Source organism: Gopherus evgoodei, chromosome 1 (genome assembly GCF_007399415.2).
Source record: "Gopherus evgoodei ecotype Sinaloan lineage chromosome 1, rGopEvg1_v1.p, whole genome shotgun sequence".
Taxonomy (NCBI): domain Eukaryota; kingdom Metazoa; phylum Chordata; order Testudines; family Testudinidae; genus Gopherus; species Gopherus evgoodei.
This window is the reverse complement of record NC_044322.1, coordinates 280702766-280991123: the sequence shown is the minus strand read 5'-3', so window position 1 is coordinate 280991123 and position 288358 is coordinate 280702766. Positions and strand designations below refer to the sequence as shown.

General features: G+C 41.9%; 2 protein-coding genes across 4 annotated transcripts; one reads left to right on the top strand and one right to left on the bottom strand.

Moving 5' to 3' along the window:
* Positions 1-28782: 28782 nt before the first annotated feature.
* Positions 28783-89871, top strand: ELK3 (ETS transcription factor ELK3). Of its 2 annotated transcripts, XM_030548509.1 has the most exons (5): positions 28783-29193; positions 56584-56792; positions 74242-75039; positions 82173-82295; positions 88013-89871. In XM_030548509.1, the coding sequence occupies exons 2-5, from the start codon at positions 56586-56588 to the stop codon at positions 88109-88111; spliced, it is 1227 nt and encodes a 408-aa protein (XP_030404369.1). In that variant the 5' UTR covers positions 28783-29193; positions 56584-56585; the 3' UTR covers positions 88112-89871. The 2 variants fall into 2 exon arrangements, with proteins under 2 accessions (XP_030404369.1, XP_030404370.1); XM_030548510.1 differs by lacking the exon at positions 82173-82295.
* A 6854-nt stretch (positions 89872-96725) lies between these two features.
* Positions 96726-280778, bottom strand: CDK17 (cyclin dependent kinase 17). Of its 2 annotated transcripts, XM_030548508.1 has the most exons (18): positions 280613-280778; positions 262338-262414; positions 203777-203925; positions 163893-164057; positions 159452-159585; positions 121502-121627; positions 117000-117056; positions 115614-115728; positions 114907-115001; positions 112532-112594; positions 108773-108896; positions 104794-104914; positions 104166-104263; positions 103716-103821; positions 102745-102787; positions 100435-100525; positions 99801-99878; positions 96726-99313 (listed from the first exon to the last, which is right to left on the bottom strand). In XM_030548508.1, the coding sequence occupies exons 3-18, from the start codon at positions 203892-203894 to the stop codon at positions 99276-99278; spliced, it is 1572 nt and encodes a 523-aa protein (XP_030404368.1). In that variant the 5' UTR covers positions 203895-203925; positions 262338-262414; positions 280613-280778; the 3' UTR covers positions 96726-99275. The 2 variants fall into 2 exon arrangements, with proteins under 2 accessions (XP_030404368.1, XP_030404367.1); XM_030548507.1 differs by lacking the exon at positions 262338-262414.
* Positions 280779-288358: the final 7580 nt, after the last annotated feature.

Genomic DNA, 288358 nt, shown 5'->3' with positions numbered 1-288358 from the left:
CAGGTTAGAAGATGTGTAATTAAAGACAAGTTCAGCTCAGAACAGTATCTAATGATTTAGTGATGAGAGACATTACAGCTACTGAAAAACTCTGTGGTAAGGACTAAAAGGTCACAACGTGGATTGTAAACACTGTTGAGTTTAATAGAAAGGACCATACATGTCACTTTTCATTACAGGCTATACCATGTTATTTGCACTTAGCTCTGAGCAAAGAGCAGAACCCAGCTGCCCCACCCCAAAGGGAACTGTGAGAAAGTACAGAGAGTCATAATTTCTCCCAGGCTCCCCTTTTGGTTATAGGGCAGCTGGAAGGAGTAATTTACTCCATCCCCTTTCAGTGCACAGCTCACTTCCCTCAACTTATGGCCACTGGTCAGTAGGGCAAGGATGGTAGAACCGTAGTTCCACCCCTCCCGGTACCACTATGCACACTTGCTTCTCAGAAGCATCAGGCATAGTCCTCAGAAGACCACAGATTTTCTTTACTGCTTTCAAGCTACGTCAGTTTGTGGTGTGGACTTTCATGGGATCCTGCTTCTAGTTCCCTTCCAGCTGTTCTCACATCCACATGTCACATGCTGATAGCCTCAGTGGGCCAGGAGGTAGAGCAGAAGCTTGGGGTACCCATGCTGACCTCAGCTTCTTGTGAATGAGAGGAAGGGCTGAGTCACCTATTTCTTATTTTGGGAGACAATTTCATAGTAAGGAAGAAGAACCCCCTCCCCATCCACAGATCCTAGCCTTACCTAGTTCCCATGGACAGCTTCTCCAGGGCAGGGGAAACGGAGGAATTATGCCATAGAAGCAGCACTCCCCCCTTGCACCTCCCTGTCTACATCCCCTTTGTTTCTACCCTCTCCACTGGCAGAACAAGGAGGGGACAATTTAGCCCTTTGTGCAGAAAGATGCTGAAGGCATGTCGGGTAGGACAGCCAGGAGGTTGGAAGTGTATACATGTATTATATAAATTGAGAAACATAAGGAGCAGGAAAGAGAAAAAGAAGAGATGGAAGGTTGGAAAGTACAACTGGAATGGGAAGATAGGAACAAATGGGAGGGAGAATGTGCCCCCCTCCATATTTAAAAAAAAAAAGAACCTATTGAAGGGGGTCATGGAAACCAGAATCCTATGAAAGCTTCTTTTTGAAATCTGCTGGAACAGCTTATGCCAAGGTATGGATTGAACTCCAGGAGACAGGGAGAAAGATTCAGTGCAACATAGTGAATTGGACTCACAATATGGTCTCCTCAAGTTCTCTTTGAAATCTCCCTGAAAATTCTAATTTTTCTGTTAATGGGATTTTGAAAAACTTGGACAGTCGATAACCCATGCATTTAGATAGCTTCCTCCTTGTGTCTTTTCTTTATCATCTTCCTCTCAACCTTCCTCTTGGTTCTCCAGGTCAAAAGGGCACAACTTCCTGACTGCCTCCACCAACAGTCTCCTTTATTTTGTTACAAGTACTTGATGAGGATGAATTTCATCCTGGAGACAATTTAACACTGCAAAACATTTGAAATAAATCTGAACATAATTTGAGAGCTTTTATAAAGAAAAAAATTACAGGGAAAGTGATTCCTTCACAACACTCACAAAAAGGAAACACATGGGGGAGGGGAAGCACCCCTCTCCTCCTCCGCCCTAAACACCTAAATGTGAATATCAGATGAAATCCAGACCTGTAAAATAGAAAATCTAATTTTTCTGGAGAAGAAAACCAGGCTTATTGATAAATTCTCAAAATAAGGAAAACATTGATTTGGGGACAGAGAAGAAAGTCTGATAAGAAACAGAAAATGTGGCACCACATGGCTCTGAAAATCAATAAGAGCAAAGCGGAGATTTATAGAAACCAAATATATGCTGTTATGACTTAAGAACAAACAACATAAAAGCTAATAGAAGAAAATGTCTGCATCATTGGTGAAAGAAAACCAGAAAGAGTACTTTACAGTTTCAAAGGCCATAAATTGATCTTTCTTAAGAATTTTTCTCTATATATTCTTACCTTGATGAGGCCATTGTATAATATTCCTTTTGAGTGATCATTCTGTTACTGAAATATGTCTTTTTTATCACATGTTCAGGTTACTTTGAAGTTCCCAGATAAGCCACTATAATTGACCTATTTTCACAAACACCCCCAAATATTTTTTGACACTGTTGTCAGTGTTCCAAGGAAGAACACAACTAAAACAATGCTTGAAAAACATAGCTGGAAAAACACTGAGTCCGGGGCGTGCTCAGTTGCCTGTAGTGCAGTTGAACACACAGTACAAACAGTTATGATCCCTGCTTCCAACTGTAATCAAACTAATCCTTAAACTCCATGAACGCTGATAATGTCCAAAGCACAGTTTCATCTCCCCCCTGCCCCTCCACTAAAAAGAGGAAAAAACTATAAAGGTAAATGTGCTTAAAAAGAAGGCCTTCACTTGCTACCTGCTTTTTCCAGTACAGTTTTGGGATATGCAAGATATTGTAGGTGCAAATTTGAGTTCTTGACTCTGCACTGGTCGTGATGTGCAGGATGTTGGCTGCCAAAATGTTGGGACTTTGATCAGACGTACAATTAAGATTTTTTGCAGAGTTTCATTGGTACTCTAAAAAAGCTCTGAGTACAGCTGAACATTGACTTAATATAGCTTTGAAACTTTACTTTGCAGAAGAAAAATGCTACTTTTAACCATCTTCACTTACATGAAACAAGCACAGAAAAGATTTCCTTACCTTGTCAAATCTTTTTTTTAAACTTTCCCTTTATATTTTTTAGTAGTTTACATTTAACACAGAACTGTACTGCATTTGCTATTTTCTTTTTTGTTTCTACTGCCTGATTGCATGCATCCAGTTCCAAATGAGGTGTGTGGTTGACTGATTAGTTTGTAACTCTGGTGTTCATAACTCTGAGGTTCTACTGTACTTCATTTAGATTTTAACCTGAAAGCCCATTTGGAACCATTTAAGCAATTATTGCTGTCTAAGAAATAAGCACATATGGAATTAAGTAGTTCAGACATAAATTAAGATCCCTTTGTTTCCTTCCTCTATCCCATTTTTACAGGACGTGCACTTTGCCTAGCAGCTCTTCAAAGCAGAACTTTCCTTTCACACCACGTAGGTGGGATTTTGATAGAAGTTTTCCTTGCTCTTTTGAGCCTTGATATTTTCCCCAATCAGTTCTCCCCTCCCTTGTGATAAATACACTTGACACCTCACTCCCTAGAGGATGGACAAATGATTCCTTTGCCATAACTCTGCACAAATCACCTGGCTGGCATGTAAGTGCTGTGGAGTACCAAGGACTGTACCTTACCAATGGAGATTAATCTCCCTTTTCTAAGCAATTTAATTGAGAAGCTTGAAAGTAAAATGCCAGCTGCCAGTGTTTTTAGTCTGTCTCAGGCTAGACCATGGTATAGAAACAGCACTTATTGCTCTGGTGGATGGTCTCCTTCAAACCACAGAGAACAGAAGGACTTTCCTACTTTTCTTGCTGAGTCACTCTGTAGCGTTTGATTCCACTGAATGACAGATACTATTTTCATATCTCCAAGAAGCTGGGAATGCCCTGATATGGCTCAGGTTCTTCTTCTTCGAGTAATGCCCCATGCTCCACTTTAGGTGCCATGTGTCTTTTGAGCCCTTGATCAAACATTTCTAGTTAGCAGCATCTATTCAGCCAGGGCATGTGTCCTATGCCTCCTCATGGCAGACACCACGGCGATATGGGACGAACAGGCGAACTGCCCTCAATTCCTTCTCTACCACCTCGCCCTGAGATGGAACCCAAGCATGTTTGCCTAGTGCCTACGCAGCATTCAGTTTTTAATGTGGTTACAGGGACGGCTCCAGACACCAGCACGCCAAGCGCCTGCCTGGGGCGGCAAGCCACAGAGGGGCTCTCCGCCTGTCACCACTAGGGCGGCAGGCAGGTTGCCTTCGGTGGCATGCCTGTGGAGGGTCCGCTGGTCCCGGGGCTTCGGCAGACCTCCCGCAGGTGTGCCACCAAATCTGTGGGACCGGAGACTTCCCGCAGGCAAGCCGCCGAAGGCAGCCTGCCTGTCATGCTTGGGGCGGCAAAATACCTAGAGCTGCCCCTGTGTGGTTAAGTTTTATAGTTGTAAGTTAGTGTTTAGTATAGTTTGTTAATTTTAGGTGAGAGGATTTTTTTCCCCTCTCTCTTCCTTCCAGGAGACTTGTTTCCTGGCAGAGCGTGCCTGGCTGGCCAAGCTTCAAACACTGCTGCTCTTGCTGGGAGGCTATACTGGTAAGTCACAAGCGCTCCAAATGTGTCCCGTTGCCTGGGGAAGTTCCATGTCTCCCAGATGTGTTCCTTCTGTTTGGCCCTTAAATCCAGGGCAAGGAACAACAGGGAGACAAAGCACAGACTGTTAAGCCATGAAACGCTTCCTGCAACTATCCTCTGAGACATCCCCCACCCAGTATATCTGTCCCTGGACAGATCCAGCACCCCATCAGCCTCGGGCATGCTTCCCCTAAGAAAAGGAAGTCTTTGGAGCCTGCTAGGAGGCTTCCACAAACAGGAGTACAGACTCTCATTCTAAGGAGCCAGCTACAAAATATACCAGGTTCCCATCAAGGTCTTCAGTCTCTGAGGATATCATTGAGGCCAAGAACTTGAATACTCGAATCTCAGATGCCGGCAGGACTGTGAAACCTTGGAGCTCCAAGGACAGGAAGCACAGATCTGATGGAGCATTGGTACCTTCCACCAGTAAGGAGGGCAAGCACAAGATACCATGAAGTTCAGCCCTGTCAACAGTATCAAAGCATTTTACTCAGCCATTGGTGCTGTCACATTAACCTAGCCACCAGTACCAATGCAAGCAGCTCAGCTGGGGGTACCTGTGCAAGTGGTACCCTAGGCACTGAGCAGGCAACAGCACCTGACATCTACAGGGCCTGCAGTATGCCCATCGTCATCAGTACTGTCAGCTTCAGCTATGGAGACCTTGGCTGTGGCGTTGGTACTGGGGTCGTTTTCAGTACCGCAGGAATTCCGATACTCGAGGGACCTTTCAGTGTCAGATGAACCAGAATTACCATTATTGATGGGTACCGAGTGTCTCTTGGTACCGAAACCTCAGTCTCTGAGCGGTCACCCCGTGGCACAGACTCTCCTTCATCTTCAAAGGCAGCCCCCACACATGGAAGGACGTGGAGGAAGAGCAAGAGGACTCCCAGCTGTCTTCTTGATTTTATACTTCAGCAATCCACCTTCACGCAGACAGGACCTTGCAGGCCACCAAGGATGGTGGAACCAGCCTTGCATGCCCCTCCCCTCCTTATGGATCCCCACAATGGCCATATTGGGACATGTGGGCTGCCTATTGGCAGCAATTTAACAGACCACTGGTACCATCCCTCAAGGAGACCAAAGTTCTACATCCTCCCCCTACCCATCCACCACCACAGGAGATGTTTGAAAAGCAGGAGGCTAGAGCAGATGAAGAAGTCACCCCTGAGACTCCCATTTCATCATTGTTTCCAGATGAGGCGGTCATTTCTCCACCACTTCAGGCAGTTTCTGGACCTCATTAGTAGGGTAGCAGACACTTTGCAGATTCTTCTGGAGGAGGTCAAGGATCCTCAGCACATGCTGCTTGATATCTTACAGTCCACAACACCCTCCATCCTGCTCCTTTGTGATCAGTCACACAAGGCTTTGCTTCTGTTGCTTCCAGGAGTGGCTATGAACAACCTACTTTCCAAGCAGGGACATCTTGGACAGGCAGGTGATAGTCCCCTTGCACATAAAGAACTCCCCAAACTGGTAGAAGGATCAACTCAATGTTAGTGCAGGCATCCCTTTCTGTTTGCCCAAAGCCATCGATGACTCTAACAACCGACAAACGCATGTTAGTATGAACAGGCCACCTCAACACCCTCACAGTTCAGGCCAGATGGAGAGCCCACAAAGCCAGTTTCTACTTCAATCTATTGGAGCTCAGGGCAGTTAAGAATGCTTGCAGTCGCTTCCTGACTGTCACCAGGAGCAACACAATCAGGGTCATGATGGACAACGTGTCCTGCATGTTCTACATCAACAAACAGGGAAGAGCAAGATTCCCCTCACTGTGAATAAAAGCCATAAAGCTCTGGAACTGGAGTATAGCTCACCATATCCAGATTTCAGCGGTCCACCTCCCAGGCATCTAGACCACAACCGAGGCCCTCAGCAGCCATTTCTCCCACAACTATGAATGGGAGCTACTTGCTCAGGTTCTCCACAGAATTTTCCATAGATGGGGATTGCCAGAGATCGATCTTTTTACCACCTCCGAGAACAGGAAGTGTTCTTGATTTTGTTCAAGGGGGGATCTGGGTCACTAATCCCTGCGGGATGCTGTCCTGCTACTATAGAACAAGAGTTTCTTCTATGCTTTTCCCCAAATGACCCTAACTCTAAGGGTGCTAAGCAAGATCAGGCAGGACAAATCCAGACTTATCCTCATAGTACCTATCTGGTCAAGACAAGCTTGGGAACCTTACCTGCTTCAACTCTGTGGCCAACCATAGATCAAGCTCCCTACCATTCTTCATCTCCTGTCTCAGGATGGGGGTCACACACTTCACTCCACCCTAGTGGCACCTCAAGGCATGGATCCTAGATGATTCTGAGGAATATAGGCTTCCTACTCTACAGATGTGCAGCAGGTGTTATTAAAGAGCAGGAAAACATCAACTCGCACTACTTACTGCAGAAATGGAAGAGATTCACCCATTGGTACAGTCATTGCTACCTCTGGCCTGAATTGATTCCCTTTTCCCTCATCCTAGATTATCTGCTGTATCTGAAGACATCTTGGTTATCTATCAGTACAGTAAATGTACACCTGGCTGCCATAACAGCCTTTCATTCCCCAGGTGATGGATTCTCCATTTTTGCTCAGCTGGTATCATTTAGATTTATTAAGAGTCTGGGAAATCTCTTCCATCCCATTAGACACCTCACTACATCTTGAGACCTCAGCTTGGTCTTCAACTGCCTTATGAGTACTCCATTTGAACCAAGGGCAACCTGCTCTCTACTTCATTTATTTATGCTATCTTAGTTGCCATAATGTTGGCCTATAGGGTCAGGGAGATTGGAGCCTTGATGCCAGATCACCACTTTTACAATGGTCTTTAATGTTAAAGTCTCTTTACATCCACATTCTAAGTTCCTGCTGAAGATTTTCAGAGTTTCATCTTAACCAAGCTGTCCATCTACCAGTATTTTTTCCAAAATCTCTTAGTTCTCAGCTGGAATCTTATTTCCATATCCTGGACATTAGAAGGGCCTTGGCCTACTATCTGGATAGAACTATACATTTTAGGAAATCACCTAGACTCTTCATCTCCGACACTGATAGATGTAAGGGGGCTTCTATCTCTGCTCCTCCTCCTCATTCTGGGGATACTGCTTAGAAGTTACCTGAGGTAGAGCACCCATAGGACACTACTCGAAGAAGAAGGAAATGTTACTCACCCTGGGCAGTATATAGTTCTTTAGGATGTGTGACCCCCATGGCTGCTCCACTACCCATTCCCCTCTGCTTTGGTTGCTCCCTAGGACATGCCTTAGTAGAGAAGGCACTGAGGGCATTTCACCCATGAACCCCTATATAGCCTCAGTTTGTGCCATGAGGAGGCACAGGGTGCCTGCATGGTCCTAATAGACACTGCTAGCTAGAACTCCCCGATCAAGAGCTAAAGAGGCGCATGCTCACCTGAAGTGGAGCACCCCTACACACACACATTTCAAAGAACTACAGTTACTGCACAAGGTAAGTAACATTTCCTTCCTCTCAGACAAGACTCACAGGATCATCATGAGCAACTATTCAGCTGTCTTCAGAGCACTCACTCAAAAGGCTTATTCTTGCCTATACTATTCAACACCTATGTGAAACTTTTGGAAGAGTAGGTGAAACAGCACAGGTTAAAGGGCCAGTAGTACACAGATGGTACCCAACTCTACATCTTTAAGCTTCCTCAATACCTAGCCAAAATCAGCACCCGGATGAAGAGCAGCTGATTAAAGATGAATCCAGGCAAGACGGAGGTGAAGCTGATAGGAGGAAAGAAATACATCTAAGAACTTGCCTCCTCTATAACATCCCACATTAGCAAGGGCATCTGCCCACAGATCAATAAATTAGTCTTCAGACAGGAGTCCGTTTGTCTCTCCACAACTCTAACCTCCCTTGACAGCTATGCTCACTGGACCAATGAATCTGTCAGCTAATAGAGGGAGGTTCATGAGATTGGGAGACAAATATTACAGAAGCCAGATACAATTTATGGAACTCTGTCCCACAAGAGATATGAGAATGAGGTGACCTCACAGCATTTAGAACTAAATGTAAAACTTATTTCTTTTGACATGTCTTTCCCTCAATAAAGTCTTCACATACACATATATATTTTTTTAAAAACTAATCTAATCAAGCTGTTAGTTAATTTATATTTCTTGGGAAAAGAAATAATTGTTTGAAGCTTTTAACAAAAAGCTCAGTCAAAACTAGATTCAGCCAGACAACTTGATCAGTGAAAATGTGGTCTCTGAGCTGGGCTGGTAAACCTTAGAGAGATGGCTACTAATAAACATTAAAACACTGTATCCTCAATAGTCAATAGCATAGAGGGAGCTGGGAGTCCAAATTTTATTGTGTGTAATAGGTACAGTAACTGAAGAAAATTGGAAAGTGGGGGTAGCTGCCTTGAATTGGGGAGGCTTGCCTGGGCATGCTGTGTGGGAGCTCTGTGGACACAGCAGAAGAGATGGTACTGGGAGGGAGAGTAAAAGAAGCTATCAGTCTGACCTGCAAGTGGTCAGAGAGAGGATTGTTTTCAAAGCATGGAAATATTCCTTTTCTCTTTTAACTTCTGTAACTAAACTGAGAGTGCCTTATCTAATTTAGTTTATGAGAGGTGTCAGTCTAAAGCGGTTGAACACACCTTGTCTTTCAACTCCATTTTCACTCTGTTTTTAATAAATCTTGTTTTTGTTTTGATTACTGTCATATAGGTAATTTTATACAGAGGTTCCCAAGGAGAAAAGAATTATGTAACCTTTAAGGAGAGGTACTGAAGAGTAAAATGTTGCTGGAAGCTACATCCCCTTCTCAGTCTCAGACAAAGGGTCTAGATTGAGGTGTCCACTCCCTGAGAGTTGTGTTTCCATCAGGCTACGGCAGGAGAACACAGCTGGAAGAAACTGAAAGATCAAAAATGAAACAAGCGTAAAAGGAGGTGTGAGCCACAGATGGTTATTGTATTCTAAATTATATTAATTGATGATATTGGAGCATTTCACAATCTCTTTAAGTAGCCTAGCGGACATATATCAAACAAAAGAGGAGACAGGATCTGTCTCTGGAAATCTGCAGAAAAAAGTACTTTGTGTCTCTTCTGTTAGGAATGGTGAGCCAATATTTTACTGTTATCGCAGAATTTTTCTTGTAGCATTTATAGATAAAGGGTCCAATCCTGTTCTTAATTACCCAGCCTTGTGTAAATACAGAATAATTCCAATACCTTCAGTTAGGGTGACCAGGTGGGATGAAGAAAATATTGGGACACATGAGGGAAGTCCTGCCAGTGGAGCAAAAAAAAAAGCATGGAGTCCCAGAGTCCCGCTGGCAGAGAGGAAAAAACCCCAAAAAATGGAGTCCCGGAGTCCCGCTGGCAGAGAAAAAAAAAAAAACAAAAAACCCAACTCTGGAGTCCCGGAGTCCCGCTGGCAGAGAGAAAAAAATAAAATAAAAATTAAAAAGTGGAGTCCCGTCAGCAGAACAAAACAAAACAAAAACAGGAGTGCGAAATATCGGGACAAATTGCGTCCTGACCTAACATCGATCGGAATGCGGGACAAACGCCTAAAAATCGGGAGAGTCTGGATTTTATCGGGATGTCTGGTCACCCTACCTTCAGGGCAGTTTTACACCAGTGCAAGGCAGAATAGAATTTGGCCTCAAACCCATTAGTCACAATCACAGAACTCTTTGATACGATTATAAATGTTTATTTCATGTTCAAAAATCCAGTTCTTTATTCAGTAGTTATGGTCTTGTGATTAACTGTGCAAAACAACATCCTTACCAATTTTACAATTTCATAGTATAAAGCTTTCTTCGGAATTGGATTTTTTTCAAGCACTAGTCTTTGAAACGTTATCGTCTTACTAAATCTTAGTAATATTCTCTTTCTACAGCACAGGCATTAAGAGACTTATTTGTCATAAGAAGAAAAGTCAAGTGACAAGGTGAATGTGAATATAATAAACATAAAACTGCAATATGTTTATTAATCAGACAAATGTTAAAAAGTTTTATATAGTAATTTCTGTTGGTTACATCATTGTTTTTGTTCTTCATGTTATTTCATTCCTTACACATATATTTATTTTATTTGTTAATGTATAAAAGAAAATAAATATATACATAAAATGTATATAGTAACCAAAAAAGTGAAGGGGAAAATCAAAGATTGATGATCTTTACAGAGGCAAAGAGTAAATTTTGACTCAATAACATTCACTCATTTAGGGATGTTCCTTTGACCCATATTAATTTAAAGACAGTTTTCAAAACATCTTACTAAGAAAGATTTTGCTATAAGTGTCAGTGAATCATTTAAAATATCACTCATTTTTTAAGTTGCCCTCCTTTAAATGATTTCAGCTTGCCAGCTCTGTAGATCCTCTATTATTTTGCACATATAAACTTCTTTTTTAAATGAATTTATCAGTTTGCCTTTTGGTTTCAAACCCCTCTGGCAATAAACGAATACTCTTCAGCAAGGATTATGTTTGTAATTATTGCTATTGCAGGGCAAGTTCTGCTAAATGGACAAAATAAGAAACCTATAGAGATCTCAGCAGGGCTATAAAATTAAGTTTTTTGATGGATAGCAGTACAGTAAAATGGTAAAAAAGTGCACTGACTTTTTAGGACCATGCACATAGAATATTGACTAAGATCCTAAAGTTTCTTGCATTCTTAATGATAAATTTTGAATTTTAAAATAATTTAAGGCACTGGATCTCAAATCAAAGTTCTTTTCTAACATTCTTGTTTATTACTGAAATCAAGAAACTTATCTTGTGTAATTGCAACAAGGATCTAGACAGAGTCTGGTTTGACTGACAAATGAAAAGTGGGAGTTAATGAATATTGCTCTGGTGTTAGACAGGTAAAGGACTCCCCCCTTCCTGTTAATTCAGTTAAAACAATGAAGAGAAAAACCCAACCCACCCTTGTCTTGTTTGGCTTAGACATGAACTCTTGATAAGACTCTGGTAAACAAGCAACTTTTTAATAGGTTTTAGCCACCTTTGGCTGAGAAAGTAGTATGTTAAAAAATGTAGAATTGATGCCTTAGTTATCAGATCAATGGGTCATTGCAAATGCAGTCAGTTTAATCTATTGCAGATTACAGAAAATGACTGAGATAAAGAATAATAGAACATTTTAACATGAACATTATATTTTTCACATTTCTTCATGGAAAGGATATCCCTGCAGGAAGGAGAAAGGTGGAGTACAGCCCATGTAGCATTTCTTGTACTGCATTGTACAAACCTTTGTAGGGACACAGGAACAGGATACGGAAGTTTCTACAGGAAAACGGAGAAAAGTTCAAACATAAACAGCATCCAAAAAAATTTACCAACAGTTTATTACATTTCCTTTTTCTCTTTAAATGTTCTAGTACCCTTACACTGCAATGTCATGTAATATATGAGTTTGTGTTGATACATCTCTGTAATCTCTGTTCTGTTATATATGCAAAATAATTTTAAAAAATAAATTATGCAGGTTATGTTAAATACAGTTATTTAAAATTAAAGCACTTATCCTTTTGCATAATATTCTCATTTTAATGAAATAACCAAGGGTCAAAACAGCAGATATGTAGATTATGCACTAAATATATGCTATTATGCTACAGTATATTAGAGGAAATGGCTAAATTTCCATAACACAAACAAAATTATGCCCTTTGAACATTTCCACCATAACTGCTTAGGGGCCTGATCCAAAACCAACTGAAGAAAATAGAAGTCTTTCCATTAACTTCAGTGGGCTTTGTATAAAGTACTAAGGCCTTGATTCAGCAAAATATTTAAGCATGTGTGTCATGGTATAAATCCCCACTCTGAACCTTAGTGTCCAAAAGATGGGGTACCAGCATGAATTCCTCTAAGCTTAATTACCAGCTTAGTACTTGTAGCGCTGCCACCAACCAGGAATTCCAGTGCCTGGTACACTCTGGTCCCCTCAAAACCTTGCCTGGGGACCCCCAAGACCCAGTCCCTATGGATCTTAACACAAGGAAAGTAAACACTTTCCCTCACCATTGCCTCTCCCAGGCCTCCCCTCCCTGGGTTACCCTGGAAGATCACTGTGATTCAAACTCTTTGAATCTTAAAACAGAGAGGAAAATTCACCTTCCCCCCTCCTTCTCTCTCCCTCTCCCAGACTCTCCCTGAGAGAGAAAGTAATCCTAACACAGAGAGAAATTAACCTCTCTCTCCCCCTTCCCTCCTTTCTCCCCACCAATTCCCTGGTGAATCCAGACCCCGTCCCCTGGGATCTCACACCAGAATAAAAAAAAATCAGGTTCTTAAACAAGAAAAGCTTTTAATTAAAGAGAGAAAAACAGTAAAAATTATCTTTGTAAATTTAAAATGGAATAAGTACAGGGTCTTTCAGCTATAGACACTGGGAATACCCTCCCAGCCTAAGTATACAAGTACAAATTAAAATCCTTTCAGCAAAATACAAATTTGAACTCCTTCCAGCCAAATACACATTTGAACTCCTTCCAACCAAATACACATTTGCAAATAAAGAAAACAACCATAAGCCTAACTCGCCTTATCTGCCTAGTACTCACTATTCTGAACTTATAAGAGCCTGTATCAGAGAGATTGGAGAGAAACCTGGTTGCACGTCTAGTCCATCTGAGCCCCCAGAGTGAACAACAACCAAACAGCACACACAAAAACTTCCCTCCCTCAAGATTTGAAAGTATCCTGTCCCCTGATTGGTCCTCTGGTCAGGTGACAGCCAGGCTCACTGATCTTGTTAACCCTTTCCAGGCAAAAGAGATATGAAGTACTTCTGTTCTATTAACTCTTACTTATCTGTTTATGACAATGTGCTTAAGTCTGCCCCCTTCAGCAAAGCAGCTAAGTATATACTTAACTTTAAAGCATATTCTTGAGTGCTTTGATGAACAGGGATATACTTAAGATCATGCTTATGTGTTTTGCTGAATTGGATCCTGAATTTGCATACACGTTATTAAGAAAGTTTCTTGTATAATACTTTGTTGACTATAATTGAAATGTGGCATTTCTTGAGCATACCAGGCTAATGCTCAGCAACTAAATGTCAAGATAATATTTATGTAGCCATAATTCTAGATGCATATTGGTTATCTCTTATGATCATGACTGTATCTAGGGTATGAAGAAAGCACAGCAAAAACTCAAAACATATTTATCAAGTTTTCACTTTATATACATTTAGGGTACATGTAGGGAAGGTGTCTTGAGAGAGTATACACAATGATGCTCAGTGGTTGATACTGGATTGGTACTGTCTTTTGGAATAGGATCAGGTTCAGGCTGCAGGCCTATATCTGCTGAATATTTAGAAGGATCAAAATAACATCATGTTTAAATGAATCAGATGTAGGTGCATCTGTACTGTAAGTAGGAAAAATGGATGATGTTCTTATATTTATTTTTAAATAGACAGCAAAATAATCTCTGAATTAAACTTCCCTCCCAGATGGCCTAAGAGGAACATTTTAGTTACATTTAAAGGCAGAATATGAGGCATAACAGGCACCCCTTCAAACCATGAAGAAAGTACATTGCACTAAGTTAGAGAAATGTGTGTATAATGCCAAAAAATTGAGGTAGATCCAACTATTTACCTGTCTAAATAAAAAAACAAAACAAAACACTTCCCTAAAGAACTGATTTTTTTAGTGTACTAAGAGCAGCTATGACATATTATGCTGATCTCCATCATTCCCCCTAAGGAGCACAAGAGGCATTTGATCAGTAATCTATACTGACTAACAATTGATTTATCTGAAAACTTTTAAGTGTTGGTTTTGACTGATAAAGCCTAAGTAGTTTGGATAGTAACTACCTTAGGACCAGCTCTAGCAGATAAGATCAACTGACATACTTTAGTTAACAATTCTATGGTTTAAACACGTGGCAAAGAGGGGTCCTTGATTCTGGAATGTCCTTCTCACCTGGATCAACCAGAGCCCAGATTTGGGGACCTTCAGAACACTCTGAACATTTGTTTTCTCAACTGTCTTCTGTATGGAGTGTATGTTATTATGGTTCTGGAGAATGAGAATGAGAGCTGTGCAAAGCTGAGAGCCTGGGCTATCAGTCCCCACACTGCCCCTCTTCAGTCCGTGGAAGCGGTCCTGGTGAGGACGTGCACCACTGACAGAAAGAGGGTAGTGTGAACATCAGCCGCCGCAGTAATTATTGTGATGGCTGTAAGTCAGCCTAACCTAGTTTGACTTAAGGTTGTAGTGTAGACGTGCCCTCAGTCTTAGGCCTGGTCCATACTCCTGAGAGATGTAGCTATACTAACCCCTGATGCAGACAGTACTAGCTTGATGGAAGAATTCTTCCACTGACCTTACTACTGCCTCCAGGGGAGGTCGATTACCCTGTCAACGGAAGAAGCCCTCCTGTCTACTGCACTACTGTAGTCTTTTAAGTGTAGACATACTCTTATACAAGGAGGGTGAGGAAATACTTTTATTGGACCAACTTCTGCTGGTGAAAGAGACAAACTTTCAATCTTACACAGAACTCTTCAGCTCTGGAAAAGATTGTGTCACAGATAGAGGGGCGTGTACAAGAATTTAAATTTTACCATGTTAGGGAGGGGACACATTGAACACACACATATTCTACACATTAAACCATATCAACACACACACATACTCATATACAAAAATAAGCAGCAATATAGTCACCATTACAACAAACAGTACCTTTAATCCACTTCAGCCAAAGGCTCCTTAACCTTCTGGGGGGAACATGTGAAAGCCAAGTAGACAAACGTGCATCCATCACCTCACATTATGGGGATACGTTTATGACCTCCCTGAGTTTACCCACCACATGTTAGGAGGAAATACCATAGTAGAAAAGTGGGGGAGGGGCAGAGAGCTCTTCCAGACCCAGGGCCCTGAACTCCTCCCATCCTAGGGCTCCAGTGAAAAGAGTGAGCTCCTCCTGCACCGAGGCTCAGAGGGGGATGCAGAAATCCTCCAGCATTGGGGTCCCAGTGAAGGGCGCAGAACTCCTCCTGCTCCTGGGCTGTGGTGGGGAGAGGGAGAGAGCTCCTCTCCCCCAGGGCTGTGTGGAGAGAGTGAAACTTCTCCAGCTCCGGGGCTGCAGCAGGCAGAGCGTTCTCCCCGCCGCAGCCCCGGGGGAGAGGAGTTCTGTGGCCCCTGCTGATTATTGGGGGTTCCTGTGCCCCTGCTTGCCCACCCTTGTGCATGCCCTTGTACAGATAAATACAAGGCAGAACAGATTGTTTAGCATTAGGCATTAACACATTGCAAGAGACCATTCAAGGTGAAGTGGGCAGTTAAGACCTCTGTAGTCGTAAGACACAGGAGGGGTAGTGGGTTAGAGATTGTTATAATGAGCCATAAATTCTTTGTCTTTATTGAGTCACCACCCACCTTGTCACTTTAAGATCCTGGAATCAATACAGCTACAATACAGCAAACATAAAAGGAAATTAATTATAGCTAGAAACCAGAGTGATGGGTGCACTAGAAATACTTTGGTTAAAGTAGGTTAGATTAAGAGATTAGGTTAGAATTAGACAGATGGGTAAAAGAAAACAGAAAGATGCAACTAATGTTCTAGCCTGAACCTGCATTTTAATTAATTAGCCTGGAGATGAAACTGTGCAGAAAAGCATATTGAGAGCCCATAGTAAGAAGCTTGCTGGATTCTAAAATAGTTACTCGGTGTGGTCTCATTAGACTCAATGGTACTCTAAGCTTCTCAGAATCTTCTCTCTCTGTTTCAATAGAAATGAATCATAGTGAGAAAATCCAGTTAGGTGCTTCATAGTCCTTCAATACAGAGCACCATATAATATTCTTGAAATGATAACGAATAAGACAATCACATCCTATTCAATAGGCAATCCATTACAAACACATAATTAGGAAGGCTAACCTCAATGAATCACATATGAGTGTCAACTTTAACCTAAACACAGAGGTCACATGCTCCTTTCTGCTACACAATACAGAGGAAGACAAAATGTGCCAGAGGAAGAAGAGAGTGGACAGCACTGCACAATCCCCATTGACAACAATACTGCAGAAACCCCATGTTTGCAAGTGCATGTGATAGGATTACTACAGAACCTGGGGGATGGGTATGAGGCAGGGAAAAAGCTGGGGAGCAGTCACTCTCTAGAGAATCCTCCCTTAAGGGTGCAGGAAAATTTATAATTGAAACCCAGCAGTAACTCTCCTTCTGGGCCTGCAAACTCCAGTGACAGAGAATGCATTACTGTACAGTTACTGTTGAAGGTGCTACTACAGGGGAAGAGGAAACCCTAGAAACAGTGCAAAGGCCCCAGTTCTCTTTGGTGTTCCACTTATTTGTTTCACGGAATGAGGATGCAATTACCCCTTCTTTATTCTCTGACAAAATGATTAAAAGGAAGCTTGCAGGGTTTTACTGTCCCTGAGAATGTGGTCCAACGTTTTAACTTTATTTTAATTAAGACAAATAGTTGTTAGTCCAGGAGTTGCAGTTCTACTTAAGTCTGCTCTGCAAGACTCTCCACAGCTCAGCAGAATGCCCAGACAGAAATAATGCTCCAATGGGAACAGCGTATAATCAGTCCTTTTGAAACAACATGCACATAGAACAAATGCTTCCCCATTGAGGTACTGTAGGTGGCACTTTACTTGCTTTAAAATGACATATAAAACTGAGATCTTGGACACTTGTGAGCAATAAAGATCTCATGGGACTTTCTGGCAAGACCAGTGTTGCTGGCTCTGGAGCTCAGATTTGTGCAGCTACAGGAAAGAAGAAGGGTATGTCTACACTATGAAATTAGGTCGATTTTATAGAAATTGATTTTTTTATAAATCGATTTTATACGGTTGATTGCGTAAGTCCCTGCTAAGCGCATTAAGTTGGTGGAGTGCATCCTCACTACCGTGGCTAGCGTTGACTTACAGAACAGTGCACTGTGGGTAGCAATCCCACAGTTCCTGCAGTCTCCGCTGCCCATTGGAATTCTGGGTTACGCTCCCAATGCCTGATGGGGCAAAAACATTGTCCTGGGTGGTTTTGGGTACATGTTGGCAGTCGCCCTTCCCTCTGTGAAAGCAATGGTAGACAATCGTTTCTCGTCTTTTTTCCTGGGTTACCTGGGCAGATGCCATACCACGGCAAGCATGGAGCCTGCTCAGCAAACCATCACTGCTGCTGTTGTGAGCATTGTATACACCTTGTGCATTATCCTGGAGTATATGCAGAACCGGGCTAAGAGATGCCAGCACGAGGAGGATTTTGATGAGGACATGGACACAGATGTTCCTGAAAGCTTGGGCTGTGGCAATTAGGACATCCTGGAAGCAGTGGGGTTTGGTGATACAGTGGAATGCCAATTCTGAGCCAGGCAAACAAGCACAGACTGGTGGGATCGCATAGTGTTGCAGGTATGGGATGATTCACAATGGCTGCAAAACTTTTGCATGCATAAGGCCACTTTCCTGGAACTCTGTGAGTTGCCTTCCTCCACCCTGAAGTACAGGAATACCAAGATGAGAGCTGCCCTGACAGTTGAGAAGCAAGTGACGATAGCCCTGTGGAAATTTGCAATGCCTGACTGCTGCTGATCAGTCGGAAATCAATTTAGAGTGGGCAAGTCTACTGTGGGGGCTGCTGTGATCCAACCAGACAATGCAATCATTGACATTCTGTTATCAAGTGTAGTGACTCGGGGAAATGTACAGGTCATACTGGATGGCTTTGCTGCAATGGGGTTCCCTAACTATGGTGGGGCAATAGACAGAACACATATCCCCATCTTGGCACTGGACCACCTTGCCAATCAGTACATGAACCACAAGGGGTACTTCTCAATGGTGCTGCAGGCATTGGTGGATTGCAAGGAACATTTCACTGACACCAGCGCAGGATGGCCAGGAAAGGTACATGACACTCGCATATTTATGAACTCCCAGCTGTTTGAGCAGCTGCAAGAAGGGACTTACTTCCCAGACCAGAAAATTACCGTTGGGGATGTTGAAATGCCTAGAGTTATTCTTGGGGACCCAGTCTACCCCTTACTCCCATGGCTCATGAAGCCATACACAGGCATCCTGGACAGTAGTAAGGAGTAGTTCAACTATAGGCTGAACAAGTGCAGAATTGTGGTAGAATGTGCCTTATGGATGTTTAAAAGCTCGCTGGTGCTGTTTGCTGACTAGGTCAAACCTCAGTGCAACCAACATTCCCATTGTTATTGGTTCTTGCTGTGTGCTCCATAATATCTGTGAGAGTAAGGGGGAGAGGTTTATGGTGGGGTGGGAGGTTGAGGCAAATCGCCTGGCATACAATTACGCACAGCCAGACACCAGGGCGATTATAAGAGCACAGCAGGGCGCACTGCGTATCAGAGAGGCTTTGAAAACCAGTTTCATGAGTGGCCAGGCTTCGGTGTGACAGTTATGTGTGTTTCTCCTTGATGCAAATTTGCCCCCTTTGTTGATTTTAATTCCCTGTAAGCCAACCACCCTCCCCACTTGGAAATAAAGTAGCTATTGTTCTGAAATCATGCATTCTTTCTTTAATAATTAAAAGAAAATTAGATAACAGACAAGGTAGCATGGGTGGGGTGGGGGAGGAGGGAAGGATAAGGCCACATTGTTTATTGTAGCCACACTACAAATCAAACTGCTTGAATGGCAGCATTCTGTTGCTTGGGCCATCCTCTGGAGTGGAGTGGCTGGGTGTCCAGAGCCTCCCTGCCCCCTTCTCCCCCCGCATTCTTGGGCATGTGGATGAGGAGGCTATGAAACATGGGAAGGAGGGCATACAGTTAGACAGTGGATGCTGCAGGGGTCTGTGCTCTTGTTGACTTTCCTGCAGCTCCAACAGATGCTTCATCATGTCCATTTGCTCCCCCATTAGCCTCAGCATCGTGTCCTGCCTCCACTCTTCTTGATCACTTAATTCTTTCCTGGCCTCTGCCACTGAATGCCTCCATGCATTAAGCTGTGCCCTATCAGTGCGGGAGGACTGCATGAGCTTGGAAAACATGTCATCGCGAGTGCATTTTTTTCGCCTTCTAATCTGCGATAACCTCAGAGATGGAGATGATAGGGGGAGCATAGAAACATTTGCACCTGGAGGGGAAGATAAAAAGGGAGAGTAAAATTTAAGATGATATATTTCTGAGAACAAAAGGGAGACTCTTTCACAGTGAATCAAGCAATTCACAGCAGATAGCACATGTGCTTTAGGTACAAGGTCACATTTTGCCTTTTATATTGAGCGCCTGCCGGTACGGTGACACATCACACACATGGCTGAGCAACAGAATTCGGTTTTCAAATGTCCGTGGTAAGCCTTTTGGTACGCGGGGTTGGCTTCTTACGCCTTCATAACACGTGAGAATGTTTTCAAACTGCAGCACCCTCCTTTCCCAGAGCAAGCAATGGGTTGGGTTTCACATTTAAAAGGAGGGACTTCAGTATTCGTGTAGCTATTCTCTGGGATGATCCCTTCTCCCCTTCCCTTGCCATGTGGCTATTCTCCAGGATGATCCCTCTTAGCCAAGCGCAAACAGCCCAGTATAAACGGGGTCCTTTTAATGTTCCCTTACAAAAATTCGCCTATTTCAACCAGGTGACCATGAATGATATCACTCTGCTGAGGCTAACACAGAAAGATATAGACCGAATGTTGCTTGAATGCGACCAAAACCCAGGACCATTCGCTGCCATGCTTTGTGCTGCAATGATTCCAGAATACTTGCCACTGGCTTGGCGTGGTAAAGTGTCCTACCGTGGAGGGCGAAAGCCAGCCCTCCCCAGAAACCTTCTGCAAAGGCTTTCAGAGTACCTCCAGGAAAGTTTCATGGAGATGTCCCTGGAGGATTCCCGCTCCATCCCCAGACATGTGAACAGACTTTTCCAGTAGCTGTACTGGCCGTGAGTGCATCCCAGTTCTTCAGGGCAAATCAAACATTAAACACTATTGCTTTTAAACCCTGTACTGTAGTTACAAATGTGCACTCACCAGAGATGCCTTCTCCAGCTTCAGGGTCGAGGATCCCGCCGTGGGAGGGTATTGGCTCCAGGGCGATGAAAAGGTCCTGGCTGCCAGGGAGAACGGATTCACCACTTGCCTGCTGTGCATTCTTCTCCTCCTCTTCCTCATCCACAAAATCCTCCTCCCTGTTGTGTGAGACTTCCCCCCTTGCAGATGTCCATGGACAGGGGTGGGATAGTTGTAGGGTCCCCCCCTAGAATGCCATGCAGCTGATCATAGAAGAGGCATGTACGAGGCTCTGACCCGGAGCGACCGTTTACCTCCTTTGTCTTTTGGTAGGCTTGCCTGAGCTCCCTACCTTTCATGCAGCACTACTGGGTGTCCCTGTTGTAGCCTCTGTCCAACATGCCCTGTGAGATTTTGGCAAATATATTTGCATTTCTTCTTTTTGATCGCAGTTTGGCCTGCACAGATGCTTTTCCCCATACAGCAATCAGATCCAGTGTCTCCCTTTTGGGCCATGCTGGAGCTCATTTGTGATTCTGGGGGAACTTCATGGTCACTGGTGCTGCTGAGTTCACCACACTGACCTGGTTAGTGCATCGGAGTTCAAAGTGCTGTCCACAGCGGTCACAATGGAGCATTCTGGGATAGCTCCTGGAGGCCAATACCGTCAATTTGCGTCCACACTATCCCAAATTCGACCCAACAAGGTCTATTTTAGTGCTATTGCCCTCATCGGGAAGGAGTACAGAAGTCAATTTTAAGAGCCTTTTAGGTCGATGGAACAGGGTTGGTTGTGTGGACACAGTCATTTTTAAATCAACCTAACGCAGCTAAATTTAACCTAACCCCATAGTGTAGACCAGGCCGAAGAGAAGAGAAAACCCAGGTCTATCGGTGGACCATTCATTACTATTGATGCAACTTGTCAGGCATTCAGATATTACAGTGACAGGTGTGAAACAAAACCCACGATAAATTAGCTCATCATTCCAAATTGGGTAATTACATTCTACTTGCCTGCATTCCAAAACCTCTTGGAGATACCCCAGTAATCAGGAAGGTACTTGTTCAGGTTAGAATTACATAAAAGGATGTATTATTATTTAATATTGATATCACTATAGAACCTATTGTTCTAGGTGCTATACAAGCAGGTACAAAATAACAGTCCCTGCACCACAAAACTTTCAGTCTAAGAGGACATATGAACACAAACAATGGGGAGGGGTAAGGGATACAATATATATGTTTTTTTAAATATATATTTGCATTTATAAAACTATTATAAATAAACTGACAACTATCCTCATCTGTCCGCAACCTAGCACTTATTAATTAGCTATTTTTATAGAATCATGATAGATTTAAGAAAAAAAAATGCGTATAGGTCCCAGAGATTGGAGCAAAATTGTGCTAAGTCCTGTACCAACACAGATTTAGACATGATCATTGAAGAGTTTAAATGGAGAACAGAATCACAGAAAAACTTTCCTGTATTTTACTATAGAAATAAAGGATTGGGTACTTACAGGAATGCACAAGATTTATAGTCAACTTTAGAAACCCTGAAATCTGTTTTAAGAGACAGACACAAATTGGTTGCTTAATTAAGGATGTCTAATAAAAATGAAGAAGAATTATACATTGTACATTTGGGGCTGCATTAGGGGAAACTCTTACTCAGGGGATGAAGGGACTGCTTTAAACAGTTAGCTTCTGGCACAAGTTTGATTGTCTTTAGACAAACAGAACTTAAGAGACATCTGGGGCACATATATTTTGCCTGGGTTCACTCTACCCCATCAGTTTGGGAATTCCAGCTGGCAGATCACCAGTAGCAGTATTATGTCTTACTCAGTTGCAATGGAGCTAGTCACTAGTTATAGTCTACTCTCTTGCTAGCGTGACAGCTGCCATCGAGGCCAACATTGAGCTCTGAACCAGGAACTCCAGAGAAGAAAGAATTAATCTCTACAGCTTGAAGTAAAGAGTGAGGTTTTGTTGTTGGCGGTGTAACAGACACAGCTCCTGTGGATCAGATGGAAACATGCAACCAGGGCTGCCCTGGGGGGGGGGGCAAGTGGGGCAATTTGCCCCAGGCCCCAGGCCCTGCAGGGGCCCCCATGAGAGTTTTTCGGGGCCCCTGGAGCGCGGTCTTTCACTCACTTCGGGGGCCCTGGAAAACTCTCACGGGGCCCGGGCCTCTGGAGCTTCTTCCTCTTCCGGTCTTCATCGGTGGCGGGGTCCTTCTACTCCGGGGTGGAAGGACCCCTCTCCTCCGAATTACCACTGAAGTGGGACCTGCCGCCGAAGTGCCCCGAAGACCCGGCTGCACTTCAGCAGCGGGTCCCGCTTCGGCGGTAGTTCTGCAGCTGGGGGCCCCCGCCCTGGGTCTTTGGGGCACTTTGGCGGCGGGTCCCGGAGCGGAAGGACCCCCCGCTGCCGAATTACTGCTGAAGTGTGGGCCTCCCACCGCCGAAGACCCCAGGCCCCCAGAATCCTCTGGGCGGCCCTGCATGCAACATACACTGACAGTGGGTTACCCTAGTACATTGCTAGTATTTTTAAATCTGCACCATTGGGACACCTTTCGCCAGGGCCAGTTTTAGGCCGATTCCCCTGATTCCCCGGAATCGGGCCCCTCGCCTGTGCCTCAAATGGCTCCGCACCTTAGGCGCCTTTTTAATTTTTATTTTTTTTTACATACCCAGCGGCTGTCTGGGTCTTCGGTGGCGGGGGGTCCTTCACTCGCTCTGGGTCTTCGGCGGTATTTCGGTGGCGGGGGGTCCTTCAGTGTCATGGAAGACCCGAAGTGAGTGAAGGACCCTCCGCTGACACCAAAGACCAGGACCGCCGCCAGGTATTCGAATCAGGCCCCTCAGTTCCTTAAGATGGCCCTGCCTTTCTTTAAGCAACTACTTTTATGCCAGACAAAGCCTTCTACAGCATAATGAACATTTTCCCTCATTCATCATATTTTACTTGTGAACCAGTGTATTAGGGCAAATTTTTTGGCCTGAAGGCCACATCTGGGAGTAGAAATTGTATGGTGGGCCATGAATGCTCACAAAATTGGGGTTGGGGTACGGGAGGGGGTGAGGGCTCTCGTTGGGGGTGTGGGCTCTGGGGTAGGGCCAGAGATGAGGAGTTCAGAGTGTGGACAGGGCTCCAGACTAGGGTGGGGGAGTGGGGTGTGGGAGGGGGCTCTGAGCTGAGGGGGTGGGCTCTTGGGTGAGGCTGGGGATCAAGGGTTTGTGGTGCAGGAGGGGGCTCCGGGCTGGGATCAAGGGGTTCAGAGGACGGGAGGGGGATCAGGGCTGGAGCAGGGGGTTGGGGCATGGGGAGAGGCTCAGGGGTGCAGGCGCAGAGTGGCGCTTACCTCAAGCCGCTCCCGGAAGCTGTGGCATGCCCCTTTTCCAGCTCCTACATGAAGGCGCAGCCCGGCGACTCTGTACGCTGCCTGTCCACAAGCATCACCCCTAAAGCCCCCATTGGAGCCCCGGAGGGGGCCATTGGAGTGCATAGAAGCTGGAGGGGGGCCATGCCGCTGCTTCAGGGAGCCGCATGGAGTGGCCCCTGACCTGCTTCCAGTGGGAGCTTGAGGGCCAACTTAAAACGGCTGGTGGGCCAGATGCAGCATGCAGGCTGCAGTTTGCCCACCTCTGTTTTAGGGTAATCAGGGGACTAGATTAATTTTGCTATCATCCACACAGGATAAAAAGTTTCCCTCTAATCAAAGTCCTTTAGAGCACAATGTTTGTAGGGAGCACATACAAACAGGGCCGGTGCAAGGATATTTTGCACTCTAGGCGAAACTTCCACCTTGTGCCCCTCCCCCCCCCCCGCAACCTCCAAAAACTAGTAAACTTGCATTATAAACAACCTGTCAGAAAGGGTAAGGGCTTTGTAATGTTTATTTTTTATCTTTAAGGTGTTTCAATTGTTTGCCATTGCCTCTGATGGTGTCCCATTCAAAGTCTTACTATTGTGCAAAGCTAAACAATTCAGCCTTGCTTTGCATCACCAGCCAGGTTAGGCAGAGTAACAAATCCCCTTGCCTCAAAGGGCAATTATCCCCTGGTGACTAATTTCTACTCCAAGCCTGTAAAGCAGACTTTTAAGGCAAATACATTATTCCTTCAATATTATCCATGCACATATCTCATAAAGATTCTCAGGGTATGTCTACACCATGAAATTAGGTCAAATTTATAGAAGCTGTTTTTTCAGAAATTGTTTTTATATAGTCGATTGTGTGTGTCCCCACAAAAAATGCTCTAAGTGTAGTAAGTCGGCGGACTGCATTCACAGTACCGAGGCTAGCGTTGACTTCCGGAGCATTGCACTGTGGGTAGCTATCCCACAGCTCCTGCAGTCTCTGCTGCCCACTGGAATTCTCACTGGGCTGGGATGGGCTGGGATGGGCTGGGGGTCAGGCAGTGCCGGGCGGGGGCAGGGGCAGATACCTGTCAGTATCCAGTGCTCAGGCCACGCCAGCAGCATCTTCACCTTGGAGTCTCTCCCACTTGCCTGGGGGCCACTCCTCCTCTCAAACTCCCCAACCACTGCCACCACGGCCGCCTGGGAGGATGTTGGCAGGGGATGCCGCTGTGGAGTAGACGCAAGGGGTTGGGCTTGGTTTGGGCCCTGCACCTGCCAGCCGAGAGCAGCAGGAACCAGGAGCCACTCAGGGGGAGCCAGGTGGCCTGAGCCCAGGGCAGTGGCAGCCTCTGCAGCAGCAGGGGCAGGCGGGGCATGTAGCCCACCATGGGGCAGGAGAGGCCACGCTGTTGCTGCTGTTTCCCGCCTACAGCCATCCTTCTCCTATGCCCAGGAGCCGCACAACCCAAGCGCGGTGAGGGGGAAACCCGCACCCTCCCGGGGTTCCTGCAGCGGATGCATGTGGGCGGTGGCCCCCGTGCACCTCTCAGTTCTCCCCTTACCTCACTTGGGCTCTGTGGCTCCCAGGAGCGTGAGCTGCTGCCACCGCTGCCTCTCCTGGAGCAGGCTCAGGGCCCCACGTCCTGGCAGCGGTGGCTCACATGCTCGGGAGCCGCAGAGCTTGAGCGCGGCGTGGGAGGAAATGGGGGGTGCACAGGGGCTGCTGCTCGCATGCATCTGCTGCAACCTGAAGGAGCCCCTGAGGGGGACGCCAGGCCACAGCCTGGGCAGGAGGGGCGGGGTGCACAGCTACTCCTCGCTAGTGGTGCTGCTGCCTTTGCAGGGCTGCTGCCCCCCTTGCGCCGCACCGGCTCCTCTATGGCTGGGGCTTGCTGTCCCCGCAAGCCAACTCTTTGGCTCTCCAGTCCTCTGGAAGGCGGCTCCTCCCTGCTGAGCCAGGGCACTGCTTTTTGGCGCCCCGAATCACTTGGCACCCTAGGCGACCACCTAGTTCACCTAGTGGTTGCACCAATCCTGCATACAAATCATTTAAAAAAAGATTTTTATCCAACAAATATCTACCTGTATTATTTGTGTCAATGACCCCATCTAAAAGCTCAGAGTTTTTCCACTGCCCACAGAACTTCCTGAAATCTCTGTGCTTCAAACAAATCATGATCACCTTTTTTCAGTAAACAAAAAAATCCCACACTTTGGTCTCCATTTTTCACAAGTTACCTTCAAGACCCCACATACGGTGTCCAACAACATCTTTCTCTCAGCCTGGAGTCTTTATCTAGACTTCCTAGACTGTTATTTGGGTGAACAAAGGACTTTAATTTGTAAACCAATATTTTAAATGGCAGAACATTATTTTGAAAGGGAAAAGAAATCGCTTGTTTGGAGACGTAAATCCTTTTTTGAAACAATTTGTTCCCTTCTGTTGCTTCACCATGCAAAAGAAACAATTGAGGACAACATTGGAAAGTCCATGCCCCAGATCTTAGAAGAAATGAATGAAACATATCATAACTTCAGGAAGAGGAATTCTGGCACCCCCAAACTTCAGCAAATCATCTTCCTGACTCTGGTGCCTTGACAACCTCTCTGTTGCACACCAAACTCTAATCCTGATTATCTACCTGCATACATTTTCATGTATGCTTCTCAAATGAAGTTTGACTACTGTGTTCTAAAAATTTACAGTAGTGCTTAAAACAAGTAAAGGCTATGCCCAGTGCATATTTTTTTCCAGAAGTGGTAAGTTATTTAAAGTTGTACCAACTGTCATGGTATAATTCCCCACTCTGAACCTTAGCGTCCAAAAGATGGGGTACCAGCATGAATTCCTCTAAGCTCAATTACCAGCTTAGTACTTGTAGTGCTGCCACCAACCAGGAATTCCAGTGCCTGGTACACTCTGGTCCCCCCAAAACCTTGCCCGGGGACCACCAAGACCCAGACCTTCTGGATCTTAACACAAGGAAGGTAAACCCTTTCCATCATCGTTGCCTCTCCCAGGCCTCCCCTCCCTGGGTTACCCTGGAAGATCACTGTGATTCAAACTCCTTGAATCTCAAACAGAGAGGAAAATTCACCTTCCCCCCTCCTTCTCTTTCCCCCTCCCAGACTCTCCTTGAGAGAGAAAGTAGTCGTAACACAGAGAGAAATTAACCTTTCTCTCTCCCTTCCCTCCTTTCTCCCCACTAATTCCCTGGTGGATCCAGACCCAGTCCCCTGGGGTCTCACCAGAATAAAAAAAAAATCAGATTCTTAAACAAGCAAAGTTTTTAATTAAAGAAAGAAAAAAACAGTAAAAATTATCTTTGTAAATTTAAGATGGAATATGTTACAGGGTCTTTCAGCTATAGACACTGGGAATACCCTCCCAGCCTAAGTATACAAGTACAAAGTAAAATCCTTTCAGCAAAATACAAATTTGAACTCCTTCCAGCCAAATACACATTTGCAAATAAAGAAAACAAACATAAGGTGATAACTCACCTTATCACCTAGTACTTATTATTTTGAATCTATAAGAACCTGTATCAGAGAGATTGGAGAGAAACCTGGTTGCACGTCTGGTCCCTCTGAGCCCCCAGAGTGAACAACAACCAAACACTAACAGCACACACAAAAACTTCCCTCCCTCAAGATTTGAAAGTATCCTGTCCCCTGATTAGTCCTCTGGTCAGGTGACAGCCAGGCTCACTGATCTTGTTAACCCTTTCCAGGCAAAAGAGATATGAAGTACTTCTGTTCTATTAACTCTTACTTATCCGTTCATCATTTCCACCCCGTTAACTTAGTGAGATTTCAGTGGACCCCCAAACTCATACTCTAAAACTCCATATGATCTCAGAAGGCATTTCTCAACAGTTGACACCTTTACATGTGCATGCATGAAAAGATTTCACCTTACCCAATGCTCTTGTACGTGGGACATTAAGGGACCAGAATATGGAGTCCTACCTACTTTCCGTGAAAAGCCTACAATCTGCTCATTGCTAAATGTCAAGATGCTAATGACTAATTTTCAGTGGCAACTGTGACAATTCCCTGTTAGCTTCTTTGACTCCAGTTATCTACCATTAATATAGCAGCCATAAACCCCAACATAGCAAGCAAAAATAAGGTAACATCCAAATAATGTTATGTCAAGAACATTTTTGAAATCTAATTACCCTGTTTGAATGCTTAATCTTTTGACTATTTAAAAGATGTTACAGGGCAGTGTTTATTTGATTTATATGTAATTATTACTTACAGAATATCATTGATGGTGCTTGGCACCATATAGACACAGAAGAAGATGTGGGGCCTGACTCAAGAAGTTTATGATCAACATCAGAAACAAACAGTACAGGACAGACACAAGCAAAACATGGAAAGATTATTTAAACTCCAAATGGTGTATGCTTATAATTTTTAACAGAGATGAGTGAACCAAAACACTAGTTCTGAACATCCTCAAATAGGTTCATAATCTGAACCCAGATCTGAATTTCACAAATGGCCTGGCATTATAATGAGCCAAACCAAAAACCATAGAATCCGATTTGGGATTTTCAATTCAGATTTTGAATACACTTTCACTATTTAAATACGGTTTGTTTTTCTTTTTCCAGTTTGTTTTTAACAGTAGATATGTTTGGTGTTGTTTATGTATTTTGAGGTGTCCGTCTACTTAAGGTCCAGTTCTGAGAAGTGGTCAGCACCTCTTCCAAGGTGTGGAACACTCTGACCCTGACCCTGAAATCAATGAAAGTTGAGGGTGCTCCATGCTTTGTAGATCAAATCTGGAGACTGCACATTCGTAGGGACAAACACCATGTCTCCTTACAGTCTTGGAGGGTGCTCAATGCACTGTTGATTTTTAACAAGTGGTAATAATTACTAATAAATAATATTAACATGGTCGTGTTCATCTTTAACAGCTCTGAGCCACTATCTTTGGAAAAACTGATTATTTTGCAAAGCCACCTTATGCTCTTAGTAGAGGCTGTTCACGGGCCAGTTTGTTGAGCTTCTTTGAAGCTCCTCCCCTGGGGTGTAGAACAGGAAGAGGTGGAGGTCAGAGGGAGCTGCTGGAGCTCCTTGTATGTGTGTGTATGTGTGTGTGTGTAGTTACCATTCCCATTTTACTATGTGTGTGTCTTACATTACAGCAATGCTGCACATCAGCGGCCAGAGAGAGGGGAGAGGGGAGGAAAAGCCTGTTTACACAGACTGCAAACCGCCTGGGGAATAATGCAGGAAAGGAAGTGAGCCGGCTCTCTGTCTGACTGCTCCAACTTCCTGCTCTCACACACACATACACACCAACCAAGAAAAAAAAAAAAGAAAAAAACCAGGATCTCATTACAAGAGCAACAGAGCGCTTGCAGAAGACTGTCAGCATGGAAAACCAGAGGATTTTACCCAGCTCCCTTTAAACTACAAGGAGAGATTGGAAAAGTCCACCAGGCTCTGGGTATGTAAAAGTGCTTCTGAGCTCGGGCTAAGTATTGCAAAGTTTTGGGGGCTTGGGAAGGTGGCAGGGAACGAGAGCAAAGGGGAGACAGACAGGCAAATAGGAGAATGGATGCAGCTGCGCTGCGGGGCCCAAGGGGGCAGGGGGCTGCTCTTCCCACAGGCACCACACAGAGTGTTTCCCTTCTGGCTTTTAATCTGCTGATAAAGGACAATGTAGCTGGAAGGGGCCTGGGCTGGGTGCGGGGACAGCAGCTTCTCGGGCAGTCTGTGCAAGGGAACGAGTGGCAGGAACCCAGAGCAAACTATTTATTCTAAGGCAGAAATGCCTGGTGATAACTCGGGGGGCAGGGCCCGGAGCCCCGCGAGGGATACCTGGCAGCACGGCGGGGGCCTGCCTGAGGGGAGCAAGGGGGGTCACTGCCTTGTCTGAGGGGGGTAATGGGGGTGTCACTGCCTTGCCTGAGGGGAGCAGGGGGGTGTCACTGCCTTGCCCGAGGGGGTCAATGGGGTCACTGCCTTGCCTGGGAGGAGCAAGGGGGTGTCACTGCTTGTCTGGGGGAACAAGGGGGGGTCACTGCCTTGTCTGGGGACAGAAGGGTCACAGTCTGAGTCGGGGTTCAGGGGGGCACGGCCTGCCCCGGCTGGGGAAGGGAGAGAGGAGACGAGGAATAGTTGCCTGTCGAAAGGGGAAGAAGCTGAGGGGCGAGCGCTCTGCAAGGGGAAAGAGAAATATGTGTGTTTGGGGGGGCAGGAAGGGGTCAGGGGCCGCGTGGGACGAGAGGCAGGGGGCCACCATCTGCCAGGGCTCTCTGGGGAGGGAGCATCAATCACAGACAGAAATAACTGACTGCCCAGGAAGCCCTTTGGGGTGCGCTTTGCATTCACTCGCTGCCCAGGGCTTCCCAATTGCAGGGCCACGTGGGCCATTTTTAAAATTAAAATAATCATAATAGTGACTGGGGGAGGGGTCTGGGTGTGTGTCAGGACGCCCAGGCGATGGGGCAGTATGTGCCGGTCCCCGCCGCCCCCGCAAGGGCTGAAGGGGGCTGTGTGGGGAGGAGGGTTCTTGCAGAAACTGAAAAGGGGGGATTTAAAAAAAAGTGTCGGGAGAGTTTCAGGCTCGTCTGGAAACAGCAAGACTAATTGCCATGCGCTTCCGGTTTGAAACTGGCAGCAGACAACATCTTGAAAATGAGTCACTGCAGCTCACAAAGAAACTCTGTGGTTTTCTCCTTCTCAGGTTTATGTATTTGCTCTTTTTACAGTTTCCTTTGTAGTCTTCAGAGTTCCCCTCTCTGCCCTCCCCCGCTCTCTTAGGTCCCCCATCCCCAAAAGCCCTTCTGGCCCATTTTGATACATTTCACCGGGGGTGGGGGGAGAAAGAGAGAAAGTGGAGAGTTGTTTTTGGATCTGGCTTTGCTGAAGGTTAGAGGGACTCTGATGCTGCAGGGGGAAAAAGTTCCCTGAATTTTCCACTGGCTGCAGGAAGAGAGCCCATTTAGTCATGGCTAAGTAATGTCTGCACACACACCAACTAATCTCATTAGGAGTTTCCGTTCCCTAACACAGGAGGGTTTTGTGAAGCCCTGTCAGCCTTTCTACCACTGCAGTTGAAAGGGAGACAAGTTACATCTTTATTTACTTAGGGGTATAGGATTCAGACCAGTTTATTTAATGCAGCATCTTTTCAATCATGGGGTCTTCAGCTTTCAAAAAAAGTCAGTGGTGTCATTCTAATTTCTAACAAAGAGGCATTACTCATCTAATATTTTGCTTTTGCAAAATCTTGGTTAGTTTCAGAACTTTAAGCGTAAATGTAATTTACAAATATTTGATAGTTGTGGGGGGGTTTGTCTGAAAAGGGAGATATTTAGGACGTTGTACTTAGTTAAACATGTTCCAGATATCTATGATGATCTTATGAATTTGCATAGGTTTTTTTCAGCTAAAAATTACACTTTTGCTGGTAGGTGCTAGGACACTATGGTGATGGGTACATTAGAACTGTGGTGAGTGGACAAAAGGACAGAATCTTGTTGCTTTGTCACTTTATTTGGTTAATTTAAAATTGACATCTAATTCATGCTTATGCCTTTCAACTTATGTGGTTTATAAAGTGGCTTTATTATTATTTATGCCTTCTGCAGTAGGGCACAAAGGCTCTATTCAAAATTGGTGCCCTATTGCACACACAGAAAGATATTCTCCCTGCCTGCAAAGATGCCTACTGTCTAATTTAAAGTAAGAAGTTGTACAAAGGGAGCATGGAGCAAACAAAGAATATAACAAAGAAAATGAAGTTTTAGACACAAGTGTTTTCTGACATAAGAAATATCGAAAAAGCAAAAAGTGTGTAAAAGAAAAATATATATGATAAACATGGTAATGCCAAGAAACACTGCATTTGGCACCTTTTAGCTACTAAATACTGTGCAAAAATATGATGATTGAATGAAGAAATAACACATCTTTACCTAAAATCATCCTCAGCATTTCCTTTACTTTCTGTGTTCATCGTGTGCTAAGTTTTTCTGTACAGAAGAGAGTTTTGACCAATGCCACATTGCAAGGCAATTTCATTGGTGGATTACTGTCCACTACAGCCAGAGTGAGACACACATTCATTTCATACGCGGTCACACAAGAACTTTAGAGACAAGATATATTAAACATAGAAAATGCCTAATTCCTGGTCAGCTATCAAAGATGATCTTCAGACAGTAAGTGTTATTTCTCTTTTCAGAGAGTTCATCTTTCAGTGAAAATCTGAGTTTTCAAGAGAGAATCATATTACTGGGAACATTCAATATTTCAAAGTCTGTTGGGTAGGAACCAAAACATTCAAGTTATAATCCAGTGAATATTCTGTGACAACAGAAGTCCTATTAGACTGTCCCTAACATTAAACATGAACTCTGTTAAATCTACACTCTAGTTTAATTAGCAGGGTTATGTAAACATTGTTGGAACTTCAAAATCTCATCTGTTGCATCTATATAGGCTACACATATGTATAGTACAGGGTTTCTCAAACAGGGGTCGCCACTTCTGTAGGCAAAGCCCCTGGCGGGCCGGGCCAGTTTGTTTACCTGCCCTGGCCGCAGGTCCGGCCGATCGCAGCTTCCCTTGGCCGTGGATTGCTGCTCTGGGCCAATGGGAGCTACTGGAAGTGGTGCAGGCTGAGGGACTTACTGAGGGACTTCCAGCAGTTCCCATTGGCCCGGAGCAGCGATCCATGGCCAGTGGGAGCTGCGATCGGCTGGACCTGCGGAAGGGGCAAGTAAACACACTGTCCCGGCCCGCCAGGGGCTTTCCCCACAGAAGCGGCGACCCCTGTTTTAGAAACCCTGGTATAGTATATGTTAATTATATGAATTTCATTTAATTCAGAATAAGTAAAAACATTGTGATGCCTTCATAATGATGTACATGAAAATAGTAATATCAGTTATATGTACTACATATTTGAATTAAACAGTAAAACAACGTCCACAAGTGTTTTATAAATAAAATACATTGATTCAAGTGTGGAGAGAAAAAGTCCAAATTTTTTCTTCCACTCATGAATAATGCGATTCCCCTTAAATTATAAAAACGCTTTGTATATGTATATATAATAAATATTATCTCATTCTTTAAATATTTTGAGTAAGATAAAAAAGTGATTAAGAAAAAAGCATACATCATTACCTACAATGATTATTCATTTTATATTTACCTAATATTTCCACTATAAGAGTTCCATACATTTGGTTTTTTCAGAGTATTTATAAACTGAAACATTTCCAAGAGCTGTACCATGTAAAGAAAATTTTTTTACACCCTGGGAATCCATGTACCCTTATTATGTCACATTATCACTTACATGTAGTAGACCAAGACAAATAGCACAATCTCAAATAAATAAAATAATCAACCTTATAAATAAGTTTACAAAACACTACACACACCTACCTATTCTTTACTTCTAGAGATACAATCAGTTTTACTTTCAATCATTAGAGAGACTTACTACTCACTGATTCATAGTGTGCTTTACTACATTCAGTTGATGGTACTTCATTTAAATTAAGTCACAATTACAAAGTAAGTATTTTACTCCAAAGGCTGAAGTTTTGTCTTTCTTTATACAGTGAATTTGATCGTGTCAGCTGTACACTCACCTTGTAATCCCATTTTTGGAATAGATGCCAACTCAGGGAGTGTGTGTAGGATGGAGGAGTGTTACAGGAGGGTAATAGCTATCAAGTGATTTTATAAACCTGATATTGAGGTACAACAGAATTTAAATGCTTTTTGTTATGAAAGAATTATTATACAATGAAAATGTTACATTAATTTGTTGGTTCACACAGATGCATTGAGCCCCAGGTAGTGGCTAAGGGCCATATGCTCCCATACAATGCGTCGTGTAGGGAAGCTAAGTAACAAAGATGCATGAAAAATATAGGTGCAGATTCTTAGATGTGGGAAATGCAGTTACATGATGTCATGCCAGTTTCAGGAGAATGAAAAGTAGTAGACTTTCAAGTAACTCAAGATTTGGCTACTGATGAAAAAGGGGATTGTGGTGTTTGCTAACAGAGGAGGAAGCCTAGTACACAGTTATTTATGATGCATGTTATCTGTAGAAAGTGTAATTTCCTGGGGAAAAGGGACCCTAGGCTAAGCCTGCCTTAATCAGTTGGCAATACATGTTAGTTATAAATCATTAAGCAGTTTGTATACCCATTTGTGGTCATTTGTGGGCCAAAGAGTCCTGTGTCACAGAATAAGATAAACTAGAGATGGAAAAGACTTGTTTGATCAACCAGTCCATCACATAAAGGCATGACTTATTGGATGTGTTTGAAATCTGGATTTATCATCAATCCACATAGCATTCCTGTGGTGGTTTTATTCCAATTTACATTGATTCTGAATATTGACTTCTGAATTTCTATTAGAGCCATCGGATAGATTCCAGGACATAGGTCTATTTTGTGCTAGTTCCAACAAGATTTCTCCTGGTTTTCAACTGCTAGATGTCTTTTGTGACCACACCCAATGGCAATTACAACAGGCTGTTGCTAATGTACTTTTGAAAACACTGTTCTGTAGGTCCCACTACTGATTTGTAATCGTAATTTTCTATAGAGTTTTTCCTCACTGTTTTCCACAATAAGGAATCATATAACCCTGAATCATTAGGCAGATGTTTACTTGGTCTGTAGCTTGTTTAATGAATCAGCTAATATTCTTGAGACTGTTGAGAGCTCTTGAAAGACTGAACATATCTGTCTTCATGTTGAAGTATTTTGTTGAATTATGTATGATTTAAGAATTAGTCATGATTTGCAGCAGAATGTTGATAAGTAGGAACAGAAAGTTTAGCTCACTACACAGAAAAATAAAATGGTAAATGTATGGAAACAAACCAGATGAGAGACACAATATACCTTGTGTGTGTACTTTCCTAAAACAGGTTTCAGAGTAGCAGCCATGTTAGTCTGTATCCGCAAAAAGAACAAGAGTCCTTATAAATATCTCCTGTCTGTGTGTTCCATTCTGTGCATCTGAAGAAGTGAGCTGTAGCTCACGAAAGCTCATGCTGAAATAAATTTGTTAGTCTCTAAGGTGCCACAAGTACTCTTGTTCTTTTTCCTAAAACAACATGCTTATTTGTCTTTGTTCAGCATTTACTTAAATGGTTATGTTTACATCTTTATATCTAATGGTAACTTCTCCAGAATTAAAGTTTTTAAATGGTTTTTCTTTAAAAATAGATTTTAGCTTGGATCCATTTTTGGAAAATATTTTTGTTTTTTTTTCTAAGCAATATAATAAAACAAAAAAAAATCCTGTAACAAGCACTACATTCAATAACATCACTGTCCTACTAACTACTGATTAATTCAGTATCATATAATGCCAGTATATGTACCCCATGTGTTCTTCTAATGAAGTTCTGATTTTTAAAATTATTATAGTGGGACATGCAATTCAGAAGACTGTCAGCCACACCATCAAGGGCTCATTCACCTGCACATCTCTAATGTTATATATGCCATCATGTGCCAGCAACGCCCCTCTGCCATGTACATTGGCCAAACTGGACAGTCCCTATGTAAAAGAATAAATAGACACAAATCGGACATCAGGAATGGTAACATACAAAAGCTAGTAGGTGAACACTTCAACCTCCCTGGATATTCTATAACAGATTTAAAAGTAAAGTATCAGAGGGGTAGCCGTGTTAGTCTGGATCTGTAAAAGCAGCAAAGAATCCTGTGGCACCTTATAGACTAACAGACATTTTGGAGCATGAGTTTTCGAGGGTGAATACCCACTTCGTTGCATGCATCCGATGAAGTGGGTATTCACCCACGAAAGCTCATGCTCCAAAACGTCTGTTAGTCTATAAGGTGCCACAGGAGTCTCTGCTGCTTTTACAGATTTAAAAGTAACTGTTCTTGATCAAAAAAACTTCAGAAACAGACTTCAAAGAGAAACAGCAGAACTAAAATTCATTTACAAATTTAACACCATTAATTTAGGCTTGAATAGGGACTGGGAGTGGCTGGCTCATTACAAAAGCAGCTTTGCCTCTCCTGGAACTGACACCTCCTCATCTATTATTGGGAGTGTACTACATCCACCCTGATCGAATTGGCGCTGTCATCACCGGTTCTCCACTTGTGAGGTAACTCCCTTTTCATCATGTGTCATTATATCATGCCTGCATCTGTAACTTTCACTCCATGCATCTGGAGAAGTGAGGTTTTGATCCACGAAAGCTTATGCCCAAATAAATCTGTTAGTCTTTAAGGTGCCACCAGACTCCTTGTTGTTTTTGAGAAATCTATCCTGAAATTCTTGGTCTATCCAGCTTCTGTAATAAAGATGGCCAGTATCTCCCAGTCTGTTCTAAAACTCCATACTTCAGTAGCAGCTTTAACTTTAAATGATGTACTTAAGAACAAAATGGCCCAAGTATAGCCCTGGTATAAGCAGGTAGAACGCCACTGAAGTAATTTTTATCGATTCCAGTGGAGTTACGCCTGTTAATACCATATCTGATTTTGACCCACTAGCATTACTGATGCTTTTGCAGTCTGTTTTATCATAGACTGATACTTACATACTTCAGGGAGGTATATCCATAAACGGTGAAAAAAGTTAACCAGAGACTAGATTCTGTGCCTCAGGCTAAGCCTGAGTAGCCACACTTGCTTACAAATTGTTTAATAATTTGTTCCAGTATCTTTCCAAGTATTGAAGTCAGACTGACCTAATTCCTTTCGGTCCTCTTTGTTCTCCCTTTTTATGTTTACCCTTCTCCAGTCCTCTTGGACCTCACCCGTCCTTCATGAGTTCTCAAAGATAATTGTTAATGGTTTTGAGATTGCTTCAGTTAGTTCCTTAAGTAGCCTAGGATGAATTTAATCAGGCCTTGATGGCTTGAATACTTGTAACTTATCTAAATATTCTTTAACCTTTTCTTTCCCTATTTTGGCTTGCGTTCCTTTCCCCTTGTTTTTAATATTAATTGTGTTGTGTATCTGGTCACCGTTAACCTTGTTAGTGAAGACTGAAACAAAATTGGCTTTAAACACCTCAGCCATTTTGATGTCATCAGTTATGAGCTCTTTCCTGTTAAGGAGAGGACCTACACTTTCCTTTGTCTTTCTCTTGCTCCTAATGTATTTAAAGAACTTCTTCTTATTGCCTTTTTTGTTCCTTGCTAAATGTAACTCATTTTGTGCCTAAGGCCATGTCTACATCTAAAATTTTGCAGCGCTGGTTGTTACAGCTGTATTAGTACAGCTGTATAGGGCCAGCGCTGCAGAGTGGCCACACTTACAGCAACCAGCACTGCAAGTGGTGTTAGATGTGGCCACACTGCAGCGCTGTTGGGCGGCTTCAAGGGGGGTTCCGGGAACGCGAGAGCAAACCGGGAAAGGAGACCCGCTTCGCCGCGGTTTGCTCTCGCGTTCCCGGAGCCACCCAGCAAACCGCAGGGAAGGAGACCTGCTTGCTCGGGGTTCCGGGAACGAGAGAGCAAACCGGGAAAGGAGACCCGCTTCGCCGCGGTTTGCTCTCGCGTTCCCGGAGCCACCCAGCAAACCGCAGGGAAGGAGACCTGCTTGCTCGGCGTTCCGGGAACGAGAGAGCAAACCGGGAAAGGAGACCAGCTTCGCCGCGGTTTGCTCTCGCGTTCCCGGAGCCACCCAGCAAACCGCAGGGAAGGAGACCTGCTTGCTCGGGGTTCCGGGAACGAGAGAGCAAACCGGGAAAGGAGACCCGCTTCGCCGCGGTTTGCTCTCGCGTTCCCGGAGCCACCCAGCAAACCGCAGGGAAGGAGACCTGCTTGCTCGGCGTTCCGGGAACGCGAGAGCAAACCGGGAAAGGAGACCAGCTTCGCCGCGGTTTGCTCTCGCGTTCCCGGAGCCACCCAGCAAACCGCAGGGAAGGAGACCTGCTTGCTCGGGGTTCCGGGAACGCGAGAGCAAACCGGGAAAGGAGACCAGCTTCGCCGCGGTTTGCTCTCGCGTTCCCGGAGCCACCCAGCAAACCGCAGGGAAGGAGACCTGCTTGCTTGGGGTTCCGGGAACGAGAGAGCAAACCGGGAAAGGAGACCCGCTTCGCCGCGGTTTGCTCTCGCGTTCCCGGAGCCACCCAGCAAACCGCAGGGAAGGAGACCTGCTTGCTCGGCATTCCAGGAACGAGAGAGCAAACCGGGAAAGGAGACCCGCTTCGCCGCGGTTTGCTCTCGCGTTCCCGGAGCCACCCAGCAAACCGCAGGGAAGGAGACCTGCTTGCTCGGCGTTCCGGGAACGAGAGAGCAAACCGGGAAAGGAGACCCGCTTGATTACCAGAGGCTTCCTCCTTCCACGGAGGTCAAGAAAAGCGCTGGTAAGTGTCTACATTGGATTACCAGCGCTGGATCACCAGCGCTGGATCCTCTACACCCGAGACAAAACGGGGAGTTGCAGCGCTGGTGATGCCCTGCAGATGTGTACACCTTCAAAGTTGCAGCGCTGTAACTCCCTCACCAGCGCTGCAACTTTCTGATGTAGACAAGCCCTTAGTCTTTCTGATTTTGTCTCTATGTGCTTGTGCTATTTGTTTTTTACACTCCTTCTTAGCCATTTGTCCATGTTTCCACTTTTTGTAGGATTCTTTTTTGATTTTTATGTCATTAAAGAGCTTCTGTTACAGCCATGTTGGCCTCTTACAATTCTTTCTATCTTTCCTTTGCACCTGGATAGTTTGCAGTCGTGCCTTTAATATTATTTCAGTGAGCAACTGCCAGCTCACCTCAACTCTGTTTTCTCTTAGATTTTCTTTCCATGGGACCTTACCTACCAGTTCTCTGTTCAAGTCTGCTTTTTTTAAAGTCTGTTGTCCTTATTCTGCTACTCTTATTCCTTCCTTTTTTTATAATCATGAAATCCATCATTTCATGGGCACTTTCACTCCAAATTGCTACCAATTCCTTCCTGTTGGTCAGAATCATGTATAAAATGGCTGACCCCCAGGTTACTACTTCCACTTTTTGAAACAAAAAGCTGTCCCCAATACATTTCAAGAACTTATTGGAAGTTCCGCGTTTTGCCATATTACTTTTCCAACAGATGCCTGGGTAGTTAAAATCCCCCATTACTACTGGATCTTGTGTTTGGGATATTTCTGTTACACCTCTACTCTGATATTATGCAACACGAATTCTGATATAACACAGTAAAGCAGTGCTCCAGGGGGGCGGGGCTGCGCACTCTGGCAGATCAAAGCAAGTTCGATATAATGCGGTTTCACCTATAACACGGTATGATTTTTTGGCTCCCGAGGACAGCGTTATATCAAGGTAGAGGTGTTTTTGGTAGTCTTTAGTAGACTCTCTACGATGATGTCACCCCTACTTTTTACCTATTTCGTCTTTACCTAGAGACATCAATTAGTCTGCTCTGGCCTCCTTCTGAATCTCTGAACAAGCTCATATTCTTGACGTATCATGCAACACCTCCTCTCTTTTTATCCTGCCTGTCCTTCCTGAGCAAGCTATACTCCTCCATAACAATATTCAAGTCATGGAACTTACCCCACCAAGTCTCTGTGACACCAATTAAGACATAATTTAGCTTATATACTAATATTTCCAGTTCTTCCTGTTTATTCTCTTTGCATTTGTACATCTAAGATGTGGAGGAAATTCCTCTGCTGATGTCCCTCTTGTTTCTTCTATGACCCTATTGTAATTTTCCATGCTCCCTCTCTCCCCAACATCTAACTCTCCGTTAAGGTTGCCTTTTTTTTTTATCTGTGGGCTTTTGTCCCCCGCCCCCTTTAGACCTAGTTTAAAACCTCCTCACTAGGTTGGTGAGTCTGTGCACGAAGATACTCTTCCCCTTCTTGGTCAGGTGGACCCCATCTCATCCCAGCAGACCTTCCTCTCAGAGCAGCATCCCATGGTTGAGGAAGCCAAAGCCTTCTTATCAATACCATCTGCATAGCCATGCATTCATCTGTAGGATGCGTGTGTCCCTGCCTGGGCCCTTACTCTCCATAGGGAGGATGGATGAGAACACAATCTGCGTGCCTTCACTCTTGCTCCAGAAGTCCTGTGCTCAGGGTCATACTTAGCAGTATCATTAGTGCTCATATGGACGAGTAACACTGGATAGTGGCAGGGGCGGCTCTAGACATTTCGCCGTCCCAAGCACGGCGGCATGCCGTGGGGGGCACTCTGCCGGTCGCCAGTCCCGTGGCTCCAGTGGACTCTCCACAGGCACGCCTGTGGGAGGTCCACCGGAGCCACAGGACCAGCAGACCCTCCGCAGGCATGTCGCTGAAAGCAGCCTGCCTGCTGCCCTCCTGGTGGCCAGCAGAGTGCCCCCTGCGGCTTGCCGCCCCAAGCACACGCTTGGCATGCTGGGGCCTGAAACCACTCCTGGATAGTGGTCAGAGGGACGGATGAGCCTCAGCAACCTTTCCGTAACATCTCAGATGTGGGCTGCAGGCAGGCAGCACACCTTTGCAGAAATCATGTCAGGTCAGCAGATGGATGCCTCCGTCTCCTTCAGAAGGGAGTCCCCACCCACCAGCACCCTACACCTACTCCTCCTGGGTGAGGTGACTGTGAGCCTCCCAGCTTTGGGGGCAGGTGGCTCCTCCTCCTCAGCCATTGAAGTCTGTTCCGTGTGTCTTGTTGCTGGTACGATGAACAGTTCCCTCACCTCAATGGACATGGGTGGGGGTGAAGCACTATTTATTGTTCAAGGTGGCCAATAGCCAGTCTCCTCTCTATACAGCCCCAGTTTTCCTTCTTCCTCTGGTGTTGGTGTAGTCATCTGTAGTTGGCTAACATCCTCCATCCTAGATGTTTCCAAGTGTGTCCTGTCAATGAAATCCTCACACTCCTGTATGCTACACTGATGAGGCACCTCCTCCTGCAGCTCTTCTTACCTGTTTCCCGAGGGACTCCACCAACAGACACCTCTCACACATGGTCATTCCCCTGTCAGACTTTCATTAACAGGGACATGCAGGCCCCAGTCCCAGTAGGTCAAAGCCAGGGCCTGGGTGGAAGCCTCCAGGATTAGGATGCCTGTCTGATCGGGGACCCCACAGATGCAGGGAGAGAGAAAGAGCAACTGGTGGTGTTGGTGACATGCCATTTTCCATCCCATGGTAGGTTCTTCCTTGTAGAGCAGCAGTACTCAACCTTTCCAGACTACTGTACCCCTTTCAGGAATCTGATTTGCCTTGCGCATGTCATGTTTCACCTCACTTAAAAACCACCTGCTTACAAAATCAGACATAAAAATACAGCTGTGTCACAGCACACTATTTCTGAAAAATGGCTTACTTTCTCACTTTGTCTGTATGAAATTTGTTGTATCAAGCAGGCAAGGTACTAACAAGCTTCAACAGGACTTTATTTTTACAGTGGAAACCTCTTTCCCAAGCTGCTGTTCCACACTCTGTAACTGTCACTCAGCCTCCTCAACTCCTCCCCACTCCTTCCTGTTTCCTGTCCTTTCAGACTCCCAACAGCCAGTGCTCCCAGTTCTAATAATTACAAGCACATCTAAACACCACACAAATTTTAGTTTGTACTGACTTCCCTAATGCTTTTTATGTAGCCTGTTGTAAAACCAGGCAAAGATCTAGATGAGTTGATGTATCCCCTGGAAGATTTCTGCATACCCCGGGGTACACATACCCCCAGTTGAGAACCACTGTTGTAGAGTACCTGCAAGTTAAGGAAAGGGGGGAAAAAACAACAACCATGCAGCCCTGCCCTCCTCCACTGGTGAACTCCCTTAGTCTTGAAGTTGCCTTCATCTCACCAGCCTACAGGGAGCCCGCATGCTTTTTAAAGCCTGGGCCCCAAACACAACTGGAATGGGTGACTCAACCCCTCTCTCTCAGTTACCTCTTATCATTGCCTTATGCAGTTAAAAACTGCACTGGTCTCACTTCTAAGAGCCCTTGCTAGAAAGGAGCCGCTAATTTACCTAACTGCAGGGCAACTTAGCAGGACAGTCAACAACCAAGTCTAGATTTCAAAACACAGCAACCAGCTCAGAGTCCTATCAGACTCGACGGCAAACTCCCAGCACAGAAAGTGCTCCTCTTTTGCCCCCCAAATTTAATCAACAGCAGTAAGTAAGAGGTGCCCCAGAGATATGGTTAACTCCCTTCCTGAGATGAGGGAGAAGGAATCCTGCAGGCCACAAATTGTTTGCAACTGCATTTGAACACATACTTAACTCTGAGTATGTGAGTACTCCTATTAATATTATGGGACTACTTGCACGCTTTAAGTTAAGCATACGATAAAGTGTTTGCTAGTGCAGCCCTTAGTGGGACTGGAGTAGATCCTGACACTCCTATGCCTCCCCCTACCCTATGGAGGCCAAAGGTCTTCTTGGTGTGTGATAGTCCTGTTTCAAAAACTTGTGTCAGGATATGCAGAGCAGCTTCATGGCGTGCAGAGGACGTTGGTCCCTGCATGAGCTCCCTAAAGTCTGTTTCACAGAACAGAACCATTTCCACCTTGTCTTGTGCTGTCTATGCCAATGTGTTATTCCATATCAGAGGGTTCCAAATACAGAGCAGCCACGCTGACTCATTTTCTGGGGTTTTTGAAATGTGTACTATCTTCATTTGGTACCTCAGGTTTATTAACATCCTAACTGCAAGGGTAATAACAGAAAATCCTGTCTCTCACCCTTCACAATGTTCCATACCAGTATGCATGGCCCTTTACAATGTTTTCTTCATTTATTTTTAAACATACTACAGTGTTAGCTGCTAACAAAAATGCTGTTAAGTCACATAATGAATCATTGTCACAGTATCCCCAAGTACATGATTTTCAATCTTTAAAATAATTTTCAAATGTATAATGGGCTCTCTAAGTGTTAACATAGAAGATGCGCTAAGTATTAGCTGTGTGTAAAATGCCATCTTGCAAGATGAAGTTTTCTCAAAAATACTGGCAAAAACAAAACATAAATAGGAATTTGTTTAAAACGTAGTATTTTTACATTTGTACAATCATCTACTTAGGATATTTGTTAAAGTTATTTAACTATGGTATTGTAAAAGTTTCACTCTGCTAGTTTTGTGAAACAACTGACATGCTAATACAGCTGCAGAACAGACTTCTGTTACAACATACATTTCTCTGGTGGTAGCATTTCACTGTAATATCTCCACATATCCCTTTATCATCTGCCTGTTCTTTACAAATAGAGTTAATTGAGTACTTTTCAGCCTGGGCTTTCTGAGAAAGGTCCTGGTATGTATTACAACTATTAAACAATTTATATTGCAATGGTGTTCACGGCCCCCTTTGTGCTAGTACAAACAGATTCCAAAAGTTTAGAATCTAAGTACTTCAATCAGCTTTTCCGAGCAAAACATACAGTAATGCCATAGAAGAATGAATAATATTAGAAGGTATATAGAAGGGAGAGACAAATTCTGATCTGTTACATTAGTGGAGTCTGGAAAAACTCCACTGACTTCAGAGGAGTAGTTTCAGATTACACTAGCTTAACTGAGATCAGAATCTGGGTTTAGCTTCTAGATATAGGAGTCAGAGCTTGGTCTCTTGCTTTATCCTATTTTGGTGACTCAGAGCAGACTTAAAGCTGGTCTAAACGGTCAGTTGAGGAGAATCCTTCAGAGGAGCAGGGCTGGTATAGGGAGCCTAATTATAGCACTGCTTCATTCTAGCGATCTCTGTTTACTGCAGGCGCCATGGAGGTTAAAGCTGTTTGCAAATTAGAGCAGCCCCAGACTGCTCTAATATACAACATTGGCTCAACTGATCCCCAGTAAGCTCCAAGAGTGGGAGAGTACAAAGGTAGCATCCATCCCCTTTCGCTATGTAGCATGGCGAGGCCTGAGGAGAGTGGCTATAGTTTTTAGATCTTATTTGACGAGAGTGGCCTAATACCTCATCCATGATGCAATAGAGAGAACAAAAATAACGATTGCTGTGTGTCCTGGGAAGCTGCAGAGATGTTAACAGATTAGTTGGTGAACAAATATCATTTCTAAAGCTTTGTGATTTAGGCACTTTTTCTCCAGTGATGATTGTGGCAAAAATGTAAGTGATGCTCCTTCCCTTTCTTCTTCATGGTTTGAAGCAACCTTGGAAATTGATTTAAGTATACAGGATATTACCAAACCTGGAGGACAATGGCCAGATTTTTTTTTTGGTTTAAATAATGTTCACCTTAAACTGTAACTTACAGCCCAATAGCTATTTTAGTGTTTACATTAATGAATGAAGTGAGAGGCAAGATGCTAGATGATACCTGTAGGTCTTATCAGTGTACTAGGTTTGTGAAAAATGGTACAGACTAAGTGATAAAGTTAGTTATTTCATTAGGCTTCAGCATTAGCACTAGAGCAGGGGTAGGCAACCTATGGTAGCATGCCAGCTGATTTTCAGTGGCACTCACGCTGCCTGGGTCTGGGGGGCTCTGCATTTTAATTTAATTTTAAATGAAGCACCTTAAACATTTTAAAAACCATATTTTCTTTACATACAACAATAGTTTAGTTTTATATTATAGACTTACAGAAAGAGACCTTCTAAAAACATTAAAATCTATTACTGGCACCCAAAACCTTAAATTAAAGTGAATAAATGAAGACTCAGCACACCACTGCTGAAAGGTTGCCGACCCCTGCACTAGAGCAAACCAGAACCTGGATAGCTTTTGGCATAAAAGAACTTTTATGGATCAATTTTGTATCTGAGAAAGGGAGAAGGAAACTAATATTCTTGGAATTTGAGATACATGAGTGTACATACCAGTGATTTTTAATTTAGGGCTAGATTTTGAATCCATTACTCATTCTGGTGAACAGTTAGTCACAGAACTAATCCTATGGAAGCAAGCAACTGTGGTTCTTCACTACTCCTGTGAGTAACTGTTCACCAATGTGAATAAGGGAGTCATGATTTTGGATTAGTATATAATAGCTATCAAAGGAACATTTTTTAGGAGACTCTGTGTATGCAAATGTCTAAATATGTACACAAATTGCCTTTTACTAAATCAGACCATGCAATTTTTAGTCTAATTATACAACTAAATCCCAGTGTAATAAGTAAGTACACAGATAACCTCCTTATGCTATTTTATAATTTTACAATTCAACTTTCCTAAGCCAACACATTCTGAAAATTCAATTTACAGAAGAAGGATAGCTAAGTCTGCCAACATATGTTGCCCATCACCTCACTATGTTTCAAGTCTCAGTCTCACCTTCAAACTAAGCCAAAACTAAATTACTAGAATTGCATTCCCTTTCCTTTTGACCCTATCCTTTTCTATCCACAGTATTAAGAGACCTGTTTGTTTTCCTGAGTTTCTAGTAAACGACAAGTCAGTTAAGAGTGGAGGATTGGTTTAAAAATAAAAATAGCAGTCGATATAAAGTGAACATTTACAGTATTCTATGATTCTACTGATAAACTTACTAAAAAAGCATCTCCTCATTGTAGTCATCAGTATCGATTATAAAAGCTTTTGTTTCTGTACCTTGTCACAAAATTTGAAGCTTTTAAACACTAGTTAAAGTACAAGCTCATAAAGAAGTCATATTTACTTTTAGGAGTAATCATCTCTGGATATGTTGGGTTAACTCCTCAGAAGTGGCATCCACACCTGCAAACAAATATCTAAATACATGGTAGTTACACTGTCTTTATCTAGCTGTTTTCCCACTTGCACGTGTATTTTTTCAACATTTAAAAGGGAGACTTTCAAAGATTTTATATAACGGAACAAAATAATTATAATTGAGCCCCACTGACACAGGCAAAAATGTAACAAAGAAATTCATACTGGGAGAATAAAGATACAGGGCTGCCTTTGAACCTGGAAGTCCCTTGGATTGCAACCTAGTGCACTGCCAACATGCCACAGATGTACACCATATGAGCAGATGAAGGAAATATAAAGAGTCTGTATTCATTTTACATCTATCCCAAGGTGAATGTTTGTAACCATTATAGATTTATGCATTTCTGTTTATGGGTTAGCCTTAGAAATAGTTAAACACATTGTTTATTAAAGCCTTTAACAGGGAGGAAAAGTCTATATTCCCTCATGTTAAGGGCTTTATATTCCATTCTTGTTAAGGCTACTTCTTGAGGCTTACCCTTTTGGGTGTCTCTACTCTGAAGAAGGTCACATCGTAGGGGTTCTGTCATCACACCTCAGTGTGGCAAGGGACCAAGCCTGTGGACTCATAGACATCTGCCTCAGTCCATCCCTCTCTACTTTTAAAAATCTATTGAAGATGTTGCTTTATCAGAAGTGTTTTTCTTCTGCAACTGCTATAGTCCCCATGTATGTATCCTTTCTTTTTAATTATGTCGATACGTCATTTAATAATGTATTTGGAGTTGCTGTTGTCTATTTTGTGCTGTTTTTAATTGTTGTTGTCTGATAAACTGTACAGAGCCCAAAGTGACTGGTGGTGATTTTTTGGGGGAGGTGGAGGGGGAAAGACGCTCTGTAAATTATTAAATTAATTTCTTTTTAAAAGATCCTACAAAAATAAAAGCTAAGGAAAAACTATTTAGTTGTTTATACATGAGTGGTGAAGCATGCTTATCTCATGTAATACTGCTAAGCACTGCAGGCAACAAAGCCCTGTGTGTCTTTTGACATACCCTTAAAATACCTTAATTGTGTGGCAGTTTTACTGCTCTTCTGAAGCCATCTCAGAACTTCTGTGTTGGGTCAATCTTTAACTTTTTCTAATGTTTCCACTGGGTGGTGCTGCAGGAATTCCAACTGTTTGACTTGAATCTGCATTTCCCAGAAAGACACCTCTAAAATATAATAGTAGGAAGTCCAGATTTAGAAAGTTTTTGCAGTTTCAACACAATAGAAAAATTCTGAGGATGCTCTAGCAGGAAACCTTCCAGTTGCTGGATATGGAAAAATGACCAACACACTATATTGTGTGCAAAGAGTTCCCTAAAGTGCTGTGGGTGTGTACTGCAGCACAAGTTAGTTCTATTGGCATTTACCAGAGAAAGTTCTTCATCAAGTTAATACATGAATGTTTACAACACATTTACTTGCAAGCTTATTTTTTTCAAGGTCAGTTAAATTAGTAGTAAGAGCTCCTTCACTGGATATTTGACAAAATTTCTAAGTAAACAAACTGATATTTTTTTTCTTCATTTTGGTAGAAATGCTAACTTTTCACTGACCACATCCTATTTGTCATCCTTGAAGCATAACTGTTGAGAAATATAATTTGAAGGTTGACTCAGACTTTTGGCTTTTTCTTTTACAGTGTTCCTGTTCAGCCATTTGGTTAGTACTTGCCACTTTCTTTAACCTCTCATGATCTGTTGGTTGTTACACAAACCAATATCAAGGGAGAAATTTAATGATTTTGCTAATTATTCTAGAAACACAACCTGTCTCAAAATCATCATCAGCTCAAATTTGCATCTGGAGCCATGTGTAAAACAATTGTTCTTGATAATATTAAAATTAATTTTCCCTTTCATAACCAGCATGTTTCTTATGTTTGCAATTAAACTAAAAAAAAATACAGATATGATAAAAGAGCTAGAAATTACATTTTTCTGTATTTTTCTCTAAAAATATTCATTTATTTTAAGCGTTGAGTGTTAGTTACAGTAAATTGAAAGATTTTGGTCATTTCAGTGAAAAATGAATTATTTATAAACTTGCATAATGATTTTTTTCCCTTCTAGATATTGTCCTATTTAAAATAATTACTCAACTCTCTCATCATTTCTTGTATCCAGTAATTACATTAAAAAAAAACAACCTTACCAAAATAATGTAATTTAACAGCAAAATAGCCATGTTTTGCAAGCGAATGCAGTCATCATCTCAAGGGTTAAAACAAACCTGAGACACTTAGCAAAATAAAACCAGAGCTGCGATTACAAACTGGGACAGATGTAGGAGGCCAGGTTTCCTGTGGCCCATTTTCCAGTTTCCTGCCTGTAACCTGTAGAAATAGAGGAAGCTGAAAGCTAATGTGAATGAGAGACCTAACAATGCACAGCATCACTCTGCTCAGATAAACGTGCTCTTAGCCAGAATTAGGATACAAAGGCAATAAACACACAAAAAATACACCCTCGTTTTCCAGACCAGTTGAAAAGAAGAAAGACATCTGTTTAAAGAGAAATGTGTGTGCCTGCAAAACAAGTACTTTCCTGTATGAGACATAAATGCACGTGTGTGCATGAGAGGGTGAGAGGTGGCTGAATGAGTGAGTGTGTGTGTGTGTATAGTAGTTGTATATTTTGCAGCTGCTCTGGTTGCAAAAGGATTGGGTAATTTCTTAATGTATTTAGTGAATTTAATTTCCCTGCTCTGGCTAGGCCTGTGTTTTAATCTTTTTCATGTACATATTTGAGCCATTCCAAGCTTTGCAGATTTAACTGGCCTGTTATAGACTGTGCAGCCTCTGTGGTTTTCCAGTCAACCTCCCTGACTAATCTGTTCACCCAGGTTCCACGCCTTGATTTTTGACCTTAGTGGATATGCAGAATCATGTCCATGGACTTTAAAGTTTACTTGAGTTCCTAGTGACTTACTATGATCTGTAGCAGCTCCTATTGCCCTAGAAAGTCCACAGAGAGGCAAACCTTGGAGTGGAAGAAAAAAATCCAGGCATGGAACCTAGAAGAAACAGGAGAACCTGGGATTAGGGGCCAGATTTAGGTAAATCAGCTGTGAAGCCAGGGACTATGGAGAGCTCCTGGACACCACAGGGTTTCCTGCTTTCTGCCTTCTAATTGCTCTGTAGAGTTTCTAGCCTCTCCTATCCCAGGGCCCACAGATCTTAATATCGCCACAAAGTATCCTACTTTTTACTTCCCAGTTCATGTCATTAACATTTAAACAGATATAAGGTGACTGCTCAATTTAACCTTAATTCTGAATTTTCTGTGTTTCTAATGGTTGTTTTTTGACGACAACAACATTCTTGTAAGGTGGGGGTTTTGTTCATGGTTCATTTTTTTACCCTCAAATTACGCTGATGTGTACTCAGTCTGAACTCCAATTTATTTACATTTTTGTCTGGAAACTAATTTAAATTGTCTGGAATGAGCAATGTTAATACCGCACAATGGGTGTGTGTGTATATATTTATATGTTGTATCTCCTGAGCTTTTCTGGGAATAGGCATTTTGATGGGCATCTTTCATAATATTTATCAAACTCCTGTCTGTGTACTCTAAAGCAGGTTCCCAATCACTAGCACATAGTGTCAGCATTGGTATTCTAGGCTCTTCTTTCCTATCTTGGTGGTAAACCTCAAGTTTGGGCTTTTGGGCCTTGGGGCCGTGCATCTATTCATTTCTCAGTTAGTCTGGTAAACTGTGATAGTTGCTTGAGAAGTTTGTGGATCCCTGTTTTATACAGATTATTCCTTTGCCATAAAATATTCTATTTCCATAATTGTTGTTATACCAATAATTATTTATATCAGTGGAGACTGTGTTCATTGGGGGAAAATTTATTAGACTATTCAGCTCAACCTAATACTTCTGACATCACTGGGTGGATATGTGCCTTCCACAAATATACTACATCAAAAACCCCTACATGTAAAGAACATTAAGGTTGCAAAGTTAAAAACTCAAAAGTTAGGAATGCCAGAATTAAGGTTGCCAGTACAACCTTAATTCAGTCCCCTGGTGCATATGCATTATAATGCATTCTTGAATTATTTGGTCAATATTTTCCATAGAGCCTCTGACTCATTCAGTGCACAGGATAGATATTGTTCACTGAAATGTCAGTATTTCTTTTTATACTCATCATTCAATGTGTGGCCCCAGGCATTATATCTTTCACACCATTCAAACCTTGTACTGAGTAAAAAAATATTAATTTCTGGGTTTGCTGAGCAAAATTAGGAATTCCCATGAAAATTCTGACAGTTCTGCATTTGTTTTTCCCCCAAATTGGGACAAAAAGTTGAAATTTTTGGTGGAGTTTTGATTCAGATTGAAACTAAACATTGACATTGCCAAAATCAAAATGTATCAAAATGCTTTGTTTCAAGTTAGTTCAGTATTGAACTACATTGTCTCATAGTGGCTCATTGCCTCATAATTGTAATTTATGCCACCATTTTCCTATCTGGGCTAGGCTTCCTGGCTTGATTGCATCTCCCGTAATGCACCTAGAGCCATCTGACCATGATGCACCATGCCAGTGATTCAAGGGGAAATCTACATTGCATTATCAGAAGGTGTAGTTCTCCAAGGCATCCAGCCCATAGGAGAGAAGGGGGGACCCAAATAATTATTTGAAAGAAAATGTTTAGGCTTAGTTCAAAAACCAAAACATTCAAATTTGGGTCAAACCCACCCAAAATGAAATATTTCATTTAGATTTTCCTGACAGAAATCTGAAAATTTTCAGCAAAAATTTTGATTTTGGAGAAACTGCATTTTCTGTTGGAAAATCATTCTGACAGAGAATTCCCAACCAGCTCTATTAATTTCCTCCACTTTTGCTGTGAGGCTCTCATTGTAGCAAAATAGATTCTGCTTAACAGAAACCCTGTTAGTAACAACGTTCTATAAATAGGAACATTCTGCCTGGAACCGATTCAGTCCAGTTGACTAGAATGTTAATTGGTCTGGATATTGGCGACAGGAATGCCAGCTATTTTCAACTTCTTTGTGGCAAGCCCAGGCCACACACAGGTTTACAGGGCTGCAGTCAGGGGAGGAAGCGTTGGTACATGTGGAACCCGGGCAGGTTGCAGGCTGGGCAGCCGGGAGGCTGGAGGGGGTGGCTTTCCACAGGGAGCAGGGTGCTGGTGGCCCATGGAGTTGCATGGTACCTCTCCCTGTGCTCTCCTTGAGCTGTGTTCCACCCTGGCACTGTGGGTCCGGGCTCAGTCCATCCTAGTACCCCCGCTCCCTATAGAGAGCCCTGTCCGCAGGCAGGCTAATGGTATTGCAGTCAGGGATGGAAGTGCATGGATGTACCAAGCCTGGGCCTTCAGTGGTCTGGAGAGTGAAGGGAGAGGTGTTGTGCAGCCGTAATGTTTCCTTCCCTGGCTGCAGCCCTGCAAACCTGCCTACGGGTTGGTGCTCTTCATACCCCAGCGCTTTCTTCCATAGGTGCAGCGCTGGAACGAAGCACTGGGATTTGCTGAGCACTGACTGCAGGCAGATTTGCGGGGCTGCAGCCCCACAAGCCTTCTTTTTACTTATTGGCAACTGCTGATTAATAGCAACTTTTGGCTCTCCATCAAGGAGTTGCTGATATTAGGAATCTACTGTACTGCATCTTAGTTCTTTACAAATGTTAATGAAATCATCTTTGCCGCACCCCGAGAGGTGAAGTGCTATTATGCTCATTTTACACATGGCCACTGAGGGACAGAGACAGAAGCCAAAATTGTAACAGTGTTAACTAATTTTGTGTGACCAATCTGTTCAGAGCATTTGGCCTTTTTTTATAGCGCTTTGTATGTTCAGCGCAGAGATCCTGTTGACTTCAGTTTCAGTTGTGGGTGCTTAGTACTTCTGCAAATCAGACACCAGGTGTCTTAAATTAGGTACCCAGAAAATAAGGAATAGACAATGAATGGCCACCTGTGAATATATTGGTATATGTGACTTGCCCAGCTTCACATAGCAAGTCTGTGGCAGAGGCAAGGATAGAATCCATTTCTCCTGGGCACCATTTAACTGCCTTAACCATGAGATTGTCCGTTCACTTCCTGCCATTCCCTGCCTCATTCATTACACTCCTTCCAGCTTCTGCAACAAATGAAGCAGGGTCCTACGGACAACAGCTTCAGTCCACCCTATGCACTGAAAGAAGCAGGGATCCTGTGGAAAAAATAGTATGTGATCGTATAATTAAAAACTTACCGTAATGCGTATGCACAAGGGGACTGAATTAAGCTTGCACCTAACTAACCTAACTAACCTAACATTTTGGTGCTTGGCTTTGCAACATTAACATTCTTTTACTGTAGCATTTTTGGATGTAATTTCCTAAGATAAAAAAAACAAATTGAAAAAAAATGTATCATGTAGAACTGTATTGAATCCCTCCCTCCCGCATACGGGTGAACAGCAGGGTTGGGATCTATATATTACTTAAGCTAATGGAGTAACTGATAGCAATAGAAGGCTGTTATCTTTTATGTGAATCCTGGGACTAGAGGAGATGGACACCTATGCTTTGCCAGTAGATTTCACAGTTATTTGCTACACAGCAAAGAAAAGATGAGACTATTCCAGGTTCTGCAGGGGAGTGATCTCTAGGGATTACAGACCCTTTGGACTCTGTCTCCCCCAGCCTTATCCCCTCCCCTGCTGCTATCCCCCTGCTCCTTTCCTCCTCTTCCACAGCTCCATATATTCTCCCTTAACTATGTCCTTGGAAACAGCTGACCCATTTTATTTAAAACTTAAAAAAAAAAAAATCACCCTGAGGCAGATACCCGGCATGGAAAATTTCAGCCTGTACAGTTTGTTTGTGGAAGTTACAGGAACTGGAAACAGGATTTTATAATGGAAACTGTTGGGCAACCTTAGCTATAGTTGTCACTACCTGCATCACCTATAATACATGCTCTTGGTCAGGGCTGAAGGGTCAGGAAGGTGCTGCAGCAAAACACACTTCTAAACCAGTTACGGTCCAATTACACTTTCCTCTGATATAGAGAAGAGGATGTAGTCCAGCTCTAAAAGCAAAGAAAGGCACATTGTGTGTCTGAACTATTCTAGTAATATGACTTATGTCGTCATGATTGTGAAGGTTGTGTTGGTGTTTTCAGAACCCCTTACCCTTTTTAATTTCTTCAACTGAAATTCTGTCTTCAAGGTCTTAGCCCATGAGATTTGTTTTACAAAAGTCTAAAACAGTTTAAGCTATTTTTAATTTCCCAGAGTAAAATAAATTGATGATTTCAGATGCTTTTTGTTATTACAAAGAGGCACCAAATGTACATTAAAATTGTGCAGGATATTTCTTTATATTATATATTATTAGTTATAAGGGAGAAACTCAAATAGAAATGTATTTGTAACAATATGATTATGAGCCAGCTCCCTGTGTAATAAAATATACATATTTTTTAACTCCAGGGGCTAGCGTATACATGTGAGAGTCAGATGAATAGAGTTACATGATTAACCAGAATGTCTTGGATAAATCTTCTATGGAAGGCTAAACACATATTTATCCGATAGACTGTATCTGCTTTTAAAGGCACGTGATGTAACTTTAAATATCTGTATCTATATATGTGTTTATACCCTTTTTCTTACCATACATGGGGTAAAAAAGGATTGGAATAAAAATACATAAAATCGGCATAAAAATTAATGTAACTGAGTAAATACTGTGCCTTTAATTCTAAATATGTTTTACATTTAACATAAATACTGGTTTGTTGAAGAGACTGGAATGGCTCCCCATGGACCTCTGCCCTCTGTCGTAGACTGTATTATTGTTACATTGCATGTCTGGGAGTCGTTGGCTATGTATTCCTGCCTTTTGTGTTCAAATTGAATTTCCAAATGTAATGGATAAATGAGGCCTTTGCAGTCATAAAAAAATGGACAAATTTGGAATACCTCTTTTGGTGTGTGTGCTCTGAAGTGGTTTAGACCAAGGCAAGTTCCCAGTTCTATTTTGCTTCCCCCCTAAAGATATTCACTTAATTCTCCGGTATCTTTAGCTGACTTAGTAAAATAACTTTAGTGAAGAATAAATTATTTATTTTTGTCATTAAATATTCTACATGCAGAGTTTCATTTTGTTTATCATAGGACCTAGTGGATTGTTTTTCTAGTGAGTGAAAAGCAACAAACATTAATTAACACCCTGATGTATATGAGTGAAGAGAAATACCTAAAGTTCAGTGAACTGCTTATACAGGTACATACAGTCTCACATGGTTGAATAGCTGGAAGCCTTGTGCCACCTTGTGGCAGTCACACCAAACATAACTGTAGAGCTGTAAGCCTGATAAACACACTGGCCGCACTGTAGAATAATATTCGAACTTTAGTGACCTGGACACTACTAATTTTGTTTTGGAGATAATTTCATTTGCTGGACTTAGGTGTAGACAGTGGATACTCCTAAAAATCCAGTGAACCTGATAATACTGAGATTTTTATATCTGTATCAGATATGTGAAACAAGGTCAGAATTAAACAAGCAATTAAGCAAGTGCTAAGAAAAAATATTGAATTAGTGGCTTTACGACTCCTATTTTCCCCTGATTTAGAGATATCAACTAATTATCCTATTTGGATACCTAGAACAGCGGTCACAAAAGCCTGAATGACCAGCCCTGATACTTATACCAATGGTTAGAGGTAATATTTACATGCTGACAAATTCCAAAATTACTGAAAATGAGAAAAATCTTGCTTATTCATTTTCTAGTTTAAAGATCAATTGAAAATGAATTTTTGATTGTAAAAATAGCCTGATCTTCAATGTTAACAATCCTGAATCTTGATTTAAATGTGTGCACACATATGGCAAATCAGAATATGGACTCTCTGAAATGTCCTAGTTTGTCTATATAAGCAATAGAAGACAGGATCTTATAAAAGGAAGTGACTATCTACACAAGGACACCCATGAAAATTAATATGCATTAATTGAAAGTGTGAATTTGAAGTGGACTAGTTAAACTGTATTTAATCCCTGCATGATGCTTTTATTCAGAATTAAAGTGGCCTTAAATCACAGTGAGTTAAAGTAAACTGAATTAAGGCCACTTTAATTCTGGGATCTAATAGCAGGTGTGTTGTAAGTAAGACATGAGATGGAATTTTTCTGCTCTACTTCGTGCTGATTAGGCCTCAACTGGAGTATTGTGTCCAGTTCTGGGCGCTACATTTCAGGAAAGATGTGGACAAATTGGAGAAAATCCAAAGAAGAGCAACAAAAATGATTAAAGGTCTAGGCAAGATTGAAAAAACTGAGTTTGTTTAATCTGGAAAAGAGAAGACTGAGAGGGGACATGATAACTGTTTTCTAGTACATGAAAGGTTGTTACAAGGAGGAGGGAGAAGAATTGTTCTTAACATCTAAGGATAGGACAAGAAGCAATGGGCTTAAACTGAAGCAAGGGAGGATTAGGTTGGACATAAGGAAAAACTTCCTAAGTGTCAGAGTGGTTAAGCACTGGAATAAATTGCCTAGGGAGGTTGTGGAATCTCCATCATTGGAGATTTGTAAGAGCAGGTTAGACAAACACTTGTCAGGAATGGTCTAGGTCAGGGTTTCTCAAGCTCTTTCTTTCTGAGGACCCCCCCACCCAATGCTATAAAAACTCCATAGCTCACCTGTGCCACAACAACTGTTTTTCTCCATATAAAAGCCAGAATCATCATTAAGGGGTAGGAAGCAGGGCAATTGCCCGGAGTCCTACACCACAGGGGGAACTGTGAAGCTAAATTGCTCAGGCTTCGACTTCAGCCCCGGGTGTTGGGGCTCAAGGCCACAGGCTGTGAGTCTAATGCCAGCCATGCTTGGTGAACCCCCTGACACCTGCTCATGGCCCCCCAGGGGCCCCAGACCCCTGGTTGAGAACTCCTGGTCTAGATAATACTTAGTCCTACCATGAGTGCAGGGGCCTGGACTGGATGACCTCTCGAGGTCCCTTCCAATCCTATGATTCTATGAATGAGGGTGTTCAGACAGAAGTTTAATGTGGTTTAATTAATCCACTTCAAATTTGCATTTTTAGTTAATTTGGCTTATTTTTCCTGGATGTTCCTGTATAGACAAGCCCTCAGCCCCTTTTGAAAATTTTACCCTATGCCTAAATCACTGTTTCAATGGGATTTACTTTTCCAACTGACTTAGGGCACGTCTGAAATTTTTCTCCTAGCTGCCAGCTCCATCTGCGATACTGAAGGGCAAGATACTTCTTACATAACTGATGGAATGTTTAAGATGAATCCCTTTGGGGGAATTATTTTACACTTCCCAAGTGTGCTAGGCTCCTTACATTGCTGATAAAATGGTCCCTGCTCCAAATAACTGACAGCCCAAGTGCAGACATGATGCAACAAAGGAGATGACAAAGCAGCAGAGAAAGAGGATTGGTGAGGAAGGAGAGGGATTACAGCAATACAATTACACAGTCACTATGGTAAGGCAGGTCACCTCACAGCGGCGTGGATGTTTAGTTAAATGAATTTAATTCCTGACTCCCTTCTAGTGGTTCTTGCAGTATCAGGAGGTTTTCCTGAGGAGAGGGTAGTACCCTGGGAGTGAATTCTGAGAGCAGGAACCAGCATAGACTGGTGTCATTAGTGGAGGAGAGGTTACAGTGATGCAGTGAGATGATGTAGGCAGAGGCCGTTATGGAGGGCATTGTAAATGAGGCTAAGTTTAAACATGGTGCAATGGATATGGGGGAGATGGGCAAGGATGACGATTTTTAGAGGGCATGTTTTGTATGGACTATAGAGGAGCAATGTGGGAACAAGGAGGCCAGAGCGCAGTGGTTGATGCAGGAATTGAAATGGGAAGTGCTAAGGGCCTGGAAATGACACTGGGTTTATGTGAACAGCATGCACAGTGTGTTACGTTCCCTTTACTCTGGTGTGTATGTTTTAGCAAAAAATAATGTGGGAAAAAGAACGTTCCAACTAGAATTGTGACATGGGAGTGCCGGTCTTCTGTATTTTTGTGCTTAGAATGATTTTTTAGTGCCTTGCACCTTCCTTCGCCAAACTGTTTTTTAGCTATGTAGAATTAATCCTACATGAAGATTTGGGTTGAGATGAACCTAGAGCCTAAATCAGATTACTACTGAATGGCTTTCACACAGTGTTGTCTTTTGTCTGTTGTAGGTATGGAGAGTGCAATCACACTGTGGCAGTTCCTATTGCAATTGCTGCTGGATCAGAAACACGAGCACCTGATCTGTTGGACATCCAACGATGGGGAATTCAAGCTACTCAAAGCAGAAGAGGTGGCCAAAATGTGGGGACTCAGAAAAAACAAAACTAATATGAATTATGACAAGCTGAGCAGAGCTCTCCGATACTATTATGACAAGGTAAACATTGTTATTCTGAAGCAGATTAAGAAAATAGAAGCAAAACCATATAAACTAATTCAGTGATGCAAATAATACTTTACCTTTATGTAGATGCTTTCATTCTTAAAGATCCCAAAACAAAGTATAAAAAGAGCACCATTGCAGGCAGCCACCTCTGGGTGGAGTGACAACTAATTGGCACTCAGTAAACCACTGCATAATACTGGAGTGAGGGCGGAGGAGAAATTTTGGCCAACACCATCTATAACTGTTGACAACAATAAAATGGCTGTTTATTATAAAGAGAGACTGGTTATCACAGCATATTTAGGACTTTCTCCAGGGAAGATCAGATGTGGAGCATAGCAATGCTGTAATGATAACAGTTATATTGGTGGCTTCACCGCCACGCTAACTTTGAAAATGGTGAATGAACACACACACACACACACACACACACACACACACACACACACACACACACACACACACACACACACACACTCTGTCTCTCTCTCTCTCTAAACATTGAGGTTAAGATTTTCAAAGCCAACTAAGGGACACACATGACTGAAACACACGTGAGGTTTTTGGCCAATAATTTGGTAGTCTCGCCTTCATTTCTACAAAATGTTTTGAGTTTAAGAAATGTCAGTGACTGTGTGCAGTAAATGGCAAGTCATTAAGGGCATGATATAATGACCATTGAAATCAATGAGGGCAGAGTGTCTTTCAATTCACTTCATAGATTGAGCCCTAATTCCTTTGGTTTGCAATGCAGTGAACATTAAACTCTTGAAACATTGTTTAGAATGCCTGTGGCTAGGCAACAGTACTGCACAGGAGTTTCTGTGTAATTGATCAATAGTTAATGCCCACTTTTTCTTAAGTAATATTTAAATTTTATGTAATATTATCTTGTGACAAACTCTGTGTTGATTTACGTAATAGGCTAGATTACATGTTGGGTGTAATTTGGTTAGAAAACACATGTACCATGCTGACATTTTTAGGGATGTGCAGAACAAGTGTAACTTACAACAAGAAGAGCAACTAACAGCAAGGCGCATTATTATTGTTATTATTTGTATTGTGTGACACCTGGGAGCCCCAGTCATGGACCGGGAGCCCATTGTGCTATGCACTGTACAAACGCAGAACAAAAAGACAGAGCTTTGTCTAAGATAAAACATGTGTGAGCAGGTGGTGGTCTCACCCCATTCCAGGTAAAGCCTGCACAAATGCAGACTGTGAAACTTACTCCCATTCCCAGTGTTATCTTTATTGATCCCCCACATCGTAATGACAGAGCATAAACCTCAGTCCAAGCTTCCTGCTCAATATCTACCTGTTCCTAGGGGTTCTTGCACATTCTCTCCCTCTCTGCGCCTCTGATTCACTCTGACCAGAGGGTCACATCTACCTCTCTTATATCCTGGTAGAATTAACCATATAAAAAAAGTCAGCAGAATTTACGCTGAAGCTTTATGCAAGGCTCTAACTTTTGATAACAGGTGGGTGAACAGAAGCACAGGCGCCAACTCCCTGAGTGCTCCGGGGCTGGAGCACCCACGGGAAAAAATTGGTTGGTGCTTAGCACCCATTGGTGGCCCCGCCGATGAGCTCTTCCCCCTCTCTCCCTCCCAGCGCTTCCTGTCTGCCGTGGATCAGTTGTGCGGCAGCGGGCAGGAGGCACTGAGGAGGGGAGGGGACAGAGTGAGGGCGAAATGGGGGAGAAAGAGGTGAGGCAGGGGAAGAGTGGGGGCAGGGCCTGGGGTGGAGCCTGAACAGAAGAGCTTTGCATCCATTTGCAGAATCCCAGAACCTTTCATTCTAGTATGACTATAGCTTTTCCTAGCTTTACTTATCATGCTTTTCCTGCTATTTCCCCATCACATATGAAATTATGCACCAGCTAAATGGCAAATTGATCCAAGTTATGACATTTACTCCATGCACTCACGTATATGTGTGTACTTACCAATGTCTATCATTTACCTCCCTGCTGGATTTGATCCAAAGATTTCTATGGATGTGGCATCCACTTGTATATGACTTAGATTTTGCCCCTTGTATCTGTGCTGGAAATTCAGTGACCTTACTGAGTATAAATAACACCTTCCAGTTGACAGCTGGTATGTATTTATGCTATTCTGTAGTGCATGTCAGCATCCCCAGAGGTCAGCTTCACACAGAGAATGTAGGCATAGATTTGGCCCAGTGTTCTCACTGCTGATAATGTGCCAAAATACCTGCTGGGTAGCTTCATGTAAAGATTTTTTCAACCACTCTGTCAAAAAGAAATCCTGAATAGAAACATCTTGGTTATTGTTGCTTGGAGTTATTTAGAGCTTTTAAGATCAGATAGGCACATTTTAGCCTGATTTTAAGGAGTTCTGAGCACTCACCAACTCAGATAAGGTTGATGGAAGATAAAAATGTTCAGTACCTCTGAAAACCAGGCCACTTGAGTATATTGGGAATGTCATAAGGTCACCATTAGGAGTAAACAGTGCTAGAGCAAGTACTTTATTGGCCTTTCAGTTGGTGTCCAGTCTAGTTATCTACTTTCGTGGGTTAAGTAAGATGTGGCAGCAGTGGAATAAAGTATGTGGAGATAAAGAGAACAGAGGGTAACATAGTATTTGTATTTGATAAACTGAGTATAGCAGAGGGATGAATGCTTGAGGGGAACTCTCCTATGTGATGAGATACTAGAAAGACAAATTACTGGAGGACTTATTGCACAGCACAACACTGGAGGCATTAAAATATCTAGTGCTATTCCCCATCTGGATGTTAGACTACTATTTTTCCAGCTACTTTTGGATTACTATTAATTGTATATTTCAGGATCACTATTTTTATATGACTAAATTCTTGATTTTTACAGTGGGCTCATATTTATTATTCTTACTGTTTCATACAATGTTTTCAAAATCAGGGTTAATACTAATTTTAATTTTTTTTAAAGTATAGTTATGCTTATTGGTCTGTTCTCATCTTGATTTTCCAGGAGCTAAATGAGATGAGATTATACCCTGCAGTGACTAACACTAAAATTTAGTGTGATTATGGCAGGTTTGCCTGCTACACATGGCAGGGTAAATCAGACTAATTTATTGCCAAATTGAGCTTAAGGTATAGTTGTCCTTTAGTATTTGTGTTACACTAACCCCCAGGGAGTTCCCCTTGTGTTAGGGGCTGTGCAAGCAGAGTTAACAAAACATCCAAAAATCCATCTCTGCACGTGAAATCAAATTCTTTTCTATGTATTGAACAGGATTTGGTAGATTGATATTTTTGTTGTTGCTTAAACAAGAACTTTGAGGGAGTTCTCCTTCTAACAGTGTATGAAACATCTTCAGTGTAGGATTCTAAAGCCATAAATACTACGATAAACAGATGTTAGGATTTCAGTGAGAAGTCAGGCCCATTTAAGTTTTCTTTCCTTAAGACCTTTTGAAGGTGGCTTGGAAAGCACAAAAGGATTAACAGAAGGATATTCTATTGTAGACGGATATGATTTTCTAACCACTCAGCATGGTGAATTCTCCCTCACTAAGTACTAAAAGGCTCCTGCTCAGCATGGGGAAATTCACATCATTATCTGATTCCAGCCTCTCAGTTTATAAACTTGACTAGGATCAATGCACACAGAGTGCCTGCTGGTGAGTGAACCATTTCTTCCTGGCTTCTGCTGAATAAAGCCATTAGTTTAATACAGTAAGTGGCTGAATTTATGCTGTTTGAAAATAAGAGACAAATCATTCCTCCTTGATAATGCTTTCTCTCCAAATCCATTTTTCTCCAAGTGAGTGAAATATAATGCCTCTTTATGTGACAGTGCCCCTTCACTTGTGACCCTTCCCCTCTCGTGTGTCTTTCATCATGGAATTTGCAGCTTGTCACCTTTTTAGTTAGTCCATCCTCCCTTTGTTGCTTGCTGTCTGCTGTATATTTTCTCTTTCCAAAAGCTTTAATTCAGCACCTCCAGGAGGATTGTGGGTACCTCCTATGTGCCTCTTCTAAAATGCTGATATAGTGATACCTCCTCCCCTGTGTCATCAGCAGGGTTTGAACCCCAGACCAAAACCATGGGCTACTGCTGTTGAAATTAAAGGAGTAACTCTACTGGCTGGTAGCAGCAGAGAGACTTCTTTCTGTGGGCCAGCCAGAGGTTAGCAGGTGATATGTACCGTGTTTTGTTACATTCATTCAGAAGCAATGGGGAAACGTAGCTTGCTGGCAGGGAGCAGAAGAGGCAGGGTAGCCTGCTGCAGAGTTTGAAGAACAAGTATTTCCGGATAAGCAATTTCAGTTTTTCAGGGGACAATGAAAGGTCAGTAAGTAATGGATTAAATGTTAATGAACCAGGGGAGGGCCAAGTACCAAACACCTTTTCTCCCCATACTTACTCTGGCCCATGTTTCCTTCTCCCAGCCTGCACAGCACAGAGGGGAAAAATATATGGGAAGAGCCCCTGGGGGGCCCTGTAGAGGGAAAATGTGGCTACATGGGATACTTTGTTCACTTCTGCAAAACATGGGCAGTACTGTTGCCAATCTTCCAGGATTGTCCTGGAGTCTCCAAGAATTAAAGATTAGGCCATGTGATGAAACCACCAGGAATACATCCAGTCCAACCAAAATTGGCAACCCTAGTGGGCAGGGCCAGAGCTGGGGAGGGAGCCACACCAAACAGTTTGCACTTCTCTCCCAGGCTGTGGCTGATTTGTTGGATAAATTGGTGGAAGTTAGTGTTTTTTGTTGGTGTATTAATGGCTGTGTGTGCTCTGAGACTCTGCTCCGTACTCATACCTAATGCCAACTAGAGCACTGGATCTGTTGTGGTGCCATGGCTGGGGAGTGGCTGCAGGAGGGTTTGAGGCCGGCATCCCTTTATCTGGTGGGGCTTTTCAGTATCTGCACACTCTCAACCCTGCTGGTCTTGCAAACGAGGGTGGGGAGAGAATGCAAGTGCTCCACAACTTGTTACAAAAGCCACCAGCCATTTAGATAGGAGGCTAGCACGTGACGATGGATTTTTCCGTCTTTGGGCAGCTTCCACCCTAACACAGCTGATGTTAGCAGCATTAGCCAAGCTAGTGCTACATGGTGTATTTTTAAAATTGGTCGTCACAGGGAAGTGAAGACCACTCACTGGATGAAGGCAGTTTTATTGGCTCAGCCATTTTGCTTGGGGGAGGAGAGGTAACACTGGTGTCTTAAAATTCATCAAATGATTCATCTGAGTTTAAACATGAATTAATTCCAGTATTTGAGAAAAAAATACAATGGACAGCAATTTCATCAGCCATGACTTTGAGAGTAACCATGATGTGCTGTTAGGGACTGCAGCTGGAATTGTATAAAATCCACATACAGAACAGTGCAGGAGAAGTGTGTTCTGGGAGTTACTGCCCTTTCCCAGCGGCAGCCTCCTTCTGTTGCCAGCTTCCTGGCTTTATAGGCCCTGCCCGGTCCTGCCTGTCTGAGTCTGCTTTCAATTAGCTCCCTGCTCCCTGGCTTCTCCTCTAAGTGCAGCCTGAGGAGTTAATTGGCCTACCTGGCCATCTTAACCCCCCATCAGTCCTTTGTGCAGTGGATACCCCATCACATCAGGGAAAATTATATTGTTCTGACCATGTTAAAACATTCAGGTGACTTTGAACAGTGGTTGAGCCCCCGTACTTTGGAGCAGGGACATGAAATGTGGTAAGGGATTGGCCTTTGTGGCAGGGATCTGCCTTTTGCCATCTCTGTGAAAATCTCCCTGCTTTTGGACAAGTTGTAAGCATCTGAAAAATTGCAGTTCACACTTGCTCAGTAGAGATCTATGGGTATGTCTACATGTAAACCCCTCCAGTGGCACAGCTGCTGAACTTCAATGTAGATGCTATCTACTCTGACAAGAGGGGTTCTCCACTAGCACTGTCCACTCTGGGGGTCAAGTCAGTATAACTATATCTCTCAGGATATTTCATCTTGGTGAGAGACAGAGCTATACCAATGTAAGTTTCCAGTGAAGCCCTGTGTCTTTTAGCAACTAAAATCTCTGAAGTTTCCATCCTCAGTAAGAATGCTCCATCCCTTCCCAGCTTCTACCAGTGACTCGACTGCACATGTACCATCCCCATAGAGAAACTGAGCATGCTCCCTTCAGAAAAGGAGAGTATTAAGAAAAGATTTGAAGGAGGATAATGAGGTAGCTCTGCAGATGTTTACCAAAAAGTTCCTCCCAAATATGAGGGGCAGCATGGGAGAAAGCTCAAAGGTGCTTGTTTGAACATTTAAAAGCAAGCAATGGAGACTGATATCGCAGGTTGATCAAAGACAGAAGCTGAGGTTTTGAAGCGAATGAGAGATGATAGTGTAGGGACAGGCAATGAAAGCACATGAAGGTGAAGATAAGTGGTTTATGTATGATGCGAAAGAGAAGGGGAGCCGGCGGAGGGATGCCAGGAGGTTGACATGGTCAAAGCGGCAGGCTAGGAAAATGATCTTTGCAGGAGCATTCTGAATGGATATCTGGGACAAGATTACATTGGCCCAGGCCAGAGAAAAGGATGTTGCAGTAATCAAGATGCAAGATGAGGAGATCTTGGACAAGAGTTCTAGCTGTGTGGATGCATAGGAAAGGCTGTATCTTACAGATATTATGGTGAAAGAATTGGCAATATTTAGACACAGCCTGGAGATGAGACCCTAGAGAGAGAGGTCTGATTTGAAGATGAAACCCTGGTTATGGGCCTGAGTAACAGGCAGGATGGTGATTTTGTCCACAGTGATTGAGAGAGACTGTAGCGGGGATGGCTTGGGAGAGAATATTAAGATCGCTGTTTTAGCCATGTTGAGCTTGACCTAACAACCAGACATCCATGAGGCGATGTCAGAGAGACGGGCTCAGATTTCAGCCTGGACAGAAGGATACAGGTCTGGAGAAGAGAGGTAGATCTGTGAGTCAGCACAGATATGGTAGCTGAATTTCTGTTTGCAGGCGAGATTAGCCACAGATAAGATGGAGAAGATAAGGGGACCCAATGAGAGAGTCTATAAACCCTGTACCAGCCTAGAAGGGGTTAAGGAGCTGCTCTGGCTGGAGTAGCTGCAACCTGCTGCACCTGCAAGTCATGCCAGGAATGGAAGAGGGGTTTAAAAGCATGACATTCAGTCAGATCAGTAAGAGCAGCTTTGAGAGGGGAGCTGATTGCTGAGCTTCCCAAACCCCAGGAAGAGGCCGGGTAGCAGGCAGAGCCCACACCCTGGGCTAAAAGGAATGTGGCTGAAGAGGGGAGGCTGTCTCTTATCATTTTTGCTGGAAAAGCAGTGGACTTTAAGCTGGACTGTGGCCCACCTGGGGCCCTGCTGAAGGGAGAGGCCAATGTCCTGGCTGAGACAGCCTGTGTGTTTCTTTTTTGGCTACTGAGCTGTTTGTGTGTTCCCCAGAACTCTGAAAAGGGGAGAAGTATCCAGAAGCGCTCAGCCTGCGGCCTGAGAACCCATCACCACCAGAGTGCTACAGAGCATCCCACTGGAGTAACTGGACCTGAGAGAGTGCACAGCCCAGCAACTCTCCAGGCGGGTGCTGTGTTAGGAGCAGGTCCTTGACAAATCCCCACAGAAAACTCAAGAGGGGTGGATGAGGAGGATCCTTTGAAGGACACTATGAAGGAGTGAGGTAGGAGAAGCAGGAGGAGAACCGGGAGAGGAGAGAGTTCCATGGAAGCCAAGGGAGGACAAGGATTTCAAGAAGAAGAGAATGGTTGATTGTATTGAAGGCAGCTGACAGATTAAGAAGGATGAGGATGGAGTCCTGGTTCTGGCTAAAAAGAGGTCATGAGAGATTTTGATTTCAGTTGAGTGCAGGGGGTGGAAGCAGAATAGGAGAGGGTTGAGGATGATGATGATTTTGTATTACCATAGTGCCTAGGGGCTCCCTTCATGGACCAGGGCCCCATTGTGCTAGAGGCTGTGCAAACAGAACAAAAAGACACTCCCTGCCCCAGAGAGGATTGAATTGAAGGAGGAGAATGCCTGACAGGGATTGCGTTCAGTGAGCTTAGAGCTAAAAGGGATACAGGAGAGAGGCAGTAGTTGGAAGGGCCAATGGGCTCAAGGAAGGCTTTTTAAAAAAAATAGAGGAGACTAAAGCATGCTTGTATTGTGAGGGGAAAGACCAGAGGAGAGTGAGAGGTTATGGAGAAGAGTAAAGTAGGGGATGAGAGGGGGCATAAGGGAGATCAGTAGATGGGATGGGGCTATTGGGGCAGGTGGAGGAGTTAGGGGAGGAAAGCAGGTGAGAAACTTCTGCATCTATGATGGGGAGAAGGAGAGGGGGAAGTTCACTTGGAATTTCTCTTGGAAGAAATTAGCAAGAACGTGTGCAGCGAATGCAGTGGAGGCAGAAGGGAAGGGCTTGAGGAGCGAGTCAGAGGTGGTGAAAAAGGGACTGTGGTTGTGGATGTGGGCGTCAATTAAGTTGTAGAATTAGAACTGGTTAGCTAGAAAGATGCTAAAACTGAGCGAGGAGAGAACCAATTTGTAGTGGAGGAAGTCAGCCAGGTCACAAGAGTTCCACCAGAGTTGCACTGCTGTGTGACAGCACAAGTGGAGGAAGTGGATGTTTGGGGTGGGAAGCCAGGGCTGGAGGTTGGCAGGGCCTATCTGCCTATGGGAGAGTGGCAAGAAAGAGTCTAGGAGAGGGATGTATGGAGAGAATCAACAACCGTATCTATGGAAGAGAGGGCTGAGCTCAGAGCCAACAAGATGTCATAGACATTAATAATAATAATAATAATAATATAATAATAATTGGAGATATACCAATCTCCTAGAACTGGAAGGGATCTTGAAAGGTCATCAAGTCCAGCCCCCTGCCTTCACTAACAGGACCAAGTACTGATTTTTGCCCCAGATCCCTAAGTGGCCCCCTCAAAGATTGAACTCACAACCTGGGTTTAGCAGGCCAATGCTCAAACCACTGAGCTATTGTCATAGTGTAATTCCCAACTCTGGACCTTAGCGTCCAAAAGATGGGTACTAGCATGAATTCCCCTAAGCTTAATTACCAGCTTAGATCTGAGAGGCTGCCACCAATCAGGACTTAGGTAGAGCGCCTGATAGACTCTGGTCTCCCCAAACCCTTCCCTGGGGACCCCCAAGACCCAGATTCCCTGAGTCTCACAACAAAGGGGAATAAACCATTTCCCTTCCCCCCTCCTTTCTTCCTCCCAGCTCTTTCCCGTCCTGGGTCCATTAGGAGACCACCGTGATTCAACTCCTTGAATCACCCCTTCCCCCTCCCTTCTTCCCCGGAGAGAGATACAGAGATAAACGCAGAGAGCAGGTTTTTCTTCCCTCCTCCCTTTCCTTTCTCCCACCAATTCCCTGGTGAGTGCAGACTCCCTTTCCTGGAGTTTTACAAAAGATAACCAAAAAAATCAATTAGATTCTAAAAAAGAGGAAAACTTTAATAAAAGAAGAAAAAACATAAAACTTGTCTCTGTAATCAAGATGGTAAATATACAGGGTTGTTATAGCTTATAGACAATAGAAAGAAAGCTTTCTCCAGCAGAAATACAATTTAGAATACTTTCACCCAAATACACAGTAAAATTCTACCAGCCAGATACACAGTTGCAAATACAGAAAAACACTTAAAAAGACTAAACTGTCTTTCTACTTTTGTACTTACAAAATTGGAACAGAAGATTAGAGAGCCTGTAGGTATGTCTGGTCACTCTCAGAGCCTAGAGAGAACAAAGCAAAACCCTAAACCCACAAACAAAGGCTTCCCTTCACCTAGATTTGAAAGTATCTTGTTTCCTGATCTGTCCTCTGGTCAGGTGTTTGGGTCCCTGTTTGTTAACCCTTTACAGGTAAAAGAGACATTAACCCTTAACTATCTGTTTATGACAGCTATCCCTCCCCACATTGATGGACTGCAAGTCACAGAAAGGGCGAGTGACAAGGTGTGAGAGCAAGGGCTCATGGGGTATGTAGAAAAAGGCCAGATGATGGTCAAAGAGGGGGAATTCAGCAGGAGAGAGCTCAGAAAAAGAACAGTGCAGGGTGAAGAGCAAGTCAAGCGAACGGCTCTGTCGGTACGTGGGAGATTGAACTAGGGCTGTAGGTGGAATGAAGAGGTGATGATGAGGAAAACATGCAGCTAGGGTTCAGACGGGAGTTGAAGTAACCAAGAATGAGTGTGGGAGATTGTCAGGAGAGGAAGAGAGAGAGATCCAGGAGTTGAGATCAGAGAGGAAGGCTGATGAGAGGAGTTAGGTGGCCAGTAGATCATAGCAGCATGGAGTGGGAAAGGAGAGAAGAGTCAGGTGCAGTGCTGTTCAGAAGAAGAGAAAGATTGGGAAGGGGGAGGTGGGAGAGATAGACAGTGGCAAGAATGGGAGAGGAGAAGCCCAACACCCTCCCCATGGTCTGATCTGGGGTGGGGAGTGAGAGAGAAGCAGAGGCCTCCCTAAGAGAGGGCAGCTGTAGAGGCAGTGTCAGATGAAGGGATCCAGGTCTCTGTGAGAGCCAGGAGCTGGAGGGAGCAAGGTAGGAAGAGGCTGTGGATGGCTGTGATTTTTTTTTTTAAGAGATGGAGTGGGATCTGGAAGACACAGCAAGAGAATTGGGGAGGAAGGAAGGGGGATGATAGAATCACAGAAATATATGGGAGGAGGCATCTCAAGAGATCATCTAGTCCCTCTACCCCATGCTTAGGCAGGCTTAAATATACGAAGAGATACCAATATGCATATCTGCTGTGCCTATAGCTATTTGCAATCGATTGCTTTTTACTAAGATAGTGAGCTCTTTGGGGCAGGGGCTGTGTTTTTGTTCTGTGTGCACACAGTGCATAGCACAATTGGGGTCCCAGGCCCCGTTATAACACTAAGTGGAAAAAGTAAATAACTGGAACCAGGATATCTTTTCAAAGCAGAAAATTATTTCCCAGCATTGCTTGACCTCATATTTAAAACAACTAATGATCTCTACTACATGTGCACAGACAGGCCTTGTGTAACATAATACATTTTACCATTGATTTTAGGGCAATCAACTGCACAGTTATGTATCTTCCTCTAATTGTCCGTAGTTCTGATGGGAGGGCACAGAGAGGAAGGTTAGTGTTGGGCAAAGAATGTCGTTGGGTGGTACTTTCTTATACTACTGTTTCTGGAGCTGACATGGGCACTTCTGCTGCTAATGCTAAGTTGGGACTCTGCTAGAATCAGCAAGCAGCTCATTTTATGGAAAGTATCTTCATCATCAAATGGAATAGCAGCTGAATGTTTGGATTGCTGCACAGGGTGGCTCGTTAGCTGGAGGTAATAGCAGCAATAAAGCAAATACCCCAGCTTCCAATCTCACTCACATCCATGACTGCAACCATTGTCTTAAATTATTCATGCAAGATTTCTTGACAGTGAGAAGTTGAGTGAGGTCAGTGTTACGCATAACACACACTTGCTTCCAAGTCTTGTCTAAATCCAGCTAAGTAAAAATCTTCCACTTCGTCAGCTCATTCCAAAGATACAATCAGAATGAATTTTATGTGCTAAAGAATTCAACATTAAAAAAAAGTAACGAAATACAATGTGACAAACATACTCACACACAGTGTGTTTTTATTTACCAGCATCTAGCTGCATACCCAGCATATGCACACACTAATAATATTCTGGTGCAGAAAGCAGTAGTCAGTGAATCGTCATTTACAATAGCAGCGTTCTTCATTCTGATCAAAGGATGGTGCTGGAACACTTCTGTAATTTGAAACCTTAAAATGACAAGAAGTTACTGCTGAACAATTCTCTGTACTCATCCATCTGTTAGAATGAAAACAAACAAAATGAGGGGAAAATTCAAACGTCAACCAAACCAATATTCACATCAAAACTGTTTTTACATTTGCTCCCAGGGGAAACAACCTCCGCTCTCTATAGGGGTGAACTTCAGATACTAGCAGCCATCAGAGTGGACAGACAGCTCCCATCGATGACTTTAGGCCTTTCTACAGTACAATCCCAGCTACATTAGGGAACCCACAACTTAGTTGTGTCCTAACCATATCATAAAGTGGTTAAGTTTTTCCTGCATAGACAAAACCAAATCAAATTATGACCACATTAAAAGAACTATGCTAACAAGTTTCCCTTCCCTTGGTTAGTATATAATTTTGTCTGGTACACACAGGAAAACTCAAACCATGTTATAACACGGTGAGTGTGCAGCCATGTTTTAACAGAGTTCCCTAACATGGTTGGAATTCTAGCACAAAGGCATGGACAGACACAGATCCTCTTAGCTCTAGTCATCCAAAAATCTCAACCCACTTTACAGAACTGGGTAAGTGTTATATAATCCCTAATTTGCTGCTGAGGAAAGAGGAGCACCAAAGGGCCGAGTGATTTGATGGAAGCCACTCAAGAAGCCAGTTGCAGACCTGCCACTAGAACTCTGGTGTCCCAGCTCCCAGACCATGCTCAGAACACTAGAGAGATTGCTGTCTCCTGATAAGGCCAATAGACTGTTCATAAATTGAGGAAGTGGAGGCACTGAAGCTGTCATTGGACCTGTTTTGTACTCCTCCAACTACACTAACACAACAGTTACTCCTTTACATACTGCACCCTCTCTAGCACTAACCCACCCTGATGGCTAGGTCAGCAGATGTGAATAAAAGCAAGTTTTCTCTCTGAAGTAATTAATCTGAAATTTAAACAGAAGGCAGAGCAAGTGCATGTGGTTGCTCTTCTGATATCATGGTGAACAGTTGCCTAACTCAGCAGGAGCAGACATTAGCACAAAAGCAACCTTCTTTGCCGTCTGATATTGAAAGAAAACCATTTGGCTAGTGCTTGTAGCCAAGGCTGATACTCTCCTTGCTGCCCATCTTTCAGAGTCTGGTCTAATATATCTTTCATATTTCTGGAAGGGACACAGCCAGTGACAAACAAACAAGGAAACCTCAAGGTGAAGAAAAGCTAAGGTTAATCTGCGCATTTCTGGCTACAGATATGACAATGGTGTTTCAGAAATGGCTAATGAATTTGCATTTTTATTTTCCCTGACACTATGATGGTGGGTTTTTAGGCTCAGCATTTCAGAGCAGCATCCAAAATGTTTGAGGAGTATGCAAACTCAACCTTTTTAGCTCTGCCTGTCATTAATTATTAGGACTTCACTACAGGCTCATGCAGATGAGAAAGCTGCACGGAAAGGGCCCTGTATTAAAACAATTCTATCTTGAATAATAGCAAAAGAAGCATAAAAATCACCAGCCACATCAATGGCTGTTTATAGAAACGTTTCCCTGTTTCAAGCTTGCTCCACTGTAAAAGCGCCTCTCAACTTTATTTAATCTTTTCATGCTGGGGGTCCGTTTCCAAGCACAACATCCATTGCCAATACTAGATGCAACAAATCCTCAGGAGCCAAAAGTAGATGTTTTTAAATTAAAATGTTGGGGGAAAAAACATTCTGGGAATAGTCTTGAGTTTTATATTTTAAGTAATTCAAAAATTTAGTACGAGGTGTAAAACTGAGTCAGAGTGAAGTAAAACTGAGAACGATGTTTCAGCTACACCAGAGCAGACAAAAACATAAACCAAGTCCTAAAATGAAGCCAGGAGAATCAACACACACATGCATTTAGATGCCAAATATCTTTGGAACTATAAAAATAGTCTTTGTGTAATCATTTTAATCTATTAGACAGATACACGTACAACTCAGACTGGAGGAAGCGCGGGCTTACGGTTAAAGGAGTAGATTGGGAAATTTGGATTTAATTTCCAGCTCTGGAGATTCCTTCTGTGAACTTGGCCAAGTCCCTTTTGCTGTGTGTGTCTGGCTCCCCATCTGTAACACAGGGATAACAACAGTTCCCTACCTCATAGGGATTTGGTGAGGATAAATCCCCTAATGTATATGAGGCTTTCAGAGCCTACAGTGATGGAAGCCATGTAAGAATCTAGATACATAAATAGGAATTAAGGCTGAATTTCTTTTTTAAACCAACAAAACAAATAGTTAATGAAAGAGAACAGTGATCTGAGACTTTGTTTGCCAAGTCTTGGAATAGCTATTTATAGTTGACTGAAAAAGAAATGAAGTTTACAGGAATAATGTAAGTTCACATTCAACTTTACTTACCACAGAGCAGTTTTACCTTATAAGAAACAGCTGTGCACCAGAGAGAGGGGTAGTCCCCAGAAAGGCTTTTAAAGGGGAGAATCCTTTGTCAGAAAACCATGGACCCCAAGAAAACAAAAATTAACTTCTGAAAAATTGCTCCTGCTCCCTCTTCTTCCTTGATATGGAAATCTCAGACTGCAGGTCTCAGCCTCATTGACTTTAAGGTCAGACGGAACCATCATGATCATCTAGTCTGACCACCTGCACATTGCAGGCCACAGAACCTCACCCACCCACTCCTGTATTAGAGAAAGGTGAACCCCCCCCCAGTGTCTCTGCCAAGCTGACCTGGGGGAAAATTCCTTCCTAATCCCCAAATATGGCAATCAGTTAGACCCTGAGCATGGGGGAAGACCCACCAGCCAGACACTTGGGAAAGAGTTCTCTGTAGTAACTCAGAGCCCTCTCCATCTAGTGTCCCTTCACCAGCCTCTGGAGATATTTGGAGATATTTTCTACTAGCAGTCACAGATTGCCTACAATGGCATGTAGCCAGTCTCCTCATACATCCCCTCCAGAAATGTACCAAGTTAAGTTTTGAAGCCAGTTAGGTTCCCCCACCCCCCGCTCTCTTCCTTTTCATGGTCTCATCTTATCTGGTACCATAATGTAACTGCATATGAGCTCATACAAGGACCTTGTAGGTCTAAAATGTTGTATAATTGGGCAAAAGCACATCAAAACCAATGAGGAGTCCAGTGGTACCTTAAAGACTGAGATTTTTTGGGCATAAGCTTTCATGGGTAAAAACCCCACTTCTTCAGACGCACTGACTAACACAGCTACCCCTGTGATATAAAGCACATCAGTGGATTTAGGGCTTGATCCACATCTCATTAAAGTCAACCCCCCAGAAACATTAAAGTGATTGGGCCAGTAAATTCTTTCATTAGGGCAGATATGAAAAAAAGTAAACAGTTGTACCAACAATAATTTACATAGCTGGGATTTTTTTCTGTGTTGCAATTATTTTTTATGTCTGAGTAAAAGATTTCCCTGTACTCACCCCTGAGCTGAGGTGGTAATTCCTTGTTTATGACATCAAAGACTGTGCAAACATTTGCATTTGTCACACGTTTAGCTCCTGTCTCATGACTGCTGAAGGGCATGTGATTGTTGTCAATTGGCGGCACAAGACTACAGCGGCTAAGCCTACACACTAGCACATGTATGCAGGCATAGAGGTTTAATGGGCTACCCCTAATTTGAACATGGGTTTTTGTATGTGTAACTCTTCTGCCAGGTGGAGCCAGCAGCAACAAGGGCCGGGTTCAGTATCTAGGGGTTCCTTTTCAACAATACAACACAAAACCGGCTTGAGTCCCCACCCGGTGACCTGGAACAATTACACACCACCCCCTGGGCGCCTCTAAGAGGCAATACTTTCCCTTTCGCAAGCACAGATTCTGTGTAGCAAAACCTTTTAATAAAAGGAGGGAAGTAACTCAGCATTAATTTGGGAAAACACCACAAACAGGGTTCATAAACACAAACCATGAACAAAAGACTCACCACCAAGTAAGTTGGGCAGTGTCCTTTTCCCTTCGGGGTCTTAAGTCCAGCAACCCAAAAGTGCCTTTAATGTGCCTGTCCCTTCTCTGTACTCCACTCACAGTTGCTGTCCTTGGCCAGTGCAGCACCAGATATTCATCTGCAGAGTTCACCTCCCACTCTGTGTGAAGGGGGGAGAGTAAGGAGGCACCTTACACGCTGCACTGCTTCGGCACTCGCTTGTCACCCCAACAGCCGATTGCCACACCTCTGCAGGGCTCTGCTGTGGCCCTCTCCACAAGCCTCCCTGCTGGCTATCCCTCTCTGCCAGCTGCCTGGCTGGCCACTCACCAAGATGTCTTCAGTGCCCCCCCCACATACTTAACATAGCTCTCAGTGAATTCAGCTGTTAGTGGGGAACCTAACCACTGATGCACATTGTGCAGTCTCTTCCAATAAAAGCATTGTTCCAAAGTAGGTCTAATACTTAGATCTAGGTATGAGTGATCAGCTCTACAACCTATAACAAGGCTCTCAGTTGAGTCTAAATGGGAGAGCAGAATGATCCAGAAGTATCAACCACCCTTATACAGAGCTCACACCAGTCTCAGCTCATTGGGCTTTGGAACCCATGTCCACTATCTAGCAAGTGCCGTTCAATTGAGGGTGAGTCCCTCCATTGGGATATGCCAGGTACAGTTCTGCTGCCCACAGTTCACACAACAAAGATAACAACCCTTTATTACTCCTGCCCCAATAACAAGGAGACGGGGGATCCAACACCAGCCAGAAGTGATCGTATGGGCAAGCAGTCCCATCATGCTGAGCACCTAGGCAGGGTGGATGTGTCCATGCAAATGAGATCAGCTTCTGAAGTCTTTTCCCACAGCTCACAACTAGATGTCAGGGGACAGCTCATCCAGACTCTGCTTAGATTTGTTTTATAATTTGCAAACATTTGAAAGGAAAGCTAAACCCTTAGGGAGCATGGATCTACGGATTGCAAGAACTACAGCTGAGTTTCCTACATAGCCCACGATAGCCTATCTAAAGGCAGAGGCGTTCAAACCTCCAAGGTGCTGAGAATGCTTTTTTTTTCCATTGGAAAGAAAATATTTCTGAGCTGCTTTAGGGGAAGAGAGAGGTGATTAATCCATGTCATGGTGTATATATTGTAGAGATGGCAATTTTGTTAGATGTGATGAGGAGGCGTGTAACTTAAATGTTTAAGTAGCTGGATGGAATCAGGCCCAAGGAAAGGAAGAGTTTGAATACTCAATGAAATGCCTGTCTGACTATGAGCAAAGAGCAATGTCAGCCTATATATGTGAAACCATGTAAATGACCGCTGCCTGCTATGCTGACCAATATTGTTTCATTGTTTATTTGTACTCCTTGTCTGTCTAGTTCCATACATTGCCTCTTATGTTATACTGAAACTGTAAGCTCTTTGGGGAGGGACTATATTTTGTTATGTACACAGTGCCTTGTGTAGCCCACACACCTCCTGGGGGTGGTGTTCTGTCCCATCTAGTGGTACTGAGACCATTTAGAGAGAGATTATGAGTCTGCTCTACAGCCTTAGCTAACAGCAAGTTGTTGGTTCGATCCTGCCCACCCACAACCGGGGTCTGTCGGCGTTACAGTAGCACAGTGGGGTCCTGGTTCATAACTATGGCCCCAAGGCATTATAATACAAATAGAAAAGAATAATACACTCAGTGCATCCAGATCACTAACCTTGTTAGCATGTGGTTTTATATTCACAGAACATCATCAAGAAAGTGATTGGACAGAAGTTTGTGTACAAGTTTGTCTCCTTTCCTGAGATTTTGAAAATGGATCCTCATGCTGTGGAAATCAGCAGAGAGCCCCTCTTGCTGCAGGACAGCGAGTGTAAGATGCTTTCCGAGGGGAGAGACCAGCACAAGCACAATGTGTCAGCTCTGAAAAGCACAAGCCGTAATGAATATATCCATTCTGGGCTGTACTCTTCTTTCACCATCAACTCCCTGCAGAACCAGCCAGACACTCACAAGCCAATCAAAACAGAAAAACTGGAGGAGAAGTCGGAAGGAAACACACCGGTGGAAGAAGTCAGGACTGTTATAAGATTTGTGACAAACAAAACAGACAAGCAAGTGATGAGGCCTATTGTGTCGTTGCCATCGACGTCTGAAGCAGCAGCTGGCTCTGCTTTTCTCGCCTCTTCAGTGTCAGCTAAAATATCTTCTTTAATGTTGCCTACCACAGCCAGCATTTCATCTACTACTTCGCCATCTTCATCACGGTCTCCATCTCTGTCTCCTCACTCACCCCTTCCTTCAGATCACAGAAGTCTCTTTCTTGAGTCCAGTTGCCATGACTCAGATTCTCTTGAGCCTCTGAACCTTTCCTCAGGTTCCAAGACGAAATTTCCATCTCTTCCCCCAAAGGCTAAAAAACCCAAAGGCTTGGAAATCTCAGCACCGCCCATGGTTCTTTCCAGCACCGATATCGGTTCCATCGCCCTCAACAGCCCAGCACTTCCTTCGGGATCCCTGACTCCAGCGTTCTTTACTGCACAGGTAAGATATGTCTATTTAATATACTCTTGTTTTGGACAAATAGGTTCTAATCTGGTCAAGACTAAATGAAGGATCAGTTTTATGTGCCCGTGACTTTCACATTGAAAAGAGTCCATGGGAAGGGAAAAAAGGTGTAGGAGATGCCTATATAAAAAGTAGAAAGTACAGTCCTTTCTTGCACACATGCCCAGCACTCTCATAGTGATGTGGAGAAAAGTAATTACAGTTCATAGAGTGGGTGGAAGGATAACAAGACATTCACTTGGGGCAGCTGTTAACATCAATCAGCTATCGTTTAAAAGCAGTTTCAAGGTATGCCGAACAAGGAGGAAAAGGCCAAGAAACAAATACATGTAGTTACTCGGTCAAAATGTGAACATGTATGTCATGGGATGCTTGGCTGATTTTTTAGTACCACTTGCTGCACCCATTCATAAAGTGTGACATTTTCATTAGCCTTCAAAGCAGATTAAATTAATAGGTTTCTAAGAAAGGGCTCTTAAGCCAATTTCAGTTTCAAAAGGCCTTACAGGTTCATAAAGCATTTGCTGCAGTCTCCCTTCTGCATGAGCCTAAGAAATACCCATTTGTTTCTGTTCACTGTAAAGTGGATGTTAACTAATTACACAATTGTAGGAGTGTCAGTGTTGAACAATAGTTGTCCTGAAGGTGGAGTTCACTAAAAATAATGTCATGGACAAAACCTAGTAATTCAAAGGACAAGAGGAAAGTCAGCAAGAAGCAGATGATTTAGTGCTTGCATCATGCTAGGTTATTTGCATCTGACTGCACCACAGTAAAATTAGAGAGGAAATTCATTTGTAAAAATATTCGCAAATGGAGACTATAGGCATAAAAGTTCATGCAATCAATATTAAGTGAAATGTATTGAATATATAAACAAAAAATATAGTAGGGCGGCTAACTCACTCACAAAAGCAAGGAAATCTAGGGTTAAGATTTAAGCCTTATCCTGAATTCACCAGATATTATGCCTTCCTTTTATTAGAGCCCTGCAGTATTTGGGCACAAGGGAATGATTTAAGGTTGGGTCTCAAATGAAAATTAGCTTGTTTGTCTCTACCTGTCATTTGTGCACATCGTAAAAACTCCAAGCGTAAACTACAGTTAGCAGAAAGAACTGGCGTGTGGCAAGCCAGAACTGAGATGCATTGACTAGCATGGAGAGTATCTAAGCTGTGATAATAATCACGGTAAATGTTTTACTTTCAGGGCACAAAAATTGACAAATAAATCATACCAGGCCCAGAATGGGACAGATTGAAAGCAAGGTCCATTGCAAGTCTACTTTCATCTAGTACCATACCCAGAATCAGTAGAGCCATTTTGATTTGTTTCCTTGTTGATCCAGTCATTCACCATTTCTTTGGATACTTCGCTTCCTTTTTAGCTATAAAATAGTGTATTACGCCCAAGATTTTCAAAAAGGAAAAATTAGAAAGAGCCTGGTTTGTTTTGTGGTTGACTATGGGCCTCTTCTTGATTGATACTGACTGTAGTGCATTACCAAATACATCAGTGATTCAGTTCTCCATCTATTTATTCCACCGTTAAGCCCATCTTTCTTAACAGCATGTCCTGTCACATAAGAGACTGAATGCATCTGTGAGAGACATGGTGTGCTCTTTGGGGCTATTTGCTCTTCAGACATTTGGCAGCATCACTGGAGCACGGTAGCTGTTTCCTGCGTATTAACAATCGATTTTAGGCTTGTTTAAAAAGCATCCTACATCTTTAAGAAGTTTGACATAATTGAGCACATAATAAAATACAAAATACATCAACCATATTTAGGTACCAGTAAAGTTATAATAGAAAGTAATATGATCTAGAGTTTAGGTTGACACGCTGCAATTCATCTCATTTTATTTGGGAATGACAAGTGCTACACATCCAACTACATTTTATTTACCAGATTCTGATCTCAGACACACACATGGACTAGATGCAGTCAAGGACATATGCACTCTGTTCCCAACTCTAGAAGTCAAACAGGGCATTTGAATGGTTCAGCAAGAGCTCACAAAATGCAGCCACTCCCTCTGAGAAAACGATTCAAAATGGCTTCCAACAACTATTCTTGAGCACGTAAATAAAAAGCTCAGCCAATCAGAGAACTATAACAAAGATCTTATGATTTTTGTAACCAAACAGGACCAACTCAACTTCAAAAAGAAAAAAGTGACAAGAAGATACTGGGAAATTTTGCTCTTAAAGACAAAAAGGAATTGGTACAATTTTTTGATAGAGTTTGTTTTGGAATTTCATTTAATGAATTTCAAAACAGGAATGCTTAAATAACAACAAAATTTGAGTATTTTGCCCAGTTCCATCGCTTGTTCTGCAGATTGTTTATATTTTTGGTTTTGCTAGCACTGTTGCCTTTCTCTGGAAAATGGGGAAAGCTGATTTATGTCTGTTTTCTTGAGGCATCTGCTTCTACAATATACTGATTCCTAACATATGAAATGAGTGTGTACACAACAGCCCTTCCCTTTGCATTTGTCATCTGCAGGGCCGGAGTCCTTTAGCACCATGGTTACAAACCTTATAGCATGTTAGCTAAAGGGGTAACTTCTATAGGGGTCATCTATTGTGATGTGACATGCACTGTGCTAGTAAGGGTTATGCTAACTTTGCTCTTTTTGGGGGCGAAGGTGGGAGCTCTGCTCCTGTGACTGAGATAAATCTAATCCATCTGTGTTAGTGTGGTTATTGCTGGCTTTGGGATAATAGCATCCCAGCAGGATTAAAATACAATACTGATTATATTGCCAGTGGGGGCATAACATGAGATGATATATCAATTTCCACATGTAATTTAAGGACAGGTGACTCTGTTCTGTTGTTTACATCTTAAATTTCTCCTCTGGTTTTGCTGCTGTCTGATGGCCTCAGTGATCTAAAGATTGGAATGCAGCCTGCACTTCTTGTGTTAAATATTAATCAAATTCAAGCCATACTGTGGCTAGCTCCTGGCTCTAGGTGAAAGTGACAACTCAGGTGCTCTGATCTTCAGAGGGTGTGGACTTTACCTTAGTACTATTGTCAGGCACCTTAAAGTATTGATTGACCGGACTCAGTTTCAAATCTCTCTCTAAGTACTAGCCCTTCTTTAGGGACTGTACTTCAGAGAAATGGGGTCTCTCTGCATCCATTATTAGGGATCAGACCTTGGGACACAATTCTGAATAAATCCCTCCTCCTGCCTTTTGCTCTTTATTTCTTCCCAAAGAAACTTTTTAAAAAGCTGTTGGGTCATTGGGTATTCATAGTCATCTGGATCATGACAGCTGCTAATATACTCTTTTAAGAAGGTTCTCTGGGAAGAAGTAAAAGCAGATGGGGGGTTCATTCAGAACAGTGTCCCAAGATCTCACAGCTAGCTCAGCCTGCGTAATACTGTGTACTTCGCTGAACTGTATTGGTTCTGGCTGCAGAGATAGCTGGTTTCAAGTCAATGGCCTTTAACTTACAGAACCCTAAGAACATAGATCTCTGACCATTTATCTAGTTCAGTGACATCGTTTGCCATATCTCATGAATCCCCACGGATACACTCCAAGAGGATGGGCTATCAGATAGTAACACGGCCTGGGAACAGCATCACTCATGCCGGCGTCCGAAACAACCCAACGTGTACATGATTATTAGCTGTTCTTATAAAGGGAGAAATGTTTAGTTTGTGAGTGGACAGAGTTACTTTTAAGGGGCAAACCCTGCTGCCCCTTCCCCAAGACATAAAGGGCCATGGGCACGGTGGAACTGGCATGGTGTTGCATGGGGAGATGGGAGTGCAGCATTTGGGGGGCATGTTTGGTGAGCCTACTTCCACAAGGGCTTTCTGTGTGCTTCCAGGGATGAGGGGAGAAGATCGGCATGGGGGAGGGGAGGGAGTTGGCATATACGTGGCTTTGAGGGAAACTATAGTGGCTTTGGAGGCTACTGCATCCTTGAGAGAAGGCGCATCCGTATACGTTTCGGTCTTGTCAACACTGTTGGATCCGTGCTAGTAGCAACAGCACCTAGCAACTTGCTATTAGTAAGATCCAGTGTGGCTTACTCCATTTCTTTAACATGCTCTCCTGTTACCAGTCCTAGGGTTTCTTGCCTGCTCTTTTCCTCTAGCACCTTTCTATCCAAATCACTCCATCCTTTCTCTCTTTTTCTCCCACACTGTTCTCAATATTTCACTCTTATCTGCTTCCCTCCCTCATAGGACATGATTGTTCTGGTATCCCCATCTTCAAAAAAAGAATATTGTCTCCACTTGTCTATCCAGCGGCCACCCTCAACTCCCTTCTTTTCTTCACCCCTAAAGGTATTGGTCACCTGCAATCCTGTCCTCCACGTTCCTCTGCTTTGCTCCACTGAAACTATGCTTCCCAGAGCCAGATCTCCCTCTCCTACTGCATATTCCTGCTCCTTGACTTCCCTGCTGCGTTGGAGGCCATCAATCAGACTCTCCTCTAAATCGTGCCCACTCTTGCTTTCATCATGAAGTTCTCGCATGGTTATCTGCCTGCATTTCTGGCCATTCCTTTATCATCTCTTTTAGTGGGTCATTGTCCCCTCTACACTCACTGTTAATGGGTTCTGCAGGGCTCCATCCTTTGTCCCATCTCTTTTTGCTTTACACCTTTTCCCTTCAGTGGTCTCATCTGCTCACATAGCATAAGCTACCATTTTTACATCTACAGTGATTGGTGACTCTACCTTCCAACTCCTTACCCACCTATCTGCCTCCCTCCCACCAATCCTGCACATGAGCCTCCTCTCTGACATCTCCTCCTGGATGTCTTGATACAAGCTTAAACATAACATGGCCAGAATTGAACTTCTATCTCCACCCCTCATCGTCTTCCCACTCCCTCGTCTGCTTTGTCCTTCTTGACATCACTATTGAGATTCTCACTGGCATGCAGGCACCATAATTGGGGGTCATCTTTGACTCTTCCCATTTCCTGGCCTGGTCCAAATCCTGCTGCTGCTTCCTCCATAACATTTCCAAAACCTGACCTCTCCTTTGTTCACACTGTTGCAGTTCTTACTCAGGCCCCCCTCTTTACATCACGACACAAGCACTATACTCTCCTCCAGCTTTGGCCTTCCCAACACCCCTCTCCAATTCAGACACACACAGCTGCTAAGCTCACCTCTGTGTTGATTCCAAGTTTTATTTTGCATCCAGTGTCAGGCATCTTGCCATCCATCTCCTTTCAAGCCTCTTCACAAGTTTGCCACTCCCATCTCATCCGCTTTTCTCTCTGATGTAGCCCCCTTGCACTGCCAGTGACACTGGCCTTCAACTTCCATTTGTCCATATCTCCCACAAACATCTCTGTGCTTTCCACCATGCTAACCCTTATGCATGGAGCACCTGCTTGGCGTGAGCCGTAAGGCCACTACCTGCTCCTTCAAAGTCTTTCCACAAGCTCCACTTCATGTGAGGAATCAGCCACTGAATAGAGATTAGACTTTTTGGTTTTTTAAAGAACTACCTTTCCAATAGGTTGGGGCTTTCAGGTAGTGTGCATTGCTAGCCTAGGTTACTGTGTGATCTTATTGTGGTTATCTCCTGCTCCACTCTTCCCTTCCCAGCTACTGTTTGCTACACTAACCTTTAGGCTCTTGTTTTGAATTTGATTGCAGGTATGTCAGGGCAGGTGTGAGTCTTCCTGTGGATTTGTACAGCAGCCAGTGCAATGGAGTTCTAATCCTCACAGACCCCTTAGGCATCACCACAATAGGAATAGTACATCATTCAGATTTTAAAATTCCTTGACTTTTGGTCTCTCTCTGTCTAGGGTCTTTTACTGTGCCATTAACTGTGGTGTCTGAGCAACATAATGTGTGCATGCGCGCATGCAAAGACAGATGTGACAGTAAACAGTTTGAACAAACTCAAATGAGACCCTTTAGGGGGCAAAGTTTATGCCCTTGCTCACAGCAGATGTGAAAAGAGAGCAGAACCTCAGCCACAACGGTATGAGACACATAGGATTATGTGACTTGACTGAGTGGGGGACATTAATTCCCCGCAAGGAGTCATGAGATTCTTCTCCTTCCCACAAAGGTTTTAAATGTTGTAAATACAGCCAGTTCCCGTTCCCCCCCATTCAGCAAAACATTTCCCTGTTCAGCAAAGTGCAGGCTCAATTTTAAGCATGTGCTCATGTTCTGTTGAAGTCAGTGAGATTAAGCAAGTGCTTAAATCCTGTCCTGAAAAGGGGTAATTTGCTAATTTGGGGCCTGGATGTGAGAAAGATTAGCTGTGGTATTTCAAACCCGAGTTCAAAGCTTAGTACAGCACTTGTGTCATTTTCTTATTTGGAATTATAGAAGTTATTTTGGATACAGAATGGCACGTATGATTTTAGACTCTCTTTCTTTAAAGGCAGAAATCTGCTTGGCAGTTGCATTTTTACTGTGTTCAGCCTGCAATTCCACTTTGAAAACATTATGAGAAGACTCTCAGCTCTGTACCCGAGTCATGACCCTGCAAATAGCAATCTGTGAGCACAGAAAATCCATGGATTCTTAGTTCTATGGATTTAGACTCTTAGCATAGAATTAGTTGCATTCTCTGGCACCTTTAGCTGTCACTCTGGTTGTAAACCCACCCTTCACTGCAGAAACCAATACAATGCGACTTTGTTAAGCCTTCTTTCAACCACAGTGAAAGAGAAGCATCAGCTAGCGGAGTGAGCTTCAAAGCTGAGCTTTTGACTCCAAACATTATTGGGTTAATTGTCCAGAAGATGTAGCCAGTGCGAGTAATTGCTAGTGTACAAAAAACCAAACATTATTGTGAAAGAGATTAGATTTTTACTTTGCTAGGCAGTGTCTAAAATGAGGCATGGTAGTAACACTGTGATACAGATATGCATCAAATCATGTGGCTCTGTTTTGAATCTTCTTAAGCAAACCTGAATGGCAATAAAATCACTCTGAAAAAGAGATCATTTTATAGCATGGGATATTAAATTACTGTTCTGAAAGGGTCAGTGGGGGGGAAACCTCAGAACGTTGCAAACTGTCGATGGAGTGTAATGGTCCAACCCATATTGTCTTCTGCCTCAAGGCACACAGTTGGTATTTTTGTCTTGCAGACCCCAAATGGATTACTGTTGACCCCAAGTCCACTGCTGTCTAGCATTCACTTTTGGAGCAGCCTTAGTCCTGTAGCTCCTTTGAGTCCTGCCAGGCTGCAAGGACCAAACACCTTGTTCCAGGTAGGTTTTTGTTGTGGACACATTTCATTTCTAAAGGTGGCTTTCTTTGGTGTACGTACTGAAAAGACATCAGGGTCACATCCTGCACGTTGGTTTTGAACTAAATATTGACATTAGCAGGCATTCTTTAAAAGGGACATGCAGAGTTAGATTCACTGTAACACTATCAGAATCTCCAGGGCAACATCCCTTATGGAATGTGAACATAGCAGATATTTTATGGAAAAAGAAAAGCTGAAGGCCCTAGCTGAGAACAGTTGAGCCCTCAGAGCCTCTGAAGGAGACTGCAGAGCAAAGAGACTGCCTTGCAGCTGGTGAAGGTGGGAGGAAAAGCAAAGGAAAAGGCTTTGGAAAAATCATGCAAACCAAAGCCCTAGCCTTGTACAGAAGGCAGTAATTGATCCTTTTACCATGTGAAGGTGCCTGTAACTGAGGATTTGTGGTTAATGCACGGGCCTTGCACTCAGGAGATCTGGGCTCAGTTCCCAGCTCTGCCACAGATTTCAGGTGTGTCCTTGGACAAGTCACTTAATCCCTCTTTGCCAGAGTTTCTCATCTGTGAAATGAGGATAACAGCACTTCTCTACAGCATAGGATTTTGTGAGAATGAATGTTCGAGAGCAGTTTGGATTGCAGTGAAGAGCACCACATAAAACCCAATAAGGACATGAATAAATCACTGTGGAATACAAGCTGTCCAAAGCCCCAGCGTCCATCCAGAAATTGGAAAGAGGGTGGAGCTATCAGCTCCTCCACACTCCAGCCAACTGGAGCTGTTGCCAATCAGCTGATTCAATAGGGCAGAGGAAAAAACTACTTATCAGTTAATTGGCAGGAAGAAAGCTGGTGATCCATAGAGGAGCTAAAGAATGCAAGGAAAAGCCCTGGAATGAAATACCACAAGTGCTGGGGCAGACCAGCACTGACACAGTGTGTGGAAGATGGGAAACAAAGATGACCCAGCCCCTGAACTCCCAGAGACTGGCGGAAAGGGTGGCCATATCATACAGCAAAGTCACAAGGCCTGGGAGTGATAAGACCACAAATACTCCAGCGCAACACTGGGGTTACAGCCATTGCTTTCACTTATAATGTGAGTTTATGTACAGCAGTCCTAGGGTTCTTTGTTTCACCTCATATAAACTCATTTATTCGTATTGTGCTATCATTTTGCACACATGACTGGAAACATCTAGACATTTAATCTGAGATGGAAGCATCCAAGACTTGTCCTGTAATGAGACTGCAAGTGCACCTAGCAACCTACAGTGAGAACTGGAAGTAAAAGTGGATTTGGATCTGTCACATCTGATGGACCCCAAGGGCCTTATCTGAATAACATCTGGCTCAGAAAAAAGGCCAAGGTGACAAATCTGTAGTGCATAGAATTTTAGTTCACAAACCATATAGGAAGTGGCAACAGCAGTTGAAATGGAGCTAACCCACCGAGTCTGAGTTTTCTTCGCAACAAAAACAGACTTCCCCAAGTGATCCTGTCTGGGCTATTTCCTGTCTCATGCACCTGCGCATGTAAAACTCTCCCCAGACTAGGGATGCTACTTGTGTGCCTGCAAGGGCAAACCCACCCTTCAGAATTGTAGCTAGCAAATCTAGGAGTCAAGGAAAAAAGAGCTGGCTGTATGCCCTAAGGAAAAGGTGGTCTAAGACTGACATGTTTCTGTGCCCATTGAGGGCTAATTGAACGTTCATTGCTTGCTTAAACAGGAAGTGGAAACCCTGAAAGTAGTGGAGGCTGAGTGTAATACTTCCTAAAGCTGATTGACTCTGTCTTTCGGAGCCCTTGACTTAAACGGAAGCAGGACCAGGCCCCAATTTCTTTTTTCCAGGTGTGTAGCATCTTCCATAGTTGAGAACAGGCAGGACTTGGCTAGAATTATTTATTGAATATTAATATTTTCATAGCACCCAGAGGCCTCAGTCAGGATGGGACTCAGATGTGTTGTGCAAACACACAAGAAAAAAGTCTTTGCCCTAAAGAGCTAAGGGGATTTTTTGTTACTGAGGCTACTGTACACAGATGGATCTGGTAGTTCTTGCTAACAGCCTGTACTGGGTGATCTCATGCCCGTGGCAGCAAGCTTCCCAGCCTGGGTTGACAAACTTGGGCTTGTGGGGCTTTCAGTAGCATCCTAAAAACAGCTGTGTAGAGAGTGTTTTGAAGTGTGGCTTGGGCTGGAGCTTGAGCTCTGAAGCTGAGGGGGGAGAGTGGACTTTAAAGGGCTCCTACATACCCAGGTTGGGAGGCATGCTGCTGAAAGCTGTGTAGACGTACCCCTTTAGAGCTAGACTGGTTTAGATGGCAAGAGGATGGAGTGCTGACTACTCTCTGTTGGATGAAAGGGGAGAAAAGAGGAGGGTCTTAGCATTCTTGTTAGACCCCTGCTTCCACCAGTGTTATGTACCCTGCCTTTGGGACATGATCGTCATCATAGCAGAAGGCTGTTGGATAAGGAGGCAGACAGTGGCACTCCATGTTGAGCGAGAGCAATCACTTCTAGTAATGTGAAGCACACGCCTCTTCCTGGATGAAGTGCTCTTTAGATTTTGTTCTGAAAGTGAGCGGCCATTAAGTGCCTCACTAGTACAACACAGCTAAAGCAACTCCATATCCCAGTGTGTGGGGAGAGAATTGGGCCCTTTCAGCCTTGGAGAAAATGAAAAGTGCCACTGAAATCTGCAGTTAATTCTGCCTCATTCAATTTACCTCCATAATTTGGCCTAACTGGAAGATCTCTCTGTGGCAATAATACTAGAATGTAATTAAACTCACTTTAGATTTTCATCATTAGTTTGAAAGTTACCATATGATTGGGGCAATGAGAGACTTGTACATAACTGTGCTTTATCCTAAAATAAAGCCCCAGGGGAATGCAACCAAACTTCATTGAAATCTCAGCTGCCCCAATGATCCCAGTTAAACTATTTTATTCTCTTGGTTTTGATTATCAAGTGTAGTATCTGTATTACAGTAGCACTGAGAACTCAGTCAAGGATCGGGGCCCCCTTGTGCAACACACTGTACAAATAAGTGGAAAAAAAGACAGTCCTTGCCCCAGAGATCTCTCCATCTAAGTCTCCCATCTCATCCATAAAACACAACAGGTGGAAGAATTGGACAAAAGGGTAGGGGGATGAGGTTACAGTAAAATCAGCACATTTTGCATAATAATCAGTAATCTCAGCACGTCACCAGCCTAGTGAGACAGCCAATTATAATAATAAAAAAGGGATGGTTTGTAGTCTTAGGCCATGTCTACATCTAAAATTTTGCAGCGCTGGTTGTTACAGCTGTATTAGTACAGCTGTATAGGGCCAGCGCTGCAGAGTGGCCACACTTACAGCAACCAGCGCTGCAAGTGGTGTTAGATGTGGCCACACTGCAGCGCTGTTGGGCGGCTTCAAGGGGGGTTCCGGGACGAGAGAGCAAACCGGGAAAGGAAACCAGCTTCCCCGCGGTTTGCTCTCTCGGTCCCGGAGCCACCCAGCAAACCGCAGGGAAGGAGACCTGCTTGCTCGGGGTTCCGGGACCGAGAGAGCAAACCGGGAAAGGAAACCAGCTTCGCCGCGGTTTGCTCTCGCGTTCCCGGAGCCACCCAGCAAACCGCAGGGAAGGAGACCTGCTTGCTCGGGGTTCCGGGACCGAGAGAGCAAACCGGGAAAGGAAACCAGCTTCGCCGCGGTTTGCTCTCTCGGTCCCGGAACCCCGAGCAAGCAGGTCTCCTTCCCTGCGGTTTGCTGGCTGGCTCCGGGACCGCGAGAGCAAACCGCGGCGTTCCCGGTTTGCTCTCTCGGTCCCGGAACCCCGAGCAAGCAGGTTTCCTTCCCTGCGGTTTGCTGGCTGGCTCCGGGACCGAGAGAGCAAACCGCGGCGTTCCCGGTTTGCTCTCTCGGTCCCGGAACCCCGAGCAAGCAGGTCTCCTTCCCTGCGGTTTGCTGGGTGGCTCCGGGAACGCGAGAGCAAACCGCGGCGAAGCTGGTTTCCTTTCCCGGTTTGCTCTCTCGGTCCCGGAACCCCGAGCAAGCAGGTCTCCTTCCCTGCGGTTTGCTGGGTGGCTCCGGGACCGAGAGAGCAAACCGGGAAAGGAAACCAGCTTGATTACCAGAGGCTTCCTCCTTCCACGGAGGTCAAGAAAAGCGCTGGTAACTGTCTACATTGGATTACCAGCGCTGGATCACCAGCGCTGGATCCTCTACACCCGAGACAAAACGGGAGTACGGCCAGCGCTGCAAACAGGGAGTTGCAGCGCTGGTGGTGCCCTGCAGATGTGTACACCTTCAAAGTTGCAGCGCTGTAACTCCCTCACCAGCGCTGCAACTTTCTGATGTAGACAAGCCCTTAGAAACCACATGAAGGACATTTTGAGTTACATATCCCTCTTGAAGAACATACAGTATAAAAACAAGAAACTGGAGGGTTCCCTCCACCCCCGTAATTAGTTGAAATCAAATAGGTAAAAGATTTTCCAGGGGCATGGTGGTGATTCTTGTTGTGACTGGCTGGCTGATATAAACATAAAGCCTACAGGAAACAAACCAGTACTGACTTTTGATACAGCCTTCACCATGGTGCACTGACCCTTGCTGCCCAGTGCTGATCACATGGATCGATGCTTTTCAAATTTCAAACTGAATGATAAAAAGTACTATCTTTAGCTAAAACCTGGAGCTAGTAGAACATGGTGGCAAATAGGATTGCTCGCTCTCTGTCCTGTGGGGGGCGGGAATATTATAGTATATCTTTTTTACACACCCATTCACCCCATTTTGTGTAGCTGTTCAGTTTTAACAAAGTGGCAGTTTTGGACTGGGTCATTCAGTATTTAGGGCCTAATCCTTTAAGGTGCAGCGACCTCAACGCCTATTGAAATCAACAAGTTTTGAGGGTGCTCAGCACTCCCATTTAAGTAACGCCTCATAGAATCGGGACCTAAGTCTGGCCATAAAATAGTCCAATATAATCCTTAGCACATTTTAAAAAACTAATTCTGAGTGTCTAATGTAGCAGGCTTATCCTACTTTCCTACCTAGCTCCCTGGCTAGTCTTAGATCTTAAATACCAGTCAATACACATTAAGTGCTAATAAGCTGCAATCAGGGTGCAAGGGTGTACAAAGAATATACTGGTGTGTTAATTTAGTTAATATTCTTTGCACAGCACTTTGAAAATGTGACATGCTTATTACTTAGATCCCTTAGCCACATGACAAAGGGTCCCTTGTAGATAGCTGACAGATTCTACTGAATACACACATACTTTTTTCAAAATAATTTTGAAGGCTTATATATTTGCCTCCCCCCCTCCCACAGATGAAACTGTATCTTGAGTTTACAGTTTCATTTTTGCAAGAATCTTCATTGCATATCTCTTTCAGACACCTTACAAATGCAGAGGTGTTAAGATTACAGAACATTCTTCCTTTATGCATATCAACAAATCTTTCTTCATACTGCTCAATTTTGTGAGCTGATGACAGTTGTCTTGTAACATTAACTAGCTATATTTTCTTGTACATTTAAGAAAAAGAATATCATCCTTTCATTAATAAATTTTACTCATTATTATTTGAATCAAAGCTTGTCATTTAGGAACCACAACTTTTGAAAGGAAAATCATCTGGGTTCAGTTACTGGGGCTGAGTGCATATGCAGTAATCCTTTGAGATAATGAATGAATTTTACCTTTTGTCCTCTTGCAGTTTCCAACTCTGCTAAATGGTCACATACCAGTACCAATCCCCAGTTTGGATGGGGCCTCTTCTCCAGTACTGCTTTCTCCAAATGCTCAGAAATCCTGATGACGTCTCATCACGTTAAGGACTCATTAACTGATTTAATACATTCATTCCCATGGGTTAGTTTTTCCTGTGTCATGAGAAGGACATTGTGAAACCCTCCATTTCTTTGGTTTGCACTTTTCATTACATGGATTACTTTTATTATGTTAGCATTTTTAAACAGTGTTTTTATATATATAAAAATCTGTTTTGCATTAAGTGAACTATTATTGTGTTTCTCATAGCTCTCAAGTGTTGAACACTGTTGTTGATGAAGTACTTTTCTTAATGGATTTCAACAATGTATCTAATAAGGATGTGAAGCTTTTTTTATCCCTTTTTTCTGCATATTATGCATTGTGCTTGTGTAAAGTATAACCGGCTGTGCCTTCTTTTGCATAATATTATGCAAATGATTTATATATTTTCTAGTATTAAGATAAAGGTTGAAAGACATAACTAGTATTGAAGAGCCCTATGTGTTTTTTTTCCACAGATAGGCCATAATGATGCAGTGTATTCATGTAACTTTGTATTAAGTGCTTCCAAATTGTATAAAAAAATAACCGTATGATTTTTCTTTGCTAAACTGAAAGAACATAGTAAATGTTATGTCCAGGAAATGCATTTAAGAATAACTAAGCCATAGCTAGATAAATGCTGAAGCCCACTTTCCCCTCTGACGTAACTCCATTGACTTTCACAGAGTTACACCAGGGAGGAATTGGGCCCTGAACAGTCATAAAATGTTTTAATGGTATTTTGTAAATGTGTCTGCAGAGAAAGAAGACTCACTCAATACTTGTTATTTTCATAAATTGCTTATGAATTGTTGGAATAACAGCTGAAAAGACCCATCATTTACTTTCCATCCTCCTGGCTGATGTAGGATTGTTCCCTCTGTTGGTTTTCCAAGTGCTTTGTCCAGTTGTTCCAAATGCCTTTCACTGCTTCCCTTGGAAGAATATTGCAGCTACCTAGCTGTCAGAATATGAGGCTTTCCCCAGAGCTGCAGAATTTGTAGACCTTTAAATTAACACCTTGTGCTTGTAAAGAGCCCTACCGTATTCGTGGGATTGTACATGTGGAAACATCAAGTATCTGAGAATTGTGGATTCATAAGTAATGCTGCATCGCTATCTGTATACAACCCAAAGATTAATGTGTTAAGCATGCACTCTAGCTTGAGGTGGTGGCGGCTCAGTCATCTCAAAGTGTCAGGTTAGAAATGCCTAGACTTCATGGCACCACAGATTCCAAACTTAGCAGGGCTGACACAAACCTTATCTTTTAAGGTAGATAAATTGGGTTGTGTGCAGTATCCTATGTGGATCTCTCAGATGAAATCTTTAAAACACAACAAAATACCCAAATGAGGATCCTCTTTGTTACAGCTGGTCAATAAAGATTCCACTGCACTTTTTGTGTGAAGTGGGTTTTGCCCATGTAACTGGCAAAACTCCTCTTTCTTGAATTGTATGAAGTGAGCTGTGTGTGCCAGTTGTCTGCCTGAATGCATTTCAGTGGTGATGCATGTGTTTAGTTGTAAAGTGGTTTGCAATCCTTCAAGATGAAAGGTGCTAAATAAACATTTTATTAGTAAAGTTCTGATATTTAAAGGCCATCTTTGGGGGCGAGGGAGTGTGATGAGAGCAAGCTTCTTCCTCAGGCTCCATGGTCTTGCAACCCAAAATGACTCCTGCATTTTATTGACCTGAAGAGCTCTGTGTGGCTCAAAAGCTTGTCTCTTGAACCAACAGAAGTTGATCCAATAAAATAATATTATCTCACCCACCTTTGTCTCGCCTGCATATCACGTAGTCTAAGGGTACATCCACACTAAAAACACTACAGTGGCACAACTGCTCTGCAAAGCAGAGACACTTTTTACAGTGACAGAAGGAGTTTTTCCATTGCTGTAGTAAATCCACCTCTCTCTAAGAGGTAGTAGCTAGGTTGACACAATGACCACAGGGCATGATATTTTTCACAGCCTTGAATGATGTAGTTAAAACAACCTAGCTATGTAGTGTAGACCAGTCTTAATGAAATGAAATAGAAATCACCATATCTAACTAAACAAAGCAATAATATATCCCTGGGGGTGGAGGGGGGAATCTCATTGTGATGGAATGAAATAGAAATCACCATATCTATATATACCCAAGGGGGAAAAAAAAATCTCATCGTGCATTTCAGCATTTGGGAACCCCAGTAGGCACCATCATGTCCATCTAGAAAGGAAGGACTCCAATGACAGACCACAGCAATGAGAATCTTACACAAAATGTCCTGCAAGTTTTAAGCTAACTAAATTGAAAACAGACTGAAAACAAAGGTGGCCACAAATGAACCAATCTGAACGGTTGGGTCAAACACATGAAAAATTAAGTGGCGGCATCAGAGATTAAACTACAGGAGTTTACAGATTAGATTATTGTATCAAACCTTTCCTTTTTAAATATATATGGCCTCTCAGGTGCTTGGAACTTTTCAGTAATTAAGTCACATATGTACGATGTCCATGTGCTGGGAATTCTGGAACTGATTCTCTTCTCATTGTGCACCACTGTAACTACTTCAGTGGAGTTATTACTGATTTACCCTGGGATAGCTGAGGAAGAATCAGATGTCAAAGATGATGAGGATGCACATCTCCTTTAGCTCACAAAATAAAGATATTTCCTAGAGTATTAGAATTCAATCAATTAAAATACAATATATATTAAAAGGGCTGTCAAACTACTCTGCAAAAGTTGAGAGTAAAATTGTGGGAGGGAGTGTCTTTTGATTGACTCTCTGATGTCAAAGACCAGAACAGACTCCTACAAGAGGAAAATCCAGATTCTCATTAGTTTGTATCTCTTTCCTTGTTGCTGGATATGATATCTTGGAAAGTAACCAACCATTTTTGAAAGAAATTGTGAAGTCTTGTACACTTTCCAAATTGCAGGGTTAGCGTTTTTTTGATGCCAAGAAATACCTATTTTTGGACAAAAACTCAGCAATGAAATTATTGTGAAACATCCAAGTGAAACATGATGCAGGCAACTTTGAAGAGGAGAGGCCAGGAGGCATAAGGTGCTTGTGTTTCCTCCTATATCTTAGTGGCAAAGAGTAACAAGTAAACATAGTAATAATGGTACAACACATTTGTTATTGCTTAGCAGATTTAGTTTAAGTTTGATCAAAAATGGCTTAGCAGAATGAAAGTGTGCTGTACTGTCTGGCCTGCAAATTGGTCAAAATGTTGACTGAATAAGAATTCTGATTACTGTTTGTGTTATATAAGAAAGATACACATGAAGGGTAATACAGAATCATATTGCCATTTTTTCACACAGATTTATTGTCCACCTTCCCAAACCAGAAGATGGACTTTTTATGCTTCCTAAATAGACTAGCCTCCTTTTGGTATGCTATGGTTCAAGGAAAACTCTGATGCTTTTCTATTGAATTTTATTAACGAGTATCTCTTAAAATGTAGATACAAATCACAGAGAAATTTTAGTAAATAAATATGCATGGAAGAGTCAACATTTCTATGACAGTGGATGGCTCTGAGATTACTTGATGGAGGCAGCCATGTTCTCATCAAAACAGAAACAGGTTGGACTTATTTCTCCCCTTGTTTTTATTAGGTAAGTCAATGGGCTTAGAGCATGACTTCTTAGGTAAGTTTATACATGTATTCAAACTTATTTTGGGAGCAAACAGTTTTATTTTAGAGGTGCTTTTATTTACTTTAAAAGACTATTATAATCTGGAATTAGGAAATGTTTGTTATACTCATTAGCTGATATTCCACTGGAGTGAATTTTCACTAGTGTGGCAACAATTATTTGGTATCTCTGCCCACATCCTGTAGGCAGAATTATGCATTTTTTCCCTCCTGGCTCCTAGCCCTTAGAGAAAAGTAGGTGCCTTCACAGTTATATAGAAAAAACTGCAGGGCCTTGTGACTGAAAGAAGCATTTGAGGAAGCCACCAGGTCTATACCTCATAATGCTTAGCAAAAGAACAAACAAGGCCCAGGTAGTATTTTATGGATAGGTTGCTGTGTGTCTTGAGGAACGAAAATGAATCTATGAGATAGGACATTCTAAATGTATCATGATATCTATCCTTAATCTATTTGGAGATTGCAGCTGTAAACAGGTTCTGCTCCCTCATTAAAATGCTACGCAGTCCTTGAGTGCTCTAACCACTGTGATGGGAGCGCAGGCCCACTGCTATGGGGTGAAAACGGGTGGAGCACAGCAAAGGACAATTTATTGCTTAAAATGAAAAGGAGAACAAACCTTGGTTGTGCGTTCTGGAGCAGCGTTCTTTAGCAGGACTTTGAGAGATGGTTTCTTATAGGAAAGGGCTCCCAACTCCTAGGAATATTATTCCTTTTTCCCAGTAGCTGCCTTCAGATTGTCTCATGCCCATTCCATAAGAAGTATACATAAGAACAGTCATATTGTGTCAGACTAAATGTCCATCAAGCCTAATACCGACAGTGACCAATGCCAGGTGCCCCAAAGGGAATGAACAGACAAGTTATCATCAAGTGATCCATGCCCTGTCATCCAATCCCAGCTTCTGGCAAACAGAGACTAGGGACACCATTCCTGCCCAACCTGGCTAATAGCCATTGATGAACCTATCTTCCATGAATCTCTCTAGCTCTCTTTTGAACCCCGTTATAGTATTGGCCTTCACAACACCCTCTGGCAAGGAGTTCCAGAGGTTGACAGTGCGTTGCATGAAAAAATACTTTCTCATATTTGTTTTAAACCTGCTACCTATTAATTTCATTTGGTGGCCCCTTGTTCTTGTATTATGAGAAGGAGAAAATAACACTTCCTTATTTACTTTATTTATATCACTCATGATTTTATAGACCTCAATCATATCCTCCCTTAGTTGCCTCTTTTCCAAGCTGAAAAGTCCCAGACTTATTAATTTCTCCTCATACGGAAGCCGTTCTATACTCCTAATGATTTTTGTTGCCCTTTTCTGAACCTTTTCCAATTCCAATATATCTTTTTTGAGACAGGGCAACCACACCTGCACACAGTATTCAAGGTGTGGGCGTATCATGGATTTATATAGAGGCAATATGATATTTTCTTTCTTATCTATCCCTTTCTTGATGATTCCCAACATTCTGTTAGCTTTTTTGACTGTCGCTGCACACTGAGTGGGTGTTTTCAGAGAACTATCCACAATGACTCCAAGATCTCTTTCTTGAGTGGTAACAGCTAATGTAGACCCCATCATTGTATATCTATAGTTAGGATTATGTTTTCCAATGTGCACTGATTTGCATTTATCAACATTAAATTTCATCTGCCATTTTGTTACCCAGTTTTGTGAGATACTTTTGCAGCTCTTCAAAGTCTGCCTGGGACTTAACTATCTTGAGTAGTTTTGTATCATCTGCAAATTTTGCCACCTCCCTGTTTACCCCTTTTTCCAGATCATTTATGAATATGTTCAATAGGACTGGTCCCAGTACAGGTCCCTGGAGGACACCACTATTTACCTCTCTCCATTGTGAAAACTGACCATTTATTCCTACCCTTTGTTTCCTATCTTTTAACCTGTTGCCAATCCATGAGAGAACCTTCCCTCTTTTCCCATGACTGCTTAGATAGATAAAACACACCCTCAACTACCCCTAAAAAAGGTGTCTGGGACAGCTTCTTCTTCACCTGCAGACTAAGGAGCAGCACAGGGAAGAGGAAGAGAATAAACCGAAACAAACAGCAACTCTCTGAAAACAAACTAATGCCATTAAAACATGCAGTAGGATGGACATATTCATGTCACTGGTTTGTTTTCAGCCTGAAGACAGAGAAGCAAGCTGGCACCGCTTTGGTCTGCAAGGTAATGGAGGAAAAAGCAGTAAGAAGAGAACTTCTCCAGTTAACAGTTTTGGTATTTAAGATTCAGCAGTAATACTCCATTACAATGAATAAAGGGAGTTCACAGCTTTCTTGCGGATTATTTGTTTCAGTATTTGGCAGGCAGACTGAACAAGGCCAACATTTGATTAGTTGCACTGTGAATGCTATCGATATGAGGAAGATTAGATGTTTATTTCTTAAATGAAAGCTTAGATTCTAGAGGATGCAGCAGTCTTGGACATTTATTGCCCTACAATGGTGTGCCCCTGAGAGAGCTGTTGAAAGACAGAAAGAAAAAGACAGACAGAACAGGCTAGCTAAGTTTAAGAACTCTGAAGGAGACTGTAGTCATATACTGTGGACCTGGGATTCTAGAGAATATATCAGAATGTGTGGAAAATCTTAAATTATGTGTTTTCCACATCCAAGAAACTCTTTTATATCTGCCAATGAAGGCATCAGAGGGGCAGCGTGTTCTAGTGACAGAACAATGGATTATGAATCTACAACAGCCAAACTCTAATCCTGATTCTTCCAACACCAGGTCCCTCTGTGGCTTTGTACAAATTGCTTGTTCTCTCTAACTCATGAGATAAAGCTGTTGGGTGAGATTTTCAAAAGGCACAGATTCCTAACTACCATTTGGAAAATCTCCCTTATCATCACTTACATATCTGTGCTGTGAGGATCCACCAGTTAAAAGTATAATACTTTGAAGAAAGTAAAAAATTTTAAGTGCCAGGTATTGTTAGTAATAACATAAAACCAAGTGCGTCACTGCACTGAAAAATGAAATTTTTTTTCCAGGCAAAAAAATGTAAAAATTGAATTAAGGATGAGAACACGTCACTAATTTAAGGTAATACATGTTACAGGGATGTTGTAATCGTTCCAAAATCAAGTATTATAAATCCAGGAAATTCAGAGTTAAACTTAAAAGAACTATGGTACTGAAATAAAGAGACAGAGCACCCAAACAACCTTAACTCTGCTCTGTAATGACACCATTCAATAACCATATGATCAAACTATTTTACTCAGATTAGGCTAAATTGTTTTTTGAAGACACATTAGATATTTTTTTTCTCCCCTATGGTATCACTACAGAGCAAACTTAAGGTAGTTTGCATGCCCTATCTGTATTTCCATACCTTAACTGGTTTGGATTTCTTTTAAGCCTAACTCTGAAATTTCTGGATTTGTAATACTTGATTATGGAATGATTACAACATACCTGTAATACACTTTGCCCTAAATTTCTGATAATGTACTCACTCTTAACTCTATCTTAACATTTTTTTTTGGTCTGGGAATTTCCTTGTTTTTTTTAATTACAACTTTCATACATAAATTCTAAAGAAGAAACTGAAAAAGGATGCTGTCGTGTCATGATCTGTAGATGTGGAGTATGTCAATACTTTAAATACGTTTTTAAATTTTAACTTCTATAGGCTCCTTTTAACTTCTGTAGGCCAATTCAAAAAGAAACCCTGCCTGCTTTATGCCACTGTGGAGCAGAACAAAGCAGCCAAATTTGGATTTACACATGCATTGTTTCACTAGAGCAGTGCAAAGTAGTTGAACTGTACCCTTCCTGTCTTGCAAATTCCCTTTCTGCACCTCCCTGTATTTTGCAGCTCATACATCCCAAATTCTCCTCCCCCTCCTATCCCCTGCACTCTCCAGATCTCCCTACAGTCTCACGTCTGCGCGTACACACACGTACATTTCCCCCTACACCATAAATCTCACCTGTCCCACAAACATGCACACCTTCTCTGTTGAGTAGACCGGGGCGGCTCTTGGCATTTCGCCGCCCCAAGCACGGCAGGCAGGCTGCATTCGGCGGCTTGCCTGTGGGAGGTCCACTGGTCCCGCGGCTTTGGCGGACCTCCCACAGCGTGCCTGCGGGAGGTCCACTGAAGCCGCGGGAAAAGCGGACTCTCCGCAGGCACGCCTGCGGGAGGTCCACTGAAGCCGCGGGACCAGCGGACCTCCCGCAGGCAAGCCACCGAAGGCACCTTGCCTGCCACCCCACGGCGCCGGCAGAGCGCCCCCCGTGGCTTGCCACCCCAAACACACGCTTGGCGTGCTGGGCCCTGGAGCTGCCTCTGAGTAGACCTGTTGCAACAGCTTGCTTTTGAAAATAAATATTTCTAATTAATGGTCATTTTTTCATAACTGCTAATTCATCTTGCAGCAGAAGCTCGTGTGTAAAATCTTCACAGAAACTCATGAAGAACTGCCTCTTCTCCCATTGTTCTTAAAGAGCATGAAGCCAAGATGCTCTTATGAAGATGGTGGTGCCCTATATGTCCAAGAGGAACAAAAGTTCCATTGAGAACAATGAAAAAGAAATGCCCTTTTCAAAACGTCCACCTGAGGGAGCCTCTGGCTTCAATCTCATCAAGCACAATTGGAGATGGCAGCCATTCTGAAAAACAGGCAGTTCTTCCATGGAATCTCAGTACTACATTTTTCAGCTCCTGCTTAAGGAGAAATTTTAATAATGAAGAACAGGAAAAAATTCCTATTAACTCTAAATAAAACTCTTCAAATCTAGCCTATGCATAATATGTCAGTGAGTTTAAACTATACGGACAATTGAAAGAATCTGAGTAATTTTGTTATTAATATCATTTGGGCCAAAAAATAAAAAAAGCCTGACAGCAAATACTAAATTTCTTAAAGAACCTATTTTTTACTCCTAAAATAGTTAATAGATTCACTTGAAAATTCTCAGAAAAATTGTTCTATACTCAAAGTAACTGCAGTGATTTTATGGAGGATACACAGTATTTTTCATACAAAAGCAAGAGAATGAATTCCTGCTTTGAGTGCAAAATGACTCATCCTTAATTACAGAGATGCCAGTTGTGACTCCATAAGAAGCTTCCAAACATAGTTATATAAACATTTTACTGATAAAAAGTTCTTACCCTTGAATCATTAAAAAATGCCAGATTTTGATTTATTGGTCTTACAAATGTAATCTAGGCATAATTTAAAATAGTAGAGTCTTATTAATGTTAATTTCTACTGTCTCCACATACAGCATTTTATTCCAAAATCTTGTTTAATTCGTATGTACACAACTAGACAGTTTCTTCTGATATCTAGCTTAGGAAATACATGACACTTCAGTCTTTTTTTCCAGCAAAGTTTACTAATACATTGCAGTCTATATCAGATTTCCATACTGAATGTATAAAAATATAAGTTATCTAGGGACAATCTTTTCAGTTCTTCCTCACAGGAAAATCTGCCCTTCGACGTACTTAGAGCTCTCCCACTGATATCAATGGGAAGCACATGTACGCATTGGACCCTGAGTCTTAGGCAAAATGCCTGCCTGACATCCATGGGATATTTCCTCTAACTGAAGAATTGGACACTCAGTAATTACGATGAGGCCATTTTGCCCGGTAAAATCCCTTCTAGAATCAGTTATTGAAGAGTCCAGCTGATGCCACTGCTACTGCTTCAATGTTATGAGAATTAGTGATAAGCGAAGTTTAGAATCAATCAGTCCTGCTATTCATGGAGCTGTACTAACAACTCCCTAAAACACTGCAGTTCACCAAATCCATATTTTAAGAACATAGAGCCTTTGTAATTATAAACTTGAAAACAAAACCAAGGAATTCCATATAATATTTATACTTTCAAAAGTACAATATTAATACAAGTCTGTCAGTTAGAAATAACAGCAGTTTGTTAGGCCTACAGGGTTTCTTTAACATAAAACCAGTTTACAAATGCTGAAAAGCAGTAGTGGTCCAATATTCACCATTACACATGAGTTTTTCTCTTCCAGAAAATAAAAAAAAAAATCCCAATTAAATTTACCAGTATCAAGAAATATTAATAAAACGCTCCCAAACATGCCACAATCACTATTCACAAATAAAGTTAAAATGAAATATACAAAAGTTCACTTAATACTGTTAAATAACAATAAACTACAAGATTTCCTGAACCGAAATGGTAGGACCCCTGAATGTTTTACAGTGAATGTCAGGAAAAAATTAAGTTATCTATGACTATATTCATGATATACCAGCCAAAGATTTACATGACCATTTCAAAATATACCAATAAAGATTTACAGTCTCTTTAAGATGCACTAAACAAATAGGTTCATAAAGGTGAACACAAATGCTTAAAAATAGTTACCATTACCAAGGGTGTACTTATGATACTCACTGAGATGCATAAGCGTAGTAGTAACATGTTTACTATCTCTGGTAAACAGATAACATCTAAGATCTTAAAAACCCTCTAAGTTCCCATGTTTTCAAATGTCTGTAGCATATAGTGAGTTCTTATCAAGTATGTATTTGCATCTTTCCAGTTGATTTCAAGTGAATAATGTAATGAGGGAGCAACAAGAGGGTGCGAAATGGGACATTATTCCCACGCTCTTGTAATTAGTCATCCTGTTCTCTTGTAAAGACAAAGATAGTTTCAAAAGAAAAACAGGGCATAATGTACACAAATGATCTTTTTACTATTTATATTTCTAACTAGGTTAAAAATCAGGTAAAAAAGTCATTGCATCAAGAGGAACCATATGCACAATAATGTGCAAATATCTTCAATCAGAGTAAATCCTGACAAAATTTATCATCCCATCTCCTTTACCTGTAACTGATATAAGATCTGAGAGCAAATAATAGATAACCATTCACTTGTTTGAATCAACTCTCTTAAAACAAAATGTGCTTTATAATATTTTGTCTACTGTATTGCCAATGTTAAATAAGGAAGTGCTATGAACTTAGAGCGTTAAAGATGCTTCACCTATAGTCAAGCAAAGCTATGTTTACATTCCAGGAAACACTGCAGTTTAAAAAATACAAAACTGCAGCAGTAAAACAGTTTATGAAGAGAAACAGATGCATTCACATATTCTAAAGCCATTGCAACTTTTTCAGGCATTCAACTGTTGTGTTAACTATACAGACAGTAGTTATTTAGCAGCAATGATTCCGCAATAAATAATGCACTGTGTTTCTCGGTTCTGCACAAAAATTGCAGCTACAGTTACATCAATAGCTGTAACCTACTGGCTCTAATGGCAGAGGAGACCTTAAAATCAACTGTACAAAAAATTGTCACACTGTGACAACAAATATAAAAACATAATCTGCATGTTGGAAATAAAAAGACTCCACTGCGAAGAGGACAGTGTAGACAAACTAAGATTCCAAGTCCACCGAAAGAAACTTCAGTTCTGAGTCCTTGATTGATGAGATACTCTTGGGCTTGAAACTGCATTACCACCTTTAAAAAAGCATGCTCTGCCTTCTGTTCTTCCCATGTGCTAAAACATAACATGAATTCTGTTAAAAAACTGAAGCATTCTTACAACATACACTGTTACGGCACTCTCCTGAGATGTGTATCTATAAATGTCCTTTGCTGTAATATCTGATCCTATATTAAATCTCTTGCTAATGCAGTCCAGTGTATTCTCTGTCCTTTGTCCTTGGCGGGGACTGTGTGCCCCAGCCCTGCAACCTCCCAGGTTTGGCAGGGCTGCATGCCCCAGCCTCGCAGTGTCCAGACAAGTTATTCAGCAGTCAGTCCGTGACTGTTTTTAAGTGCAGTTTTCATGCTACTTGATCCCTCCCATCTCAAGTAAAACTCATTTGTTTTTGTATGTGTAACTGTATATGTATTTTATGAATCTGAATAATTTCCATATAGTCACAAAAATAATTTTTACACATTATTTTCAGTTTATAGTGCATCTAGCACAGCACTCTAGATTGAAAACATGAGACATACCATGAAGAATGTTTCCATACCTGTCTCGGGGTAAGAGGAATTTCGAAAGCCAGGGTCTTTCTGCAACTGAATCTCTTTCAGACTGAATATAGAGACACCTGTAACAATAAAAGAAAATGAAGTTCGCACTCAAATGTGATTACATTTTATTGACGAAATTCTATTCTCAGTTACACCAGTATAAATCTGGAAAAAGCACATCCTCATCTGGAATAGATAAACTACCTCCCCTAAAATGCTGATAAATATCTGAGCCCACTAATGTGCCTTGATATCTCATGAATTTTCTTTAAGAATTGGGCACCCTGCAAGTAAAAACAAGACACACAAAAGTCTCACTCACAAATCTAGTCATTATAAACTATATATTTTTTCTACGCAAACCAACAAAAATATCTTTAACAACTCGTGTAAATAGAAAATCCATTATATTTTGAATTGACACTGTTGATTTGTCTTTGAGAGTTTTGCCTAAGAAAGTTACCCATCTTGTGATGTAACATACTTTATCTGATTAAATACCGACGCACCATGTCAAAAGATCTTTGGTGTTTTTAGAGTTTAATTTAGATAATGCGTCATGCTGCTATTAATAAAATAAAGATATTCTCAACCAAAGTCAATGGCACATTACTACTTTCTTATTTCTCTTACTTTCAGGCAAAGCTTGTATCCTTGTTCCTAGACTTCTGAAGTATGCGTGTTTCATAGCCTCTTCTGCCGAAACTCTTCTCTTAGATTCATACTGTTAACACAAAGGATTTAAATCAAAAATATATTTTCGTTTTCCTTACAGTTTTTCTAGTGACAATTAATTAAAAGATTGAAATTGGGTTATTTGTATATGCTCGTATTGAGCTGAAATGAAATAAGGTCTCTCTCACACTCCTGGATTTTAAAAAAGATTTTGCAACACCATGCATTACACCAGGGGTCAGTAACCTTTCAGAAGTGGTGTGCCGAGTCTTCATTTATTTACTCTGATTTAAGGTTTCACGTGCCAGCAATACATTTTAATGTTTTTAGAAAGTCTCTTTCTATAAGTCTACAGTATATAACTAAACTAGTGTTGCATGTAAAGTAAATAAGGTTTTTAAAATGTTTAAGAAGCTTCATTTAAAATTAAATTAAAATGCAGAGCCCCCCAGACAGGTGGCCAGGACCCAGGCAGTGTAAATGCCACTGAAAATCAGCTCGCGTGCCACCTTTGACACGTGTGCCATAGGCTCCCTACCCCTGCAGCACTTTCTATTAAAGAGGATTTCACACAAACTCCTGATCCATAACAGTGTACTCAACTGGTGTTGCGTTTGCATTTTTGGACCCCAGAGACGATGATGAGTTTATTTTACTAAGAAAACTTGCTAAGCATGCAAGAACAAATTTCAGGCACGAGTAGTGCAGGTAGTGTTTGCTCAGGATACACAGCTGAATAAAAGACAGATACTGGGGTGGCTTTTAAGCAGCAGGGTGCAGCTTTCTTAATTTTATACTAAGTACAGGCAGAATATCTTCAACTCATCTCACATACCACGCATTTAACTGGGTCCACACTTCAGTTACAGGGCTCCCACCATACAGCCAATGATTTGGGGCAGATTCCTCAGCCTAATTCCTAGGACTCAGCTTACTTCTAAAATGACTTCCAATGTGGAAAGGAAGCACATACAGTCCAGCTTGCTGCCTGAATGCAGAAAGGCAAAGCCTAACCATGAAAAGCACTTGTTCGCCAGAACCATATTTATTAAATTCATACATATAATAAAATTACTGTACCTAAATGCTCTCTTTTTACATTCTGTTTTTCTAAGATTTTAGTCTGATTTTATTTTAAGATTTTATTCTTGGGTATCTTAACTTTCTTCTCCCCTTGGCTCATTTTGCTGTTCACTATGTGCTACATGCCTAGGTTTGCTGAATTCAGCTTTAACTGTTAAGAAATGTAGTGGGAATTAAGCTATATGGATTACATTTTATTTTATAAAAGCCAGGAAAAGAAAAATGTGGCCATGTAAAATTAGAGCACAATCCCTGAATTCTTGGGGGGTAAATGGACTACAATCCACTTAGTTAGCTACCACTAAGGCTACAATTTAGTCACGGAGGTCACGGCAGTGACTTTGCTGGCCTCTAGGGATTCAGGAGGAGGAGGAGGCGGGACTGTGTATCTTTGCCCTGCAACAGGTGCTGGCTGGAACAAGGACCCTGCAGCCCTAGCCCCGTGGCTTCCTCTGGGGGCTGCAGACGGGGCTGTGTGCCCCCGCCTGGTGTTGTCCAGGACTTGGTGGGGTCTGCAGCTGGGGCTGTGCTCCCCAGCTCTATGGCATCCCTAGGCTTGGCGGGGACTGTGTGCCCCAGCCCTGCAACCTCCCAGGTTTGGCAGGGCTGCATGCCCCAGCCTCGCAGTGTCCCGGGCTTGGCGGGGCTGCAGTTAGGGCTGTGCGCCCCAGCCCCAGAGGCTGCAGCGGGGACCCTGCGTCCAACCTTAACGGGTTCCCAGGACTGTGTGCCCCTGCCACTGTGGCGGGACTTGGCTGGGGCTGCAGTCAGGCTGCGCACCCCTGCCTGGCAGCTGGGCCAGCTCTGGAGCAAGGTCTGTGTATCTCCCATAGCTGCACCCCCCTTTGCAGTCACTGGAGTCAGGGCAGTGCCCTCTGCCATGGTGGGGGGGCCCAGCCTGTCCGCCCCTCCCCGCCATGGGACTCCATTCCTCCCCCTACCTAGCCCTGCCTCTGGTTATTTTTAGTAACGTAATGGACAGTTCACGGGCTCTGTGAATTTTTGTTTATTCCCTGTTCATGACTTTTACTAAAGTAACTGTGAAAAAATCTTAGCACACAGTGACCCTCTCATCAACTGTATTGAAAGCCCTAGTCAAGATGTAACTGATTTTATAGATTTGAGCCTTTAAAAAGGAATCCAAAAATACATTTTAAAAGAGCTAAAACATGGAAAGCATCTTACTTGAAGAAACTTTGCTATCAATTCAATTCCTTCGGAGTCTAGCCTAGAAATAACAAAAAACACCAAATAGCTTAGTGAGCAATATTCTTAAGTGCAAAGTTAGAATGGAGTGGATTTCGTAAGATTATATTCCACTTCAAAACAAAATTAATTTAATTAAAAATTAAAGAAATACTTACACATTGAACATCTTCTGTGTGTTTGTGTATATGCATATGTACATACATAAAGATATCCCTACATCTCAAAAGGCTGACTGTGATCACATCACTTGTAGAATTTATTGATGATAAATCAGTAGGGAGATAGAGAAGGACCGTGACCCCTGGATTGTGACTCAACAGGCTGACAAGATCATCTGACATTAGCAATTTTATTGTTTCCCAATAGTTTTCAAAACTTAAACCCACTGATTGGATAGGAGGGCAAGAGTGCAAAACTATGTTTCTTTACAATCAAAAGAAACGTTCTTGGCTTTGCTGAAAAGTTCAGTTATGGCAATGATACTTGAAATGTACTAGATACAGACCCTTCAGATTCCTAACCAGGGCTTTAGAACCACCACAGAATAGACTGTATCAAATAATTCTTCCCAGATTTTACAATAATCCTACTACATGATGGGACAGGACTTTGGGAATTCACTAGGTGCAGTGCGAATAGTCCTACTATGTAGACATTATAAATAACAGTTAAATATGCCACTACTGAATCTCAGTGTTTGGATTTACAGTGCTCTGAGTAATCAGAATCACAGCAGTGCTAAATCTCAAATTAATGAACTCTGCTAGATACCATTAACTTCAGCCTACAGCATGTAGTTTGACATGTGGTCTTTTAAGGGACATATAGTTAACATGTAACAGCATAGTATACATGGAAACTTGTTCTTGTGTAAAAATAGGTGCATAGACACAAAAATATAGCAGCCACAGTACAAGTAGAAATTCTAGTAGTGAAACCTAAAATACCTTGGTGCATGGTTGATTAGAGGCTGTGGTTTGTATTTGGGAAAGTTGTAGTTCCTAAATTCATCATTGGAAGAAATGCCTGGCCATGTTTCTTGAGAAGGAGTTCCTGTGTTTAAATCAAAACAAATTAAATATATAGAAGTTATATTAATTATAGACAAGACAAAAATAAATTTTAAGCATTTAGCCCTGGAACATATCACAATCGAAAAGGGACTGTTTTCCAACTTCAGACATTTTGTTTAAAATGTACAGATTCAACCTTGTACAAAATGAGTGATGTTGCATTTAGGTGAAGATGAATAAATACAATGTTAAAGTTTATTCCTCTTTACAGAAAAAGGATCTGATCTGTACCTTATAGTAACAAATTCTTTTTCAAAAATGCTCTTGTAGAAGGGTGAAGTAAATCAACAAGTGTAATATTATTGGTAACAATATTCAATTTACCCAGAAGTCTGAAAATTAAGTGCAGTTCATCTTCAACAGTTGAACCAGGAAAGAGAGGTCTTCCAGATGCCATTTCGAAAAATATGCATCCAACACCCCTTTATAAAGACAAAGAAAAAGCAAGATGAAGTAAGTAAGTAAAAAATAAACAAACAAAAAATTTACCTTTTAAAACATTCAGCTCCTCAATATATTTGTGGATTAACTATGTTTACCATTAACTATATACCTCTATTGGAAATATTGATGTAAATGAGGAAAACAGCCAAACAGTTCACAAGTGCTGAACAAAACCTCTGCAATACATAGATTATAGCTTTTCCTTCCAAAACACACACACAAAGCAAAGGGAACTACTGATAAACTAGACATTTAAGATAAATATTTAATCAATATAATATCATAATACCATCATGTCAAACTGGATTTAAATATTGAATCACACTATTGATGCATTGTTAGCAACTTTCTTTATTAGCAATTTTATTTATCATATCTTAAAGGTAACCCTGCAGAAGTTGTCTGAAATTTTGAGGAGTCATTATACTCAGTTACAAGAATTAACAGACAGTTATAACACATCAACTTGAGTATGAACAAAATTAAAGTCTGACCAAAACAAACCTACCACATGTCAATTTGAGTTGAGTATTCTGAAGATCCAAGGAGAACATCAGGTGGCCTGTACCATAATGTGACAACTTCATTGGAGTAGGTCTTTGTAGGAACAGACTTCGCTCTAGCCAAACCTTCAAACAAAAAAAAAGTCATTTGTTTTTTCTGTAATGGCATGTACCATTTCCTGCAATTAAAATATTGTGTATATCTATTTGCTTTTGTTTGTGCTTCTGCTTTCTTGGCTTCCTCATTTTTAGTCTGATGCATTGCTAAGTGGTGCAAAGCAGTGACATTATTGCAAGCATCTCAAAAATGAATGAAATCATACTGACCATTCACAACACCCGTTATTTCTGATCCAAAAGGAATAGCATTCTTTCAGAGTTAAGGTTGTTTTGTTGTGATGAAATAAGCATTACTTTATACTTGAGAATAATTTGCTTATCATCTGGGCACTGTAAGATTTACAATGGTCTTAATTATTCATTTCCTTACTTTTAAGTGCTTGTGTTTTGTAAGTGATGTGCTAGATCAGGATATTATCACTCAGCAACTCAAATTTTTTTTAAAAGTGTTTCACTTTTGAAATAAATGTAAAATATTGCTATAATGAGGCTTGGCAAAATTTATTCTTTTTTGTCATTTTTTGATGGACAATATTGATGGTTATTGTTATGCTTTTTTATGTTTGTTTTTATTGATTTAACTTTTCACTGTTGCAGGAAATGAAGGGACTCACCCATTGGAGGGGTTAGACAATTATTTAATGACACCAGACATTGAGATTCAAGAAGTTAAAGCTTTATAATCATTAAAGCACAAATTGTCAATATCATATAATGAAAAATACCAAGTAAATATCCTTAAATCAAACCTTAGTAACTTTTCAAGCAGCATTTTTCTTGCTTTCATAAATTTCAGTTATCATCAATGTAAATATATTTTTGGTTGTTTGGGGATATGAATCAGCTGAGAGCAATCTAGCCCTTGAGACTGATTGACACCTCAATTTGGCAGAACCACATCAAATTAGAATGTAAATTAAGGATTTTTAAAATGGCTGGCTGTCCCAAAGCATTTTTCCCTGGATAATGGCTCAGTTAAGGACCTCAAGCAGGGAGAAATCACAGATCTAAAGTATCAGTACAAAGGCTGCCCCCTTCCCTTCTTATAGTGATTAGGTGGTGAGGGCGAGTCATCCTCAAAATATAAAAATAAAGTCAGACTAAAATTTTGGCCTATCATAGCTATCAGAAACTCCTGCAGAATAAGGGCATAGGGTAGTGCCAGTGTTAAGTACTGTACTGCTTAAGAATTTTTTTTTTAATAGAATAGAAGAATTATTAAAAGGCAAGTTTAGCATGACATACTTGATAAATACACTTCTTATCCTTCCAATTTGGATAATTAATTATATATTTATAGGGCTCAATATTTTTCTGAGAAAACTGTGATTCATCTTTAAATATATAGGACTAGATAATGCCCACTCTTCTTTCAAGCACCGAGGCAGGAAAAAGGAGCAAAACATGCTGAGATTATTCACATTTAATCAGGGGCAGGGCACATTGCGTCAATGTGACATCATCTTGCACTTGAGTCTATGGAATCCCCTACGCTCTATCTCATCTGGAGCTGTGTGACATTGGGAGTGAGGGGGATGGCTGGGCAATGAGGTGGTGGAGCCACAGGAAAACTGCTCTCTCCCTCCATGTCCAAACAGACTTCCCAGAGTAATAATGCCAGACCATGCCAGCACTGTCTTCGGCAACCCTCTGTTCTCTGCTGGCAACTGCTACTTTCAGAGGAATTTTTGTCCAGGTGTTGGTGAGTAATCAATGGTAACATGGCTACTAGTGGAGCTTTACTGACATGGAGAATAATGGCTAGTAGCAACAGGATCCACGTGAATGCCCCAATCCATTGTAGATGCTCACTGGATTTCCCAAAGTATCTTAGAACGTCCATAGGTGAGGAGGGCCAGACCCTCTGACAATTCACCAGATGGGGAACACTCCTCCCCATCATCTTAACAAAGTTATTTGTAGAAAAATTCTGCAAGATAAAGTTCATGGAGTTTCTTGGGCCCTGTGGTGATGATTTGGCCTGTATATCACAAGTTTCAAAGGAAGCACTAATGTTACTTTTAATCTCAACTCAGTTCATTCTCAGCTGACACTTCAGCTCACATATTGATGATCAATAAACTGCAAAGTCCAACTTTTGCTTTCCAGTTCAGTACACAGAAACCAGATCACCTGCACACAAATACAGGCTCTGGAATCGAGGGTTCTCATCTTTTCCCTGCCTATGATTTCACATTCAACTATGTGCAATCGATCATCCTCAGAGGCATTTCTGAACCAAATCCTTTCTGTTTGTTCCCACTGAATCAAAGGAAACACCACAGGAATTATATACAGTTTGTGGAATATTTCCTGAGTCCAAGGATGAAATCACAAATTACTAAGAAAATTGACTTCATCAGAAAACCAGAGAAAGGGAACAAAGGTAGGGTTGGGGTCCTAACTACCAAATTGAAAGCTAGTGATATAAAAGATTAATTACAGTTCAATTAGGCTTTGTCTACACTGGAACTTTGTAGGCAAAACTGTTGTCATTCAGGAACCCCTCCGAAAAACAAAAGTTTAACTGATGAAAAGTGCTTGTGTAAACGATGCTGTGTCAGCAGGAGCGCTCTCCGCCCGACAAAGCTGCTGCCACTTGTGGGGGTGTGGTGTGCGTGTGTGAAAGTTTTTGTCGGCAGGAGAGCTTTCTGCTGCCAACAAACAACAGCTACACTGTGCAGCTTTTAGTGGCGGGGCTCTAGAGGCACACCTGTGTCACTAAAAGCTGCGTGGTATAGACAAAGCCTTATACAGGTCTGCTTCCAAAGGGCTGCTGCCCCTGCCGGAGAAAGTGTGTCGGGGGCAAGGGGATTGAGTTGTAACTGAATATAATGTATTTTATTCTGAAAACATGGTACAATTCTTGTGGGATAAATAAATAAAACAAACTAATGAGGAGTGAACATGTGATGTCACATACTGGAGAGAAAAAATTATTTAACTTAATTTAAAATGTCAACTAAAAGAGCATAAAGAAGGTGTAAGGGTCCTTCTCAGATAAAAGTGAGTGGTGGTAAAACTACTAACAGACGATGTGTGAAACTGGAGTGGCAGACAGAATGAATACAGAAAGAATTATGACACTTATCACTGTATCCCATATATGAGGCATAGAAAAAGCTGTAAGGCTGAGGCATAGTTCAGGTTGGATGCTGAAATAAATTAAAAAACAAACAAACCAACAACAAACCAGTGATGCTGAAGCCAAACAATCAAACTCTTACCCAAACCAGATTAACAGACTAAAAGGAATTATCTGGATGACTTTCAAAAAGTCAGACATGAGCTGCAAACCTGAAATTCCAGCAGCTTTAAACCATGTGGGCTGACTTCCCTCAGTGAGCTGACCAATAGGGGTATCCAGCACACAATGGACTTAAAAATCTATTTTTTCAGGTCAGCTTATGCTACAAATGACAGCTTAGTACACACCACACTGGAGGTATCTATCCTAGCTGCCATAGAAACCCTCTGGCAGCATGGAGCTGGCCTAATGATCTCAATTAAATAACGTATTGTTTTCCCTTTATGGGAACACAAGCAATAGCCAAAAAAATGAAGACAGGATCTCACCAGCTATATAAAGCTAGTCAGAGTTACACAATATTGGCTTCAGTAACAGCCTTTGGAATAGATAAAGATATATACAGAAATGGTGTGAATATGTATTTCCAGTGATTAATTTCCCTGCTGCTTACAAATGGTTTATGTACATAAACACTCCTACCCCCATATGATTTCTAGGTTCAACAAGGTTTACTGGTTTATAAATCTTGGTTTATTTCCAAGATTTTCTTAAAATTGTAACTCAGTAAAGAAAACACTGCTCAAATAAAATAATAATTTTTTTTCACTCCATACCAAAGTCTGCTAGCTTTAGTTCTCCTTTCTCATTAATGAGTAGATTTTGTGGCTTCAGGTCTCGATGTAGCACCTTCCTCCGATGACAATAGGCCAAGCCACGCAGAATCTGGTATAAAAATAGCTAAAAGAAAAACAAATTAGACTTTCAAAAATATTCATGGGCAAATGTGCAAAGCAGCATGTTACTCTTCCCATAACAGCAGGTTTTGGGCCATCAGAGCTGCAATTACATGGCTACATTGCAAGCAAGACAAAAACCTTCTTACACAAGCAAGTCACTTTCCCATGCTAATGTAGTCTGAATATCATAACTATTGTTTAAAGATGTAAGACCTATTTATGCCAGCCAGCTACAACATTATTATGAAACACTTAGCACATCAAAGATTTTGAGAGTGATTTGCTCTATATAATAGAAGAGAATCAAGTGGCTATTTACTTTATAAGCATTTACTACTGCACTCTAAACGTCTTTCCATGTAACACTCTCAATTACCATACTGATATTCCCTTCTGCTATAGAACTCTCTCTTACAAATGCAACTCTACTCCCACCATGTAAAGCAGGGGTCGGCAATCTCTGGCATGCGGCTCGCCAGGGTAAGCACCCTGGTGGGCCGGGCCAGTTTGTTTACCTCCTGCGTCAGCAGGTTCGGCTGATCGTGGTTCCCACTGGCCGTGGTTTGCCGTCCCAGGCCAATGGGGGTGGCGAGAAGCCGTGGCCAGCACATCCCTCACCCGCACCACTTCCCGCCACCCCCATTGGTCTGGGACAGCGAATCGCGGCCAGTGGCAGCCACGGTCAGCCGAACCTGCCGACGAGGCAGGTAAACAAACTGGCCTGGCCCGCCAGGGAGCCGCGTGCCAGAGGTTGCCAACTCCTGATGTAAAGTAAATTTATTTATTGTACGGTAGGGAAAGTGACTACCAGAAGAAGTAATTAGGTACAACACCTCTAAACATTAACGAATCAAAGAAATATAATTGGGGAAATTATGCTCCACTAGTTGTGTCTGATATTTTCCCTTTGCTGTGTTTGTATCTTCATATAGTGTGTCACCCTCTATTCCTTCGGGCTGTCAGCCAGCAACAGTCGCTCTACATTCAAGGACACTACTGCACAGAGCAACTACACACACACACACACAAATCTAGGATTAAGCATCCTCATCAGTTTCCTGTGGTATTTCATAAATAAAACTGCTTTTCAATTGCTTCATGTGTAGAGTGCCTGTCTGTGAGCATGGTACTTCTACGTAACTACTTCTAGCACCAGTTGTCCCACAACAATCCTTAGTCTGGTGAAGGGGAGTGAGCAGACAGAAGATTACTGATTAGGAAATGTACAGACGACACTTATGCAGAGCAGAAGGTCAGTCAGCATGACAGACTCATCATGATTAGTCCTTTTGAGGGGAGATACCAGAAAGTTTTTATATAACACAGTTTCCCAACACATGGGTTATTTTTGTAGCAGACGACACTCCCAAGTCTTCCACAAACTTATACGACAAACAGGCAAGCTCCAGTTTATATTTGTCTAACCTCAGTTTGCTTATATCACAATGGGATTATCTCCATTGGGGCAGAAAAATTGGGACCATGCATGTTAAAAATGCAGGCTGTGGGCCACTAAGTCCTGCCTCACCTAGTTAAGCCTATATTGTTGGAGGGCTATTAATGGCCATTCAGGCACTCACAGATAGTTTATAAAGAGGTTAGCTTCAAACTACAAAAACATGCTGCAAGATCTTTCTCTTCATGTTCATCTAAGATTTTTTAACATGTCCTCTTCATCTTTTTCAATCTCTTTAAAGGAGATATGGGAATTTACATTAAAGAATTTTCCTCTTCACTCCAAAAGAGACAACAAAGCAGGCTGACGATTGATTTTGCCTCCAAAGGACATTAAAGCTAATGTGGAAACAGAAAAAAACGAAACGACAAACAGTAACCAATATCCAAATCGAAACCTACAGTATTTCAACAAAGAAAGGATTTTACAATATAATGTGAAGGTAAAAATAGGGACAACAATTCTGCTGGAATGTGCATGAAACACATGTAAACGAATACTATTCTTGTACATTATGTCATCATCCACAATTGTGCCATTAACTATTGTACAAGTATCAAACCAAGTATCAAACCAATTTTCCATGCATGTGTGTGCATGCATGGCTTTGTTTTTTAGGACAACCACTTGCAAAGTAACAAAATACACTTCTTGCATCTGAAGAAGTGATTTTTTATCCATGAAAACTTATGCCCAAATAAACCTGTTAGTCTTTAAGGTGCCACGACTCCTCGTTGTTTTCTTAAAGTACACTTCCATTCAATGTTGACAGGAGTAGAAATATTCTCCACATACCTTTGATGAACAGTTAACATCTTCTATACAAATTACATATTGTTAAATAATTAAGCTGACTGAAGTCCAGCATAAGCCGTACCATGGGCTGGGCAACACTGTTACCTCAGCTTCAGTTTCCCCCATTTTCCCTTCTAGCTCCAAGGCATTTCAAAATAGTATTCTGACTTCTTGGGGCCTGGTTTACTAAACTATTGTGCAAAATAATATGAACAGTTCCCTTGGCCCTTCCAAGCACAAGTGGTTCCTTTCCAAGTCCCTTTAAACAGTTCTTTTCTGTTTCAGTATTGGGTTCAACAGAATAAGGTTCCTTCCCTGTTCCTACTTTACTTGGCTCTTTTCTGAGCGCAACACAGTGCCTCTAAGCCATTGCCTGGGCTCCATCCACAGCCCTTCTGATAGCAGTCTTTTGCCCTCTGGAACATAGTTCTCTGTGGCCCTCCTTTCTAGGAAGTACAGTCCTCCTCCTTTTGGTACAAGATTCTCCACAGCTTTCCTTCCAAGGGCTGTCCCTGAATCTTGGCCTACCATCATCATGAATTTATTGCAAGAGAGTCTTTATACTCCCTGGAGATCTCTCCCTTGAATGAGCTACAGGCTTTTAAAAAAAATCTTATAGCCACACCATGTGAATGTCAGTTGGCCCCTCCCATTGCACAGAAGGGCTTATTCCCATGTTGGTCATGCAATCATGCCAGAGAAAGCATAAGTCTCAGAATGCCTGGTCTACAGGCTAAGGCCTGGTCTACACTGCATGGTTAGGTCGATGTAAGCTGCTTTGTACTGATCTAGCTGTGGAAGTGAAGAAGCCGGCAAACGTTCTCTGTATGCTGATTTAGTACCACTGCCTCCATGAATGGCATAGAATCACGGTCGATGTAATTAGGTCAATGCAGTGGCAGTATAGATACTGTGTTGCTTACGTCAACTGGCACTGGCTTTCAGGAGCCATCCCACAATGCCCTACACTGACAATACAATCAATTCAAGTGCTCTCAGTGAGGATGCGCACCGCCAACGTAATGAGCCAAGTGTGCACAGACACAAGCGATTTAATAACTGTAGTGCTGGTATGCTGGCGTAAGTTAGGTCAACATAATTTTGTAGTGTATACATGGCCTAGGTCATGGAACAGGACATAACTGTCCTTAAAGGGGACACACTGTTCTGTTAAAAATCTTATTTCCCAATAGGAAAATATTTAAAAAGAACACAACTTTTACTAAAGCCATGATTTGTGTCATTAAACTCTTCACTATGACTGTATCTGTTATTATCAGAAAGAAAAGTTGTGAGTAACTAAGTTGTAAGTTCCCTGTGGTTTTAAAATCAGAACAAAAAATGTTTGAAATCAATCATTATCATTAAAAAAAACATTCACTCACCTTTACATTGTGCATACTCATGATGTTACCACAGTCATCCATGTACTGCTTAAGGTCCTTGTCCTGTCAAAAAAATCACCAGCACTGTTTAATTTAAAACAGTTTTTTGACAGAAAACTTAGCTTTTGATTCAATGGAATTTTTCACAAAAAGTATCTCTGTGCTGTGGAAAATTTTGAGTTTTCATCAAATAAAAAAAAAAAATAATAAAAAACCCAAAGAGAGGAAACCCCCCCCGCCCATAAGAAAAGTAAAAGTGTTCCACCAAACTCCCCCGCGTCCCAACATTTTCAGATCAGTTCTACTTATTATATACTACATATTATTTTTTTCCCCAAAGGCTTTATGTTGAATTTTAATTATTACCCATTCTCTTTATTTGGAAGAGAACTAAGTTTTCATGAACTCTGTGCACTACACCTTTAGATGTTCCATCACAGTTACCATAGACATAGTTAGAATAACTTCAGCAAATGTATATATAATATGGAGTGAAAAAAAGCTAAAACAACACATGATTTATCAATCTGTATCATGCAGGAAAGTGACTTAGGTGTCTAAGTGTAGGTACTCAAGTTTGAAAATGTAGGCCATAATATTTAACATCCCTGTTTCAAAAGAAATGTAAAATAGTAATTTCTATACTATTATTGTTTTACAGCACCTGCAAGTATGTTAGGTGCCTCACAGTACCAATACATTCAACATAATACTGCAATTATTTTATTCTCTGTCCACTTACTTCTAAAACCACAATTTTGGTTTAAGTGAGCATTTTGGTCCAGAAGTATAATAACTGAGGCTATGTCTTCACTACCCACCGTATCGGCGGGTAGCAATTGATTTCTCGGGGATCGATATATTGCGTCTCATCTAGACGCGATATATTGATCCCCGAACGAGCTCCTGTCGACTCCGGAACTCCACCAACATGAACGGCGGTAGCAGAGTCGACAGGGGGAGCCGCGGAAGTCGATCCCGCGCCGTGAGGATGGTAGGTAACTCGATCTAAGATACTTCGACTTCAGCTACGCTATTCACATAGCTGAAGTTGCATATCTTAGATCGATTTCCCCCATTAGTGTAGACCAGCCCTGAGGTGGTAAAATTTGCAGATGATAACTACCTTGAGTAGTTTTGTAAGTCCGAGGCAGACAGCAAAGAGCTACAAAAGGGTCTCTCAGAACTGGGTGATTGGGCAACAAAAAGGCAGATGAAATTCAGTGTTGATAAATGCAAAGTAATGCACATTGGAAAACAAAATCCTAACTACACATATAAAATGATGGGGTCTAAATTAGCTGTTACCACTCAAAAAAGAGATCTTGGAGTCACTGTGGATAGTTCTCTGAAAACACCTACTCAACATGCAGCAGCAATCAAAAAAGTGAACAGAATGTTGGTCATCATTAAGAAAGTGATAGATAATAAGACAGAAAATATCATATTGCCTATATATAAATTCACAGTACGCCTACATCTTAAATACTGTGAGCAGATGTGATTGCTACATCTCAAAAAAGATAAATTGGAACTGGAGAAGGTTCAGAAAAGGGCAACAAAAATGATGAAGGTCATGGAACAACTGCCATATGAGGAGAGAGTAATAAGACTGGGACTTTTCAGCTTGGAAAAAAGACTACTAAGGGGAGATATGATAGAGGTATATAAAATCATGACTGGTGTGAAGAAAGTAAATAAGGAAGTGCTATTTATTCCTTCTCATAACACAAGAACTACGGGGTCACCAGATGAAATTAATAGGCAGCAGGTTTAAAACAAATAAAAGGAAGTATTTTTTTCACACAATTAACAGTCAACCTGTGAAACTCCTTGCTAGAGGATGTTGTGAAGGCGAAGACTATAACAGGGTTCAAAAAAGAACTAGATAAATTCATGGAGGATAGGTCCCTCAATGGCTATTAGCCAAGATGGGCAGGGATGGTGTCCCAAGCCTCTGTTTGCCGGAAGCTGGGAATGGGCGCTAAGGAATGGATGACTTGATGGCCGTTGTCACAAGACAGGATATGGGGCTAAATGGACCTTTGGTCTGACCCAGTATGACGGTTCTTACGTTCTTAATAATTACCTATTAGTCAGACCTACACTAAGCAATTTATGACAATTTGACAGTGAATGTTATGTCTAACAACATAACTAGCTTTTTGTGAAAAATGCTATTTGCTTCCATGTTCCACTGGATTATATGTAGGAAAATAGTATGATGACAGAATAATATCAAGTCCTTTATTTATTTATTTTTTAAAATGCACCACAAGGTTAATTGTGTTTGTGTTTCTCTAGGTAGAAGATTAAATAAGACTTTCTAAACAGATCCATTAAATGTAAAGCTTTATTATTGTTTTAATGCTTACCAGGTACTCGAAGACGAGAGTCAAAGATTTGTCTGTGTGAACAATATCATGTAAAGTGACAATATTTGCATGCTTTAGGTCTTTTAATAATGACACTGCAAAAGAGAAAAAAAAAAAAACTTAAGGACAGGACTTGATGGGAAAACTAAGGAGTAGATGTATTTCTAATTAATCCAAATTTATGAGTTATTTGTTTAATTTCTATGGTAATTTAAATAATGTAGTTTTCAAAATTTAGTATTTCCTAAAGCATTAGGTTAACCCATTCATTCACATAGGAAAATTTCATCTAGTGCACACTGTGAAGCAGACAAGACCAGGTACTACCACTGAACTGCAGTTATAATTAATTCATACACTATATGGACAGACAGTATTTCAGGCACAAGTTAGTCACGTCATGGTATATACTCTAAACTCCAGAAAGTTGTTTGCTTGTTATAATTAACAGTAAATTATAATTATAATTTCTAACACTTAGAAAGCTTCATTTATTTGAGAACACAATTACAGTCCATGAAATAAATGCATTTGAAATATGTCTCAAAATTGCAACTCAATTAACTTGAATGCAGTACCTCATATGATAAATAGCGTTAGTTATTGTAATATCCAGTTTACATGAGAATAGCCTCAATTTTTTGGTCAAACTGTATAATTTCAGTTAATGATATATTTTAAATAAAAGGAAAAAATATTTTCTGTACCTTCTCTTATGGCTGTGCATGGTGCCCCCTCTTCATGTTCCAGTCGGATTTCTTTTAGAGCTACCAGATTCTCTGTCAATTTACTTCTTCCCTTATATACTGTTGCATAAGTACCCTATGTAGTAAGGGGAAAGGAATACATTTAAAACTTTTCTTTTATAGAAAGCGCAATATACACACACAAAACCCCTACCCCAAACAAATAAGATCTATATGACAGGTCCTACCTACAATTAGTTTCATTTGGTAGCAGCAGCTTCTGGAAATGACTCCCCCCCTTTTTTTTTTTGACACAAGCATAATTCATCAATGACTTTCAGACACAGGCCCTGATTTTCAAAGAGTCTGAGCACTCTCAACCCTAGATGAAGTCAATGGAAGCTGCAAGTTTAGAACCTTCCGAAAGTCAGGCCCAAACCTTTTAAGACTACGTCAAGGAAACGGAAAAGATGCTATCAAAAAGAATAAAAATATGTTCACTATACATTTAATTTCACAGGAGAAGACAGGTAAAACAAACACAATTTTTCATTTTTGCTGACATAATGGACAGTATGGATTATTAAGCTCATCTTTTGGTATTTGCTTCATTAGTCCAATATAGGCTTAAAAAAACACCCAGAAAATGTGTTACATAATTATACAAGGTATTGGAGAGAGAGTCCTTTTCAGCAGATAGTTACAATCAGTTTATATTAAATATCAAAAATAAGGGACAGTAACATCTTGGGTAAAGTTACATATCCTGGAATTGTTCATTACACTATAGAGTAATTAAAGTGAAATACAATAAATCCATATCTATGCAGACGATCATCCTATATATTTATTAACATTTTCACAAAGATATGTAACATTACATCAGGTTATAGAGCTATCCAACATAAAAAGGAGGTGAATTAAATGACAGGCATTTGGAGGGGGCTGAAACATTGCATCTCAAAAACAGAGGATTCATAATTGCAAAGTCAAGTAACATAGTATACAACATATGTGTGCTTTTGCATGTGTGTTTGTATAGCAGTCATTAGTAACTAACTGCTGAACAGGTAACACAGGCCTTCGTAGCAACTGTTCATAGAGGATTTCCTAGTGGGAGTTTTGCTTTTCCCAAGCTCTATGAAACTCTGTTTGGTGGCGGTGTTTTGTTGTTGTTTCGTTTTTGGTAACAGTATGCATATATACATATGTATATTTACAAGCTGAGTGATAGTGACATTACTTTGTGTGTTAACATATATGTTTAGTTTAATGAAAGAGCTCTATCAAATATGTAGATACAATGTAGTTCAGCTTTAAAACCAAGGGCACATATAAGTAAGTTCCAGGTAAAGAAAGCATATTGTTGTCAAAATGATAGTCACTACTGAAGAAAATTATACAAACCTCTCCAAGCTTTTCCAGTTTGATGTAAGTTTCCATTTTCCCAAATCCAATTTCTGACTGTAATGCAAGCAAAAAGATGGTACATTTAGTATAAACATAAAAATTAATTAGGACCAGTATTTCACTGTATATATCACTTATTCAACAAACTAATAAAATTTGTTTCAGAAAATATCCTAAAGCAGTGAAGCAATCTTTATAAAATTGTTAGGTTTTAAGAATTATTTTAGTACATCATATTACAAGGACTTGTCTCCAAAGAACCAATCCTGAAGCTCAGCCTGCCTTCCTAACATCACCTCTAGTCAGCTATCAACTTAAATTTAAGAAGGTACAGACTGAACACCCTATCTTCCCTCCCAAACTCTCTTTATTCTCCCCATTTTGTCACTGCTGACACCATCAGTGGGCCCTGTAACATGGCGGTCATCTCAGACTGCTCTACCACTTCCCTTGCTCACCATATCCAAATTCTCATGCTTCTCCCTCAAAAACATTTTTAAGATCATGTCTTTTCCTGCTATTCCTATAGCTAAAACACTTGTTCAGGCCCCCATCACTTGGCCTGCTTATTGCCGCCGTGTCCTCTCTGATCTCCCTGACACTTATCTTGTCCCACTTCAGTCCGTACCAAACACTGTCAGTAAGATCCTCATATTTCATTCTGGTTGTGTCACCCCATATCTTTGAATCCCCCCACATCTAGTTCCCACTTCTTGTCTTTGCCTTCTAGGACCTGCATCATCCTACCTGGCCCTATTTATCAGCATTTGTCTCTTTGCATGTTGCCAGCCCTGACCCCTACTCTTTGTCAATGCAAAGTCTTGATGCACTGTTTGTCCACATCTCCAAAAAATGCTCCCCACGAGTTGGACTGCAAGCCCACTAACTTCTCCTCTTTCAATTCCCTTCTCTATTCATCTACTTGATGCCTACAAGTAACTATAATGTGGTCACTATAGGGTTATTCCTATTTACAATAAGACCACTTTACACTGCTCTGGCCCAAAAAGGGCCAGAATGCAGATATTTAAAATGGGCCCATAGCCTCTGCAGTGTCAAAACTCAGCTCTTCCTGGGGTTTGCCTTCATTAACAAACTAATGATCAATAGGCTAGTAAAGTTCGATTCAAGCCTACTTCCTAGGTTTGGCTGCTTCTTCACTTTCTAATTCAGGGCAGCTCTATGTCTCAGATTCAAGATTCCTCTGACAGGGAAGGGCTACTCTGAAGTCTCCTTTTTCATTGTTTCCAGACGGAGGGACTTTCCCCCCAGTTTTGGTATTTGCAGCAGGTGCTGTGAGGTGGAGCTAGCTTCACCCCCTATTTCCCAAACAGACCAGCATGTGCTTTTTGCCCACTCCATCACAAGGCTTCCATTCTAAATCTTATGTTCATTCCTCTCATGAGGCTGTACAGGAAATACTGTTTTGCAGGAAGTAAAAAGGAGGAGGAACTTCAGGTCACCACTTTCTGTACTGCAGGAGAAATGAAGCCCAACTGCTGGTGTCAGGGTCCATGGACAGTTTCTAGCATTTAAAAACAGTTTCAAGGGATAATTCACGAAATAACCTGAGTGTTTGGAGGCTACGAGACAGTAATTAACATAATGAGTTTGGGTACATTTTAGCAGATTTTACAATGTTTACTCTATCTTTTTCTCCAATTATTTAATTAAGAATAGAATCTAGAGTAGCCAATACAATACAAGTGCATTAATCAGAGGCGCGGATACCTAATCTGCCTCCTACTCATTTGTATTACAATATTCATGATGCTACAATGTAGATCACTGTAAGCAGTGTCAGGGACCATGGAATGGTATCTACCTTGTCCCATTACTACATTCCCTGTAAAGCATATATGAACTAGTACTCTAAGGAGATAGTGTGGATGTTCTAACAGTTGTGGAAACATGTTAACATAATGTCATTACTTACCCAATTTAATGTATGTTGCATTAAACTCTTTTTCGAAAGTACACCGCTACCTCGATATAACGCTGCCCGATCTAACACGAATTTGGATATAACGCAGTAAAGCAGTACTCCGGGGGGGTGGGACTGTGCACTCCGGTGGATCAAAGCAAGTCCAATATAACACGGTTTCACCTATAACGTGGTAAGATTTTTTGGCTCCCAAGGAAAGCGTTATATCGAGGTAGAGTTGTAGTTTGACTTTAGGCTACCTTGTATAAAGATCAAATGCTATACAGCATGCTATCAGAGTAAGACACATGTTCTCTAGCATTAATCAAAATCCACCAGTTGGCTAGAGGAGAAGGTGGGTAATGTAGATATGTCAAGACAGATATTCAACAATATCCAAGGCTTATTTGCCTAGAAGGTTTGGCACCAGTTGTGGTATATTTTAGCGGAACAACACTAAAGAAAAAAACTCCAGTGAAAGAATTTTTAAACATAGGAAGCTTTCATTTTTCCTTCAAAGAGTGCCTAAGCTATTTATTAATTGTAAATCAGTTTTGCTGTAATACAAGTCTGCAAATCAGGACTTATATATGCAGGTTTCAAACGTCTATTTATAGCCTCTTATTTTAATAGTTGATGCACTGAAGGTATCGAAGCACATTATATAATTGCATTCACAGTACTGTATTTGTCAATACACGTTAGTATAGTAAATGAATTATTACACAAACCTATTAAAATTATGCAATAATGTCAGTGGTACAATTTGAAAGAGGCACAGTCAGGTCGAAAATTCAACCAATCCTCACTGTATATTTTTAAATTTCTACTAATCCTTGAACATATATCGGTTTTCAAAACAAAGGATGCAACATATGTAAATTGTAATTACTACTCTCCAGGCAACCTTTCAGTCACAACCCCAGATAACTGGGTTTAATTTCATTTCAGGAGAGCAGTGCAGACTGACAGAATGGAAGGACAAAGCAGCACGTACATGCCCACAAACCAAAATGCAGCTGGCAGGTTTCATTTTAGACTTAGCAGCCCTGACAATATCTTTAAAGTACAGAGAAAAACCTCAACAACAACAACAACAAAAAAGCAGACAAAAAAACCCAACACCTCCACAATCCACCCCCACAACAACTTGTGACAGATGTACCATTTTAAATACACATTATATTCATTAGAGGGCACTGTTTTTCTTATTTTCATTCTAGAATGCAGATGGCATCCTAGATCAGACTGCTTTAGAGCTAACATATAATACATATGAATTTTAGATGCAGAGAAAAAAAAAGACTAAATATTATAATCCAAGCCTTCAACATTTACTGCAGTACACTGTTACCTCAGAAAAGAGAAAGTTACTAGGGGACGGTACTGCTCATAGATGTAACAACATTAACTCCAAAATACTCAAATAGTTAATGATCTACAAAGTATTAAAACAAAAGTATTACACAGCTAATTAAATCAACTCAGCAGAGACATTTAGATATTTTCACATATCTAATTAATAAATAAAGCAGAATGTTCTTGCAAGAAAATTAACAAAATCAGCAAAAAGAATTTATAAAGCTATTCAATTTCTTTCTTTATTTTTTATGCTTAAAAAAGCTCCTGATAATGGCCTGGTTTGGAATGGGATAGAAAGTCTTTCATATCTGGGTCAATAGTCAGAATCCAACCTAGATCAGTAATGACTGAAAAATTATTACTTTTCAGATGGCTACTTGATGGTCTATGTTAAATGAAGTAATAGTCCACTTCCTAAGAGACAGAACTATAACTCTTAAGTACAATTCAAATTGTAAGACCTATAATAATTATACCAATTATAAACACAGAGCTCTTCCCCCAAAAAGAATACATTTATTTAAAAGAAAAAGTTACCTAAATATAATTTTGCATGCTTTATTTGAATTGATTTGTTAACTAACCTTGAATCTATTTTTTTAAATAAAACAAAGACCTAAAACACCATGTCAACATAACAGTGGGAAAAGAAGAACATTTGTTATCACCATATTTACCGAACTCCAAAAGAACGTGTGTGTGTGTGTATGTGTGTTTGTATAGCAGTCATTAGTATCTAATTGGTGAACAGGTAACACAGATCTTCATAGCAACTGTTCATAGAGGACTTCCTAGTGGAGTTCTGCTCTTCCCAAACTCTATGATTAAAAAATGTTTTCCCCTTAGGCTGCGCTAACTTAGGGATAAAATATGCACCACTGAAGTCAGTGGGAACTTTACTATTGACTTCAATGAATGCTGGCTCTGGCCCTTAGTAAGGAATTATGGTGAGAAAAGTCTGCAAAATGGAAATAAAGAAAACTGGAAGACAAAAATGTAGAGTTTCATCCTGTAAGTTACTGAGCTTTCCCATGAATTTTAATAGAGAGTAAAGGGTGCTCAGCATCTCTGGGCTGCACTCAGCATCTTGTAGTCTCAAATAGAGTTAAACAATATATAACATGAAAATACATGGTATGCAGAGATATGACTGGAACTGACACTTTTCAAGCAGAACAGGTTTGTTTGGGAAGCAGAGATCAGAGAAACTTACTAGCGATGCTCTACGAGAACGTCGACTCATGGGTTGATCAAATGGTGGACTGTTTATCTGCAGCTTTTCTAGATATCCATCAGGTATCCTGATGTCTGCCGGTAGTGACAAGCGCTTGTTCAGATCCTGGAGAAAAAAGTGAATATTGTCAAAAGGACACAGGTCAATGTAGGGCTCAAAATTAGGTTTTGTTACAACAAGTCTTTAAAAAGATGATCAGCTGAAGTATTTCTACAATTAAAAAAAGAATCAAGGGAAACAGTTTACTAATTTAAAAAAATTACATTCTCTTATCATACTTATAACTCAAACTCTTAGCAACTGGCTACAAAAAGAGATCCAGAAAATTCAGAAACTGATCGAGAAACTAATTTACTGTCATAGGAAAAGCTGAATTAAATGTAAAAAGTAAGCAAATAAAAATGGTAAAAAGTAATTGACATTTTAAAAATATTTTCAGTTTCAATAATTTATGATGTAGAAAATAGATAGACCCAAGACTAGTAAGGAAATCCCTTTTCATAAAAACAGTGAAATGAAAAGTGTCCCTTGTGTAGACTGAAGAGTTAGCTCTTCTGTTTTTATTCCGTTAAATATTAAAGTAACTTAGAAATTGGTTTTCAATCTCATCCATTCCGCTCCTACCTTGCCAGTGTAGCAACCAGAACCACTTCAGCAAAATGGCCACCTCCCTTATTTGAATCATATGACAATTACAATTTAAAGTGTCAAAAATACATTTCCCAGTTTACTGTGTTAAGCTCTCCTTATTTTGTTAACTTTTAGAACGCTATCATCAGCCAATGCTAGTATGGGTCAAAACGCCTTTATATTGAGCAAATTTTGAAACAGAGATTCATGATATTTCTGAGATATAGATTTTCACAGGTTGTTTTCACTTTGGTTTTGAACTTAAAGATATCAGAAAATGAGACATCAAATATTCTTTTCAGTTGCTCAGTTGCCACCACAGAGATGTATTTGAAGGAGACACTGAGATACACAAAAGGGCAGATGAGTATCTCTTAAAATAAAGTCATTGTTGTCAAATAAATAGTGTTTACTCAGGGTAAACAACTCCATGTTCAGTAACAAGCTGCCTACACCTATATACCCCTATATACACCCTGCTAAAGGAGCCAGTGCTCTTGGCTGTGCAGAGCAAAAACCTTGAATGCTTTTAACTTGGGTACCTCAGAGATGCCCTTGCTCATCATGTGTTTCCACAGCAATGGAGATAAGATGAGACACTAAAGCTAACAGCCTCCAGGTTTAAACAAGAATGACACTGTTGGCAGCAGGATGTTTTCAGTGAAGAATTCTTGACTCGGGAATTTGCTCCTCCCCTTGGTTCAACAAAGGCAAGGTCTGTTGACTAGTAGAGTATGCTGCAAAGCCTACTTATATGCTCACATTGCCTAACAGCTGAAGTTTTGATGGACTAGTTGGCCTGGGAAGGATTTAATGTTTACACTGTATTTGTATTATGTGCCTAGAATAATGTTATCCTGAAATAAATATACAAGAAAGCTGCATGAAACTCGGCAGTTCATGGCATTTCCAATTGGATAGGCACACCACAATGAATGCCAGAGACTGACTCACATTTGGGCATGTGCTACATATTGTGGCCAGTGGATTTGCACATTTTCAGTGAGATGCCGCTGAGACCTGAATTTCTGGCACTTGGCTCACATCCATGAGGCCTCTTTCTTTTTCACTCACTCCCCAAATCCCTTAATGAGATATAATGCTATGTGCTTTATCTAGACTTCTGTAATGAGTGAGGATTATGCCCAACACCCACATCATGACGTAGTTTGAAAACTCAAAATGAATGTGTTTGATATTTTGAACAGAAGTATGAAATTAGGCACACAATTTGTAATAAATGAAGTGTTGCTGAGCATCTGAATGAGGGAGATGACTGAAATGTTAATCAGCATTTCAAGCTTCAGTTCTACAAAATATTAAGATTGTGGCTTCGCAGTTCTTGAATAATTTTCAGCTTTGATATTCAATAATTTTAATATCATTGGCAATTTAAACACTGCCTATTTTTTTTTGGGAGCATGAAAGAACTTTACAACAAAGAAATTAGTTAATTATAGTGGGAGCTGGTAGTGACCCCTACACCTAGGTAACCTAACACTTGACACAATAAGCGATTCTTGTGACTTCTTTTTAAGAAGGTCTAATGCTTCCATTGTTTGCAGAGGAACACTGAAAAATCAGCAAGGATGAAACCCTTGAGCTAGAGAAGTGCCTTTTCATTGTCCTATGAAATTCTGTTTCGGTTTACCTCAATTATAAACCATTTAAAAAAAATCACCATTTCCTTACTGCTGTTTGCATTCCACGTGAAGACTTTGGCAGCACGCCAAAATAATAACCAAACACCAACGCTCTGAAGAGAAGGCTTCATCCTGCCACCAATGCAGCAGCTGCAGCCGTAGCATTACACGGTGTACTGGGAATGTGTGGGAGCTGTTGGAGCACTAGGGATGGGGAGCACAGGGGAGAGGACTAGATCAGTGGCTCTCAACCTTTCCAGACTACTGTACCCCTTTCAGGAAAGTGGTTTGTCTTGTGTACCCCCAAGTTTCATCTCACTCAAAAACTACTTGTTTACAAAAATCAGACTTAAAAATACAAAACGCTATTACTGAGAAATGGCCAACTTTCTCATTTTTACCACATAATTATGAAATAAATCATTCTGAACATAAATATTGTACTTACATTTCAGTGTGTAGTATATAGAACACTATAAAGTCATTGTCTGTATGAAATTCTGGTTTGTACTGACTTCATTAGTGCTTTTTATGTTGCTTGTTGTAAAACTAGGCAACTATCTAGATGAGTTGATGTACTTCCTGGAAGACTTCTATGTACCCCCAGGGGAACATGTACCCCTAGCTGAGAACCACTGGACTAGAGCAAGAGATCCAGGATCCAGCATACAACCCAAGCATTTCATCCTCCCTTCCCTGCCTTCTCCAGGAGCATAACATAGGGCAAACACTCCCGAGCTTCAAGGATAGAGGGGAGAAGAGGGTTCAGCTGGGTCCCCCCCAACCACCTCCTAGACCCAGCACATAGAATTAATAGTCCACCATTTCCCGCTCTGGGATAACAGTGTACTCCTGCCACCAGTTAACATAGTCCTGTAGCTTAAGTGGTACATGTCCATGCTGTGGGTGCAGAGTTCAATCCATGCTGATCATGCATGATACTACAATTAAAATACCGCTTTTTTTTTAAACAGATTTTTGTATATAATTAAATTTTAAAAAAATAAGGTTTACATGATGTGTAGATCAACTCATGTAATGAACTATTCTGGTGAATTATTAAATTAAATATTATGACTAGGTTTTAAAAAGGAGCTAGATAATTTTATTACTGATCTACATTTGTATTGGTTTAAACGGAAATCTTGATAATGATAATAAAATCTCCTGCTAGTTTCTGGTGATAAGGGTCAATAAAGTTTTTCTGTTTTTTTATATAGCACTGTACAGATGGGTTGGTGTATCACTTGGGGTGAAGGGTGAAGCATTCAACTTCACGTAATGCCTTCCTGACACTGGATTCTAAACAAGCCAAGATTTACCAATGATCTTACCTACAGAAGCAGAATATTTTCATGCCTTTAATTTTCCAATGCTTTTAAAATGTCATCTTCGACAAGCATTATATTTGGTGAATTTAGATTTTTCAGAAAGTCAAGTAATCATTCAGTAGATAGTATCTCATACTGGTTAACAGAGGCAAATTATCAGATTATGTTGAATTATCTATAGACTTTATGAAAGTAAGGCTGAGTATTACTATAGTAAGTGTTCTTTTATGATTGGTTCCCTATTAAAGTGACCAGACAGCAAATATGAAAAAAATCGGGGAAAGCAGGGGATGGGGGGTGTAATAGGTGCCCATATAAGAAAAAGCCCCAAATATTGGGACTGTCCCTACAAAATAGGGACATCTGGTCACCCTATTCCCTATTAAGTGATACTGTTGGACAGCAAATATCTTAAGAAACGGTGGACCAGGGCATTTCAAGTGGTGGGCCACAACTCAGCGGTTGGTGTTGGGAAGGCATTCTCAGCTAGTTACATTCTACCAGCTCAGAGGGGAAGAAAAGCAGAAATATTGCTTCAGTCCTTAAATCTAAGCAGGAGTTTATGCAGGGAAGGGAGGCAGCTCTCTCATGCCCGCTATTGCTGCTCTACTGTCACTTGACACAGAGAAGATCTCGCCCTCCCTTTATCCCTCCTTCCCTTCCTACAGAGCACTCTTCTTCGGCGCACAGAAACTGGTGCTTCACAGTTAGTTATGCAGCCCTGAAGCAGCATTGACACACCAACAGAGCTAAGATTTGTGTGGGAAAGAGGGAACAGACATATAGCCAACTTCCAGTATCTCTCTCAACACCTCCCAATCCACAGAAATTGTCCCATTAGCATTCACATGTAGAGCTAGGTGAATAACTAATGTTTTAAGTTCACTGGCAGTTCCAACCCCCTCCCTCACCATTCAGTTCTGTTCAAACCAAATCTGAATTTTTTCAGAATTTTTGGTAAATCAGTGAAGTGTGCACATTTCACTTGACCCAAAAATATTTTGTTTCCAGATATTTTTTAAAAGGGCTTGATTCACAGAACAAGGAGATGGCGATGGTGCACCAAAAAAATTACAAATTCTGTGCCACCCTCCCCCCCACCGCACACAATATTTTAAAATTCTGCATATTTTATTTGTCAATAAATAAATGTTGAGGCTCTGGCATAGCTGTGGGGAGCACAGGCCACTGGCTGCACAGAGGTGAGAGATCACCCTACAGCCCCCACCCCAGGACATGGACTCAGCAGTAAAGCTGCACCTGATCTCGACACAGCGCAAGGGCAAGGCCTGCCCCAGAAAGTGAGAGGGACAGTCACGCACAACTGATCTGGGTGTGGGCAAGCAGGCTTAGCCTAGCAAGATCCAAGTGTGGAGGGGCTTAGTGTGTGGGGATCCAGGCATAGGGTGAGAGGGTTCTGTGTGGGGCAACGTGGGTGTGGGTGGCTCATTGGGGGTCCAGGTGTGTGTGGGGGTATGGATGTGCAGGGGCTTGCTGGGGGGTGCAGGGGGAAGGGACTCTGCAAGGCGGTCAAGGTGAAGATGGTTGGGGGCTCAGTGGGGAGGATCCAGGTGCTGGAGGAGTGGGGCTTGGGGGTCTGAATGCAGCTCGTTGGGGCTCTGGGGTGGGTGTGGCAGGCTCGTCAGGGTAGTTCAGGTGCAGGGGTGGGTGGGATTTGTCTGGGTTGGGGTTGGAGTACAGCAGGCTCAGTGGGGGTGTGTGGGGTCTGAATGAGGGTCCGGAGGTGGGGGGGGTGAGGTCTGGGTGCAGAGGGCTCTGGATGCAGGGAGTGAGGTCAGTGGGGTGGGGATTTGGGTGTAGGGATCTTGGTGGGGGGGAGGGTTCTGGGTGCAGGAGGGAAGCTTGTCTGGGTATGGGGGTTCAGATGCATGGAGTTGGATGAATAGGGCAGCAGCTCTCCATACAGTGCCACCTCCCCTTGTGGCTGAGGAGCGAGCAGGGAAGGAAGCGGGGTGGGGCTGAGGATGTGGAGCTTCCTGCAGCTGGGGGAAGTTTCTGGGGATGTGTCTGACCCAGCCCCAGCCCCTCCTTGCAGGGTAAGAGGAAGCTAGCAGCTGAGCCTGGTGCTGGGTAGGAGCCACCAGTCAGGGCATCCCCCCGCCAAGTGATTTCTCTCTCCACTAGCTGCTCCGGGCACTTGAAGCGATGCACCCACGTTGCTGGGAGGGATACGTGACCACTCTTGTGGCGTCACTTTGCTTCCCCTTCAGAAAGTCATTTTTCTGCCAGGAGGCAAAACAAATCTGCAGGGGACATGAATTCTGTGTCCACACAGTGGTGCAGAATGCCCCCTAGGAGTACTTAACTTTTAGCCTAGTGGTTTAGGGCATTCATCCAGGATGGGAAAGACCAGGATTCAATTCCCCCCGCCCCCCCCAACACACCTGACAGAGAAGGGAGCCGAACATGGTCTCCATGTTACCAGGAGAAGGCCCTAACCACCTGCCCACAGAGTCACTCTTTCTCTGGCTCAATGACTATTAAGTATATCATACAAAGTGGAACTGCTTCAACTGCTAAAAGTTATAAGGGAGACAGGAGAAACTTTCCCCAGAGACCCCTCCCATATCCTGGGCAACTGTCCAGCCACTGGGCTAAAGTCACAAGGGGGATGCCACCACCATCTCATTTTATGAATGCCACCAAAGTCTGTTTGTGATCTAGACTGAAAGAAGGGTTTTTTGTTTGTTTGTTTTTTGTACTGAAACTATTCAATGAATTTGTGTCAAATTTATGAACAGTTACAGGCCCACTGAAATTGCATTTTTCAGCAAATTAACTATTTGTGCAAAAAACTTCACACCACTCACATCACAAGCCCCAGCACGCACTAACAATGGATAGTTTTTACTAGGGCACAAATCTTACAGTATTTTGCAGATGGAAAGGATTGTGGGATGATTATTTGACTAAATTTTGGGTCAGAGGACCTAAAAAGGTTAACAACTACTTCCGGAGGCTATTGTAAAGAACTGGAAACAAAATATTTCAGTACAGTAGTTACAAGAACACACCTGCAGAGAACTTTTAAAAAACTGCTCCTAACCTCTCTCACCTTTTTTTAAACCAGGAGCTACGAGACTCTTAGTCTCAATTAACTTTACTGAACTGTGAACTTTAAACTGGTGTACAGTGTGCCGAAAATACATAATACAGGTAGTATGGGTTTGTAAGTAAGTACTCATGTGAAAAGAACAGGAGTATTTGTGGCACCTTAGAGACTAACAAATTTATTTCAGCATAAGCTTTCGTGGACTACAGCTCATTTCTTCGAATGCATAGAATGGAACACACAGACAGGAGATATTTATACATACAGAGAACGTGAAAAGGTGGAAGTATGCATACCAAGTGGAAGAGTCTAATCAATTGAGGTGAACTATCCTCAGCAGGAGGGAAAAAAAAACAAACCTTTGAAGTGATAATTGTGATGACCCATAGAAGGTGTGAGGAGAACTTAACATAGAAGGATAACGACTGACTCAGATAGAAAAATACCAATACAAACAAAACACCCACCTCCTTTATACACATAAGTCCCTAAACAGCAAATTTTTCTAAAAGAAAACGCAAAAGTGACTGAAAATATACTTTTTTTTTTTAAATTTCGAACTGTGGCTTTTTATCTATACATGGATTTTGTGTAATGAAATATGTATCCAATATGTAAGTAAACAATTCTAAGGTGAGGGAGAATGAAAATACTTTTATTTTTTTCTGTTTTAAAATCACGATTATCTGTTAAGAATACATTATTTTGATATTTATATGTGAAATCGTCCGATAGTAAATAAAAGGAAATTCCTACTTAATATGTTAAACTTCCAAAAGCAAAATATATTTACATAATATATACATATATATAGCTTTGGGAAGTTTAACATATTGAGGAGGAATTTGCTTTTATTTACTATATATCTTTTGTGATGACAGAATTGCTGTAGCAGGTTTTAAATAATGTATGGAAAGCTCAATAGCTATCTAGTGGATGCTAAATAATCATTGCCTTAATATTTGCTCTACCTTTTAAATTTTAACTGCCCCCTTCTTTTATTAATGACGGGGGACTGATGATTTTCCCTATGTTCTTTATAATTCTGAGTACCTTAATTATGTTCCTTAAACTTATCTCCATTACACAATGTTAAAACAGTTTTAGTAATCTCCCATCATACAAGTTCCACTCTCTCTGTAACCTATTTGACACCCTCTCTCTTCAGCTTTTGAACTTTTGCTATAATTTCAAAAGTAAGACAACCAGAATTTGACATCCTATCCCAGGATGGTTAAATGAATTTATTTATGTATTTATTTATTTTTAAAACAAGATTAATCTGATCTTACAGTATTTTAAAAGATGGTAGTAGATGACTCCATCTACACAGCGAGCACAGAAATATTCTCAATTAATTCCTATCTCCCAGACACCCGGTATTCAAAATTTTAGACTTCAGAGACAAGATGTAGATTATGAATGCTATATATAACATGAAAACTCTTCACCTTAGGCAGTTAATTTAATGGCATTTTCCTTGCACGTCACCTTTAACTAATTTCAACTTGTATGCCAGATATTGTTGCTTGAAGATGATAGTTTTTCAATTATGATTCTTTCATAACTATCCCTGGGGATATTTTATCACTGAACAAGTCATCCTGGCCAGTAAGCCTGGTTTTGAAACAGGTCGGCTGTTAAGAATAGATCCGCTATATTTGTCAATGGATTTTTGATATAAAGAAATACTGAATTATGTTCTCATTGAGGTGTTTCAGCAATTCTTCTCAGTTTCCAGCCCTGTATACCTTAACAGCTCAAGTTAAAAAGTTAAATTACTTTTTGACCTTTTTGTAAATTCAGTTTAATTCTATTTTCTTACAGAACTCAAACAAATCTAGGTAGTCCAGTCTGGTGTCAAGATGAGGCCCCACTGATGGTATTATTACAGATAAGTAGCGCTTAGTCTCATCTTGTTTGAAATGACCAGGCTGAGGAACCTTTTAAGATTATGGTGCTATCCTTACAAAAAATAAATTTAGAAGCAATCGCTGATCATGGACAAAAAGAGAAGAAAATGTATTCACTACAGATTGACTGTACTTTTAAAGAAAAATCTGAGTGATTCTCAAAAGATGTGCCACTTAAGTTTGCTGGATGATAAACTACAGGCGAACCAGAGCATGTATTTATGCACCCATGAGCAACAGAGTGTTCTGCTTTATGCATCCTTCTTTGAATTTATCTCCAGAACAGGCTACATGCCAGTTGTTTCACTAAAGGTAACAATATGAAGGAGAGCTTTCTCCCCCTCCCCCCTGCTTATCTTGCATTTCCTCTCCTCATGCATTGTGTGTATTCTCAATCATGCTTTAACATTAGAATAGAATCTTAGTAATTAAGTGTAGACTGTGACAGATTGACAATATCCTGCAATACCGAGAATGAACTTTACTGAATTAAGTTAAACTTTATTGAATGAAGTTTAGCATCTTTGGAGTTTATTGTATTAAATATGCAGTTGTGTATGTTTCAGAGTAGCAGCCGTGTTAGTCTGTATCTGCAAAAAGAACAGGAGTTCTTGTGGCACCTTAGAGACTAACAAATTTATTTGAGCATAAGCTTTCGCTACAGCCCACTTCTTCGTATGTGTTACTATGGAATTGTAGATATGTACCTTCTCTAGGAAACTGACTAAAGCAATCGCTGGAAGCTATTAGGAACTTCAAAGGCCTTTTTGGAACAATACCTGTGAAGTGGATTTCCCAGAAGTACCCGAGGAATGCAAGTGACCTACCTTCCCGTGTCAATCTACACCCTGGGAAGAACACCTATTGTCTACTAATTACCTGCTCCTGGAAAATCCAGATCAAACCGGTGAACTCTATAAAGGGTGGACTAAACATGTCGTGGAGGTGCTAGTTCTGAGCTGAAGCTGTGATGAACGTGTAACCACAGAGAATCTCCCTGGGGCTAGGGTTTGAAGGACTGCTCCTGTCAGAATCCATGTTAGGGTAGGGGGTTAACTCTATTAAGTTTATTAGGATGGGTAGTTTCTTTTGTTGTTTTTAATATGTTTTCCCTGATGCTTTTTACCCTAAAAATAAAGTGGACTTGCAAAGGAAGTGCTGTGCGGTACCTTATAACTGTAGCATTTATGTTTGTTAACCATCTCTAAACAGACAATAAGCAGGTTCTGCTAGGGCAGGCTGTCTCTGCTGGAGACAACACAGTATAAGCAGGGAACTGTGCAGCCCAGAAATAACTCCAGTCAGAAGGGAAAGAGATGTGCATCTCCACCCAGGAGAGTTAACTGAGAAGCTGCATGCCTGAGAGTGTGTTCCCTATTAGGGGAAATACAGGTGTGGTTACAGGTCTGAACTGTGACAGACCACTTTTAATATTTGGTAGGGCACCAAAATCACGTTTATCCCAGCTGTACCTAGTCTGAAATAAAAACTCCTGAATACCTGAGTTCCTCATACCAAGCTATTTCTCAGATCTGCCTTTCAATAATGTTAAACTCACAAGTTGCTGCTGATTTATACATCTGCCCAGGTTATTCCAGAATACCTTGCTTTGGGGTGTATGAAGCTGAAAAACTTGTTTTTGATCCTACTTGGCAAATCTGCAGTGATGATTTAAGTGCAGCATTCCAGTTAGGCAATATAAAAACTACAGCTCCTGTAGTTTCAAACACGTTAGAAAAAAGAAAGAAAAAACTCGGCCTCTCTGGCTTTCCCATCTTGCGTTCTCTTCAGTTACTCCAAGCTGCTACTCTGAATATCAAATTCCTCATATTAGAGAGAGACAAAGGATGAGGTAATAATCTTTTATTGGACCAGCTTCTGCTGTTCAGAGAGAGAGAGAGAAGCTTTTGAGCTTACTCGGAGCTCTTTAAAGAAGCTCTGTGTAAGCTTGAACACTTGTCTCTCTAACCTACAGAAACTGGTCAAATAAAAGATATTGCCTCTCTCCTTTTCTAATATCCTCGGACAAACACAGCTACAACAACACTGCATACAACTTCCTCATAGGCCATTCAATCAGGACACTCCCTTCTCAAGAGTCTCGTCACCACTGGCACTCTCTTGCCTTCCTTCTCAAACTCAGGGCTTGTCTACATCAGAAAGTTGCAGCGCTGGTGAGGGAGTTACAGCGCTGCAACTTAGGAGGTGTACACATCTGCAGGGCACCACCAGCGCTGCAACTCCCTGTTTGCAGCGCTGGCCGTACTCCCGTTTTGTCTCGGGTGTAGAGGATCCAGCGCTGTAATCAAGTATAGACACTTACCAGCGCTTTTCTTGACCTCCGTGGAATAAGCAGGTATCCCAGCATACCTGAGGAAGCCTCTGGTAATCAAGCTGGTCTCCTTCCCCGGCTTGCTCTCGCGTTCCCCGAACCCCGAGCAAGCAGGTCTCCTTCCCTGAGGTTTGCTGGGTGGTTCCGGGAACGCGAGAGCAAACCGCGGCGAAGCTCGTCTCCTTTCCCGGTTTGCTCTCTCGTTCCCCGAACAAGCAGGTCTCCTTCCCTGCGGTTTGCAGGGTGGTTCGGGGAACGCGAGAGCAAACCGCGGCGAAGCTGGTCTCCTTTCCCGGTTTGCTCTCTCGTTCCCCGAACCCCCGAGCAAGCAGGTCTCCTTCCCTGAGGTTTGCAGGGTGGTTCGGGGAACGCGAGAGCAAACCGCGGCGAAGCTGGTCTCCTTTCCCGGTTTGCTCTCTCGTTCCCCGAACCCCCGAGCAAGCAGGTCTCCTTCCCTGAGGTTTGCAGGGTGGTTCGGGGAACGCGAGAGCAAACCGCGGCGAAGCTGGTCTCCTTTCCCGGTTTGCTCTCGCGTTCCCCGAACCCCCGAGCAAGCAGGTCTCCTTCCCTGAGGTTTGCAGGGTGGTTCGGGGAACGCGAGAGCAAACCGCGGCGAAGCTGGTCTCCTTTCCCGGTTTGCTCTCTCGTTCCCCGAACCCCCGAGCAAGCAGGTCTCCTTCCCTGCGGTTTGCAGGGTGGTTCGGGGAACGCGAGAGCAAACCGCAGCGAAGCTGGTCTCCTTTCCCGGTTTGCTCTTGCGTTCCCCGAACAAGCAGGTCTCCTTCCCTGCGGTTTGCTGGGTGGTTCGGGGAACGCGAGAGCAAACCGCGGCGAAGCTGGTCTCCTTTCCCGGTTTGCTCTCTCGTTCCCCGAACCCCCATTGAAGCCGCCCAACAGCGCTGCAGTGTGGCCACATCTAACACCACTTGCAGCGCTGGTTGCTGTAAGTGTGGCCACTCTGCAGCGCTGGCCCTATACAGCTGTACTAATACAGCTGTAACAACCAGCGCTGCAAAATTTTAGATGTAGACATGGCCTCAAACTTTTACTTCTCACATTCAGCTCTATACAACTCGACTCCTTTCTTCACTGCTTCTCTCATCTCCATTCCCCCTGTCCCTGCTCAGCACAAATTTTCCAACTATCCTCGTAATTGGATTTGTGAACCTTCTTCTATGTTGCACTTTATGCTGGGAAATCTCTCCTTTTCACCTAATGGATCAGGCTTCCTGCCCATCATTGAAATTCTGCTACAAATGTACACACTTCCACAAAGTCTAACGACTTTTATCTACCAAAGATGCAGTGCTAAACTGTTTTTAAGCATGCGGTTCGCAGTTAGAAGAGTTGGGTTATATTTCTGACTTATGTCATTTCACCATGTAGCCTTAAGCAAGACTTGTCTTGGGCTTCAGTTATCCCATCTGTATAAAAAGAAATACTAAAGCTTACATACAGAGTGACCTGGACTGCTTTAAAATCTATAGATTAGAATATGCTATAAGTGCAAAATATTTATTTTTTAAAAGATGCACTGGTATGTTAAAGTATCTTCTGATCACCCTGTGTACTTTGTTTTAGAATGGGGACAGTGTTCTTCTCTGTTTTATACAAGGCAGAAGACATTATTGATGATCAGAAATATTATATATTATTTACAAAATGACAAAGGAAACCACAGAGCCACATGGAAGGATTTGTTGCAGAATTTCAGATTCCAACTCCCACTATGTCACATGCTGCATCTCAAGTAGGAAGGGGGAGAAACGAAATGCCAGACTACTTTCATTTTTGTCTTCCACCAGTGTGCCAGTTTGCAAATTTTTGCTTGCTGTTAGATTGGCAGTAGAAGGCAACAATGAATAATCTTCTCTGAGACACACTGGGCTGCAAATGCTGTCAATATCTCAATTACTAGAATGACACAGTATTACTTCAGAACTGTTCCTTTCATTTGTGCCTCCCACAGGCGTGCTTACAACTGGAGTTTTAAAGTAACAATGCTCAAGATTCTTCCTGTCACTGAGGTAACAGGAGGTGAAAATAAAAGCAGCACAGCAGGACCAAGTTATAGGGAAGAAGTTAATGGAAGAAAATGCCTAAATATCCAAAACCATCTGGTCTCAGACATCAAACAAAGAGAATTATGTTGCCTTTGATTGGTAATTTCTTTGGAGTCTCAATTCTTACTGTCTGAGGTTCTAGGCTGCATACAGTAAACAGACAGATAAGGCACTTATTTTCCAGACCATTGTAGTGCATGTTGGCACAGACCAAGCAAATAGATGAAATGCCATGCTCACATTTCAGGATGAACTTTGGGATTTGATCAATGAGGTTTTTTACCGTCACCACCAAGAAAAAGAATTGTACTTTCAAGTCCATAAATGTCAGTATGATTGCCCAAGTAATCAACAATAGGTCAAACGAAAATGATTTGTTCTCTTGTGGGCGTAAGTATCAGCCTGAATCAGCCATCTCACTAGTTTTAGCTAGTATCAGCAAGACAACATGTCAGCTGCAGCCACAAGCTGCTCAGTAATGCTTTTGTTCACTGAAGAACCCTTAATGAGATTAAACAAACCACATAATAATTTGTCTACTCTACACAATTCAACTTCATAACAAGCTGACCCTAAAAGTCTGTTATTTCTATTATATACATTTATACACACCCAGCACAATTTACAAATAAAAACAGACATAATATACTATGTGCTATTTAATGTTATGCAGACTGGAAGCAAAACAACAAATGAAAAGTATTTGTTTGTACAAATGAGAGATGAAACACTAATGTAGAAGCCTATATCATACTTATGCACACATATACCGTATTTCTATTCTTTGCTATGATCCTGTACAGTATTGAGTTGTTTTAGAAGGCTGCCTTATCAAATTTCACTGCATTTTTGTAACACGATAGAGTTGGCACACTTACAGCCAAATGGATTATCTAAAGAAACCTGACATATAATAATTATGCTACAGGCAAAAGTTAGCAGAAAAGACTACCACAGAGAACAGATTTTTTTTATTGTTTAGTTATAGTGCTCTAGAGTTAGTCATTTCTGCAGCCCTGAAATGAGAAACCAAAATCTACACATACCAAAAAAACCATTCATTCCAGACAATGTGCAATCTTCAGAGTTTTTTTGGTGTGGTTTTGTTTTGTTTTGTTTTTTTATAAAAGAAATCCTTGTTAAATAGGCATTTTAGTTGATTGGTTTAATATCTTGGGAGGGTTGTCTATGCAAATTGTTATCTTATTGGCATATGTTTATACTTTGGTAATGCCCAATCTTTTCATTGTGACCAATTGCAAGATTTTATTTTTTTTAAATCTATCCATGCATCCATTTAGTCTCTATTACATTACAGTTCCTAGCACAATTAGCCACTGGCTTCTATACACTACTGTAATACAAATAATAATAATTTCAAAGCACAACAAATATTTGTCACTGGGATAGAGGAAGACAATAAAAATATGACGTCTATACTCATTAAGAGTGATCTGACACTGGCTAACATCTAGATAATACTTCACCACCAGAATGATGAATAAATCTGCAAGAGAGTAGTATTTTCTAATTTTTGAAAAAGCCAAATAAATAAAAGTATCTAATGAGTAACTATACAATGCTTATCTAACCATACGCTTCAGGAAATGGTGAAACATGAATCACACTACATTGGCTCACTACAATATCCTCCCAGGTCAGGCACACGCCCAACTAAAGGTAGTGACTAACACTTCCATCATATAGGAAATGAATGTTTCTTCTACACAGAATGATTTACAACGGTTTTAGATCTCATATATGACTTCACTTTGCTGATAGCACTAGCTAAATTAAATGCAACTACTGAATGTTCTGTTAAATGAAATAAAACACATGAAAGTTATATTCTGAAGCCCTCTTCTTTTTTAACACAGTAATTATTAAATAATTCAAACATGTGGTTGTGGTTATTTTCTTAGATTGTTATGTAATTTCTGAAGTAAATCTCACTAGAAAATTTTTAAAAAATATCTACAAATGATCATCACCACCATGCAAAGCAATTCAGGTCCATATGGATGATTCTCCAACCAACCTAACAAACTATGACTCCAATTCAAGAAAGTAGTAACTTTAAGCACGTGCTGAGGTGCCCTTCCTGAATAAGGATGTTTTGTGAATTAGATCCTAAAGACTCAGAGATGTTGAATGCTTTAATGAAATTATATGACTTTGGATTTTCAGTTATATGCTTAGTGAATCGATTTTTCAGACCTTTTGTCACCCAGACTCAGAGTTCACACCATTCCTTAGAAAATTAAATTGTTTAAGAACAACCCACTGAACATAAAAACTGTCGCTCCCCTGCAAATATATAAACCAATGTATACTGGGTTGGGTTTTTTTGTTGGCTTCAGGATGTGAGGGTCTTAGGCCTGGTCTACACTACGAGTTTAGTTCAAATTTAGCAGCGTTAAATTGAATTAACCCTGCACCATCCATACAACTAAGCCATTTACTTTGACATAAAGGGCTCTTAACATTGATTTCTGTACTCCTCCCTGATGAGGGGAGTAGTGCTAAAATTGACATTGCCATTTCGAATTAGGGTTAGTGTGGCCGCAATTCGATGGCATTGGCCTCCGGGAGCTATCCCACAGTGCAGCATTGTGACCGCTCTGGACAGCAATAAGTCGGATGCACTGGTCAGGTAGACAGGGAAAGCCCCACGAACTTTTGAATTTCATTTCCTGTTTGCCCAGTGTGGAGAGCACAGGTGACCACACAGAGCTCATCAGCACAGGTAACCATGCAGTCCGAGAATCGGAAAAGAGCACCAGCATGGACTGTATGGGAGGTACTGGATCTGATTGCTATATGGGGAGAGGATTCCGTGCTAGCAGAACTACATTCCAAAATGCCAAAACATTTGAAAAAATCTCCAAGGGCATGATGGAGAGAAGCCACAATAGGGATTCACTACAGTGCCACATGAAAGTTAAGCTCAGACAAGCCTACCAGAAAACCAAAGAAGCAAAAGGAAGATCCGAGGCAGAGCCGCAGACATGCCACTTCTACACTGAGCTGCATGCAATTCTATGAGGATCTGCCACCACTACTCCATCCATGACCGTGGATTCCGAGGTGGGGTGGTAATCTCAGCCATGGCTGAGGATTCTGCGGACAGGGAAGATGATAAGGATGAGGATGACGACAAGCTTGTGGAGAGCACACAGCACTCCATTCTCCCCAACAGCCAAGATCTTTTTCTCAGCCTGACTGAAGTACCCTCCCAATCCTCCCAAGGCATTATCCCAGACCATGAAGCCATGGAAGGGACCTCTGGTGTGTGTACCTTTGTAAATATAAAACATGGTTTAAAAGTAAGTTTTTTTAAATTAATAATTTGCCCTGAGGACTTGGAATGCATTCGTGGCCAGTACAGCTACTGGAAAAGTCTGTCAACGTGTCTGGGGATGGAGCGGAAATCCTCCAGAGACATCTCTGTGAAGCTCTCCTGGAGGCACTCCAAAAGCCTTTGCAGAAGGTTTCTGAGCAGTGCAACTTTATTCAGTCCTCCATGGTAGGACACTTGACCACGCCATGCTAGTAGCAAGTAATCTGGTATCATTGCATGACAAAGCCTGGAAGCGTATGGTCCCTGTGTTTACTGGCATTCAAGCAACATCCGTTCTTTATCTCGCTGTGTTATCCTCAGGAGAGTGATATCATTCATGGTAACCTGGTTGAAATATGGGAATTTAATTAAGGGGACAGAGGTGGCCATTCCTTCTGGGCTGTTTGCCTGTGGCTGAAATGAAATCCTTCCCTGCAGTTAGCCAAGCGGGGGCGGGAGGGGAGAGGGAATTGGCGCTGAGCTTTTTGCATTTGGCTAGTAGGGATCTTCCCTGATACCAGCCACGTGGGGGGGCAGGGGATAAAGCGATCATCCCAGAGAACTGGATGGAGGGGGTTAGTTTGGTTTCTGCTGCTGCACGTTAACAGGAAAACCGCAGCACTCAACGGGCTTTGCTTGGTCTGTGGGAAAGGAGGGCGCTGCTTTTATGAAGGCCGCAGAAGCCAAAAGACAATGGCTTACCATGGCCGCATGCAAGCCAAATTCTGTTGCCCGGACCTGCGTCTGTGATCTCTAACACCAAAACTGCTGGCACTCAATATTAAGAAGCAAAATGCAACCTTGTACTGAAATATTGTGTTATGTAATGTGAATAGTGTTGCTCACCATGAAAGAGTATAAGCATTGTTCTGTAAAATGTATCTTTTTAAATACTTCTCTCCCTTTTTTCCCCTCCCTCCCAAAGCTGCAAATTTTTCAAGCTTCCCTCCTCCGTCCCAAAAGCTATCTCAGATAAGGCGGCAAAAAAAAGGACGTGAGACGAAACGTTCTCTAAAATCATGGAATCGACCCTCAGTGAAAGAGCTCATCTGAATAAGTGGAAGGACAGGAAAGTACAGGAAAGATGCCAGTGAACGTGAGGACAGAAGGGACCAACGTGAGGAGAGGAGAGACGCTCGAGATGAGAGGTGGCGGCAGGAAGATCAGAGGAGGCATGATGCAACGCTGGGGCTGCTGCATGATCAAACTGACATGCTCCGGCATTTGGTGGAGCTTCAGGAACGGCATCAGGATCACAGAGTCCCGCTGCAGCCCCTGTATAACCGCCCTCCCACTCCCCAACTTCCATAGCCTCCTCACCCAGACCTGTAAGAATGCGGGGCAGAGGCTCCATGCACCCACCCACTCCACCCCAGTGGACAGCCCAACCAAAAGGCTGTCATTATTTTAAACTTTTGACGTGACCTTTTCCTTCCCTCTTATCCTCCTCCCAAACCCCACCCGGGCTACCTTGTCAATTCTCTCCTTCTTTTTACAATCAATTAATAAAGAATACAAGATTTTTTAATGATACTGACTTAATTTCCTTAGAAAGCAAGCTGTGATCGAAGGGGGAGGGCGGGTTGCTTACAGGGAATGAGTCAATCAAGAGGGCGGGTTTTCATCAAGGAGAAACAAACAGAACTTTCACACCATAGCCTGGCCAGTCATGAAACTGGTTTTCAAAGCTTCTCTGATGCGCACCGCTTTCTGGTGTGCTCTTCAAATCCCCCTGGTGTCTGGCTACACATAATCAGCGGCCAAGTGATTTGCCTCAGCCTCCCACCCCGCCATAAACATCTCCCCCTTACTCTCACAGAGACTGTGGAGCACACAGTGAGCAGCAATAACAATGGGTATATTGGTTTGGTTGAGGTCTGAGCGAGTCAGTAACGTGCGCCAGTGTCCCTTTAATCTTCCAAATGCACATTCTACCACCATTCTGCACTTGCTTAGCCTGCAGTTGAACAGCTCCTGACTACTGTCCACGCTGCCTGTTTATGGCTTCATGAGCCATGGCATTAAGGGGTAGGCTGGGTCTCCAAGGATAACTACAGGCATTTCAACATCCCCAATGGTTATTTTCTGGTTTGGGAAGTAAATCCCTTGCTGCAGCCGTTTAAACAGATTAGTGTTCCTAAAGACGCGAGCATCATGGACCCTTCCTGGCCATCCCATGTTGATGTTGGTGAAACGTCTCCTGTGATCCAGCAGTGCTTGCAGCACCATTGAAAAGTACCCCTTGCGGTTATGTACTGGTTGCTCTGGTGCTCCAGTGCCAAGATAAGGATATGGGTTCCATCTATCGCCCCACCACAGTTAGGGAATCCCATTGCAGCAAAGCCATCCACTATGACCTGCATATTTCCCAGAGTCACTATCTTTGGTGGCAGCAGCTCAGTGATTGCTGTGGCTACTTGCATCACAGCAGCCCCCACAGTAGATTTGCCCACTCCAAACTGATTCCCAACTGACCAGTAGCTGTCTGGCGTTGCAAGCTTCCACAGGGCTATTGTCACTCACTTCTCAACTGTCAGGGCTGCTCTCATTTTGCTATTCTGGTGTTTCAGGGCAGCAGAAAGCAAGTCACAAAGTTCCATGAAAGTGCCCTTACGCATGCAAAAGTTTCACAGCCACTGGGAATCGTCCCAGACCTGCAACACTACGCGGTCCCACCAGTCTGTGCTTGTTTCCCGGGCCCAGAATTGGCATTCCATGGCTAGAATCTGCCCCATTACCACCATGATCTCCAAAGCGCAGGGGCCCGCGGTTTGAGAGAATTCTGTGTTCATGTCCTCATCACTCTCGTCACTGCGCTGCCGTAGCCGCCTCCTCCTTGCCTGGTTTTTCAGGTCCTGGTTCACTATAGACTGCACAAGGTGTTAACGATGTTCATGACTGCTGTCTTGAGTTGAGCGGGCTCCATGCTTGCTGTGGTATGGTGTCTGCACAGTTCACCCAGGAAAAAAGGCGTGAAATGGTTGTCTGCCGTTGCTTTCACAGAGGGAGGAGTGAAGCTGTACCCAGAACCACCAGTGACAATGTTTTTTGCCCCATCGGGCATTGGGATCTCAACCAGAATTCCAATGGGCGGGGGAGACTGTGGGAACTATGGGATAGCTACCCACAGTGCAATGCTCTGGAAGTCGACCTTAGCCTTGGTACATGGATGCACACTGCCGAATTAATGCGCTTAGTGGCTGCATGCACTCGACTTTATACAATCAGTTGCCCAAAATAGATTTCTGTAAAATCGGAATAATCCCGTAATGTAGACATACCCTTAGGAGAAGACTATAAAACTATTCTCAGGAATTACTGATACAGTAGAACCTCAGAGTTACGAACAACAGAGTTATGAACTGATTGGTCAACCACACACTTCATTTTGGAACTGGAAGTACGCAATCAGGCAGCAGCAGAGACCAAAAAAAAAAAAAAAAAGGCAAATACAGTACAATTCTGTGTTTAATGTAAACTACTTAAAAAAAGATTTGACAAGGTAAGGAAATTGTTTCTGTGCTTGTTTCGTTTAAATGAAGATGGTTAAAAGCAGCATTTTTCTTCTGCACAGTAAAGTTTCAAAGCTGTATTAACTAAATGTTTAACTTTAACCTTTTGAAAGAACAACCATAACATTTTGTTCAGTTACACACATTTCAGAATTAGGAACAACGTCCATTCCCCAGGTGTTGTAATTCTGAGGTTCTACTGTAGTATTAAGAACCAAAAGTTCTAATTTCTATTATAACACCAAAATCAGACTTTCCTGTTATAATATTTACTATCAAAGGTCAATAAAGCAAAGGCCTCACTGCAAAGAATTTAAGGATGTATTATTACCTTCAACATCTCAAGTAACTGTGGCCACAAACAAAAACTCAAAACGTGCACACATACTTTTGGTTTTACTTCCTTGGACATGGGAAAAATCTTGAAACAAAACTTCTCCAATGTCCCTCAAAAATTAGCTATATATAATATTTAAATATTTCAAAGTTAAAACAAGTCTCCATTAAGTCTGTGAACAAATTTTACATGAATGGCAAAAATATGTATTTTTAATAGTTTCTTCTTAACAATATGTTTAATAAGATTTTTAAGTCCAATTATGTGCATCTTAACCACCCAATATCAACTATGCTTTCATAGAATAATAGAATATCAGGGTTGGACGGGATCTCCGGAGGTCATTTAGTCCACCAATCCCCAATTAAATCCATCCCAGCCAGGGCTTTGTCAAGCCTGACCTTAAAAACCTCTAGAATCATAGAATCTCAGGGTTGGAAGGGACCTTAGGAGGTCACCTAGTCCAACCTGGTCCTCAAAGCAGGACCAATCCCCAGATTTTTACCCCAGTTCCCTAAATGTCCCCTTCAAGGATTAAACTCACAACTCTGGGTTTAGCAGGCCAATGCTCAAACCACTGAGCTATCCTTGTTCCCTCCAAGGAAAGAGATTCCACCACCTCCCTAGGTAATGCATTTCAGTGCTTCACCACCCTCCTAGCAAAAAAGTTTTTCCTAATATCCAACCTAAACCTCCCCCACTGCAACTTGAGACCATTATTCCTTGTTCTGTCATCTGGTATCACTGAGACCAGTCTAGATCCATCCTCTTTGGAACCCCCTTTCAGGTAGTTGAAAGAAGCTATCAAATCCCCCCTCATTCTTCTCTTCTGCAGACTAAATAATCCCAGTTCCCTCAGCCTCTCTTCATAAGTCATGTGCTTCAGCCCCCTAGTCATTTTTGCTGCCCTTTGCTGAACTCTTTCCAAGTTTTCCACATCCTTCTTGTAGTGTGGGGCCCAAAAACGGACACAGTACTCCAGATGAGGCTTCACCAATGCCAAATAGAGGGGAATGATCACATCCCTTGATCTGCTGGCAATGCTCCTATTTATATAGCTCAAAATGCCGTTAGCCTTCTTGGCAACAAGGGCACACTGTTCACTCATATCCAGCTTCTCATCCACTTTAACCTTTAGGTCCTTTCCTGCAGAACTGCTACCTAGCCACTCGGTCCCTAGTGTGTAGCAGTGAATGGAATTCTTTCGTCCTGAGTGCAGGACTCTGCACTTTTCCTTGTTGAACCTCATCAGATGTCTTTTGACCCAATCCTCTAATTTGTCTAGGTCCCTCTGTATCCTATCCCTATCTTCCACCGTATCTACCATTCCTCCCAGTTTAGTGTCATCTGCAAACTTGCTGAGGGTGCAATTCACACCATCCTCCAGATCATTAACAAAGATATTGAACAAAACCGGCCTCAGGACCGACCCTTGGGGCACTCCACTTGATACCAGCTATCAACAAGACATGAAGCCATTGATCACTACCCATTGAGCCTGATGATCTAGCCAGCTTTCTATCCACCTTATAGTCCATTCCTCCAGCCCATACTTCTTTCACTTGCTGGCAAGAATACTGTGGGAGACTGTACCAAAAACTTTGCTAATGTCAAGGAATAACACATCCACTGCTTTCCCCTCACCCATAGAGCCAGTTATCTCATCATAAAAGGCAATTGGGATAGTCAGGCATGATTTGCCCTTGGTGAATCTATGCTGACTGTTCCTGATCACTTTCCTCTCCTCTAAGTGCTTCAGAATTGATTCCTTGAGGACCTGCTCCATGATTTTTCCAGGGACTGGGGTGAGGCTGACTGGCCTGTAGAGTTCCCCAGATTCTCCTTCTTCCCTTTTTTAAAGATGGGCACTACATTAGCCTTTTTCCAGTCATCCGAGACCTCCCCCAATAGCCAGGAGTTTGCAAAGGTAATGGCCAATGGCTCTGCAGTGACATCTGCCAACTCCTTTAGCACCCTGGGATGCAGTACATCTGGCCCCATGGACTTGAGCTTGTCAAGCTTTTCTAAATAGTCCTGAACCACTTCTGTCTCCACAGAGGGCTGCTCACCTCCTCCCCATACGGTGCTGCCCAGTGAAGTAGTCTGGGAGTTGACCTTGTTCGTAAAGACAGAGGCAAAAAAAGCGCTGAGTCCATTAGCTTTTTCCACATCCTCTGTCACTAGTTTGCGTCCCCCATTCAGTAAGGGGCCCACATTTTCCCTGACCACCTTCTTGTTGCTAACATACCTGTAGAAACCCTTCTTGTTACTCTTAACATCCCTTGCTAGCTGCAACTTCAAGTGTGATTTGGCTTCCTGATTTCACTCCTGCATGCCTAGCAATATTTTTATACGCCTCCCTGGTAATTTGTCCAATCTTCCACTTCTTGTAAGCTTCTTTTTTGTGTTTAACATCAGCAAGGATTTCACTGTTTCATATTAATTCTGCCGGGAAGAGAGATTCTTTCATTTCTTTTTAACTGACAGATTTGGATAACAGATACATGCTACACTGTGTAACAAACTGGTATTATTATGACTGGAACTGCTTACAACAATCATAGTCATTCAGAAGCTGCATTCCACACGTACAAGCTCCCTCAATTAATTCAATGATCTAGCCTTTAATCAGAGAAAAAGTTATATAGTACATTATAATAAAATAATTTTGAAAACACCAGAACGCTGATCAAATGTAGGCAATAAAGCTCAATTACAAGTGTCAGTTTAAGGTGAAAAATGCATAATTACATTAAACCTTTGCTATAAATTGCGCCCAGAGTAGTTTTTGTGGATGCCGTGAACTGATTTTTATTATTTTGTTGTTTAGTAAGTTCACGGAGCTCAGACGCCATGCAAATGAATGTAAAGAAAAGAAAACGAAAAAAAAATGTAGTTCTGTTTCTCTGACTAAATCATATTGCAGGATTCTCTCAAATTCAGGTATTAGCTCCTTATCATGAATCAGGTTGAACTTCCTAAGTTCTTAAGGTTTTTTACTCTAGAAGGGCAGTCATAGCAAGGTAAAAAACAATCCAGGCACCACGTGCCACCTCTTGCTGTGTTTAAGCGCTTGTCTCATTCTAATACAGTGGTCCCCAACGTGGTGCCTCTGGGCACCATGGCGCCTGCCAGGGCATTTGTGTGTGCCAGCCTAGTGCCCAGCAGGGGAGAGAAGCCGCAGCCCCGCACCTGCCGGGGACCGAGAACTCCGGGGCCTGCAGGCTACAGGTGTTCTCTGTCCCTGGCAGGCACGGGGCCGTGGCTTCTCTCCGGCTTCTCCAGTGCTGTGGGCTGCAGGCGCCAGTATTGTCTGTCCCCTGCAGGTGTGGGGCCCGCCTAGTGCCCAGCAGGGGAGAGAAACTGCAGCCCCTTGCCTGCTGGGGACAGAGAACTCTGGGGCTGCAGGCTGCGGGCACTGGTGTTTTCTGTCCCTGGCACGTACGCGGCTGCGGCTTCTCTCCGGCTTCGCCGGGGCTGCAGGCACTAGTGTTCTTTGTCCTCGGCGAACACTGGGCCGCGGCTTCAAAGCTGGAGAGAAACTGCGGCCCCGCTCCTGCCGGGGACAGAGAACTTTGGGGCTGCAGGCACCAGTGTTTTCGGTCCCTGGCAGGCGCGGGCCGTGGCTTAAGCCAGAGAGAAGCCACAGCACCGTGCCTGACGGGGCAGAGAACTCCAGGGCTGCAGGCTTCATTCTATGTTAAAGTAAGAATAATAACTATATTTGGACCAGCAGTTCAACAATGTTTTTACTTTTTAAAAGTAGATAAGATGAAAACTGTTTGATATTTATTTTGTAAAAACTCCTTAATTTTTCTTACAGGTGGATAAAAAAGAGCAAATTCACATGGTAAGATGAAAGAGTAATTGCCAAATAATTTAATACCTTTTACATGTAAAATTACCCTTTTAATCTTATGGATTCATATATTGTGTAATATTAAATATGATGCTTTTCTTATTATTTAATGTACAAATACAAAATAAGCCTTGAAAAATTGTTGGCGCCTGCCACACACTTCTGAAAACATGAATGTGCTACTGGCCACAAAAAGGTTGGGGACCACTGTTCTAATCAGTGCCTGTGATTTTGTGGGCGGCGAAGTTCCCGAAAAGAAAAGACAATGCAAGATGATCAGCATAAGATAAAAATATGCTTCAGAGAAAAAATTAAAACAAGATTTTTAGAGAAATAAAACCACACAAAAAAGGCAAGGTCCAAACACTGAAGGGAGGTGGGTGGGTAAGTGGGAATCCTGAAAAAATTAGAAGGTAAATCTCTCTTTCTTCTCTTCTAGGCAAGATTCTCACTCCCAGTGAACAAGAAGCTTAACAGATGTCCCAAAAGAAAAATTAGACTAAACTGCAATAAGAACTGCAATAACAAGGCCAATTCCAACAGTGTGGCCACGTCCAGACTAGGAATTAAAATCGATTTTAGATACGCAACTTCAGCTACGAGAATAACGTAGCTGAAGTCGAATTTCTAAAATCGAGGTACTCACCAGTCTGGACGGCGCCGCATCGATGTCCGCGGCTCTCCGTGTCGATTCCGGAACTCCGTTCGGATTGATGGAGTTCCGGAATCGATGTAAGCGCGCTCGGGGATCGATACACCGCGTCCAGACTAGACGCGATATATCGATCCCCGAGCAATCGATTTTAACCCGCCGATGCCGCGGGTTAGTCTGGACGAGGGCTGTGAGGTTTTTATGTATAGATATAAATATTTCTCTATCTCTTTATAATGCCTTTATCTATGCCTTTATAATGCTAACGTTTTTTAGTCCAATATTAAACACAGAGCTCTTCTTTGAGCTCCGTGCAAGCTCTCTCACGAACAGAAGTTGGTCCAATAAAAGATATTACCTCATCCACTTTGTCTTTCTAGTATCCTGGAACCAACATGGCTGCAACAACAGTGCATACAATATCAAACCACATTCAAGATGACAGAAACAGAAGGAAATTCTTGTGCAAAAATTGGCCGACTGAAAACATGGAACTTCTCAAAATAGGAGAAAATTTCTGGGGATGGGAAAGTCTGACCTCGGTGATCTTCTGAGTTCTGGAGCACCAAGTCTACAATAGTATCCCCTCCTGCAGGATGCATCCAAATATTAATTTTGTATGTTGTGTAGATAGATATTCATGGAGCTTCTTTGCAGGCATTTGTGTTTGAAAGGGAAGGCTGAGGTTGCAACTTTGTGCTGAATCAAATGAGCCTTATATATAGCTTCCTTGTCTCAGGTCAGTCAGGTCATAGCAAAGTGACAGGCTTTTAAGACATCTCATTTAGGCAATGAACCTTATAGGAACGATTTTGCCTAGAGTGTTGGTATCAAAACAAACAAACGAACAAAAACTGGTGGTCTTCCGACAGGCTCTAATCATCAAACAGAAACACAAGGACCTTTTGGCATTGGGTTTATGGAGAAGGACCTCTCTGTGATGGAAATGTAGGTGTGACAAATGTTGAAAGGATGATAGACTCCTTAAATTGGATTTCCAACATCATTTTGGAGAGGAATCTTGGATGAGACTACACTTACTCTTGCAAAAATCTAGTAAAAGATGGGTCACTAGGGCCAGGAGTTTGCTCACTTTGCATGCTGAAGTCATTGCCACCAGAAAAAAGATGTTTCATCTAAGGAACTTAAGCTCAGAAGCCAAATAGTTGAAAAGGAGTTTCCATCAACTTTGTCAGGGCCACATTAATATCTTATGACATAGGGAGCTTTTAATTAAGGATTTCAAAAGTATCAAGTCCCACTTGAACCTGATGGCAGAAGGCTGCATAAATATTGGTCTACCTTCAACTAGCTCATGAAAGGCTGAAGAAGCTGCCAAATATAGCTAGTGCTTACATTAGACTCAGCCAGGTGAAACAAGTAGATCAGCAGATTCTGAGACTCAACAGGTCTCAAAGTAGGCTTGATTACACTACACTGCCAAGTTTTTCCACCTGGAATCATAGAGTCTTCTGGTAGATGACTTTTGAGAGCTACCTGCTCAAATATACCATACCTATGGATTTTCTATCCCGCTGGGAGCAGATTGAGGTGCCCTGGTCTTAAGAGGCAACACGAAGCTAAATTCTATCTAACGGAATAGACTTTAGTAGTTAGCAATACACTGAGAGTCATATCTGTCTAGTCCAGTATGGGGCTAACAGGTTCATTAAACATATGATCCTAATGAGCACTGCAAGTACCTCTGCTACATGGAGGGAATAGCAGGAAGGCATACAGAAGTTTCCTTCCCCTTGCCAATAAAGTATGTTTTAGTGCCATGAGCAAAAGACCAATAGCATTTTTTTCATATGTGGCAGAGAAATCCACCTGTGTTGTCTCCCACTGGAAAAAGGTCTGATCCACCAGTTCTCAGACTCAGAGAATACTCGTGAGGCTTTATTAAGGATTAATTCAGTCTGTCAGTGATTGTATTCTCTTTCCCTGCTGGATGCATGATAACTTGGAATGCTTTGTGAGAGAAAGTCCATTCCGATACCTGCAGGATATCCCAGCACAGGAGGTAGAGCACAGTGTTTCCCTGCTTATTTATGCAAACCACAAAGCCCTGCATTTCATTTTGAACCATATTAACTTTTGGGATATTGGTTCTCTGAAGGACTGCCATCATCTTCAAAACATTTGTATGTTAGCATATGGCAGTCAGAGGCTTAGGGATATCCACAGCATGGGGTTGCATCCCTGACCTTCTTGGCTAATAGCCACTGATGGACCTAGCCTCTATGAATCTATTTCTTTTTTGAATACAGTTATACGTCTGGCCTTCACAACATCAACTGACAATGAGTTCCACAGGTTGACTGCATTGTGTGAAGAAGTGTTTTCTTTTTCGTTTGTTTTACACCTGCTGCCTATTAATTTCATTGGGTGACCTCTAGTTCTTGTGTTACATTAAGTGGTAAATAACACTTCCTTATTCACTTTCTCCATACCATTCATGATTTTACAGACCTCTATTGTATATCCTCTAGTCATCTCTTTTCCAAACTGAATTACCCCAGTCTTAACCTTTCCCTATATGGAAGCTGCTCATATGCCTAATCATTTTTGTTGCCCTTCTTTGTACCTTTTCCAATTCTAATATATCTTTTTTAGTTGGGCCAACCAGAACTGGACACAGGAGTCAAGCTGTTGGCATACCATGGATTTATATAGTGGCAATTATGATATTTACTGACTTACTATTTATTCCTTTTCCTAATGGCTCCTAACATTCTGTTAGCTTCTTTGATTGCTGCTGCATACTGAGCTGATGTTTTCAGAGAACTATCCACAATGACTCCAAGATCTCTTTCTTGAGTGGTAACAGCTAATTTAGACCCCCGCATCATTTTGTATGTACAGATGGGATTATGTTTTTCACTGTGAATTACTTAATCAGTGTTGAATTTCATCTGCCATTTTGTTGTCCAACCATCCATTTTTGTGAGATTCCTTTGTAACTCTTTGCGGTCAGCTTTGGACTTAACTATCCTGAGTAATTTTGTACCATCTGCAAACTGTCACTTCTCTGTTTCTCTCTTATTCTAGCTCATTTATGAATATGCTGAACTGCACTGGTCCCAGTACAGATCCTGTGGAGACCCCGAAAACTGACCATTTATGTTTATCCTTTGTTTCTTGTCTTTTAACCAGTTATAGATCCATGAGAGGACCCTCCCCCCCATATCCCATGACTGTTTACTTAGCTTAAGAGCCTTTGTTGAGGGACCTTATCAAAGGCTTTCTGAAAGTCAAAGTTCACTATAGCCAATGAAACACACTTGTCCACTTGTTTACTGATCTCCTCAAAACATTTTAATAGTTTGGTGAGGCATGTTGATTCTTCCCCAACAAATTGTGTTCACCTATGTGTCTGATAATTCTGTTCTTTACTATCGTTTCAACTTATTTGCCTGATACTGAAGTTAGGATTACCTGTCTGTAACTGCCATGATAGCCTCTGGAGCCTTTGTTTAAAAAGGCATTACATTAGTTAAACTCCAGTCATCTGGTACAGAGGCTGATTTAAGCAATAGGTTACATACCACAGTTAGTAATTCTGCAATTTCCTATTTGAGTTCCTTCAGAACTCTAGGCTGAATACCATCTGGTCATGGTGACCTATTACTGTTTAACTTATAAATTTGTTCCAAACCATCTTCTGCTGACACCTCAAACTGAGACAGTTTTTCATATGTCAACTAAAACAAATGGCTCAGGAGTGGGGCTCTCCCTCACATGCTTTGCAGTGAAGACCGATGCAAAGAATTCTTGCAGGTTCTCTGCAACAGTCTTATCTTCCTTGAGTGCTCCTTTAGCACCTCAATCATCCAGTGGCTCCACCGGTTGTTTGACGGTTTTCCTGATTCTGATGTATTTTTTAAAAATACCGCTTTTAATTTGTGTGCCTTTTGGTAGTTGCTCTTCAAATTCTTTTTTTGGCCTGCCAAATTATACTTTTACATTTGACTTGCAGGGTTCATGCGTTTTTTTATCTTCCTCAGTAGAACCTGACTTCCAATTTTTAAAGGATGCCTTCTTGTTTCTAACCAACTCACTTACTCTATTGTTTAAGCCATAGTAGCATTTTTTTGGTCCTCTATTTTTTTATATTTGGGGTATACATTTAATTTGAGACTCTGTTATGGTGTTTTTTAAAGTTTCCATGCTGCTTTCAGGCATTTAATTTGAATGGGAGGTGTTAATAAGTCTTTCTTAATTGAAGAATGTACTTTGATTATCATAGGACCAAAAATGACCTAAGGTCATCTTTTATCTCTATGCAAGATGGTAACCCCTTTGTTGCTTGCTTTCAAGGGAATCACAGAAATGTATGGATGAAAGAGACCTTGAGAGGTCCTCTAGTCCACCCCACTAAGACAGGACCAAGTGAACCTATACTAGCCCCTGACAGACATTTATCTAACCTGTTTATTAAAACCTCCAACGATGGGAATTCTACAACCTCCCTTGGTAACTTTTTAGCACATGGCCAGTCCCTTTTAAGGCAGGAGACATATTCATTTTGAGGGTGGCCATTGTGAACTTTTATTCGACCAGATTCTGGTCCTCAGATCTAAGATAATAATATAATAATATGCACTCCTTTCCTTCACTTTTCTCTCCTTACTTTATATTGCTTTATCATTTTCACCAAAGAGTTATCATAAAATTTTTCCAAGTTTTGAGATAAACATATCTGCTTTAAGGTGCTGAATAAAATGAAGTATTCTACATGGATCTGCAGGTTATACTTGCACTGTATATTCTGCCCTTTTGTATCTTTCTAGGCAGATCTTTGCATATGGAAATTGATAAAAAAAAAAGTAAACCTTGCACATCCGAACTCAGTGTTTCAACTACTCTGGGCAAGAGAATCTGCATGCCCCTCTTGTTTTCCCAATGTGTCAAAACCTTATTGATGGTTTCAGTTTTAATCAAATTAAATTAGAGCAACAATTTTATCACCTGATTCCAAACTGTGATGACTCAACCCAAGATCAATGACTATTCTAATATGAAGGAGGAGATGTGAATTTTTGTTACTGAATTTTAATTGCGGTCATATTCACAGCATATTTATACTGATCCTGTTATCAGGGCCGGCCTTAGGATTTATGGTGCCCTAGGCGAGATTATCAAACTGGTGCCCATGTGCCTGATCTACTCTTAGCAACACAAACATAAGCTTACAGTATTGGAAAACTTGCCACATTCACGTTATTAAAACCAGTTTAACTTAATTAAGCACACTGTAATGCTGATGGACTAGCACTAAAGAAGCAGCACTATAGAAAAAATTCTGATATGACAGAATGATGCAAATAATATATATTTTTTAATTTATCAAAATTTTATTGGAAATTTATATGAACAGGTATTGAAACAAAGATTTGTTTTTCATTAAAAGCAATCTTTCTGGCTTTTTTGGCTGCAAAATCAGTAATAATGTCATCGTATGACAAAGACAAAGTCGTGTCTTGTTCGACTGCAAGAATAGCAAGACCAGTTAAGCTTTCCTGACTCATTGTAGAGCGGAGATAGTTTTTAATGAGCTTTAGTTTTGAGAAACTCCATTCTCCTGATGCTACTGTTACAGGAATTGTCAGTAGAATACGAGTGGCAATGTATACATTAGGATATATGTCAACAAGTTTGCGGGTATGAATAAACTGTACAATGTCCATCACCGATTTTGCATGTGGCAACACTGATGACAGTGTACTCAATTCTTCGTACAGTTCAAGTCCATTTAAATCAAAACTATCACCGTGCTTCAGGAGGCTCTCTAGGTTCTTGCACTTTGTCATTAGTTGCTCTTGTTTTCCTATTTCGTTGAATTTAGTTATGTCATACAAAAATCCAAACTGTTCATGGTGTACTTGCAAGGTATTAAACCTTTCATCAACAGCAGATACTGCTTTATGCATCACAACATTAAAAAATTCAACCTCAAATTTCTTTTCTGGATCGTCTATGGGCATGATCTGCTGTACAGATTCTTCACAAGGAAGTGTCCCTGGCCTTTTTAACTCATATTAACTATGTATTTACTTTATGAAAGTTGAAGAAAACATTGTGAAAATGTAAAACATTGGCTGCCTACCTTCTGGGCTGGCAAAAGTTATACTGACTCACAGGGAAAAAAAAAAAAAGGAGAATCTTAGTACAACATATGGTCGGTCACTCTATACCAGGGGTCGGTAACCTTTCAGAAGTAGTGTGCCAAGTTCACTGTAATTTAAGGTTTCTCGTGCCAGTAATACATTGTAATGTTTGTAGAAGGTTTCTCTCTATGTCTATATTATATAAATAAACTATTGTTATTATCTGAGGTCTTGGCCACCGGTCCTGCTCAGGCCACTGCCAGCTGAGTAAATGAAACCCCAAACTGGCAGTGGGCTGGTGGCTGGAACCCTAGACAAGGATCCCAGGCCCTGCTCAGCACGCTGCTGGTCTGGGGTTCTGACCACCAACTCCTGCCAGCCAGGATCCCAGCCGCCAACCCCCCCATAGCCCGCTACCACCTGGGATTCTGCTCACCAAGGCTGACAGGAGGCAGAGTGGGGCTGGCGGCTGAGCTCCTGACTGGCAAGGGGCCGGTAGCTGGAACCCTGGAGTAGCAGTAGGCTGAGTGCTGCTGGCACCCCAGACTGGCAGCAGACTGAGCCACTCAACCCCCCACCAGCCCTGCTCAGCCCGCCACCAGCCCGCTCAGCCCGTTGCCGACTGAGTGAATGGAACCCCAGGCTGACAGCAGGTTGAGTGGTTCAGCTGGCCTGCTCAGTCCACTGCCAGCCTGGGGTTCCTTGGGGGTTCCCAAGCCAGCAGCAGGTGCTGAGTGGGGCCGATGGCTGGTATCCCAGCTGGCAACAGGGCAGCAGCCGGAACCCCAGAGCAGTGATGGGCTGAGCGGCTCAACCTGCTGCTGCATACCATCAAAAATCAGCTCACCTGCCACCTTTGACACGTGTGCCGTAGGTTGCCGACCCCTGCTTTATACACTAGTAAGGAGATGGGCATATTACAGTTGTTGGAGGGCTCTTATCAGGAGTAACAGGCTATAGGAAAGTCAGTCAATATTTTTTGTTTCTCTGATGAAAACTGGCCCACTCCCTGCCTCAAACCAAACCTGTCACTAATAATTGTCAACAACTTAATTTTCTGTTTTTGGCTAAGATATTGATTTAAAAAAAAATATTGAAATTGGATTCAGGATTGTTAGCAAGAATTTTTGGCAAACAAAGTTGTTAAATGACAATCTAAATGGCAACACAGTACTGCTTTCATACTTGGCTCACCCCCCAGGCTGCTGGTCCAACAGCTGCAGTAGAGAAGGAGATAGGTGGAAAACTGCAGGACCCCAAAATCCACCTCTTGGGGTGCAGAGTGGCAACAGCAGCAGCAAACCCTCAAGTCCAATCACACGCCAATGGGCACCACCACCAGCCTTACGGACCATGGTGAAGTTAGCACAGCATCTGATCTCAGGGACGGAGCAACCATGGAGCCACAGCAGCTCATCCTGCCCTGTGCAGCTCCCCCCGCATGAGATGGTAGCTGGCAGCTGCCAGCCCGGGGGAGAGGCGCTCCCCAGCTACGGTGGCCAGGTCCAGATGTCCTGATTTTATAGGGCCAGTCCCGATATTTGGGGCTTTGTCTTATATAGGCACCAATTACCCCCACCTAGAGTGACCAGACAGAAAGTGTGAAAAATCAGGACAGGGATGGGAGGGGTGGGGTGTAAAAGGAACCTATATAGAAAAAGACCCCAAAATTGGGACTGTCCCTATAAAATAGGGATATCTGCTCACCCTACCCCATTCCCCTATCCTGATTTTTCACACATCTGGCTAACCCCAGCCAAGCCTTGTGTGACATTCCAATCCTGGCTGCCTGCGGAGGAAGTGAGTTACTTTCACTTTCATTCCTCAGCAGGCAGGCAGCCAGCCTCCCCTTCCCCCACCTATCCCCCAGCACCTCACCCAACCCAGCCCTGATGGAGGGGAGGGAGGAGAGAGAGAGGGCTGCTCCTGGGGAGGAGGGAGAAAGGAGGGGGTGCTCCAGGGGGCAAGGGGGGAGAAGAATGGATGTTATGGGGCACAACAAAGGATACTGGTTCCAGAGCCGCAGAGCCTGCCTGACCTCACCTCAGCCGGGGGGAAAGAGTCACACTCACAGGTGAGCTCCTTCCCCAACCCTCACCCCCTCCCCTTCCCAGAGACCCCAGCAGCCAATCCCATTCCTCAGACTGTGCTGCATTCGGCTCTCTCTAGGACCCAGCAGCCCTGCTTCTACACTGTCGGGGCTGCCTGCAGAATGGTGCCCCCAGGCAGAGTGAGGCCCTACGCTGCTGCCTATTCTGCCTATGCCTAAGGACGGCCCTGCCTGTTATGATTACAGGAAAACTTATTGTATTCAGTTAATTCTCTCTTTCAGTGGCGGGGTGGTCCACTTGCTTAACAGTACAGCCAATGCAATCTCCAGCAATCCGCAACATTAAATTTGTTAGCATATATTTTATGCAAACATTTATAATCTGACTGGAAAACATCTCAAATGTTAGTGCATATTAATAGTGAACATAGCTAAGTATTGGACTGCACATGTTTTCCAGTAAACATGCATAGAATATATCTTTTGTTTTCATGATGGATTGCTAATTTGCATATAAATATATAGTGCAACTACAAAACACTAGAGGAAATTCACAGTTAAGTTTGAAAAACAAGAGCTGGCATTCTAGTCTTAACAAAAAAAAGGACCAGCCTGCCTGTCAGTCCAGATTCTCAGCCTTAAATGATCAGTTACTTTAAGAAATTAGAACTGCTTTTGCCTATTCGATACACAGAAACAAACAACGTTATGTTTATGAAAGACTATGTACCATATTACAACTACACGGTATATCAACTGCACAAAACAGAAAGATGTGCTCAGTTTGAGAATACCAAGCTCAAATTTCATTAGAAAGAGCGGAGGGAAGAGAAATACCAGCTTATATTTTATTAAATATATTCGTGTAAACAATAGTGTGACCATATGAATATAATTTGCAATAGATTTCAATTATGCTGAATGTCTCCGATAGACTAGAACAAACAGACTATTAAATATGCATAAAATTTAATTTGCTATTACCTACAGGCATAGTAAAGAGATGCAGGTCAACTTACATGAATATTACTGCTAATACAGACTGAGAGCTTCTCTTCCCTTTCTCCTAGCACTGAATCAAATTAATACTATCGATTTTAGTAAACTCCATAGGTCAAATCCTGTTCAGCTTATGGCCATGAAGGATCCCTTCGCTGGAAATGCTCATACAAGTAAGGCAAGCAAGATTTGGTATTGTAATTACAAATCTTTATTACAAGCCTGTCAGAGGTCAACAGAACGAAACAAAAAAATGCACCACTGGAATTTTTAACAGAAAGTTTCCCTGCATGAGAGTGTTTATTTCAATTTGTACCACAGTTGTTATAGCAGCCAAAAGGGTTCCCCTTCTGCTAGGCACTGCGTAAACATGGAGTATAAAAACTTCCCCTCTTCCAAATACTATTTAACAAGTACACTTAAAACATAAGTTTCTGACATTAATTCATGAAAATCAAGGAAATTCAGAGCTAAAATCATGGTTAAAATTCAGCAGCTGTTCTTCAGCAGATAGTTACAAAAGGTCACTCTAAAAACTTATCTTTAAAAACCACCATGTCATTACTGTAACATTTTAGGAGGAAACTCTGGTTCACAGGATGCATAGAAACAGTTGCCTGAACTATGCTGACCTCTCTGATTGTGCCAGTCAACAAAGAAATAAACTACATCACATTGATTTCAGCTGCATTAGAAACAAGTATTGGAATTGGGAGAAAAATAAGGCAACCAAATGCTTGTCAGATGAAACTGACAATCTGAAAGGAAAAAGTATTTTCAAGTTTCTAAGACAGTATAATATTTCAGTTGTACAAGCTAAAAGCTATTAGAGGGCTGTTTATTTGGTTAAAAGGTTTGCGGAGGTTGGGAGAGGAGGTAAAATGCAAAAAGAATGCTATGAAAACTCAACAGAAGTGCAGCTCTACATATAGGAAATTCTATTTAAAAATATTTTGGAGAAAACAGGAAATAAAAGAATGAACAATAGTACATCTCTTCCCTGATATAATGCTGTCCTTGGGAGCAAAAAAATCTTACCGTTGTCGCAGCCCTAAAGCCTATGCTCAAACATGGCATCTGTATGGCCAATTGTTGGTAAAAAGGTCACATTAGTACCGTGTGCAACACAGTAGTGCGGTGTGCTACATTATAGTGCCGTGTGCATTTTCCCGCTCTTTTTCCCTGGTCCCCTAAGGATCAGGCTAGTGCAGTGTGCAACATTATAGTGCCGTGTGCATTTTCCCGCTCTTTTTGCCTAGTCACCTAGGGGGTCAGGCTAGTGCCTGATGCAAAAATACCAGTGTGCTGTGTGCATAAGGGTAGTGTGCCTGTTCTTGAACCTTCTGTCAGTCAAAAGGCCAAGCTGGTGCTGCGTACAGAAGCATAGGGCTCTGTTAAAAAGTAATGTGCCGGGTGCAGCTCCCACTGACGTAGAGGGCTCCAGCTCGGAACCTGGAAGGCGAAGGAGCTAGGGACCAATCAGATGCTGATATGAGTAAGAGAGCTTTCGAATAAAATCAGGTCTCACGCCTAGATCTGCGGGAGTCTTCGCATGTTAGCTGGAAGGCCTGATCACCCCTCCAGCCAGAAGGGTCTCCTGTGTATCTTGCCAGCTCCTGTTGTGTTGTGTCCTGCCAATTCGCCATGCCCTTGGTGTCTGTACTGCTGGTCAGCTGCGCCTGGAGTGTGGTATTTGTATTCTAATTGCTGTAAACACTCTGTCTGCTTAGCTTCTTCCTTTTTCCCCTCTTTTACTTAATACTAAGTTATGTATATAGTATATGAAAGTTAAATTGTTGTATTGATTGCTATTGTGGTTAATTGCTGTACTTTACAATATTTGGTAATGTATATAGTTTACTCAGTTGGTGTATCTGCTCTAATTTTTGTGAGCAGTAGTCACAGATCATTTGTTTCCTGTTGTTAGATGTAACAGACTGTTATTCTTGTTCTGATAGTATTGTTAGTTGGTAAAAGCGCTCCTCCCCAGCCCAAGTTGCAACTTATCCCCCATCAATAAACGGGCACACTTGGTTTGGAACTTTCAATCTGTCATGGTTGATTTTCCTCACTCGACCAAAAACTTACTGAACCTGCATTGGTCTCGGACACATCGCGTTATAGGTGAAACCGCATTATATCGAACTTGCTTTGAGCTGCCGGAGTGCGCAGCCCCGACCCCTGGAGCACTGCTTTACTGCATATATCTGAATTCGTGTTATATCAGGTTGCATTATTTCAGGGTAGAGGTGTACTAATAAACCTTAAACAAAAATCTCTCCTCCTCCAGATTTCCCCAGCATGTCATGTCTTTTACATGAGTGCAGTTGTAGCTGTGTCAGTTCCAGGATATGAAAGAGACAAGGTGGGTGAGGCATTATCTTCTATTGGACCGACTTCTGTTGGTGAGAGAGACCAATTTGCAAGCTTACGTAGAACTCTTCTTCAGGTCTGGGAAACAGTCAGCAAGTTGTCTCTCTGACCAACAGAAATTGGTCCAATAAAAGATATTACCTCACCCATCTTGTTTCTCTAATGTCTGCTACATGTAAATTCTTATACTACTGTTTTATTTTGTGTTCTGTTTAACTCAAAGCACAATGGATCTGATCCAAAGCTCTCTGAGGATTTGTCCACACTTGAAATGCTACAGTGCATAGCTGCACCAATGTCGTTGTGCCGCTGTAGCGCTTCAGTGGGGACATTACCCATGTCAGCAGAGGGGTTCAACCAGTCAGCACAGATAATTCACTTCCCCCAGAGGTGTTACCTAGGTTGACGGAAGAATTCTTCCATCACCCTAGTGCTGTTTACACCGGGAGTCATATTGATTAAACTACGCTGTTCAAGAGGGGGTTCACACCTACGAGCGATGTACTTAACCCAATTAAATTTTTTAGTACAGACCAGGCCTAAGTTAATTGTTTCACTTCAATGGGCTTTGGATTGGGCCTAATCTTGGCTCATAAAATTACAACGCTAACAACAACAAATACATTAAGGATTTTTAAGACAAAATAACTCCCTCCACAAAGGGTGTGTGATGATTAATGAACTACTCAGTGCAATTTCTGAACAACACAAAGACAACAAAATGCCTTGCAGTACTTATTTTTGACACACAAACTCAGTGACAGATAATCCAAAAATATTTTCCAAACTCCTGCATTTTATATTATGCTTCAAGAAAATTATGGGGATTTAAAACCCCAAGAATAGGTTTTTATAATGAAACCAATCAAAGAACTTTACACATTCCAGCCAAAATGATGGTGGTATAATCAAAGCTGTTACACTTATTAAAAACAAAAAAAAAGTGAAAAAGTTCTGTTTATTTTTTGCCTGGGGAAAGGGGAACAAAGCAAGTGCAAGGGTGGTTAGTATTCATAATGAGTCTCATAAATAAAGGAAATTATGTGCACAGTTATTCATAAAGTACTTTTTCCTCCTTTTGTTTACTGTCCTGTAAGGTTCCGTACACTAAAAACAGGAAGAGTGAAACAGGCTGACGCAGTCAGGAACATCCCTATTGTGTTTACTTTCCGAAGTTTCACATGGATCAGAAAGCAGCATTATATGAAAGAGCCTGAATAGTGATAAATGAAGTAGTCTGCTTGAACGTATACAGAGAATGTCTCAGAATCTAATGGTCACATTTTCTTTACTTGTTTCCCAACACCTCAATTCCTTCTAGAAAGCCTGTACTTATTGCAAAGTCTTTCTCATGTGATCTCTCAGCACTTTAAAGACCAATCCTACACTAAATGTCTAGCATTTTGTATTTAAGAAAGCATGCTAATGGATTCTCTACTTTTTAAATAAAAATTAAATGCTTTTCAAAAAACAATATTTAATTTTTTGTACTGAACAGATTATAAACATTGTCAGGGATATCTACTCAAATTCCAAGACTGACAAACAGGAAGAAAAATTAATGTCATGACTACTGTTATCATAAAACCTCATATGCTGAATACGCACATCTGCTTTAAAGTGAACTGGCAGGAAAACAAGCAGTTCTATGAAGCAATTTAAACAATCCCCATGGCTCTAATTTACTGGGTCCTTATGGGAAAACTGATCACCTCCATAGAGATCCGTCTGTGTATCCGGTTCCTGAGGCAAACACCTGTAGGAGATTGGACTTCATCAGATGATGTTCCAGAAGCTTGGTCACTTTCACCATCTGATCCCATTTTCAGATTTTCATGTACTATATCTAAATGAAAGAAAGTCAATCCTTATTCTTCTAAACAAATCTCATATGTGGAGAAGCACAGACCTAGAGGCTTACTATCACTATTCTTGCTATTCTCTTTTTATGGCTCAAAAATAGCATAAAAAGATAAAGTCTTAAAAATACTTTCCCAATAAACCATGCATACATAAATAAATGTGTATTAGTTTTCCATTATTATTCTAATTTATGCTGTGGTAGCACCCATGTGCTATCCATGTTCCAAACACAAAGACAGACATAGTTCCAGTTCCACCCCATAACCTCTCAGTCCTCAAATTCTTGAGCTTGTTTCACGTCTCCTTTTAGTGGTATTCCTGGAACAGGAAAATTCCATTTTCTAGAGAAATCCTGAGAGTTCAGAGAAAAATCTGAGACCTCATTAGTTAGAAAATGTGATGCCTAAGGCAAAAATATTCAAATTTGTGTGCCCAACATTAGGCATGCAAATCCATATTTAAAGAGAGAGAAAAAAACAAAAACGGGTGGCCTCATTTTCAGATGTTCCAAGCTTGGGAACTTCAGGTGCCCAGAACCTCTGAAAAGATCAGGCCAGTTCAGTTTAGGTGCCTAAATACAGATTTAGAATGAATAAATGGATTTTGCAGAGAACTTGATGTACTTACATATTTCTTGGGGGGTGGGTAGGGAGGAATTGAAATTGATTCACTTAGGGAAAATTTATGTAATGGACTGCCTATTTTAATGATGTGTGCAATTTTAATGTAAACTGCATAAAATATTTGTCTCTCAAGCCCCTACAGAAAAATCACTAGAAAAATAGATATGGAACCAATGGCTGTACCTCCCAGGCAAAAAATGCTCCACTCCAGCAGGGAAACGGGGCAAAGAACTAAGAAATTCAAGATGCCTTTACTGACAAAGAGAAGAGGGAGAGATAAGGAAGGCAGGAGAGCAGCAGCTTCTTTCTGAAGGCCAACAGGACACTGAACCTAGAAAAGGATCCAGTATCTCACCTCTGCCTCTGAAGATCTATAGTAAAAATGCCTATGCACAAATGAATCCTAGAGAACAAACAATCCAATAAAGGATGTGTCTCAAAAGATAGAGAGGTAGCCTCTTTGAATTTAGGAACAAAACACACAAAAAGATAAAGATAACCTGAGAACAGATTTTCCCCAGAGTACAAAAGAGAATTGGACGGGCCCCAGAAACTGTTTAATTTTAGAGGTAAAATTCTGCTATTTCAAAAAGCCAGGCAAACCCTGTTCAATCTCACCCCAAAATATTTGATGATATTGTTAATCTTCATTTTACATTATTACAACAAAATAGAAGACAAAGGATGGAAGAATGTTCCATCTATCAGTGTGCTGGAAAGTTGGCCTCTCTTTGGGAGAAGTAAACGTTATCATAAAAGGCATCCCAGAACATATCCTAGAAAAGAATTTGTGAGTGAGTGACCAGAACCTGCCAAGACTGAAGTTTTCAAAAGATCAAATTCTTCTTCAGACCAGAAGACTCTATAGTTCAGTGGTTCTCAAACTTCTTTACTGGTGATCCCTTTTACAAAGCAAGCCTCTGAGTGTGACGCCCCTTATAAATTTAAAACACTTTTTAATATATTTAACACTATTATAAATGCTGGAGGCAAAGCAGGATTTGGGGTAGAGGTTGACAGCCCAAGACCCTCCACGTAATAACCTCATGATCCTCTGAGGGATCCCGATCCTCAGTTTGAGAACCCCTGTTATAGTTCCTTTTACAGGATAGAAAATTGGTATAAAAGGAGTAGCAGATTCACACACAGAACAGAATGTGGATTTAGGCTTAAAGTGCTTCAGTGAAACATACAGATTCACAAAAAACATGATACTGACATGAAGATGAACTGTGTCCTCGGGATGAATTTAGCAATGATATGGAAATGTATGAATAAGTTGGACTGGATGAGTAAGTTGAAACTATCCCACTGAACTATATGGCAACAGAAAAGGATGGAAAGACAAAGAAAACACAAGAAAGAGCAGGTGCAATTACACTAATCCTGGGACATGCTGCCAGCTAGCATGTACCAGTAATTCATTTAAACTTCCACTGATTCATGAAATTGGGGCGGGGGGTGGGAGTTAATCTCAGAAAGAAAGAAAAAACTTCCAAAGAACCCAGGGATGGAGGGACAAAGATAAAAGACAGCAAATTGTAGGAGAAAGAAGAGATAACTAAAAATACGTTACCCGAAGGTCCATGACATGCTAATTACAGAATGCAAGATTAACATGTTAACTGATGTATTCGCAGCATCACTTTATATATAAAGAAGCAATAACTGCTCTGAAAATTGTCTTGCATGTGTTACTTCAAGAAGATAATTATGTAGCTACTGGTTAGGTCTAAAGAGCTCTTATTTTGGAGGAAAATTTTAGTACCCAGCATCTTCTTCTAGCTCCTACTTGTCATATCCACTATGCTGTAGCTATGAAAATACAGATAAGTTTTACTTCAACACAATGCAAAAAATAATGCCCAGAGTTTAAGATTCTCAGATTTTGAATTCCACTTTAATATAGAAAAGTTAACAGCCACCTCAAAAATAAAGCCAATGAGACACATTCCCCCACAATACTACTAAATACAATACTACTACTTTTCAGCTAGAAAATAGCTATTCTAAGATAAATGTTCATGAAGTATTTTCTCTTATGCAACTAATGATTTAGTTAAACATTTTTAGTGAAAGTCTGAAGAATAAGATATTTCCTCACAACTCATGTACAGAGGAAACCTACAATAAAAAATACAATATCCAAAAATGTACATTAATCCTATTATTGTACAGAATTTAAATGTTACATCTGACAAACCAGTTGACTTCTTTGCATCTATCTACACAAATGAATTGCTTACATAGAATTAAATATTTACACTTTGCCTTCCCATGAGATGCAAGAGGCTGCTCCTCATTCAGCCCAAGCAAAGCCTAGCTATGTAAAAAGAATGGGCATTTCACGCCCTCAGACTACATCAAGAGGTGGTCCCTGCAGACTGTGCAGAGGAGGGAAATCCTACTCTTCCCTATAATGGCACCAGCTGCATAGTTCCACAGTCAGAGGCAGAAACACTCTGTACTGTGTTGTTAGCAGATAGAGGCAGAGAGCAGAAAGGGAAGGCTGAAAGGGAACAGTTAATATTACAGAATGCAGTAAAATGCAGATGATTCTATTCTTCTCTCAGAAATGCACAGTTCTAGCATTGGAGGAACCTGTCTGAATACCACTTTCATTTGGCACTAGGTTCAGAAGTGAAAGGAGAAGAGCAAAAAATTCATAAAATTTGCATTAATTCTCAATTGATCCTTTTTTTCTAGTACCAACCAGGGTTGTCAAGCGATTAAAAAAATTAATCGCAATTAATCGCACTTTTAATAATAGAATACTATTTATTTAAACAGTTTTGGATGTTTTCTACATTTTCAAATATATTGATTTCAATTACAGCACAGAATACAAAAAGTGTTCAGTGCTCACTTTATATTTATTTTTTATTACAAATATGTGTTGTAATAGAAATCAATATATATTGAAAATGTAGAAAAACATCCAAAATATTTAATACATTTCAATTAATATTCTATTGTTTTAACAGTTTTTTAGTTAATCACGTGAGTTAACTGCGATTAATCGACAGCCCTAGTACCAAGAACTCAATAAAAATAATTTAAATTATTACAAAATGCTCATAGCAATTTGCTTTTTTTTGCCAGTGTGCAAAATTAATGGTGGCACAGGGCCAGCAATATAACAAACTATTGAACAAATTTTTAAAAAAATAATTATTTGCCTCAAAGAGTAAGATCACAAAAACTGCTGAGATCATAACAAAAAGATTTACACAAACTGTGATTATGACTAAAAGAATTAACTGACAGTTCTTTCCTTAGATTTCTTAAAAGTTAAACACATACCATATTTTTTTCCAACACAAATAGCCAAAGAACCCATAATTTCTGGCATATTCAATTAATGTACCTCCTGTAAGTTTTGAAATACTGTGGTCATAGGAACCTTAGACATCACTAAAATAGATAATGTTTTGGAACTGTTACACATCATTAAAGGGATATGTGGGTGATTTCCATGAAATAACACTTTGTTTGCTCTTTTTTTCAATTGTCTTCTTTAAAATCTTAAATGAGACATTCAACAATTTAAAGTTTTGCTTCTATGACAACCTTAGCAATACTTTTGCATTCCCAGAACAGCTTTAGAACTAAATTATAAGAACTGTATCTGCTGTGAAGAACCATATTAATTTAAATAGGAAATTACCTAATCTGCTTCCATTCCTAGGCATTGCCATGAAGGAGCCAAGGCTGCCTCCTATAACGCTATGTGGTCTCCGTAAAGGGGGCTTCTTGAAAGATCCTGTGTATTGGTGAAGAAATGAGTGCATACTGTGAGACGTCGGAGGCCTGCCATTCTTCACAATAGGCTCTATAATTCACAAGGCCCAAATGTTCATCCCGATGCATAAGTGAGAGATTCAGGAACATGTCAGAAGAAAAAGAAGAGAAAATTGTTACTATGCAGATAATCTCCACTCACTGGATATTTTACTTTTTCAGTATCGAAGCTAGTTGGAGAACACAATATTATTGGAATTCCCTTACTGGAAAACTATTACTAACAAAAAAAATGTTAAACACTCCAGAGCTTGCATGAAGATCCACAACATCTGAAGTTCAGTCCTAACAACTATAGGTTTTCCACAAAAACATTCACCACAAAAACCATAAAACCAAAAATCCCAAGGATCAGAAGCAGATTACAGACCAGAAGATAATCATTTAAAGAATGCATAGATATTTATTTCCTTTAAACTTACTTAGCAATGGCTTCATCTTCACCATCATGTTTACATGAACCTTGCCCTGCATGAGGGGCAAATTCACCAGCGAGCCTTCAGAGGCTTATCAGTCCCTCTCCTCTTGGTAGACTTGAAATTGAGGATTTACTGTAAGCCTTAGCTGAAAGTCTACCAAACCACTCTCAGACCACAGTTGCAATGCGACAATTAAGTCTATTAATCACTTACACTGTAACATCAGAACAGGTAACAGGAATGTCATACTTATTTTGGTTTTTCAGATGAGGAGATCAGAACCGAATATAGCATTTACTCACAGTAAAAGGACTGTTCTTGTATTTTTACCCTTAAATTATTTACACATACTTTCAACCTTAATTTTCTCTGAAAAATACACGGAAAAGAAGTGTACAAAATTATTTCAACAATGTTATATTTGATATGGCAATCAGACAAAAGTCAGGGAGGAGTTATAGTTCCCTCAGCAACCTCAACTCTATTCCCTCCTACATGTCTTATAATAGTCATTCACAGTATCATCAGACAACAGATTATAACAACACTGGACAACTCAATTAATTTGGCAAGTTAATGAAGAAATACTGTCAATTTAAACAATTTTTCCCAGTAATACAGAAATGCATTAATCATGGAACAAACATATATGGATATAATCTTTACTACACAGGGCACACTCCAGCCCTCTAATATAAAATACTCTAAGATTTATAAAATTAGCTGCTTCCTCATAACATATTGCACATAGCAATGCATACTTATACGTTGGAGAGATGAATAGAACCTATGTACTCGAGTTAAGTACACTGTTGGTCTCTTTATAGATTCTATCAATTTTCTTTTTCCCTAACTGGTTCTCTTCTTGCAGTTACATGTATGTTACTAGCAGGACCAAATTAGATCAAAGAACTCTAGCACAGCATAATCACTCAGGAATTAGATAACTGTGCTGCCAAATAGGAAACTGAAGCTTGAGTGCAATTTGTAAAATCTTTCTTCCCTGCACCTATGGCAAATATGTCCATCACAAAGGTTTACACATGTCTCCTGGGATAGGGCACAATCTGCAATGTTATTCCATTATGCCAGAAGCTGATTCATAAGCTGCTTCTGGAGGGAACTAAGAACCTTGTTGTTGGGAAACACAGACACACACTCTCTGAAAAGATTTAGCTATGGGTATGTATTTTATGGAGAGCAGAGTTTCAAAGGCAAGCCAAAATAATATTACAGCAAAAATCCAGCAACTAAATTCAATCAGTGTTCTGGAGGTAAAAACTTTTGGCAATCTGATTATGATAGGTTTAATAGGAGAGAGAAAGAAGCACATGGACATAACTGCCCAAGCATGTGCTTATAAATTTAAAAAAAAATGAAATTAAGAAATAGTTGACTTTCCATAGGAATAGTATACAAGCACAAAATCACTTCCAATCAGCTGTTTTAGGAAAAAACTGTCCAAATAAATAATTTAGACTGTGAACAGAATGAGAAAAGACAGGCTTGCAGTGCTGCAAACCTTTTTAGCATCTTTCATAAATAGATACTTGTCGGAGAATGAAGCAAATATGCGCTACATGTGTTTGTGACATAATCTGTGTCCTCATCTTCAAGGTTCTGCACATCTCTGTCTCAACTAAATCTTTATCCTTGTTTCTAATTAGATGCTACATTAACCCTTTGGATCCACAAGTGATGCCAGCCTCACCAAGCTCAAAATTCCCTCATTCATATCTTTGTACCTTCTCCCATTGTTATTCCTTATACCCAGAATGCCTGGAACAGGCACTCAATCCACCTTTTCATTCAAATTTATACTGAAAATCTACTTCTTTTCCAAGTCCTAGAAATGTTGACCCATATGATTATAATGCCAGCACTTCCTTAATTTATTTTAAAAACTGATCAAACTTATCTTCACCCTTCAAGTCTCCTGTTAAGTTCTTATTTGATCTTTGTCCATCTTTTAGACAGTAAAATCCTCAGAATGGAACCAGACATCTGGGTCTTGTATAATTCTGATCTCAGTGTCACTGCTTAACAAATAATAAAGCTAACTATGAAAATCCAAATGGTAGCTTAATAACAGTTTGCTGCCTGGGATGATTTGAAGGATTTAGACTGACACTGACTGGTTATGAGTTTTATTTATGGTGAGTTTTTAAATGTTAGATATTGTTAGTAGATTTTTGAAGTCCTTTGTAATAAGGATATGATACTTTTGTTCAAATTATATTTGTACAGGTGCATAGAGTTTTAAAAGGTACTTTTAATAGATCTAAATTAATAATTGTTGTGAACAGCTGAAAACCATTTCCTTCTATATGTACTATCTTATCATAAACTTCATAAAGTGCTGAAGTACATTTTTTTTGTGGCCCATGTATTGCATAAAGAAGACCAGAAAGAAGACTATGCAAACGAACAAGGATTGTGTTTTTATAGTCACTAATGGGATGAACTTCTATGATGGATGAATAAGGTTATTTCAGAATTTTCGACTGTCCTTTGGATAGATTTACATGATATTATACCGCTGAAAGAATACATAAAATAATAAAAATAAAAGAACAAAAAGGTCCCTGCCAAAAAACTTAAAATCCAAAGACAAAAATAGGTTCAGTACAGATTAATGGCCTAGGAGCAGGTTGGATAAATAAAAAAGTAAATTCACCAAAAACATTAGACGCATACTGTTATGAGTACTACCTTAGAATGTTTGGTCCATTCTACAATTCAACAACAGTAATTTTTATCATGCAGCAGTGCATTAACCTAAGTGCTCGTAGCTAGTGAAATTAAGATGGCAAAACTTACCTGAATTCATTAACATATCTGTATTGAAGATAAAATATATAAATAGCGCTTAAAGATCTTTTTTTAATTCTAATAAGTATTCATTTTATTTCTGCCTAAAAGAGAATGCCCTACCATTTCCCCCCTTCATAATAAAATAATATATTGATTACTTTGGGGACTGGGAAAAGGTAATTTTATTACATTTAAACAAGCTTACATAATGCTGGGCTGTGCATGTACAAGATACAAATTTTTTATGCTATTCTATTCTGTCTATTATTTTGAGCTATCTTACAATATTTCTAATTGCTGGCATATTTAAAAAGATGACTCTAAAGGAAGCGCTGTTATTGGAATGCAGTTCAAAAGGCTGTTCACAAATATCTATTTAATTTATTTTGTGTTAATAAAATACGAACTTTAAGGAAACTAATTTCTCAAGATAAAATTCAATTCCATCTGTCCCTGGACTCCACAGTGTGTCTTATAAAAAAACTTCATTTTTATACTGTAGGTTGTGATATCTCTGTTCTGTTATTTTTGGAGGATTCTTAAACTCTGGGTATGTCTACACGACGGGATTATTCTGATTTTACATAAATCGGTTTTGTAAAACAGATTATATAAAGTCGAGTGCACGTGGCCACACTAAGCACATTAATTCGGCGGTGTGCGTCCATGTACCGAGGCTAGTGTCGATTTCCAGAGCGTTGCACTGTGGGTAGCTATCCTGTAGCTATCTCATAGTTCTTGCAGTCTCCTCCGCCCATTGGAATTCTGGGTTGAGATCCCAATGCAAAAACAGTGTCGCGGGTGATTCTGGGTAAATGTCGTCACTCAATCCTTCCTCCGTGAAAGCAACAGCAGACAATCATTTCACGCCCTTTTTCCCTGGATTGCCCTGGCAGACGCCACAGCATGGCAACCATGGAGCCCCTTTTACCTTTTGTCACTGTCACCATATGTGTACTGGATGCTGCTGACAAACGCGGTACTGCAGTGCTATACAGAGGCATTCATTTGCCTTTGCAATGTAGCAGAGACTGTTACCATCTCTATTGCACCGTCTGCCATGATATTATAAATTGGCGATGAGATGACGGTTATCAGTCATTCTGTACCATCTGCTGTTGTCATGGGTGTTCCTGGCTGGCCTCGCTGAGGTCAGCCGGGGGCGCATGGACAAAAATGGGAATGACTCCCCGGGTCATTCTCTTCTTTATGTTCTGTCTAAAAATAGAGTCAGTCCTCCCTAGAATATGGGGCAAGTCTACTAGAGAACCAGAGAGCACAGCCGCTCCGCGTCAGAGCCTCAGAGATCCCGTAGAAATGATGAGCTGCATGTCATTCTAGGGGGTGCCTCTGCAACAACCCCACCAGTTGCTTCCCTCCTCCCCCAACCCTCCTGGGCTACCGTGGCAGTGTCCCCCCATTTGTGTGATGAAGTAATAAAGAATGCAGGAATAAGAAACACTGACTTTTTAGTGAGATAAAATGAGGGGGGAGGAAACCTCCAGCTGCTATGATAGTCCAGGCAGGACATTAAAAAGGGTGGCGAGGGAGAAGGGCCCAGCCTCCCGTTGCTATGATAGTCCAGGCAGTACAGAATCTTTTCTTTAGACATGAAAGGGGGAGGCTGATACAATGAAGACGGTTACCAGACGTTCTGTACCATCTGCCGGGGATGACCGGGAGTCATTCCCATTTTTACTCAGGCGCCCCTGGCCAACCTCACGGAGGCCAGCCAGGAGCACTCACAGGCTGATGATGTCGATGAATAGTCAATCATATTGTACCGTCTGCCTCGGGAAGGGGATGCTGGTGTTCAGCGCTGCAGCATTGCAGTAGACACAAGGTGACACTGAAAAAAAAGTCAAGAAACTTTTTTTTTCCCTTTTCTTTCGGGGGGGGAAGGGTGTAAATCAACGACATATACCCTGAAACACCGGGAAAATGTTTTTGACTCTTCAGGCATTGGGAGCTCAGCCAAGAATGCAAATGCTTTTCGGAGACTGCTGGTACTGAGGGATAGCTGGAGTCCTCAGTACCCCCTCCCTCCCTCTATGAGCGTCCATTTGATTCTTTGGCTTTCCGTTACGCTGTCACCAGCATTGTGGTGTGGCCTCTGTCTATCATAGCCTGGAGATTTTTTCAAATGCTTTGTCATTTCGTCTTCTGTAACGGGGCTCTGATAGGACAGATTGGTCTCCCCATACAGCAATCAGATCCAGTATCTCCCGTACGGTCCATGCTGGAGCTCTTTTTGGATCTGGGACTGCATGGCCACCTGTGCTGATCAGAGCACCACGATAGGCAAACAGGAAATGAAATTCAAAAGTTCACGGGGCTTTTCCAGTTTACGTGGCCTGTGCATCCGAGTTCAGACTGCTTTCCAGAGCGGTCACAATAGTGTACTGTGGGATACCGCCCGGAGGCCAATACCGTCGATTTGCGACCACACTAACCCTAATCCGAACATGGCAATACTGATTTCAGCGCTACTCCTCTCGTCGGGGAGGAGTACAAAAACTGGTTTAAAGAGCCCTTTATATCGATATAAAAGGCCTCGTTGTGTGGATGAGTGCAGGGTTAAATCGGTTTAAAGCTGCTAAATTCGGTTTAAACGCATAGTGTAGACCAGGCCTCTGACTGAATAAAGTTCAAGGTGTGTGGAGAGACGTGATCTCAATGCATTTTTGCTGGTGATGCATAGCAGACTGCGTTTAATCCTTTTTCTTGTTCATCATATTTGTGTTTGATAATAAGTTTCTTTATTATATCAAATTGTTTATTAATTCTTGCTATTGTGTACCCTGGATAATGCATTTTTACACTGTTTTAATATAAAAGGGTGCTTTTTTATTTTACAATTCCATTTAAAAAAATCTACTTTCCAAAAGTAAAGTGACACTGTACTCATTCTTGGTGCAATATATTATGGCACTGGCACATGGGCTCACCAATCACTAATCTCTGCTCAGATTAATATTACAGTTTACTTTAAAATTCTCTCAATCAAATTCAACTCTCTTGATCTTTAAACTGATGTTATCTTCCAATTGTTCCTTTAACAGTTTGCCACTGAAATTTCAAAACTATCCTCACAAAGAATGAAAAGTGCTTTGCAAACATCCAAGACGACAGCTATGCAGAGAGGTAAAATAAGAGACATAGCACACTTAGGTCAAACTGATGGTTTATCGTAGGGTTTGGCTACACTTGCAGGTGTGCAGCACTGGGAGTTACAGCTGTCTTCATACAGCTCTGTAGGGAAAGTGTTGGAGTGTGACCACATTTGCAGCATTTCCAGTGGTGTTGGGAGTGGTGCATTATGGGCAGCTATCCCACAAAGCACCTCTTCCCATTCTGGTGCGGTGGGTTTTGGGAAGGGGACGGAGGGTGCGGGTCATTCTGCTTCCTGTCCCATCGCCCTGTGATGCATCGCTTCACATCCCAGCAATCGCTGTATTTCCGTCCACATTTGGCGCCATCTTGACTCTCTCAATGGTTTCTGTGCAGCGTGATTTCTGTGGGAAATGGAGCCCAAACTGCTGAGGAATATGCTGACGAGTCTCGCCAGCACATCATGTTTGGCAGTTGAGCTATTCCTTAGGATCCAAAGTGATGAGGAATCCGACGATGACAGCGAGTCACGTGACGCGTACGACACGAACTTGCTTGTGGCATTCACGAAAATGCTCAGCACCGTGGAATGCCGCTTTTGGGCTCGGGAAACAAGCACTGAGTGGTGGGATCACATCGTCATAGAAGTCTGGGATGATGAGCAGTGGCTGCAGAACTTTTGAATGAGAAAAGCCACTTTCATGGGACTATGTGCTGAGCTCGCCCCCACCCTGCGGCACAAGGACACGAGATTAAGAGCTGCCCTGCTGGTGAAGAAGCGGGTGGCTATTGTAATCTGGAAGCTGGCAACTCCAGACAGCTACCGATCGGTTGGGAACCAGTTTGGAGTGGGAAAGTCGACCGTTGGAATTGTGTTGATGCAAGTTTGCAGGGCTATTAATCGCATCCTGCTAAGAAGAACCGTGACTCTGGGGAACGTGCAGGACATTGTGGATGGCTTTGCACAAATGGGTTTCCCTAACTGTGGAGGGGCAATAGATGGGACGCATATTCCTGTTCTGGCACCACCCCACCTAGCATGCGAGTACGTTAATCGGAAGGGATATTTCTCCATGGGTCTTCCAGGCGCTTGTGGATCACCGTGGGCGTTTCACTGACATTAACACAGACTGGCGCGGAAAGGTGCATGATGCACACATCTTTCGGAACACTGGCCTGTTCAGAAAGCTGCAGGCCTGGACTTTTTTCCCAGACCGGAAGATCACAGTAGGGGACGTCGAAATGCCCATTGTGATCCTTGGAGACCCCGCTTACCCGTTAATGCTGTGGCTCATGAAACCATACACAGGGAAGCTTGACAGGAGCAAGGACTAGTTCAACTACAGGCTGAGCTGGTGCCGAATGACTGTGGAGTGTGCTTTTGGCCGTTTAAAATGGTGCTGGCAATCTCTGTATGGGAAACTAGACTTGGGGGAAAGCAGCATCCCTGCGCTTATATCCGTGTGCTGTACCCTCCATAATATTTGTGACGGGAAGGGTGAAAGATTCAGTCAGGCATGGACCTCCGAGGTTCAACGCCTGGAGGCTGAATTTGCACAGCCAGAGAGCAAGGCTATTAGAGAGGCCCAGCACAAGGCTGCAAGGATTAGGGATGCCTTGAGGGAGGAATCTGAGGCTGAAAACCAACAATAATGTTTGGTGCCTTGCACAGGAGTGAAGTGCAGTGGTTACAATGTGAGTAGGAATCTGTGTTTCCTAAACTGATTTGCAGTGCCTGTTTCTTTCCTGGGCTAAGGTATCTTTGACTTTCTGCAATAATAAAGACTGTTTTCAAAGCCAAGAATTCATTTATTGAAAAGAAAATAACTTTATTGACAGACACACAACTTTTTGAGAACCTAAAAGGGCAGGGGGGTGGGGTGGGGAACTGTACAGTCACAGGTTTGAATATGTCCTGTCTGGAGAGCTGTGCAATGACTGCTGCACTTCAGGATGGCTATACTGCATGGTAATGGGGGTTGAATGCAGAGGGTAAGAGTCATAGTTCTCAGGGCTGGTTGGTGAACGTACAGGCGTTGGAGGCAGCTGGTGGTGGTAAGAACCTGGATGCTGGGGAAGGGGGTTTTGAGCTGACATTGGGGCACAAGGGAAAGAGCTTTGGGACGGGGAGGAGGGCGGGGGCAGTAGTGCTCTGCCTGCATGGTTATGAGCGCCTGGATAGAGTCCGCTTTGTGCGCCAGTATGCTTATCGGCTGCTTTGTTCTTTTCTTCCCATCCACTCCGTTTTTCTGGTGGTTCCTGCTTTTGCCTTTCCCTCCAGTCCTGCACTTTTTGATTCTCTGTGACAGAGTGATCCATAACTGCTTGCAGCATGTCTTCTTTACTTTTTCACGGCTTCTTCCAGAGGTTTTGGAGTCTTTGGGCTGTTGATAAAACAGGCAGCTGAGATCTCAAGGTTGCTTCTGGAAAGGCAAAAAATGCAACACTTAACAGAGGCAGCTTTGTTTATACCAGACAGTTATTCCCACACAGTTAAGGAGTAACATTCTTCACGATAGCATAATTTTCCCATCCCAAAGAGAGTGCACATAACCCACGGGAGCCCCGAAATGGTGAGTAAGGGGAACTCATTGCTTCAGGGCTCTACTGTCCTTGGGGTTTCTGTGCGTTGGGGAAAGCAACAGCTGAAGGGGGCACCTACACTGAACACTATCTCAACATTTTCCACAGGAGTTGATCCTGGAAGATATCTTGCTGCTGCGGTTCACCTGGGAAGTGCGGGAGGGTCTTCTACAGCAATGCGGATTCCGCCGTGGCCCCTATGCAGCTTGCCTGTGTCTTGCAATTGTCCCCCCATCCCTCGCAGCACAGTGGCACAGACGTGTTAGCCTGACTGGGACAAGGACCACAGTGGCTCTCTCAATAAACTTGCGCAAGCGCATTGCCCATGCTCTGCCTGAAACTTTTGAAGAGATTACCGAGGCCGATTACCGCAACGTGATAGACCACATCAATGGGCTATTCCACATCTAGGCATGCATGCATGCAGCCCTAACTCTCCCTCCTCTCCCGAAAAATTTCCATCCTGAAAATAAAAGCCGCTTACCGGGAACCCGCTCCTCTGTTTGTCCTCCACGAAGTACTGGCTGCTGCAACTGGCTACCATCCTCCTGGCTTGAGAAGAGCTCCTGGCTGCATGCCTCCAGGATGTCTCCCCCCACCCCAGTACCCTCACTATCGGTACAGTAGAAACAAAAAAAACTTCCACAATGAGGGATGATCATTGCTCCTGCTAGCTTTTTGTTACTTTTTATGGCTCCAATTCAGCAAAGTATTTACACATGATTACACTGATTAGTCCCAATTACATTAATGGGATTACTCTTGTGATGGGATCTATCAATGATGTCAATTTGTATAAACTCTCCCAAAATTTAACAATTCATTTTGGGGCATTATCCCAAGAGGATACAATGGGTCCCTCCCTAGTTGCAGCTGGCCAGTTTTCATTATTTTCTGTGTTACTTTGTTTACTTCATCAAATCCCCTTTATTCTTCTCCTGTTCAAATTAATAATTCGGGGGGGGGAGGGGGATATGTAGAGAGTTCCTAGCAGCTGCAGTTCCCCGCACGCCCTGAGGAAACAGCAGCTCACTCAGGAAACTCTACACAAGCCTGGGACCCAGCAGCAGGCTGTTTTTCCTTCTGGATCTCGGCGTGGTAGGGGGATACGTGTCTGGGCCGGGGTGGCCATGGCTGGGCTCTGGGGAGGATAATTTGCCAAATTTTGCAGAACTGTTTAACATTGAAAAGAACTACGGTAAGTTGTACAGTATCTGGTGCTTTTTGCATATGACAAGGAATTTCAGAGTTAAAAGAAAAGTGGCCATTACACGTAAATATATTACCTAGGATAATATTTACATATTTTTTCTCTTTTTAATGAATCTAAACATATTTGCTTTTTTAACTGCTGATACACATGGCACAGACTTAACTGATTTATCCACTAAGTATTTCTCCTCAAAGAGTGTTTTAAGTTCAGAACCCAAAGGTGTGTATCAGAAGCATAGGATTCCATCACCTTGAACCTTAACTTGGATATAAATATAGTTGCCACCCCATCTTACTTGGGTTATCTTGTTGAGGTTCTTACACTCCTGCATTCTCACTAATGTCAACTATTATTATTATTATGAAACAGAATCTGTACAATTTACATAGCACTGAATATTTACAGCTAATGAACACACTGGTGGTTCTTTCAAAAAAAAAAAAGTGACATTGTTTATTAAGTGTTCCTTGAATAAATGGCCACTAAAGCATATTGCTGATCTACTTCAAAACATATATCTTTCAATGTAATTACATATCCATTAACACAGGGATTCTCAACCTTCTTCTTTCTGAGGCCCCCCAACATGCTATAAAAATCCCATGGCCCAGTTGTGCCACAACAACTGTTTTTCTGCATATCCAGTAGACTAAAAGCCAAGCCCTGCATTAGCAGGGTAGGAAGTAAGGCAACTGCCCTGGGGCGCCACACCACAGGGAGGACCTGGAAAGCTAAATTGCTCAGGCTTCGGCTTTCAGCCCCAGGTAGTAGGGCTTAGGCTTCAGCTTTCTGCCCTGGGCCCCAGCGAGTCTAATGCCAGCCCTGGTCTCTGATTTATTTTGGCCTGCTCATGCACCTATTATTTGTCTTTAACACCTGAAAAATGCTGAAAATCCCAGCCAGTTCTAAGCCTAATGGAAAAGAGAGAAATAACCATAATATATCAATATGGGAGAGTGCTGTCTATGGATGTGTCTACAGCACAGCTGGACGCATGCTTCTGAGAGCAGGAAGACAGATATGCACTAATTCTGCTCATGCTAGAGGGTTAAAAATATCAGGATAGCCTGTGTGTAGCATAGGTGGAAGATCAGGCTCTCCACCTGGTACAGCCCTACCTAGAGACCTTGGGTATGTACTCAGATGGCGAGCCTGAGCCGCCACCTGTGCTTCCCAGGCTATGTTGCTATTTTCAGCATGCTAACTCCAGCACAGTTAGCACATCTGTCTACCCATGCTGCAAAGCATGCTTCTAGTCCTAGCTACAGCAGACATACCCTTTGGTACCTCCCAATCCTTCTAGCTTTTCTTTTTGTTATTCTTATCTTATACCTAGAGCCCTACCAAATTCATGGTCTATTTTGGTCAATTTCATGGTCATGGGATTTCAAAAATTGTAAATTTCAGGATTTCAGATATTTAAATCTGAAATTTCAGGGTGTTGTAACTGTGGGGGCCTAATCTAAGAGGGAGTTGTGGGAGAGTCCCAAAGATTACTGAAGGGGGATCGTGGTATTGCCACCCTTACTGCTGGTGGCAGTGCTGCCTTCAGAGCTGGGTGGCCGGAGACTGGCGGCTGCTGGCCGGGAGCCCAGCTCTGAAGGCAGTGCCACCACCAGTAGTAGCACAGAAGTAAGGATGGCATGGTTTAGTATTGTCACTTTTACTTCTGTGCTGTTGCTGGTGGGGGACTACCTTCAGAACTGGGCACCTGGCCAGCAGCTGTCACTCTCTGACCACCCAGCTCTGAAGGCAGTGCAGAAGAAAGAGTGGAAATACTGTGTCCCAGTACAATAACCTTGGGACCCCCCCCATGACCTCCTTTTGAATCTGGACCCCCCAGTTTGAGAAACGCTGGTCTCCCCCAAGAAATCTGTATAGCGTAGGGCAAAAATACACAAAAAACCTGATTTCACGGTCCGTGACACGTTTTTCACAGCTGTGAATCTGGTAGGGTCCTACTTATACCCTCAGAAATATGAGAAGAATGAAACCTTACAAAAACCCTTAATTTTGGGAAGAAAACCTGACACTGCTTATCTCGTTGGAAAACAACTCTCAGACATTACTTAACGGGGGAGGGATAGGTCAATGGTTTGAGCACTGGCCTGCTCAACCCAGGGTTGTGAGTTCAATCCTTGAGGGGACCACTTAGGGATCTGGGGCAAAAATCAGTATTTGGTCCTGCTAGTGAAGGTAGGGTGCTGGCCTCGATGACCTTTCAAGGTCCCTTCCAGTTCTAGGAGATATACCTGTCTCCTATTATTATTATTATAATCTATGTTCCTAACCACCCATGAAGCTTGGCATGATTGCAAAAGGGACAAGGATTTTTGACCACAGAAAAATCACTAGTCAGAATTTGGCATTTGTGGCTTAGCCTCAACAAGAGTTAAAAAAAAGCAAAGAAACCTCTAATTACCTTTCAAATGAAAAAAGAATGCAATAGCTCACATGCAATCATTGCTTTTTGCAACCGATTTTCACCTGAAACATTTATTCCTCAGTCAAGATGCTGTGCTTATTTTTACATTTGTTAGAATTTCATTGCTCTTGTGCTCTGATTATTCTAATACATTTTTTTCCAATAAAATATTAAAAGAAATAATAGACTTCTTTCTTTTTTTGGTTGGAGACTGAACACTAAAGACAGTGAGGAAAGGTAGAGAGAAAAAGACAACATTGAGGATCTGACAATCTGCCTCAACAAACGCATGCATGAGTCATGGGGTCTGATTCAAAGGACATCCATTGACTTCGATGAGCTTTGGTCAGGCTCTATAAGAATACTGAGGGCTGATGCCTAGCCAATTTGTTGGCTAATTAACAGATAAAGCAAATATTTTAGAAGTAACAATTTGAGGATTTTGTTAGAGCCTTTACTCTAAATAGTAAGCATATTCCATACTATAATATTGAAATAGGCAAATGCAGAGCCTGGCGTTATGAAACCTTTAATTTCTTATCTTCTGAAGCCCTACCAGTGCAAAAAATCTAAGACTGTGATAGCTGAAGATTTCTTTCGACTATTTTAAAATGAGTGTCTTGCATTATATTGCTTGTATGACGCTGAATTATGTTGTTCCAAGACTCTTTGTCACCTTAAAAAAAAACAGTTGTTTATTCCAGGCGGTTTATCTCTATAGCAGAAATATTTCAAAAATTTATTGTAATTTTTATATATATTTTTAAGACTAAAAACAACCAGAAAAGACATACAGTTGCCAACTTATTACCGTCATGGAGATCTGAGGTGAACACTACATAAAACACTGTAATTTAAGTACTATCTTTTACAGGGAGTTCTGCATTGACACCACTGTATGAAATAATATAACATGACATATAGAAAAGTGGTAAATTGCTCTACTACTGTTACAGCAATGGTTTTAAAGCACTTACAAATTTTCTTAGTCATTTAATTCTGAAGATTAAGTATCCAAGCTATTGAGAACTACAATATAAAAGTAACTAAGCAGGAGTTTGGGGAATACTTCTCATTGCTCGATAATCCATTTGGTGTTTATTAAATAGTAATGTCCAGAAAAAAATCCTATCCAGTTCCCAGTACTCAGAAACATGGGGCCTTTGGAGTTTCTGGGAATGTGGAAATTGAATCCTCCATAGGGTTCTGCCAGGGATATAGATGACTTCTTGTATCTCAAGGATTAAAATGGCACTATAATGATGTTTACTGTGACTCTTATAGCAGCACCACAAAAATGGTTTAAAAAACAATTTGTGGGAGATAGGGCAGATAGGAATTTTTTCAGGTATCTGATTATACTCTGAAAACAAGAGATATCTTCCATGCAGGGACAAAACAGAACCATAGGTCAGTGGGGGGTGGAGAGGTGGTTAATTAGGGAGTCTAGCAAATTTCAAAGACACCTTCAGGTTGAATTCAGCACACACAGAAAGTGGGTTTCTAGTTTCAAGGTATTTTTCACCTGGTAGTCAGAACATATTTTCTTATTGGTATAGCAAAAGCAGACCTCAAGTACATGGAAAATACTCATTCCAAGTAGAAAATCTGTCTAAACATCTAAGTAATAAATACTGTTTACAAACCACAGTTCTCGAGTTGACACTTTTTTTCTAACAGTACATGCTCAAACACAAGAGACCTTATTATTCTCCCTTTCCATTTGCAGTCCACATGGCCAAATTACTATTTTTTCCCTTTAAAATCCACCAGTAACCCCTAGAAACACTGCAATATATGATGTGCATCTGTGGGGAGCTTCTTGTCCCAATTATCTGAGAATTACTTCAATCATCGATTTGACTTAGCCATCTCAAACAAAAGGCACTTTCAATAACCCCTATACCAAACTTCCACAAAGCATGCTTCAGATTACAAATTTAAATCAAGAAAATATTTGTATTTAAGAAGATATTACTTAATACAAATTTGAAATTCAGATTTTATAAGTACATACACACCAACCACACAGAATTAAAGTATAGAACCAAAAGGGATACAATTTCTCAGAATATACTCTCTAGAAGTAGAAGTTATTCCAGCATTTGTTAAGAAGTTCATTATTGTTTGCAGATAATCTCAGGTTACAACTGTGATGGTGCCCCCAATACGGCTTTATGGAATATGCTTATGATTGTATATGTGACATAACTGGAATATGTTTTAGGCTACATATCTATGTAAAGGTTATGATCTACTCCAATTTGTATGCATGTATCATTTTTGTATTTGAAGTTATGAATATTGGCTGTGTACAGGCTTGATTTTAACTAGCCTAGTAGAGCATTTGGTCAGCTTCTTGAGAAAAGTGCAAATTAAGTGCCCAATCAAAAATCACTTAAGTCAAAATGAACTTGAAGATGTCAATCCACATCCGAGCCTTCCCAGGAATGTGGCTTGACTGGTAAAAATTGAGTCATGCATAGACATGTGGCTTGCCCATGTGACTCCAAAACTCCATCCTGGAGCTGGACTTTGCATAGGAGAGAGGAAGGGGTCTCCACCCACAAGAGAAAATCTATTTAAACCTCTGGGAGACCCCATCATTTGGTCTTCAGCTGGCTAAAGGGATAGCCTCTTGACCTCGAAGGATACCTGAAAGAAACTGGAACAAAGGACAGTAACTACAGGGGGTGAGAGTGATTGCTGGACCCAGACTAGAAGAAGACTAGTCTGTAAAAGGAAGCTTACTGGAACTGGTGAGGTTTTTATCTGTACTCAGTTTTATTACTGTATTAGGCTTAGATTTGCGTGTTTTATATTATTTTACGTGGTAATTCACTTTGTTCTGTCTGTTACTACTTGCAAGCACTTAAATCCTACTTTCTGTATTTAATAAAATCACTTTTTACTTATTAATTAACCCAGCAGGGGCGGCTCCAGGCCCCAGTACACCAAGCGTGTGCTTGGGGCGGCATGCCGCAGGGGGCACTCTGCTGGTTGCCAGGAGGGCGTCAGGCAGGCAGCCTTCGGTGGCATGCCTGCAGAGGGTCCGCTGGTCCAGTGGCTTCGCTGGAGCCGCGGGACCAGCGGACCCTCCGCAGGTGCACCTGCGGGAAGTCCACCGAAGCCGCGAGACCAGCGAACCCTCCGCAGGCATGCCTGTGGGAGGTCTACCGTAGCCGCAGGACCAGCAACCAGCAGAGTGCCGCCCGTGGCATGCCGCCGTGCTTGGGGAGCAAAATGTCTAGAGCCACCCCTGTAACTCAGAGTACGTATTAATACCTGGGGGGGGCAAACAACTGTGCATAACTCTCTATCAGTGTTACAGAGGGCGAACAATTTATGAGTTTACTCTGTATAAGCTTTATATAGGGTAAAACGGATCTATCTGGGGTCTAGACCTATTGGGAGTTGGGCATCTGAGTGCTGAAGACAGGAACACTTCTGTAAGATGCTTTCAATTAAGTCTGCAGCTTTGGGGCATGTAACTCAGACCCTGGGTCAGTGTTAAGAGCAAAAGGGCATGTCTGGCTCAACAAGATAAGCTGCTGGAGTCCTGAGCTGGTAGGGAAAGCAGGGGCAGAAGTAGTCTTGGCACATCAGTTGGCAGTTCCCAAGGGGGTTTCTGTGATCCAACCCATCACAACAACAATAGTGAGATATATAGGCAATAATTTGCATCAAAGGGCCTGTTTCCTATTGCATTTTTTTGTTTGTACAATTATTACATAGTATAACCTGAAAATACTCTCCATTTTCAGCTAGTAAAATTTTTTACTGCTACATTTCAAATTTAGAGAGTATTTAAGCTAGTTTCATTTGCTTTGTGAATTCTGATTCCATTGGCAAGAAACAGTAATTATTTCAAAAAGATAAAACTTTCTACACAATTAGTCCCTGGCAAGTTGGGGTGTAAATCTACCCCACACTAGTCTGCCACGCGCTAACTATTGATGTGGATCCTACTGCTGTGTACAAGAAGTTCCCCAGCACATTCTGATCTACCCTTTAAAACGGGAAGTACATCAAAGTGCAGCAGAAAGACTGTAGTCAACAACAACTCTTCCTTTGGCACAATGGAACTCTCTACAGTAAGTGTAAAACTTTTATCTGTGTGGGAGACAGAACTTTTTGGGGGGTCAGCCTGCAATAATGGAATGAACTCTTTCTCCCCTCACTCCAGCCCCTCCCCCAGAATCAGGGGCTGCATGTACCTCCAGCATATGGGGAGGTTGGGTGTGGGGACTGTGGCCCCACACACTGCTTCACCCCTATTCTCCCCGAGGCCCCATCCCAAGAGCTCCCCTCCCCCCATCCACCTGCTGATAGGAAGCAGGGCCTGGGGAAGAGCAGGAGTGGGGGCCTCCGGGCAGAGCACAGGAGGCACTCCAAAGGCAGTGGGTTGGTCTGTTTGGGGATGCTTAGCCTTCTCAGCCTATGACACCTGCCGCTGATGCCTAGAATTTAGGACCATCATAAACCTTGCCACCTTCTGCTCCAAGTGCAAGGAACATTTCTTTGACTTGGCCTTTTCTAACAAATACATGGGAACAGGTATATAGCCTCTCCTTCCTCACAAAGAAAAAACAAATGAAAAAACCTCATTCCTCTCAAAACAAGACACTCCACCATACACAATCTTTCCCCTGGGGAGAGGAAGAGAGCAAACAGCATCTGGCCGATGTCACTTAATGCACTGCTGGAAGGCATTCAGATATTATAGTGGTGAGGGGTGTATAAGAACCTATATGGAATAGAATAGCTGTCTACCAGAATTAGTCACATACTATAGTATGTTCTTTTGGAAAATGCCTTAAAAAAATAAAAGTAAGGTACTTTGTCCCATTGTTCTTGGGCATACTGTTTTTTGATCTACTGTTGTAGAACATACTGAATGCCAGCATGCTACCAACCTCCACATAAAAGTAATTAGCCCTGCAATAGTATAGCACACATATAAGCACTTCTGACATTTTTCAGAATGAAAGGTGCTATACAAATAAGTAGTGCCATTTGTGGTGCTTTTCTTTAACTGACTAATTTCTGTAATAATGATAACTTATACAATTTATTTAATCTCTTCTGGGATCTTGCTGCTGTGAACAAGATGCTCTTCACAGATTTGTTCCTTCCTTTAAGAGAGCTTCCAGAAGCAGTGTTGGGAAATTGCTCACAGTAACAAGGCACGCCTGCCTTTTTGGGAAGGCTATAGGACAGATATGGCACTGATCTTGGTTCAGGTCAGAATGAAGAAATCGTGGAAGGAGTAATTCCCAGAAAGACATGAGGACCCATAGGCTGGGCAGTGATGATTACTGAAAAAAGGATTAGTGAAGGAGAAGTTACTTTCACTGTACAGCGACAGGAGTTCTTCGAGATACTTGTCCCTATGCATGCTCCACTTCAGGTCTGCAAGTACCCCACAGACCTTTGAGCAGAGACTTTTGGTAGCAGTGCTCATTCAGTCTTCACAGGAACCCTTAGCTTCCCTTGTGCCTTGCATGTAGGGTGTATATGGTAGTGTTGGATGAACCACCGTCAGTTCCTTCTCTATCACAATATCCCATGAAGACAAGACTCCAAAGGAAGAAGGGTGGGTAGTGGAACACCCATAGGGACAAACATCTCAAAGAACTCCAGTTACAGTTCAAGACACGTAACCTCTCAGCCCTGGTCTACACGGGGGAGGGGGGGGGAAGAGGAGAAGGGGTGTGTTGATCTAAGTTATGCTACTTCAGCTCCATGAATAACATAGCTGAAGTCGATGTACTTAGATCAACTTACCGAGGCGTCTTCACTGCGGTGAGTCGACTGCTGCTGCTCCCTCATCGACTCTGCTTGCACCTCTCGTGGCGCTGGAGTACAGGAGTTAATGGGAGAGGACTTGGGGGTCGAATTATCGCGTCTAGACTAGACGCAATAAATCAATCCCCGCTGGATTGATCGCTGCCCGCTGATCTGGCAAGTAGTGTAGACATATCCTCAGTCTTCTTCAAACAGTATCCCTATGGGTTCTCCACTTCAGGTGGCTCTTGAGCAGTGCACCACACTTTGGTGCTTTGGAGCCTAGTTTAAGACTGTTTGCAGAACTGAAGTCCCAAACACAGCATTCGTCCCAGAGGCATGTGTCAAGGTTCCTTCCCCACCCTGAACTTTAGGGTACAGATGTGAGGACCTGCATGGACACTTCTAAATTTAATTACTAGCTTAGATCTGGTACACTGCCACCATTCAGAATCCCAGTGTCTGGCGCACTTTCTGTCCCCCCAAAAAAGACGGTTACTCACCTTTGTAACTGTTGTTCTTCGAGATGTGTTGCTCACATCCATTCCAGTTAGGTGTGCGCGCCGCGCGTGCACGTTCGTCGGAAACTTTTTACCCTAGCAACTCCAGTGGGCCGGCAGGTCGCCCCCTGGAGTGGCGCCGCCATGGCGCCCAATATATATCCCTGCCGGCCCGCCCGCTCCTCAGTTCCTTCTTGCCGACTACTCTGACAGTGGGGAAGGAGGGCGGGTGTGGAATGGATGTGAGCAACACATCTCGAAGAACAACAGTTACAAAGGTGAGTAACCGTCTTTTCTTCTTCGAGTGATTGCTCACATCCATTCCAGTTAGGTGAATCCCAAGCCATACCTAGGCGGTGGGGTCGGAGTGAGAAGTCGCGGCACAGAGCACTGCAGTTCCGAAGGCCGCATCCTCTCTCGACTGCTGGACCAGGGCGTAGGGGGAAGCAAAGGTGTGGACCGATGACCAGGTCGCTGCCCGACAGATTTCCTGGATGGGCACACGGGCGAGGAAAGCCAGCGACGACGCCTGCGCCCTGGTAGAATGCGCAGTCACACAGCCCGTAGGGACATGGGCCAAGTCATAACAGGTCCTTATACAGGACGTAAACCAAGAGGATAACCTCTGGGAGGAGATAGGAAGCCCTTTCATACGGTCCGCTACCGCCACGAAAAGCTGGGGGGATTTGCGGAAGGGTTTGGTCCTCTCTATGTAGAACGCGAGAGCCCTACGGACATCCAGCGAGTGGAGCTGCTGCTCCCTGCCTGAGGAGTGAGGTTTTGGGAAAAAAACCGGAAGGAAAATCTCTTGGTTGACGTGGAAGGCTGAGACCACCTTGGGCAGAAAAGCAGGGTGTGGTCTCAGCTGCACCTTGTCCTTGTGGAAGACCGTATATGGGGGGTCTACCACAAGAGCTCGGAGCTCCGACACCCGTCTAGCTGAGGTGATAGCCACTAGAAAGGCAGTTTTCCAAGAGAGGTAGAGCAGGGAGCAAGTAGCTAACGGCTCAAAGGGGGGCCCCATGAGCCGGGACAACACCAGGTTAAGATCCCAGGTCGGAGCAGGGGGACGGACGTTAGGGAATAAACGTTCCAGCCCTTTAAGGAATCTCGACACCGTCGGGTGAGAAAAAACGGAGCGACCGTCCGCACCTGGGTGAAAGGTGGAGATAGCTGCTAGGTGGACTCGCAACAACGATAAGGCCAGGCCTTGCCCTTTGAGGGACCAAACATAGTCTAAGATTTCGGTTACCGAAACTTCCATAGGGCGGAGATTTCTCTCTACGCACCAACAGGAGAAGCGTTTCCATTTTGCCGAATATGTGGCTCTTGTGGACGGTTTCCTGCTGCTCAAGAGCACCTCTCTCACAGGCGTGGAGCAGCGCAGCTCGGAACCAGTCAGCCACGCAGGAGCCACGCCGCTAGGTGCAGCGACTGCAGGTCTGGGTGACAGAGGGTCCCGTGGTCCTGGGTAATCAGGTCCGGATGAAGGGGCAGGGGAACTGGGTCGGCAATGGCCAAGTCCAGCAGCATGGTGTACCAGTGCTGCCTGGGCCATGCCGGGGCCACCATGATCACGAGAGCCCTGTCTCTGCGCACCTTCAGGAGGACCTTGTGGACCAGAGGGAACGGGGGAAACGCATAGTAAAGGTGGGTCGACCACTGGATGAGGAAGGCATCCGCTATCGACCCCGGCTCCCTGCCCTGAAAGGAGCAGAACGCTTGGCACTTCCTGTTCCCCTTGGACGCGAAGAGGTCCACCCGGGGATAACCCCACCTCCGGAAAATGGAGAGAGCGACGTCCGGGCGAAGGGACCACTCGTGTGACAGGAAGGATCTGCTCAATCGATCCGCCAGTGTGTTCCGTACTCCAGGGAGGAAGGAAGCCCTGAGGTGAATGGAGTGGGCTACGCAAAAGTCCCAGAGTCGTATCGCCTCGAGGCACAGGGAGGAGGACCTGGTGCCTCCCTGCTTGTTGATATAGTACATGGTCGTCGTGTTGTCCGTGAACACGGCGACACAACGACCCTGAAGCTGATGACAGAACGCTTGACAAGCAAGGCGGACCGCTCTCAACTCCCGCAGGTTGATGTGTAGCCCCACCTCCTCCTGGGACCACAGGCCCTGTGTCCGCAGGGTCCCTAGGTGGGCCCCCCAGCCTAGATCTGAGGCATCCGTTGTCAGGGATACCGAGGGCTGAGAGGGGTGGAAGGGAAGACCCGCACATAATACGGACTGGTCTAACCACCAGCCGAGAGAATCTAAGACCTTCTGGGGGATTGTGACTAACATGTCTAACGGTTGCCTTGCCGGCCTGTAATGACTGATAAGCCACAGCTGGAGAGGCCTCATGTGGAGCCGAGCGTAGTCGGTCACAAATGTGCACGCCGCCATGTGGCCTAACAGGGTTAGACATGTCCTCACTGACGTCAATGGGGCTGACCGCAAACGTTGAACGATCGCCGCCATGGTCTGGAACCGTTGCAGAGGCAGCGAGGCCCTGCCCACAGTGGCGTCCAGGACGGCCCCGATAAATTCCACCTTCTGAGTGGGCCTCAGGGTGGACTTGTCTGTGTTTATCAAGAGGCCCAGACTTGCAAACATGCCGGTGATCACGCGGACATGGCTGTTGACTTGCTGTTCCGACGTGCCCCGAATCAACCAGTCGTCCAGATAAGGGAACACGTGGACACGGTTGCGCCGAAGATGCGCCACGACAACTGCCATGCATTTTGTAAACACCCTCGGGGCCGTGGACAGGCCGAATGGGAGGACTGCAAATTGATAATGAAGAGCCCCCACAACGAAGCGGAGAAAGCGTCTGTGGCGTGGCCAAATGGCAATGTGGAAATACGCGTCCTGCATGTCGAGGGCGGCGTACCAGTCTCCCGGATCCAGGGATGAAATAATGGTCCCCAGGGATACCATGCGGAACTTCAACTTCACGAGGTATTTGTTGAGCTCTCGCAGGTCGAGGATAGGCCTGAGGCCCCCCTTGGCCTTGGGGATCAGAAAGTAGCGGGAATAAAACCCCTTGCCTTTCTCGTTTTCCGGAACCGCCTCTATAGCTCCTTTGCTGAGGAGCGTCTGCACCTCCTGCCGAAGGAATTGCTCGTGAGAGGGGTCCCTGAAGAGGGACGAGGAAGGAGGGCGGGAAGGAGAAAATGAAACAAACTGCAGGCGGTATCCCGTCTGCACCATGCTTAAGACCCAGCGGTCCGATGTTATTTGGGACCACGCCGGGAGGAAAAACGAAAGGCGGTTGGAAAACGGGGGGGAAGGATCCATAGGGGAAACTGTTACTGCGCCCTCGGGCGCACCTTCAAAACGAAGGCTTAGGACCAGGCGGGGGTTTTGAGGAGCCTTGGTTCTGCCCCCCTTGGTTCCCCGACTGCCTGTGCCTTCCGTTCCTGCCGCGGCGCCTGTAAAGGTCCTGCCGCTGGCGGAACTGGGAAAACGGCCTGCGTTGTTGCTGTTGTTGCGACCTAAAGGGTCTACGCTGCGTCACGGGGGTGTGCATCCCGAGGGACCGCATAATGACCCGGTTGTCTTTTAGACTCTTGAGTCTGGGGTCTGTCTTGTCAGAAAACAGGCCCTGGCCTTCGAAAGGAAGGTCCTGTATAGTATGCTGGAGCTCCGGCGGAAGGCCGGAAACCTGCAGCCAGGAGATGCGACGCATCGTAACTCCTGATGCGAGGGTACGGGCAGCCGAGTCCGCAGCGTCCAAGGAGGCTTGTAAGGCCGTGCGTGCGACCTTCTTGCCTTCGTCCAAGATGGCCGTAAACTCTTGGCGAGCATCCTGTGGCAGCAGCTCCTTAAATTTGTCCACTGCCACCCAGGAATTAAAGGCATATCTGCTCAGCAGGGCCTGCTGGTTGGAGACCCTGAGCTGCAGCGCCCCAGCCGAATACACCTTACGGCCAAGGAGGTCCATCCGCCTGGCTTCTCTGGATTTGGGGGCTGGAGCCTCCTGGCCGTGACGCTCCCTATCGTTCACTGATTGCACCACCAGTGAACCCGGAGTCGGGTGTACATGGAGATATTCGTATCCCCTAGAAGGGGCCATGTACTTCCTCTCGACTCCTTTCGCTGTCGGAGGGATGGAGGCCGGGGACTGCCAGATGGTATTGGCGTTGGCCTGGATGGTCCGTATGAAGGGCAGGGCGACCCTGGTGGGAGCATCAGAAGAGAGGATGGTTACAATTGGATCCTCTATCTCCGAGACCTCCTCTGCCTGCAGACTCAGATTTTGAGCCAATCGCCTGAGGAGGTCTTGGTGCGCCCTGAGATCCAGCGGGGGGGGGACTGTTGGAGGAGGTACCCGCCACCGCCTCATCCGGGGAGGAGGATGATGAGACCCCAGGCACGAGAGTGTCTAACTGAGGGTCTTCCTCAGCCCTCGCCTCTGCCTCCGGAGCCACAGCGGAGTCCTGCTGCTTGGACCCTTCCTCCCCTTCCGGGGAGGGAGGGGGGAGAGACAACGAGGCTTCAGGGGCCCTACGCTCCGCAGTCGCCGGTCTAGCAGGGAGCTGCTGGGGGCCCTGGGCCTGATGGTATGCCCAGGGTGTCCAGAATCCCCACTGTTGTGGGCCTTGGTCCTGCAGCGGCGGATCACCGAACAGCGCCGCCTGCCGGTCGGTGCCCAGCGCATACCCGCTGTCCGTCTGGGAGGATACGGACGGCTGACTAGAGGGCCACGGAGGGGCCGACCCTGGATGGTAAGTATCTGCGCGGGTCGGCACGGAGGATCGTCTCGGTGCCGGGGACCGGTGCCGGGAGTCATAACGGTGCCGGGATCGGGATCGGGACCGAGTTCTGTCACGGTGCCGGGATCCTGACCGGTACCGGGCGCCGCTTCGGTGCCGGGACCTGCCACCAGCTCGGTGCCGGGAGGTCGACCGGGACCTGCCACCATCTCGGTGCCGGGAGGTCGACCGAGACCGGGACCTGCCACCAGCTTGGTGCCGGGAGGTCGACCGAGACCGGGACCTGCCACCAGCTCGGTGCCGGGAGGTCGACCGGTGCGGCGAGTAGCGTCGGGACCTGCTCCTGGAATCGCGGTGCCGGTTTCGACGACTGGAGCCTGACCGCGACCGTCTCGATGTCGACCGGTGCCGCGAGTGCGACCGGTACCGCTGAGGGGAGCGGTGCCGGGACTGCGAGCGGCGTCAGGATCTGGAGCGCCCAAGACGTCGGGACCTGGATCGTGAACGAGTGTCTCTGGGCGGTGCCGACATCATGGGCTTGCCTCTGGACACGACCCGCACCGGAGGTACCGGGGGTGGCAGCCGAGTGGGCTCAGTCAGGGCAATGAGGTCCCGAGCCAAGGCGAAGGTCTCCGGTGTGGATGGGACCACTATCTCAACCCCAGATCTCATGGGGGAGTTCGGCGGCACCGGACTCGACGGACCCGCCGGCGCCGCGGCCGATGTCGAGGCCGGGCGCTCTAGCCGGGTCTGCCTGGCCGGAGTATCGGACTTCGACGGCCTTGGCTCTGACTCCAGTGCCGGAGAGGGTCGGTGACGGGGAGTCTTCTCGGTGCCGGTGCGATCCGGTGCCGGTGCCAATACCACGGCCTGCGAAGCCGTCGGGTCAAGTGCCGCCTCCATAAGGAGAGTCCGGAGCCTTTGATCCCTCTCCTTCTTTGTCCTCGGCTTAAAAGCCTTACAGATGCGGCACTTGTCGGATCTGTGCGATTCCCCGAGGCACTTCAGGCACGCTTCGTGGGGATCGCTGGTAGGCATGGGCTTCTTGCAGGCCGCACACTGCTTGAAGCCTGGCGAAACAGGCATGAGCCTGGCGCCGGGTGCCGGGAAGGGCTAAGCCCCCGGCGAAGAACTACTTAACAACTATTTAACTTAACTATCTACTTAACAAACTAATTAACAACTATAATGGAACTAGAGATGAACGATAGATAAACGATAGATAACTAGGAGAGCTAGGGATGTGGAGGACAGCTATGCCGCGCTCCACAGTTCCAACGACCGACACGGCGGTAAGAAGGAACTGAGGAGCGGGCGGGCCGGCAGGGATATATATTGGGCGCCATGGCGGCGCCACTCCAGGGGGCGACCTGCCGGCCCACTGGAGTTGCTAGGGTAAAAAGTTTCCGACGAACGTGCACGCACGGCGCGCACACCTAACTGGAATGGATGTGAGCAATCACTCGAAGAAGAACTTTCCCCTCCCTGGGTTGCCTTGAGGGACTTCACCAATTCCCTGGTGAACACCGATCCAAATCCCTTGGATCTTAAAACAAGGAGAAATTAACCATCCCCCCTTCCTTTCCCCCCACCAATCCCTGGTGAGTCCAGATCCAATCCCCTTGGATCTTAAAACAAGGAAAAATCAATCAGGTTCTTAAAAAGAAAGCTTTTAATTAAAGAAAGAAAAGTAAAAATCATCTCTGTAAAATCAGGATGGAAAATACTTTACAGGGTAATCAGATTCATATAGCCCAGAGGAACCCCCTCTAGCCTTAGGTTCAACGTTACAGCAAACAGAGGTAAAATCCTCTCAGCAAAAAAGGAACATTTACCAGTTGAGAAAACAAAAATAAGACTAACACACCTTGCCTGGCTATTACTTACCAGTTTGAAACATGAGAGACTAATTCAGAAAGATTTGGAGAGCCTGGATTGACGTCTGGTCCCTCTTAGTCTCAAGAGCGAACAACCCCCAAAACAAAGAGCACAAACAGAAGACTTCCCCCCACCAAGATTTGAAAGTATCTTGTCCCCTTATTGGTCCTCTGGTCAGGTGTCAGCCAGGTTTATTGAGCTTCTTAACCCTTTACAGGTAAAACAGGCATTAACACTTAACTATCTGTTCATGACAGCATGTAAAAAGGCATAATGTTTTGAGAAGATGTAAACTGAGGCCCATGTGGCTGCTTTGCCTATTACTGCAATGAGTGTATTCCTCATCAGCACAATGGATATAGGCCAGGATCTGGTGGAACATCTGTAAGTCTAGAAAAGGCTGGACATTAGCAATCATGTAGCAGGAAAGGATGCACCCAGAAACCCGCTTAGAGACACTCTGGGTGAAAGAGAGGCCCCTTTAATTCTGTCCATGAAAGAGACAGTCTGGGAGACGCCCTAAAGAGGTTAGTCCTGTGCCAATAAAAGGCCAATAACCTCCTCATATCTAAGGTGCGAAGGGGGCTTCCTACCTAATCAGATGAAGCTTTGGGGTGAAAAACTGGCAGCTAGCTTGCCGATTTTCCTAGCAGAGATGAGACCTATTAGAAATGCAGACTTTATAGACAATCACAGAAAGGAACACTTAGCTAGTAGCTCTAAGAATGGCTTCATCAGAAAGCTGAGGACCAAATTTAAGTCCCACCCAGAAGTGGGTTCCTCACGTATAGAAAAAGGTTAACTAATACTTTGATAAATCTGGAAGTCGTAAGGTGAGCAAACACTAAAACCTCTTAATATCGAAATGGAAAGCTATAATAGCTGCCAAATGAATTTTAATGGAACTCAAGGAGAGACCCAAATTCGTCAAGTCCCACAAGTAATCTAAGACATCCAGAAGGGCAGAACAGACAAGGGACAAGTGCTGTTGGGTACACTAATGGTGAACTCTCTTTCATTTTTTAGTTGATGCTTTTCTGCTATTCAACATCTCCTCTTATACCTCTCTCAAAAACAGGAGACCAATATACCAGAACCATCCAGCTGTGGTGAAGAACATGCCCTAATTCTGAGTTATCAGCTTGAGAATGATCAGTAACTGTAGAGGAAGACAAGACTTGAGGTGAACCAAGTCAGGAACCAAATTTGCCTTGGACAAGTTGGTGTAATTACAATGACCTTGGCTTTGTCCTGCTTGATTTTGTTTAGGACTCTGAGGAACAGAAGTGTTAGAAGACAGGCATAGAAGAGATTCCTCGACCAGGAGATGAGGAAGGAGTCTTCCAGAGATTGAAGATCTAAGACCTTCTCTCAAACAGAACCTTCTACACCTTTTTGATGGCAGTAGCGAGGTCCATTTCTGGAAAACCCTACATGAGAAACACATTGGTGGATCAGGCTGTTGACTTCCCATTTGTGGTCCTGGCAGAAATGTCTGCTCAAGTCATTGGCTATGGTGTTCTGAAGACCGAATAAGTATGAGATGAAGATGAAAATCTGATGGGCTATGCACCGTTTTCATAGCTGTTCTGCTTCTGCACAAAAGTAAAGGGGTCTTGCTTCTCCTTGATGATTTACATAATACATACTGGCTCTGTTGTCTCTCGTGATCTGAACACACTGACTCTTGTTCATGAGAAAGAAGAGCTTGCAGGCAAATTGGTTTGAACCACTCTGAGCTCCAGGAGAGGTTGATATGAATCATAGACTCTTGAGCAGTTCATTTGCCTTGAATGGTATGTGTTCAAAGAGGAGCTCCCATCCTGTAAGAGATATGTGGTGGTGGTGGCGGCCGGGGATTGGGTGGGCACGCAAAGGACAGGAAATCCAGTACAAACCTTGTCTGGGTCTTTCCACCAATTGAGCAATAGAACCTGATGAATGATGGACACTAATCTGTTCAGACTATATTTGCTGGGCATGTGAACAGTTCTCAATCATCCTTAGAAGCAGTGTAAATGCAACCTGGCATGAAGTGTGACAAAGGTGCAGGCTGCCACGTGACCTAGGAGCTGCAGACAAGTTCTGGCTGACATCTGTGAGTTCATTTGAACCTGTGCGATTAGGTTAATCAATGTCATAAATCTGTCTGTTGGAGGTAAGATCTGGATGTTGTGGCATCTTAAGTGTCTCCTAAAAACTCTGTTCACTGAAGTGGTGTCAAAGTGGCCTTTCTCTGTTGACATCTTAGCTTGCTGAATATGGCCCTAGCTTTTCTCACTGCGGAAATAACTTTGGTATGGAGCCCTTGATGAGCCACTCATGGAGATAAGAAAGAAGATTATTCCCAGCTGACATAGTGTAATAGCTACCACCTCCAGAACCTTTATACTCTGGGAGCAGTAGAAAGTCTGAAGGGGAGCACTTGAAATTGGAAGTGCCCCTGGCTGACCATGAAACGCAGAATGCTCTTGTGAGATGGATGCATCATGATATAAAAATACAATCCCCTGGATCTAGAGATGGTACTATTGCTGTGAGTGTCACCATCCTGAACCTCTGTGTTTTCATGAAAGTGTTCAGCAATCTGAGATCTAAGATTGGTTTCCATTTGCTCTTCTTTTTGGGAACCAGAAGTACATAGAATAGAACCTCTTCCTTCTGTGTTGGGCAGTGTGATGGGGTCTGCTTATACCGCACTAGCCCAGACAGGGTTAAGCACGTTATTGACAGCAGAAGTCCTGCCTCCCTGGCAAGACTGGGCATGCTCCAAGTGCTCTAGTAGTATAAAGGGAGGGAACCCAGCTCATTCTAGACTGGAGGCCGCAGGGGAACGACCTGCCTGGGAAGCTCCTGTGGAGGACCAGCCACAGCCCCTGACTGCACCTGGAATCGAAGCCATCCACGGCCTGCCTGCACCCCAGCGACTGGAGGAACCTTGGAGACGACTGACCCTGCCGAACATAGAGGACCTGACATCTCATGGGAGACCCCAACACAGACTCTGGTAGGAAGTGACCAAGGGAGGATGACAGAGTGGTACCTCCCACCTGGGAAAACTCAGTGTGTTTTGGTAGGACCCCCATGCTGAGTCAGTGGCAAGCTGCTATGCCACTGTTAGGGCCCTGGGTCAGGGCCAGGTGGAGTCGACTGGGCCCGGGCCCCCTACCGGGGCTGCCACACACCATAAGGGGCACCTCAATGCTCTAGACTCTGGCCACTAGGCCATGCTGCCCAGCGCCAAAGGGCTGCTTTATAGACTCCGGCCATTAGGCTCCACTGCCCTGCATCAAAGGGTGACTCTATACACTCTGGCCACTAGGCCATGCTGCCCTGCACCGAAGGGTGGCGCCACAGACTCTGGTCACTAGGCCACGCTGCCCAGCGCCAAAGGGCTGCTTTATAGACTCCGGCTGTTAGGCTCCACTGCCCTTCATCAAAGGGTGGCTCTATAGACTCTGGCCACTAGGCTATGCTGCCCTGCACTGAAGACCTGCTTTATAGACTGACAGATGGGCCACATTGCCCTGACCCTAGGGGCATGGACCGTCACACGCAGGTATTTGTTCTACAGCTCCTATGCTGAGAAGGGATAGGACTTTTTGTTTCAGCAGATGTTTGTGACACGGGTCCCTAAAACGGGATGAGGAAGGCAGGTTAAGTGGGGTAATGGAGGTGAAATAGATAGAACAGCCCCACATTACAATCTCCATAACCCACCTGTTGGAAGTAATCTGATCCCATGCAATTCAGAAGTGAGAGAGACAATCCTCAAAAGGTGTGGCAGAAGGGGCAGGCAACTGACTAATGTAGCTTTAGATTCTGAAGGGGAAGTGTTTCTGGATCCTCAACCGAAACAATAAACCTTAGATGATGAGCATGGCTGAGTAATAGTGATGGTGGGTGGTTCTCTTTTCTGCAACCTGGGGCTCTTCTTAAAACAGTTCCAGTGGTCTGTGGAGGGAGGGAATTGGGCTGGGCAGGATCTCTGGTCCATCTGTGACCTGCTGAACCTCCTTTTGTCTGCAGGTATGTAAACACCAAGGGAGTGGCAGTAGCACTCAAATCCTTGAGAGAGTACAAGGATTCATCAGTGGACTCGCTGAAAAGCTTGAGGCCATTGAAAAGAAGATCCTCAATGGTGTTCTGGACCTCCCTTGGGATTCCTGCAGATTGCAAACAGAAGGTATGACACACGACAATCACTGCAGAAATAGAGCAACCTGCCATATCAGCCACATCTAAGGAGGCCTGTAACAAAGTCTCTCACTAATAATTGACGCTCTACAATGTTCAAATTCCTCTTGATGTTCAGAAGGCAGATGTTCAATAAAAGTTGTATGTGCCATAGTTCACGTGATTATATTTTGTGATGAGGCCTTGATAATTGCTGATTCTGAACTATAATGATGCAGAAAACCAAAGAGAACCAGGCATTTTTGGCCTTTATCACGCGGGGTTACTTTAGAATGGTGTTGCCTACTACATTTGTTCACAATACTGACAACCAAAGAATTAGGTATTGAGTACATGAACAGAAATTCAGAATCCTCAGCAGGAAAGTAATACTTTTTATCTGCTTTTTCACATGTTGGAAATCTGATGGCTGGGGTTTGCCAAATTGTTTTGACAGATTCAAGTAAATCCTGGCTTAGCGGCAAAGCTACTTAATACAAGGTGGCAGCTGGAGAACATCAAGAAGTTTGTTAGGTCTCATGCAAGGGATGTGAAGGGAGATAACAATCCTTTACATAAGCTCCTGGAACTGTTTAAAACCATCTGCATTGGTGGGGGGGTGGAAGGAGACAACACTGGTGCTTCATTAGGTGAGTAGATGTTACTTTGTGGTGTACCTTCCTCATCAGTCCTTTTACCTTGTTCTTAGAAGGATTCTTTCTGATGTGGAGGCTGATGCAGAGGGATGGGAGGAGCAAAGGATTGCTGGTGTTCCCCCTGGATACAGCTAGGTGCTCCAGAAAACTGTTGTCGATAAGCAGACTACAGGTCCCTATATGGCCTTTGGGCAGGCCATAATGAAAATGAGGGGGTACCCAGGACTGATCATATTAGACAGAATGAGGAGTGATGAAACTGCCTGTGTCTTGGTGTTTCTCTCTCAAAAAAGATGTCAGAAGAGGTAGCTCTGGGCTGGTATTTGAGTGATTCTCTAACGGAAATCTGAGAGTCTGAAGAACTATTTTCCTCATAGTCCACAGGAGAAGCAGACAGGGGTGGTGTTGAAGGAGGTTGCTTGTCTCTTTGAGCGGGTACTGAGGAGCCAGGCAGTGCCAGAGAATGGTGCAGTACCAGTGACAGACAAGGCTCCAGTACCAGGAGTATTTTCTTATCCATTACTAGAGATGATGCTGGTTCATCTCAGACAAACAAGAGAAAAACTCCTGCAGTACGGAGTGAATCTGCACAGAAACTTGGTGGATCCCTGCAGGGAAAGGTAGTTCTGGGGGTGACACTGGGTTTGACAGTATTAATCAATCAATTTGTGACACATAATTGGGTACCACAGGCAATGTGGAAGCCGGCCCTGCTGTTGGAACCGCTGTCTTTGAGGCACAGTCCTTAGGATCCCTAGCACCATGATCACATGTAGGTGGCACCAAGGCTGGCTTCATAAAGATGGTGCTGGGAACCTAGGGACTTAGAAGTGCCTGAAGCCTCAGCTGAGGGGCCCTTGGTACCAGGAGAGATTGGAGCCCCAGCAGTACCTTTTCTGGGACACAAGGTCTTTGTGATGACCTACGATTCTTGGCACCAACTTTCTTTGAGGGGATCTTGAAGTCTTCTTTCTGGAAGTCTTGGTACTATCCTCTGTTGTTCTCCTCTGTGAAGGTCTAGTCAGTGGATGAGCGGGCTGCAGAAGATGACAGGGTACTGTGATCATTGGAAGACCACTGTACTTGGAAGAGAATCAGGGGCTGGGTCTGATGCAGGTCAAAGGAAGCACTCCATCATGAGAAGCCTAAGCTTTATCTTCCTGTTTTTTCAAGACCTATTCTTAAATCTCAAACAAATTTTACACTTAGATGAGATCTGGGTGTACCCTAAACAGTGCATACAGTGAGAGTGACCATCACGAACTGGGATAGAATTCTGGCAAATGAGGCAACATTTAGATCCAGGGGACTTAAGCATGCCCTGCAGGAAAAAAAATCCTTCGAAGATGCAAAGACTCCCAGGAGGAGGGGGGGGGGGGGAAAGAACAAGGAGTCCCAAGGAAGCTTCCTCAAAACAAAAACAAAAAAAGTGTTCCTAGAACTATGGTAACTAGTAAAAATTACTAAAAGGGGGCTAACTGAAATCTAAAATAAGAAAACCTAGAAACTATTCCCTAAAGAAAAAGCTAGTATGAAGCAGGCCTTGCAAGACACTCCATCTCAAGCTGAGGTGGCTGAGAAGGAACTGAGTGTCATTTGTCCAACACTGCTCTACATACCTTCAGTATGGGGCAGGAGGATAACCTGGGCAAATGTGCGACTGAATGGGAACTACTACCAAAAGTCTCCAGATGCGCATCCACTTTAGATCAAAGGGCAGCACTCATAGAGACATTACTTAAATAATTAGTCAGAGCTCCCCATTTCGGAGTGAGTTCTCCCTTAGAGAACTTAGGAAAGTATTCAAGTGGACCTCACCCAAAAGGGAGTTCTACAGGAGGACATTTAACTCTAAGATCTGCCACTGACCTGGTCCGTATGAATCTAGAAACAAAGTGCAAGCAACCCTATGGCTCATCATAAATGCTGAGCAAGAAGCAATCATTTAGGGACTATCTTATGAATTATTTGATATAACATACTTTGAAATAAATCTTTTGGCGTAACACTACAGATCTCAAGAACAGGTATAATTAGAAGCAAAGCAAGGGGGTAGCTGTGTTCTACATTTACAGCTTTGGATCAGCTTCCTGAGCAATCCAGTTAGGAGCATATTACAGTAATCTCTTTTAGATGTGACAAAAGGATGCACAACCATAGTCAGATCCACGTCTGAGAACTACAAGCAGGTTTCAAAGATAAACTGTAGAGGTTAAAAATGAATCTTGACCGCTGTGATAACGTAGGCGTCTGTGCTAAGAAAACTACTAACGGGGACCTTCAACTTCTGCATCTGTCTCACCAGGAGGAGGATGTAAAACTTGAACAAGGGACACACAAACAAGTAGATTTTTTCATTGCAATTCTGCCCTATTCAATGTAAAAATTCTTGACATCAGATTTCAGAAGAAAAATTCAGTATTGTTTCCATATAAATTAATGAATCCCTTTATGGCTGTGTGGATGGCTATACATAAGATTGTTCTATTTTGCCTGGTTTTATTTAGACACAGAACTCGAGTTCTGCACTGTCATGGACTTTTCTCCATCCCTGCCAAAACTGTGATCTAAAGCTGTCTTGGGTGTAACAATCTCCAGTGGGAATATTCTTGTCAGAATACTTGTGTAGTCTGAATGATAATCTTGTTAATGCTGTATCTGATGTTGCACTCTATATGATTTTATGAAAGTATGCTGATGAGTGTGAATATAATGTAACTAAAATATGCTTCATGCAAAACATCTCTTGTAAGATAGTATATTATAAGCTTTGTAATGATGAGTGTAGTCATCCTATTTGTATAAATGTACCACTCCTGTATCTGAAACTAGAAATATGAAACATAACTCTGAGGTCCTATTGTAGTTATGCAAAGTGTGGGCCATTAATGGTGGTTTGGAATCTTAATGGCTCCCATCAGCCAGGACATTTGACTGTAGATGGCTCTGTTTTACTTTTAAGTCTTCCAGTATACGTCTGTGCTGGCAAGTGGGTAATGAAGTCTCACAGTGACACGATCATGTCACCTAAACTGGAATCCATCTTTAACCTGGTGCTTTTCCATTGAGAACTAGGGAGTGGGAACCCAGAGAGACAAAGGATTCCTGCCATATGCAAAAGATATTAAAGTGAGTAGAACAGAACAAAAGGGACTGCCATCATGAGAAATCCCCTAGCTACCACCTGAACTGAACAAGTGTTAAAAACAGGAACACTTCTCAAGTTCCTTTCAGTTAAGTCTGCAGCTTTGGGGCACATGGTTCAGATCCTGGGTCTGTGCTGGAGCAGACTGGCGTGTCTGGCTCAGCAAGACAGGATGCTGGAGTCCAGAGCTGGCAGGGAAAGCAGGGGCAGAAGTAATCTTGGCATATCAGTTGGCAGCCCCAAGGGGGTTTCTGTGATCCAACCCATCACACTGTAAAACTAGCAGGACTTAAATAGAATGTTAATAAAGTCATGTTACAAGATCAGGGCTTGCAAGTGGTTGCATATGTTAGAGAGCTCAATTACTAAAACCTAACTAAAAATACTTCCTTTTCAGTCTATAATGACATTGATTAAGCCAAAATCCCTGAGGAGTACTAGATGGAATTTAAGTTTTGGAGCAGCTGTCTCAGAAATCCTCCTCCCACTGCAGTAATCTAGTTTTTCCTAGTGTTTCACTCACCATCTCATTTTCTGTCTTTCCATCCAGTTGGGACATACTCATTACCTTCTGCATATGTTCCTTTTGCTCCTTCAAAAGTGGAAGCTCTATTGTTTTCAATACATATGCTTCAACTAGTTGGTAAGTACTACTTTATTTTTGATATATCAGTGCCCAGAATGTCATACAGTACTACAGATGTAGTCTCATCAGCACTGTATTCAGAGGGGCTGCCACCAGTATGGTCAGTGACATGTATTTGCATATACAATCCCAAACTGGCTTTTATTTACTTCAGCGTTACCTAGCAAGCACATATCTACTATTCTCTATGCTCTCCTTCCATCCCTCCTGAGAATTTGGTATAATTAGCTTGCACTAGTAAACCAGCATATCTTCATTCCAGAAGGAGTGAGCAGAGCTCCTCCTATGCCTAACAATTTTTATTCCTCCTCTCCTTTTCCCCCCCTCCACTTCCCCTTTCATTTCCCCAAGGTCTTCATGTTCCCTCTCCATTTTTCCCTTTTGACCCCACCATCCCCAGGGTTCCACATTGTGACAATCTTCCCTTTGATAACTAGACATACAGCTCATTCAAGTTAGCAATCTTGCTCCAGTCATGTACTTCTGGGGTCCTACTGGTTTTGGCACTACATGAACAGTAATCAGACTCTGGCTGACTTAGGATTCAAGGGACCAGTGCCTTTCTTCTTTCACAGCATTAGGCCAGTGCTGTTCTTGCACACAACACCTGCCCAACACTAAGAGTGAAACTGACAAGGATCCAGGCACACTGTTCTGAAGAAAGGCTTCTTTCACTCACTATGGAAAAGCCAAATGACAATGATGCTGTCAGTTTCTGCCACACCCTGGCATTTCTTAAAGTTCTTTCCATAAAAATTGCCTAGGAATCTACATACAATGAAATGTACAATGAAATCTACCCGTTAGATTACGATTAAAGATAAAGCTGACCTTAATTTGCCTGAGGTCTGGAAATATCACAAATTAAGCCATAAAAATAAAGTGATTGATAATACGCTTAATACACTGATCTGAAAGGTTTGAAACTGTTTGAATTAGAGGCCATGTAGTATAAATACACAGAGAGTTACTACAGGTCCAGGCTTATTTCTGATATTATTTTACATTGTTTCCAGTGCATGGTCCCGAGTATTCTTTTTTTCTTAATGCAAACTTTTTGCTGTTCTTTAACCGTTCAGAGAATGGAGACATTTGATTGTTTTGTTTTCCTAATTCTACCCGATGCAAATTAAATAAAAAATCAGGTTTAGAATAATTTTTAATTCTGTACTCCATTTCAGGTATCTTTATTCAGACTATTACAACACAATGTCACCTGCCATATATTATTGGTATATGATAATCATTTGTTGCCGAAATTTCCTTCCTTACCAATGACACAAAAATGAAAATGTAGTTATTGAAAGGAACCACCAAAGTATACCTATTCAGTCCAATTAACTGAGTATGCAAATGGCAAAAACTTGAAAGTCAAACACACGAAAAATGGTTAAAACTTGAAAACAAATGTAAGCATTTTTAAAGTGTATAACAATCTGCTCTTTAATGAGAGATAGAAAGAGGATTTTGTAGCCAACTTTTTATCCCAGAAGCTCCAAAAATTGCTTTTAGTTTATTTTTAAAGACAGCTACACCATGCGTGCTTACAAACACATCAACAAATCTCTTAATACTAATATTTTAGTAACAATCCATGAGGAATATCATTCCATACCAGAAAATTTCCTATGCTAAACAAAAACAAGCAAGTTTTTAATGTAAGTGGCTTGACATATTGAACTATTTTATCTGCTTTCAATAATAGTGCCACCGTAGGCCAGGATCCTGCAAATACTTATGCATGTGTTTAACTTTACTACCCCAATGCTCCAGTTACTACTCACAGTTGTAAAATTAAGTACATGCAGAAGTGTTTGCAGAGGCAGGATCTTGATGGCTAATTACTACTCTAAGAGGGAACTAATAATGGGTGTTTATATACATCTATTACACTACAACTGTCAGCTCAGACTTCTAACTTCTAAGAAAAATCCTCACAGTTGCCTTTGAAGTTCTAAGAAGTTTGTTTTCATTTCAAATTATTTTAAGTATAAGAGGGAATTCCTAGCTGCTATTTTTGATTCCTTCTGTATGCAAGGAGAACCTACATAGGGGTATATGAACATTTCAAAGTCTTGTTTCATTTTAAGATAACTTCTTTATACACAGACTTATTGTGGTCTTAATATGGTTGCCACATGTAAAATAAAATGTCAGTAGAAGGCTAAAAACATAAAACTAAAATATAATATAAATATCAACACAACATACTCTAAAACAGGGGTTCTCAAACTGGGGGTCGGGACCCCTCAGGGGTCGTGAAGTTATTACATGGGGGGTTTTGAGTTGTCAGCCTCCACCCTAAACACCACTTTGCCTCCAGCATTTATAATGGTGTTCAATATGTAAAAAAGTGTTTTTAATTTATAAGGGAAGGGGAGAGAAATCATACTCAGAGGTTTGCTATGTGAAAGGGGTCACCCGTACAAAAGTTTGAGAACCACTGTTCTAGAATGTAGGCTATCTTGAATAATGATGTTTGTCAGGCTAAATACTCTGTAACTCATGCCTTGTGCTTTACAACATATTCAAGATGGTTTTATTATAGTCTAAAATATCTCTCCTGTGCTATTGCTTACTCCACACCCCTACTCCCAAACTGTTCTGTATGGTTTCTCCTTCCCACACACTGTCTACCATACACAGTGTTCTTTCTTCCCTTCTGTTTCAATTTGTTTCTTCTTCCCAACAAGACATGTTGGCTCTACTCACATTTGGAAGTGCTTGTAAAGTGAAATTAACATGAGAATTCTGCTCCTGAAAGCATGCTTCAGTGAGCAGGAGTCGTTTTAATCCATTTTACAAACGCCTTCATACAGAAGCAGAGCACACAGGTTCAATAGGCAAATGAAGCTCATACACAGAGATGTATTTTCACACGAGTTCTCAGGCATGAAACCATTGATTTTCATTAGACCAAAGTTACAACATTCAAAAAATTACATAAAGGTAAGACAAGCATCTGCCAAACAAACTTGAAAGTATTCCTTTAAAGTTCATGTACACTATATGGAGTTATTTCACAAGCATACAAAGCTCTGAGAAAACACAGCCATTAACAGAGACAGCTGCAGGTAAGATACTGTTGGATAACTACCCAGGATTTCCCAGAATGCACTCCCTTAAAAGGTTAGGCAAAGTGCTAAATTGGACACAAAATAATTGTGCTAGAAAAAAGCTGCTGTGTAGACACAGATAAAAACTCAACCAGTTAAATTTGATTTTTCCAAAGTGTTGGGTATGAACTGCTTTGGGGAGGGGGCAGAATAGTGGCTCACAATGCAAGGGTAAATGGAGGGTGGGCGACAGAAAGCTCTCTTTCCTAAAGAGGAGCCCTTTGTAATGTGCATGGGCCTAAATGTCTGCATAGCCTCTGCTGCTATTAAGATTTCACATTTTTGTAAGTTTTCACAAGTACTGTTCAGAAACTTGGAGTGGCCATGAAACCAACAAAAATCATACCAATTACTCTGCTGCTGCTGCTTGAGAAAACTGAGGGTATGGCTACACTTGAAATTTCAAAGCGCTGCCGTGTGCGTGTGGTCGGAGCACCAGCGAAAGCTCTCCCAGCGCTGCACATAAACCACATCCTCTGTGGGTGTAGCTTGCAGCGCTGGGAGCCACGCTCCCAGCGCTGCAGCACTGATTACACTGAGGCTTTACAGCGCTGTATCTTGCAGCACTCAGGGGGGTGTTCTTTCACACCCCTGAGCACGAAAGTTGCAGCGCTGTAAAGTGCCAGTGTAGCCAAGGCCTGAGTGTCAGCAGAGGCAGACAGTGGAGCTAATCACTGGAGAGAAGGACTTGAACCACAGAGGTTGGGATAGCGGAGTAAAGAAGAATAATCTCTTCTGGTCACTACTGCAAGCAGCTAGGAGCAGACAAAAGGCTACAATGGTGAAGCCCTCACAGTGGCCAAGATGCTTGTAGGATCAAAGAATTATTCTTCTCCCTACCTGGGGCTGTGCACATGCTTTTCAGTCACATTAACCCTACCTGGCTAGCTCCTGAATGCACTGTTCAGAGACATACAGATAACTAGGAGCTCTGCTGGCACAAAGGAGTAGTCCCATGGAGGATTAAATATGGTACTCAGCAGTTTTAATTGCACCACTCAAGTTCTGGTATCTGTAAAATCCCTGAATAAATCTTTTTCACATAACGATCACTCTATATCTGAATTCTCAATCTTCATCCTGCATGCCTTCACAAGAAGAGCCTGAGAACTTAAATTCATAACTTTGCTAGACATTAAAAATCACGGTCTTAATAAAGATAGTATCAGAGGGTAGCCGTGTTAGTCTGGATCTGTAAAAGCAGCAAAGAATCCTGTGGCACCTTATAGACTAACAGACGTTTTGGAGCATGAGCTTTCGTGGGTGAATACATGCATGCATCTGAGGAAGTGGGTATTCACCCACGAAAGCTCATGCTCCAAAACGTCTGTTAGTCTATAAGGTGCCACAGGATTCTTTGCTGCTTTTAATAAAGATACTGGACTGACGACTTATTACAACGATCTGTAACTTGCTAACTCCTTTTTTTATCCTATGTCTAAAGATGTGAGTCTGTCACGGATTCCATGACTTTCCGGGACTTCTGCAGCAGCCAGTGTGGCTGGCCGGGGGCCACCTGAGCAGCTCGGGCAGCCCGTGGACCAGCTGCACTGGCCACTGCTGAGGCAGTCTTGGTTCCCAGCCAATGGGAGCTGCGGGGCCAGCGCTCCAGGGCAGCACACGGAGCCCCCTGGCCACAACTCCACTCAGGAGCTGAAGGACATTCCCTATTTTTGGGAAGCCTGTCAGCCCCGCTAAACCTCCTCCCCCAGCACCAGCAGGGTCTCAGGCTGCATGCTGCCATGCCCCCGCCTCCAAGCACTCTCGGTGCCCCTGCTCCCACCCCAAGCACCTTCAGCATCCCCAGGCCGCCTCCTCGCCCCAAGATTTAGTCAAGCACAAGTCATGGACAGTCATGTGCTGTGAATTATTGTTTACTGCTTGTGACCTGTCCATGACTTTTACTAAAAATACCCGTGACTAAAACGAAGCCTTACCTATGACTCCAGGGATGTTAATGTGCCACTTCACCTTGAATGTGTTTACCACTGATGTTAACAATCTGTTCCACCTTGTATTTAACTGTGACACTGTGAACACCTTTCCCAGACCTGAGGAAGAGTTCTGTGGAGCTCAAAAGCTTGTCTTTCTCACCAACAGAAGCTGGTCCAGTAAAAGGTATTACCTCATTCACCTTGCACCTCTAATCTTCTGGGACCAACATGGCTACAATAACACACTGCAAATCACTGAATAATTATTCTGAGAAGTCAGAGTGACTTAAAGCAGTTTGAAAAATTGCTGGAGACCAAAAATAATTATTTTAAATGGTTTAAAATTAGATATGTACTGAAAATTGTCTCTGTACCACTTGCTATCTGAGACATTCAGCACATTAAAAAAATTATTATGTAATTTTTGATAACATATTTCAGTTCATCTGTTATATTAGGCAAGTTATATAATGTGCAAACCGAAAAGGGTAAAAAGTCCAAATGTTGGCCAAAATGGAAAGGAAAGAAAATTTATCAAGCTTCTAAAATATTATAAACAATGGAATATGTTATTTAAAAAAATATTCTAGTGTTTGACAGAATCCTTTTAATTAAAAAGAAGAGGGGAGGAACATACTTACCGTTATCTTTGCTGCTGTTTTCTTCAATTGTCATTTGTTCTGCCAGCTCAGACAGTGATTCATCAATGGTCTGGCTTCCACGCAAGGTTAGGGAAAGTCTCCTCTTAAACTTTTTCATTCTATCAGTGATCAATCTGGCTTAAGGAAGCCTGTACAAAAAAAAAGGAGGGAGTGGAATTCCATTATTATATTATATAAAAAACATAGGATATTAGTAGAATTGAGTTACTGCGCACGCTGCTACAATCCAAAAAACAAACAAAAACTTGAGTTGCAAAATAGATAAATAAATGAAATAAATAAAATGTGGGAAATATTGCAGATGGTTTACTTGTATACACATGATCTTTTGGCTTTATGAAGCCTTTTTTTACTGGAATCTAAAATACAGAAATCCACATTTTAGGTTTTGAAATCAAGACAAATACTCATTTCTAGCACTTAACCATTCCTACTACATAGCCTATATACAAAAAATTGTATCAAGGAATTTGTACGCCATTTTAAGAATTTGTGAGTTAGAAATATGTTCAGAAAACTACTACTAAAATGGTTAGCTAGTAATTTTACAAGTTAAGGCACTATTTATTTTACTATATATACTGCACCAAATTAATACTGAAGACAATTTCTAAATAGATATAGCAAGCTATATATGTGAAAATAAATAATTGATGAAGAGAGCTGCAGATTATAGTTTTACAAGATAGGTGATTTTTACACAAATACATTGCACCTTTAAAACATCCCATATTAGTTTCCATGTAATTTGCACACTACACTGGATTTGTGTTTATACCAGTATCTTACTAGGGTCCTGATCCTGCATCAGGATCCACTAGTACGGATCCTGGTATCCATGCTGAGACCCAGTGAAGACAAATGAAGAACTGAACAAGCTAACATCAGAGAAAATAACATTTTTTCTCTAATTTCTTTCACTTGAATAGTCGTGTGTGTTACTACTATTGTGAAAATGTGATTTTTAAATTGAGGTCTCCTTTTAAAAAAATCTTTGCATTTTTATTATTTATGAAGACATTTTTTTAGTCTTTGGTTTTATTAAACTATTTATTTATTTATTTATTTATTATTTTGGGCAGATTTTAAATCAATTACATTGACTCTGCATTTGCAGATCCCAAAATAACATCCGGGCCTATAATTTACTGTGAAAAATTAAAACAAGTTAGAGAATAAACATTGGATTTATATTTATTAAAAGAACACTCCTTAAATTTGGACCAAAGTTTAAAAACAAGTTTCCACAAAATAAATTAATTTTTTTTTAAAAAAAATTCCAATGAGAAATTTTAAAAAACGTCAATTTAATCACATTTCCATATGACATTTATTTTTTAAATTTAGAAATGACACAAGTACCTACAAATATTAAAAAAACTGAGAAAATGTTATTTTTCTCTTTTTCAGTATGTTTCCTTCGTTTATTTGGACATACTCTGTAGACAGTCAGAATCGCTGTTCAGTTGAAGGTCAGTTTCACACTTCCCATCTTGGAGGTGCAACAATTCTCCAGAAAGGACCAAATTTTTGGAGTTTAGTGTGCCCACCCTACACACACCCACATCATCTATCATCTGAAAGCTTATTTTATGTACATTTAGATGAGGTAGATTGTGGGACTATCAAGTGGTACGGTAAGCCAACAACCGAGGGGACACAATGGTACCCAAAATGAGAAAGTGTCATTTTTTGTGCAGAAACACCTCGACATGACTCTGATTACAGTTTATACTTAAAATTAATTTCAGCATCTTAATGTGGTGTTTATCAGTCAAAGATACCAAACGACAACGTATTAAAAGATTTGGTGTTGCATGGGCTAGTATTTTTTCCAGAAATGATGAGCTGTTTAGCATGTGGCAAAAAAGACAAATATCAACAATTTGCAATATGTTAACAAAAAATGTTTTCACGTTGCATGTTCATAATTGTCCAAGCATCTCCCAGTGATAATACTTTTCTATATTTTCAACTAAAATTTGCTGATCAGATCATTCTCATATTGAAGATTGTGCAGAAGTGGCAGTAGATTACCGGGTATAATTTGTTCTGCAGAACTGACAGCTATCACAGAATCATAGGATTGGAAGGGACCCTGAGAGGTCATCTAGTCCAGTCTCCTGCACTCCTGACAGGACTAAGCATTATCTAGACCATCCCTGACAGATGTTTGTCTAACCTGCTCTTAAAAATCTCCAATGATGGAGATTCCACAACCTCCGTAGGCAATTTATTACAGTGTTTAACCACTCTGACAGTTGGGAAGTTTTTCCTAATGTCCAACCTAAACCTCCCTTGCTGCAATTTAAGCCCATTGCTTCTCATCCTATCCTCATACATTAGGGGGAAAAAAATTCTCCTTCTCTTTGTAACAACCTTTTACATACTTGAAAACTGTTACCATGTCCCCTCTCAGTCTTCTCTTTTCCAGACGAAGCAAACCCCAATTTTTTCAATCTTCCCTCGTAGGTCATGTTTTCTAGACCTTTAATAATTTTTATTGCTCTTCTCTGGACTCTCTCTGATTTCTCCAAATCTTTCCTGAAATGTGGTGCCCAGAACTGGTCACTATGCACCAGTTGAGGCATAATCAGCACAGAGTAGAGCAGAAGAATTACTTGTCGTGTCTTGCTTACAACACTATAAACGTATGTGAATTCCTAATGTAATGCCTCTACATCTGTAAGCTGTTGTTCATATAACGTAGCATGTAGTCTACATGGTAGAAAGTTTTAAATTGTAATTACCTATGTGACGCTGCACCCCATAATGCTTTATGGGGGTATGCTTATGAGTGTAAATGTGACATAACTGGAGTATGCTTTATGCTAGATATGCCCTGTAACATATCTTTGCAAAGGTTATATTCTACTGAATGTATTCATCCTATTTGTATGCATGTATCATTTTTATTTCTTAAGTTATGAGTGTTGGCTCTATGCTTGTATTTACAGTATTTGCTGTAGGAAGCACATAAGGCAGATTCGGTCAACATTGTGTGAAGGGGTTATTCAAGTAATCGGGAGTACTTAACTAACAATGAACTATGAGAGATGCCAATCCACATCTAAGCTTTTCTGGGAACGTTCAAACTAACATGCAAACAATAGCCCAGGTGACTGCAAAACTCCATCTTGTTGAAGAGATTTTACACAGGAGAACAGAGGAGTTTCCACCTACAAGAGAAAGACTATATGAGCCCCTGGAAACCTCTCCATTTTGTTTTCAGCTGGCTCAAGAGACAGCCTCCCACTCCAAAGAGATGCCTGAAAGAAACTGGAACAAAAGATCGTAACTACGGGGGTCTGAGTGATTGTTGGACCCAGACTAGGAGGAAGTCTAGTCTGTAAAAGCAGCTTATTGGTACATCTCTGAGGGTGAGATTTACCTGCATTTAGTTTCCTACTGTATCAGGCTTAGACTTGCGTGTTTTATTTAATTTTGCTTGGCAACTTACTTTGTTCTGTCTGTTACTACTTGGAACCACCTAAATCCTAATTTTTATATTTAATAAAAATCACATTTTCCTTATTAATTAACCCAGAGCAAGTAATTAATTCCTGGGGGAGCAAACAGCTGGGCATATCTCTCTATCAGTGTTATAGAGAGTGAACAATTTATGAGTTTACCCTGTATAAGCTTTATACAGGGGAAAACAGAGTTATTTGGGGTTTGGACCCCATTGGGATCTGGGTGCTGGAATCAGGAGCACTTAAGCTGTTTTCAGTTAAGGCTGCAGCTTGTGAGGGCCGTGGTTCTATTGTTCTCAGTCACTCAATAGATCTCATTCCTAATTCCCTCTTCCATGCTGGTGGAACAATGAGAAGAGCAGACAAAGCTGAATTAGGGCAACAGATGGAAGCTCAAGATGAACGAATCCAGGAATTAAGAGCGTGCAAAAAACAAAAAAACAAAAAAAACAAAACACCACAGTGTACATCAGAAATGATGGCTGGAGACAAATTCCATACATTGAATGAACTGGCTGATGAGCACTTGAGGCAGGTCTTAAAATGATACGAGAAAGCTAATTCTGTAACTGAAGTCTTGACAAATATGACAACAGTAACTCTGTGAAAAGTGCAGAAAGACAGCAACAGACAGGATCTAAGGTTGGATGCAAGAAATATTAGATGTTTGGTGGACACACTCTCTCTCCAAGGAAAAAGTTTCTAAATGTGACATCCAACAAGCAATGACTTGTAAAACTCCTCTGTGAGTATATGGTTCAAAATGCATCTGAGAGTGTAGGAGCACACCCAGCACAAACATACTTTCTTGCTGGAGGTGTTTTCAATGGTGAAGTGACAAAGTCTATTACCAGCAGAGGTGCTGAAGAACCGAAGACTTATACAGTACTCAAGAGAAGCAGATCCAAGCATGTTTGTGCATGCTGCATGTACCAACATGGCATTTGGGTCTCTTGGTGTCTAAGTAATCATAGGAATTAGGTCACCCAATACAGATACTTTGGTCGTTGCTGTTCACTACTTTCCAAAAATGGAACACACAGATGACATGTGGATCAAAACAGGCAGCATTACCAGCACAACTGAGAAGCGTTGCTTCATACCTGTGCATGCAATTTGTGATGTGCTCACCCCTGACTTCTGTAACATACTTACTGACTTGCACGTGTTAACAGGATGCAACTGTGTCATCTCTATTTGGTACTGGGGGAAAAAATTGAGTTTAATGTTGTCAAAACAAAGGAACTTACCACTTCAGAGATCTTCCCAAATTGGGAGAGAGTAACAGATAAAATTTCTGCAGCAAAGAAGTTGATAGCAATGTTGTATGACCAGAGCGAGAAAGAAAAGAAGACCCAAAGGGTATGTCTAGACTGCAACTAGACACTTGAGGCTGGCCCATGCCAGCTGACTTAAGCTAAGAGGCTGTTTAATTGCAGTGTAGACATTCAGGCTCCGTCTGGAACCTGAGCTCTAGGATCCTGAGAAGTGGGAGGGTTAGCTCGAGCCCAAACATCAACACTGCATTCGAACATCCCCTTAGCCTGAGTCAGCTGGCATGGGCCAGCCGTGGGTGTCTAACTGCAGTGTAGATATACCCAAAGAAACCAGAATTGCTTGCATCTCAATCTAGCCATCAAAAAGGACAAGTCATTGGCCAAACTCCCATCATGTGAGGACAGTTTGGAAGAGTATGTCAAAAGAGCATCTTGGCAAACAAAGATTTTGATGTCTTTGCACATTGATAAATAATATACTGGATAACCATTGCAAGATGGATAGAAAAATGTGGATGAAATACTTCCTGTATTCAAAGGCCCTATGGCATCTGAGCTTCTACAAGACCTTATCTGCCTTGTACCAATAGGGGTCACTACACAGTCAACTGTGCCTGTAGTCAGAACAATCTTCCCTGCAGAAAACTGTGCATATGTCAAGACAATGAAAACTGTGATAACCCATGCCCTCTTGACAGAGATTGTAATGATGAATAAGAGGATGATTATGATGTTGACTAGAAATGTCACTAGCGATATTACATTTCAGTGACACTGGAAAAAATTATTAGATTTTGTTTTACCCTTTAGATTGTTGTTGTGATGCTTTAAGGTCACAAAGAAATACAATTTTATGTCTTGAAATAATATATAGAATCACTGAACAAAGAGAAAAATGCAAATATTACAAAGTGGTCATTTTAACATGTTGATGGTGTAATTGTTTATCCCTATTTCTATGGTAACAGTACCACTTGATAGCTCCACATTCGTGTCATCTTAAAGTAGCCACAATAAGCTTTCAAATTATATATACTGTGCATGTAAGTAGGGAGGATAGATTCTGTCAGCCAAATTAGTGGTGTCTGCCACTAACCTATCTGAAGCGTGAGTACGACACATGGTTCCCGCCCTGGGGAGAACTCATGTGCTTTCTCAGCCTAACAATGACAGTACAGTAGAGTAGCTGCTATTCTTCTACATTTGGGGTCTGCACAGTACTGGGGAGTGCTGGGAGCTCGGCAGAGTGAGTGGTATGTGGAAGTCCGTTTTATCTCCCCAAGATCTTTGCAGAGGCCCAGAGCACCTTGCAATATTGGAGGCAGTCTAGTCCTTTGGTCCTTCAGAAGCAATAAGACAGAAAGCATTCAACAGACAGCCCCCCAGCTGGACTTGGAGAGAAGGCAGAAGACACTCAGCAAGGAAGGTAAGGAGAAGCCCCCCAACCCCAATAAGACCAAAGAAAAATTTAGAGCAGTCCACAACAAAGCAGGAAGTAATAGTAAACTCTCACAATCACTAATGTTGATATCAGAAGAGGAATGGAACCATCCACCTCTGCCAAAGCAAACAGCAGCAAGAAACAGAGGTCAGTCTGTAAAGGCTGAAGTAAAGGCTTTGTTTGAAATGAAGTAAAGGCTGAAGAAACATTTCCCAACCTCCTGATCCTGCCTTCAGTTTCTCCCGTGGGAGCAGGGAATAGAAGTAAGCTAGAAGTGGAGTTGCCCCAGCCTCTTCCCCATAAGCCTTAAGAGTTAGAAGCATGGACAACAGGGGCTTAGAGATACCCCACCCATCAAGCCCTTAATATAGGACCCAGGACAAAAGGCAGCAAGTTTCTCTATCCCTTGTCCCTTTCACAGAAACAGGAAAGGAACAAGAATGGAAGAGCAACATGTGCAGAACTCCCCAAACTCAATCTGCTTCACAGAACTGAACAGCAGGAAACAGTGCCAGGGAGAAGGGACAAGGGCAGGTGCGTGGGATGGATACTTGTATTTAGGGCCGGTTCTAAGGGTGCCCCTGAGCACCAACTTCCAGGGGTGCTGGACTGCTAAGCCATTTTGGCATTTTGTTTTGCTGTTCTGTTCTGATGGGCTGGTCACAGAGTTGGATTTGGGTGAGGGAGGCTCAGTTGCTAGGGGTGGGGGATAAGATGAGAACAAGGAAGGAGGGAACTCCTGTGCAGAAAGAGGCAGCAAGAGAGACAACAGCAGTAGTTATGACTAGGACAATCATTTAGCTGTAGCTGCTTACAGATATGTGCACAATAGGCCCTTACTCCCCTTGTTGTGCATATATTTATCCTCACTTGTATGGATCTGTCACCCAGCAATAGAGGAGAATACATAAAACAGGAAAACCCAGTGAGAAAGGTGAAACATTTAATTGATACTCATTGTCTAAACTGAGGGATATGCAAAAAGTAAAGTAAAATAGGATTTTAAAAATCATGTCACTGTAATAATCTCTAATGTTTTTAATAACGTTATTAACAACATGACTTTTAAACTATCCGTTTAAGCTGAATCACTCTCCTTCTTGCCTATTGATATGGAACATTCTAAACAAAAGGGTAGAATCAGATGGAGGCGGGTGGTGGTGGTGGGAGAACACATTCACAAAAGGAAACCATACATATGTTCTTAAGTGAACACAGAGAGACTAGATGGCACACTGTGCTAAGTACATTCAGACATGGATTAAGACAGGATCTTTGGGACTTGAGCCCAGAAGTCTGAGAAGGCCAGATGCAGCACAGAATCAGTGACAAGCAGAGCCTCTTCAGGGACAATGCAGTAGGGAGCAAAGGAAGGAAAGATGATCCTGTCCAGGAATGACAACAGTACGGGTAGAAAGAGCCAGGAGTCCAGCAGTGGAGGGTGTTGGAGGGGAAGAAGATACTGGACCACTGCACAAACCCAGCCCAATTATGTCAGAAGTTTTTTAAAGTATTTTGCCTCTTACCCTAGTCTAAATTTGTACACACAGCAAAACCACATCACAGGTCTGACCACTTCACAATTTCTGCTCAAGAGGACCCGTGACTAGAAAAGCAGGAGTTTTGCAGGCCACGACTAAGGAACTTCGTTAGAGCAGTATGGGGAAACTTGGATAGTGACTCGCTGTTTCAACTGATGTTAATACCTTGCATTCAAGGACAGGAAATTCTCATTTTCAGAAAATGAATGAAAAGAACATTCCATTGAGAGCATTTATACTTCCTGTTCAGGACTTGCTTATTGAATAAAAAGAGGCCTGGAACTATGTGCATTTCTGTGCTTATTTTTTCCTTTCCAAAAACGATGGACCTAAATTTTTCCCTCATGGGAAAGGACAGACTAGATGTGTGTGATTTTAGTTCACTGTACTAATGTCTTCTTTGAAGCCTATATGTCCCAAACTGTGCTCTTCTCAAAAAGCACAAAAAGTCTGTGAGTGAATCTAAAGAACAGCCTATGTAGGTAACACTCTACCTAAGGCAGTCTGACAGCCAGATAAGTTCTCTCTGATTTTCCATGTGGGCAAAAACTAAGCATAAAAGATGCCTCTACATGGAAACAGGATACCACAATGGGCTCTGATCCTGCACAGATTTAAGAATATATACAATTTTTTCCACAAAATATTGGGGCATCTGAAAGGATAGAGGTCAGACTAGCCAATCAGTTAGTCAGGATATTGTCCCCTCTTCTTGCTCTAGAACACAGGAACCACAATCATTACCTTGTAATTACCCTGGAATGCTATTCATAAGACCACAAGTTAAGTAGTAATAGTGCAGATGAGTAGGATTCACCAGTTGTACCAGAACAATTTAAACAAATAGACAGCATTAAAGTGGGTTGGGGGGGGTAAGCGGGGGGAACTGTTCTTCAGTCACTTCTTCCTTCCATGGGAATTCAATTATTAAAATAAAAAACCTGCCACTATTATTGTGGAGAAAGACATTTTGCATTGCTGGCAATCAATGAAGGAGACGGGGTGGGAGGGAGCGACCACCAGCTAAGAGCCAGAGATGCCAACATTCTTTAGCTGATTCCTCATTGCTGCCTACCTGAATAGAAGACATCTATTAGTCTTGGGGAGAAGGAAATGAGGGTTCAGAGAATAATTCAAAAATACAATCCAACACAACCACAATATGCAACATGGGTCTTAAAGTCTACAATAATTTGAGGAGTAGTCAAGAGAACAGATACACTCAGTCTAAAACAAAAATATTAATGGAGAACTTTGGCTGCTAAATGACATTTCTAATTTCCCCTAATTAAAAAGGGTAAGCACTTCTTTATTCAGGAAACAAAGAAGATCTGATTTAAATCTAAAACTAAGTTACTTTACAGTTACCTATCTGGAATTAATAGCTATGACTAGATGCAACAAAACTGCTGATTCTTTTCCCTGGAGCCCTTACCACCTGTAAGAAGAATCTGCACTGTCATTTTCTTTTTTGAGCTTTTGAACATAGAGCATAATATTTATGACAATTCCATTTTTTAAAATGCAAGGAATATATTAAATCCATACTGAACAAGTTGTCTTCAACCTAACTATTCTACAGTGGAATGTCAGATATTAAAAACACATACTTGAAGGTAACTAATGGGAATCCTATTTTTTGTAGACAGACAGAATGAGGATACAAACTATCTAATAAGATACACCAAAACTGGCAGAGACATATTTGTTCCATTCATAGGTCAATGTGAACTGAAGAAAGCAACACGAGATTAAAGAGATTGATGATTTGTATGAATATTTGCAATCTGCTGTTGTGTAAGACTCCTTTGATATTTTGCTCAGAAATAAAACACTATTGCTTCCTGAGAAACCCCAACTCACACTGCTGAACCTTAGCTTTAAATACACAATGGCTGTAAGACTATAAATATTTTTCTATACAGAAAAATGTACTTTTCATCATCACCACCATTAATTCATAAGAGTTAAAAAGGTATACATATAAAATTGGGATTTCAACAGATCTAGGAACAGCTCTTACCCCTATATTGTTTAGCCATAATCTCTAGCGCAGGGGTCAGCAACCTTTCAGAAGTGGTGAGCTCAGTCTTCATTTATCCACTCTAATTTAAGGTTTCACATGCCAGTAATACATTTTAACGTTTTTAGAAGGTTTCTTTCTATAAGCCTACAATATATAACTAAACTATTGTTGTATGTAAAGTAAATAAGGTTTTTAAAATGTTTAAGAAGTTTCATTTAAAATTAAAATGCTCCCCCCACCCCCCACCCCGGACCGGTGGCCAGGACCCGGGTAGTGTGAGTGCCACTGAAAATCAGCTCACGTGCCGCCTTTGGCATGAGTGCTATAGGTTGCCTACCCCTGCTCTAGAGCATATAATTGAAAACTAAATTGTACTTTATTTCATTTTAAATTTGAACTTATCTGTATGACCCAGACTAGTAATACCAAACTCTCTCCATTTCAGGTTCTCCATTCCCATATAGCTGAAGCTACCCTCCCACGTAGTAATATCAAAAAGGGCAGGGTGGTCATGTTTGAGGCACACAGACATTGACACCCCAGGATGAGAATTTGGGGCCACAATTGTATAGAGCTTTGAAGGTACTGTCAAGAACCTTAAATCTGATATCAGGTGGGAAGCCAATGGGATGCTATTTGCTTGCAAATAGCAAGGGAAGTTGTCCACACAACTAGGAACAGAAAAGGCAATGGTCATGAGATAATATCTCAAATTCTGTCCATAGTATAACAGAGTTTGAAAATTCTAGACCTAATTTCATTTTATCTTTTATTTTCCTGATGTCATCTAAATGGTTCGTCTTCTGGTAATCTTAATTTACCTAACTAACTATTAAACAACTTAATTTTGCAAACCTTTTCAACCACACTAAAAAAAAGTATTACTCAATTTCTTTAGTCTGATGGAACTGGCAATTTGGAAAAATTATTTGTTCCCAAATAATGGCATGAAGAGCAGGCCCGCAGAGACTTCCGGGAAGCAGCAGCCAACAACGCCCATTGGCCAGGAACGGCAAACCGCTGCCACTGAGACCTGCAGGGGCCATGCCTGTGTATGGTCAATGTCAGCAAAATGTCTCGCGGCCCACAATCAAATTACTCTGATGGGCTGCAGGTTGCCTACCACTGTGCTAGATGATTTTAGAATACATGAGGATGCTTCACAAACATGCAAATGTTGGATCAAATTGATAAGTTTTATTGTATTAAAGAGGTCTATTACTGAACTTGTGAAACAGGGCTCTGGGGATTGCTGGTTCCAGGGACCACTCAAGTTGATCCTGAGATGACCTGCTGACTGAGTCTTCCTCCACACTCTCCTCTCCTGCTAGGTGAGGGCAACTGTGAGGGATATAGTTTGGATGTAATACAGCCACAGATTTCTTGCCTCCCAGACAAGAGCTGGGAATGCACACCTCCCTGCTTGTTGATGCAGTACATGCCTATGGTGCTGTTTATAAGCACCTGTGCTACATGGACAAGCAAAAGGGCTCGAGGGCCCAGGTCAATACTTTAAGCTTCTATATGTTGATATGGAGTAAGGACCCCCAGGTGTACCCACCTGGGGCCCCCACCAATGAACTCCTCCCCCGCCATCCCAGCATCTCCTGCACGGCATGGAACAGCTGTTCTGCAGTGTGCAGGAGGCACTGGGAGGGAGAGGGAGGATCACGGACAGGCACACTCAGGGGAGGGGGTGGTAAGAGGTGGGAAAGAGGTGGGGCAAGAGCAGGAAGAGGCGGGGCAGGCCCTTGGGGGAAGGGGTGGAGTTGGAGGGGGGAAGAGGCAGGCTGGGGGTGGGGGTTTAGGGAATGGTAGGAGTGAGGGTGGGGCCTGTGGCTGAGCACCCCAAGGGAAAATTAGAAGCCGGCGCCTGTGCAACAGACAACAAAAGGATTCTGGGTTCAATAGCTTGAGTTAAAATTGACGTAGGGCCTTCTTTCTGACCCAACAAATAGACGGAATTGTGTGTCCAAGGGTGATCCCAATCCTTCCTGGGGTGGGTTGGAAGGACTTGGCACAGTCTGTGTTCTTGCTCTGAGCAAAAGGGATTATGACTTGGAACTACAGGAAAACCCTCTGGTGGGGTTCAGAGGGTTGTTCACAGGCCAGAGCCCTTGTGGCAGTCAGGAGGTGATCTCCAGTAAGCTTGTTAGGATGCTTGGAGGTTCTTTTATTGTTCTCTGTAATGCTTTTACCTTAAGATTAAATGTCCTTCTTCAGAAAGAGCTGTGTGGTAACTTAACTGTGGCAATTACATTGTTTACCATCTCTGAAGAAAAAAGCAAAGCAGGCCTGCTTAGGCAGTTTGACTTTGCTGGGGAATTCGTAGTGTAGACAGCGTGCTCCACAGCCTGGAAATATCCTGGTCAGGAAGGAGAGAACGAGTGTCTCCATCCAAAAGACAATGACTGGGGAGCCAAACCCCAAGAAAAGGCGTTGTTGCTGAACCACAGAGCGAGAACACAGTGTAGTTACCCTAAATTGTGAAAGTCTTGTACTGGCTGTTCCCTGAAGTGGTCATAGAGTCCCAAATCTTAAAAATCTCTTTTCTGGAAGAAATGCCCTGGCCTGAGTAGAGTCCAGGACTGCTCCAAAAAAGGGATCCTCATTTTAATCTGCACAAAGAATTTCTCCCAGGTGATCAACAGTCCCAGTTACTGGGGGAGGCTATATACAGAATCACAGAAATGTAGGGCTAAAAAGGACCACATGGTCACCCAGTCCATTTCCTGAGCTGAGGCAGGATCAAACACACCTAGACCAGTGGTCCCCAACCTTTTCATCTGGCGGGCACCAGACGAAGGACCATGGCAGTGGTGGAACATCCGCCAAAATGCCGCCGAATTTCTGCGGCGTTTCAGCGGCAACGCCTCTCAATGACGTCTCTTGTCGGCGGCAAGTGGCGTCATTGAGAGGCGTCGTCACAAACACTGCAGAAATTCAGCGGCATTTTGATGGATGCTCCACCGCCAGCCAGGACCCGGACGCATTTAGATGCCCCCGCGGGCACTGCATTGGAGACCGCTGACCTAGACCACCCCGACAGATGTTTGTTTAATATATTGTTAAAAACTTCCAAGGACAGGGATTCCACAGCCGCCTTAGGTAACCTGTTCCAGTAAGTAATTAGAAAGTTTTTCCTAATATCTACCTAAATATCCCTTGCTGCAGATTCAGCCCATTACGTCTTGTACTACCTTACGTGGACATGGAGTTCAATTGATCACTGTCCTCTTTATAGTAGCCCTTAATGTATTTGAAGACTTATCCTCCAATCCCTCTCTCAGTCATCTTTTCTCAAGACTAAACATGCTCGGTTTTTTCCTCAAGAGTCAGGTTTTCTAAACCTTTTATCATTTTTGTTGCTCTCTTCTAGAATCTCTCCCAACTTGTCCTCACCCTTCCTAAAGCGTGGCACCCTGAACTGGACACAGTACTCCACCCCAAGCCTCACCAGTGCTGAATACAGTGGGACAATTACCTCCTGTGTCTTACATATGACCCTCCTTTTATACACCCCAGAAAGATATTGGCCTTTTTCACAACAGCATCACATTCCTGACTCACTTTCAAATTATGATCCATTACAACCGCCAGATCCTTTTCAGCAGTACTACCCCCTACCCAGTTATTCCCCAATTATTTGTTGTGCATTTGATTTTTCCTTCCTAACTACAGTATTTGTACTTGTCTTTATTGAATTTAATCTTGTTTATTTCAGATCAATTCTCCAATTTATCAAGGTCCTTATGAATTCTAATCCCACCCTCCAAACCCCTCTCAGCATGGTGTCATTCACAAATGTTATAACCATACTCTCCATTCCATTATCCATGTTATTAATGAAAATACTGATTAGTACCAGACCCAGAATTTGTAACAAGACTGCTGAAGAGAGATGCTGTTGAGAGCTGGCCCTCAACAGTCAGCCGTCCAGATATTTCTCAGCATCTGAAGCGAACAGCAATCACCATGCAACACCTGATGAAGACTCACAGTGCTGAGGACAAGTCAAAATGAAGATTCTAAATTGGTAGTGTCTTGCACCCACTTAGAACTTCAAGTACTCAATGTATGTTTGATCGCCAAATGAAAGTAGATATGCTTAAGTAAAGAGTCGAATGCCAAACTCCCCAGAATAAGGAAGGGACAATATCCCCTAGAGCAAGCATCTTGAGCTTCAATATTCTTATGTATCTGTTGAGATTTCTGAGGTCCGGAATGGGAGGTTTTCTATTTTCCTCAGGATCCAGCTGAAAGACCAAAAGGATCTCAGCCAGGAGTACCTCCTAAGAACCACTCCTGTGGTCATGTTCTTGCACTGACATCTAAGTCATTGTGCGCTGCTCACAGTGCTGCAGCATGAGTGTACAATCCTCAGAGACCAGAGTCTTAACCACTTCCTTCTCTTCCTCAGGAAAGGAGTCCAGCATGGCGCTCATGGCATCCCACAGACCATAACTGTAGCAGAACACAGTGACTTGACAGTCAGCACTAGAAGGCCTAGTGAGCCATAGGAATAGGCTCCCCTGCCAAAAGCACACAGTTTACATTCTTCTCTCCTGGCAGAATAAGATGGCTTTCTACCCCTTCCCCCTATCTGTGCTGCAGATAGTACCAAGGAATTTACCAGAGCAGTGGTCCCCAACCTTTTTGGGCTGGCGGGTACCAGCCGAAGGACCACTGCAGGGGTGGAGCACCCATCGAAATGCCGCCGAATTTCGGAAGCATTTCGGCAGCGACGCCTCTTGATGACGTAGCTTGCCATCAACAAGCAACGTCATCGAGAGGAGTCCCTGCCAAATTCGGGAGCAATGCCTCTCGATGATGTCACTTGTCAATGGCAGGCAGCGTCATCGAGAGGCATCGCTGCCAAAATTCAGGAACTACGCCCCTCGATGACATCACTTGTCGGCGACAAGCGTCGTTATCGAGAGGCGCCCCCGCCAAAATGCTGCTGCGGCATTTCGGTGGGTGCTCTCCCAGGGGCCAGGACGCGGGCGCATTAAGATGCCCCCGCTGGCACCATGGCACCCGCGGGCACCGCGTTAGGGACCCCTGTACCAGAGAATGTTGTAGTAAAGACTGATGTCCCTCAACTGGTACAGGATACATTGTGTCTGTTCTCTTGCATACAGGTGAGAACACCAGATAATCTTCGCTCTGGCGCTCCGAACCTAGCTCACAGGTAGGGACAGCTTCTCTTTTGTCTGCATCAGTAGATGTTAAACAGGGATCGGACATTTCTGATGCAGTCACCCCTGCTGATGTAGTGTGCTTACAACATCTCTTTCAAATATCTTCTCAAAACACTGAGCCGATTCTTTACAATGGAAAGCTACATCCTGACTTCAATAGGTTATGGATTAGGCCATATGGGACACTATGACAGGTACCATGTATATATATAAAATATAAAATACAATAACTATGGTTCCCCTAATTTGATTGCATCACAATGTAACGGCACACAATTTGGCCTCATTTCTATTAGAGCTGAGAAGCAAGAAACTGGAGTACCAAGGGTGTTGTTTAGGTCAGAATTCAGGTGCATTAGAAGAGCTGTTGGGGAAGGTTTAGTAGGGCCTGCCTTTCACCTCACCATATTAAAGAAGTATCTTCCATTGTCAATCAAGAGCTAAAAAGACAGCGTTCATTCCAGATAAGCAACTGTGAAAATATTGGAGTGAGAGACAAAGCCAAGATAAAGAAGGTCAGAGATTGCAGATGCGTCTTCATTGGCCAAATAACATATGAAGAATAATTTATAATGTATATATCCTTTTCTTACAGACATGTTAGTTCTGCCTGTCATTCACAGTAATCATTATTTTTTATTCTTGAGAATTTACTGCATGCTCTGCAGAGCACAGCTGTAACAGAAAATAGAAGAGAATAGGTCCTTTCATTGAACTTACAATCTAGAGAGACCAAACACTTCCACATATATTATAATTATTTAAATATACTTAAGTAATACTAAAAACTATGAAGTGGATTAAAACAGGCTGCTTAGTAGAAATGTTTAGTACTATAAAATTTTTATTAGGCACACAGAAGACACACACATCAAAAGTTAGTGATAAGAACAAATCTCTTCAACAATAATTCTGACTATTTAGAGAAGGTATTTGAAAGAAGATGGAAGCACACTATATCAAGTTAAAGCAAGTGATAGGAGTGTTTTAAAAAAAAAAGAAAGGAGGAAGTTACATCAAGATTAAATTCCACCCGTGGACATACAACAGAAGACAGCCCAAACTACATGTTTCTTACCAATAAGATGACATGCCAGAACATAATTAGGATCCAGTTATGAGACACTAATTTAAACAAACAAATGCCATTCTACAAAACACATGTTGAAATGTGGTAAGACAAGACATGTAAAAAAAATAGTTTACTCCTCTAGAGATTTCTCCAAATTACAGATAATTAAGATACACACTTAAACAGACTAATCATTTGCTAGGTGTTTCCTAGGGAAATTTAACAATTATAAGTTATAGAAATTAACTGAACAACTATTACAGCTAACATACTCCATCATTTGATGAGCAAAGCTACTACTGAGTGAAAAGTTTTGTCTGATTACAAGATACTTCTTTAGGAGATCTTCTTTTATGTATGTTCCTAATATATTTTTAAGAAGAATTCTCAGTAAGGCTGCAGACATTAAAAAATAATGGCAACTAAAGAGTCCTTTTAATTCAATATTCTGAAGATCTGGTTGAATTAATGAACATCCTTTATACTAATTTTATTTGTTTTAATAGCTGCAATGATTCAAAGTTAACAAGACAACTAGCCCATTATCTCCAATGCCATACTTGTCGTAATAGGTAATATTTAGGGGCTTTTTTTGTTTCCTTGCTGTTTGGTAGCATAACATAAGAATCAAAAGAACTATTAAACAGGAAGCCATTTAAAATTATATTATAGAGTGAATGAGGTTATAGTAGAATTTTTTTTCCAAAAATTAACTGCACACGTTCATTATGGAATTTCTCGGTAAAAATACAATCAAATGTAAATTTTCAACTGCAGACTAAAATTTATTTGGCTACATTTCTATATGGCTGTAAACATGTGTCATTCACTTTTCCCAAAGGGAAAAATAGCACTACAGCTCAGAATGCTCAGTCACATATTAATGCAAAATTGGCAGCTTTCGCCTTACACAAACTATCATTCCCTTCACTAGCAAAACAGTCACATACTGTAAGATGGCAAGTAGACAGTGCTTTGAATGACATTAATAGACAGATAACCTATATTGTATTCAAAAAACACACTGATCAAGCTATATGGGGGAATAGGGACAGAAAACCAGAACTGTTTTTACTATTAGCAAAAGTTTAAATTAATTTATTCTAAAAGTACATACAATTATTATCAATGCATACAGGGTGAACTTATTTTATATATCACAATGGGGTGCATTTTAGAAGCTTTTAAAAAGTACAGGGTACTCGCATGATTACTGAAGATAACCGTTCATTTAAAAATAATAATTATGTCTGATTTGCTTTCAATGCAACTAAATGTCTTAGACAGGCCATGTGAATTCAAACAAATCTGCACAACACCTTCAAAAGACAAGCCTGGAAACTTAAAATTCATAACTCTGCTAGATATCAAAAAGCATGGACTTTAAGAGGCTTTGTCTACACTAGCACTTTTGTTGCTAAAACTTCTGTTGGTCAGGGATGTGAGAAAAACACCACTCTGACACACAAGTTTCACCAACAAAAGCGCCGGTGTGGACAGTGCTATGTTGGCTGAAGACGCTCTCCTGCCAACATAGCTACCGTCACTCATTGAGGGTGGTTTAATTATGCCAGCAGGAGAACTCTCTCCTGCCAGCATAGAGCAGCTACATAGGAGACCTTACATCGGTGCAGTTGCAGCGATACAGCTGTGCTGCTGTAAGGTGTGTCGTGTAGACACAGCCAAAGACACTGGGTTTATGGCTCATTATAACAATCTCTAATGCACTAACGGACCTATGTCCTATGACTGTAGACTAGAGATATTAACTGCCTACTTCATCTTGAATATTCTCTTGCAACATGTTAACTCTTTATCTGTTCCACATTGTATTGAACTGTGACACTGTGAAGGTTTGACTGCACTTACAGCACTGCAGCTGCACCAGTAGTGAAAACATTACCTACTCTAATGGAAGAGCGTCTTCCGTCAGTGTAGGTACTCCACCTCCCTGAGAGGCAGTAGCTATGTTGATGGAAGAAGCCCTCACATTGACATACTGCTATCTACACCAGGGGGTAGGTTAGTATAACGATGTCACTCAGGGCTGTGGATTTTCCACACCCCTGAGCGACATAGTTATACTGGCATACGCTGGTAGTGTAGATCAAGTTTGAGTACCTTTCTCAGACCAAAATGGCATGTGAATCTACCCCACAGCAGCCTGCTGCGCATTAATTGTCTGGATGGCCCCTGCTGATGTGCATTAACAGTTCCTTAGTGCATTTCAAAGCGGGGTAGATCAAAGCACACTAAAGAATAGTTAAAAGCAACAAAGAGTCCGAGGAAGTGGGTATTCACCCACGAAAGCTCATGCTCCCATACGTCTGTTAGTCTATAAGGTCTATAACACTGAGACTGCTGGGCTGAAATTAGAGGCGGGATCAACAAAATCAGCAACAATACCGTTGCAAAACACAGGGCATTAATCAAAAAGAGACATTTGATTATCCTTCTTGCAGCACACATTAGCAAGTGCAATAAATTTGCTCTCAGATATTATTCTAACAGAAAACCATGAACACTGCTCTTGTTGTCTGAGGCATGATTTGTTCAAATCTTATTTTTTCAAACAAATAAAAGTTTCCAAGAAATGCTAATATTAAGACTGGACACTAGGATATTCACTTCCATTTTTCTTTACAAAGTTAACAAAAGATTCTAAAAAGTGTTAGCACCAAAAACTAACACACACAAATCCTAACCACCATCTATTAGTTCAAGACAACTGCACCTGCTTCCCCTCCCCCATCCCCTAAGGTCTCAGACATCCAGGTCCCCAGCCACTAGTTGTGACCTATGTCTCACTCCCTTCTTACAGGTATATTTTCAGGCTGCACAGTTCTCTGCCTTCACTGTGTTATTCCCAACTGAGGCAGGCTACCCAAGGACAGCTGACTGCTTTCTCTTCAGAGACAGTGTAATTGCAACAGTTTCACGGTACCATTTCCTATGCAAGTCTACTTTATGCTTAATGTAAAAATCATTATAGAGAAAACATTAAAAACAATAAAAGAACATACACGCATGCTAGTCAGCTTACCAGAGTTAACCCCATCTAATCTGTATTCTGGGAGGAGTAGTTCTTTAAATCCCCACCCAAGGATGATGCCCTGTGGCTATACAAGTTCATCACAGCTTCAGCTCAGAACAAGCTATCAGTCACAAGACACTTGGGAGACCCTGGCTAAGCAGTCTTGCAAGAGGTGGCGTCTTCTCAGATGGGGCAGGTAGTGAAGCATGTCACAGTACACCAATTATGTTTCATATCTACCTCCTGCTCCTAGGTTTAGCATTCCAGCCAAACATGTCTTGTAAGGTTTTCACACCCTGAACATGATAAAGGGAGTAGAGGATGGCATACAGAATTCAAACAATGACAAAATGTCAGCTGAAATCAATAAAGAAGATAAATGGCAGCAGCAGAAAAATATTGGTCAGTAAATAAATGTCAGTCAGATCAATAACGCAGAATGAGTAGATTGCAAAAACAGTAAAATAATGGCAATTAGTGTCAATCAATGGCAATAAACCAGTGCATCAGTAGTTAGTAAATAGTAACTGAAAGGCAATAAATGTCTCTAAAATTTATTAGTAGGACTACTTAAAACCAGTAATAGGACACAGGTAAGATTATGGTGACTAATGGTAAGCAGAGATTAGTGATGATGTAGATAGGCTCCAGAACTTCTGTACACAAAGCAGTTACAAAGGAGAGTGATAGTTCTTCTGGGATCCTTTTTACAGGCCACTGCCAAAAGCCAATGGAAGCTAGCCATTCTGGGGCTGCACAGTGGGACATAGAGAAGACTGCTTGGACCTAATGTCCCTAAATTGCTCTAAGAGAGGCAAGCCCAGAACTGTTTCCCTGATGACAAACAGTGAATTTTCTGGGGTAGCTGGGTACTTTTATCAGCCACTTCTGGAAGGGAGATGAAGGCAGCAGAATTGGGCTCATATGGTGTGTAGCCATTAGGGAGCAGTGTCCCCAAGCAGCTGACAACTGGTTCAATACGGGCAGGGATAGTGTTCTCCCATTTCCCCAGCAGAGTCAAGAAATGAAATTCTATTTGCTTGTTGTTTGCAGTTACTTCTTTTGAATTAATAATACTCTCTTTCTTATATTACTAAAACTTATTCCTTACACCATCTCATTCTGCCAAGAGCAAGCCAGGAGCGCAATACCTTCCACTACAAAGTAATTACCTTTCTGAATCATGATTTATTTCAGAGTTTGATGTGTGCTACTGTTGTCAGTGACCTAGATACTAGTATCAAACTAAGACCTGGCTTGCTAAAATTTTACAAGGATATTACTTTGAATTTTCTTTTTCACATTATAAAAAAATAAGTATTTAACATGTCAGTTAAATCACTCTGGAGAGGAAACAAATGTCTACGGTAATCTAGCAGACAAATCCTACCCATATTATCTGAAAGACACTGGATAGATTTCTTTTAAAGTAATGGAGAACAATAAATCAATGATTATTGCCTCTCTCGAATTTCTAACTACATGTAACAAATTGGGAATAATCTTTATTATTATATTTCCAAGAAGCTAAATACAACTATTTAACTTTAAAAAGTAAGTTACAGTTTCATTTAAAAAAATCTTAAATCTCAGAGCTGTGTGCGTGTATTTACCATTTTTTGGTTAATTCTATCATTTTAAATCATAATGAATATTTGTTTTCATGAATTGTGACCAACTATATTTCATTCACTAATAAAAATTTTGATTTATTGAAATAAATCTTGCTGGATTACATTTGTCTGAACCAGGTGACATACATTGCTAACACTGAATGGATTATGCAAATATCTTTCAAAATCTAAAAAGCAAATATACTTTCATAACAATATGCCTTGCAAAGATTTGACTCTATAACTCTGTTATCAGAAAAGAAGCAAGCATTCCAGACCAGGTTGAAGTGTTGCGGTGAAATTCTGGTGCTAATGAAGTCAATGGGCATTTTGTGGTTAATTTCAATGAAGACACAATCTCAAACTCTACTACTAATTCCCTGAAAGGTTATGAGCAAGTCACTGAAAATCTTGATGCCTTATCTGCTGCATCTGTATATAGGGAAATACTACCACCTATCTCACTAAATCTCGCAAGATTCTTCAATTTGAGTGTTACAATAATGTAAAATATTATTATGGACCTAAATATTTAATCCTGAAAAAATTGTAATTATAGCATTCAAAATGATGGTCATATTAATAAGTGGCATATACCATTACTTACAACAAAACAATTAAAATGTGTAGCCATGACTGGTGGAATCTGAGTTCTCAATTAACAGGAAGCAGGCATATTTTTCAGTTAGGAGGAACACATGAGTTCTGTATCTGTTTTTATTGTTGGAGTCTTCCCCTGCTAAAATTACTTCAGTAGTTGGCTGTGTCATAGCATTCCTTCTCAGATCTGAACCTTAGAGTTCAGAAAATGAGATACTAGCACCTGAATCCTCTAAGCTTAATTACCAGCTTAGATCTGATAGCACTGCCACCACCCAAAAATATAGTGTTTTGGGGCACTCTGACCTCCCCAACCTTCCCTGGGGACCCCAAGAACCCAGATCCCTTGGATTCTTAAAATAAGGAGAAATAAACCATTCCCTCACCTTTCCCCCTCCCAGAATTTCCCTCCCTGGGCTAAAGAGATTACTGATCCAGCCTCTTAAATCACCATACAGAGAAGCATCTCCCTTCCCTTCCATAAAGAGGCAAACAGATTCAAGGAAAACAGAGAGAGATTCTCTCTCTCCCTCCTCCCGTCTCCCCCACCCATCCTGGTGAGTTATCCCAATCCCCTGGAATAAAACAAGGGAGACAAGAAAAAAAAATCAATCAGGTTCTCTAAAAAGAAACCTTTTAATAAAAGAAAGGAAAAAGTAAAGAATTATCTCTGTAACTTCAAGATGTAAATATTACAGGGTCCTATAGCTTACAGACACCAGAAAGAGACTTTCCCCTCAGTACCAATACAAATCAAAATATTCCCAGCAACTACACATATAAAAGTTAACCAACCAGATCCACAATTGCAAATAGAGTAAAACAATCAGAAAACCTAAACCGTCTGTTTTTATTTACTATTAGAAAAGAAACTTAGAGAGCCTGTAGTAATGTCTGGTCTCTCTCAGACCCTCCGAGAGAAGAACCCACAACGGACACACAAAAGCTTCCCTCTGCCCAAATTTAAAAGTATCTTGTCTTCTGATTGGTCTTCTGGTCAGGTGTCCCGTTCCCTGCTTGTAACCCTTTACAGGTACAAGAGATATTAACCCTTAACAATCTGTTTATGACAGGCTGTAGTGAAGTTATTCTGTTACTGTTCTTTAACAAAAGGAGGCAGGGATGCTGGAACAATTTGTACAGTGGGGGTATTGAGAGTCATTAAACCAAACTGTAAACCCTGTGTATAATGGAAACCACCTCAAGTCAGGGGGTGCTGCAGCCACCCAGTCCCCTAGTTTCAGCACTTATGAAAGGAGGAGAGAAGTATTTTTTTAAAATGCCAAAAATAAAAATAAAAATCTAGAACTATGAAACAGGAATATACTTTCTTCAAGTGCAGCACCACATATAAATGTATCTGCTATGGAAAATCCAATATAAAAACTTTGAATTTCACAACATCCTCCCCCTGCATCACCCTACTAAGAAGTTAGATAATTATAAGAAATACTGGACATTACTACTAAGGGGAAATTCAGAAAAAATTTGAAAATGGATTCACCAATAGCTGTTAGAAACTTATGAATCTCACAAGACCTCAGGAAGGATTTAGAGATAGTCAGGGAGATGCTCTTATAAAAAAATATTGAGGAATCACAGACCTACAAAGTCAGTTTTAATAGTTTTCTGCGTGGTAGCCGTGTTAGTCTGTATAAGCAAAAACAATGAGGAGTCCTTGTGGCACTTTAGAGACTAACAAATTTATTTGGGCATAAGCCTCCATGGGCTAAAACCCACTTCATCAGATGCATGGACTGGAACATACAACAGGGAGGTATAAATATACAGCATATGAAAAGTTGGGAGTTGCCTTACCAAGTGGGGGTGGGTGGGTCAGCGCTAACGAGCCAATTCAATTTAAGTTGGAAGTAGGCAATTCTCACCAGTTGACAAGGAGTGGAAAACGCTTTTGTAGTGTTAAAGAGGCCAATGAAAACGAAGTGGCCCATTTCAAACAGTTGACGAGAAGGTGTGAGTATTTAGCAAGGGGAAATTAGTTTCTGTACAAACAACGAGTAGTACTTGTGGCACCTTAGAGACTAACAAACTGATTTAGTATCTGTAGTGACCCATCCACTCCCAGTCTCTATTCAGGCCTAATTTGATGGTATCCAGTTTGCAAATTAATTCCAATTCTGCAGGGTTAGGGTTAGAGTTAGAGACTGGGAGTGGATGGGTCACTACATATATTAAATCTAAGGCAACTCATCTTTTCATATGCTGTGTATTGATACCTCCCTACTGTATGTTTCACTCCATGCATCTGATGAAGTAGGTTTTAGCCCATGAAAGCTTATGCCCAAATAAATTTGTTAGTCTCTGAAGTGCCACAAGGACTCCTCGTAGTTTTAATACTATGTAATATTTCAAGGAATTTACTTAAGCCTTTTCTAAGGGAAAAAAATTAATTTGTTCTAACGCAATATTATTTATTCCGATTATACTCCTATTTTTAAAAAGGTATTTTGACAGTATTCAAAGGTCATAGAGAGATTTAAAAAGTGACTAAGCTATGATTTACCTAAGGCTTGTCTACACGGAACAGCGATGTGCTCCGCAGGGGAGTGATTTCTAAAGCACAGTAACATGTTACACATTAATTGGTCTGTGTAGACCTTGCTGGTGCACGTTAAAGATTCCCTGGCACTTAACATAGCACTGTTTGAAAAAGCATGATGTTACAGTGCACTAGGGAACTTTCAGTGCACAACAGCAGGGTCTATAAAGCTCAATGATTGAATGTACTTTAGAAATTACATTCCTTAGGGCACAATACCCCATTATGTAGAACCACAGAATATCAAGGTTGGAAGGGACCTCAGGATGTCATCTAGTCCAATCCCCTGCTCAAAGCAGGACCAATCCCCAGACAGATTTTTTTTACCCCAGTTCCCTAAATGGCTTCCTCAAGGATTGAATTCACAACCCTGGTTCAGCAGGCCAATGCTCAAACCACTGAGCTACCCCTCCCACCTTGTTTCAGATTGGTTTAAGGGACAAGCCCCTTGTTTCAGACTGGTTTAAGGGAAAATGTGCATCTTCACTACACCAGCAGAAGTATTAACATTACTTAATACTTACATATTGTTTATTGACTGTTTGTTCTAACCTTCCCTTGTCACCCCTAGCACATTCTCTCTGGTGCTAGCCTCATTCTCCCTACCCTCGGGCCATAATTTTGGCTACTCCCTGACATCTGTCCTCTAGGTACTGCTGTCTTATCCTACTCCCAAGTTGCTACTATCTCACCCCTTCTGCCTTCCCTGTGCCATTCCTAGTTCAATGTTGTTAGGTCAGTTTTGTTTTTGTTTTATACTAAGTGTATCTGACATGAAGTTTGCCCAGTAATTTGTGCATCCCTTTCTCCCACCCTTAGTCTGCTTGTTTCTTAGGCCCCAATCCTGCATGCTAATCCAGGTGGCTGGATGGCTGCATCCACATGGAACCCCATTTTTCACTTGTGCACTATAGACTGAAGAATCAGGGCCTTAGACTGCAAAATCATCTTGTCAGGGACCATTCCATCTGTGCATTAAAAGAACATCTAGCACAGTAAGACCTTAATCCTGATTAAGAACTTTGGTTGCTTCTGTAATTAAAAATAAATTATGAATTAATAGAACACTTCATTTTTCAAACAATTCTACAAATATTAACTACTTACTCAAAGCAAACAAATGCAATCCACACATGGTAGCAATCTATTGTTATTGCATTACAGCATCACTACAGTTAAAGATGAAGTAAAGTTTCCATTCTTCAAATGTATGTTTAAGTGACTCGTAACTTTAATTCAAGTTACCTTTGAGGTTGATTATTCCTAACTTCAGAAGTAAATCCAATTTTTACTATATATTTAATCTAAAAAAAGGGGTTGTGTTGGTGCATAAGAAGGGTGACCATTTCCATCACTGTTGTTACCACAGTTACACAATTTCCATAAATCTTGCACAAAGTATGTCTCATAAGGTATCATTAGAAAAGTTATGAATTGCTAAATATGATTATCCTGTTTATAAGCATGTTCCATCTTTGTATCTAAGGTTATGAATATTGGCTATGTACTTGTATCTTAAATATGTGTTGTATTCCTGCGTGAAATCCCCCCCTCCCCGCTCCCCCGATAAATTTACTTTAGGGCTAAGGCTGCTATTGATGGCCCATTAAGGATACTCATTTTTCACAATGGGCCACTGAAAAAATACATCCCACTCCCTTTCCTGTAGGCACATCAGAAAGAATATGGACAATGGCTGCCCCTGTGAGTCAGCAAAGCATGTAAGGACACATGATAAGGACATGTGATCCTGGACTTCATTTTTGGCCAGCAACTTGCCATGCACCTGGGCTGTGGGATTTGTTTGGGACAGTAAATTTCCATGCATATGGAAAAGAATATAAAAGACACCTGAGACAACTCCTTTTTGCCTCTTTCCTGCTCCAAATTCTCTGGACTGTGGATTTACAACTAAAAGGAGCATCATGAACCTATGGATTGAGGACCTTCCAATCTTTTGGAAGCTACCAGAGAGACTTTTGCAAGCCAGCAATCCATTCCATCACTGCTACAAACCTAATACAAGGACATTGCAATCATTTGTATGTATATTATCTATTAACCATTTATAACGCTCTTCTTTCCTTTTATTAATAAATCTTCAGTTAGTTTACTAATGACTGGCTGATGGTGCGATATTTGGGTAAGCTATGAGATGCATACTGATCTGGAGGTAAATGTCTGATCCTTTGGGATTAGTAAGAACCTCACATATGGTGAATTGGGTTTTCAGTAACCTATCATTATATCAGATCTGTTTGTCTGGATGGAAGCCAAGGGCTGGGATGCCTAAGAGGGACTGAGTTTGGCTTCTGGTTAACCAGTATGGTAATACAGAGGCTCTTTTTGTTACTGTCTTCGTAAATCTAATTAGAGAATAAACCATCAGTTTGGGGGATTGTCTGACCTATTTCTTGCAGTCTGCCCTGAGTGTGGCATTCTCAGAGTGGTCTCTCCCAGGAACTGGTAGCCACAGTTGACTTTTAAAAAAAAAAACAGGATCTGAAATTTTGTAAGAATACTGTGCTAATCAAGCAATATAAACGTCAGGAAAAAATAATAATGTCTGGTAATCCTAACAGTATGTATTGGAAGACCTTGAAATTTTGAGTGGAAGGGTATATTAATAAATCAGAGGACAATGGCTTCCTACTATATTCTATGGCTAAAAACCTGTGTCATCTCCCTGGTGACTCATGCCAAAACTTAAGCATGACTCAAATTTACAGCGTCTCCCTCTCCCCATTTTACTGGAGAATTCCTTTTCAATAGGAAAACGCTCACAACTGTGGAAAGGAAGGTTTTAGTAGGATTGTCTCAAACACTACTTGTAACACCTCCTCAAATGAAAACAAGCTATTGAAATAGTAGCTCACTTTTGACATGACTCTTGGAAAAGTCTTTAGATAAAGATGTCTTGGACAGAGCAGAGCTCAAACTGCAGAGGAGCGAAGCACTGAAAAGGCATTGATGCTAGGCCTTCCATGGGACACTGTATCTGTGGGGAACAGAGGTGGGGGGTAACAGAGGTCCCACACAACCACCCACATTTCAGCCTCCACGGACTAATCTGAGGCTACCTGACTGGCATAGTGCAATGGTTTTCAAACTGTGGGCTGCGGATCTCTGAGGGTTTACAGACTAAGATTTCCAAAAGGGTCCACACTTCCATTTGAAATTTTTTAAGAGTTTGCAAATGAAAAAAGGTTGAAAACCACTGCCATAGTGCTGGAGCAGAAGGAACAAACTCAGTAAGACTTAACACAGGAAAATGACAATCAGATACCTGCTGAGAAGAAGCCCCTAAAATGATGTTGTGGAGGCTGAGGGGTGTGGGTTGCCAGCACACAGAGCTGAATGCAGGTAAGGGAGCACTTTAATGTTGTCAGCTGGACCCTGCTGAACTGCTGAGATCTACTGGAAGGGCAAGGGGAGTCCTAGCCTTCTTCAAAGTGCTCCCCTGAACATCCGCTCCCTATCAGACAAAGACCAAGTAGGAAGGAGAGGTAGAAGACAGCAAAAAAATATTGGAAAAGGAGCTACTGATTAAACCTGTCTCAGAACACAGAGGCAGACGACTGTGAAGTAACATTGGTGCAGTTTACCCAACATGTGTAGAGGGTGCAGACTTGTACATTGGTCAGGAAGAAAGACAGAAAAAAATTAAGAGGAACTTCTTTCTTGCCTCCAACACTTGGAAAATGTGAAAAAAGCCAGTATTTCCAAACCTGAGATAGCTCTAACCTTTTTAAGATGCTGCTATACAGCACTGTCACCAGAGTAACAGTTCAGTTCCATTAACTGATTTCTCACAGAAGTATTCCCTTAATGAGAAGCTTCTCCATTTAAGAGTTTTACAGATCAAAGAAGTTGGAATTGTAGACTCCCCATTTCCTCTCAACATTATAATTTATTAAGAAAAGGATATGACTGTGGCATGGCCCACAGATTCAGCTTGATGCAGGATGCAATGCTGTTGTTTTAGGGATTGACCTTCTGTGTCAGAGAGCTGCTACTTATATCTGCAGTTGTAACGATACCCATCTGACAGAGACCAATGCACCCATCCAAATATTGGAAAAGATTACTAGTCAAGACAGTAACTGGATTGCAGTGGAGAAACTTTTCTCTGACATGACTCAAATCATAAAGACAGGAGCAACAACACTGAACAGCTCCATCCTGAAGCACACTCCCCTGTGGCACACCTCTCTGTGGCCCACCATGGCCCAGCAGGCACAATGACTTCAGTTCCTCTTGCTTCTCCTAAATAACTTGTTTGCAGCCTGAAATATTTAGAGTAATATTCCCCTTCCTGGGATCCAATTTATTAAGTCTATAAAAACACATTCGACTTTGGCTTCAACCCCAAACCTCTTTCCCAGTTAAGGGATTCCTTAGCACTCCTTCCTGGACCTGTGCAATACTTCCCTTAGGGTAAGAAATTCTTTTTGGCACCAGATTAACACCTGACCCCGCATTCCCCAGCTTGTCTGCTGCTCCCTTAAACACCTATATCTTTAATGTGGCCATGTCCTGGATCAGGGTTGGCAGGCTCTGAGTCCCACTGCTCCTTAAAGGGGCCAGATCACCCTATTACAAGAAAGAAATATAAGGTAGAAATAACCAACCTTTACATTTGTTTGTTGGGGGACTCCTTTCACAACAAGCAGCTCTTTGTTAAAACTATGGCAAGTTAATCAGTAGCAAAGAGTACTGGTATGTCCTCAATGTAAATAGAAATATAAAGAAATCTAATTGTGGATTTAAACTACTTGCTTGTGTATTTTAATAGTCCTGTAGTTTCATAGCTGAAGCCACTTCCATTCTGGTTTACCATGCAACCTTTAAGCAGTTTCAAATTAAGAAACAGGCAGAGATGTCTCACTATTCTCAAGATCGTTAAATACAGGCAATATGCTTATTGAGATTGTTCCTGAAGGAACTTAGTGAAGTTGTCTTTACAGCAAGAATGTAGAAGATTTGCTTTTATGTTAATGTTTTCACTAGACTGAAGAAATGGGGAAACCCTATAAGAAAAAAATTTGAGAATTCCAATTTTAAATATTAACTTACTCCATAAAGATAGCTTTTAAAAACAATACAACACAGCATTCAGACTACAACCAGCATATTAGACTACTTCATCCAGCTTAGCACTGGATCCAGTTATTAAATGCTGCACATAAAATGTCTCCTAACTGCCCATAAGTAAATTACAGCAGTGTTAACTATAATGCCTGAGGAGTCTGTCCTGATTAATTGCCAAAAAGATGTTGATGGTAATAACCATCTTGTGGCTTACAAAGTTTTCCTGAGTAATAAAATATCTATCATTAAGCAGAAATTCACACTGATTTCAGTGAGAAGTAATGCTTAAAGATGTATAGTATAATACGATCTCTGATGGGAAAACTGCTCCATAGAAGTACCTTTTGGTGTTTAATGTTAAGCTTGTGCATCTTCGGTACCAAAGGAGGCAATGATTTTCTATCATCCAGTGGCATTTCCCCAAAAAGTCTGAACACAGTTCTCCAGGTGCCCCAGATGGAAATTAGTCATTAGTTCTGTAATCACGCTCCCCTCCCCGCCCCACCCTCCTTTTTGTTTGAGGACAAAACAAAATGAAATGTGAAATGAACAGTAGCCTGCTGTTGCTTTAATTTGCATTCTAATTCCTTCACTCAATTGTCCATCTTATTCAAACATGTTTCAAGTGTACTACATTTCAGTGGGAAAACTGAATTCCATCTTGGATTCAAGGAAAGGCAGAATACTTTAAGATCCTTGAGTCAAGGGTGCTCTAGTATGTGTGCTGCACAACAAGCTCTGAACTACTGGCAGTCTTTTGGCTATGTTTCAGTGGCAGCATACATGTATGTCAATTGTGAAATATGCTGTGATCCTTTTGTTATGAAGTGTCTATAAAAATACAAATTACCATATAAAGGAGTGTATCATTTTAGAAAGTTTTTAAAGTCATACACGAAACCAACTGCTTCACAGAAGGCAAAAGGGCAGGCCACTGATCCACTTGCTTTAAAATATCCTGGTGGTGGGGTACTACTTTTCCAGAATATTTTCACCATTCATATGTTGAATTAGTTATTTCTGGAACAGCCAAAAGTATTTGAAAAGTAACTGAAACAACAGCTGTGTTGAAAAACAAACCGTATATCCTAGCACTCCTAAGAAAAAGGCCACTTAGTGGTCTTCCACAAGCCCTGACCCTTTACCCTTTGAGATTACAGATAGCATCTATTTGCCTTTGTAACTCTTTTCTTTATCTCCAAGGTTGAAACTCAACATACCAGAGCAAGGTTTTCAGAAATAGGGAGCAAAGAAACAAAGCTCCAGGTGGTAACAAAAAAGTTCAAAGAACATTCCCTTTCAAATGAGCTGCTAGATGAGGGGTACTGCTGATAAATTCAAGTACTAATTTTGAATTCTTATGCCCTGATAACCCTAACTCTTACAACATACATGTTCATCCTGACAGACTGAGTCCAGAGCAATAGGAGAAATATAGGAACCAAAGGTTAATTCCTTTGTGGGTCCCTCCCAGTTTTCTACTAGCACCGACCACATGAGCTGTTCTTCCTACATAGATTAAGCAGGATTAGACATTCTTATTTTGGTGTCTCACATGTACCTAAGAACCACTCACTTCCACTGCTCTTTCCTCAGTCAGATTACATCTTCACTGCCAAAAAGGGTTGGAGTGTTTTTTTGACTGTTTGTTTAAAGTGAGGTAACTAACATGTACTAGTTATCTTACTTCAAAACCCTAGTGAAAACAAGATGTAGTTAGACTTCACCTAGCTACATCACAGTAAAAACTAAAGTGAGGTTGCCTAGCTACATCACAGTAAAAACTAAAGTGCCTCAGCTCCACTAGGATTTTGTAGCTTCAGAGTACTTCAAGTTGAAAAAATTTGCTTTGATAATTAACCAATATAAAAAAGATACCTAAACACCCCTGCACAACTATGAAAAATAAAGAGCCAACAGAGTGGGATCTATTAGCCACTGAAGGGCAGTAGTTCTAAATAGATATTCCTTTCTCGGATTCAATTCCACCAACAAAGAAAAGATTAAATCTATTTAGCATTCCTCACATCAGGGAAGACAAGAGTTGCCATAGATATCATCCTAAAGCCTAAAGCAAACACTTTCCCAATCAAAATTGAACAGGAAACTAACAAATCATGAGAAACTGCTAGAGTACCAAACAGATAATCAAACTTTGGCTTGCTGGATTAGGGAAGATCAAGCTAATGACTGCACACAGAACGTGTATCTGAAAGTATGAGATTGCCAAAGAAAGACTCCTTCAAATAATCTTCACTCTAATATCTGGTCAACCTGTGCAGGAAGTGTCATGTAGCAGCTCTGAACAATTCCCATATTGTAATGTTACCTCTCTCAGTCCAAGAGAAGGCAGTACTTCATATAGTGAAAGTATGACAGGTTCAGTCACAGAGACCCCCCCTTGAGACTGTCAGCCAATGTGCTGAAATTACCTCTGAGCCCATCTTCCCTGCCAGCTTGGGACTTCCAGAACCCTGTCTTGTTGAGCCAGATATGATAGCCTGCTGCAACACAGATCCAGGGTCTGGTCCACGCCCCTGAAGCTGCAGACTTAACTGAAGACAGCTCAGCAGGTTACCTGTCTCTAGCACTCAGACACCCAGTTCCCAATGGGATCCAAACCCCAACTAAATCCATTTGACTCTGTAGAAAGCTTATACAGGGTAAACTCATAAACTGTCCACCCTCTATATCACTGATAGAGAGATATGCACAGCTGTTTGCTCCCCCAGGTATTAATCACTTACTCTGGGTTTACTAATAAACAAGAGTGATTTTTATTAAGTATAAAAGGTAGGATTTAAGTGGTTTCAAGTACTAACAGACAGAACAAAGTAAGTCACCAAGAAAAATAAAGCAAAAACATGCAAGTCTAAGCCTAATACATCAAGAAACTGATTACAGGTAATATCTCACCTTCCGAGATGTTCCAATAAGCTTCTTTTACAGACTAGTCTCCTTCCTAGTCTGGATCCAATCCTTTCCCCTGTGCAGTCCTTGTTAGTTCCAGCAGATATCTCACTTGGTGAGCAGAGGTTCTCTCATGACTGGTAGAACTTTTTGTCCTGTTCCATCCCCTTTTATAGATTTGGCACAAGGTGGGAATCTTTTGTCTGTGCTTGTCCCCACCTCATCAATGGAAAAGTACAAGGATTAAGATGGATTCCAGTATAATGTGACATAGTCTTTTGAATAAAGCATAGTCCAGTTACATCATTTTCACACTCATAAGCATATTTCCATAAAACATATGGAGTGCAACATCACAGTGAGACTTAATGGAAGGACAACTGAAGGGAAGTTAGTGACTCTACAGTCTTCCCAAATACAAAAGCAAATGTATCTGGCATTTACACTGGGAAGGAAGGAAGCCTTTTGAAGGACACAGTGGTGTTAGACTCGACTGTGTCATAACCTCTTTCTTTGATTTAGGGTTAGGGAAGAAATTAGGCAAGACAATTAAGTAAAATAAGGATAAAACCTTGGAAAGGAAGGAATGTGTACAGGGCTGCCGTGTTGTACTGCAAAACTTTATAGAGATGAATGTGCACTCAAAAGGGCAGCTAACTCCTCCAGCCTCCTAGTCAAGTCACAGACTCTAAAAACTACACCTTACGTAGATAGGGAAAGGGAAACAGAACGGAGACGTTCAAAGGGAGAGATACAATGAGAGATCTACAGGTGGGCCACAGCTGTGAGAAATCAGAAAAACAAATGGGAGTTCACAGGAAACTAAATCCCACTCTTTCTTGCACAGGAGTATAAAGCACATGCTTGTACCCACAGAGAACTTAAAGACAAGTCTTTTTCAAAATGTTCCAGAAGAACACAAAATATAGAGAAGATGCCAGATTTCTTAATCTTTCCTCTGCACACCACCAGAAAGCTGCTGTCCATACAATGTAGATCCTATTGAGGTGGACTGTTTTCTGAACATTAACATGACCTTCCTAACTTTCTTGGGGATGTCCAGGCCTTCTGTGCAACACTCTCAAAAGTCAGATCAAAAGCAAAAGCAGATTTTGGTCAGGATACAAGAAGGGTCCTTGGGCCAGCAGGTCCTTCTACAGAAGGAAAAGCAGCTTGTGATTTTGATATTTTAAAAGTGGTCTGTATACCAAGCCCTTTCAGTCAGTCAGGGCTATTAACATGACAATTGCCAAATCATACTTTGTGTCTGTTAGCATCCTCCAAAATACCAGTAGAGACAGGAAGGCTCATATCAGTCTGAACATCCACAGAATTGAAATAATTATTTCTGAGCAGTCTGGACACCTGCTGCAAGATTCTTGTGTTTTATGACAATCACTATCAGGGGAAGGCCCCACTGAGTAACCAGAAGTAGAAATATGTTTTCTTTGAGGGTCCATTCCATTGGGATAACCTTTCGCTGGCTTAGATAGTCCACTTGCATGCTCTCTTCCCTAAGACACGCAGACATGTAATGGATTTTAGACTTCCTTCTTAACAGTACAGCAGGATGGCTTCTAAAAGGGACGACTGTTGAAGCCTCTTTGACAATTTATGTTGGACGCGACTGCTGTTTTATCCATCATTAGGAAAACATAATGAACAAACTTATTTCTAATGATCAGAGCCAATCTCACAGTCCAAGAGTTGATGCACATGTAGTTCTCTCTGCATCTGCAACAAGCTTCTCTGAACAGTTTCCTGGCCATGTCCCTGCCCCCACAACCTAAGTGGCTAGAATCTACAGTAGAACTTCAGAGTTATGGACACCTCAGGAATGGAGGTTGTCTGTAACTCTGAAACGTTCATAACCCTGAACAAAGTGCAGTTCAAGCTCCAGTTCCAGCAGCTGACACTGCAGGCCAGGTTCCAACAGCAGCTGAACTCCCTCCTCAGGCCTGGCAGCTTCCTTGCAGGCAGCTTCTTTGCCTGGGTCGGACTGCAAGCTTGTCCCGCTCCCGGCTGAGGGAAAGGAGGATAAACCGCACCCCTCACCTCACGGACAGCACAGACCCCAGCGCTGCTCCTACTCCGCTGGCTACCCTGGGCTGGCAGCCGCAGTATCTTCACTCCTAGCTGTAAGTGGTTGCCCCACATGTGGGGGTGGGACAGGCAGTCCAGATGTGTCTACCTTTAAGATGCAATACAGGCAGAGTACAGCACAGTACTGGCTGGTTTTTTTGGTCTCCACTGCTGCCTGATTGGTTACTTCTGGTTTCACATGGTGTCCGGTAGACTGGTCAGTCCGTAACTCTGGTGTTCATAGCTTTTAAATGCTATTGTAGCCATCTAAAATGCCAGTGGCGTTCCATAGCAGTCTCCTTTTTAGGCTATTTGGTCAGTTCTTTAACCACAGGAGCTTGAACTTTAATCCTCGAAGAAATGGAATCCCTTAAAAGGAATGGTCATCAATCTAACCTTGTCAGTAAATTATACCGTCTAGGGCTGAAGACAGATTGCCTGATGAATGATTATTGAGGATCTAATGTTTGCTTCAATGGTGTACTATCCCTATAACTATCATGGAGAGAGTCATTACCGCTGAATTATTAATCACGTTTATAGGCTCTTTAGGAAGCTGAGAGGGGACCAGTGGGTCTGCCTGCATCTGAGAAAGCCACTCAATACAGGATCTAAATACAAAGGAACCATAAATAGCTATGCCTAACAGTGCTCTGGCCAACTTAAAATTACCACGAAAGGAGTCCCTAAATCTATATAAAATATCCACAGGAGTAATGTCTCTCTGTAGGGAGCCAGAAGATTTCGTATGGTCTGATACAAAAGGTCGACACACTGGCCTGGTCCACACTACGCTGTTAAACCGATTTTAACAGCGTTAAATCAATTTAACGCTGCACCCGTCCACACTACACTGTTCTTTATATCGATTTAAAGGGCTCTTTAAATCGATTTCTGTACTCCTACAAAACGAGAGGAGTAACGCTAAAATCGATATTACTATATCGATTTAGGGTTAGTGTGGATGCAAATCGACGTTATTGGCCTCATTCTTTTACAGTAGCTACCCACAATGCACCGCTCCAGAAATCGATGCTAGCCTCGGACCACGGACGCACACCACCGAATTAGTGTGCCTAGTGTGGACGCGCACAATCGACTTTATAATATCTGTTTTATAAAATCGGTTTTAGCTAATTCGAATTTATCCTGTAGTGTAGACGTACCCACGGAGGAATCAACTAGAGTTCCCAAGTCTTATTGGCCCAGTTCATACTGTTTGCTAACTGATTTGGCCATAATTACCTTCACAACTGTGGCTTTAGAGAAGCCTGGATAGTTTGTTACTCTGAACAGGATAGAGACAAAGATGTATCCCTCTTAAAGTAACTTAGAAACAGGAGGAAAAAGGAATCCTCTTCCTTTTCTTTCACAGACTGGGTCCGAAAGTATATTGGTCACAAGTTTAATAAGAATTTTCCATTTTTTCTGGAGATATTCTGGAGGAATCTGGAGACTCAGAAGCAGAGGACAGCACCTTCCACTTCTCTGTACCCACACTGAGAGCGAGGAGAAGGAAAGCAGCAGGCACAGGCTTGTTGAAGATGAAGGAAAACCTCTTCCTGCTGTGATGGAACCTTGCCTTGTTGAGTCAGACACGCTAGCCTGCTGCAACACAGACTCAGGTCTGGTCCATGCCCCAAAGCTGCAGGCTGTAAGTGAAAACAGCTCTGCAGGTTACCGGACTCCAGCTCCCAGTGGGATCCAAACCCCAAATAAATCTGTTTTACTCTGTATAAAGCTTATACAGGGTAAACTCAAATTGTCTGCCTTCTAAACGGAAAAGTACCAGATTTAAGATGAATTTCATTACTAGGTAACATGTCACTTTAAAACCTCATTCTTCATTACCCACAGGTTGGCCCACAGGTACACAGGAAGGCTTGCAGGTAAATAAACCATTTACAACCAATTGTCCTAGTCAATGGGAGCCATCAAGATTCTAAATCACCATTAATGGCACACACTTCGCATAATTACAATAGTACCTCAGATTTATACTTCAGATTTCTAGCTTCAGATACAAGAATGATACATGCATACAAAGACGATGAATGCACTCAGTAAATTATAAGCTTTGTAATGATACCTTACTAGAGACCCTTTGCATAAAGCATATTCCAGTTACATTATATTCACATTCATAAGCATATTTTCATAAAACATATGGAGTCCAATGTCACACCTGCTCACAGAAAATAAGCAATCTTTTGGAAGGCAAGCAGTGCAATAGAGTCCACTTTTCAGGGTTTCATGTCAGAGGGCTTCCTGGAAAGGAGAGGAAAGATGTCTCCTCAAATCTAGCCTGTGATCTGTACGAGGCATTGTTCAATTAAGCAGTCATGCCACGGGACTAGGACTACTTACCCCAAGGCTACGTGCATAGCAGCAATTAGGGACAGGAGCCCACCTTTAGGTACTGGGGTGGTCTTCCATATCTACAGAGGAAGAGCCTATTAGAAGTTAGTCACTCATAAAGCTGACTTTCCTCTCCAAAGACTGTGATTTGGCAGGCTATGCCACCAGGAACTGCCTAAGTAAGGGACCTGAGGCTACACTGCAGTATGAGAAATAGAAGCCTGCCCATGGGGATTAAATAGTGTCACCACAAACAGTTCACTTTCTGCCCTTCCTTTATTTTTGTCCTCTGAGGACATGCTGAAAGTGAGAGCTCTGGCCAAAACAAATACCCCCAAAACATAAGAAAGACAAAAACAGAAGACAGACAGACAGAAAGATAAGATTACTACCCAAAATAAAGGGTAGAATGATTCCTTCCATCAAGGCATATGAAAGACTTAGGAATGGCAGCGAATGGTAATAGTGCTCAGAGAACTGAAGGGCACCAACATGAGAGCTTCTGACTGGGGCTATCCGAAGAGTAGCAATTCATTTATCCTGAACCGGTGGAGTCAAGACCCAGAAACAGAGGGTGATGAATCAGTGCAACCAATGAATAGGAAGTAAAACTAGGGAGTTCACTAGGATGAGATGCAAAACACTGTTTGAACAGTAAAAGATCTCTTATTGGTTCATCCATTTTGTTAAGCATATAAGCATGTGAAAATTCAATTACTGTTAGTGCATCTGATAAGCATTAAGTGTCTTCTCTCCAACTAAAATTAGAGTAAAAATGTGTTGTTTTCACTATAATGTCTCAGAACATCTCCAGTATAAACTATAACAACTATAAATGAATTCTCTAAATTAATCAGGAAATTATTAAACCCATTTTAATTTCTACAGAGAGAGTCAGTAACACCACAAAGTACCCTGATCAGTTATTGAAGCCTTACCAAGTATGAAAGAGATTTGATAATTTACATTAGGGAATTTCAATGCAAATTAATGGTTGCTTGCAGTTTTCAAGTGAACAAAACTGCACAGATTATTCATGAGCAAAATGTCCACTGTCATTTTTATTCTGACAATTACCGTTCAGTTTAACTAGTTAGAAACTGTCCTAATCTGCACTGATTGATCCATATACACCTCTACCCCGATATAACCCTGTCCTCGGGAGCCAAAAAATCTTACCGCGCTATAGGTGAAAACGCGTTATATCGAACTTGTTTTGATCCACCGGAACGCACAGCCCCACACCCCCTGGAGCACTGCTTTACCGTGTTATATCCGAATTCATGTTCTATTGGGTCGCGTTATATCGGGGTAGAGGTGTACGTTATAATTCATGCAATAACATCTCAAATTTTTATTGTATTTGAGAGACCGATAAATTGTGCAGCTCATAACAAATAATTAAGGCTGCAGGTTTGTCATGGAAGTCATCGGCTGCAGCTGGGGCAATCTCGGGCCACCGCACCCCTGCACCCTATCCCAGCAGCAGAGTTTGGGTGTGGGAAGGGCAGGGGCACGGGGCAGGGTGAGAGGTGCTTTGAGTGGCGCTTACCAGGGGAGCTCCCTGTAGCAGCGAGATCCCCTTCGATCAGCTGCTAGGCTTCGCAGCTCCCACTGGCAAGGGCAGATGTCATCACTTCCGGGGAGTCCTCCAGGTAAGCGCTGCCCAGAGCCCACCCCACCCCGTTTCATGCCCCATCCCCCTGCCCCCTCCCACACCCAAACTCAGCTGCTGGGGGAGGCAGGGAGAGGGGTGGAGCCAGGCAGGAAGCCTGCTGGCCCCACCCCAATGGGTGTCCCAAGCTGTGCACCGCCACCCGTCCCCTCCCTGCCAGCACCTGGGCTGCTCTCCCACAACCCCCTCCCCCAAGTTTTAGTCAGGGATATATAGTAAAAGTCATAGACAGGTCACAGGCTGTGAATTTTGTTTACTGTATGTGACCTGTCTGTGACTTTTACTAAAAATATCCGTGACTAAAATGTAGCCTTACACACAAGTGCTAGGGAATTTAAATCAGCACAGTTCTGATGTAATAATGAACTAGAAAAAAAAACATACTGTATTAGCTATTAAATAATCTGTATGTTATTAATATTTCAGTCCCTATAAAAACACAGTAGTTTATAATTATAGCAGTTAACATGACTACATTTTAGAAGGAATATATGACAATCTGCTTCTATTGAAACTAGCTATTTAGAAATACAAACTATGTCAACAAAAATGAGTATCACAGCACAACTGCCTATAAGGAGAAGCAGAAAGGAACTGATGGAGGGGAGAAGGTGTCCTAACAGAGATTGAGATACAGCAGGCAGTTGGAATGGGAGGAGGGTCAGGACTAGCTCGTGCTCAACTGTCATGCACCTAGTCAAAGCTTAAAACCTGCAGTCCCCAAAACACCTTACGCTGGGGCACATAATACTCAAGAATGAAAGAATATCTTCAAAGAAGCAGAATTACAGGTAAATACTTTTTCTTTAAAAAAAAATATGTTTAGAGAAGTCCTTTTCCCCATATCTAGTTTTAGTAATTAAAAAAATATAAAAATATATTTTAAGGTGCAATTTTCAAAAGCACCTAGTGTTGACCTATCATCTCCTTGAAGTCAATGATGAAACTCCAATTGACATCAATGGGAGTAGAGTTAGGCCAACATTAGGAGTTTTGGAAATCCTACTATTGCAACTCTTCATTTACCATATTAAAACTAATTTAAATTAAATACATACATTAAAATACTGCATGATCAAAACAAATTATACATTTTTATATACTTGAGTTGCTGCTTTAAATGATTTATCTTATGTCCCTCCTGTCAGCAAAAACCTAAGATACCATTCTCTCCTTTCATTTCAATGTCAACATTCTGTACTATATTCTTTCTTAAATAAGTCTCATTTCTGACAATATTAGAGATATCTGCAAAATGTCCAGTCTTCAAACGAGATTATTCTTCTTGAAAAGATTCCTAAGGAGACGAGCATGTGAGAGTAAAGGAAACAGTACAAGTTGATTTAGTCTGTAGTTATAAAGGTCTTTCACCACCATTCCCAAAAGATCTTCACCAGTAGGAATTCCACTGTCCTCTCTCTGAGACAGGATCTTCTTCCAGCAGAAGGCCTATAGTTCACTTGTTCCCCTCAACTTTCTCATGCAGGTAACGAGAAGAGGATCTTCATGGGGAAGACATACAACCCCAGTAAGTATCTTCAGAGGGAGATGAGAGCCTCCTAATTCCCCACTCCTTTTCACCCCAGACAGCAGCAACTAATTGAATCATGAGATTTTGTACCTTTTCTGCTCTATCATTAAATATGGCATTGCTCTTTGGCTCCCCAATTAGCAAGCCCTGGAATGATAACCCTCAGAAGGCACGAAACTTTGATGGCTCAGAGACTGGTGTTGTCCTTTGGTGAAACACTTACAAGGAAGCCAAAAATCACCATAACTTGTGGTCTGAAAAGGATTCCACAGAACACAACAAAGAGTGTGCCTTGACACCCAGACATTTGTCCAGAGGAACAGTGCCCATCGAGGGCCTTAGAGCTGACCTGCTTCCTCCCAGACACATGCCTGGCCCACCAGCTCTCCATCGCGGAACCTGCAGTACTGTTACCCAATCTTCAAGAAGGTAGAAAGTGGATAGGGCAGGCACTGGGACCAGATGGTAAGAAACTAGGTGATGGGCAGAGATTTTTCTAGAACCATCTGAACCTGAAAAAAAAAAATCTGGTTTAACTCAGTGATGAGCTAAAGTTTAGTGCGGCTCTTTAACTAACTGATTTGCTCATTCCCAGTGGACAAATCATCAACTTCATTTCTATAGTTTTCAGCAGCTTTAAGAAAGCCAAATGTAATGATTCATGTGCGCGTGGTTAGCACAAAACAAATGAAAAACACTTGCACAGAATGAATGTCGATTCCATGCATGCTGTTCACTGATGTAATGTGATTGTACCATTTCCAAAATTGGTCCGCACTTCACTGAAAAAGTACTCCTTTACTCTATCAATCTGTATTTTATCAGCTAAAATTAGCCTCAAAGATAAGTCAAATGATTTATAAATTAGCAATTCAGTTCTGCCTGCTTAGGAAAACTTAAGGGAAATCTGAATCATGTATCAGCCTATATATTTTTAATTATTTGTTTCCTTCATCCACAACATGTGGGTGGTCCCTTAGGCTATTAGGTAGCCATTATCTGTCATCTATTTTCAGCCCCTTAACCTGAAATGGCCAATTTAAAATTCATACAGCTTACATTATTCAAGCTAAAATAGACAGCTAAAATTGGTATTATTTCCAATTATTTTGTATTCTGCCTAACAGTTTCTTTAAGTAAAGAATAGTTTTGTGGGGAAAAAGTTGAGCAAAACAAAATGACTCAGGCAGGTTTAGAAGATATGTTAAAATGTCAGACTTTCCATCATTCAGAGCACTGATCACACACACTCATTTTTGCTTACAGAGCAATTGCATCTAACAGTTCAAATACTTTTTAAAGAATTAATAAAAATCTGTTAAAAATGTTAGTATTATCAAGCTTCAGAAATATGGTAACCATTGCACAATATAGGTACCTAACTTTTTAAGAATTGGTTGTAGAATTTTAGGAAATAGGAAGGATTTTTGTTTATTATGTATACATTCTGATTTTCAGTTAAAAGCTATATAATTTATCCTTGGATCATTTTCTCAGTGTTTAACTCATGATAAGAACATAAGAACAACCATACTGGGTCAGACCAATGGTCCTTCAAGCCCAGCATACTGTCTTCTGAAAGCGGCCAATGTCAGATAGGGAATGAACAGAATGAGGCAATTATTGAATGAACTATTTCCCCTGTCATGCAGTCCCAGCATCTGGCAGTAATAGCCTTAGGGACACCCAGAGCATAGGGTTGCATCCCTGACCATCTTGGCTTATAGCCATGGATGGAACAATCCTCCATGAACTTATCTAATTATTTTTCTAATCCAGTTACACTTTTTAAAAAGCTTAAAGCTATCTCAGGGCTAGTCTATACTAGAAGTGCTACATCAGTGCAACTGTGCCACTGTAGCGCATCTGGGGAAGACACTCTATGACTATGATGACAGGAGAGAACACTCCCATCAGCATAATAAATCCCCCTCCATAAGAGACAGTAGCTTTGTTGGCAGGAGAAGCTCTCCTCTGGACTTTCTCCAATTTGTCCACATCTTTCCTAAAATATGGCACCCAGAACTCAATACAATACTCCTCAGCCTAATCAGCATGGAGTAGAGTGAAAGAATGCTTCTCGTGCCTTGCTTACAACACTACTGCTAATACATCCCAGAATGATGTTCGCTTTTTTTGCAACACTGTTATACTGTTGACTCATATTTAGCTTGTGGTCTACTATGACCCCCAGATCCCTTTCTGCAGTACTCCTTCGTAGGCAGTCATTTCCCTTTTTGTATGTATGCAACTGATTATTCCTTCCTAAATGGAGTACTTTGCATTTGTCCTTATTGAATTTCATCCTATTTACTTCAGACCACTTCTCCAGTTTGTCCAGATTATTTTGAATTTTAATCTTATCCTCCAAAGCACTTGTGACCCCTCCCAGCTTGATATCATCCGCAAACTTTATAAGTGTCCTCTGTATGCCATTATCTAAATCAGGGGTCGGCAATCTTTCAGAAGTGGTGTACCAAGTCTTCATTTATTCACTCTAATTTAAGGTTTTGCATGCCAGTAATACATTTTAACATTTTTTAGAAGGTCTCTCTCTGTCTATATTATATAACTAAACTATTGTTGTATGTAAAGTAAACAAGGTTTTCAAAATGTTTAAGAAGCTTCATTTAAAATTAAATTAAAATGCTGATCTTACACCGCCGGCCCGCTCAGTCCACTGCCGCCCTGGGGTCCATTCACCTAGGCCAGCAGCTGGCTGAGTGGGACCGGCAACTGGGACCCTGGCTGGCAAGGGGCCAGCAGCCAGAACCCTAGATTGGCAGTGGGCTGAGCGGGGCCAGTGGCCGGAACCCCAGACCAGCAGTGAGCTGAGCAGCTCAGCCTGCTGCTGGTCTGAGGTCCCGGCCCTGCTCACATAGAGTGGACCCAGGACCCTTTCCCACTTACAGGCCTCGCGGGAGCTGCAACTCTGGTGGGGCCGGGTCCCTCTTCCTGACCCTGCCGGCAGGGCTGCTTCCAGGGCTGCTCACCAGGTAGTAGTATGGACACACTAACCCAGAAACACAAGCTCCCGCTGGAAGTGGCAGAGGTCAGGAAAGCATGTGAAAATGCCGGCAGGAGGGGCGGAGAAGCTTTACTAAAGTCAAGATATACCATGTCTACCAATACAAAGAATTAGAGTAGCCCTATGCAGTATAGGCAGTGACAATCCACAAGTTCTCTCATCAGGTTGCAAACAATTTGAATCTTGGTTCCATTAAGAAACATAAAAATGTCCAAAATGCTTAAAAATAAAATAAACAATTAGTGGCTGCATTAGACTCATTTAGTCTATCTTTATTTTAATTATTTATTTAAGAGATCATGGAATGAGTTGAGTCTCTCATGCACATGGCAACAGAGGTGGATAACACTTTTGGGGGGCCCTGGGCCAGAGCAAGTGGGGGCCCCTCCCCACTCCTTCCACCTGCAGTCTCCCCCCATTCCCCCTCCCCCTGCAATGCTCCTGCTGGAGAGTGGGGTCAGGATACAGGGGCTTGCCCCGCTCTGCCTGCCCACTGCTCCTGTCGGGGAACGGGTCAGAGGAAGGGGGCTTGTCCCGTTCTGCCCACTGCTCCAGCGGCAGCTGGGGAGTGGGTTCAAGGTGTGGAGGGTTTGCCCAGTCCCCACTCTCTGGCAGGAGCGCCAGGCAGAGCAGGTCAGTATGTGGGGCACCCATTTTTCCTGGGACCTCCAATTTCCTGGGGTCCCTGGACAAGGGCTTCATTGGCCCAGTAGCTAATCTGCCACTGCATGGCAAGATCAGTAGGACAGCCATTCTATGTAGCATGATAAATAGCTTGGGTCCACAACACCATAAAAGTGTCCTTATGTATCGCATATCACTTAGGTTTGAGGGCACATGATTTATGATGAGATTATTTAATGGTATTATACTACCATGGAAAGGTACCATAAACAGAAAAGATTCTCAGAAAGAAAGAATCTACTTTCCACAAGTCGAGTGCTACATATTGGATGTTTTCCAGATTTTTTTTTTTTACAAAATTATAAACTAGAATTCATCTGCTTCTTCCAGAAAGACTTAGAAAAAATTCTTAGAAAAAACAAATCTTCATACCAAAAAGTCTAAGCTACTATAAACTTGCTGATTTTCAGATCATATCAAGCAGTCTCAATCCAGCATAGTACCATACTTAATACAGCTATTGCACACATACATTACATTGTGTCTAAATAAGTACTTTTACTCACTTAACCCAAGTGAAAAGTGTGTAAGCACCTGTCTAGAAGCATGTTACCTTCACCCAGGGTAAGTGTAAAAAATACACGTCATACCATGAAGACAGTAAGCAGGACAACAATAAACATTTAAAAATTAAATCTAAAACATTTAAATGAAACAGTAATTTATTTTGAATCCCACTAAAAAGCATATGAAAAGTTTTTGCTGTACAATTCTAGGAGTCCAAATTATTCCAATCATATTTCTGATTTTCTGCACTTCTAGCCTTGATTCAAATCTCATTGTAAACTATACTAACGGTTTGTTGAAACATCAGCTATGAATTTATTTAGAAACTAAACCAACATTCAAAAAGAAAAGTTTACAATAGGGGGAAAAAACTCTCAAAAAAAGGGACAGATCTTTATGAAAGTCTATTTTTAACTTCAACAGCTGCATTGTGAAGTGAATAAGAAAGCTGTTAATTTTATGAAGTTCTGGGGCTTAACTCAAGTCACAGTTTGAAGCAAAATTGCGTAAGGATCAAAGTAAAAATATTTACAGTCAAATCCTTTAAAAATAATGTTCTCATTTTCTTTGGCGTTTCCTGATAATTTGTGTTACTTGAATATAAAAAAAAAATCTGAACTATTATATCAATCCTCAATTTATTAATGGGTATGCTCAACCCTACCCCAGCACGCGCGCACACACACACACAAACACACTGAAGTCACAATAGAACCAATTCAGTTTTATGCAATCAAATACAAATAGCTGTGAAGCTGAGCTAAACCTTATATCTAAAAATACTGGTTAATTTAGGCTCAGACTGCAAAAACTATCATCTGTACCCATGCATCTCTCCAGTGAATTTAATACCTCTGAAAGGTATTCATTTAATTCTTCTTGTGATTAAAGTTTTCCATTCAGATACTTTCTATTTATCTACTCAATTACAATACAGACATTGGGAGAACAAATTTCCCCATATTGTCTTGTACCACATTAGGCCCCAAACATGGAGGCATCAAATTGAAGGGTAATATTATTTTCAGCTTCACTACCATTTAATAATCCTTTGTCTTGCAACTGAGACTGCCAACAGAGGGTCAATGAGTGTCAACTATAACAGCCTTTTTCTGTGATGTGGACACCCATTTCTCTAGGAAATGGACAGAAAGAATCAATTTATTACACACAGCCATTGAACATAAAAGTGAGGTAACAACGTTTAGACTCAAATGACTTGTCAGAAACTGTAACCTGGCCGTTAAGTCCCTCATAAAGAGAAAGGTATCTCAGGTTACAGGTAAGAAAGTTTTTAACAATTTGATTGTTCCGTTGTATATAACTATCTGTCAGTGATGCCATACTGTCTGTTGTACAACAAAAGTCCCCTGATGAGATTCTGACCATCTATGTTTACATTCTTCTCTTAGCTGACAGGGAAGATACAGGCCTTTCACCCACACAAGGAATAAAGCTATTAGTATCATATGATGTAGGAAATGGGGTAGAACAAAAAGGTCTTCAAACATTACATTCTTCCCAATCAAATATTCTAGGTTAACAGAAAAAAGAAAAACAGTTTATGCATTGCCTTTGTAACTATTCAAAAAAAGAAGTCTATGTTAATTCTTAAACCTAACATATTATTGTGATAAAGGAAAACAATTCTGCAAAACCAAATATCACACATACTTAGAACAAATGGCTTCAATATAAATGACCTCAGCAAAGTGGAACGAAGAAACTACATACCAGCCAGGAGTCTGAACTACAGTGGCAAGTGTAGTGTTTCTACTTAATATAATTATGGTAGCAGCCTCTCTGTGAGGAGCTTAGTATTATATGTGGAATACTCTTTATAGTCTTTTATTTTAAAAAAAAAGAGACTACAAGATTATAAAACTCATGTAATTAACCTTATTATTCAAGGATTACAGTAAATGTCTTGGTCAGGTTAACAGTTATTTTGAATATGTTGTCACATAAATAAGTTGTGTTTTGCAGGACTTTGTTTTTTCCATAAAACTTTATATATGCTTTGTAATATACCTGTGACTAACTTCAACAAGCGGTGAAATATTTGTGTTAACAAATATTACTCAAGAACCTTTTAATACCTACTAGCAAGAAGGATACAGGAATATCTCAACGGTGGTATGTATATTTGGGGCTCACCAAAGAATGTCATGTGAGGTCTCAAATGAAAGCTGGGGTCAACAATATCATTGTGAAATATATGTAAAGATACTATGTAAGGAGTTACGTATATACACTGAAAATATGTATTTTAAGTCTGTATCAAGGCATTAGTCACCAACAGACAAGAAAAACAGATTTTCCTCCAGACAGGCAATAAGAAATGTATCATGCAAATTAAGCATTTCAAAGTAATTCAGTGAATGCCCATTCATACACAAAGTCAAATGTTAACAAAGAGATGTGAAGTCAAAAGGGAACCAGCACACAGGAAAAACAACCCCTGGGTGGTTATCCTGTCTCCGAGTACAGACAATGATCTTAGGAGTGTATGTAGGAGGTATGTCCTGCACCTGGGAAGGAAATGGACAACATATTTACATTAATGAAAATTGGATCTCAGACAAGCTCTGTTGAAAACACTGCAAAAACTTTTGAGTGAGAAACTTCTTTAGAGGTTAACCTGATAGTTAAATTTAGTCTCTAGAAAGCATGTTATGATTTTGTTTACATATAACCACTTTTTCCAGTATTCTTACTCATTATCTCCTAAACCTCTAAGACTTTGTTAATAAACTTATTCTTGATTTCACTATAAATATATCTCAGTGCTGTGGAATTAAGCAAAGTGCTGGTCCTGAGCTGAATGTTACAAGCTGGCATGTACACTGTTCCTCTGGGGACAGCACACCTGTATTTCTGTGAGTAGTCAGTGTCAGCAGCTGGATATCACAGGGGAACACTGCAAAGGGACTCAGGGACTGAACTGCATCTATTGTTAACCTACAAATCAAAGCAATGGCTGGCATAACCCAGAAGAGAGTGCTTAAGTATCTAAACAGGCTGGTGGTACGAGAAAGCTGACACTCAACTAAGCACAAGAAGGACTCCCACTAGTGGCAAGGGGTAGTGAGATGACAAGTCCAAGTAGGTGAAGAACCATCACACCATGCAAACATGAGGGAGAAGGTGACTAAGGTATGTAAGAAGACACTGCATTCAAGTGTTATCGACTTGTTATCCAAGGCAGATAAGACATGGATAACCACATTTAAGATTTCCCAACAGTGCCCTAGTAATGTGTCTTTGCAAAGAGCTGGAAAAACTCTCTTATGTTTTAGAGATTAATTTATATTCAAGATTTGATCAATTCTTTACCTTTCTAATAAGACTGCAAACAAAGGTGGCAACTGACGCTGTGGTTTCTGAAATGTAGACCCTTTCCTACTTATAACTGCTTTATTTCACATAAGCTATCGAATGGAAAAAAAATTGCTAGTCATTGTCAACTTACTCCTAATTCATGCAAATATCCTACAGGCCAGGAATACGTCCACATCATCAATCACCTACTGTATCATCCAGTCACCTTAAGATACTATCTTTGGACCTTGGCTCTGAAGACTGTTGGTATCAGACTCTACTTTGGAAAAACAAGTGAGGGTCCTGTTGAGTAAGAGACCAACTCTGGCATGTATTATTTGTATTTGTTTTGGGCTACCATCTAATTGACTTTTTTTCTTCGTAGATGGAGGAGGAAATCCCATTCCCTGCTGAGAGAAGAGGTGGCGGAAGGCAGCAATTAGTGTTAATATAGTAAGACAGGTCCTTGCTTCCAAAATCAGCAACTTAACATAATCCGGAAGTCAGAGCAAAGAAAATTGCTCTTTGAGAATCACCACCTCCACTCTCCTATTCAACAAGAGGAATACAAGCAGGGCAATAACAATAAGGTGAGGAACGCATCCACATCCCTGTAACCCAATAAAGAGAAGAAACAACAAGGAGGAGCAACACCTTCCCAAGCAAGCAGCTCCATCTCTCTCTTTTATTGGTTAGATTTTTTTACACTGTGGGACGCAGGATAATTGGACAGGTTCTGTAACTCTACAATTTGACAAGGAAAGGGTAGGGGGGGGTTATAGGGTTATCAACTCCCTCAATTTTATTACCAATCTTGCAATATTTGGAGCTTTTCTTAAAGCCCCAGATCTTGAAGCCTTGTAATTATGTGAAATTGCAGCTTATGGGAGAGGGGTAAAAAAATAAATTTTCTCTGAACTCGTGAGGGTCTGAAGGTTTGAAAATTTGAATCCCAAAGACTCAAAAACCAGAAGATGTAAGAACCATACAAAATTTATTTGTAAAAGTCTCATGATTTTTAAGCCCCTCGTTTTTTGGGGAGGTTAACTTGTGGGTTCTGAACTGCTAGGATTGGCAGCCTCTGTGCCTGGATTTACATCCTCAAGATATAAAAGGTTAAATATTTTCACTGCAGGAGAGAGCAAATAGAGTATTACGAGAATTAAAAATAAGCATGGAAGAGAAATCCTAGGTTTCACATCACCAAGATTTACCAATTTTTCTGTCTCAAGAAAGGAAGGGGTCCAAATTTAAAATATCATGTTGCTCTCCTCCTGAGAGAGGTTTAAGCTTTTCTTGTCTAGTTTCATCATCAAAGTGTCAGCAAATGAGATTGTAAATTAGCGTTCCCAACTTTCTACTCACAAAAGTGAACACTCTTGCCCCGCCCCCTACCCCATCCCTCTTCCGAGACCCTGCTCACTCCATCCTCTCCCACCCCCCCGTCACTCGCTCTCCCCACCCTCACTCACTCATTTTCACCGAGCTGGCTCAAGAGGGCTGGGGTGCAGGAGGAGTTGAGGGCCCCAGCTGGGGGTGCAGGCTGTGTGCTGCGGCCAGAAAGGAGGAGTTCAGAGAGCAAGAGGGGGCTCCAGGCTGAGGCAGTGTTGGAATGCAAGAGGGGGGGAGGGCTCTGGGGTAGGGCTGGGGATGAGGGATTTGGGGTGCAGGACGTGCTCCAGGCTGAGACCGAGGGGTTCAGAGGGCGGGAGAGGGATCAGGGTTGGGGCAGGGGGGTTGGGCATGGGGGGGAGTGAAGGCTCCAGCTGTGGGTGCAGACTCTGGGGTGGGGCTTGGGATGGGGGGGTTGGGGAGCAGGAGGGTGCTATGGGCTGGAATCAAGGGGTTCAGAGGGCAGGAGGAGGATCAGGACTGGGGCAAGGGGTTGGTGCGCAAAGGAGAAGTAAGGGCTCAGGGGTGCAGGCTCCAGGCAGCGCTTACCTCAAGCACCTCCCAGAAGCAGCAGCATGTCCTCCCTCCATTTCCTACGCAGAGGTGCAGCCAGGCAGCTCTGCACGTTGCCCTGTCCACATGCGCTGCGCCTGCAGCGCCCACTGGCCGTAGTTCCTGGCCATTGGGAGCTACGGGGGCGGCACTTGGGGCAGAGACAGCGTGCAGAGCCCCCTGGCTACCACTATGCATAGGAGCTGGAGAGGAGACAAGTCGGCTGCTTCTGGGAGCCACGTAACATGAAGGCTAGCAGGGAGCCTGCCAGTCCCACTGCACGGCACCGCCAACTGGACAGTCAACAGCTCGGTCAGCAGTGCTGACTGAAGCCACCAGGATTCCTTTCTGAACAGGTATTCTGGTCGAAAACCAGACACCTGGTCACTCTATTGTAAATTCCTGTGGTCCAATGTTCCCCACTAGGAATAAAGAACTAAATAATGTATTTATGTAAATTACACTAAACAGTTCAATATTTATGAAATTTTAATATTACTGAAAATTATTTTTAGAAAAGCTGACTACGATTTGTTAGCATTACTTAAAAACAGTCCAATATTTCCAAATACTCAGCAATACTATTTGTTTCACAACTTTTACAGAATTAATAACATGTTCATTTTATAATTTGATTATTAGAGTAGTCATTTCAAAAGTCAAGATGTTTTAATGCTGCACTGCCCTAATTCTCACTAAGTCCAAATCATGGCAATAAAGGACAGAATTTAAGATAAAGACTGTTTAAATTAGACTCGACATGATTTATCTGATAATTTAATATATTATATTACTATAATTTGTCTCCAGGGAAATTATTTTACCGCATGTGGAAAATTATTTTATGTGAATAATCTAATTTTAATCATCAAGTAAAATAAGAGCTACCCCTCCCATCTAAATACGGCACAGATTTTGCAAAAATATTGCTCAGAGCACTTCACTCAAGGGATCTGTCCCGCTGAAAATGTGTGCCTTCTGGAGCACATATGCTGAATGAACAGCAGGCCAACCTATTAAGAAGGGATGTCAGCCAGCTGCCTATGGTAGAGAGCTGTAGAGGCAACAGTGGGGAGAAGACCACCAGACAGCTTATAAAAAAAAGAGTGTTCTGCCTTCCATGTACTGCTATCATGGACATTACCTAAGCCATAGTGCTGAAATAATTACACTGCACAAGCTACAACTGGGAAGGGGACAAGTACCCTAAGAAAGGAGGGGAATTCTACCCTCATGTTGCAGTTCTCTCATGTTGCAGGTGCTCCCTGGAATAACTCTTTCTCCACTTCATTCTTATGACCAGCGTTTTGGGGAATGAGGGGGGGAACAGCATTATGTATGGGTGACATTCTGTACCTTGGGGGAACACTGTACCCCCATGTTTATCCTTATGATTGTGTGGTATCCAATGCAAAGTTTAGTCATGTCGTGTGTCTTCGGAAGGCTCATGATGCACTAAGCATTTTTGTTATAGTAATGTTATAGTAATCAATGTTATAGTAATGTTATAGGTTGTAATTTCATGTATATAGTTGTGAGGCTAAGAATGTGTCCTCATGGCTTAAAGCGAGCCCAGGCAAAAACTCCGAAAGAGCAGAGGGGCAGTTCACGCCTCATCAGGACATGTATGGGACAAACTCAGCCCAGCCTCACAGGAACAAAGGACACTGGCCTAGGCAGCAACAAAGGTTCTGTTGGACTCTTGAGTGAGTCATCCTCCTTCCTTTGGTCAATTTAGGACTGCGATGAGATAATGCTCCCCTGACTCTGAAGGAGAGAGGGGCAAAGCCAAGAGAGAAGAAAGAACATGATAAAAGGAAGAGACGTTTGCCAGGCTCTTCCTCTCTCTTCCACCTCCATTTACAGACATCATCACCAAGCGACTGAAGCTCTGATCAAAGGGGAGAGCCTGGCTGATGGGCAACCAGCCAGCCTGTGGTGAGTAGCATCTAAGTTTGTAAGGGCACTGGAAGTGTTAAAATCAGATTAGAATGAGTTTTATTTCATTTGACCACATCCAATTTACTGTGCTTTGACTTATAATCACTTAAAATCTATCCTTCATAGTTAATAAATTTGTTTGTTTATTTTACCTGAACCAGTGTGTTTGGTTTGAAGCGTGTCAGAGATTCCCCTTGGACACATATCCATTTCTTTGTTAAATTGACAAACTAATATAAGCTTGCAGCATCCAGAGGACATAACTGGACACTGCAAGACGGAGGTTTCTAGGGTTGTGTCTGAGACCGGAGATATTGGCTATTGTCATTCAATTGCACAATCCAAGGAGCAGCATACATGCCAGAGGCTATGCATGAACAGCTCAGCAGTGGGGGTTTTCGCAGCAGAGCAGAGTAAGGCTGGCTCCCAGAATCAAGGATTGGAGTGACCTAGCAGATCACTGGTCCGGGTAACACCAGGGGAACGTCACAGTATGGCCAATTGCTAATTTACTTCTCTGCACCTTTCCTTTTATTTACTGTAAATTTCATGCACAATGGCCACTTCAGACAGTTTTCACTGTGTGGCAAAACAAAGCAAAATGCATTCCTCTAACTATAGCCAATATAATTTTCTTGCCAATAGAGCCAAGAAAAATTCAATTTGGGTACTCCTTACTTCAAAAGAACTAATAGTTTCTAAAGCTGATTCAGTTCCAAAAGCAGCGTGGTACTGAGAAACACAAATCTATTCGACTTGGTACAAAAAGATTTGCCAGTGCCACCAGGGCTGGCTTATAAATGAGTTTTCCTATTGACATGCAGAAAAAGGAAGGGTGCAGGGGAAGGAGGGAAACCACACTGCCAGGCACATATCTTCAGTCCAGGAATACTGTTTAGCAGACTCGCTCTAAAAGACAGAGCCTTGACTAAACAAGTCAAATCAACCCTTTCAATTTTCAGTAATCATGCTGCAAATCATACTGCATACTAAGCAGTGAACTGAAAAATATTACACTCTGAGGGATTAAAACTATCTACAGAAGGATGTATATAAAGGGGACAGATCGTTATACTGGACTGAACAGGCTGAACACCCATAAGAACACTGATTTTTTTAAAGAAACAAGGAATTATTTCAACCTCATTTACTAAACTGATCAGATATGATTATTTTAATTTCACAGATGGACATCCTACACATCTTTAATGTCAAAAGTGAGGCCAAAACTATTCCATACTACATCAAATTAATTTTCTTCAAGCACTGTCTCTCTCTGTGCCTTCATCAGCAAAAGAATATTTAGCTTTCTAAGCCTCATTTCAATAACAGACATGTACGTTTAATTAAGGAAATATTTATCCCATATCCTAAAAAGATATTTTATACCCCTATTGTTATACAGAAGGTCAGTGATTTCTCAAATATTTTTGCACATGAAACAAAAATAATCAAATTATGCTCTATAACAGTAAAGAAAAAATTATAAAAGTACATTTTTGAGTTTGTAACATTTTTTGGATTGTTATTGGCAGAATTAAATGTATGACAGATAAAGGAGTTAATGAAGAATGGATGAACAACATATTACATTAGCAAAATAAAAAAAATTACTTTTTCACCTACTCCACTTTATAGTCCTTAGCTAGTTGCCTCACTTGCAGACTTTTAACAAAAAATAAAAGTTGTTTCTGAAAACCCAACAGATGTTTTTTAAATCCAAACATGCTGCCTAAACGGATTTACTTACATATATGAAAGTACTTTCAATATCCCCAAGCTATTTTGCTATTTCACTAACTGCCTCAAAACACTGAAACAAATGTTAGACTACACCTGATGAATTTTAAATTGTTCAAAATTGATACTCAAAGAATAAAAGTGGAAATATATTTTCCTCTGTGCATAAATTAAAGCACAATTTCAAATATTGTGCAAGACATTCATTTTAAAAAATTCTACTAGAACATTAACACTGTGAATATTTTAAGAGAAAATGGCTAGATTTGTTAAATACATTTTAAATATCTAAAATACACATGTAATACTACACCAATTTAAATATTTATATTACATTTCTGGTTTAATTCTAACAAAATCTTTGGATTGGAAATTACTAAAATCAGAAGATTCTTTATTCACATGGCAGATTTATTATTTCAAAAAGCAAGCAGTCCAAATGCAGCCTTTGGTGCAGACAGCATTAATGAGGAGACACTGCTGACGACAGCAATTAGGTCTTTAGGGGATTGGCTTCCTTTCTCAAGTGCTGCCAGAAGATTCTGTGTAATGAGCAGTGAAAATACTGAATAAAGTATTTATGATTTACATAGCATAAATCACAGGCTGATATTCTGGACATGCACTCATAACATGCCCAATGTGCACTAACTAAGCATGAAGAAGTGTGCCATGCAAATAATTGCAGAAATAGCTTGGAGAATGAGCTCCTGCATGTGGTAAAAAATGCAAAATTACATTTCTTTACCTTTTATTTGTTATATATAAGTTTTGCTGTGCTATTTAAATAATGTATGTATCTAAAGTAACCCCAAACAACAGGTAAATTACAAACTCTGAAGACTACTTCTACTTGTGTTCTGTACACAGTACAGTATGAGCTGTAAAGGCTGGATCTCAGAGTATATCTACACTGCAGCCAGGGTGTATATCTACACTGCAGCCAGTGATTTGCAGTTTGTACAGACATACCCATGCTAGCTGTTTTCTAGCTAGTTCACTAAAAATTGCTGTCAGGATGCAATGGTGTGGGCTTCAGAGTAGGCTGCATAAGATCAGGGCCGGTGCAACCATTTAGGTGACTGCAGCGCTAGGATTTTGGGGGCGGCATTTTGTTTGGCAGCGACCGCAGCAGCCGGATCTTCGGCCACTCCGGTCGCCGACGGCATTTAGGCAGAGGGAGCTGGGGCAGGAGAGCACGGGGAGGGCCGCCTGCAGCAAGTAAGGGGGGGGTGGCACGCAGGGGAACTCCCTGCCACGCCTCCTCCCCGAGCACACCGTGGCTGCTTCACTTCTCCCGCCTTTCAGGCTTGCAGCACCTAAGCTGATTGGCACCGCAAGTCTGGAAGGCGGGAGAAGTGAAGCAGTGACAACGTGCTCGGGGACGAGGCGGGGCAGGGGTGAGCTGCTTCACTTCTCCTGACTCCCAGGCTTGCGGCACCAATGAGCTTAGGCAGCACAAGCCTGGGAGGCAGGAGAAATGAAGCAGCGACGGCGTGCTTGGGGTGCTCATGCACAGATCAGGGGTGAGTTGGGGCAGGGAGGTGCCTCAGGGCGGAGGGAGAGAACTGCCGCGGCGGGGGCGCACCTCAGGGCGGAGGGGAGAGCTGCCGCGGGGGGGGGGCGACTCAGGGCGGAGGGGAGAGCTGCCGCGGGGGGGGGCGACTCAGGGCGGGGGCTCGGGGACAGGGGAGGGCACAAGGTGGAAGTTTCGCCTAGGGCACGGAACATCCTTGCACGGGCCCTGCATAAGTTCACCTGAGCCCTTTGGGTATGCACTCTCTTGTGCAGCCTGCACTTGAAGCCCATGCCACAGTGTCCTCACTGTAATTTTTAGCAAACTAGCTCAAGTCAGAACAGGAGAACAAATATAAACATATAACAGTAAATAAGCCAACAACTTTTGAAAACAACACTACAGCAGAGTGGTGTATGACATTTGACAAATGGACAGTTTAGCTTCAATTCAGTTTCCGTAATTATATTATTTCTGAGGATACAAAATTTGGGATGAGAAAGTTGAATAGCAGCACCTGGTATCAAATATTTCTAATCTTATTAAATCTTTAGAATCCTATAGTATTGCACAACTTCAATAAATTTATTGTGTGTGTCACTGAAATAATCACTTTGGCCCACCGAACTGAAGGACATTGTGCATTCTTTGTGAAATGCATTATGGCCACATACCATGAATAAATGTTTGATTATGAAAAGCCACTGATGAAACAAAAAAGCAGGACAATTAACGTGGCTCTCAATTGAATTTAATCTTAGTAGACTTGACATGTCAAAGGTTACAACACTAAGTGTTAAAGATAGGAAGAACCATAATACATACAGTTCAGTCAAAAAACATCACAGGATTTACACACAATACCCTCTCCTTTTCTTTTTCTGAGGTTTTCTATATTAAAATACCATTTTTGTCATATGAGTTGATACAGCTGTTAATTTACTTTACACTCATAAAACTTGTCTACATTGCTTTCAGTTATCCCCTTCCAATTATTACAAATGTCAGATACAATGGAGTAAAACAAAGGAAATCACTTTTCTATAAGATTGTTTGATTAAATATTGTCAAAAGCTGCCTCATAATTCTGGTATACAAATATGTAGTTTCAAGGCAATGTGCTATGTAGGCCCCTCAGAGTCTCTCAGGCAACAAACAGCCTGTTAAATCAATCTTTTTTTTTTTTTACTTAGGGAAAAAGGTTGCGTGTGATTCAGCACAACGTAATGCTAGAGCAGACCTCAGTGATTCAGGAAACAAATAAGCAATCAGCATTAAATCACAATGTGTTTTAATATCATGTGCTGCAAAGAGACACAGGAGACACATTCAAGAACCACTTGCAGCTCGTGAGAAATCATCTACATAATACCATCACTGCTATGTTTTTGTTTAAATTGTTTTTTACACCTACGCTAAAGTAAGTATTTCTACTTTTGCTGATAACAGCATAGAAAATAAAAAGTGTATTTAAAATAAAAACTCTCCTAATTGCTTTATTTTATTTAATGATTTCGAAGGGTTCATTTCATTAAGTGTTTTATAATGAGGATTTTTAGGTTTTAAATCCAACAAGATTATAAAAATCAGTTTAAAAAATTACAGACATTCTTGTGTTTTGTTCCTACTGTATGTTCCTCCTAGATATACCTGCTTTGGACTTCAATACCACCAAATTCTTTGAAGTGCATAATTTTTTTAAAATAGGAAAATGTGATGACAAAACTATTTTTAAAATGGCAAATAGATTGAAGGGCCTGGTATAGTACCTAACATTACTTTAAACTCATTTTTTACTGACTAGATTTCAAATTCTTGATTCCTTCTAGCAAAAGTTGGATTGATATCTTCTAAAAAAATATTTAAACAATAACGCAACTCACGAGTAATATCCCAACATAAAATTATACACACACACGAGAGAGATTTAAATACAATATTATAACAAATATCAGAGGTTTCATTTAATTTTTACATGGTGGGAAACCCTCTTCACAGCATTTGTTGAAATAGAGGAAGGGAAATCCCAGTTTCAAGGAAACAGATTTTGCATTATTGTCAGGAAGACTAGCTAGATATTCAAACTCCTTATCAGTGATACAAAATATGTACCCGAATCATAAGAAAAATCACACTGGCCCCAGTCTTGCAACCGACTGCAAAAGCATAAGGGTGCTCCCACACACAATCAACTACAGCATCAGGACCTATGTGAGGTGCGGGCTCATTCCTAAATTCACCTAACACAGTAAAGGCCACCACTGACTTCAACAGGACCTGGATTGGGATCTATAGAATCATTCTACTGCATCCCACAGTTGGGAGCTTAAGTAAGATACACTGGCTAAAAAGTGTCATGTTCGGTATACAGCTGGCCAAAATGCCATGTCCTACCCTAACAGACTGTGATTAGGTCATAGTAATGCATATATTTGTGAAATCTTAATTTGATTACTTAAATTCATAATGCCTGGGAATGAAGCCGCCAAGATTCAAAAAGACCCAGTTGGTTCAGAATGCAGCAGCACATCTATTCAGTAACAAATTGCCAAAAAACACTTCACTCCTACGCTCTTCTCTTGGTACCAACTTCCCAGAAAATACAAAATCAAATTCAAGTTTTTGTTCCCAGTAATAAAAGCTCTCTATGTATTTGGATGGGTTAAATGAGGAACTACTTCCACCTAAGTGGTCATGAATACCTAGGATTGCTATGCTCCACTCAATACAAGCATCAACCACAAGAAGTGAGACTTGTGCATACAGGGAACAGAGCAAAGAAGCTAAGAAGATATCAGAATGATCATAAACCTCTTCACCTTCAGAAACAAAATGAAATACTCACTTATATAGTTTCCTGGCAAAAATATTAAAAAGACCTCTACACTGGAAAGAGCAATGGAGAGAAAATTAAAATATGAGATACTTACTTTAAAAAACCCTAATAAACTGGTAAGGCAGATAACCTGGCAATTATATTAAATTAACTTCAAGGACACTTTAAAAAATTCCACAATCTTGTATTCACTTTAAATCTCTGAAGAAAAAAAAATGTATGCTACATACACTACCTTAAGGTGGGGTTCTACTCACAAATGTGACTATGTAACAATGGAATTTTCTTAGTTAACAGTTTTCTTTCCTGTGCCTAGTCACAATCGTAAGTGCTTTGTTAGTGACAAAGGTTTCTAACCCTGTATTCCGCAGCCCTGCAAAGGCAACACAGCACAGAGAGAATACATTTGATTCCATTCCTTTGTCAACAGAACTACTTATTACGTTTATTTTTCAAAGTTTTTTAAAGTAGGGCCAGTTACATCTGTGCAATCACTTTGATGACATTAAGGTTGCACAGGTACCGCTTAGGCCTGATCTACACTTCAAAGTGTTACCAGTATAACTATTTTGGCTATAGTATAATTTTTATTTTAAACTAAAGGAGTCACAACAGTAAAAGCCTTAGCATGGACAGTTATGCCAGTATAAAGGTGACATATCAGTATAGTTATTCCCCATCCCTACAGGAATAAAGTATCTGCATCTACCTTAGGGAGGTAATACCGCTTTAACTATACAAGCTTCTGGGGTAGACAAGACTTAAGGGCCAAATCTGGATTGCACGATTTCTCTTACTGAAGATGATGCACAATAAGAATTCAGATGGGCTCCCAGAGTCAGTTTCCAGAACTGGCATTTAGAAAAAATGTCGTTTTACTTATACATATTTGATCCAGAGCCATTATGACACAAACATGGAATACCAGGGTATTTCCAATCATTTCTCAGAGTACAGCTGACTTTTTTTTAACCCTCTTACACCAAGACTATCAAAAGCAATTACTGATTATTACCTTCATTTCTAGTTGTTCAAAAGGTAACATCCTTTAAAGAGGCCCAATTTTCAGAAAGTGCTCAGCACTCAACACCGTCTTAAAATCAGATACCCTCAAGGATTTTGAAGTTGGGGACAAAAAAATTGAGGCACACAAAATGACTAGTTACTTCTGAATATCTTAGACAAAATTGTTAAACATGAAAACTGACTGATGAATAAAAAGAAATAGCTTTGTTGTATCCCAAAATAATAAGAAAACTACTGAAGTACTTAAAATAAGAAGTTATATGGACCATGTAAGGTAAATTAACTCTCAAGTCCCTTTCCAACACCCAACTAAATAAAATAAAAGATAATAACTATTTGCATTTAGATTATAAAACAAAGAGGTTTCATGAAATTTGAAAGAATTGTCAAGCTGTCAACACTATGGCCCCCATTGCTGCAAAGAGTCATGTATATATTTAACTCTGTGCATAGTGAGTAGTCCAATGAAATGTTAGTGATAAATATCAACCTAAAATTAAGCACACACTTACGTTTTCATAGGAATAGGGCCCATATTTTCTAAGGTTTCTAATCAGGAAGAGTAAGTCAAGATGTAAGAACTGGTTTCCTAAAATCAAATGGATAATTTGTGTTGGATTCTGCGACCTTAATTTGAAGTTACTGTGCAACAATAAAATTCATTAAAAACTGCGTATTAGAAAATGGACTGACAACAGACTGCTCAACTAATAAAAGTTTCACATTAAAATTGATACATTACTACTCCATTGATTGGAACTTTCATTCCCAGCAAAACCAATTAACTGGAATGAAAAAGAAAACAGAAGCCCTACTGCTTAATTATTAAGGATCCAATCTTACAAATATTTACTAGATATAGTAGGGCTTACTAACAAGATTAGTCCTATTAAAATCAAGGGGATTATTCATGGCAGAAAGCACTTGCAGGAGTAGGCCTAAAATGATAGTTTTTAATTAGCTGCTTCAGTAAATGAAATGCATATTTTGCTATTGTTTTACCTCATTAAATATGGATTTTTAAAGCTGAGTGGCATTTCACATTTTTGAATGATAAAATAGAGCCCTTCAGTATTTGTTGCTATAGCTGAAAAAAAGGAATAGATATGTGGTCCCTGTCAAATTTAAGAATAATTTAATTATTTCAAAGGGTGTAAAAGATCCAAAAATAAGAACTCTTAACCATCTCTGACTGTAAATTATGACTACAAACCATTTTACTAGTGAATTCACCTTCTGGATTAACCCAAATATTCCTATAGACTGAGGGCCCAAATTTGTTAGTATTTAAGGACACTGTGAACTCCCATTAATTTCAGCAGAAGCAGGATCAGAACATAAATTTTAAGAGGTATTAAGACAATCACACTAAAAATAAATATACCACACTGTTCAAAGTATTGAAGTGTGGTGATTAAAGTGTAATAAAAACTATCATCTACTTGCTGTCGCTATTCTAACTCCATAATTTAAAAAGGAAGGCATAATCTTAATGAGCAAACTAATCTATAATTATGCTGCTTTGCCCCTGCTTAGCATAAAGAAGAAAAATAAGGCTTCACACTCAATGCTCTTTCTCAGTAAATAATTCATATTTATTTTTGGCTTATGGATCAGACATCTTGCTTTCCGATGAGTTTCTAGACAATGTGTCAAGTTTTCTATAAACAAACAGCATTTAATTTAGACCCTTTCTTAAAAAGACTAACTGCATTCCCTGATAAACAATCCAATAATACAAGCGGCAGTTTCAAAAATACTGAGACTAGTGCAGATGGGAGCACTATATTTTGTTTAATCCAGAAGGTAAATAGCAAAAGCTTTTAAATATTTGACTTCACTGCCATAACAAACCCAGCTAGTAGACAAAGGTAACAAATATCATAAAGAATCCTAAACTTTTAGTACTGTGTCACTGAACTTTTACTTTTAACTGTACATTATGTTTATTGGACCATAGACATAAGAGGAGATAATTTTCAGAAACTGGATAATTTAAAGCATTATAATTAATGTCCCATCTGAGCTTTGGATGAATCCAACACTGAAAAATTTCCTGCATCCCTCTCTAGGTCTGATCTTTCTTGTATTTAGAAGAAAGGAATATTATATAGTATAAGCTGTCCATGGTACTCCTTTGGTATATGGTTATAGTGGAAATTAAGGTTGTTTACTTTCTATTGTATTCTATTAAGGTTTTGCATCAAGAAATTTCTTTTGACCTCTTACTACCCGGTCTTCTCAGTTTCAGCTCCTGTGCTTTAGCTTTTAGATATTACTAATGTTCAAAGAAAGCTTTGTGACATTCAGCTTCCTTAGTCCCCTACAGAGTTTTACACACCTCAATAATATCCCTTCTTATGCTCCAGTACTACAAATATTTATCTATGTGCTTAAAATTAAGCATGTGCTTAAATCTTAGCAGAATTGGGGCCTTAATCTTCTTTTTCCTAATGACTTTGGGCCAAATCCTCCACACCATCAAAATATCTATAATTAATTACCAGAAAATTGGTAAAAATCAGAAGGCTCAAATAAAAATAAAGCTTCCAAATATAGATCTCAAGACCTACATCTTAAGTTAGACAGGTTTCAAGAAACTGAACAATTGGCCAAACTGGTTTCTTAGTTAACGAGTTTTCTCTATATGCACATGCATATGTACATGCATGATACTTATAGCTTTTTATAGTAATTTTTTAAATGACAGAAAAGGCACTTCAGTAAAGAAAGGTGCAACAAGAAGAAAATCCATATAAAATATTCTCATTTTAATCTACACATATGTAATACAGGTTTATCTTCTATCTAGAATCATTTTATCATTTATTTCTCCACCTTTCTTACGCAACTAAATTATTCTGGCCATATCTTTTGCAGGATTTCTTAGCAGAAGAGTGATTAATGACTGATGACACGACAAAGCTAATATCTGCCATTACATATTAAGGTCTTAAGGTTGACATTTATGAGTTTCAGCAATAAAGCCAATGCAACTAAATCCTCCAAGTAAACCACAAAATAATATGCAGTATATTAAAAAGTTAAGCATTCGCAACACTGGATTTACTTTTAAAATATGGAAACAAAGTATTATAAGAGGCTGATATTTCAGGCTCGTGGCCAAAACTGCTGCCATCTGACAACTGCTAGGAGGCCTATGTGAAAATAAACCGATATTTCATATTAGTTCATAGCTGGCAAAGAGTCTGTTGACCTCACGAGAATCATCACCACAACTGGAAATATCAACAAGGACACCAAAGAACCAAGCTGAACATTAACTACTACTACCACCAGAAGATGGCTGCAGAAGGACTGAGTTAAGTCACATTTGATGAACATATGGGGGGAACGAGCCTAGCTCTACTACTGTGTATATACATACAGCACCTGTTCTTAGACAAAGGATTTCAGTTTCAAGGCAGTTACTCTCATATTTTTTCATAAGTTCTATATTAATGCACTTAAATTATTACATGATGTCATTTCCCAGCAGTGTTTAATCTCAGTTTATTTCATGTAAACTGATTTAAAGGGGAAAAAAAGTTACATATGGATTAATTTACTTACCATAATTCAAATTCTCAACAAGTACTTTCTATATTCTCTCTCACTTGGGATCAAAATAAGAATCTAAACTGCCATATTACTGGTCATCTTTAACAGACTTTAAAACAGCAAACTATTCTGAATATATTTAGCACATAGTGAACACCTTTGTTCTTCATATTTAATACAACTACATAGCCTACTTCCTCTTCCACCTTTCCATGAGATTTATCATGGAATTTATCAGTTATATTTATAAATGTAACTGTGGGTTGTTTACTCCGCCACTGATTTTACTAGAGAAAGACTGATTGGAGTTGTCTATTTACAAATATAGTAATTTCCCCCCTTCCCCACAATTTTTTTTAAGTGCAACACAGATTTATACAAGATTTATTTCAATAATGAAAATTCTTGTTTGTCAGAATAATTGTTTCTAGCTTGGCTCACTTCAGACCTCAGAGCCAAATCCTGTGACTGGAGTACTATCTACACTGAGCAGAAACTCACATAATGGAACCACATTTAAAACACTTTCTAAGAATGGTTGTGTAAACATACATTAGTATAAGTCTAACTGTTTTAAAACCCAGTTATAATATAGTTTGGTCCCATCTACACAGGTACAGAACTAAAACCTTGTCAGGGTTGGAATAGGGGATAGGCACTATAGGCCTGTGCTTGGGTTCCCACCTCCTGGAGTAAAATGGAGCGGGAGGGAGGGCCATGTTATACCAGCTGATCCGTTGCGCATTTTCTCAGAAAACGCTAAAATTTTATTAAATATAAATTGTTTCCGTTTAAGATAATTATTTAAAGATTCATGATCAATCTTTAATTTGTGTATAGTATCTGAGAAAGAGACTTCCCTCCCATTCAATTACTTAAATACCACATCACTGTTTGCTGCAACTAGAGCCTGATACAGATGGAAGCCATGACCAATTTATTCTTACAATGCCTTAAACGTATGGACAGAGGAGGATTTGGTTAGTTATTTTTTTTCCAGCTTAAGATGTATGACCACCACCTTTACTATAAGGCTTGCAGCATGTTTATTATTTTTATTTCTGAATTTTAAATTAAGGATTCAGCTTCACTTTGGTATATAAGAAAATTAAATTTCAGAGTCTGATAGTGATACATTAACAATCAAGTGGACTTTATAATTTCAAAATGTATTCTCTGCCTCCCTATATTTATACACACTATACATATATATTCGATTATATGCAAGGAACTATTAACCAATGAAAGCTCTATTAACTGCTGAAAGTCATGTCACAGGATACACCTACACAGTCCACAACAGGAAGCCTCCAAGTCCAGGCTGACAGATTTGGGTTTGCAGGGCTCATGCTAGTGCTCTAAAAATAGGTGAGTAGACAGTGCATTGAAGTCATGGTGTGGGCTGGAGCTCAGGCTCTCAAACCTATGGAGGGGAGCTGGCTTCAGAGCCTGAGCTGCAGCTTCAAAGCACAGTCTACACAGCTATTTTTAAAACAGTAGCATAAGCCCCACAAACCCCAGTCTGTTGACCTGGGCTGGGAGGTTCACTGCCATGGGCTCTGTAGACTGTAACAGTTTGAACACCTATGTTTATCCCTTTTTTAGGATTATGAAAAATTATGTACAAAATATGCCTTGTGAGGTATCATTTGAAAACTCGATTTGCTGAGCACTATTGTCATGGTAAAATATGTCTGGCAACATTGTATGTAAAGTGATAAGATTCTACTGTATGATATTACTAAGACATGTTCATAATCTAGAGAGCAGTCACACACCAGTTCCCCAGAGACAAAAGGCTGACACCTCAACCAGGAGTCAACAAAATCAAATGGACATCACCTGGTTAAGTGGTCATTCTTCGGCAGAAAGAGAGTGTGAGTGAAAAATCTACATCGACAAAGAAACAGTTTGTGGTTCCCATCTACACAGAGTTTCTGTCTCCTGAACCTCAGATGTAGAAAATAACTATAAAAAGGGAGAGCAGATGCCCTCTTCCTTCCCCTCTACCCATGACTTTCCTAACACCTGAAGAACAAAGGAAGCAGTATTGGACTGGGGAGAGATGCTGACCAAAAGAAATTCAGCCAGTAAGACTGCTGAAACATGCGGTGAGAGAGACCTTTGCTTGGAATCCATTCAGCTTGTTAAGTTAAGCTTTAATTGCATTTTACTTTTATTTTCTTGTAACCAATTTTTACTTTTATGCCTCATTACTTGTAGCCACTTAAAATCTATCTTTGTGCAGATTTAATACATTTGTTTATTGTTTCAACCTAAACCAGTGTGTTTGGATTGAAGTATTTGGAATAACAGGACTTGTGCATATCATTTTCTATTAATAAAATGACAGATTTTGTATGAGCTTGTATTATCCAGGAGAGAGCCGGGCAGTTCAAGATGTACATTTCTGGGGAATTTCGGGAGTGGGAATTTGCTGGCGTTGCTCTGTAGTGTAATTCAAGAGTGGCTGGCTATAACACTCATACAGTAGAACCTCAGAGTTATGAACACCTTGGGAATGGAGGTTGTTCGTAACTCTGAAATGTTTGTAACCCTGAACAAAACATTATGGTTGTTCTTTCAAAAGTTTACAACTGAATATTGACTTAATTCAGCTTTAAAACTTTCCTTTGCAGAAGACAAATGCTGCTTTTAACCATCTTAATTTAAATGAAACAAGCACGGAAACAGTTCCCTTACCTGTCAAAATCTTTTTTTAAACTTTCCCTTTATTTTTTAGTGGTTTATATGTAACGCAGTATTGTACTCTCCAGTATTTGCTTGCTTTTTTTGGGTGGGGAGGGGTCCTCTGCTGCCAGATTGCTTACTTTCAGTTCCAATGAGGTGTGTGATTGACTGGTCAGTTCATAACTCTGGTGTTCATTAACTCTGAGGTTCTACTGTACAATATAACTGGGAGTAACTTAAATGCTGGAAGCTGTGTGACAGCAGACCGGGCGTGGTAGCTCTCACAGCACCACACTATAAAAGACACCCCAGGCTGGAGAATTCAGGGGACACAGTTGTTCAACAGTCCAAATTGTACTTTGGGTAATATCACTCTAGACAAAGCCAGACTGTACAACTAAAGCAGATCAAAACATTTGTTACAAGATTTGCGTTGTATGTTAGATATGAGCTCTACTCCAGAGCTTTACTAAATAAAACTGAGAACAAACAAGTACTTTTTAGTTCCTGGATATTTTGAATGTGTCAATTATGTTATATTATGATGTCACCTATAACTGTACTTATATAATATTTTAGGTTAATAAAATACCTTCAACTCTTCAGAGTTACATATTAAATTTTACATCAACAACTATTCAGGGAATTGTCCTTTTATTTTAATAACAGACCTTACAAGGTATTTTCATACTACTGTTTTTCCCAAGCTCATTTTGGAAACCCCATTCACACACCACAGGAAATGTGCACTCACCCAGGTTCGTTTTAGTGCAGTTATCCACGTTCAAAACCTACTGAAGGCATGCTGAGCCTTGAAAGATTGCTCCGTCCCATACTTTCATTTTGTTTTTTGTTTTTTGTTAAGTGAACAAGTCTCAGTTATATGTTTTGAAAACTCTGGAGGCAGGATATATTGCATCAAACAGGAGCCCTGCAGCAGCTATGAGGGAGCCTCCGAAGACTCCATCCCAAACATCATAGCATATATAGTACTCCTGTAAAAATCAGGAGCAGAAAGGACAGCTGCTGAAGAGAGAAGCAGCTGTGGGACAGAGAAACATTATCAGTAAGGACAGTTGGGGGCTGTCTTCAACTGGTGTAAACTGACTTTGTAACAGACTGACAATTTCCTGCAATATACTGAATGAACGTCACTGAATTAAGTTAAACCTCACAGACTTAGGGTTAACACCTTTGGGTTACATTGTATTAAAAATGTAATTGTGTATGAGTTGTGGCATTTTATGTTCCTTCTCTAGTAGGGAGTGGGGATGCTAACGTACTTCTTAAATTATCAATCCTTTGAAGTCACACACACACGGAGAGGTATGCATATACTAGATCAAACTGAATTCTCCAGAGACCAAAAGACAAATAAAGGGTTTTTGGTTAAATAGCCTTGTTTTAAACTAGCTCATGGCCTTTTTCCTGATCCAGCAAACTAACAGGATCCCTGGTCCACTGAGGGCCCCCAATCCTTAGAGTAGGGCTGGAAGGGATGAGTGCTTGTTCTGAGCTAGAGCTGTGATGAACTTGTGACCACAAAGGAATCCTCTTGGGTGGGGAGCTGAAAGACTGCTCCTGACACAATTCACGTAAGGCAGTGTTTCCCAAACTTGGGATGCCGCTTCTGTAGGGAAAACCCCTAGCAGGGAGGGCCGGTCTGTTTACCTGCCGCGTCTGCATGTCCAGCCAATCATGGCTCCCACTGGCCGCAGTTCGGTGCTCCAGGCCAATGGGAGCTGCTAAAAGCAGCAGCCAGCACGTCCCTCGGCCCTCACCGCTTCCAGCGGCTCCCATTGGCCTGGAGCAGCAAACCACAGCCAGTGGGAGCCGTGATCAGCCAAACCTGCAGACATAGCAGGTACACACCTGCCAGGGGCTTTCCCTACACAAGCGGCATCCCAAGTTTGGGAAACACTGATGTAAGGGTTGGGGTTAATTCTGGTGAACTTATTAGCATGCGTGTAGGTTATTTCTTATTTTTAATTTGTTTTCTCTGTAATGATTAAGTAGGCTCAGGTAGAAAGTGGTGTGTGGTACCTTATAACTGTGGCAATTACACCTGTTAACCATCTCTGAAGAGAAAGCAAGCAGGGGTCCCTGAGCAACCTGTCTGTGCTGGGAATTACACAGTGAAGACAGAGAACTATGCGGCCTGGAAATACCACAGTCTGAAGGGAGACACACACACAGCTCTCCACTCAGAAAGGCAATGGCTAGGAAGCTGGAAGACAAGAGTGTGTACCTTTGCTAAACCACTGAAGGGAAATACAGTGTAGTTGTGCTGAACTGTGGCAATCTTCACTGACTTTAAAGAAACCATGACAAATGTATACTGAGGATCTAACCCTGGGATTCTACAGGCTGCAGAAGTCCCCTTCTGTCCCCATTTCACTAACTTTCCTCTATTCCTACTCAAAAGCAGTGCAAGCACTTTTCTGGGGAGAAGGATTGTTTGTCCTCAGCCCGTATCAGGTGCCTGTCTTAGGAAGGGAGGGTGTCATTTTCTGCTCTCTCCCACTAAGGTCAGGGGTTATTCCTTAGTGAGTAAATTCTGACTCTATTTAGCTTATACTCATTTGTTTTGAAGCTGGGCTGGAATCCCTCCTGCTCACAAAAACATTGATATAAATTAAAATAATAATGTGTTCAACAACTCTTAATTCAAGTGTGGACAGAGAAAGTATGCAAAAGGACTTCCAGAGGTTAGACATTTGAACAGGAAATAAAATAAAACTTAACATGAAGAAGTGCTATTTAACATATAAGAGGGGGAAAAAGAATCATAGGAAGGAATTAATTGGATATTAATGATAGTAATGGTGGACAGCAATTTAGATATGATCTTGCAATGTGATGTCATACAAAAAAAGCCAATTTTGACTGCAGAAGCAGTATCCCATCACAGACCAGAGAGAGAATAGGCCTCTCTAAGGCATAGCAAAACAGCAGTTAAGATAGGTGGGTATTCTTTGTAAGAGCCCACCCTAGAACTTATTCTCTCCTTTCATCCAAAATAACACAAATGTGATAACTTTCCAGGCATGCTATAAAAGCCACTTAACAGAGTTTGGGGTACGGGTAGAGGGGGGGAGCGGGCTGGGGGAGTGGATGATGTTGAAGGTATGTTGCCAAAGGTGAGGGTGAAAGGGGTTTTACTGCTGCTTTGATTTACTAGATGCTGAGTTGATGTGAGGCCAGAAAACAAGTATTTTATGCTTCTTGGTAGGAATGTTATTTTTCCACAGATTATGAAGACCAGAAGGGACCACAATCTAACCTGACCTTGTGCATAACATAGGACATAGGACTTCCCTCATTTAATAGAGGTTTGAAATAGACCATGTTTTTTAAAAAAAATCCAATCTTCATTAACAAATTTCCAGTGACTGAGAATCCACCCATAACCCATAGTAAATTGTTCCAATGGTTAATTACCCTCACTGTTAAAAAGTTGCACCTTATTTTTAATTTAAATTTGTCTAGCTTCTACTTTCAGACATTAGATCTTGTCATATCTTTTCCTGATAGACTGAAGATCCCTCTAATATCAAATTATTATTTCCCATTTCAGTGCTTACAGAGAAACCTCACCCCTTAAACTTCTTTTTGATAAAATAAATAGCCTGAGCTCATTAGATCTTTCATTATCAGGCATTTTTCCAATCCTTTAATCATTCTCTGAAGTATCTACAATTTTTCAACTTTTTTTTTTAATTGTGGACTCCAGAACCAGCTACAGAATTCCAGTAGCAGTAATATCACAGCCAAATCCATATGAATTTAATCTCTCTACCATTAATCAATATTCCTGTGTACACATCCAAGGATCACACTCTAAGTATGGCATCCAATTTCTGGATCTATATGCATTACTTTACATTTTGGCCATAATGAAATACATATTGTTTGTTTGTGCCCATCTTACAAAGCAATCTGGATTATTTAGTATCAGTGACTTGTCCTCTTCATTATTTACAATTTCCCCAATCTCTGTGACATCTGTAAATTTGGTCAGTAACGAGTTTTCATTTTCTTCCAGGTCCTTGTATATTTTTGCTTTCCTAATCAATTTTCTTCAGTTCCTATCCTCTAATTAATATTCACTGCTATCAATGTTTCTTTATTTATATTTGCTTTCATATAGCTGCCTTCATTTCTCCCCTAAAGCAGGCTGTTTTTTTAACTAGTGTAGCCTTCTCTCTCAATTGTGGCTTTTGGGGCCTCTAGTAAAATGTTCTTAAACAGTGCTCAATTATCATTCACATTTTTCTGATTAAGTTCTTTCTCCCACTTGATTTTATTCATAGTTGTTTTCAGTTTTGTGATATTAGCATCTTTAAAGCACCAAGTATATATGTTACTGGTTTGGACTTGATTGTGTTTATATATAACAAATGTAATCAAATCATGATCACTTGCACCTAAGTAACTACTAACTTTTAGCTCTGTGATCAATTCTTCTTTATCAGTCAGAATTGGGTCTAACATACAATTCCCCTATGTTATACAACATTTTTTAAGTTAGAAAACTGTCATCTATACTTTTTAGAAATTCCAAGGATGATTTAGTATTGGCAATATGAGGACACCTTCAACATATGTCATTCAGATTGAAATCCCCCATGATATGGCAACTTTTCCCCCTATACATTACACACAGATGGTTATGGGTTGGTCAACCTGTTCCTTAGTGTGATTTGGTAGTCTGTAGCAAACACCAACCTGGCAACTCATTATTGTACATTTCATTACAGTGTACTTCAGGGCAGAGTAGGCCCGTTACTCAATAACGGGGGAAAGATAATAATAGAAAATGTGGAAATGGCAGAGGTGTTTAATGACTTCTTTGTTTCAGTTTTCACAAAGAAGGTTGGTGGCGACTGGATGTCTAATATAGTGAATGCCAGAGGAAAAGAGGTAGGATCAGAGTCTAAAATAGGGAAAGAACAAGTCAAAAATTACTTAGACAAGTTAGATGTCTTCAAATCACCAGGGCCTGATGAAATGCATCCTGGAATACACAAGGAGCTGTCTGAGGAGATATCTGAGCCATTAGCAATTATCTTTGAAAAGTCATGGAAGACGGGAGACATTCCAGAAGACTGAAAAAGGGCAAATATAGTGCCCATCTGTTAAAAGGGAAATAAGGACAACCCGGGGAATTACAGACCAGTCATCTTAACTTCTATACCCGGAAAGATAATGGAGTAAATAATTAGGCAATCAATTTTCAAACACCTAGAAAATAATAAGGTGATAAACTGCAGTCAGCATAGATTTGTCAAGAACAAATTGTGTCAAACCACCCTGTCAAAGAAAGCTATCAGGTTAACAAGTCTTGTGGATGGGGGGAAGTGGTAGATATGGTATAGCTTGACTTCAGTAAGGCTTTTGATACTGTCTCGCACAACCTTTTCGTAAACAAACTAGGAAAATACAACCTAGATAGAGCTATTATAAGGTGGGTGCATAACTGGTTGGAAAACTGTTCCCAGAGAGTAATTATCAGTGGTTCACAATCATGTTGGAAGGGCATAACGAGTGGGGTCCCACAGGGATCGGTTCTGGGTTCTGTTCTGTTCAATATCTTCATCGATGATTTAGATAATGGCATAGAGAGTACACTTATGAAGTTTGCGGATGATATCAAGCTGGGAGAGGTTGCATGTAGTTTGGAGGACAGGATTAAACTTTAAAATGATCTGGACAAACTGGAGAAATGATCTGAAGTAAATAGGATGAAATTCAATAAGGAAAAATGCAAAGTACTCCACTGAGGAAGGAACAATCAGTTGCACACATACAAAATAGGAAATGACTGCCTAAGAGGGAGTAGTGCGGAAAGGGATCTGGGGGTCATAGTGGATCACAAGTTAAATATGAGTCAACAGTGTAACGCTGTTGCAAAAAAAGCAAACATTATTCTGGAACGTATTAGCAGGAGTATTATAACCAAGATATGAGAAGTATTTCTTCTGCTCTACTCCACGCTGATTAGGGCTCAACTGGAGTATTGTGTCCAGTTCTGGGCACCACAGGAAAGATGTGGACAAATTGGAGAAAGTCGAGAGAAGAGCAACAAAAATGATTAAAGGTCTAGAAAACATGACCTATGAGGGAAAATTGAAAATACTGAGTTTGTTTAGTCTGGAGAAGAGAAGGCTGAGAGGGGACATGATAACAGCTTTTCAGTACATAAAAGGTTGTTACATGGAGGACGGAGAAAAACTGTTGTTCGTAACCTCTGAGGATAGGACAAGAAGCAGAGGGCTTAAATTGCAGCAAGGGTGCTTAGGTTTGGACATTAGGGAAAACTTCCTAACTGGCAGAGTGGTTAAACACTGGAATAAATTGCCTAGGGACATTGTGGAATCTCTATCATTGGGGATTTTTAAGAGCAGGTTGGACAAACACCTGTCAGGGATGGTCTAGATAATACTTAGGTCCAGTCCCCTGCACTCAAGGCCGGACTCTCAAGGTCTCTTCCAGTCTATGGTTATTTGTTAAGTTTCCTAAAAAATACTGTATAGACATGTTTGGGGTTTAAAGCTAAATAAAATACATAAACAGCACCTCAGTATCAGAAAAATCAAACAGAATTCAGAGACGAGCAACAAAATGCTTGGAGAAATTAGTTTCTGAAGAAACACTGTTTAGATTATGGAAATTTGTAGTGTTGTAACGACTTCAGTGTAATGACACACTGCAAATTTCCCTAATCTATAATACTCCTGAGAAGCAAAGGTCATGATCTTGCAAACACAATTATGCACATACTTAACTTTAAGCATGTGGTTATTCTCATTGACATTAAGAACATATGTAAATCCAGGATCAGGGACTACATGTGTTTATAATAACCATACATCAGCTGTGTGAGGGGAAGGTGATGAGAGATGGTAACTGTTCTACCAGTGTTTGAAAACACCAACAGGGAGTGTGTGCAGAAGTATAATTGCAAGCAGTGGATTAAAAAAAATAAATAAATAAAGGAAGGGAAAACATAAGAAAAATTCCTAATTGCAACATCCATTAAGGTCTGCTTATGGTAGTAAAAGGAAAAACTAAAAGAATAAAGCAAGCAATAAGGCTTGTCTGCTAGCATTCCTTTATCATCATAATTGTATTTAACCGTTCTGTTCGTTGCATTAGCTTTTGTATTTCTCTTGTAAAACAAAAACCAAAAAAACTGTTTAATAAATGATAAAGCCAAACATCTTTCTAAAAAAGAACGGATTAAGACCTTCTTCAAGACCAGCCTGTCCCCTCAACATGATTATAGTACAATTTTTTTTTATCTACATTGGCAGAAAAGTTAGAACACAAAGACCCATGGGTTGTGATATTGGGCTGAGGCATAGTTATGTTTTTAAGAAAACCTCCAAAATATTTTAGTTTAGAAACTTTCCTAAAGTTCATCAAGTTTTCCCTTGCATAATTTCATTCTATTATGCCCAATTATAATATGACTCCCAGTCATAATTGGTATTTTTACTTATCAGATTATGGTATGTAGACAATCATCTCCTCTTTTCTCTCCCTGCCACATGCCCAGGTGTTACCTGACCAAGACATCCACAGAGTTTCTAAACTTTCCTCAGATCAGTTCCTCCAAATTCCTTTGTTATTTGTCAAGACTATGTTAATATACTATTCCATACTGAACCAAATTATCTACTTAATTAAAAAAAATTGTGTCAGAACTCAAACACGTAAATGTGGCAGAGAATTTTGTATTGGTATGGTTTGTTGCCCAATACTGACAGGATCTAAGTACTAAATCATCTCAAAGGAAAAGAACTCTACATTGGCAGGAGGATGATTAAATGACTTAATTGGTCTTTTCCATCTCTAGTTTCTATAATTCCATATAAACAACATAGTTATGCTTTCAGACTGACTAAGAGCATCAGTGCATCTCGGTATGTCCTATTCACTGTCTGTGGCACATAACAGTTTAGTCTCCTGTGGCCTACAATACTTTCATATAATGTTGGTTGTTGGGTTTAGTGTGCGGATGCTGGGTGGCGATGGCCTATGACATACAGCAGGTCAGACTAGATGAACTAGTGCACTCTTCTGGCCGTAAACTCTATAAATATCTATTACTCTGTCCGGTCCTAGTTCTAAAAAAGAAACTGTATTCTTGTATGACTTCACACTTTGCTCCAATAATAGTAACACGTTCCAATAAAGTTAAGTGGAAGTATAGATATACCGGGGCGGGGGGGGGGGGAGGGAAGTGCAGTGCAATCTGTACTAGAAATCACGTTTATTAGGTTACCTCCTTTCTTCAGCCTGCCCCACATTCCCAACCTAAGTCTACCAAATACAGTTCTGCTCCTACTGTATTAAAAAGCCACCTCCATTAAGCAACTAACATTTATCAGTTCTTTCACTAGTCACTTGGAATCTGTCAAGGAAACTACACTCTTTAAAAATTACAATCTGAACCACTAACCGAGGTTATTTTGAGGCAAGATGGCTACACTGTACTTTGATTAAATATGCATTCCTGTTACAACTAGAATAAATAGAAGCTGAATTTTTTTTTTTTTTAATTCTTGTGCACTGAATTGGCAAGCTGGATCTAATTATGGCGTTTTCCCCCACATTGCAAGAGTCAACATCAATGGTTAAATATCACAACCCAAGAATGTTTTGGGGCTTAGACTGTTGTTTAGAAGTTTTCTTATTTAAGTGGTTTCAACTGAGCTTTGAAGTTAACACCTCCCTTCACAAAAGAGGAGGAAACTAACATCTGCTAGAGCTATTATTCAGGCAGTTTAGTCAAAATGACAGATGTGTATTGATTTAAGTACAGAGGATTATTTAGTTTCAAGTGTAAATGTGAAGTTTTGGCCAATGAGGCATCAAAGCTCACCCCACAGGCAAGCAGCAGCTAGGAAGCACAGACATATTTCATTACGTTCCTAGAACTTCTTGGCCAAATGCATTTTATACCATGTTTTTAAGTAGAGCAATGTTTTTACAATATATTTATAAACCCTAGGGGCTTTAACAGAAACACTTAATGAAGGGTGAGATGACACTTAACACGTCAAAAAAGTTATCTGATGTGGAGAAGAGGACAGAGAATTATAGTTAATAAACATTTTTAATGATTTACAGTACAAACACAATGTTTACCACAATGTTTAAGCTAGGGACAGTATTTCCATGATAAATCCTGGGTTTGGGACATTATATTGTGCATTTTAAAACTGCATTTGAACTAAAAATTCAATGCAGAAGATATCAGCTATGTGTTTTTTAAAAGAGTTGTTTAGCTGTTCTTGAGTAAAAGCTGAAAAGTATGTGAAATTCCCCTGGTTTCCGATGTTCTCATCAAAAAGGGAAAACAAGAAAAAAAAAAGGTATTTGTGTAACAGAGATTCATATAGTGAATTCATTGAATCCTTCTCCAGGTTACCCTTTTCTGAATAAATCCTTTATTTTTCCATCTTGAAAAAAAAGTGCACTTCTCAGATTGGACTGTTTAAATACACTATACTGAACCTAGTTTTATTAAGACTAGTTGAAACAGATATGAATAAAATAAAACACTACACTAAAAGCCTAGTTTTTCCTTTCAGCAGCAGACAGTAATTTAAGAAATGAGCAGGATTTAAATTCTGATAATCAATTTTAAAAAATTCTGCACAATTCTACTCTAAAAGTACAACTGTTCATCAATATAATCATACAGAATATTAACTCTTAATATTCAGACTAACTAGCAATCATGTTTTATTCAGACTCCTAAGATGTATGGAGAAATTAAAGCAAGGATGGTTGAGAAAACAAAGCAATTTTGTTCTCAACTGTTATAGATGGAATTCTCCAGAATATTTTGAAGATATTTACTTATTAGTAGCTAACAGACTATCTCTAGTGTTTTACATAATAAAAGGTCAGCAAAGACACTACATGCTCCAACCATAGAAGAGATGAAACAACTCTCCACTTTCTACGCATGATTTTGTCCTGTTCTGCAAGCTGCTCCATGTGGAGGAATCTCTGTACCCAAGTAGAGCCCCACTGTCTACTGTGGAGCTTTTTGCAGAGGTAGGTTCTCATGTGTGGAGAACAGCTTGCACGATAGGAACCAGGGCCGGCTCTACACCACAGCGCGCCAAGCGTGTGCTTGGGGAGACACAGCGCGGGGGGGTTCTGCTGATTGCCGGCAGGGGGCTCCGGTGGACCTCCCGCAGGCATTTCTGCGGAGGGTCCGCTGGTCCCGCGGCTTCAGTAGACCTGCCGCAGGCGTTTCTGCGGACGGTCCGCTGGTCCCGCAGCTCCAGTGGACCTCCCGCAGAAACGCCTTCGGGAGGTCCACCGGAGCCGCGGGACCGGCGAGCGGCAGAGCGCCCCCCGCGGCATGCCGCCGTGCTTCGGGCGCCGAAATTGCTAGACCCGGCCCTGATAGGAACCTAAATATCATGTTCTCCTTATTGAAGATCTCATAATCCACAGTCTGTCCTGTAAAAAACAATGCTATTTAAATAGGTACACCAAAATAAAAAGTATGTTTTGGGGTCTGAACGTTTAATGACCTTTTACTAGCTTAATGTGGCAACTACTTCTATATACTGTATTACATTGTCCTTTCAAGTAAAAATACAAAACTATTTTTAAAGACTTAGTTCAATATCTAATTATATTTGGTATTTTAATGTTAATTAGGCAAAACCTAGTTTGTCTCCAACCATTAACAAATGTATGCAGATGTGTCACAAAATCAGAACATAGAATTTCAATAAAGCACATCTCAATTTATCTAACATCTTAAACGCATACAATGCCAGATCATCTACTTTACTTTCTGAACTATATTTATATAAATCCAAATTTAGTACCAAGTCCCAGTTTCCATTAATCTTTAATCTGCCCCAAAGCATCCCAGCTTTTAACATCCCATTTCAGGGCAAGTTGCTCTCCAACTCGAATGCAATCAAAAATAAATAAATTTAAAAAGCGACATGAACATTTATTGCCCCAACACAAAATCCAAAGCTGAGTCACTGCAAGGTAGCAAGTATCAGAGGGTAGCCGTGTTAGTCTGGATCTGTAAAAGCAGCAAAGAATCCTGTGGCACCTTATAGACTAACAGACGTTTTGGAGCATGAGCTTTCGTGGGTGAATACCCACTTGACATGCATCTCAGGAAGTGGGTATTCACCCAGAAAGCTCATGCTCCAAAACGTCTGTTAGTCTATAAGGTGCCACAGGATTCTTTGCTGCTACTGCAAGGTAGGTGTCTGGGGTGGGGGGCAGGTTGTTTTTTTTTACTTTGTACCCTTGAATAAAGTGTGGGGGGGGGGGGGGGGAAGCATGCAGAGTTTCTGAAAGGAATTCTTTGGCCTGTGCTATGGTATGCCTCTGCCTGATTTTCCTCACAGCAGTGGCAATATTGTTAACTGTCATAAACAAGGTGCCAAGGACACTACCAAATTCAAAGCAACTTTTAAATTCTCTCCAGCAACCAAAAGTGTTGCACAGAGGAGAGATAAAAGGGATCAAGGCCAGCAAAATACTGTTTGAGAAGCAGCTATTCCATTTCTGCGAATTCTATTATATAAAGTGTGATGACTTTCCACTAAATATAATGTGATTCATGCCAAGTGGTTTCCCCCTTTCTTGCGGGAGAAGAGCTATTTTGCGCATGCTGCATCTATGATATTACAGACCCCAGAGAGGAGGGGAAGGAGAGAGGGAATTCTCAGCCGTTCAGGGTCAATAAGTGTTCATGGATCCTATCATTTGAAAACCCTTTCCAAAGCTTAGGGCAAAAAACAATCTTTAGTCAAGGAAAAATGAGGAAGAGAAAAAACCCTGCAGTGTAAGTGCCTGTGTCATACGTGTGGGGGCTGGAGGAGAAGAGCTGTCAGGGAGAGAAACATCTTTCGGCGGGGGAAGAAATGAGCTTAGGCATAAAATTCACATCAACGACACTGAACGAGGCAGTCAGGGCAACAATCAACTTTTCCTTCAGGCCTAACTTGCTTGTGCCTTCAATTTTTCAAAATGGTTAGTAGCACCAGCAGCAGCAGGACTCCCCCTTCCCTCCCCACACCCCGCACACAACGGGGTAGGATCGCGCCGCGTCCTGGCTGCCTTAGTCAGTGTCGTCGCATCGCCTCCAGGGAGCCGCGGGGCCGCCGCCGGGACCCATTTGTGTTACCCCGCGGGCCGCCGCTTGCCTGCTGCAGTCACATCCCGGAAACGCAGGAGGGGCCGGGGGCTCCGCGGCCGTAACCCCGACCCTGTCCCGCCCCCGGAGCGGCCCTGGCAGCCCCCCCGCCCCACGGGGTCACGGCCGGGGGGCAGAGCCACGTCGGCACCTGGTCACCCCCGGCGCTGCTCTGACAGCCCCTCGCCCGTCCCAGGCCCAGGCCCAGCCCCCTCTGGGCCCAGTTCTACCCCACCCAGGTCCAAGGCTGCCCCCTCCCTCGGGCCCGGCCCGGCTCAGCCCCGGGAGCGGGACCCCCACCCCGGGGAGAGGAGACAACGGGCAGCCCCAACTCACCAGCCGCGCCGGGTCTCCGCTGGTCCGGAGTGGGGGAGGGAGCGGTTCCTCCCCCTCCTAAGCGCGGCCGGACGCAGCCGCCTCCTGGAGCCGAGCCCCCTCGCTCCGCCGCCCGGAGAGCCGCTTCCTACGCCCAGGCGCTGCGGGGCCCCGGCGGCTTCCCTTCCCCTCCCCGCCCCGCCAAGAGTCACTTTACTCCCCTCTCCAACATGGCTGCTCCCCGAGCCGCTGCCGCCGCCTCCGCGGCTCCCGACCCCGCTCCGGCGGTCGCCCCAGAGCACCGCGGGCGGCCGGTCCTCGGCAGGCAGTCGCTGGCCACCGGTGGGAGCTGCGAGCGGGGGCGCGGCCCTGGGGACGCGCTGCTGCGGGGCGAGGCGGGCTGCCAGGGCTCCCTCCGCTGCGGCGCTGCTGCCTGTTCCAGCCACTCGCTAGGAGACAGCGCAGCCGGAGCCCGGGGGGGCCGCGGCAGAGCGGGGCCAGGGCGACACCTAGTGTCTGCGGCGGCCACTGCAGAGCCCATCAGGCGCCGGGCAGCCAGATCCAACTACTGCTTGCAAACCTGCAAGAGTAACGCGCCCCAGCCCGGACGCAGGGTCCCCCCCGCCCGCCCGCCAGGGAAAGGGGCTTCCCCCCTGTCTCCCCACACCCCTCCCCTTACACGCACACCTCTCCCCGGAAAGGGACTCCCCACACACAAACACCCTGGAAAGGGGCTTCCTCCCCCTACATTATCCCCTACGTATAGGGACCTCCCTACACACTCACCCCTCCAGAAAAGAGTTTCCCCTCCAAATATCCCTCCACACCCTAGAAAAGTGCTTCCCCCCTCCAAGATCCCACACACACCACCCCTCCCAAACACCATACCCCCCGCCCCCCCACACACACAGAGCAGAGAGAGGGTCTAGCCCTGCTTCCAAAAACATACACATCTTTTAGCAGGTAGAAAGCTGCTCCCCAAAATATCTCCCCTACACACATCCCACCCAATGTGAAGAAAAGAGGGCTGTCCCCCAAAAAGCAACCATTCCCCTATCCGATCCTACCCAAGAGAAGTGCTGCTCCCTCCAAGAGATTCCCCCAAAAACATATGGAAGAGAGGTCCCCACCTTTTTTCCAAAATATCCTCTCATACACACAACCAGATGAGGATGCTGACTTCCTCCTTCAGAACATCCCCTTTACACACATGCCAGCTGAGAGAGCTTCCCCCCAAGGAGCATACACCCTTCCTACAAAAGAGAGCACCCCCCCCCCCCAAAAGGTCCTCCACACATCCTTCCTAGAAGAGGGAGCTTCCCGGCAAACACAGATTATACCCAGGAGATGGAGCTGCATCAGACTCCTGAAGTTTGGCCAACCACGTGGTTCTGCCTCCAGACACACTGCACAGGCAATGCGGTCTATACTGGCCACCATGCTGAATAATGCACAAGTCTGGAAGGTCTAAGTAGCTCCTTATGTGACATTTTAACAGGATGTAAGTGTGTAACAGTGTGAGGATTTTCTGATTCATCCTATTTACCTGCATCAAAAATAATTAATGTTTGCTACTGGAAATACTTCTGTCTGAGGATGATAAGGTCCCTTCACCTGCCTGTATGTTAGTGAGAATTCCATCCATTTGACAGGCTGGTAAACTGAGGCAGATGGAAGTGCTGTGACTTTTGCAGCATTATACAATGAATCATGACCCCTTCCTTTGTGCATTTGTACCTGCAGTGCTGCTTTTCCCTTTCTCTCACAATTTCTACCCCATTTCTTCTTTTCAATGGCTGTTTACATTTTCCCACTTCTCCCAGTCAGTCCGTTCTGTCCCTGACTTTCTTTGTAACCCTCCTGCTCCTACCCCCTGGAGGTTAGTAAAGGCTAGGAAGTAGCACTGCAGGCTCTATATTCTTCCCCACTGATTCATATTTTTTACATTTCTACCATATGGAAAGGGAAGTATCATGAAAAGACCAGATCTCACTTCATTATAGTGATTTCTTGATGGTCTGAAAAGTACAAGTACAGTGAAGTACAAATAAAAAAGTATTTGAAATGCAAGTACCAGGACATATATCCACTGCACTGATGTAACTCAGGGCTCATTGCCGCCTTCTTTTTTTTCTTTTAAAGACAAATATTGATTCCTGTTGTCCGTTTGCTTGTTTCCTCTTATTTATTGGCCAAAGGTCAGTGCAAATAACACAGCACCTTTCATCAATGGATCCAATTGCATTTTACAGACTTTAGTAAATGACTTATACTAGGCCAAATCCTGTACTCCTTATTGAGGTGAAACATAGGCCCAGATTCTTTGCTTCTTTGAGCTTCTGCTCAGTGTAGATGTGGATTGGGAAAAACCAGGAAACTGTTTATGGTTCCTTGATTCTTATGGTGGTGTGCTACTTTGTGCCCTGGTATAGATTGGAGTAGCCTATGATTTGTTCTAATTTACGCTAGCTGACTGCAGTTCCTGAGGGACCATATGACAGCTGAGAATAGCCACAGAATGCAGCATACTCTGGATAGTCCCTCTACCCAAAAGGGCCAAGTGAAGGGTGGCGTAGCATAGAAGCTGGGTACCAAGGCTCTGTGCCAGCTGAGAGCTCCCCTACTCCAAGGGAATTCTCAGATGGCCAGACCTGACTGCTTTCTGTTCTCTTTGCACCTTTTAGGCACCACAAAGGAGACAGAACATAGCAGAGAATTTGGACCCCAACAAAGGGAAATAAGTTGCATTTGCCTAAATAAGGAGTGCAGGAGTTGGACCACCTCTTACAGGACACACATAGGATTCATTTTGCTCATTAATGCAGTACTGTAATCTGAGGTAGAATGCACAGTAGCTTAGGGCACAAAGAAGAATATCATCCAATTTGGAAGGGCAGAGGGAATTGATGGAGGCAAAATGTGACTGCCAATTTGACGTTTGTCCAAGACACCAGGATAACACCTTTACTGTTGCAAGAGTAATGGGATTTTTAATAACTCTGAGAGCAGACAGTGAAGCTTTGACACTTCTTGGCACTTCTTTCATCAGACTCTTTCAGGACTCAGGAACCACCTGAAGCTGTTCTTACTGGATCTCCTAAACTCTGAATAGTAGCATGGTGACCAGTGTTTACTTTATCTTATTCAATTTGCAAACTCTTCTGGGCAGGGAAGGTTAGTATAGTTGTAAGTTATCATGTAAATGTACATGCGCTGTATAAACGTTTTATAAGAAATCTTCTCTGTTGGACTACCCAACTATAAAAAAATTGAATAAATAGTATTCAACTAAACAGTGTTTCACAAAGAGGTGTGTGAGAAAGATTGTGCTATTTAAAGGCTGCAAATATTTTAAAACATTCTGAGGGAGGAGGGTCTTGTTTTGTTTTATACACATTTTTGTCTACCCTTGAAATATATTGTGACTGGAAAAGTAGGGAAATTACGGTATAAGAGAGACATAAGAAGCTGAAAAATGAGCAAGTGTGACGGGTCAGCAGAGGGCAATGAAGTGTGTCTGCTGGTGCTATTTCCCTCCTGCCTTGGAGAGTGATAGGTGGCCAGAAGGAGAGATTCTGTGGCAATTAAGGCAGTTGGGATGGGTGGGTTACAGAGTCTAGGCATCTGGGAGCCTGAGAGGAGTGGGGCATTTGAAGACAGCTGGGCAGAAGGGGCCTGGGAACCACCAAGTGCTAGAGCCAGAGTGTGAAATTGTAACCCCATTGAATCAATGGTGGTTTTGACTTTGACTTCAGTGGGGCTAAGATTTCATCATGGTAGACTTTTAGCAGCTGAAGTATTTATATCACCTGGCTGAGGCATGGTGTAGCTGGTACACTGTCAGGAATTGAAGACAAGTTTCTTCTTTGAGTAGTGTCCCCATGGACTGTAGGTATGTCTGCAGCTGATTGGAGAACTTCGGTAGCAGTGTCCATAAATTCGACACATGCGCTGTCTTTCCTTGTGCTGCACCACAAGGCTAGCCTGTGCATATGGGTTAACCATCCCCAGTTCCTTCTCTGCCACCCTTGGCTAGAGACAGAGCCTTTAGGTGTTCGTTAGCTGATTGTTAACTTTCATTTATTAAATTTTAGCTTCGCTGAAAACCTTTTTTGCTTTCTTCTGTTTATTTGGCCATGCCAAGAATGAAAGAAAGATTTTGTTCTTGTGTTGACCCCTTTGGGGGGCGGGGAGGGAGAACCTTCCTCTCACCCCCAGACAAGGGTAGGCCCAGCTCTCTGAGCTTCAAGAAATGTCTCACTTGCAGTGAAGTGATCCGGTCATGGACAAGTACCCTCAGTGCATCCATAGTCTTTAAGGTGCCACCAAACTCGTTGTTTTTCCAACAAAATGTTCCCTCTGCCAGCAGCTCTGACCAAGATCCCTCAAGAACAGAGAGCTCCACCAGAAAATCATCTCTATGGATGCAGCTCTCCAACTCCAGCCCTTTAGCGGGCATGAGTCTTCCCCTCAACCTTTGACTTTGAAAGATAGTGGGTCAAAAGAAATGGTCTGAAGACTCCTCTCATTAATTGAAAAAGAGAGCAAGAAGTCTCCTCAACAAACCCAGGGATCACCGAAAGCAATCACCATTTCACTCTGTGTCCTTGGCACCAAGATCATCTGGCATCCATGCCTCAGTATGGTCACCTTATCAATGATCATTCCATCATTGGAACAGGGAGACAGGTTTTTGGCCCTCTACTTACAAGACGCCTACTTTCACATTTCAGTACTATCAACTCTCAGACATTTTTTCAGGTTCACTCTGGGGCACGACCACTACCAGTACAAAGTCCCCCGCTTTGGACTTTCAGCGGCCCCAAGAGTATTTTCCAAAGTTCTCTCAGTGGTGGCCACTCACCTACGATCATAAAGGATAATGATCTACACTTACCTGGATGATTGTTTCCTCAGACTCTGATCGCTTCAAGAGGCTCATCGAGTCACCAAGGACGCAATATGCTTGTTCATGGAACTTGGCCTACAGATCTATTCCCAGAAGTCAACCCTCACACCAGTGCAATGCCTGGAATTCATAGAGGCCGACCTAGATGTGCTCCAGGCCAAAGGCTTCCTACCTCAGGACAGGTTTCTATCCCTGGTCTCACTTATAAATACAGCTCAATGCATCCCTCAAGTGCCAGCCAGAATCTGCCTCCAACTTCTGGGACATATGGCAGCAAGCATGGTGGTGATTCTCCATGCCAGACTCCACATGAGATGCCTACAGATGTGGTTCAATTCGGTTTAAAGACTGAACAGAGACAGTCTGGGCAAACTCCTGACACTACCCACCAGGATCCAGAACTCCCTGGACTGGTGGAAGAACCCAACCAATGCACGCAAAGGGATCCCCCTTTCACAGGAGTCATCTTCGTCACTCCTTACTACCAACAGATCCCTCATAGAATGGGGCACACATTTAAATAGTCTCCTAACGCAAGGCAAATGGTCCACTGCAGAGATATCCCTGCACATCAGTTTCCTCAAATTCAGAGCAGTCAGGAATGCCTGTGGCCATTTCCTCCCACTGATAATTGGATCACATACCAAAATGAGACTATGGAATTGGTGCATCTCTCATAACCTCACCTTGCTGCAGCTTACCCCCTGGGCACGCAAAACTTGATTGCAGACAAGATCAGTCGCATATTCCCACATGACCATGAGTGGGAGATGCACTCATCAGTACTTCACAACTTGTTCACAAGGTGACCTCCTCATTTTACATGAATCAGTCTATTCCCCTTCCCACTTTCTACTTCAAGCCTCACCGAGACAATAGGGAGACCATACTACTACCTTAGACATTAGAAGCATCCTTACATTCTAACTCAATAGGACAAACGCCTTCAGGAAGTCCCCTAGACTATTCCTCTCTATCGCAAAAAGGTCTAAGGGCTCAGTGATATCAGCCCAAAGACTCTCCAAGTGGGTCTCGACTTGCATCAGACAGTGCTATCAAATTTGAAACATGACCCCTCCGGGCTTGATCTGTACATATTCCATGAGCTCAATCTTCTCATCTATTGCCTTCTTGAAGGATGCCTCCTTCTCAGAGATTTGCAGAGTGGTGACATGGGCATCAACACCTTCACAGAACACTATGCGATCACTGGGGACTCTGCCTTTGATGCCATCTTTGGTGCCACAGTACTGTAATTTGTGAGTAACCTGATTCTAAAGTCTCAAGGAGTACTGCTTGGAAGTCACCTACAGCAGAGCACCCATAGGGACACTACTCAAAGAAGAAGTTACCTTGTGCAGTAACGATGGTTTTTCGAGATGTGTGCGCCTATGAATGCTTCACTACCTGCCCTCCTCCCTCTACTTTGGAGTTCTCACTTATGACTCAACAGTAGAGAAGGAACTGAAGATGGTTAACCCACGTGCTCTGGCTAGCCTCATGGCACAGAACGTGGAGACACAGCACATGTGCAGGCCCAACAGACACTGCTAGCGAAGTTCTTCAATCAGCAGCGCAAGGGCGCAGACACATCTCCAGTAGAGCACCCATAGGGACACACATCTTGAAGAACCATCGTTATTGCACAAGGTGAGTAACTTCTTTGATACCACAGAAGTACCATGGAAAAGGGACAATTTCTCCTCTCAATTGTGTGAAGACTTTTAGTCAGTCTGTTTAGAGCTCACTCGTGCTTTGACCCCCAAGTGCTGCCTGACTTTCTTAATTGGCCAAATGGGCACAACTGTCCTGGCATAGGAGAGCTGGACCCACTTCAGTTACAGGGAGCAGCTACCCTGGGACACATGCTTTCTTAAATTAAAATGTATGTACATTGGCCAAACTGGACAGTCTCTATGCAAAAGAATAAATTGACACAAATCTGACATCAGGAATCATAACATTCAAAAATCAGTAGGAGAACACGTCAACCTCTCTGGCCATTCAGTAACAGATTTAAAGGTGGCAATTTTGCAACAGAAAAGCTTCAAAAAACAGACTCTAACAAGAAACTGCTGAACTTGAATTGATATGCAAACTAGATACTATCAATTTAGGCTTAAATAGAGACTGGGAATGGCTGAGCCATTACACATATTGAATCTATTTCCCCTATGTTAAGTATCTTCACAGCTTCTTGAAAAACTGTCTTAAATAGGCTATCTTGATTATCACTACAAAAGTTTTTTTCTCCTGCTGACAACAGTTCACCTTAATTCATTAGCCTCTTAGAGTTGGTTGGGCAGCTCTCACCTTTTCAAGTTCTCTGTATGTATATATATCTCCTCACTATATGTTCCAGTCTGTGCATCTGATGAAGTGGGCTGTAGCCCATGAAAGCTTATGCTCAAATAAATTTGTTAGTCTCTACGGTGCCACAAGTATTCATGTTCTTTTTAAATTAAAATCAGCAATACAAATTGTCAAAAGGCAAGATATATATAATTAAAGTAGATACCTTTTCTAATTGTGCAGCCTTAACTTTGACACTCCAAGCTTTCCTCACATTGAATTAAGGTTATGATTTTAACAGGACTTTAACAGCTTCTGAATAATCATTTAAACTTATTATTCCTGTGAGTTATTTTTGATGGTCTGTTGCATATGTGCTGGACCTAGGAGTGCTGCCGCAAACCCTGGCTTGAGGTGGTTTCCATCATATACAGAGTTTACAATTTGGTTCAGTGGCTCTCAGCACCTCTATTATACAAATTGTTCCAGCACCCTGGTCTGTTGTGAGTATAGGAGATAATCAGAAATGTTTCTTCACAAAATCCCTGAGCAGTTATTATTAACCA

What these genes read in the sequence shown, in the direction of transcription:
- CDK17 (XM_030548508.1), bottom strand. Translation starts at nt 203,894, where the DNA reads ATGAAAAAGTTTAAGAGGAGACTTTCCCTAACCTTGCGTGGAAGCCAG. An exon ending in TCAACTCAAATTGACATGTG is followed by an intron (nt 104,264 to 104,793) that starts GTAGGTTTGTTT and finishes GTCTTTATAAAG; the next exon opens with GGGTGTTGGATGCATATTTT. An exon ending in TTCCTCTTACCCCGAGACAG is followed by an intron (nt 99,314 to 99,800) that starts GTATGGAAACAT and finishes GTTATGTTTTAG; the next exon opens with CACATGGGAAGAACAGAAGG.
- ELK3 (XM_030548509.1), top strand. Translation starts at nt 56,586, where the DNA reads ATGGAGAGTGCAATCACACTGTGGCAGTTCCTATTGCAATTGCTGCTG. An exon ending in TCCGATACTATTATGACAAG is followed by an intron (nt 56,793 to 74,241) that starts GTAAACATTGTT and finishes TTATATTCACAG; the next exon opens with AACATCATCAAGAAAGTGAT. An exon ending in GACCAAACACCTTGTTCCAG is followed by an intron (nt 82,296 to 88,012) that starts GTAGGTTTTTGT and finishes GTCCTCTTGCAG; the next exon opens with TTTCCAACTCTGCTAAATGG.